General features: G+C 40.9%; 1 protein-coding gene and 1 long non-coding RNA gene across 18 annotated transcripts; both read right to left on the reverse strand.

Annotated features, from left to right (window-relative positions):
• Nucleotides 1-13,635: 13,635 nt before the first annotated feature.
• On the reverse strand, nucleotides 13,636-201,487 carry AFDN (afadin, adherens junction formation factor). Of its 15 annotated transcripts, none has more exons than XM_039528919.1 (34): nucleotides 201,088-201,487; nucleotides 133,671-133,866; nucleotides 129,588-129,700; nucleotides 124,990-125,153; nucleotides 120,712-120,872; nucleotides 119,641-119,798; nucleotides 114,692-114,803; nucleotides 114,070-114,237; nucleotides 111,943-111,987; nucleotides 100,534-100,628; nucleotides 98,206-98,468; nucleotides 92,764-92,833; nucleotides 91,575-91,693; nucleotides 85,989-86,050; nucleotides 84,235-84,440; nucleotides 80,964-80,984; nucleotides 80,069-80,214; nucleotides 76,820-76,914; nucleotides 74,070-74,335; nucleotides 73,428-73,571; nucleotides 68,743-68,941; nucleotides 67,735-67,838; nucleotides 64,179-64,265; nucleotides 43,486-43,551; nucleotides 43,227-43,300; nucleotides 42,486-42,604; nucleotides 41,063-41,257; nucleotides 40,677-40,768; nucleotides 40,017-40,205; nucleotides 36,487-37,503; nucleotides 29,515-29,649; nucleotides 26,122-26,407; nucleotides 17,161-17,245; nucleotides 13,636-15,868 (listed from the first exon to the last, which is right to left on the reverse strand). In XM_039528919.1, the coding sequence occupies exons 1-34, from the start codon at nucleotides 201,190-201,192 to the stop codon at nucleotides 15,724-15,726; spliced, it is 5,502 nt and encodes a 1,833-aa protein (XP_039384853.1). In that variant the 5' UTR covers nucleotides 201,193-201,487; the 3' UTR covers nucleotides 13,636-15,723. The 15 variants fall into 15 exon arrangements, with proteins under 15 accessions (XP_039384853.1, XP_039384842.1, XP_039384844.1 ...); XM_039528908.1 differs by lacking the exon at nucleotides 201,088-201,487 and adding an exon at nucleotides 200,355-200,374 and having other exon boundaries at nucleotides 25,897-26,407; XM_039528910.1 differs by lacking the exon at nucleotides 201,088-201,487 and adding an exon at nucleotides 200,355-200,374 and having other exon boundaries at nucleotides 25,897-26,407; nucleotides 29,515-29,643; nucleotides 129,588-129,703.
• Nucleotides 201,488-237,528: 36,041 nt separating this feature from the next.
• LOC120402301 lies at nucleotides 237,529-246,066 on the reverse strand. Of its 3 annotated transcripts, none has more exons than XR_005597122.1 (4): nucleotides 245,943-246,031; nucleotides 245,444-245,544; nucleotides 238,814-239,002; nucleotides 237,529-237,909 (listed from the first exon to the last, which is right to left on the reverse strand). It is a non-coding gene; the product is annotated as an uncharacterized LOC120402301 (long non-coding RNA). The 3 variants fall into 3 exon arrangements; XR_005597121.1 differs by having other exon boundaries at nucleotides 245,444-245,532; nucleotides 245,943-246,009; XR_005597123.1 differs by lacking the exon at nucleotides 245,444-245,544 and having other exon boundaries at nucleotides 245,943-246,066.
• Between the last annotated feature and the right edge of the window lie 42,292 nt (nucleotides 246,067-288,358).

Here is a 288,358-nt window from a genome sequence, read left to right on the forward strand (position 1 = left end):
AAAAGCTCTGGTCATGTCTCATTGACAGATGTTAACTGATACTAAAAAATATACTTTCAGGTTATGACCCCTCACTTTTCCTCAGTATGTAAAATGAGGTACTACATTGTATGCTAGAACTAACCGGTTCATAAAGCAAGTCTCTCTCTTTTTAAAAAAACTTACAGCTTCCCAGTTCACCGGTAAAATGCAGCAGAATCAGGGAAACAAGAGACTATTGTTTAGGACAAGTTTTAGCACCACAGTCTTTAGTCCGACATATTAGTGAGACTAGGTACTATGCTTTACTGGACCAATTTCTGTTGGTGAGACACAAGATTTCAAGCTTACATGGTTCTGAAGAAGAGCTCTGTGCAAGTTTGAAAGCTTGTGTCTCATTAACAGAAGTTGAGCCAATAAAAGATATTACTTCAGTATCCTGGGACCAACATGGCTATAATATCATTGTGTAATCTGGCATGTCAGTTGTACAATCAGATCTATGCACTTTGGTATATGATAAACAATCTTTCATTTGCCTAACAGCTTTCCTCAAGAATCCCCTAGTGCTTAACTGATTTGTAGTAGGAAATCACTGATAGAACTATGGACCCTGGGTGTTATATGCTATGGAGATAAAGGCACAGTTCATTTGAAGCTAGCATTGTGTGCCAGTTTATCAAATCCAAAAGAGGTGCCTGAGGTAAGACAAGTTAATTTGACATAACTCGTCTGGCAACAGAAACCAGAGTCACAGCTAACATAGAGTTTATGTTCAATTAAAGACCAACACGGACTAAAGTGTTCATAAAAGAGCTCACTGATACCTTGTTGGTGATGGTGGTGGAATACTCCAGACTTGTCATCCTGGGAGACTTCAACATTTGTGTTGACAAGCCCATAGGTACAAAACTCCAAGCTCATAAAGAAACTAGCCAAAGGCCAACTTCAAGCTCATCTTAATGGAGCTAATATCCTAGACCTGGCACAATCTGGATTCAAACCAAAACATGGAACTGAAACCACTTTAGTGGCACTGATGGATGATCTCTTCCTGTCAGTGGATAGAAGGCAGACATCCATTGTCGTTCTTCTGTACCTCTCCGTAGTATTTAACACTGTTGACCATACAATACTGTTGTCTCATCTGAGGGAGGTAGCAGGGTAATGTGCTTAAATGGTCTGAATCCTTCCTGGAGGGACACACCCAATAAGTAGTGATGAGAAACTGCACCTCTGCCACTAAGCTTCTCACTTGTAGAGTTCCACAACGATCAATTATCTCTCTAGTTCCATTCAACATCTACATGCAGCCACTGAGTGACTGGACTCAAGTACTAGCAGCTCTATCTATCCTTCACTATATACGACCACACCACTCAGTTGAACAGCAGCTGGGTGAAGCTGATCCTGAGCAAGACAGAGGTGATGCAGCTGGGCAGAGGAAAGCATTTTGAAAAGTTTCGGTCCAGTCCATAGTATGGGAGTGCTGCCTTGATTCCTCACTGATGCTAAGCTCTCACATAGCTGCATCCATGAGTAATGCTTTCTACCTTCTCCAATTGGGAATGAGAGTCCATCTCTTCCTCATGAATGATGACCTAGCCTCAGTTATTCACATTTTTCTCACTTTCATCAGGACTACACCACTGCGATATACCTGGGCATGAAGCCCTCAGCCCTTAGGATACTCCAACTAATACAGACCACTGCAGCTTGTCTCCTAAGCAACACGGGCTACTGTGAACACATCTGATCTGTGCTTTGCTTTTTACATGGGCTTCTTAAAGAACATAAACGTCAAGTTCAAGGTCTCAGTCATTCCCTTCAAGTTGCTCAAGGGCCTGAGCCCAGGATACCTAGAAGAGTAGAAGAACCAATACAGAATAGAATTAATAATTCTCCAAATCCTGATAGTACTCCACGAGGAAAGCTGTTCCTCATTCTCTTCCATGAGGGATTAGTTTAGTTTTGCCAGATACTTTTGGCTGTTCACATGGCTTTGGCACCTGCTCCTCTAATTACGTTATCTAGTGCAGTCCACGTAACTGTTTGCTCTTTCCTGGAGTACTAAACTGCCTTATGAGAAACTATTAGGAAACCCTTCATCCAAGGAATTTCTTTTTAGAGATCCAGAAACTCAGCTGAGTATTTTATGTAGTTACTTCATATGAAATCTTTATGATGGGGAATATAAATGCAGCTATATAGGAGCAGGAAATAAGCAATATTTACATGTATGCACTATGATTTTTCTGGCAAACCAAAGCCAGGATCATAATTATAGACCAGTTGAATTCTTGTGAGGCAGTCCAACTCTGACAGACCAAATCAAACCTCTCTGCAGAGTTCAGTGAACAATAGTATGCCAAGATACCATCATTTCCCTACATATCACTTAAACATTGCAGCACCATAAAAAGCCAATTTCAGACTTGGAAGTTCCTCAGGCATGTATCCTGGCAGCAAGTTTTGTATTGGTAGGAAGATGAAAACTGACGAATGTGGTTCAAAAAGATTTCCTGACTGCTGTGTTACTGACGACTTTCAAAAGATGTTGGCCCTAAAAGAGGCAGACAAGTTTGTGTGCGAAAGGGAACATGCTACTGTAATTTACTGGCTTTTGAGAAGATGATAGGCTTCACAGAGGCTCGGATAATGTGCATTTGTGTGTGCCATTTTAAATGGGCAAAAGTTCATTGCATACCTTCTGGGCCAGTTTCCCCTGTCAGAGTAAACAAACAGGATGTAATAACAAGGCATTTTAAAGATTTGGGCATTGGCTTTTTAAAAGGCAGTATCTAGAGTGGCTGATATTTACCACCTATATTCAAAGGTCCAGCTGGCAGGACTCTTCTCTCCATTTAAACTGCAGTTGTTCGCAGTACCGGGCCAGACTCACCCTTTTGTTTCCTTTCCCTTTAAATTATGCTGCAGGAGTCTATTATAAAATCCTCAGAACATCACCTTCCACACTGAGTAATGAAGAAAGACTTAACCAGTATTAATATTTTTAAGCAAATAGTATTGTAGTTTTGAACTCCTATACAGCTGCCACGTTTACATGCAATGCTGATAGCCCTGGAAGCTAAGGTCTTGTTTCTTCCTGTAACACTTATCTAACATGTAGCCACAATCCAATGAGATATGATACTATCTTGCAAAAGTAACTCAGCTCTGAACCAGCACAGCACCACACATCCAAGCCCCTGGAATCTGGGTAACTGGAACACCAACACCTTCAAAGGACCTTGAATCCTATTACCCACACCTTCCTCAAACCTCACCACCACCAGGTTGAGGAGATGTCCCCTAAGAACACCAGGCACTAGGATAAAACTGAAAACCAGGCACCTGAAGCCATTTTCTCAATTTGTAACATCATTAAACAGAGCATCAGAAGAAAACAGCCTGAAGCTTCTGTTGCTTAATGCAAGAGCAGCAGCCCATAAAACCGGCACCATCCATGTTCTCATTTTAGATGAAGCACCTGCCCTTGCTTACATCACTGAGACATCATTCAATGCCACTGTGAAGCTTCCCAGGGATACCCAGAGTTGTGAGGCACCTCACCATCACCTACCCTTAATGTGAGGGAATCTTGTCTGTGCCTGCTGTAGATCAGATCCCCGAAACCTCCAGCCTGTTGCAACACAAGCGCAGCCTTCCACGCCACCGCTGGCCTCTGTACAAGTTGGTGGTAGGCACATCCAACCCCTGCGTTGTTCAAGCATCCCTTTGGAGTGCTCAGCCCATTACATGTACCCACAGGGTCTGGGCAGGTTGGTACTCAGGGAAGCTAGCTCATGCTATCACAGCTACACTACTACTTTTAGCATTCTAGCTCAATGGATCTAGGGCAAGTATGTCTACTTGAGCTGGGAATCATACCCCTACCTCCAAGTGTAGACATAGCCGCACAGCCTTTCCTCCTTCCAACCAGGGTAGTGAGCAACCTATGGGGCTAACTAGGAAAGAAAATCCTGGCTGACCAAGCTTTATCATCAACCTACCATCCCCTGAGTGAGTTTGGACACATCACACATGCCAAAACTCTAAAAGCCCTGAAAAATATTAGAGGCACAACCTGTGAAATGGATCTAAGCCCTCTTGGCTGGTAAAAGGCAGTGCAGAATGGAAATAGTCAATGTCTCCTTTAGAGAAGCACAACTACCAAACTCCTTAAAAATGCAATAGTTCACTCAAACCCCATGAAGCCAATTTAATCACAAAGATCTCTCTAACCACCATTCTGTCTTCAGTCTCTTTTTCCTGGGCAAAATAACTGAGAAAGTAGGAACCACCAGCCTCCAACACCATGTGACATCAGCCAACATCCTGCATGCCTCCCAGTTGGGTTTCAGACTAGGGCACAGCACAGAGACTGTTCTAGATGCACTAAAAGACAATCTCCTCATGGCCATGGTTCAAGCAGGGTCTCCATGCTCATGCTACTAGACCTCTCTGCAGCCTTTGTCACAATGGACTACAAGGTACTGTACTAACCTGCCTATATGACACTCCTAAGCAGTAACTCAATGAGGAGTTGGGTGCCGAGGAGGCAAGTCCAAGACAGTTCAGAGGACTGTGTCACCAAAGGTAATATCATCCCTGGAAGCAGGTAAGATGGCATAAGGCTTGGCAAAGGTCTGAATAAAAGACAGAGTTACAGTCCTACATATTTCTGTTATGGAAACATCCTTCAGTAGAGCTGTATGAGTGGACTGGCGGGCCACGTGCCAAAGGTTGCCGATCCCTGGTCTAGAACTTTCTCAGGTACTGTGAAAGAAATTGGAGAGACGGTTACTGTTTGGGGTGTACACAGACTTTAGCCACATCTTAGGGTATGTCTACACTACAAGAGTAGTTAGTGCTGCAGGTCTGGGATGACATACATCTCCCAGACTGACCTGGGGCAGCAGAAAAACTCTCTGCAAAAAAACAACATGAAAAAGTAATGAACAGCAAACTGTTTTTTATACTCAGCCTATACAGTTGGGGATGAAACTGGGATTTGGGATAGTGATTTTGGGTGAGGGGGGACAGACTTGTGGCGGGGGAGGCGGTTGCAGATACAGTTCTTTCTTCCCTTCCAAAGATACATGTAACACAAACACTGAACAGCAGTTTTCTGTGAACAAGACCATACAGGGCACCTAACCTAATCTGCTCTGCTGGACAAGAATTTTTTTTTTCATTTTTTTCATTGCCTGGGGTCTTGCACTGAGATCGGGACAAGCGGGCAGGACAGCAGAAAACAGTTAATGGATAGCAGTGCCCTCCTGCTGCAGGCAATCAACTGTCCAGAGGGATTACTTCGATCCTCCTATATTTGACCTTTCTTTTTATATTTTTTTTATTCCTTTTTTGTTAAAAATAAATGTTTACATGTTTATAGCACTCAAGTCCACGGTCACTGGATTTTTGGTAGCCTTGTCTCAGGTCCTTGATTTTCAGCGATCAGACTTCAGTCCATGGGCATGCTCTCCTCTCCCCTTTGCATTGCATGGACTCCTCTGGAGCTCTGCATCGCCTGCTGTGCTGCTGTGCTCGCTGCGCGACTCCACACAGGAAATGAGATTCAAAACTGCCCAGACAAAAAAGGAAAAAAAATTTTTTTTTTTTTTTTTCCTGTGGCTGATCAGAACATCTGAGCTCGGGACTGCGTCCAGAGCGCCAACAGAGTGGTGCAGTGTGGTTAAATGGCTGGTGTGTGTGTGTGTGGCGGTTTTAATTGATTAACGCTGCTAAATTCAAATTAAAGTCCTAGTGTGGACCAGGCCTTAGTCAAGTCGTTAATAGATTGAATACTGAATTTTGATCTGTGAACCACTGAGAATTATTCTCCTCTGGGACAATTCAGATCTTAAAGCCCAAGATAAAGTATGTGAGAGCTGGGAACACAGCATCCTCTGTCGAGAGGATCTGGCTGTGGAACAATCTTCTAGAGATCAGGCCAATCCAGTCTTGCTGTCTTTAGGAAATGGTGTCCGGCCTTCCTCTGAGAGAGAGCCTTCCTATCATAAGGGACACTCAGTTCAAACACCCCTTTCATTCCTAAACCCCTTCCAACCCTTGTCCCCCCAAACAAACAAACCCAAACCTACCTCAAGCAGAGTTTTGACCACTAAAAGGGAGACATGCCAGAGACTTCATGAAGTCCATTAGGGACTTTGCTGTTGCTATCCATTTTACATGGAAAGCATTCAGATACTTCACTGATGGGTGGCAGTCTAAAATCCTACAATAATGGAAGTACTTAGGATCAGGTGCATAAGCTACTAATGCTCTTCACATTAACCCTGACACAGTGAGCATTAGATTAATCAGCTCCCCATCCAGCATTATAACATGAGAGTGTATATATTATGGCCTTCCTGCATTCAGTAACTAGAAACAAAAAGGATGGAAATGACCACTGACAGTCTGCCAAACAGTGACTGTGTCTCTGCCCCTGCAGCGCCAAACATATGAGACTGTCACCACTGGATGTCATTGGATTCTTTTTGTACTGCATACAAGATAGTAAATTGACTGAGTGCACTTGATAGTAATCAGAGACTGCGGTTTTGTACACACATTCATTGAAGCTTTACAAAACATCTGACCATTTGATCTCATTACTGTTTCCTAGTAAAATGATGTTCAATAAATAAACTTCAGGGACATGGATCCATGTTTCAGTTTGTTTAAATGACTCTCACTGTTTCAAACAGACATACTTTTATTTTCAACCAGGAGGTTGAACAGAATGGCCAATAAATGCCTGAACAAATCCTTCACAAGTTTTGACAGTACCTTTTAGCCTCTAAATGACCCAGCACTCACACACTTGCCAGTGCAACTCTCTATAGCAGATAGTAGAGTTTTTTTCTCTAAGCTGAGAGAAAACTGGGTTACTTACTGGTACCTGGAGTTCTCCATGCAATCACATTCACTCATGCACAGTACTCAGCCAGAGAGCCATTAAAATTTAAAATACAAAATGCAGATTATGGGGATTCATAAATGCACTGAACAGCACATTTTCCATCACACCTGATAGCAGACCACTCTTCAGTAGCTGCTTACCTGCTTGATGTGAGAAAAGCTATTGACATGAAACTTTGCCTTGCATTTCTCTCTCTCTTTTCTTCTTGTTCATTATACATGGTCACTTAAATGTGTATCTTGAAGTCACATGGAAAAAAAAGTTTCCTTGTAAGGCAGTATCACATTTAAGTGAATGCAGTTGTAGTCTGTTGTGATTGCTAGAGTTTAAAGGTTTCCCACCCCCGGTACTGTAAGATCCACCATGTTTTTTGTTTGTGGTTTTTTTTTTTAACTAGAAGCCAGATCCACCCAGAAAATGTGGAATTCTGGTCTGAGCCTGGACAGCCCGCAGTACTAACACTTAGCCTGAAATATAGCAGTATCTTCAAAACACTGTGCAAATGTTAATTAAGATGTTCATAACAGATTAGCACTCCCTGTGTCATAAGTGCCTGGATCCTGATCTTTTGCCAAGCTATTTTTGTTGATCCCTTGAGCTGTATTGGATAAATGTTAAACGCTTTCTCCTTCTGGTCCTGTAAAACTCGTCTTCTAACATTGTTTGAGACATATCCAGTAAGAGGATTTTTTTCCCTATGATCATAACTTCATACTGGAATAACCAGTTGTCATGCTGCAGCCATAGCATGGGAATTGTGGGCTGCAGATTAATTTAAAACTAGTGAGGGGGAGATCAGAACTAAGTCAAGAATCCATTTTTGGGTTTAGTTCTTATTAAAAAAAATGTTATCAAGAGATGAGGGTACACCCATTCAGGTAATTAATCTCTCTTTCAAAGACCCAACTTTTTGTTAACTCTAGCCTGAGCTGAACTCTAGGCTAAATTGAGGGCTGGCCTGGACTGACAAACCTAGGCTTTGGGAGACCAGCTTTATAGCCCCATTACTGTACCTCCCTTAGGGTACAGCTACACTGCAGTCAGGAGGGGTGAGTGCAGCACATGTAGCCATTCCTGAGCTAGCTCACTAAAAACAACAGTCTAGCTGCCTGAGTACAGCTACACGGCCATTTTTAGTGAGCTAGCCAGAGGTGCCCTCCCCTGAACACGTCCTGCCCTCACTCCTCCTCCTCCCCTCCATGCTGCTGCTGAACAGCTGATCTGCAGCAGGAGGGGGATCTACTGATGGGGGGAGCTGCCAGTGGGTGCTGAGCACCTACTGATTATTTATTTATTGCATGGGTGCCATGGAGTTGGCGCCGGTGCAGCTAGCCCAATCAAAGCTAATGAGTACATCTACATGTGTTGCAATCACATCTCCTGAGTGCAGCGTAGACATACACTAAGCTTCAGCCACTTAGCCCGCATGCACCTTTCCGTGCTTGCCCTCATCTCTCGCCCCCATTGCCCCTTTTTTCCCTTTAGTATGAAAAAGTAGTTTCCACACCTTAGCTTCCCATAGGCAGAAGGATGTAAGGGGCCAGCAACACCAGCCACCCAAAACAAGAGTTAGAACAGAGAAACCAGGCAATAACGAATGAGCATGTGCAGAGCTGCCAAGCGTCGTGCATGTAGTTCCACCATCAGTTGGTGCTCACGTACTTCCTGGGCTCTTAGATGCTGCAATTGGGCCAGTATCCCTGCAGTTGTCTCCTTTGTGGCATCTGTGGAAGGAAGTGTGACACTGACAGACCAGCTCAGTGTGACGCTGACAGACCAGCTCAAATCAAAGCCATAGGCCAATTCATTTGTGTGTGAATATCAAGGAAAGGTTAAGTGGGCTAGGAGGCATATGGCTATTCATTTGTGTGTGGATATCAAAAAATTTTAATGTCATTGTCTTCACTTACCTATAACCAGTTATTGTTGTAGATGTTGTTTACTATCACATTATGGCATGTGCGCTCTGGACTTACTTAACCCTAAATCAAAGGTGTATTTACTTGATGCTTAAACTTCATGAAAACTAACAAAAGATGGTTTGGATTGCTGTAACTGAATGCATTATGTTTGCATCTGTAATGGGATTGCCTATCAAACAGGATTGGCGCCTTAGAACCGCAAATGAAGAAGCATGCTAACTTCAGAGTGTTCAACAGTGGGAAATCCACAGACCCAGTCTGCATTTAGTCAACAAAGGAAGAGCACATGCCAAGGTGGAGACACTTGCCAGATTGCTTTCTGGAGAAAACAGCTATAAAAATAAATCCAGGGGATGATCCTGTGTCTCTAGACTGATGGATTCTGACAGGGTGGAATACTGAGCCAGTTGACAGAGATCCCTAGAGCTATTCTAGGTAATCCTGAGAGATTTATGGAAAATTACTACATCTCTGCTATTATATTGGATTTACAAACTTTGACTCCCCTGTTAATATATTTTATCTGCTTTAACCTCTCGATAACTCATTTTTTTCTTAGCTAACAAACCTTTAGTTAGTTTATTAGAGAGTTTGGCTGCCAGTGGTGTCTGAGGTGAGATCCAGAGTATCCATTGACCTGGGGTAAGCGACCAACCCTTTGGGATTAGGAGTTACCTAATGTGAGGTGATTTTTGGTTTTAATAACCTTTCATCAGAAAGTCTAGTTTGTCTGGTAGCAAGATGCTCTGGAAAGCTGAAGACCATTTGTGACTACAGGTGAGACTAAGTTAGTGATCCAGGAGTACATACCTGTTACTGGCTTGGTGAAATCTAATTATAGAATATACCACCAGTTCGGGTGTCTGCCCTGTTTTCTGACCCTCTGACCTGAGATTAGCACACTCAGTTATGAGCTACTCTAGACAGTGGGACAGTAGTCACCACTGCCTTTTCTTCCCCTGGCACCGACTGGGTCAAAACTTAATGCAAACAAACTTTCAAGGTCTTTTTTTCCACAGGACCATCACAGAACTGTGGTTCACTCGTGTCTATTCTTTAAAGCCATCAATACCTAGTTTTAACTTTTACCAGTGTTGGGGCTATGATCTATAAACTTAATTGACATGTTGAATGTGAATCCTGTCAACTATGCCAGTGTCAAGCTGTCCTGCAGTGGCTCAAGATCATGAGTATGAACCTCAGGGGAAACTGTAGGAAACAGGGCACAAATCCCAAATTGATGGTGAGTTCTATACTTAGGTTTCACCAACCAATTATCAAGTGTAAACTCCTCAGACACTAACAGCCTTGACACGGAATCACAAACAGTCCCCTTGGGTACTCTGATCTGTCTTGTCATCCAGGTGAGCCTGCCTTTTTGATTGCTGGTCCCTTACACCAAGTATCGCAGCAATATTCAGGTTACTCCCAGTCCCAAAGCACCAGTCACTTACTCCAGGTCAATTGCACTTTAGATCTCACACTAAAGAGAAAGCTTGTAGCTAATCCTATAAGAAACTATCTGGAGATGTATAAGAGAAAGAAACAAGAGTGTTATTTACAAGGTTAAAGAAGGTAAACACATAATACACACACACACTCTCTCTCTCTCTGCTATGTGAGTTCCAATTTGAAAAAGTAATAGATGCTTCTATAACAAGTGCTATATGTCCTTTAGAGCACTGATTTTCACACTTTTTCTGGGGACCCAGTTGAAGAAAATTGATGCCTGTGACTCAATGGAGCGGGGCATGAGGGGTTTGGGGTGTGGGAGGGGGTCAGAGCTGGGGATGCAGGCTCTAGGGTGGGGCTGGGGAGAAAGGGTTTGGGGTGCAGGAGGGGGTTTTGAGTTTGGGGAGGGCTCAGGGCTGGGGCAGGGGGTTGGGATTGCAGGAGGGGGTCTGGGCTAGGGATGAGGGGTTTGGGGTGCAGGAAGAGGTTTTGGGGGGCTCAGGGCTGGGGCATTAACTTACCTCTAGCAGCTCCTAGTCAGCAGTGCAGCGTCAGACTTTGCGCCTGTCTCGGCACCGTGGACCGCACTGCGCCCTGGAAGTGGCCAGCAGCAGGTCCAGCTCCTAGGTGGAGATGTGCAAGCAGCTCCGCACGGATCTCACGCGCAGGCACTGCCCCCCACCCAGCGCCCCATGGTGCTCAGAGCGGGGGCAACACATGGAGCCCTGTGGCCTCCCTGCCTAGAAGCCGGACCTGCTGCTGGCAGCTTCCGGGGAGCAGCACAGTGTTGGAACAGGTAGGCACTAGCCTGCCTTAGCTGGGCAGCACTGCTGATGGGACTTTTAATGTCGCGGTCGGCAGTGCTGACCAGAGCTGCTAGGGTCCCTGGGTACTGAGCAAGGGGACCCAGTGCCTTACATGCTGCGACCCAGTACTGGGTCGTGACCCAAACTTTGAAAAACACTGCTTTAGGGCTAACCCAGGCTAAGCACTGGGGATCTTCAGCTTATGCCTAGTGATCCTTGCCTCCTATCCCAAGTCCAAACAGCAGAAAGATATTGGTGTTAAGGGGTTTTATACCCTGCCCTCTTTCTGCTTTGAGCTGCAAACTCAGCTGATTGGAGGAATTCACTTGCAAGACGTTCATAGGGATGGGGCGAGTAAACAACCAAGTTTTGTCCTCTAAAGTTCCACTCTAGTTTGGCTGGTGTCAGTGGCAGGACATAACACCTTCTGCCAGAGATCAGCATGTCAGACTAGTTCATGTCTCTCCTGTCTGGTGATTTGCAGTTGCAGAGGCTTACCAATGAAAACATGACTCAACTATTACCTTATGGGATACAAATGCTATAAGTCAGATTAATGCAGGCAGCAATTTACAAGCATTCCATAAAGTCTAAACACTAAACACACACTTGTAATTTTAATACCTATTACAACAATAGTAACACAGAGATGAGCCCAACGGAATCCAGCGATGTATTTGTCTGTATTCAGTTGAGGCTTGGGGACTTTGGCATGAGCTGGCACCTTACCTGCCAGCACCACAGATACTAATCGCTAAATCTTTCCAGGAATCACAACAATGGATTAAAGTTTAATAGTGGTAACACATGCTACGTCATGGAGGGCCCACTACTGAATTATTGGTACCTGTGCACCATTTAATGATTTTTTTTTCAATAGAAGCAGCAAAGAATCCTGTGGCACCTTATAGACTAACAGATGTTTTGCAGCATGAGCTTTCGTGGGTGAATACCCACTTCTTCGGATGCAAGCAGTGTTATAATAAACGCTTCTTTTCCCCTCTGAAGGGGTGGTGTTTGATTTTTCAAACAGGTCGTTATTTTAGGAACATTTTCTGAATATGGAAGTTGTGCCTTCATTTTGGTAATGAGAAAAGCCTGTATTTATGTCCTCTCATTGCTCGTTTTTCCCCAAAATTTTCAGGGCTAGTCTAAAGATTTCTTACAGAAAAGCACCATGCACATACGTGGTATTTGATATGAAAACTATTGGAAAGGCTCTGGTTCACAATCAAGTCTTGATTTCTAAGTTTAAGTGAAAGAGAATCCAACCACTTGCTTCAGTAAGTTATTCCAAGAGTAAATTACCCTCAATGTTAAAAATGTGTGCCTTATTTCCTGTCCAAGTTTATCTAGCTTCAATTTCCAACCATTAGATCTCATTATTCGTTTTCTGCTAGATTAAAAAGCCATCTAATATCAGAAACCTCTTCTGCATATAGGTACATGTACACCGTGATCAAGTCACTGATCTTGGATAAGCTAATAAATTGAGCTTCATAACTCTCTCACTACTTGTTCTTTCTGAAGTGTGGCTGCTAGAGTTGGACACAGTGTTCCAGGAATGGCCTTCTAATGCCATATACAGAGGTAATACCACCTTTCTACTCTATTTGATTCTCTGCTTATAGAATTGTGTTCGTTCTCAATGCACTGGCAAGGTTATGTTCAACTCGTTATCAACCATGACCTGTAAGTCCTTTTCAATGTCACTGCATTGAAAAATAGTGTCTCCCATCTACATTCTTTGTCCCTAGATGTACGACTTTCCATTTGGATGTATTAAAGCAGGGGTAGGCAACCTATGGCATGCGTGCCGAAGGCAGCATGTGAGCTGATTTTCAGTGGCACTCTCACTGCCTGGGTCCTGGCCACAGGTCTGGAGGGCTCTGCATTTTAATTTAATTTTAAATGAAGCTTCTTAAACAATTTAAAAACCTTATTTACTTTACATACAACAGTAGTTTAATTATATATTATAGACTTATAGAAAGAGATCTTCTAAAAACGTTAAAATGTATTACCGGCATACAAAACCTTAAATTAGAGTGAATAAATGAAGACTCGGCACACCACTTCTGAAAGGTTGCCGACCCCTGTATTAAAGTCATTCACCTTTAATGGTAATGTCATTCACCTTACCAACCAATCTAAGTCAACCTGTAAAACTGACCTGTTCACATCGTTTACCACCCCTCCAATGTGTGTCAACTTCCAACTTTTCCAGTAATGATTTTCTATTTTTGGTCCAGATTATTGATTAAAATAGTGAATTGCATTAGGCCAAGGACAGATCCTGTGGGATCTCGTTGGATGATTCCCCATTTAAAATTACTTTTTGAGATCTATCAGTTAACCAGTATTTTACTCTAATGTGGTCTACACTGATTTTGTACATACTTTTTTAAAAGCAAGTTATGTATCTATTCTTTGACTACCTATAGGGTAGCTGTATAATAAGGAGTATTAGTAATTTATGGTATGAATGTGTTAATACAGTATTAAATAAAAAACAATTACAAAAAAAGTTCTATAAAACGTAATGTTAAATACAATACAAAGTTTATTAAAAATAGGTTGCAAGTGAAATACAGTAGAAATGGGAAACTACAGCAGTTTTCATGTTTTTCCATAATAATGCACAGACAAATATGAAAAGCACTTTTACACATATTCACACTTGACCCGAATGCCCAATAGCGGCCAAATCCACTCAACTGAAGGTTTATATGTATTTTTTTGCGAAGCCTTTTCAGATTCTAGCAGCAACAGTATTCCAGCCACAGCATAAATTTTTTTTTCTTAAGAAAAGAGTATTTGTCACTGTAAGGCTGCTAGTGTTCTCAAGATAAATTGGGAGAGGCTTGCTTTTCCTGATTACAGACACAGCAAGCATGCAAATCCTTCATTAACACTTTGAATCGGTTTAATCTCCTACTTCATATTTAACAGGTGAAACGGTAAAAGCACACTTTCAAATAAGAAACCTGAAATATGTAAAAAACAAATATTTACACTCCAATTTTCATTAACTTGCATTTATTTATCATACAACTCTTATTAAAAGTGATTTCTTTTCTAAGGCAGTGAAAGTCTACCCCTCTGTATTTGGAAGTGTGCACAAGTCCCTAAATATATATTTATAAGAGAACAATATGATACAGAAAAATCATCTAAAGCCCAATTTAGGGCTTTGCAAATAGAAAATTTGTTTGGAATCACAATAATATATTTTGTCTTAACATCACACAAAGAGAAACAAACTCTGATGAGGTCCTTATCCCCAACATCAGCCATATATGCATAGCTGAAGAAACAACAGTGGGAGGAACAAAAAGAATTCAACAATTTAAAATTAAATAAGGCTATTATAATGTGTAAAAATAGCTTGAACTGCTGAGAAGATTCTCTACAGTATATAACAATATAAGAGGATGCAAGTAAAACCAGATACACGAAGGACAGCTTGACTAGCACGACTTTCTCAATATTAATAATGGTGGTGTGCTGTCAGGATAATAAGTCAAGCCATCTCACTGACAAATTCATATTCGCAGCCAGCAACATCATGTTTGATGTTTCAAACATCAGTCCGACTGTATGCTATGCCATTTTTCTTCTCTAAAAGTAGTATGTAGCTCAGCTGCTATAACAAACTCCATCAATGATGCTCTGTGGCTTGTTGCTTAATACTCTCTATTCTACCTCCTTGGCAAATGCATGCCTTAGTTCTGCTAGCTTTGGACCCAGAATCATTACCTCCATCTTGAACATTTAACATTTTGGTCTTAGCTATGATAGGGCCACTAAGGTAGCCTATTATCTATTGCTTGTTATATTCTGTTATTTCAATACAGTGTTAAACAAAACAAAACCCTAAAATGTCTCCACATTTTGTTCTTGTTTTTTTTATAAAAGGAGGTTTGTAAACCAGACACTTCATTTACAAGAGGGATGTATGTATGTATATGCTTTTCCATGGTTATGGATTAAACAGTTTCTGTTATGCATCCATTTTAGACCCAAACAAAACACCTATAGGATTAAAACTGTTTCACTCAAAGACTTTATCCTGTTACTCTAATGCTAGGTAATGATAAGAGGTTTGTACTGATATGCCTATAGTCTGTATGAACAGCATACAGTATATCAAACTTGTATATATAAATTAGACCTTTGTAAAACAGCCCAGAGATTGGCTTCTGTGTCAAACAACCTATAGATATCAACAGCTAGTGCACAGATTAATTTAGGCAGTTCAAACTATTCTCACTCTCTGCTCAGCAGCTAAAACAAAGTATGTCTGTAAAAGACCAGGAAACAGAACTTATCTTTGACAAGTGCTACTTGGTCTATTGCAGAAAAAGTTAACCCCCAAAACAAAAGAAAAAAGTGACCTTCACGTGATTCATATAATTAAAATTTTACAGTGCTTTAATTGTATAAACCACAAGCTCTTGGTAAAGTAATCAGTATTCTTGCTATTGCAAAATCTCTAAATCTCAATTAACAGTCTTGGATACAGAGGAATCAAACTCACTCTTCGCAGACAATACACTCTCATCTTGAACAGCCCCATCCCATTCCCTTATTTTAGAGATCTTTCAGTAACATTTGATAAGGTGCTTTGATCTTATTTTGTGTTCAACTCATTTTCCAGTTCCATTAATTTCCTAGAAGCCTTTACTTTATTGGATACATCCTGGCCCTGGGAAAAAAGTCGTTGGCGCTCTCTGAATGTCAAGTTCTCTGGTGCTCCAGGTAAATCTGTATCTTGACTGGAAGAAACAAAAGGCTTGTTACAAAACTTAATTTTAAACATCCTTTTATATCAAAGCTTTGCATCCATATAATCTTATCTGGTGCTCTCTTGCCTTCTAATTGGAAGATCTAGATTCAAGGCCTGCAAGGCTCTTTCTTAATGCTGACACTACAGGGCTGTCATTCAGATGAGCCATTAAACAGAGGTCACTTATGACGATCTCTGGTAGTTGAACATGTGGATGAGATTAATCCTTTTTGAAAAGTGCCAGGTAAAGGGTGACTACACCAGCAAAGGTTTGCTGATATAGCTATACTGGCAAGCCCTCCTTATATAAATCAAAAAAGTTCTTTTGCCAGTATAGTTCATACTAGTTTTGAGAGTGAAATAACTGGATAAAAGTGCTTTGGCAACTTTGGCCAACCAGTCAACAAATCAAATTTAAGGAAAAAAATCAACCCCCTAACTGATATTGCTATACTGGCAAAGTTTCTAGTGTAGAGTGGCCTAAGTACTTCTGCTGCCTCCTCCTTCATCCTTGTTACCTACCTACCTCTCTGGTTAACTATTTCTGCCACACCAAGAGAGAAAGCAGTTCTGTGTCCCCCCTCCTCCCTCACCAGCTTATATGTCCGGAACTCTGGCCCTTACCCAGTCAGACTTGGCTCCACTTAAGGCTCACCAGAGTGAGTCTCAATTCTGTGAAACTTACAAAGTGCACAGTGGCCATCACAACACCTTTTCACCTTACAATGTGCATGAACCAAATTAAAGGCTCCTGTAGTATCCTTGCCTCAGCCAATGTGAACCTTCAATACACTCTGCAGCTAAATTAGCCACACATGCATGTGCAATGCAGTCTTTGTTAGCGGTCCACTTCACAAGCTTAGTAAAAACCCCATATAAAGTGTACTGTGTTGCTCCTCGTGTGTGCAAATTTATAATCTGGTTGAGGTAGTAAAAAAAAATACAAATCTTGCGATGACTGCTCTGTTTACTCACACAATCACAACACTAATTTACTTTAAAATACCACATGCATGAAGAAGCATATAAAACCAAATTCTATTTTGTTATAATCCAAGATATCCCAGAACCAACTGTAAAATTGTTTTACGCTGTCCTGCATATTCTTAGCACTCTTTGAAAATCTTTTCTAGGCTTAAATAAGAGCTTTTGATTTCACTATCGAGATTTACATAGATATAGGTATAAAATGGTATCAGAATAATTAAAAATATTCTAGAGATCATCGGCTAATTAGTCTGAATACAGATTAATATTTCATGAGTCTCTTCCTCATTTCACCTTTTAGATCTTTTCTCTCTTGGATCCCGATAAACTTCATGGGCTCCAACAATTGCTCCTGTAGATCCAGTGTAAGAATTTGGTCCTTATGCAAAATATAAAAGTTACAGTTGAAGGATGGCAGTTATAATACAAAACAAGTTTCAATTTATTTTTAAAAAGGTGCAGTGCTCTTTGCAAGAGTGAAACTCTCAAACTATGGTTTCTAAACTTTGTAAAAGGAATTAAAGTACGGTTTTGGAGGTTTGCCTGAATGCCAGAACAATGATTCAGTCAAGAGCAGTCAGTCTCTTCCTAAAACTGCAACTTTGCTTGATAAATAATAAAATTAGGGGGTGAGAAAGCAAATTATATTTGGAACAAACTGACATGTATCAAATCATAAAGTTACTTAGCTTGTGGCTCATTTATTATAATGCAGAAATGAAATCAAATATTAAGTGTCTAGATTATGTGCAGCAACAATTTTTCTGTGGAACTCTGTCACAAGGTTTTATTGAAGAAAGAATAGCAACTCCAGCTAATTTAACAAGGATAAATATTACTAGCATTAGTAAGTGCCAGTATGACAATTCCAATTTTCTTAAGTTATTTTATCTTTATTTAGCCAGGTTGTGAAAAATATTTGGAAACTCTGTAACCTGTAATGTTTAGAGGATGACTATTCATGTCTCATTTCTGTAGTTATCTGTCTTGTTTCATACAAACACAGCACTGCACCTTTAGTTTTAAATTCATATAAGGTACACAGTTCTACATAATACATTAATCCCCTCCAAAGGCAACAAGACTAAACACAGGTTTCTAATCAAAACGTTTTATTATCATAGTCCGCTTTTAAGTATGTTTCTTAAATCACCGGTATTGTTAGGACAGTCAAACTGTCATGATTCTCAAATTGGTTTTCAGATATTTTTGGTTTCCTGACATAGTATATGTCATGTCTTGTGAGCCTTTCTCCAAACAGAAGGAAATGTTTGATTCTTCCACTGGTGTATTTTGAACCGTAGATAATTAAAAGGTTAAATGTCAGTAAAAGAATAGAACTCATTTAGATATTCATATATTGTACTCATTTAACAATTGAATACTGTACATTGCAATAGTTAGCTAAAAAGGGGTAGCTCAAATCATATTTAAAACACTTAATACTTAAGCAGTATGAAGAATTAATTATCTTTTGTTCAGACGTAAATCCCATATATCTGACCATCACCTCCCCTCCAACTTTGAAAAAGTCTAGGTCTGAAGTTGGCTTCTCACACCCATATCTAATTTTGTTAAAATTGGTCAGATTTTATTCCTCAATTTGATGGAACCAATGTTTTAAGTCAGTTCCTTACGTAATCCAGTGGAAGAAGCTGGGAGAGTGCAGTTTGCAGAAGCGTGGGTTACCAGTGTCAGCATTTATAGCAGAAAAGAGCTGTAAAGAACAATAATGTGACAGTGCTTGTGAGATGGACAGATGGTAAGCTGCACAACGAATTCTGCATTTTGTGCAAATGGCTTTGTACTTTACATAGGCAGTCTTCACAGAAGCTTGAGCAATCAGGTGGAGTGTTTAACCTGTTCCTATAGACTATTTTAAAAGTGTGAAATAAAGTAATCAGGATTAATTGTATGGCTTATGTATTAAGGTTATTAAAGGTGGAACATCATATTACAATGTTCCTCAATTGTTACCAAAACCCATATAACTGGATCTGACTTGGAAATGGTCCTGATAAGGGTTTATTGGTTGGTGGATAGGTGGGAGTGGATGGAGAGTGAATAGTGATTCCAGAATTACTCAACTTAAACACATATACAGCCTTTGAAGTACCAAATCAGAAAGAGAAGTAACAGCATTTTAAAGTCGCTATATTATGATGGAAGCATGTTTTACACTTAATCTCAAAATGGCAGTAGTTGAGATCAAGCGTAGAGAAAAAGGAAAATATTTTGAAAGTACTAATTTATTAATTTTTAAGAGGCTATAGGGCTGGGTCTGTTCCAGCATACTATTTAGAACAAAGAGATGGACTCATCATTGATTGCATTTCTGATATTTAAGGAGAATGTTTATTACAAACATATTTTCTTTTAAATATAATTCACCTTAAAAGCCACAACTAGTCAGCAGCTTGAGTCCAAACACTTTTGATGTGGAACTATGTTTTGAAAAATAATGGTTACTTGCCCTACAGTAAATGTGATTCTTTGAGGTGATGTAGTTAGTGTGGATTCCACTATAGGTGTGCATGCACCTCATGCATACAAGATTGGATTTTTGGAATAGCTGTGTGTCTGGGCTGTGCAGGCGCCCTGTGCCGCCTTGTGTTCCCTTCCGGGGCATACAGGGCAGAGCAGTTACACGTCTCCCTCAGTTCTTTTGCAACCCAAAGCCCATGTCAGAGGGCTCAATGTGGGGATGGAGGGCAGATCCTGGGATCCACATCAACTATAATCTCATCTCAAAGAATCTCGACAAATGTAGGATAAATAACCGTTTTGCTTCTTTGAGTATGTGTCAGTGTGGATCTCATTGTAGGTGACTGGCAAGAAGTATCCCCTCTCAGAATGGTGGGAGTGAGGTCTGCCAGCTGTATCAATTGAACAGTGACTGCAATACTGCACTCTCAAACTTCACAGCTGAGCTGCCAGCTAGGTGCATGGCATAGCCTTTGACAGAAGTCAGTCACATTGCTGCCTATTTCTGAGACTGGTACATCACTGAAGCAGGCAGAGAACGTTGTTTGTGCTCTGGTGCAGTGAGTCTTGATGTCTGGTGGGAAATGTATTACAGCCAGCCAGTTGGTAACACAATAAAATGCATTGTGTAATCTATTTCAATATCCTTTACGATGACATAGCTTTACCTGGGCATTCTAAAAGGTCAAATGAGAAATAGCCAGAATGATAGCCTGAATGGCTTAGTTCTGTCAATGTAATCAAGTACTGGATAAGTCTAGCGAATGTAATTTCTCTTTTTTCCATAGTACAGCGTGGGGCTTGGGAAGACAATGGGCAGGATGGCTGATTCCTTCAGACTAAATTTCAAGACCACTTTAGGAATGAACTTGGGGTGGGGTCTCAGCACCACTGTGTCCCTATGGAAGGTCATATTGGGACATTTGGCTATAAGAGCTTGAACTTCACTCATTCTTCTGGCTGTGGTCATAGTCATTAGGAATACTGTCCAGTGAGAGGTGATGCAAGAAGCATTCAGAAAAGTTCAAATGGAGGCTCCATAAGCCTCAGGAGGAGTATACTGAGGTCTTAAGCAGGGGTAGGTTCTCTCACTGGTGGGTAAATATGTAATAGCCCTTTGAAAAACTTCAATACTATTGGATGAGGACAGACCTAATACATGAACGAACAGGTGGATGGTAAGCTGAAGTTGCCACGAGGTGGATCTTAAATGAGTTGACTGCAAGCCCAGCTGGCTTTAAATGCAATAGGCAGTCAAGCATCCTAGGTTCAGGGGCCTGGACTGGGTTCAGACCATACTGAGCTACCCATATCAACAGCCTCTTCCTGCTCTGTATCAAGATCTCCTATTCTTGTACGGAACAGTATCTGTCTGTTGTACTCAGCCAGTCGACAGTCACACTGTCAATCAAGTACAGTGACTTTGGATCTGGATGGAGCATATGACTATGGTGCTGGGGGAATCAGATCCAGGATAGGTGGTTGAATGGACATCTGTAATAGGTCTGTTAGACAAAACTGCTTTGGCCAACATGGAGCTATGAGAACTACTATGGCCATGTCCCTTTTGTTCTTGGGAATCGTTGGAAAGGCATAGAAGCAGGCCTGTTCACCTGCAGGAGGAAGACATCCAGCAATGATCCTGCACTCAGCCCTCCTCTGAAGCAGAAGTTCTGACACTTGGCATTGTCCCTGGTGGCCAACAAGTTTATTATGGGGGACTCCCCATGATGGAATATCATTCCAACGATGAATCTGTGCAGGGAGCATTCGTGATTGGTCACAGATTGCCTGCTCAAGAAGACTGCTAGATTGTTGCTGACTCCTGGAAGGAATCTATTCTGATGGCAACAGGTCCAGAATTTGATGGCCTTCATGCTAAGGGGTGATGAGCAAGTGCTCCATTGTTTATGTAGTGCATAGCTGTCATGTGTGTGAAAATCTGTACTACTGAATATGAGGACAGGCAGGAATGCCATACAGGCTAGTTTGATGGCTCTGAGCTCCAGCACATTCATAGATAATCTCATATTGCCTAAAGATCAGGTTCCTTTAATTTTTAGTTTGCCCAAATGAGTCCCCTAATCTGTTCCTGATGCATCCATGATCGGTGTCTTTGTCAGGGATGGTACTGAAACATGTATCCATTTCCATGTCTTTACGGGTTCCAACCACCAAACCAATTCTGCAGTAATGACGGCACAGAGACCTTTTTTCCGTCTGATGTCTCATCAGGGAGTACGCTGACATGAGCCAGAGCTTAAGTCTGTCAAGTGGTGTTATTTACATGCATGCCAACTTGTGGCCTAACACTGCATGACATGTTTGTATTGTCAGCTATGTTTGATGTTAGCTGAAGTATGAGTGCTTGTAATGACTAGGACCTGTCCTTAGGCAGGTATGTTCTTTCTGCTCCGAGTCAGTCACGTCGTTCACTAGGAGGCCTAGCTGTGTGAACGGGAATAGTGCATTCCAGGATTGCTGGTGCCTTCCACTGAGATCTGCCTCTGAACAGCCAGCCATCCAGCCTTACCTTCACAAAGGAGCCACTACCGCTTCTAGGCATTTCACAGGTATACTTGATGCTGTAGAGAGTTTGAATGGCAGATCCTTGTTCTGTCAGGGATTTGGTCAGACTGTAAATCTCAGGTACTTCCTGTGGGCTGGGTGGATGGCTCTATGGAAGTATGCATCTTGCAGCTGAAAGCAAAGAAACAGGCTTGAGCCTGAAGAGATGGGATGTTAGAGGCAAGGCTTATCATCCTGAACCTGAGGTGGTGTACATATTTGTTCAGTCTCCTCAAGTGTAGATGAAAACACCCCTTCTTCAGGATAAGGAAATATCAGTAATAGAGAGACTCTTGCCCTATAATCCTGAGGATCTTCATCTGTGGATCCTAGATGAAACAAGGCAACTTTTTGAAACAGGGTCTCGTAAGAAAGGTCCCTGAGGACGGACAGGAAAGGAGGGTTGATGGGGGATGGGTGGGAGTGAATGAGATAGCCGTGGGCAATTGCCAACACCCATTTGATGGAGATATTGGTCCAAGCCCAATGGAATGGAGCAAGGCTGCTCCCAAAGACCACTGATGTCTCCTGATCAGTTCTGACGTGACTCCTCACATTCCTGTCAAATGTGCTGCCTAGTTGATGGGCTGGGTCACAGAGAAGGCAGAAGATGGTCATTTCCCTGAGAATCACCATCATTTTCATGGTGGGTACTCTGGTTGCCTATCCTGAGAATCAGGATGTGCCTACTATCTATGCTAAGGCTGATATTTTATGGCATCCTTAAGATGGTGATGTATAAATTTCCAGTAACCTTGGGGAGGATCATGAGTCTTTTACAAAATGAACCATTTCATCCGTTCTTTTGCTCAAGAGCTTCATTACCGCAAACAGGAGGTCTTCTTTTATGGTCTCTTAGCCCTCTCTTTAATATCTCAGATGCTAATAGCCAAGAGGCCTGCCTCATGGGTCACAACCTTGGTTATCAACCTCGCAGATGTGTCAGAGGTGTTCATGGATAGCTATAGGATTGTTCTGGCAACACTTAAATTGATTTAATTCCTCGGTGTCCCAAGATACTTGACAGGAAGAGAGTCACCTTTTCCCAGATCAGGAAGTCAAACTGGCAAACGCCACTTGGGAGTTTGCCACATGGAGTTGCAGTGAGGTGGATGAGTAGGCTTCGCATTCGAATAGGTCTAACTTTTGGGGATTTTTCTCTTTGGGTGTGCCTTTCATCAATTTAGATATTTCCTGCATTATTGCAACTACCAACAATACTGGATTTGGGTGGGAGTGACAATGGCCAAAGCTTTTTGGGGGAACCTGGTAACACTTCTCCACCCACTTAGATGTGGGCTGAATGGTAGCTGGGGTTTGTCAGAGCTCCTTAGATGGTTCTAGTATGCCTTCACTCATGAAGAGTGCAATCCTAGGTGATACAGTCAAAATGTTGACTTTATGGGATTTCTCTTGTATGAGTGTTGTTTCAGTATGTATTATCTCAGTGATACAAAATAAGAAATCCTCCAAGGCTTTAAAATAGTCAATTGCTGGGGCAGAGGCTTGTATACCAGTCTCATTGAGCAACAAATGAGTATTATTTCAATGGAGAATGGGAATGCTACTGTTCTTTTGCTGCTCACACCACTGGGTGCTGACAGTGCAGTCTGTTGTTGGTGGCCTGTGTAGTGATGCCACTTGACAGCCTAATCTCCTCCTCTTTCTGGACATACAGGAGGGGGATCTGCTGTAGGACACATCAGAGGATGATCCCTAATATGGCCAGGAAAGTATGTTATATCAGTACTGACCTGGTTGTGGCTGACTGGCTCAATGCCATTACTATCTCTTTTGTGGTGATGCTTTGTGAGAAGGCTCCCCAATACAGGCTTCTAGGGTTGCTCTAAAAAAGCATGGGAGAGACATCACTGTTCAATACCAGGAAAAAGCATAATCAGACATTGGTGAAGAAGAATACTCTTCAAATGGTGGTGCTTTGGGGTAATGCCTCAAAGTCCGCTCCAGTGCCAGGTGCCATTCTGTTACCAACGATGTCAATGGAGGGATCTTGATGCTTTGAGAGCATCTCTCTGGCCCCTAACTGGCACTGAGGCCTTCACTGGTGCCAATGTCAGCTTCCTGTGCATCACTCCTGCCTTAGCAGAGGTCTTATACATCCTGTCCTTGGAAGAACGGTGGTTCTCCTCCTTATACAATGGTGTCTCTCAAAGTCTGAAGTCATATATGGATTCCGCCTTTTGATCTTGTCCTTGTGCTGGAGTATCAGTCTCAATTCTGAATCTGCCGGTGTGATGATGGGTGTGTTGGAACTGGTCTTGGTGTAGCAGCAATCCAAACCAAAGGCCCCGGTGCCAAAATAGTCTGTGTAATGTGGCTAGTGCCAATTTTGATTACGTCTTTTCCTGTTTTCCTTTCACATCTGGCCCTTAGGCTGTACTGTCTGCTTGAGGGAGAAGTAGTTGACAATGACCCTTTTGGTACCTTGGAGATGGTAGTCTCCTTCAGGTGTGACAAGACGCTCAACCACTGTTCAAGTAGGTGTAGTTTTAGTCACATGTTCCTTGACATGCGGAGTCCTTGGGGAGGACTTGCACACTGAACTGTCCTTCAGACAAACCAGACATTGACCGTGCCCATGGACCAGGGGGATGAGTTGGTTGCAGGCTGGGCAGGGTTTGAAGCCTGAAGATTTAGAGTCCACCATGATGGTAGATGTGAGAGGCATCGCCCCAGCATACAGGAGGTATGGATTTTGGTTTTTTGGGGATCAAATAGATTTTCTTTACCAAAGACTAGCTGAGAAAAAAATATAATTAGGAGAAGAAGGTCGGACATTCACTGGATTCCATCTTGCTGCCATGGGTGGTAAGAGGGAACCGAGGGAGGGTTGTGTCCACTCCACTTCCATGCGCTCACATAGGAGAACAAAGAGGCACAGAATACATGTGCAGCCCCAATGGACACTACTTTAAAAAATCCTATGCATGATGCACACACACGTGCCCACGTACAATAAGATCCATACTGACACATACTCAGACTCAAGTGTTATGAACTTTCTCCTACTTAGCCATGGTATCCAAAAAATCTAGCATTGAACTTCAGTCTGTGATAGCATCCAGGTTCTGGGTACAGTTAGAAGAAAAACTGTAGTGCTTTGCAGGCAATGGATAGTGCTAAAATTAATGCAACTAAATTGCTAATAAAGCTCTAATTACCAGTGTAGTTGTGTGCTTGCAGTGTAAAGGGAAAGAGAAGGAGACTACAAAGGAACATAAGACAGTCTGGGAAGAGGGAAAAAGCAGGAAAAAAAGCACTTTAATGATGGAAAAATAGGTTCTTGCCCCCAGGCATAAGGTAACCTGCACTATAATGCAGAAATATAATGACTACTATGTGCTGCCTAGAAAATTGTTTTCATTACGTCCATAAGCCCCAAATATCATCTTAATTTTGAATATGTAAGATTTAAGAGTGTACAGGGGACCTTTGAAAGCCATTTGCACACCATATTTAAATCAGTAGGAATCCCCCTTGTGCCAAGTAGTGAAAGCAAAAGAAAAGCCCTCCCTTCCCCATCAATTAATCAATCAATCAGAAAACGTGTTTTATATTTTCATGGAAAACACATGTATAGAAGCAGCAAGGGCACAGCCAACGAACTAGAAGAAGAAACAATTCCTGAGATGGCACAGAATGAAAGCCAAAACCAACAGTACTTGGAACTGGTTGAGCAACAGTCAAACTGATTGTTTTTCCTTCATTGTGTGAAAGATGGGATTTTGAGAGAGTTCGGTAAGGAACAAGGAAATTCGAAAGATTAAAATGTTTACAAATAGGAGCATTCACATTGATATCAGGATTAAAGTTAGATCACCATGCTGAGAATAGTGACCAAGTGGGGAAAATCAATCAATCAATCACAGAAAAAGTGATTATACCTTCAGCACCACAGTGGGAAATGTGCAGATAGATTTGTAGAGAAAGATTTTGATTTCATTTTTTTGTTTCTACCTTTTGAGCTGCTGGGATGGAAGAAACTTGGTTTGTTTGATGGGGAAAGGGGATGACTTGTTTTGGAAGCAGTACTGTTGGCATTGACCGAGGGTGGCTGGAATGAGGTGGAAAGAAAGATGCCATCTGAGACTGGGCGCGGCTGGCGGAAGAGCTGCTGTGGCGGAAGGGTGGCAGGAGGAAGGTCACCATAAGATTTTCTTGTGCTGGAGTACTTATCCTGACCTGCTAGAGTGGAATCCTCCTCCTCATCATCATTGTATGCAACAAACTTGGCAGTATAAACCGTGTCAGGGGAGAGGACCTGTGTTTTGAGGTAAGAGGTGTTTCGCTGAGGTGGGGGAGGAGGAGCATTAGATGAAGGGGGTGGGGGTGGGAGCTCATATTCCCGTGGAAGCGGAGGTCTGTACAGACCAGGCTCGTCAGGTTCCAGTAATCTTCGTTCTGCCTCATCATGCTGTCTACGCCTTTCAGCTTCCAAACGGTTGTAATACTCTTCCTCCTGTCGCCTCTGTAGGCCCGTAGAAAAGAAAAGTGCAGTGATCAGAACAAGAGAAACATTTAAACATAGGATGGATTTAAGTTTTCCTCCACAAGAGCACTGAACAGATCCCCTCATCTCCCTTTCCCTGCAATGGGAAAGGAAGCCACTCCAAATCATTATACAAAGAGTATATTCACTAATGTGAAAATGACAAAATTGTCCTGTAACACAATGTTAATTCTGAGTTATTTCTGGAGTTGATGCATGCGCTATGCTGACAACATACTTGTGTTAACAGAAATAAAGCTGTACTGACTAAAGGAATTCCCTGCACTCATCTTTCAAAGTTAGAGTTGATAAAGTAAGGATTTAGCAAAGCTGCAAAGTATTTAAGAAAGAATGAAAACAAATAAAATGGGTCATCTTAGAAAGGAACTTTGGAAGAGAGTACAACTTTGCCTTATCCCTCCTGAATAGGTCATCAACAGAGCTTTCGAGGTCACTGAGTCTACAAGCCTAAGCTATACACACTAGAAAAATAACTTCATGCAAAGATAAATTGTGACTTGTGAAATTTATTTTTTTAAAACAATGCTTTAATAAATCTCTTGAAGTGTCTTCTACAAGTTCATGAAGAAAATGCTATGCCCACGATGTTTCTATAGGGCCATAATAAAAATAATCTGAACTGAACTCTTGTGCGAACCTGACAAAAACAGATGCAGCAAAGAGTCCTGTGGCACCTTATAGACTAACAGACGTATTGGAGCATGAGCTTTCGTGGGTGAATACCCACTTCGTCGGATGCATGACGAAGCTCATGCTCCAATACGTCTGTTAGTCTATAAGGTGCCACAGGACTCTTTGCTGCTTTTACAGATCCAGACTAACATGGCTACCCCTCTGATACTTGACAAAAATAGATATTCATAATAAGGTACAGTACGTATTACTTGAACTCTACCATCTCTCAGAAGCTACCATGTGCCTACCATATGTGAACAGTTTCCTATATTTTTCCAGTTTAAAAAGTTTTTATTGTTCTGTGAAATAACTTAATTTTCATCAACACCTGTCAGAACTCCATTGTGAGCTAATAGCTACAGATCTATTTTGGACTTTCACTACAAACTGTGAAGGTCAAATTCTATCATTTCTTGATTAACTAACTACCGAATATTTGTATTTTGCAATCACATAGATAAAACATGATTTCTTGTTAAATTAAGGATGTATAGCTTCTTAAAAAAAACTTCTTGTAATTTGTGGCAGGGTGCCTAGAGTTTTAGATACTTTGATTTAAATTTTAAAAAAGATGTGTAAGTAAATAAATAAATACCCTTCTTAAACAGCCCGAGAATCTTAACTAAAGAAGTCAGAGCCAGTTACCCTTCTATTGGTTATGTATGAAATACTATTTTCCATTTTGAAGGCTCTAGAGTATTTAGGTGCCACTAAATTTGTAACAATCTCTGTCTGGGACTTATATGCAACTGTCTTTGGGATAGATCAGATTTGCCAGTCATAAAAGCTTTTCAGCTGTAGGTGACCCAAATATCATTAGAATTACCACATCACCGAAGTTAGAGATGGAGAATATCTATTTATTACTGATCAATCTTATCCACCCTCCACCTCTAACTTTCCTATGATATGACCTCTACTACTTTGCTGAGTCCAGTTGTGTGTGAGATATCCCAGTGATGGGGTTATGACTTCCCTTGGAAAACTATTCTGTTCTAGATTTTTTTTTTGCTCATTGTCAGCCCATTACACCTAGACCACTGAAAAACAGGTCTTAGAGCTTTTAAACTTTTTTCCCTACGTGATCTTCCCAGCAGGAGCTCCTCCTATCATTAAAACATCCTTCTCCATACTGAAATTACAGTTTCACTAAAATCCAAGTTTTCATTCTGAAGAAACCTGATTGTCACTGCTCAAGCAACAGCTTACAGTGGGTGGGATGGTTCTACATCTACCACATTGAGAGTCAAATAAAAAGATTGAGATCTTAAGACATTTATCATAAAATTTTTAAAACATCATGTATGAGTTTTTAAGGGATTCAAACATCTGGAGTTTTGGAGTGTATCTAACTGTATAGAGATCCAATTTCCTGCTAGATCACATTCAGGTCTAATAGCTTCCTGCATAAAAGAACCAACTCCTAGTAATTTTTTTCCAGATTCAAACAAAAATACAGTGGAGCATTCTCTCCACTTCTCCATCTCTGAATTCCATACAATATATTTTTCTTTTCTTATAAAAATAGGTCTTTCTAAAACCTACTACATCAATCAAACGTTGCAATTTTTTGTTTCTGCTTTAGAGAACACTGAATTTTAGTGAATTACAATAAAGTAACCAAAGGCAATACAAAGCTCTTCTATTGAGTCACCATAGTCTCAGGTGCTAAAACCCTGCATTAAGTTCCAGGATGATTACTGCTGGGGCAGGCTAGCAGGTCAGTCAGCTCCAACCCAGACAAAAGCAGCATGGGAATGTCTCTTTCAGGCAGAAGAAACTAGAAAGCCAAGGTAGAGAAGGCTCTGAAGGTGAACTCTAGCAGTGACAACCAAGCTCAGGGAGGACACTTAGGGTATATCTTCACTACAGGCCAGATCGGGGGGCAGGGAGGGGAGCCATCGATCCAGCAGGGATCCATTTATTGCATCTAGTCTAGACGTGATAAATCGATTCCCTAGTGCTCTCCCATCAACTCCTGTACTCCAGCTCAGCGAGAGACGCAGGCGGAGTCGATGGGGGAGCAGCAGCAGTCGACTCACCGCAGTGAAGACACCATGGTAAGTCGATCTAAGTACGTCAAATTCAGCTATGTGAACGTAACTTAGATCGATTCCCGCCCCCAGTGTAGACCAGGCCTAAGCCTGAGATTTCTGTTATGTTATTGTTTGAGAGTTACCAATAAATACAAAAGCCATGAATGATATGAATCTGGACATTAACTCAGGGTCTGTCTATTCTATTTTGGATGGTAGTGGGTCTGAGCCCATGAATATTACCATCATGTTAATATATTCACCTCCCCCCCCACAGCAAAACCAAATTGTTAATGGTCAGGCTAAGTAGGTGAAGCCTACAAAGAATTCTTGCTGCACTCAGAAGACCATAACCTTTTCTTCAGTCTCTCTCTTGGTCCGCTCCTCCTCCTGGCGCCGGCGCTCTTCTTCTTGCCTGGCCCTATCTTCTGCTTCTCGTTTACGCATCTCTTCTAACTGTTGCTGCCGTCTGCGCTCTTCATCCTGTAACTAACCAAGACATGTCTTTAATTGTTTATGAAATCACCTCCCCCTGGATAAGTCAGAGGGCACATACCTGGAGCATTCATTTTACATATTGACCAGTTTAATGCAAAGCACTACACCACAGCAGACTAATAATGTTTTCCCTGTCCAACTATGATTTATTACATTATATTTTCCCTGAAAGTCCCTAAAAACCATACAGAACTTCTAATAATTGTTGCACATAAAGGATGAGAAATGTATGGAGGGAATGTACTGCTTTCTTTTTGCTGCTGAATTGTTACAACAGCTGTACACAATGAGAGAGACTTTTGGGGACACAGACTCCGCAGTTCCACCTACATTTTGGCATTCTGGGAAATTCTACATATAGTTAACTAAAATGAATCAGCAGAACTCTATTAAAAAACTACCTTGCTAGTATGATTGTACATATGCGTACTGGACCCCTACAGAGGTACCGTTTGACTTACAGTCCAGACCGCTTCAGCAACAAGAGTTGCACAGGTGAACTGAAATTAGACATTTGGAACCAACATTCCACAGCTTCAACAGCTAACAGTGTGCATCCGAAGAAGTGAGCTGCAGCTCACGAAAGCTCATGCTAAAATAAATTTGTTAGTCTTTAAGGTGCCACAAGTACTCCTGTTTTTTTTTGCAGATACAGACTAACACGGCTGCTACTCTGAAAGCTAACAGTGTGTTTATTTTAGATTGGGATTTAAGCATTGAAAAATCTTGACTTTTTAGTCATGGGGTCAATCCATTTAAAGTAAGAGGCTCATGTGGCAAGTCTACCAATACCCTCAAAAGACAAATAAAAAGTCTCCCAGTGTTTCTACAACAGATGCGCACTAGGAAAACAGACAACGAAGCAAGGCCTTGGCTACTTGAATCTAACATTGCTAATATATAAACCTCAGATAAATGTCTATACAATTGACTATCAGACATCATAACAATGCACTCATCAGACAAATTACCACCACTACAAATATATTTTTGCATGGTTCACTGAAGCGGTTCAGGTACTGCCACCTATGATGGAGAGAGTACTCATTGGGATAACAACTACACCTCTACCCCGATATAACGCTGTCCTCGGGATCCAAAAAAAAATCTTACGATGTTATAGGTGAAACCGCATTATATCGAACTTGCTTTGATCCACTGGAGTGCGCAGCCCCGAGCACTGCTTTACCGCAGCCCCCCCTCCCCCCTCCCAGCACTGCTTTACCATGTTATATCCGAATTCGTGTTATATCGGGTCGCGTTATATCGGGGTAGAGATACATCTCTAAAGTACAGAAATTATCTGCCATCGAGTCATGTTTCTTATTGCTATGAGCTTATATTTTTACATTAAACTTTTCACAATAAGATTGATTAAATTGATTTTATGTCTGTGTTTCCTAAAGTTGTCATAATCTTTACATGTGGTTTTCTGCTAAATATATTCAGTTTGCTCTTGTTCATAGTCAAGCAGTTTATGCACATACATGGTATGTCGACACTGCAATTAGACACCCATGGCTGGCCTGTGCCAGCTGACACGGGCTCATGGGGCTCGGGCTAAGGGGCTGTTTAAGAGCAGTGTAGATGCTGGGGATCCAGCTCCAACCAAAGCTCTAGGACCCTCCCACCTTTCAGGGTCCTAGACCTTGTGCAGCAGCCCGAGCGTCTACATACCCTGACAGAATACAGCAATAGTGGAAAAGTGGAACTTTAGAGACAATGATATTTCTGCAGGGAATCTTCATGTAAGGGATCGAAATTCTCTCCCTATTTCCCATCTATTTGAGCATGTAACTCCCATTAACACCAACAGAAGGGAGGATATGCATTTGAAGACAAAAGACTTTTTAAAAACTTTCATTTTGATATCCAGTGTGTCAAATATTGAGTGAAGGCTTCCTAACGCTGCAATGGATTTTTTTACACTGAATCTAAACGATTCTATTGTTCCAATAAATCTGATGGCAATCATTTAAAACTATACAATTTCTTGTTCAAATATTTAACCTTAAAATTGAAATACCTAGGCAAAATTCTGTAAAAACAGACCTTTTAAAAATATTCAGTTTCTCATTTATCTGATTAATCTTTCCTTAACTGCCAGTTTCTTCGCTAACGCCCTGAACACTGGATTTACTTATATGTATCTGGTGAGGTCTGATTGTAGGTTACACATCCTCTATAGAGCACTGTTGTCTGATATACCCTTACATGCATAACTAAGTCAGCTGATTATCAAGCATGCATTTCAAAGCTGAGAATTCCTCTGATTAGATGGTCAAAGTTACAAACATCAGAGTGTGCCAATCTTTCAGGACCAGCTCATGGTTGTCCAAGTGATCTGATTTTTTTTTTTTAAATAAAAATGATTTAGTATTCATATTGGCATGTATCTGGTGAATATTTTTCAGAGGATGTTACCTTTGAACTCTAGTTATAGGAAAGTAAGTGGCTTTTATAGTTCTTGACACTGCACAAAGATAGAGGGAAGGCTCAAATACACTCAGTACAGTAGGGAAAGCAACTAAACACGTTTTTATAAAATATCTGTTATAAAAGAATAGATCTGTTAATAAAAAAACCTTATCACAATTAAAAGCCTGTTGGAATAAAGATCTCTTCTTCCCTTCCCCCTTTTATAACAATTCACCAATTTAGCATAAGAATTAATCTTATGGTACCAAATAATGATATGGAAGGGCAGGAGAGATGAAAAATGCAGAAAAAAATGTGCTCAAGAAAAATATTTTTTTTTCCACTTAAAGAAAAAAACTGGCAAAAATAAGTCTTAATGAGAGAATAAAGGAGAACTTTTTGACTTTGTCCCAAACACTTAAAGAGAAATATTTGCATTTCTAGAGCACCAAAATAGGAAGAAAAAACCCTATGCAATATGCCAATTTTGGAGTTGATGTCAATGTGTTGACCACAGTAATTTTGGAAGGACAGCTCCATCAGGTAGGAATGTGCCAGCCAGATCAGAGGCTATTCTAGACCTAAACCCTAGGAAACAGGCCAAGAGTGAGAAATAAGGCTGAAGTGGGAGAGAATCAAGTGATCACTACAAAATGACACCTCATTTCTGTATGACCTACATATGACCCAGACTGCACAAGTACCAATTATGCTCTCCAGTTCTCTCAGGGCAGCATGATGTGCCTCTGCCCAAAACTTAATACACAGCTTCAATAAACTAAATATCTAATCTTTAACTAGATAGCCTATTTCCCTTACATGACAGTCCAAGGGGGTAAAAAAGGAAATCAGTGCTAGAGTATTAGGAGCTGTTGAGCTTAATTCATGGGAATGGCTTGCTTGCACTGGACTTCAAATAGTACAAAATAAAGATGGGGTTGTTAGGAACTTCTAAAAATAAAGTTTTAAAATATTTTAAGTTTATCTTTATATAGGGGTTTAATACAGGGGAGGGTCAGTTAGAATTAATAATGGCTCTACAGAATTTAAAAGGAAAAACCATCACGAAAACTGACGTTTTATGCTTTGAAGTTTTCATTAACCACTTCAGGGCCTTTTTAAACATACAGGTTATGCTGTTCATTCTACAGGTCTAAATATACAATGAATGTCCTTCAACTTCATTTTCCTATAGAAAGCAGACAATCTTGGGTACATAACATGATGTGGCAGAGACGCAACAAAAATGTAGGAGATATTATCACTAAAGTTCAATATTGCCCTCCCCAATCATTTAAAAAAAAAATCAGACAAGATTCAAAAAAACCTCATGAGATTGGCTTTAAAATGATGAAACTTTTAAAATAATAGATTTGGGGCTCTTTTTATTTGTCTTCTGCTTTTTTGCCTTTAGGCTTCACATTTTCAAACTTTTCTCCAGAACACTGTAAAAATGAAAGCTGAGATTCTTAACACAATGACTCCAGGAACTGGAGCTTTAAGAAAAACACTGAATATTCCAAGACATGCAATAAAACCTTGAGAGATGGCAACACCAGAAGCTGGAATAGCCATGGCTTTTCTGAATGTACTTGTGTCATTCAGAAAACAACTGAGAAAGCTCACCTGTTTTGTTGCTGCCAGAGGACTTTGAGATTGGTTATAACAATAGTAATCTGGCACAGAGATGCTACAGTAGTGAGTGTTTAAATACATGTTATAAATTAGCTGAAGCATACATTTTATAAATTCGTCTTATAAAGCAGTGTTTGCATTTCAATACCAAAATTGGGCAAAATTTTTAACAGTCACTTTTTTCATCTTTTGAGTGGTACAAATAATTTGTATCTAGAGGAGCAGTCCCAAGCATTGGTACAGATACATGAATTACATTCAGATAATACCCAATTATACAGTAACTAATTTTAAAAGGTGAGTTTCTTTTCTAGAGAGCTACAGGAAACATTTCAATTATCTGTTCATTCTCAATGCTGGCAATAGCATTTATGTACTGGTTTAGAGATTACTGCCCTAAAACAGTCACTTAACCAAGAGATTTTCCACCTCAATTTTAAATGTAAATGCAATGGTATTGATCCAAATGAAATGGCAGTTTAGGAAAAGAAAGTAAGAGATAGGTTTTCTGGTTATGTTTGTAAATTAGCTGGATATACTAACTCAGGGCAACTGCTCCTGAACTAGTGTTTCATTCTATTACAGAAAAATATCAGAAATTAAGAAAACATATTGTTTATTGCCAATTAATGGAGAAGCTAAACTGGTACACAAAGCCATCACGAGGGAGGATAGGGAACATGACCTTTTAAAGTAATAGGCCGTGCACATTTACGGTGTCACCGGATTTAAAAATCTTGTGTATTTAAGCTGCTAAAACAAGTTCATATAAATCTCTGAAGAATGGCAGGACAAGTTTTCTTTGGCTTAGGACTTAAAATGAAACAAGTGAAACTGAGAAAATCTCACCCCACAATTTGTTCCTTCCAACTGCTTAGTAAGATGTTATAAATATATAGTCACATAGAAATATCAAATACAGAGTTTCATATTATATCACAGCTGCAAACATTCAAAGCCACGGGCAGAACACAACAATTAAAGAAGAGAAGCAGGAGGAGAGGAGTAAGAGGAGACTTAGAAACATTCAAAATGCATGCTTACAGTTAACTTACTGTATCACACCTTGATTCAGAACACCCCAGAAATGGCAAAGACAACACCTAATGCATTTTGGATCATTATTAATAAAGAAAACAAAACAAAAATATCAAGACGGGGAAGAGGTATTGAAGAGAAAGAAACAAGAACATACCAAATCTAGAACAGAGATTGCTGGCACAGCAGTCTGCTGCAGGTAATAAAAGAAGGGAAAAAAGAAAGATGCACAGTGAAAATAAAGGTAAGTTTAGATTTGCACTATGCCAAAAGCATTTCCCTTTTATTTGATACTTCAGCTGTTTTAGAAAGGTATAAAAAAAATCAATTGAAGAATTTTGGACATTAGATTGCTGAACTGTCTGAACAGCGAAAAACCCAGTGTCCTAATGGTGATAACATTTCAGATTAGCTATTCAGACACTCAAAAAAACAAAGCTAATGGTGATCCTAGAGATACTATTTTTATTTGCATCTCTGGCATTATAGATAATGACATACAACAGAAGTGCAGACATTATCTTTAAAAAAGAGCAAACAGCTATAGTCTCTGTAGGAAACTTTACATGGTTTAATTCAGGCTAGGATTGTGTAAAGCCACAAATGTTCTAAAATGTTAGAAAACCTCACTGACTAATATTTTAAATTCATCCCTTATGGAGAAGAATGATATAATGTCATGCAATACAGCTGGCTACTCAACCCATTAATGATGTGGTTTTTTAAGCCAAGTGATAATAAAAACGTTAACACGGATTTTTTTGTGCAAAAGCAGTTTTATATGGAATTTTATGCCCATAGGTAACTGCTTATGTGTTACAATCAAAGTTAGCAACACCGGCCAAGGATATATTTAGCCTTTCCTTTCATCAGTTTGCAAGTGTGGGGTACCTATTGCTTCAAAACAGTAAAAGTTAGCCACAGGGTAAAAGGAAAACAACAGACTCTGGCAAGGGCACAAAGATTAAGTTTAGGAATTAGTGCCAATGGAGCCAAAGCCAAAGGTCAACTCTTAGGACAAGTAGCAGTAAAGATGCTCAACAAACTAAGGAACTAGTTTATAAGTCCTTCAAAGCAAAACTCTCAACTTGCAAATTCAGTATTCCTGGGGTTATGATTCATAAGAAAAAGATTTGTTTCTATATGGAAACAGTTTCTCAGTGAAGACAGAAAGGGCAGAATAACTTTAACAGATAGCATACTTTAACAGCTGGAAATATCAAGGGCTTTCACCACTAAAGCAGCCAATTAAGAGCTATCGGAGAGTTAGAATAAAATAAAGATACTAAAGAAACACTGCCCTTTTTTGTCCCCTCCCCAAAGACCTTCATTTTTGTCCTCCATAAATAAAACTTCCAGAGCATACACCAGGCATCAACTTGTGTACGTTACTTTGAGGGAATTGCAGTCAATAACTAACCCTTCCCCTATCTAGGGGGAAGGGATAGTCATTTCTCTGAAAGGAAAGTTTTACAGCCAGGGAAAAAGATTTTGCTCTCATCTTTGCAGTTAGTTGCTTCGTACTTTTATAATACACCACTTATCTGGCCAAACCAAGGTAGTTTACAACATTTTTCTTTAGCATTTTCTATATAATGAAAGACAGGGACATTAAGACAGTCCAGTCCTCCTTTATCCTGTGACAATTTCAAATTTCATTTAACCAGTCTACTAAAGAACACAAGTTTAAATAAATGTTTGCTATACTTGTGCCTAGAAAGGATTACCCCCTTTTACCCTTGCTCTTTTTTCAGCCTCCAGCCGTTGCATAATTAGCATGGTATCCACATCATCATCTTCTTCCTCGTCATCATCCTCATCCTTTTGCTTTGACTCTTGAAGTCGTTTCTGGAACTGCCACTCGAGCATAAGTTTGCGCAGGCGGTCGTTCTCTTCTGCTGTACGATCAGGCTTGTTTTGAAGTTCCTGAATCTCTTTACTCAGCATGTCCACAATGTGCATCTGCTGTTGCTTTTCTAGCTTCTCCTTAGCATCCCGTTTCCAGGGATCAGGAGACAAGCTATCACTGGAGGACAGTTCTTCTTTGCTGATGGTGATGTACTGCAGATCCCTTCGTTCGATGGTTCGGGGCTGCTGTTGAGGCTGTAGCTCTCGAATGACAGTGTCCTGGGACCTCTGCAGTGTTGAAGGCTTTTCTGGTTTCACCTGCTGCACAGAAACAGGAGAAACCATAGACTGAGCAGGAATTAGTGGCTGAGTACGCATCTGGCCCAATTTCCTTTCCTGCTCACGACGCTTCCTCTCTCGCTCTTCCTCTAGACGCGCTTTTTCCTTTTCATACCACCGCTGATGCTCCTCTCTTTTTTTACGTTCTGCAGCAGCTAGTGTTCCTAGCTGGTTTGGAGGGGGAGGGGGAGGCAGAGGCAAAGGCAAATCCATTTGCAGTCCATCAAAATCAGCTGCATAGTGCACTGGTGGAGGAGGGGGAGGGGGAGGAAGGTCTGTTCGGATGGGTTGGGAAACTGCCACTGGTGTTGGCTGGTTGATAGCTGGAGTTTTCCAACGGCCAGGTCCGCTTTTGGTTAAACAAGAACCAGGGGAAATAGATTTGGAGGAGTGGTTCAGATGCTCTTGGCTGGATGTGCTGGAATCCACAGACGAATTCATCCATGGATCACTGTCTGACTTTCGATCAATGTACTCTACATCCTTTCTTATAACCACCTCCAGACGATTCCTCTCTGGTTGGAAAACTTTATCATCTCGAAGTTCTTCCTGGGAATGAGCTGCACGCTGGAAAAAATAAAATAAAGTATGCATATTAGTTAACCTGTATGTAATAAAATTTATATCCAATAAAAAGAACTAATGGATGACAAAAATGCATTTCTACAAGACAAAAAAGAGTCTTCTTATCAATACATTTACATCTTTTCGGTAAAGTAGAGAACCTTCATAACTAGCAAGTTTCTCAATGATTTTATGTCCGCAACACCACAAAATCACTGAGCCTTTTAAACCAGGCAAGCCTAGGAAGACTTTGTAAGCTCTGAGGCAGAGCTGTCAAGCTACACTGAGGGAATGATGAAAAGAAAGCAGAGCTCATGCCAACAATCTCCCCCATCTCACACAAGTTCTCAGGGCTATCCTTATCAGCTCTTACCCACTTACAAACATACTGGCAGCCTCCAACAGTAACTCAAGTACAGCCTACTGCTGGCTGGCAAACATGCTTCTTTCATGAACACAGACACACAAACAAAGAATGCTCAGGGAAGGGGTGGAAATCATCCACCCCCCAATTGGGGGCATTGAGGGCACCCCCCTCCTCTTGCCACTGTGAGAATCATTCGGGGTAGAGGATGTGGGTGCTTAGATGCCCCACCTTACTCAACTACCTCACAGGAATATTAAGCACGTATTAGTTTGAACACTTATAGAATTTTAAAAGCTGTCACGCACTAACTACTATTACTGCATAGAAAGTGGGAATTCAATTGGATATGAAAAATATTCAAACATGATTAGGCTGATGAAATCTATTTAAATATTTTATTTTTTCTTGAAGCAAATATTCATATTTTTGAAGATTAGAACATTTTCAATATGGACAAAGAACATACAGACGTTCCATAAGTGACACTGGAGGAGACTAACAATGCAAAATTCTCCATGCTGCCCAACCAATGACCTTAACTATGAACTAGAAAGAATGCTTTGTTTGGGATGAAAGGGTGTATTTTTTATGCTCTATTAGTTCTGTAGCTCTGAACACACAGTGACTTGTGTCAGAAGCACTGGGAAGATGCACCTAGCCAAATAGTTTGCTAATAACTTATGCATTTAGATGATAAAACAGGCATTTTAAGTCAGCCATTAGTTACTGCAACTTTCATGACCACGGCTTCAAATATAATTTAAATGAAACTGCTCCTGAAAAGTGAATAACTAGTTAATTTGACAACAAAAAAATAAGCAGACGAGATCATTCACTAAAATGATTTTACAATAATGACATTATTCTTAAACAGAAAAATGATGCTTTTTAAAACAAAAATAAAACCCTATAAAAACAATGCTTGTGGATTTCATTACAAAGTAATCGATGCTGTGAGATTTTAAAAACTGATTTATTTTAACAATGAAATTTAAAAGCACCGATTGATATGTGTTGTGAAAACCTAACATATACTTTTCAAGTACTTGTGAAAAACAAACTCCCAGCCATTTGCTTTAGTAAAATGCTTTTTTCCTGGCAGAATCAGGGCTTCAAGCTGCAACTCAAGGTCAATACCTATCATCAGCTTTCTAAATGTGGGGTATTTAGGTGTTGATGTTTAGCTAAAATATTTTTATAGCAATTAGCCATAATATGTGTTAATTTCCATCTTAAACCCTCATGGAATTAAATGAACACTGGGTTTGCGTTCTAAATTCTTAACAGCTGTGAAAACTGGAAGTGTATTATAGGCACCAACTGCATATCAGCACAATCATACTAAGGTTTTACCTATAATCCTTTCTTAAGTCATTATTGCATTGACTTCAGTGGCAATATTGGCACGAGTGAGGATTACTCTCACAACTAAGGTTTCCAACATCAATTTCCTACTTTTTTTGTAGGATTGCAACCTCAAGAATCAAGAAAGAAAAGCTCTTCCAAAACTACATTCGATTTTAGCACCCAATTCTAAATCTTTTCTGTGCTTATTATGAATGCTGAAGGACTCTGTATGGTGTTTTTACAGAGGAAGATGGTGGGTGGGCACTACTAGTGTGGGAGATAGGAAACGCTGGTTCAATTCCATGGTCCACCGCAGATTTCCTCCGAGGCATTGGGTAAGTCTATCTGTGCCTCAGTTTCTCCATCAACACAATAGAGAATTATAGTTATCTCCATCTCCTAGGAGTATTTGAGTATACATTAAATATTGTGAGAATGTAAGACTCTGTGGTAAATGGTTTCCATAATAGTACAACTGATGCACTGTTTTTATAACCAGAGGCACAGTTTACAAGTGACTGAAGTAAATACATTTCACTATAGATCTTGGATTGGTTTTGAACTACAGATATTTCTCTGCTCCACTTAAAAAAAAAAAAAACAAAAACACATCAACAAAACTACACACAGGCACTGGGGTCTGTCTGTTTAAAACTTCTTGTGGAACTGGCACCTTAGTTTGCTTTTTATAAAAAATATTGAATGTTTTGAAAGAGAAAACCTAATATTTTGTATTTCTTTGTCTTCAGCAATCAGCAAACAGAAGGGAAGGTTTTTAAATTAGTGACAGATTATTTCTAACCTGAATTGCAGCACTAATTGAGTGATTACTCTCTGCCTGGATCTGTGGTTTGTCTTCATAACTTGGCCACTGATTCTGAGCGGGACCCATTCGATCCTGGGATTTTGAAGCTGGGAATGTGAAATATTCTCTGGTATAGGTTTGTGTTGGTATAGGATAAGCTTCAGGTCTTGGTGGCAGTGTCTGCTCCTGTAAAAGATAGAATAGGTTAAAACTTATCATACAGATTTCTGCAGATTTTATTTTATTTGAACTTCTAATTTCTTTTTTAACAAGTATATTTTTAGGCATTGTTCTTAATCCCAGCTTCAACCAAATAAATATGATTCTAAGATTTTCTAAGAACAATTAAATATAAACTAGTAATTATGATTTAGGGTTTGAATGCTCTGGAACTAAATGCACAATGCTTATAGCATAAATTTACTTATAATAATCAAAAATTCAAATAGCAACGCAATAACCACAGTTTTGTGACAATTTCTGTTGCTGACTGAACAGCAGCAAATAAAGCAACAGTGAAGAAGAATAAATACAAATAATTGAACAGTGGCATTCTATTAAAAACCTTCAATAAAAACCTCAGCTTAACCCAAGCACACTACTGCTATTGAAATTTAAGTGATGTTAACAGCCAATCCTTTTCTTGCCACTTCTGACCTCTGTACAAAGATTTCCAGTAGAGACTGAAGTTATCTTGGTGGTCGTTCCAGCAGCATAAGCATTCTTCCCTCCAGGGCTTGGTGGCTGATCTATTAGAGAGTTGAAGTAAGCATTGTTAAACATCAGTAACAGAAATTTGTCATATGTAATAAAACAAACCAATTAAACTTCATAATGTAGCAATAATAAAGCATTAATTACATTAGTTGTAATTGCTCTTTAATGAATGACTTTCCTCAAATTTTGTTCCAGTTATTACTGTCAGTATTTCAAATGTAGTCTACATTTTAATCAAGTCATCTTCCTGTTTTTAGATTTCAAAGACTACTAATAATTTGCATGAAAAAATTATTCTTAAAGAACAGAAGTGAAGTTTAGCTTACTTGCTACATTGGGACTGGAGCGGTGATCAGCTCGATTCTTCATCAGTCTGTCATCCCCTGACAGCTTCTTTGGTTCATTATACTCTGTCCAAGGCAGTTGAGGGCTCTCAGGTGACCCATTTTGAGCAGAATTATTATACAGCTCAAAACCTTCACTCTTTGGTCGGGGTTTACCTGAGCCACGGCGGTCCGAAACTGCAACAGATTATGACCTTTAAAATTTTTGTTCTTATCCACTTGAACAACTGTTTCCTATTTTAGTCTTGTTTAAAAAAACGTTACTTAACTTTTATAGCTAAAATGATTCTTCTAGTAAAACATGCTGGATTTTAAAAGTTAGAATTCTTCAGATACACAATCCCATTCTGTTATGCTGAGACTTCAAGATTCCGTTGATTTACAGGCTTCAAAAAGGTTTTTGAAACAAAGACACCATAATATTTGGCAAAGCCAGATGCACTTTTACTGAAAGAAGTCTCTTGATTAATCTGAAAGGCTTATGGTGTCTGGGGTCATGATGTAAACTGCGGTAATGAGGGTTTATTCTTTTAACTCTTTCCTTCCTATATTGTACCATTCTTTAATAATTTTTATAAAGCTCTCATATTATAACTTAATCAATCAAAATTTATATAAAGTTGACACATGGTCATTAAAATGCCACCCCTGAAAGAAATTTTTGACTTATATTGGGGGGAGGGAAGCAATTATTTGGGAAAAAAATACCAAAGAAACCTAGGATCAGATATAGAAAATTAACAACTGTCATTTCAACATGATTCTCAGTGAAAATCAATGACCAAACATGGCCCAATGCCTTCTGTTTTGTTTTAAAATTATTTTACTGGTAATCACAAGTATCACTGCATGTTTGCAATCAGTGTTCTTTTGGAGAGGGAGAAAAAGTGAATTGAATTCTTGGTCCCTTTGTGAATTTTGTGTATTCCATTTATTTAGATTTTAAATTCCGCTTACGCTTAAATAAATTATACAGTATTTGTACTTAAGTGCTGATAGCACATTCACTTATGATTAGAACTGTATCTGTACTATAACTTTAAACAATGGTTACAACTGAGCTCACTCCTTGGTAAGAGAAGTTGCATTGCCATTCCATGGATTCTACATCTGTTTAAAACGTAAAATTTTGGGTATAAAATACTCAACCACTGCTATCAACAGGAACATATGTATATATGTTTTCTCCACCTCTTCACACTACTCCCAGAAACACATGCGGAAGTCTTTATGAGATGAATTATGTAACTCATGTACATTACAGGAGTAAAATGCTACGACTTCTAAGTGTTCATATTTCATTGTGGATTGTTGAGGGATTATTTCTCCCTTTCACCAATGTTGGGGAAAGGGCCTAAATTTGCAGCCCTGTCTTATGAAAATGTTAATCAGTTATTTATTTTACCTCTTTGCATCATTGGGGATGGCTGGTTAAGCAGGGTTGCCAGACCATGGTAAATTGCTCCTTGTTTTGCTACTTCTAGGGTGACTACAGAACCTGTTCTTGTCATGAGCTCTGCTGCCCTGTGTCAGGAGTCAAACAGAAGAGAACTAAGCATAGCATTATTTAAAAGTAATCTCTATACAATTCTTTTTAGGTCACTGTTGCTAAACCAAGCATTCAACAATATTTTCTATTTCACCACAGCATTTCTTTTCTATTCAGCTTCACACTTAAGTCACTTATCCTCTTTGGACAATTAGAAAATAGCATCTAGAGGATGTATGAATATAAAAATGGGGAATGTATGCAGGCAGTTACTATTCCTAATTTCCACAGTTCAATGCCTGATGTCAAAATCAAGACAAAAGCTAGGACCAGTTTGCTTAAAAGATTTTTTACTTTGAATGAGAATATACACTTTAAGAATTTAATACAACGATGTTTCTATATGGATACCTGTATCACGACTATAGCAATATTTGTTCTGAACATATTAAAATAATGGAGTGATGAACTTTTGTTCCTGAGGCTATGTGGAACCAATATAAAAACCAAGACAGAAATATCCGTAAGTCAAACTAATATTTCTGTCCCAAAACTAACCAAGCCCTTCGTTCACTGCACACGCACATTCACTCTCTCTCTATTTTTACAAAGAGTATTCGCTTCCTCAGCTCTCATCATCTGAAAGCAATACTGTACCTTTCTTGGGACAGACCCACTAAACTTCGACCATCCACGCTGAGCAACTGATCCCCTGCAGCTAGCCGACCATCCTAATTACACATTCGAAAAAAAACACACTTTATATACACAAGCCTTACATGGGCTTAATCAAGATAAATGTAAATACATTTTATTAGTCCAATGAAGAGAATTACAAATGTTTTTATTGAAGTAATCTCTAAATTTGACTATTTGATAGATTTTAACAACTTTAATATTTACAAACATTACTAACCACATCTGCAGCGCCTCCTTTTACCACAGACTTGACATAGATTCCAAGTTTATCTTGACCTGCACCCTGCAGATAAAAAGACATTTATGAGGTCATATTTAAATCTTCTCTTTTGTATGAAAGTACTCCATGAATCTGAATCTGACTGTTACATTAATATATCTACTCTGACATCTCATTATTTTAAAACTTCCTCAACTTACAAAACTAGTGATGTGGAAAAAGTTCACATCTTCATGACACCAAAGAAAGAAAGAAAAGGTGTTAATATTAGGTCTCTTGAAACTGTAGCAACTAGAGTACAGGCAAAGGTTATTTGGTTCCATGGTAATCAAAAGACTAGGAATAATCCAACAAGAAAACAGGTTTATTAAACCTGTGCTTAACAGTTAATTTTTAATCCTTTTTTAATGAAAGGATTTGTAGTTTTATAGGTATATTTATTAATCCAATACAAGGACCTGGTTGTAGCCTCAATATCCCATGGTACACCAAAGCATTACACTGCTACCCTGGCCATGTGGCTGGTGAAACAGAGAGCAGTTTGGAGGTGACTTATTTAACCTTGAGATGACAAAGAAAAGGAAGAAAAGTGCATTGTAAGTTCTCTGGGGCTGAGTCACTCTTTCACTACATATCTGTAAAGCATCTAGCACAATGGGGCGTCTAAGTGCTAATGTAACACAAATAATAAATAATGGATACAGGAGAAAGGAGATGAAATAAAAAAATTCACTTTCATAGTTGACAGGTCCAAAATTTAAATCTACTGTAAAATGTACAATTTTATTCTTAATGCCACCTTCTTGCTCTCTAAATGTACCTATAAAAAACCTAGAAGACGACATGTGTAAGCATACATTAAAGTCATCCTGTTGTGCAATCATTTCACATGCACTCACCTGCAAGCTACTATGCAGTGGATTAATCTAATGTTAGGGGTACCAGCTTCAAAAGTGTCACGCTACGTGTAAACTGCTCTATCAATTGAAGTCTACCAGTGGCATTGCTAGCGAAACGACAACATATTTTCATTTGAGATAATACAGATATAAAATATTCCTCCTCAGAACAATGGGGAAGGGGGAATGCAGAATGTATTTGGGGAGGAGGGGGAAGGACATGAGAATCTTTAGGAGAGTGGCAGCACCACCACCAGCAGAGAAGTGAAGATGGCAATGACATATCATGCCACCCTTACGTCTGTGCTGCTGCTGCCAGCAGCACTGCCTTCAGAGCTAGGCACCCAGCCAGCAGAGACCACTCCCCATTCTGCCTTCAGAGCTGAGTGGCAGTATATGTACTTGTGTGGGGGTGGGAAATAACTACAGACACAAAGAAGGGGAGTGTGATCAAATAAGTTTGAGAACCACTATTAGAGGGAACACACCTATACTACTTACCAGCATAAATTCATCTCCACATTTTGATTTATGTATTTGGGATATTTTGGTAGCAGTACTATTTGTGGTATTTCCTGCTTAAAAAAGGATTCTACAATGCTTAAGCCACTTCCATTTTAACTTGAAGGCAATCATGCTAAAAACTGAATTTAACACGTTTTGTTTTTGGAGAGGTGGAGGAGGACTGGATATGTATTAATGAAAACAATAAAATGGAGTTAACTCAAGTTGATCCAAGTTTCTCTTGTTCTAGATTTCACAAATTCTCAAACACATTCAAGATAATTCTTCTGAACTCTAAAATATTCAAATTACTAGCTGATCATAATTGCGTCAAGTTTATTTTGGCTCTTACTCCCAATAAAGCTTTTTAAAAAATTCTGGACTGAGTAATAAAATATAATATAGAAAGCAATAAATAATGTCTTGAGTGAATGATTGGAAACAAAGGAATATTTTCTATATACTACCTAGAGCCATATAAATATTCACTTTAAAAGCAGTCAACTATACATTTGTGCAAGAGTAACCTTTAAAATTTAAAAAGCAATCACTTGCTCAACTGGCACTAAACTCACTGCCCCTTCCCCAAACAATCTTTTTGCAGTCTATACATTTTGGCAGTTGCAAAGCACCACTACCATGTGCACAGGTATCCTTCTTAAAATTTTGTAGCTGAATTCATAAGAGATTGAACACTGATTACTCTCTTCAGGGACTTTTCAGAAAATACACAAGATGAGAAAAAAATTAAAATAGATACCAGATTTTAAGAAACCCACACAAACTATTTGAGATAACGCAAATAATAAAGAATGAAAGACTATGTAAAACAGGTATGGTAATTAAACTAGGTAATGTTATCAGACTGATAATGAAAGAATTTGACCTATGCACTGCAGCATAAATGAAGCTAAGTATTCTATTGTGTGTTAGTTATTATACTAAGGCTCTCAACTTTGAGTGTCAAAGTTGAAGCAAAAATTTGCACAGCATTAAGATGTTCATCTCTCCTACAGTGCACACTGGTTACAATTCTAGTCTGCATTCCTAGATAACCTGCATAAATACGGACTTTTATGAATAAAGTTTCATGTATAAAATAATGTAGTTTACATTATAAAAATGCTTTACAGCGCATATACAGAAATCACTTCATCCACTATTGAAATACAGCAGCCATCTAACAGCACCAGCAACACTATAACAGGCAAGACATATTATACTGCTCCCTGTATCACTGTGGTATCTGAATGGCATGTTCACCTTATGTGAAGAACTTCTCCAGCTGAAAGTAAAGGTGAATTTTTTTTTTAAAGTCCATGATTTTTAGTGTTTAGCAGAGTTATGAATTTAAGATACCAGCTAACTTAAGCTCACAAAGCAATCACCCTCTGGTCTGACTTATAGGTCCTGATCCTCAAAGGAAACCTGGACAACACTTTCAAAAGACAAGCCTGGGCGCTTCAGTTCATAACTCAGACACTAAAAATCATGGAGTGAAGAGAGACTGGATTTATGGCTTATTACAACAAGGTGTTGTAACAACACTAACCCCCCTTCTTTTTGGCCTATGACCGCAGAAGTGTTAAAGGACCACTCTACCTTGGCTGGTCCCTTAGAAAAGAGGGGCCACGACACAGTCCTGGGTGATCTGCCATCAGGGGCAGAGTTTCCAGGGGGGAGGGAACAGGGTGAGCAGTAACGCCAGGCACTCTGTGCGTCCAGATCAGTTTCCCCACGTGGGTTATGTATCAGCCGCCATGCCCTGCGGTCTCAGGTAGGTGTAGTTCTTGGTGCCCGTGAACCACTGGGTGCCAATGGCCACAGTGACCGTATAGGACAGCTTGGTCCAGCCCAACCTTGCACATACACAGCCACAAGGAGCGAAGCTGCCCCCAGTGTGTCAACTAGGAACTGAGCATATGGACAGACCCTGCAGCAGCACCACCTCCTCGGGCACAGCCCCTCCCTGCACACCTGAGCTACACCCCGCCCAGCACACAGCCCCTAACTACCCTCTTCCCACACCCTGAGCAACCCCCCTTCCTGCCCACAGCCCCTAGCTACCCCCTGCCTGCACCTTGAGCTGGCTGAAAATTGAAATTAAGATCAGGTTGAGCCTCACTAACCTATGTCCCCAGCTGGAAAAACTGCAAGGAGAAGCAGGCAAATCCATCCCGTTAAGACAACTTCTGGTCTATAAGTTATTACATATTTTTACTGAAAACACAATATAGTGTTCAAAGTTGGACAAATTTTGTTTTAAAATCAACCAACACAAGTTTTTTTTGTTTTTTTTTAACAATTTTGTTAACGCTGTGTTGCTTATTGTTCAGTTTTATACAAAATTGTGTTTTCCTTGTTTGAACACATTTTGCTCAACTTGTTTTTAAAGTGTAGTTTTACTAAAACTGTTTGGTTTCAAAGATCTTGAAGCATTTCTTCAAGTGCATATTGCTAGGGATTTCTATAATTACAATTGTTAACATTAAAATGAAAGGAAACATGTCCATTTTTATTTACAGTGTTATAGTTTGTATGTATGTAATGATTAAAATTAATAGTTTTCCTCAAGAAATGTTAACAGTGGAGTGCCTATTACAGCTGCACAGGTAGACCTCAGGGAAAAAAGTTTGGGAAGCCCTGCCTTACAGTATGTGCCCACTACTTACGCTAAACAATCTGTTCCACCTTGCATTTAACTGTGATGCTCGGAGTACCTTTCCCAGACCTGAAGAAGAGCTCTCTGTGGCTCAAAAGCTTGTCTCTCACCAACAGAAGTTGGTCCAATGAAAGATATTATCTCACCCACCTCGTCTCTCTTATATGCTTCCTACTTAAACAAGACATTCTCCTAGCACTTAATTTATGCGCAGTAAGGATTACAAATTTTGTAAATCAATGACTTATAGAGGATGATAACCTTTGAGCACTCATTTTGGACAGTATGACCAAATCATTTCCTGATCTATATTATTCAAATATAAAGAAAAGATGGTCTTAATTCAGCTTTTAGCTGACTAAAATCTATATTAAGTACAATACTGATTTTGTTGTCTACATTATGTTCTGAAGATTAGAACAGATGCAAGTTGTCAGAAGAAACAGAATAGGCCTGCTAATAAGTGAGGATGTGGATTAAATTAACATAGAAATGGCTAAGGCACTAAAATCCTCTGTTATATACCTAAGAAACAAAAGTTTGAACAATTGGGTAATAATGAAAACCTTTTAACAGCTATTACTAAAAAGCAGGAAAAGAAATAAACGGGGTAGAAGAGAATGTGACAAATGTAACATTTGAATTTTAGCAAATCACATGGACTGAAAACTCACAAAGATAATTTAATGATAAACAGTGTCAAATTGGGATAAGGGAATTTAGTAGGGGATAAAGAGTGGTAGGTACCGATTAATTCAACATAGTTATTAACAATTTGGAAGAGGAAGCAGACAGCAAGTAAAAGTTTGCAGGTAATGCCACACTGGGATAATTTGCCCCAGTGAGAAAAGACAAATACAGAAGACATCTAGTGAGATAAGAAAATGGACACACAAAATGAGACTCACCTTGGAAGAATACAAGCTAATACAACAGAGTAAAATCATTCAACACAAATATTTAATGAGAGAAATCTAGAAATGAGCTCCACTGAGAAAGTTTTATGGTTGACAGTGACAGCAAATTAGATGCAATGACTATGTATATGCAGTCGAAAATTACATCAGCCCTTTTTACTACCATCACATTGCAAACTCACATCATATGATTTCCTCTTTGTTCTAGCCTTCACTACAAAGTTTTAACATATTAAAACACAACCATGAAAGGCTGAGTTAGCTAACAATGCTAGCCATGACTCTGCAGTCAACATAGGTAAGTCATGTTCAGTATCATTCCGGCTATTCAGTTAAGCACTTCTGTCTAGCATCACAGTTAATGTAACTTCAAAGTCATGTTTTAACATACTGTGTTTTGGAAGCCCTCTAGGGCCATGATGTGACTACATCTGGAATACTGCACTTATTTCAGAGAAACTCATTAGTAAAAATACAGACAAATTGGAGGGGGTGCAAAAATGATACAGAAACTATTTGGGGATAAACAGACTGATTTATGAAGGGAGAATATTAACAGACAGACCAGTTAAATGGGGATTTGGAAGAAAAGAAACGTAACAGTCCTGAGATATCTGAAGAATCTAAACCAAACAAGGAGAATATGGTAGTACAAGAGATCAACAGCTAGTAATAATGGTGTTAATCTAAAGGAATACTTAAGAATAGCAGAAAATACAGTGAGAATTATTAATAAAACTGTAAATTAGACTCTTAAGTGAAGTCACAGAAATTGCACCATTTGGGACACTTTAAACTAGACTGACCACAGAACTAGAAAATACACCATATGGAATAATTCACTCTGCTTTTACAGCTGAGAGAATGGTAGTGGGTTGACCACCTCCCTATTTGCTATAGTGATGGTGATTGGACCTTGAATTAGCTATCCAATCACCAATAAGATCTTAAAGGTAGGCACAAGACAGAAGTCTAAACTTCTTTCCCTCTGGGCTCTGTGTCGCTGGAATAAGAATAAGGTGAGGGTCATGGGCTCCAACTTCTAGTGGGAGTCATTATTCCCATAGCTTCCAAAGCTGATAATTTGAGGGTGATGGATACTTAGCCAGGGGGAGCTAAAGCTGTCACTATGTTTAAAAATTGGTGTGCAAAGTGGTCGGCTCAGGCAATCACAATAGTGCCCCAGTGCAGTGCATCGAAGTGGGACTGCATACTTTATGTTCAGTTAAGAAGATGGTAGTGAGGACAAGTGTGCACTTCTAAGGTCATTTGCAAGGAGTATCTCTACCCCTCAGGCACTAGATATATTAATATATCTTAATATATTGGAATTGGAAAAGGTTCAGAAAAGGGCAACAAAAATTATTAGGGGTATGGAACGGCTTCCGTATGAGAAGAGATTAGTAAGACTGGGACTTTTCAGGTTGGAAAAGAGACGGCTAAGGGGAGATATGATTAAGGTCTATAAAATCATGACTGGTGTAGAGAAAGTAGATAAGGAACTGTTTACTACTTCTCATAACAAAAGAACTAGGGATCACCAAATGAAATTAATAGGCAGCAGATTTAAAACAAATAAAATGAAGTATTTCTTCACACAACACACAGTCAACCTGTGGAATTCCTTGCCAGAGGATGTGGTGAAGGTCAAGATAACAGGGTTAAAAAAAGAACTAGATAAGTTCATGGAGGGTAGGTCCATCAATGGCTATTAGCCAGGATGGGCAGAAATGGTGTCCATAGCCTCTGTTTGCCAGAAGCTGGGAATCAGCGACAGGGGATGGATCACTTTATGATTACCTGTTCTCTTAATTCCCTCTGGGGCACCTGGCACTGGCCACTGTTGGAAGACAATACTGGGCTAGATGGACCTTTGGTCTGACCCAGTAGGGCCATTCTTATGTTCCTAATAAAACTGTGCAATGGCACAGACCAAACACGTGGTGATCATTTCACTGGGTCCATAGCATTTCTCTGGGTTCGGTGTTGTCAGCAGATGGACTAGATGACTTAACAGAGTTTTCCCAACTTTAATTTCGGTATTTCTATGGTTAGAACTAAACATTATGAGAAATACTATGGAATTTTTTTTCCAGATGTCAGAAGAAATGTACATAAAGCTAGCATTAGACAGTCTCAAACATGTGAACTTAGGCATCTGTATAATATATTTGCATACGCAGGTACTGTAGCTAAACCTGTATTTCTGAAGATAATTAATGGCAATGCTTCGTTGCTACAAGTTTTAGACAACTATTGTTTGCCTGTACCTGTTCAGTTTCACACACCTTGCTTTCTCTTCAGTTAAAAATGCCAGTAAAACTGGTAAAGCTAAGAATTATGCTTGATTACAGGGTGCAAAACATTAATACACATGAATTGTTACTACAGTATGTTAACTGTATTAACATCCACTTTAGTTTACAGGAAATATATTCAAATTTACAAGTGACTTGAGTGAGGACTTGAAGATTTCTGCTTTAACTCGATGGCATCTTTCAATGGTTTGCGAATTCACATGCTTAGTACTCTGGGGAAACAGCTTTAAAATAAAAGATATCTAAATTTTCCAATTATGTAACTGAAACATCTGAAGTTGTTACTGAGCCCAGTTCTCCAATCATTCCCTGAGTATTATTCCCACTGAAATGGTTGAAAAGATCAGGCTTATGTATCAAGCCAGAAGTCCAGAAGGCAAAAAAACTTTGTTAATCAGAAGTCAGAGTGGGCACTCCGCCTTTTTATTAATGACGATCATGAACATTATCTACAGGAAATATATATTTCACAAAACATAAGAAAGCACTCCAAAAGATTATAGCAGAAAATAACACCACAATATTTTAAAAAGTGAGTAGAATAATTGGAATGCACTCTGCACATGATTCAGCCTTGGGAATAAAACTGTTCTTGTCATGGAGAACTTTTTTTTACAACCTATTTGGGAAGGAAAACGGGAATGATACAGAAAGGAATGTAGATATAATAGCAAAACATATTGGCTAAATCAATTTTTTTTTTATAATGAAAGGATTAATCACAAAACTTTTGCTTGGAGTAAGCCTGGTCCTAAAGTAAGTGATTTGAAGAATAGTTTAAAACAAGCCTTATTTTATTACATTTAATTTAGATTAATCTGAAATGGTAGACGATCAATTTACTCAACTGAATTGATAATTAAAATCTTACTTCCTTTCATGATGCTTCGTAAATGAGGATATTATAATATAGAAGAAAAGAAAAAACAAAAGAAAAAACTTTGTATGTGTATCTTTGGATTAGATTTTTTGTGCTTTGTAGTAACTCAGCATATTTTCAGGAATACAAAATAACCTGTGTAACTAGAACATTTTAGCAAACCAATATAACTTCTGCTCCATGATAAGAGTGTCCAGGCTCAACAGCTATATTTTTACTCCACTCTTCCTACCATCCCCGAAACAGTAGTATTCACTCGTGTCATCAAGACTAATTCCCATTTTCCAGTCTCTGTAAGCTTATACAGAAGATCAGAAGTTTTATAAACATCCTTAAAGGCAAGTTTATGCAGTAGGATTAGTCTCAGCCTGACTCGTCTGGCAAGCAGTTAAGTCTACAAGTATTTAAATATGCTACATTTATAAGCATTCTAAGAGTACACCAGTTTACTAAAACACTCCAGCTGGTTTACATATGCACTCACTATGAAGTATAAAGGAAAGGCTTCTGAAAAACCAAACACCCACATTCCCCAAAAGTTGTATTATTTCACAGGTCAGCCTTGGTCAAGAATAAGCATATACATCTGCTTATCTATGTACAGAACATGTTGTGAGCCTGACATTTTTTAATTTGCCATCAGTTCAGGAGAATGGGGGAAAACAACTCAGTAACTACTGATTATACATTTAAAATGAGGACAAAAAAAATCTCTTGCATTTGAAGGTCAAAAACTCTTTGGCAGAGGAAGTTCAGTCCCCCCAAGTCCAATTTCAACTTTGGAAATCTATCAACATTAGACAAAATACTCTCCATATAATCTCCAAATATAAATGAGGTGAACCAGCTTGCTGTATGTAGAACTACTTCCTTTAATTGTGGCTACAGCTGCTTTGTTTCATGTGGTGTTCTTCCAAAAAAAAAAAAAACACACACAAAAAAAAACAAAAAACAAATAAACCACAACATACTGATTTTTTAAACTGACTCATGCTCCACATAAGCAAACTTCTGTTTTCCCTTCCCTCGAAAAAACCAGAAACATTTTAGGAATTGGAGAAAGTAGAGTTATAAGCAAAAAACCTCCTCCAGTAAAACTAAGGGGTAGTCAAACACTACCACCAAACCATCAAACACTATCAGCTAGAAGAGACACACAATGCACCTGAATGACAATGACCATATGAACATACTTTTGTTAAAATACTAAGTAGTATTGGATTGGAAGACAGACAAATTCAAACCCCTAAAGAGCTGGAAAAATGCCACAGTTCATATAGTACTGCAAATACTAATACATGCACAATTTCTTAGAGTTCAAAAACATCCAATGAATCTGCTGAAACATATTCAGTGTTTACAATCCCAAGGAGAAGCGAATAAAAACTGATTGCTAAATCAGTGCAAGTTCTGTCACTGACTTTAATGAAACCATGATTTCACACTAGGTATTTGTTTTTTGTTTTTTTAAACAGTGAAAACACTACAGGCACAAGCACAAAACAGTAAGTTAACTGGACTTCACCTACATTTTCATAAGACTTGCTTCTCAAAGTAGATAGAAAGGAAAAGAATAACCTTTACATCTCTAAAAAAATTATGCTTTTCTTCTATTAAAAACAGTATCAAACATACCTTATTTTCCTTCATTCTTAGCTTAATTTTTACCTGGTTTTGGTTTCCATCTGATTTAACTGCCTTGCTATTAATTCTAATTTGTTAAGTAGATGTTATTGGCAGGTGGTATCTACTGATCTAGACAAAAGTACATTGATTTAGGTGCCATATCATCTTTGTCTCAGCACTAAATTGCACGCATCTGGAAATCAGTCTGTTTCAAATAATCTCTTTATTGATGAAAAATACCACTATTTCTCTCTAATTGCTAAGGATTCTGGATTTCAGAAATTAAAATTGAGTATGCAATGGTTTTTTGCCTACTTGAATTTTACTCCTACTTTAAAAGACATGGGAGAAAAAAGAAAAAGTGAGAGGAGAAAAATACTTAGGTGGACTTAATGACCTTAATGAAAAGCCCTCTTTGGCAGTCCCCACAAAGTTCAGATATGTTATTTAGTATTCCCCAGCTTTTGCAACAGAAATCTAAAATATAATTCTGCATGGAACCCTTCACTTACCTCAAATTATGAACTTTCAAAATACAAAATTGATTATTCGTTGAGACCCTTTGAGCTTAAAGTTTACTAACCGAGGACTTTACTTTTAACATACACTTTCAACTAATATTCAGATCTGTAAAAGCACTGAGATATTTGGAGTCAAGCCATTTACCAGAAATGATACTACTACTGATTCAGTGACACTTTCCCCTTGTGAGTCAGTACTGAACTGAACTAATGCCTGAGTAGTAATTAATGGTTGCTGGTGCTGCCTTGTGGGTGTGACATTAATTGGGAAGTACCTCTGTTGTACAATCCAAATATTCCAGTATACTTTTTTCAAGAGATGGGTTTTAGCCTCTGATGTTGAAACTGAACATGAGATAATTACATGTTACCCATCTCAATTCAGGTGGACAGTTTCAGATGGATGGAGGTTCAAGTCACATATAACGTTGCTGGGTCCAGCTAAACAGCTAACAATTTCCAGATCAGTTGAGACTACTTTTCACTGGTGACAGAAGCTATTTCTTTATGAATAACTGGTAGATCTTGCGTAATATACATTGAGATCCTCAAGAATGAGAGAATCACAATCAGGATGCTATAGTATTACTATTTGCAGTGTTATTCCAGAGGCATTGGTTTCCAGGATATTCGAGATACAACTTCTGTTGGTGACAGACAAGCTTTTGATCTCACACAGAGCTCTTCTTCAGATCTGGAAAACTCAGTGTCACAGCTAAATACATTAATGAAACAGATAAGCAGTTAACACATGTTGCAAGGTGAAGGTGGGCAGTTAACACCTTTACCATCACAGGATAAAGGAGTGTTAGTGAGTTATAGACTGTTGTAATGAGCCATAAATCCAGTATCTTTATTAAGTCAATGATTTTTGGTGTCTAGCAGAGTTATGAATTTAAGTTCTCAGGCTCATCTTTTGAAGGTGTCGTGAAGGTTTCCTTTGAGGACAAGGACTGAGAGATCAGATGCAGAGTGATCATTCTGTGAAAAATGTTCGCCCACAGGTGACATGATGTTTTTGTTTTTTTTAATTTTTCTGTGCTAGTTCATTTGAGAATGTAGTAATTGTCTGGTTTCACACACACAGGTGTTGTTGGGGCATTTAGTGCATTGGATGAAGTACACTACAAGCTGTAATAGGCATGTATAGGACCCCATGGATCTTGATAGGTCCAATGAAGTTGTCCAAAATAAGCTGGTCCAATTAAACTCACCTTGTCTGTATTGTTTACTGTGAGTAGCTAAAAGGCCTATGAAAAATGTCTTTAATGCCAAAGTTGATCAAGCCTAGTAGATGAATACCAGTTAAACCTTCTACACTTATTATGCCCTCTTCCCCTCCAGCTTAACCAACAGGAAAAACCTTTGAATGCTGTTTCTATTGCACAATAAATTGAGCAGGTTCCCCACACACCTATCCTTCTGTACTTACAACAGATGTAATCTGTTTGTGACTGTCTTAATTAAAAAACAGAACACCCTAAACAGACTGCGATCCTTGGACTCTTCCTTTGTGGTTTTCCTCCTTCCTTGGGAGTAGGGAGGGAAAGGAAGCAATCAGAATAAAATAAAATATTTTGTGTATGCTAGGAAGTGCCTGAATACTGAAGCTATTATGGCACAGGTAGAATTGGCATATCCACCTGGTTTTGCAAGGAGCTTAGCTCCAGGGAGAAGTGCTTTCCCAGCAGACAACATTAAAACAAACATCTGGGTGACCCATTTGCAATATATAGTCAAAACTTACATTGAGTGAAATCTTACTTGTTCACCTGAATCAGATCAGTGGCTAGGGTGACCAGGTGTCTGATTTTCGACTGGAACACCCAGTGGAAAAGAGACCCGGTGCTGACCGGGCCATTAAGAGTCCATTCGGCGGTGCTGCAGCGCTAAGGCAGGCTAGTCCTTCCCTACCTGTCCTGGCTGGCACCACGCGACAGTGTTCGGTTTTGAGTGACTATAAAGTTGGCAACCCTATCTGTGGCCTCCAATAAAGGGAGGAAAAAGAGAGAGAGAGAGAGAGAGCGCGCGCGAGCGCACGCGTACCCAAGCCGCCATGATGCCATAAGCTTATAAGACAAAGAAATAGGAAGAAGCAGCTACCCATCATGGAACTTCCCTCAGTACCAGAAGCTACAAAAAAAACGCTGAAAATGATGGGTTGGCAGGAAGCAAGTCACTTACCACCATGTTAACTGCTTATTTGTATGTCTCATGGCATGAGCTAAATTGGCAGCTTCCATAATTACTTACTTCTAGGAGACCGAGGCATGAAAAAACAAAAACCCTGTGGTGATAATGCTAACGAAATACTCTCGCTTCTAAGAGGTTATTAAGAAGCATAGGTAGTCGAGATGCCTGATCTGAAATAATAGGCACCAGAAAAACCCTCTTTGCTCAATAACATCAAATAATGCACAAGATTTGCTTTAGGCATGTAAAGCAACGTTCAGACTGATAAGTATAAGTTTATCCACATCCACAGGATGCAAACACACTAGAATTCTACCAGAAGAGAAGCTTGTATGTCAACAATGAAATAATGAACCATACAAAAGTATACCAATGCTTTGTAGTTTGCTAACTCATGATAAATATACTCATAAATATTTGTCAGCATATACTGGAGAAGTTCAGATCCTAAAAGTACTATTGGTGACAGAAGAATCCAATTTTAAAGTTTTTTTTTAAAAAAAGAACAGGAGTACTTGTAGCACCTTAGAGACTAACAAATTTATCTGAGCATAAGCTTTCGTGGGCCCATGAAGAGTTATGCTCAAATAAATTTGTTAGTCTCTAAGGTGCCACAAGTACTCCAGTTCTTGTTGCGGATACATACTAACATGGCTGCTACTCTGAAAGTTTTTTTAGGAAGTCAGATAATTCTGGATTACCTAACAAACAAGTTATCTACGCCACATGTGAAATATCAGAAAAATTCCTGACTTGCATAGATCTCACAATATATTCAAAATTCCTCATATTAAAGTCAATTTCATTTCAGCCCTTTTTTACACCACCAACTTATACTGATGTAAATTATTGGGCTAAAGAACCAGTAGCCATTAGTACAACTAACTGATTAGTTAATACAATCAATTTATTTTCTAGTCTAAAATGGCTTATCCCATATTCTGATTAATTCATCCTTAAAAAAAACAAAGTTATGTAACATCAAAATAATCTGTTTTAGAAAGGCAATGCCTTTTTCTGTGGTGTCTAAAGGCAAAATCTGTCATGTTCAGATTTTGAAATGCTTGTAATTTTTTTTTAAAAAGCCTGTATAGCATCAGCTGATCACTTTATTTCAGTAAGTTCAATGGAAATACTTTATCCAATTACCATATTTTTACAGAAAAAATACACTTTGTTTTGAAAGAAATGTTTTTCCCGAGTCAGTTTTGTTGACTAACTTTTTTCCTTCTGGTTGCAACAAATGACCAATTTTAATAAATGGAAGAGAATGGTCCCATATCCTTCAAAGTACAAAAACACAATATGTTTAAGTCAGTCTTCACACACTGGTTGTGTTAATTAATTAGCAGCTTCTTCTAAACAATTTCTGTTCTACTGTGTTCACAGATGATGTTGAAACCCTGCCTTGTTTTGTACAGTATCAATCTAAATTTCTCCACTTTGTAAATATACCTTACATTCAAGAAATAGTTTGACTCACTGAAGCACATTTTCTAGGTCTGTTAGTTATTCTAGTCACAGACCAGGTCCACAAAATATTAACATCTCTTAGAAGTACTGTTTAGGATGTCAATTTTAATTATTCTTACAACACTTTATAAATGGTAAACTGGGACTTGTAGAGGAATCTGGATTAAAGCCAATTAATATGACAAGCAGACATCATAAATCATGCTATTCATGCTCTTTTACAGTAAAATAGTTGCAATCAGTGCTGTTAAACAGTAAAAATCTAAAAACTGTCACTACCACAAGTCTTTCTTTTGAGAAGTGCATAAAAAGAAAAAAGTACTTAAAATTCAAGTATAGGGGTTTTTTCCCTTCTAATTTTTGAAAAGTTAGCCACTACCCAAACCGTGTAACTGCATGCTACATTAAATAGCTGCTACAAGAACAAATGCCTACAGACAGGTTTAAACAAGCAAGAGTACAGGAAAAAGTACAAGTATAACATTTAAAACTTTACAGCAAAACAGTTCCAAATAGAACTCTGAATAAACTTACCATGGATTCTGTTCTTCCAACAACAGAAAACCACATTTTGATCTTCGGGACTACAGATCCTCAAAAGAAAAAAACCCCAGCAACAAACAATTCTCCACTTCTCTCTCAGCCCTCAACAGCAACCAACACTACAGTCTGCTGGATTTTCCAAGACACCCATCAAGATAATTCTGAGCTGGATGCTATGACACTGTATGGCATTTATCAACACTAGCTATAACCAATACAATATTCAGACTCTTACGTAATCACTTATACGGCTCTGACTTTCATTTACTTTAGGAGCATTATTAAACTTTGAAAACTGCTAGAAAAACAAAAAGGGACCTCTTGTACAAAAGACAAAAACCTCCAAATTAAACAGGAAGTAATGTGCTGGCCCACAGATGGGTAAGTCATCACATGCAACCCCCCCCCCCCCCAGTGATATATTTTTAAAGTAAACTGCATGCACATTCTGCTTCCAAATCATCTGGATTTCATAAAAAGTAACCACAATGCGGTTGAGAGTCAGGCAGCTTTTAACATCACAACATCTTTCAGGGTTAGAGCAACCAAATTCTGCACACAACCGCAAAAATCAGTACTGCCACTGATGCTCAACCACTCCCATCTCCCTAAAAATCAATGCCCCTCTGATGCTATTTGAGGCACAATTACAACAGTCTTTACTACAGAAAAATATGCAACATTACAACAGTGGTGGAGCAGCAGTTAGACTTTCTGGATAACACTGGACAACATGTATAATTTAAGCTTTTTAATCAGAATACAACTATTCATAGTTTCAAAAGATGTTGCAAGGTATTTTTTCTAACTCTTAATCATTTTAATAACCTCTTATAAACTCAAAACAGGTGTTTCATTACTAACATTTGTTTTCATTCATTGCATAGGCACACTTGTTCGTTACATGGTTTCTCAAAAGCTGTGACAAACATACCATTATTTATAATGTAAAATTACACAAGTCGAAGGGTAGGGCCAATTCTGAATCACATTTATAACTTTTTTTTGGGGTCAGAATAAGGTACCCAGTTAAAACATTAACACTGGAATTAAAAGAAAAGCTTTTGCTATTGTAGACTCTGATTAAGTGGAAAGAGGACCAAATATACTGCTTCTCAGTGACTGTATAAATGTTTTCATTCTTGTATTCCTTGCTTCACCCCTTCTTAACTTAACATGGGCTTGTGATCCCTTGTATTACAGACTGAACTCCACCATAAGGACAAGCAGGTCCAGCAAATGTCAGTGCAAATTCTGTTACTTTTCTTTACAACTTTAGGTTTGACCTAAACAGACTATCCTTTGAGATAGCAGAGTATTCTTTCTGTAGGAAAAAGTGACAATGGACTGTGCCACTAAAGTCTTTGTGTTCTTAATTAGTAAAAGTTCTGCAAGTTTTCCATTACGACTCCTTAACTTCCACGAATTTTAATTCCTTGAAACATGAAGTTCTGAATATATCGTATGAGCCCAGAAGAGATTTTTAATATTTTAAAAATATGACCTACTTCATACGTTATTTAAATTTGTCACTCTGATGTGAGGGGAAAAAAGTCGTTAACATTTTGGGGAGAGGGGAAGGGGGGAAGAAATGCAGAGTGAAAAGAATTTCATTTTCTTCACCAATCTGAGCATCTGCATACCTCCCTCTCTTCTCCAAAAATGCCTGTGATCTTGCATTATAGTCATCTTCTGACTGGCAAATGTTGATCAGTCCCTCCAGAGCTAATCAGTTTCACTCAATAAGTGAGAGAGGCACAGCACTCCCTTCCTCCTTTATGAATCAGAGAAGATTAGGGTTGAGAGAGACCTCAGGAGATCATCTAGTCCAACCCTCTGCTCAAAGCAGGACCAACCCCAACTAAATCATCCCAGCCAAGGCTTTGTCAAGCCTGACCTTAAAAACCTCTAAGGATGGAGGTTCCACCACCTCCCTAGGGAACCCATTCCAGGGTTTCACCACCCTCTTAGTGAAATAGTTTTTCCTATTATCCAACCTAGACCTCCCCACTGCAACTTCAGACCATTGCTCCTTGTTCTGTCATCTGCCACCACTGAGAACAGCCGAGCTCCGTTCTCTTTGGAACCCCCCTTCAGGTAGTTGAAGGCTGCTATCAAATCCCCCCTCACTCGTCTCTTCTGCAGACTAAATAAGCCCAGTTCCCTCAGCTTCTCCTCATAAATCGTGTGCCCTAGGCCCTTAATCATTTTTTTTGCCCTCCGCTGGACTCTCTCCAATTTGTCCACATCTCTTCTGTAGTGGGGGAACCAAAACTGGACACAATATTCCAGGTGTGGCCTCACCAGTGCCGAACAGAGGGGAATAATCAATTCCCTCGATCTGCTGGCAATGCTCCTACTAATGCAGCTCAACGTGCTGTTGGCCGCCTTGGCAACAAGGGCACACTGCTGACTCATATCCAGCTTCTCGTCGACTGTAATCCCCAGGTCCTTTTCTGCAGAACTGACCCTTAGAAAGTTGGTCCCCAGACTGTAGCAGTGCATGGGATTCTTCCATCTTAAGTGCAGAACTCTGCACTTGTCCTTGTTGAATCTCAGATTTATTTTGGCCCAATCCTCCAATTTGTCTAGGTCACTCTGGACCCTACCCCTACCCTCCAGCGTATCTACCTCTCCCTCCAGCTTAGTGTCATCTCCGAACTTGCTGAAGGTGCAATCTATCCCATCATCCAAATCATTAATGAAGATGTTGAATAAAACTGGCCCTAGGCCCCACCCCAGGGCACTCCGCTTGATACCAGCTGCCAACTAGACATCAAGCCGTTGATCACTACCTGTTGAGCCCGATGATCTAGTCAGCTTTCTATCCACCTTACAATCCATTCATCCAATCCATACTTTTTTAACTTGGTGGCAAGAATACTGTGGGAGACCGTAACAAAAGCTTTGCCAAAGTCAAGATATATCGCATCCACCACTTTCCCCCATATCCACAGAGCCAGTTATCTCATCATAGAAGGCAATCAGGTTGCTCATGCATGACTTGCCCTTGGTTGACTGTTCCTGCTCACCTTCCTCTCCTCCAACTGCTTCAAAATGAGTTCCTTAAGGACCTGCTCCATGATTTTTCCAGGGACTTAGGTCAGGCTGATCCGTCTGTAGTGCCCTGGATTCTCCTTCTTCCCTTTTTTAAAGATTGGCACTATATTTGCCTTTTTCCAATTGTCCAGGGTGATTGGAAATGAAATGAGTGCAGTTCTTTTGTCACTGAAGTCAGAAACAGAGCTGTATTCATAATTGAAACTTTAGCACTGGATGTATAAAAGCAGCTCCAGCACAGTAAATTGATACTTGCGTCATTTGTAACAGTGCCATCTACTGCCCAATCATTGTAATTTTCAGTTTTTATTGCCTTTTTTGAAGCACTCCTATTATCTACGGTCCCAAGAGTTCCACCTCTGGCACAGAGACAGGTCTTCATTTCTTACAATAAAATATAATTTTACATTATTATTTGAAAGTCAATCGTTTTTCCAATTTTGAAGATAAATATTGCAAAAATAATTTGCAAAATGTTAACAATGGCGTGCAAGTGTAACCGCCAAATTAATTCCACTCTGACACATGCCGTCTAAGTCTTTTTGGATATTCCATACATTTAAGAATTTCATTTCACAGCATAATTTTTTAGACCTGGCAAATTTCAAAAAAATATAATCTTTCTCCCCTCCTTGTTTTCTGCAGGGGGAAAAATGAACAAAAGAAAAAACAACAGCATTCTCCCCTCATTCCAGAATTTCAATTTCTGTATCAATGCAAAATATATGGCTGAAATCCACTGGAAAAACCAAGAGTCAATAGATAAGGGAAGTAACAGAAAATGAGAAAGCAAGTTCACTGCTACAGCTTCTCAAATACCATTTACCTACTTTGAATTGCTCTCTTCTACACAACCTTGGAAATTGCACTGCCTTTTTTGCACCTTTTATTACTTTTATGATAATACAGGAAAACTGAAAAAACAGCTCTAATAATCAATTCTCTGTTCTAAGCAACCACTTGAAAAATATCTCCATTCTATTTCTAGAACCATTTGATTCATCTTTCAATGAAAGATCATCTCTTGTATGCAGCCAATATTCTACTAGTTTCCTAAGTAGTCACATAACATAGGTTTCACTATTCATTTTGCTATTTGAAATATGCATTAGCTGGGCAAAAAATATTTTCTACATATCCATAGATTAACATCAGGATAAGGAGACAGAACATCTGCTTCTTACTAATTTTCACAGAGGTGAGAATTATTTTTTTAAGCATAAACTTTTTAAAACTTATTTCAACACTAGCCGGTAGCCCAGTTGTGTACTGCTGCTATAAATTAGGAGTATGCTTCCAGTGAAAACTGTATGCCCGACTGGGAAGTCAGTTCCAGTGGAAACTGCAATTTTCCCCATCTCATATCTCTGTTCCTCCTTACATGAGAAAGTTTTTTCATGCTAAATTAGGACTTCCCATTGATTTAATAAAACAGTTCCACTTCACATTTCCAATTCCATCTTGAGCAAACACTGAACTGAAATTCAGTTGGCAGTCAGAAGTCTGATGTGAAGATAAATTGTGGTACTCATCTCTTTAGAATATCAGGGTTGGAAGGGACCTCAGGAGGTCATCTAGTCCACCCCCCTGCTCAAGGCAGGACCAATCCCCAGACAGATTTTTGCCCCATAGCCCTAAATGGCTCCCTCAAGAATTGAGCTCACAACCCTGGGTTTAGCAGGCCAATGCTCAAACCACTACTCTCAATACTCATGTACTATTAGTCTTTCAGACTACTACTGTACTAACATGTCAATAGCACAACATTAAATTTTTTAGTCTCCATTTTTTCAGGTTTTGAGATTTTCTTGTAGTCATAAGAACATAAGAACATAGTCACAAGATGATCATTAGGTGTATAGTCCTGAAAGCTCTCCTCCCCCCAGATGGCAGAAAAAAAACATTAAAAATAAATAAAAAATAATCAAATCTACACCATCAAGCAGAAACATTCTGAAATATGCAAAATTTCAGCAAAAAGAATCTTTACAAGTACTCAATCATGTCTGACAGCTTAAAAACTGTCAGATAATAGCATCTTTAGGATGTAAACTCATTGGGACAAGGGATCATCTACTGCACAGCAAAAAGACACTGTCTCTTTATCTGTTTGTACATGGCCTACTCATGATTAGGGCTTTTGGGCACCAGTTATATAAATTATTAATAAATAAATCACACTAATATTTAAGGTGAAAATCAAGAGAAAGTTGTGTCTGCTACATAAAGCCCATATAACAGACTGACCTAGCCAATAGGTAGAGCCCTCCATCTGGTGGCTGGAGTAATATGTGCATTCTTTATGTTACCAGAGCCAAGATGAATCTATAGCCAGTACCCCTTATAAGGCAAACTTTCAAAAGGGAGCCTCTTAGATTCACAGATTGCAGGGCTGGAAGGGACCTCGAGAGGTCATCAAGTCCAGTCCCCTGCTGGCCCAGCTACTCTGCATATAGTATTTTAAAGAGCAATAAAATGAACTAACAAATTAAAATCACATAGGAACCTAATTTCAGGGCACAGAACAATAAGGTCTTGTCTTCACTACACAGAGTAGATAGAAATTTCCATTTACATACTTGAATCTTATTTTTCTATTAACTCATTTTTAAATTTTATGCATATAAAAATAACACTTCCATAAAAGCTGGCATTTATTACTCCTTATCCTAAAGAGATTCTGCTACTTTTCAGCAGTGAATCGGTTTTAATTATGTTTTCATACTCAGATCAAAACCAAAATATCCAAATACAAAGGGTTGGTAGCATCAATATTTAACTTTTTTTTTTTTAAAGTATGAATGTAATATATGAACAATTACTGTGCTATAATCAATATTAAGAGTACCAAATTCAATAATTAAATCCAAAAATTCATTACAGGACACAACTTCAATATTAAAATTTTCTGATTTAAATTGTTGTTTCTCTTACTTTGTTCATATTCTGTGTAGTTTGTAGATCAGCATTTCATAGCTAGGGACCTAGTAGGCTAAATATGGTATGCAATATATACTTTCCCGAGACATGTTTAAGGAAATGTTTAAGTAAAAAAGGTGTTGCTTGATGATTTTACTGCAATATGTTTTCATACCTTAGCAGCAACAATGCTTAGGCCCATTCCATTTTGTTTCTTTAATGTTACTGTGATGATTTCAGGTTCTTTCCTCAAAGGTTGAGCCTATCAAATACAAATGGGGGGCGGGGAGGGAGGGAACAAACATGTAAGTTTGCATTAACAGCAAAACTAAGCATGAAGATTTCTGCATAAAATAGTCTAAATCGATAAAACAAACAATGAATGATTGGATGGAATACCTGTTGAGACACAAAAACTCCTTTTAAAAATCATTTTCACTTTAAACATCTGTGACTCTTGATTAGTATTAATTTAGACAAAGGTTATCAGCATTAAATCTGTGCTCAGATCACTGCCAAAGGAAAGGTCAAAGTCCACCAAAAAATTTACCGAGGTCTAAGAGATCTACAATTCTAAAATAATTTAATAAAAATAAAAGCTGAAAACTAGTTAAATCATTTTATGATAACTGTGCTCTTTGAACCTTGTTTCAGTTTTTTTTAACCCAACCTCTAGAAAATAAAATTCATATGCAAAAATACTGGGGCAATTAATATTTTCAGAGCAGATTAAAACCTTTAAATACTTCACAAAAAAGTAAGCAAGATGTTTAAGTTTGAAAAAATCACAAGTGGATATTTGTAGTAGGTAATTTTCATGGTTTTTTCTGATGGTGCCAATACCCTCTTAGGTAATGTAGGTGACACTACAATCTTAAGTATATGAAGCCCATAGTAGTGTCCAAATGAAGCAAAACTCTGTCACTGCGGGTTTCATAAGACAAAAGTTAAGCAATTAAGGGAAAAAAAACACCATTGTGGTAAAGTTAACTGTTTTTTTTTAAAAAGCAAGGAAATTCTAAGTGAAGTCTACCCCAGCACTCTCGTGCCAAAGACTGCAGCAAAACATGTGCCTGCTCCCATTTTGATAGGAGTTTTTCCATTGATTTAAATTGGAACATAATCAGGTTTCAAGTCTATTAAAAATCCACTAGAGAGTGACAAATTTCTCCAAAAACATTATGTAGAGGAAAAAGTCACAAAACCCGGGGAACATATAGCTTTGTCAATGCTTCCATCTTTCAGCTTCTTTTCAAACAAAGGGTTAAAAACTAAGTCAAATCTTCAGAAGTATTTATTTTTATAATTTTACAGACTACCCACCAGGAGTAAAACTCTCAAAAAAATCGGTGTCTCAAAAAGATTTCATCACCTTCTCTAGAACCAAATTATGCACTTCATTATGGATGTCACAAAGTACAATTATTGTCAAAAAAGCAAATGGAAAAATGAGATCTACTTTGTGTGTGTAATTCAGGGTGATATTAGCTTACATTAGTGACAAATAGACAATGTGTTACTTGATTACTTCCTTTTTGGGACTGATCTCTAACTAGTCCAAGACTTCTGGGATATTGTCCCTCTGTTTCCAAATACTGGAGGCAGTTCAGGTTCGTCCACCTTAATTGTAATGTCTTACACTATATTCCACTATCTATTGGAAGACATTTCTAACTTTTGGCTTTGCTAGACAGGTTGTCCCAAAGAGCCTGAATACCATAAGGCTTGGATGAGCCTGCATTTATGGCATTATTTAATGAGAAGGCATGTGGTGTCATGGTCAGAGGTCTAATCCCGAAGAGCTGAAACACCTTGTTTCCTGTGGCTGTTATTCCTTTCTGTCCACACTCCTGTATAGTCTGAGATGGTGGAATGCCTACATGAGGCCAAAAGAGCCGTTTACCTTGTAGGAGCATCCAATGTATTTTAGGATTTATCACTGAGTAGCCAATCAATCAGATTCAAAGTATTAGGAACTGGGATATATGCAAACTCTATCCCATCTATTGAGATGATGGAGAGCAGACCCTTGCAATAGCTCCATTAGTGTTAATTGTATCACAAAGAGATATACCATCTAATAACTGGCACAGACAAATTCCTAGACAAGCCATCTAGTCTATTATCATTATTTGTGAACACTCTTGGAGGAGTAAGTGAGACCAAAGAGTAACATTTTGTACTAATAAAAGCAACTGCTATGGGTGAACTGAAGACTTGGCTGATGAAAGTGTCATATTGTAAGTCTCTGACAGGTCCACTAATATGAGGTGGTTTCCTAGAGAGATTACTGAGAGAGGAAGACAGTCTCCATCCTGACTTTTGTTTTCTTTGTCAACACCTTCAGCCTTTTGAGCGTACACAGCCCAGACTCCTCCGGAGCTTTTTCATATTATGAGGAATACAGAGCAGAACCTTGTTACCTTTTCTTGAGGGACAAGTTCTACTGCCCCTAGCTCTAGGGCCTACAAGATTTCCTTCAGGATGAGTTGATACTTTTTGTCACTGCTTGAGGTGAGGCGATGAAAAAATGGTGTGGAAGAATATGAAGCCCAAGAGAGTATGTCAGCTGAACTACGTCTTGTACCCACTTTTCTGATGCCTATTAGCACCAGATGTCTTAAATGAGGTATCATGCCCTCAAGTCCAGTTTAGAAACAAGGCAGGATGGGTCTCAGTAACAGTGACTGTCTGAATTGGAAGGAGATTTTTTTTCTTTACTACTAACTTAAATTTGGCATGGTTCTGAGGGGCTAAGCTTCTTTACGATATTGCAACCAGGATACTGTGGTTTAAAAAAAAAAACCAAAAAACAACTGACAATGAGGCTCCTAAAGGCAGTTTGGAAATACTGTCTACTGATGATTTCTACCATCCTGTCTGTAGGGTCTTTTGGGAAGGAATCCCTCTTAGCAGGAATTGCCATTTCCTTTGCCAGGGATGCCACTGCTGCATCAGCCTTAGAAAGGAAGATGTTTTGGGTTCAGGATTTCTTGAGTCCCGATCCCCCACTTTGGCCGGCACTTTATCATTCCATCCTAATGATTTCTTCAAAGCAGTTGAGTAGGGGATGGCAAATTCTGCTTTAATTCTGGTTTTCTTGATTTCATCATATTATATTTTTGGTAAACTAATGCAATTATAACAATGTCAAAATATTTAGGCTATGACACAAACTCCTCATTGAAGTAGTTCTGGTCTTTTACAAAAAGGTTAAATAAGTGTTTTTCAGACCGAGTCTTGTTGCCTAAGAGTGCTCCAACAAGCAAAATGAAAGCAAAAAAAACCCAACCAACCCAAGAATACATTTCCCAGACGATTTGGAAAAAACAGAAGAATGTGCTAGATTACTGAATATTCAATATTACTATTTAGTTGGTCACTGCTGGTTTACACAGCCCAAAGCAGAAAAGAATACACAAGTAAACAAACAACAGGTTGCCCTGTACATATAAATTAAAAATATACTTTCAAAATGAATCTTTTAATAGTATCTTTGCCTTCTGCTCCCCATTGAAAAATTGTTTACATTAGGATAGGGAAACACTGATATAAGCTGATCTTATAAAAATTTGTGGAAATGTTTCTTTTCTTTGCTAAGAAGCCACATAAACAGCAGTGAAATCTATTCTTTGCAATAAGGATAAAAACTGAGAACACAGAAAATATGGTTCACTGCAGATTAATGTTTATAGACTCTCGCTCTGAATTACCCAAAAATGAATACCTACTAGCTCAGCATTCTCGCGTAACAGGTGACTTTCATAGTCTGCACCTTCAAAATACATTGTCCAAGTGCCTGGTGAACGCGGATGAGGTGTCAGCCTGCAAAAGCCTAGAGGGGAAAAAAAGCACAAGTGAACATGTGCCACTCTCTTGAAAAATTAGCTGGTGAAACACAGCTAAAAATAAGTTTTGCTGGTGCATTACTACCATACAGCAATATTTATCCTCATCTGTTAAAATGTTTTGAATGGTGTATGCTGAACAAAAGATTACAGGCATGTAAGAATTTCACACTCAAGTACAATTGCCACCACAACCTTACAGTTCTTTATAGCATCTTCCACCGGAGGAACCAAATGTGCTTAGCAAACATTATGGGGTCATATATGACTCCTTTGAGCTTAAAGTGTTCTATGGAGAGAGGACTAGCTGTGTAACCCAAGCAGCAGTTCTTGGTAGCCTTTGAAAGACTTGGTAGAACACAAAAGGAGACACTCAGCCCTTTTCCCCTCCTCTTTCAGATTATGAACATTCTCCCAATTTTCCTTCATGCCATGTTTCTCTCCTGTCTTTCCTGTTGTTTTTCATTTCTGCAGGATCTGAAGTGATAGCACTTTACAAAAGGAAGGCCCACACAGGGAACATTTCTCTCTTTCTACAGGTCCACGTATAAAGACCTTGATGTAGGTGCTTACTAAACACACATTGCCAACACAGATGCTCACTTCAATTATTTAGAAGCCTGAAATAAACATGCATTATGCCAAGGGGATTCACAAAGTCATATGAAAGTAAAATTCAGTAAAGTATATAAAAGTTTTACATACCATGTGAGTGGGGTAAATTTAAATAATTTAATGAAAGTGTAAAGCAAAGGATAATGAAATAGGGATTGAACACTATTGTGATTGAGGAAAAAACAATAAATACCTCTAAAGATACCTCAAGTTCTACATTTACTATACTAGAGGGAAAACAACATTAATATACAGTTTAATAGTAGCAGGACTGACCTCTCTGGCATAGTGGATCTAAAAATTCTTGTAAACCACTTGGAATGTTTCTGACAACATCACATGAATAGCCATCTTCTGGCAAAAGAAAAGGCAGCTGTAGATCAGGATCCTCTTCTAGCTGGACTTCTCTGCCATCACTACGAGCTAGTTCGTCAGCTGTATTTTCTGCAACAGCCACTACGTTCTCTATCAACTCCTGGACATAAGACAAAAGGACATTATTATGTTTAAAGGGCTAAATTAATTCCACTATATACACATACACACATATACATACATACACATACACATACATACACATACACATACACACAAAAAGAGAACTTGATGATTGCATCATTAAGCAGCCAAAATTCAGGAAATTACAAAGCTAAAGTTGCACATAAAACCTCAACTCTACCCCCATACACGTGCCTATATATTACAACACAAGCTTTATCAAATCCAGTATCATGCAACTTCATTCTCCAATGCTGTGTAGCATCTTCTAATCTCTTTTTTAACTTAAGTCAATACACCAATGAACATATATTAGACATTTTACATGAGGTCTGCATTTGAGAATTAGTATGTGATCATGTAATTAAAAACTATACTGTAATGCATACGCAGTCAAGTGCACATGGCAACCTTAATTTTGACATTTCTTGTCTTGGGTGTAACAAAGTAATATAATTTTTGTAAAATATTTTGTCCTCTTTTTACAAAAGAAAGATGGGGGAAAATGCATTAAAAGGGGCTGCTTATTCCAGAATATGAAAGCTCTAGTGGCTCACAAAAAAACTGATAAGGTACAATGCCATAATCTGGGACTAGTTAGCTATTTGCTACCAGAATGCCCTGTCCCACAGTTCTTAGAAGGTTCACTGGAGGGAGGGCCCTTATCCTGTACCACAGTAAATAAATCCAAAGGGGCCCATATCAGAAAAACTTTGGGAATAATCCAAGGTACATCAGAGTGATGCTCCCACTTGCATATATTACATAGTCCAAAGCAGCCCTTTGTATCTTGCAAAGTTTCATGTACAATTTCAGAACGCTTTTCACTGTGCAGCTAAGTTAGCAACATATGTATACACAGTGAGGTCTTCCTTAATTGAGCTTTTTATGAGTTTAGCAAAAGAAATTAAAAAAGCTAACAATTGTCTCAGTGTTCACTTTTCATCAGAATATTAAAAGAGAAGACCATCTCCATCCCCCAACTCTCTCTCTGGTTGCTTCGACTCTAGAGCTGTTCAAACACCACCACATTTTAAAAAATAAAGAAGACATTTTGTCTCTCTCTTCTTATACTCAATCTTCTAAAAGTGTCACTGCAGGTCAGAGAAACCTTGGAAAATTTTAACCTGAAATGTGAATGTTTTGAGTGGGCAAGATGCTCCGCAGATACAGGTGTTTAAGAAGCAGATATAAAAGACCCCACCATGCTAAACATTCCTTAGTTCCTCTCCAAATCAGAAGAAATGACTAACACTCCAGAAGTACTGGAGCATAAGCTTTCGTGGGTGAATACATGCATCTGACGAAGTGGGTATTCACCCACGAAAGCTCATGCTCCAATACGTCTGTTAGTCTATCAGGTGCCACAGGACTCTGTTGCTTTTTATAGATCCAGACTAACATGGCTACCCCCCTGATATTTAACACTCCAAAGTAGAATGGAAGGAGGGGAGGTTAAATGGGGATATAATTTAATAATTGGAGATATACCAATCTCCTAGAACTGGAAGGGACCTCGAAAGCTCATTGAGTCCAGCCCCCTGCCTTCACTAGCAGGACCAAGTACTGATTTTTGCTCCAGATCCCTAAGTGGCCCCCTCAATGATTGAACTCACAACCCTGGGTTTAGCAGGCCAATGCTCAAACCACTGAGCTATCCCTCCCCACTTGTTACTCGCAAGTAAGTTTTTTCTTATGACTGCCTCTGCAGATCCCCACCGCAGTGGACCAACTTAATAGCAGTGATAATCCTGAGAATAGCTGAAGAGTGTGTGACTCTTACTAAGCATGGATGACCAAGTATCAGTACATAAAAAAGCCTTCTTTCTCTTCCAGCTCCCTAGTAAACAAAGTCCTTTCCACAATGATCCATGCATTTGTTATCTCCAGGCTGAATTACTGTAACTTACTGTATCTGAAGGTGAAAGTCAAGATCGAGTACAAGTTTCAGCTGGTACAGAATGTGGTTGCCTGCCTTCTCCATGGTTTAGGTTGCCATGAGCACATGAGACTGGTACTCGAGTCCTTATACTGCAGGGGTTCTCAAAACTTCATTGAACCGTGACCCACTTTTGACAACAAAATTTACTACACAACCCCAGGACGGGGGGAGGAAGGGGGGGGGAGACGACGGGACCAAAGCCTGAGCCCCCCCCGCCCCGGGCTGAGGGGGACAAAATCCGAACCCTGCCACCCTGGGTAGGGGGCTGAAGCCAAAGGGCTTCAACCACAGGAAGGGGGCCTGTAAGCTGAAGCCCGCCACCCAGAGCTGAAGTAGTTGAGCTTTGGTTTTGGCCCTGGGCAGTGGGGCTCAGGCTTCGGTCCCGGGCCCCAGCAAATCTAATACCAGCCCTGGCAACCCCATTAAAATGGGGTTGCGACCCACTTTGGGGTCCTGACCCACAGTTTGAAAACCTGTTATACTGGCTTCTAGTCAGCTTTCAATGCCAGTTTAAGGTTTTGGTCCTAATCTTCAAAGCAATTAATAGATCAAGCCCCAGTTCTAAATTATAGACCAAATTTTGATCTATGAACTGTTTTGACAGCTGTGCTTCTCTGGGACAACACAGATCACGACAAAGCACATGAAAATCTTCTTCAGCTATCCCTCGATATGAGGATGTCGTCTGCCAAGAGGGTTCACTGGTGAGTTTTTAAGTGGCTGAGGAGCCCCATTCTTGCACTGCAGATTTTCCCACGGAAGTGACAGGTGTAATGTTGGAGGAGACAATTGTTGGCTAGACTGTTATGCCCTTTCTTTCCTCCTTTGTTGCTTCTCTGTCTCATGAGCACATCTGTTCTCCTCAAAGCGAGCTGTGGCTTGGTGTATGGTGTGGCGTCACTGTGTTCTGTTCCATGCTAAGTACTCCCAGTTTGTTGGGTTGATGACTCCCTTTTTAAGATGTACTTTTAGTGTGTCTTTGAAATGCTTCCGCTGCCCTCTGCAAGCCCTTCTTCCCTGACTTAACTGAGAGACGAGTACTTGCTTCAGGAGGTGAGTGTCAGGCATACGTACACAGTGGCCAGTCCAGCGGAGTTGGTATTTCATGACTTGCGCTTCTATACTGCTCATGTTGGCTGCAGAGAGAATGCTGGCCTTAGTGTGGATGTTAGTGTGTCTGTCTTCCCAGTTGATCCTGAGAATCCTCCTGAGGCAGCACTGTTGGAACCACTACAGGCACTTGAGATGTAGTCCGTAGGTTACCCAGGTCTCGCACCCATAAAGTAGGGTGGGGATGACACCTGCCTTGTAAACCAAAATCTTGGTACCTGCTTGCAGATCCCTATAATTGAAGACTAATTTGAGTAGTCTTCCAAAGGATGTGCTGGCACAGCAGATCCTGTATTCAATCTCTGTGTCAATGCTAGCTGTTAGGGAGAGGTGGCTACCAAGGTATGGAAAATGGTCCAGGGGGTCTCCACTGATGGTGATTTGTGGAGTACAAAGAGTAGTTTGTGCAGGTGAGGGCTGATAGAGTACCTTGGTTTTCCTGATGTTGAGCGAGAGATCCAGGTTGTGATAGGCAACTGCAAAAAGATGTAGGGTGCTTTGCAGATTGCCTATTATAAAGTAACTACCAGCAAAGGTTGTTTAAAAAAAAAAGAAAAGAAAAGAAAAAAAGCATGCAGTGTTATTAATGCAAACATGATGATTTAATCAATTGTTTCCGGGTCTTTAACAGCAAATGAATGAATAAAAATTGATGGGTGAATCTTGCTTGTAAAATGGCAGTTTAAATTAAGCTATGTTCTGCAGTAAAGACGACTATGGAAAATAGTGTTTATTTTCAAATTTAGGCCATATTCACAGATTTTCAGTTGGCAGACATTTAAAATTATGCTGTAGAGTCAGCTCTACCCTAGTTACGAAGAATTTACAAACTGTTCAGTGCAGGAACACTACTAAACAAAAGGCACTTGCATATGCACACTAACATATTTGTTGCTGCTATTAAAATAAAATGTTTAGAACACTAAAAACATCACAAACTTTTACCTTTTTAATATGAAAAACCTTCTTAGGAGAAAAAGCTATCCTTGACTTATGGTTTATTCTAAGATCCTAGGGTATGTCTACACTGCGGGTGGGAGGTATGATTCCTAGCACAGGCAGACACACTTGAGCTAGCTCAGCTCAAGTTAGCACACTAAAAACACCAATGTGAATGTCGTGCCACGCATGGGCAGCAGGTTGTATGTATCCATTTGTTCATCTGAAGATGTTTCCAATAGCCTGTTCTGAAGGAATACGACTCAGATGAAGAATTTTCACCTACTCTTTAGAGAAAACAAAATATTTGAGCCTTTCATTTAATTTTTACAATAAAGATTTTAACACTATTACTACATCACCTATAAAAGTGATATTTAATCAATACATTATTTTACAGGCAAGTAGTGATTAAACTCTATAGCCAATGTATTTTCCTCAGAAATGTTGAACAATGCATTAAATGACTTACTGTTGGGATAAATGGTTCATCTGGAGCACAGTGATAATTCTGCAATAATGCTTGTAGTTGTAGAGAATTCAACTTAAAGCAGGTACTGTTAATATTTGGAATGTCATCATGTGAGTATTTATCCATGGTAAGTAATGTAGTTGCCTTTAAAAAAAACCAACACAGACTTAATTATAATTTAAGAATGGAATATAACCATAGTTCTTATTTATTTCACAGTTTCTTTTCATTTACAGAGAAGGCAGAGCAGAGGACACCATGCAGCAAGAAGCCAGAATTGCTGCAAAAGTGATGTAAACTTAATTTTCAAAATCCCTCTTCTCTTCTGCAACACAAATACTCTTCCTCTTAGTTCAGGAACCAAGGGAACCCTAAATTAGGTAACAGATTAATTTTCCTGCTACTATATCCATGCCATCTAATCAAACTCAGTGTAATAGGAAGAAACTGATTTAATTCTCTCGGGGAGATATTCAGTTCATTTTCAGTAAATGATTGCGCTAATATACAGAGAGGCTTTTACAAATCTACACACTGAACCAGGGTTCTAGAATACATTTACACAATTAAATCATGCTGAATATTTGAAAAAAAATTTACGAGGAGTACGTTTCACTGAGAAACGAGAACAACAATACTTACCTGCACTATCCTGCTTAGGTGGCAATCAGCAGCCAGCTCTAGGCCCTGTTTTTCTGCCCAGGCCTCTATATGGCCCAACTGCTGACGGATGATGGCTCCCCAGTAATGCGAACACAATCCTGAATCTGGGTCAGTAACCAATCTATTAAAAAGCCACATGTTGATAAAGTGGAAGAGCTGGGAGAAGAGCTGTATAGTCAGTGCAGCATTCACTCTACATCGTCGCAACAGGGACATAGCTCCAGTTAGTGTATGCAAGACATCATCTACAGAGACAAAGAAGAAAGTATTCATACACCTTAGTATTTAGGGTTTATCAAAACCGTCAGTTCAGGCATCCAAACTGAATTTTATATTGCTATTGAATACTATTACATGAATTATGAAAGACAATTTAGAACACTGTTCCAGAATGGCACCCACACACGTGATATGTGTTTATTCCCTAATATATTCCAAGAACTTATCAGCTGATAAAAATCTATTTTAAAAATAGAAAGCTAAGTGATTAAAGTTGAATCTTCATAGCATTTTATTAAGCTATACAATTACAGAAACCAACTAATTATACTCTTTAGATTCCAACACAAAATAAATACAGTAAAAAATTCTCGCAAGTTAGAGTTCCTATGCATAAAACACATTTAAGCTATTCCATACTAGTGATATAGTATGCTTTTTGACAGAAGACAAATAATTATTGGTTTTTCCACTTCTAACAGAATATAGACAAGGATTGTATTGTAAACCCAAATTAATATATAGCACATAAAATAGTTAAAATTACATAAATGTCCTCTTGCTCACAAATGTCTAGGGTGTTTTTTATTATTATTTTAGTTCCATCTTTCTACAACTACATTATAAATAGAAATTTTGCACTCCTCCTCCTAGCTTTAACTCAAACGGGTAACTAAAACAGTGCTAAAGATTTCCTGATAAGAAAGTTTATTAATAGTCTGTAGAGCATGTTTAGTTTTTCAGATGAAGAAACACTATCATTAATGCCCAAAGATGGTGGGAGTTGTTTGGGGGCAGGGGAGTTGTGTTATATTTTAAACACACATATGGAATTACTAGAACTTGAAGTTCTTATTAAATAAATCAGCCATACTATTTTCATCTTTGCTCAAAAATTTAAAAGTCATGTGATTGACAAAAATCATCCCCTAAATGTTTCAGTGCTAAAACCTATAACGTTACTTGAAAATATTTAGTACTTAAACACAGTGAATACCAGGATAGACTTTAATGTGGAAAATGCAATAGAGTCACATCTGACTGTATAGTGCAGACTCACATTATTACCTACTAAGCTTTATATAATTCAGATCTCAGAAAGACGTAAACATACCCTTTCGCTCCACAGTGCAGGTCACCATGTGAGACTATATTTACATTTTCAGTCAGATCAGAATATTGTACCTTTTCTTTGCATACAATATTGTAACTGTGATGACTACAAACATTTTTCCTGAGATGTTATTTGCCAGCGAAAGGTTATAAGCAAAGATCAAAATGAAGGTTGAATAGTTTTTAAATTGTAAAGAAGGGCTTTCCACACTTGAAGCTTTAATGTTCACTAATCAAAGCCTTTCCCTAGTTTCTCATTTTTCTTCACATTTGCTAGTTTGTAAATATTTTTTTAAATAAAAGCTTTTTTTTTTGCATAGTCCTCCTTCCTACAGCCCTACTTGATCCCAGTTAAAACAATGAAATTTCTTCTTGTTTCCATACAACCATTTTGTAATATCAAATGAAAAAACAATCTAGGGTTTTTATATGGCACCCATCTCCATAGCAACTGATTGTACTTCAGGATCATGCAAAAGAGGAAGCTGGACAATGACACAAACCCTTAATTCAAGCCAAATATCTGAGACAACAGTAAAGGAAATACAGAAACTGCTAGGTGAAAAACTGCTTTTTAATCAATATTTTTCTATTTTTTTTTAAATTCCTCAACACAGAAAAATGTTCTAATTTCAGAATAACGTTCAATCTTCTTACCCAAAAGATCTAAACTTTATATTTTACTTTAGAAGAATGTAAATATTTTTGTTCAAACCTGAGTATATTATTTAACATTTTTGTCAGTGGAAGACATACCAGTAAACGCTAATTATCTGGAATTCTATTACATGGATACACTCCCCACTTTCCAAAAGCTAATTTCTTTATCTACAACACTGATTAACCAAACATTTCAAGTGTTCTTCCCGAGACATTATCTAATGTGAGTTTACCTTTATTTTAAAGAGTATTTTTCATGTAAATTCCATCCCAAAGAATCTAGTCTATTATCCCTATAGAGTGGATTTACACACAACTAAGGTGTGAGAACATGTAAATTTCACATCTATGGTAAAATAGACCAACTCAATCCATTAACAGTGGCTATAGACCAGGTGTGGGCAAACTACAGCCCGGGGGCCACCGTCGGCCCCTCAGACGTTTTAATCTGGCTCCTGATGGGGAGCAAGGTCCGGGGCTTGCCCTGCTACACACGTTCCATGGCTCTGCGTGGCTCCTGGAAGCATAGGGGCAGGGTAGGGGCAGCCAGGGGGCTCGGCACACTGCCCCTACCCCAAGTGCCACCGCTGCAGCTCCCACTGGCCGGGAACCGTAAGCATTCATAGTCCGCCATACAATTTCCATATCCAGATGTGGCCCTCAGGCCAAAAAGTTTGCCCACCCCTGCTATAGACTATTGATTTAATAGCAAGACAAAAAGACCAAGCAAGTCTAACCTATTTTAGGCCTCTGAGGATTATTTTCGTCTGGATCATCAAGGAATGCTGGCATGTAATTGTTAAGCTCTGACTGAAGACAGTGAACTAAATATCTGAAAAAGAACACAGTTCTGATTATCCAATAAAAGAAATTTTGCATTACTTACATGGAATCTGTTATCTGAAATATATACTGGACCCCCATATTAATTATTTAAATCTGGAGCTATTACTAGCAATAAACACCGACATTGTTAGGAAACAGGTGCCAATTTGGTTAATCTCTGTGGAGTTGCCCCAATATAATGCAATTCTGGAAGGAGCTCAAGAGTAACATTCACTTTTTTATGTCATCTGACATTTGTACTTAAAGGAGTACACATTCTGAGATTAGTAGGTACCATAAGGAACCATGATTATTCGAAGAAGCAATAGCTATACAGAACCCTGATAGTGACTAAAAAACAAGTTCTTCAGTGGAAATAAAAATCCAGTCCAATGACTGAGGAATGGTATACTGATATGGCTGCACTGCTAGTGATATAAAGGATCTTTAATAAAAATTGTATAGATTAGTTCACTGATATATGGGCAGACTTTATAGAAACAGCAGAATGAACTGTAGGTCAGTTTATGACTCCTTCCTGTGCCTTCACCTCACTTCCTCCCCCACTTCTTCAGTTTCTTTCTATTACCTCATATTTTTATTCCCTTTTGTGTCTATATTTCATCTTGTATGTAAAAGTTAATACAACTGAAAATTTTATCCTCCATATGGTCATTTCTGCTACTTTTTAAAAATGTTACATAAAAATTAAAACATTTTTGCAGCATGTACATGTTAATTACGCATCTTATTTTTCATACTTCCAAAGTAAAAAAGTATAAGCAACCTGCTGTAAAAATTATAAAATGTCTAACTCAGTCTTATGCTTATGACTATATCTGAACCAAAATAATGCTCCTTGAAATGATGCAGTTTGACCAAAATCTAACAAATTTTCTAGAAACATGCAACTAATAATTCAGCAAGCATTAAGAAACAGAGGAGATTCTTTGGACATCTGAGACTGAAACTTTCAAATACTCATGTATGTGAATGTCATGAATGAACTTAATTAAAGGGAGTTTTTGTCAGGCTAAAATTGGCCCATAATTTAAGTTTTGTGAAAATACATAAAAATTTAGACCATTTTTTTTAAAAATTCCAGTGAAAGTATTGTAAAAGAACAATGTCTAAGTATTTACAATCCAAACATTCTAGCACTGAGCTAGCATATGAGAACCTGATATTGTGTAGCTTTTTATATTGTTTATTCTTTGCATTTCACTCACCTTGGAGAAACCAAGAGAAAAGTACACTTGATTTTTAAAATACTTTCCGTTTTATATTAATGATTTTTTTTCCTAAACATGGTGTTTCAGCCAGAGAGTTTTTCATTCATAACATAATTTTTGTGTGTTGCAGAATGCTAAAATTCAAACCCAACTATTTGATTGGAATCAAGCTGTAATATTTTCCTCAAGTCTTTATGTAATGATATTTTATGGCTTCCTTAAATAAAGTACGACATCCCTATCTTCTTGTTCCATCTTAAAACATTTCTAATAATGGTAAGTACCTGATTTTTAAAAATTTCATTGCAAAATAATTTCAACATGTTCTGGTACACTTTTTGATGATACCACTGAATGAACACTTTAAGAGCAGACAATTTTTTATGTTGCTAATATTTCATACAGTTGTGTAGTGGTAAAACGTGGATAAACTAAACTAAACTCCATATTCCCCATATCAGAAGTGGGTAAATTCTGTTCACCTGCATTTACTATCGACTACACTACTGTATTCATGTGTCAAAAATGAAAAAGAAAATATTCAAGTTATATGAAGTTAGTACTAGTCTCCTGGAAGCTTAGAAGTTACAATGGGAGGATAAAATATATCCCAAAAGATGGTGACTGTATGTGAATAACTCTTGTAGTTAGAACCAATTAAGCTATGGGGGGGGGGGGAAAAAAAGGTAATTCTTTCTCAGTCATAAAAAAATTGTACAATATGCAAGCTAATGTATGAAGACAACAAAGTGACTTGGAAGATTTGTACTCAAGCATTTCGAGCCAGTAATGCAAAACACAGATCTAGGAGAAATTCTAGCTTGACTGAACAACCACTAAGCAACTTATGTTTAATATCAATCTACACAGTTGATTGTTATAAGTTGCTATTCCAGGCATAATTACTTACCTGTAGTAACTGCTATCTGAAAATAATGTTCTGCATGGATCCATTTTCATGGGTCTGATGTCTTTGCCCACAAATCAGAGACTATACTAGGTAATGGCAAAGTTTAGAATCCCACAGATAAGGTCACGTTCCACAACTGAATACAAATATACTCACTCTCTAGCCCCACGACATCAGGCTCTCCCCCCTTAAAATAATGTGGTACATCACCACCTGATCTGCCAGACATGCCTTCCTAACCCTAAAGCCAATCTTAAGAAAAAGAAACCCTTCCCTCCAAACTAAACTTTGAATATTTAATGCTGTTGTAAAATCTTTCTTACTATTTGGTGCTAAAACTTGAAAACTCATTCAGACCTTATCTACACTCACAGGTTATTTGAGCAACTATCTTAGACATCAGATGGCCATAAAGGGGGAAGAAACCCCCCCACCAATGAAGAGCTTTGGAGGAGGATCAAACAAATACATAGTACAGGAAATTATGGAACGAAATAGCTCCAGCCATTATGATGGGCTAATACAATGCGTAGCTGCCACTGATTAATCCACAACCAACCTGAGGATTAAGCTATATGGCTGCAGATGCTGACCAAAATGTCAAAAACAAGTATGTAGTTAATAGCACATTTGATTGGTATTTCAACATTTTCATGATCAGATGTGTAAAAATTTGGTTAGCTACCGCACAACATTATAAAAAGATACGTATATCGATTTAAACAAATAGAGTTAGCACCTAACCATTCAGGACAGGATCTCTGTAGAATTTGCTTAGCAAGGAACACAAGAAAGTGATGCAATTTACATTCTCACTACAGCCCAAATGATCCACCTCATAAAATAACTAACTTCTTGTCCACTCCCTATGCATTTCTTTAACTGGTTTCAATACAGCTCAAGAATCATGACATCTAGACCTTGGAAAAAGTGCACAGCACTTTTCAAAAGTATAGAAATAAAGCCTAATATTTCCATATGGCAAATATACAAAAGAAACAAAATTCTGATGCCCTTACTTGAAAGCCATTTGAACCAAATGTGCCAGAACATCTTGCGCATCTAAAGTAATTCGGCTAAGGTCACGGTCTTGCTTAATGAAGTTGAGCAATTCAGATGCATTTGCCATCCAAAAGGCAAGTGCCCCAGCAATATTCTTCTGCTTCTGTAAGTAAAAAGAGAAGTAGCAAACAATATAGGGCAGGTCCTTTCTGATCAGAAATGATTAGATTAAGAGCTCCAAAGATAGACCAGTACATTTCCCATTTCAAACATACCTCAGATACCAGATATTTGCAAAATATTTTTCTATATATAACAAATGATAATACTGCAATTCTTCCAACAAATAAGTTACATTTTAAATATATACAGTATTTACAAAATTCTGTCCAGTTGCCATTAGTGAAATCGATGGAATAATGGCATTAGCATCTAGTTATGCAATGCTAAAAGATTAGCTGAATGCATTATCTGGTAATCTGCGTGTGCGTAAGCACATATTAGCTGTTACCCACTGCCACCCTGATACTGCTAGTCACTGGCTTTGACACCAGGCAGCTCAGTATCGAGTACTGATCTATCTCACCATCTCCCGACCACAAATGCCAGGCTAGGCAACCTCAGATGAGATCCAAAGAATAGGAACCACAGACACAAAAAAAAGAAATAAAGGGAAGAAAAAGAACTTTGGTCATTTCATATCCACACTGAAGTGCGTTAAGCAGAAATTATGGAATGCCGATAAAGGTTGCACAGTCAAAAAGAATTTTAGTACTGCATGTTCCAGTTGCTGAATGAGTGTTATGAACTGTTCAGTCCAGCTGTTTGAGTATTGTATTTTGACATGGAAGCAGCATGAGAAACTGAGCTAAGCCAACATAGCTAGGATCAGTTCCCAGCAGTATATCCTACCTGATCAACCTGGTCTACCTCCTGGAGAAAAACGGACGAAGGAAATCAAACAGAATAGAAGAAAGAAACTTGTGAACAATCATGGTAGTTTTAGAAATCAGACACTAAATATGAAGGTATAACACTTATGTTCACAGATACACCTAAATATATTTCATCAATGGCTCTGACACAACTGAGACCACTTATATTTTAGGTAGACCCAGTAATATGACAGCAAAGAACCAAAGTGCCAATTAGTTCAAGGAATGCCCTTGAACCACAGGCTGTTTCAGAGTCAGTGCAACACAGACTTCCTGCAGAGCATCTGCCAAGTCTCTCTGTAGCAGCATGAAAGCTAATTCCAGAGAGCTTGCCCACACTACTGAAATGAAGACAATGTACAAACACAAACAGGGACAAAAGGAAAAAAGTAAAAAATAAAATACAAAGTGGGGAACAGATTAATACATGGTTTTCAATTTAAAACAATGGTTTGAGGTTTTTTTAAACACAATGAAAAATACTGAGTCAAATAAAATATTGCACTAAACTTAAAGTTCTGCAACATGCAACCTACACTAACTATATTTTGCCTTCTGCTATTCCAATATAGATTTTACTTCATTACTCGACTTTTTCAGACCCTTCCATAAAAGTACTCCCCATCACATGAAATCTTAATATTTTGTGCTGTTTATTGTTTCTACCACCAAAGATTCTGAAAATACTTGACAACATTTTAAGAGTAGCTTTTGGAAATTACACTAGAAGTCTCAAGTCTCTTTATAATTCTTATAGGCAAAAATCAGAATTTTGACCAGTATCTCCTCTTCTCAGTCCCTGGCACAGATGTTTGTGTGCTTTCCTCCTCTAGTTTCTCCATTTGGCTCCAGTGATCTCATCCCATCTACTTCTCTTGCCCCACTCACTGTACAAATACTCTCTAGACTGCCTCTCCTCCAACTGCATCATGTATATCCCTCCAAAACCAGCTTCCACCAATGGCTCTCAAAGTCTCCAATGAACTCTTTCTGCTCCAAGCTCAGAGTTAGCATACTCTGTCTTTATCCTCCTTAACCATGCTCCTCCTGAAATCTTGCCCCCCCCCCCCACTTGGCTACCATGACTGTCCTTTCCTGGTTCTTTTTCTACCTCTGCAATCACTCGTTCAGAGGATTATCCCCATCCTCCCTCTTCTGTGGTGGGGAGAGGGGTGGTTTACACAGGGCTCAGTCCTTGATTTCCTCTTTTTCCTTCAGGCCTTTCTCAGAGTGATCTTATTCATAATTTCAACTATCATCTCTACGCTGATGTGTCTCAGATCTACCTCCCCACTCCTGATTTGCCTCCTTCCACCAAAACTAAAGTATCACCACCTCTCTGACTCCTCATGGATGTCTAGCCATCAACTTAAACTCAACATGGCCAAAACAGAGCTCTTCATCTTTTGCCACTCAAACCCTCCCCCTGCTGCTCCTCTCTCAGTCACTGTGGAAAACAGTTCCATCTTCCCTGTCACTCATGCCCAAACCTGGACATAGTCTTTGACTCAGGCCTCTCTGTAGATGTTCACATCCAGACCATATCTAAAGCCTGCCACTTCATCCTGGATAATGTGTGTAAAATCAAGCCTTTCCTCTCCATTCATACAGCTGTCTCTTATCTAGGATCACCTTATTTCTATCGTTTCTGCTGCAACATTCTCCTCTATGGCCAAGATGAATTCCCTCTTTGTCCACCTACATCCATTCAAAATTCTGCTGAAAAGATAATTTTCCTGGCTCACCACTTCAATCATCATCACTCTTTGAATCCCTCAACTTGCCACCCCTACATCACCACATCAAACTCAAACTAATTGTCTTCACTTTTAGGGCTTCTCAGGGTCTACGAATCCCCCATTTATTATCCCTTATTGTTTTGAGACATCAGTTTCTGTCCGCATTGTTCAAATGTTAAGTCCTGATTTCCCTTTTATAAAAATTCTTACAAACACTACTGCACTTTCTTCAATGCCACCTTATGCATGGGAGGAGCATTTTGTAATTATCTGCAAAGCCACCTTGTTGTTCTCCTCCCTTCTTAAAAGTCTTCTTCACTGTAATGCCTACGAAAAGTTTAACAGTTGGTTTGCTGTGACCAGTTTTTCATGCTGACCAGCAGTTTCATTATGCTCCATCTGTTTTTTATAGTTGTACACTTAAGATTGCACGCTCTTTTGGGGCAGGGATTATGTCTCTTTGTTATGTTTGTACAATGCCTAGCACAATGGGGCCCTGAGCATCTAGGCACCAATGAAATATGTAAATCATAATACAAATTTAAGTATATAACAATAATTCATTTATTGATCATTTTTAAGAAAACACTTATGTAATCTTGTGTTTTATGTATTATAAAGAATATGGATGTTAATGCTCCCGCTGAGAAAAATCTGCAATTGATGAGTTAGGGCTATTAGTAATAACATGAAATATTATAACTACTTTCTCAGGATATTATGGTAAAATTAAATACATAGAAGCATATTTTAACAACGGTGAAGAGACAGTACAAGATATTCCTTTCTAGATTTCAAAGTCAAGACTGTGGATATGATCCTGCATTCATTGTAAAAGCAAAAATGCCATATCCTTCAATGGGATTTTTATATGTGCAAGAAATGCAGGATCAGGTTTCATATTATATACTAAAACTTCTACCCTGATATCTTAAATGTCTTTGTGCAAGATGTGTTGGTATCAATCAGCATATTTGAGAAAAAAAAACCAAACAAAAAATACTAAATGCTGTACCATCTTTGTGTGTACGTAGTAAGAAGAACAGGACCAAAGTTCAATAATTACATTCCTTTTTTAAGCTAAGTATTACAACATGCAATTGATCAATGCAAATCCCTGTATTCATAAGGCATTACTAAAAAAGCAATTACAAGTCACATCAGAATTGGTTGAGGATCAAAAATAATTAATGGAAAGACTGATTTTAGAACTATTTGGGGTGTGGTGGGTTTTTTGTTTGGGGAATGGGGAAAAAATGTGGAGGTGGAAAAAATCACCTTTACTCTCCTCATATAGGTCTTCATCAAAACCACAAATTTCTCCTGAGGGAATGTAGTTTACTATCTCACAAGAAAAAAAATCTTTACAAGAGAAATAAATACATTACAGGCTGATGCTCAGCAACCTTTTGAGTGAAACCCTAGAGCAGGGGAAAGAAAGATTTTTCTGAAGAAATTTATGTATATATTTTAAATTCCTTTGACTTGTCTCTGCAGATCAAAACTCACCTGTATAACTCCTTCCATCATGCTCACCATCTTGTTGACTATTGCAATGACTTTGTGAGTACGCTCAGTAGGACTGATGTCAGGTCTGTACTGGTTTGACAATACATACCGACATGTCATGTACAAAACGTAAGTAGGTGATAATTTAAAATGAACCGTCGAGCTGTTGGTATAATTAATAATGGCAGATAAGAAGGTATCTTCAGCTGTGGAAACAGACAAAAAAGTCACCCAAGGATTGGAAGAATAAAATAAAACTTCATAATTCAATGAAATAAGGTGGTAAGTTTCTTCTCTTTTTTTGTTTTATTTAGCTCATATGTTCCTAACTGTCTAAACTATGCACTGCAACTACTGAAGTAGGACAATAAATCATCCAGATATAAGCTAAGAGACTTTATGTAGGAAGAAATAGCTCTACGTTATTTCCCATTTATGTACAGTAGAACCTCAGAGTTATGAACACCAAAGTTATTGAACTGACCGGTCAACCACACATCTCATGTGGAACTGGAAGCATGCAATCAGTTGAGACAAAAAAACCACCCAACAATTTATAATACAGTACTCTGTTAAACATAAACTACTAAAAAACTAGGGAAAGTTTAAAAAAGATTTGACACGGTAAGGAAACTATCTGCACTTGTTTCATTTAAATTAAGATGGTTAAAAGTAGCATTTTTCTTATGCATTGTAAAGTTTCAAAGCTGTATTAAGTCAATATTCAGTTGTAAACTTTTGAAAGAACAACCATAACGTTTTGTTCAGAATTAAAGACATTTCAGAAAAACAACGAGGAGTCTGGTGGCACCTTAAAAACTAACAGATTTATTTGGGCATAAAGTTTTGTGGGTAAAAAAACCACCATTTCTTCAGATGCACAAAAACAAAAATGTGGGTTTTTTTACCCACAAAAGCTTATGTCCAAATAAATCTGTTAGTCTTTAAGGTGCCACCGGACTCGTCGTTTTTGTGTATACAAACTAACACAGCTACCCCTCTGATATTAGACATTTCAGAGTTACGAACAACCTCCATTCCCAAAGTGTTCATAACTCTGAGGTTCCACTGTATCAAGTCAACTACTCCAGGGACAGTACTGTTCTTTAATCAAATAAAATACAATTTCCCTTTTCACTGTGCCTTTCCAAAAGCTCTCTTACAGTACAATTTACAGTGCTGTGAGATTTCAGACAATCACTGGCCTGAAATTTTCTTATACAACTGGAAGTTTTTAAAAATCCATAATAATGTGGCATAGCCAAGAGTCTACAATATTTTTGATAGTAAAAAACCTATCATCATCAAAGCTAATGTTTTACTTGATACCCTTTCTGGAATATTAACTCAATTGGCCTTTTGACCAAGATCTAGTTTATTATTAACTTACAAGCCAGTATATGTGGAACTTTTTATAAGGGGGATGGTTTCAATCTGATCTCTCTTTTCTATTAACAACTCTGGTTCTAAATTAATTTATTTTGGAGACAGGGAATTCCAATGTGGTAGCAATAAACTACATAGGGACCCATCTAGTACTTGAATAATTTTTCTCCCCTCTCCACCAAGCCAGCCATAAATACCTCCACCAAGCCAGTAAAATAAATCTCTTTTTAAGTGATTTCTAAACTTTACTGATAAGTTTCCTTTTGAGTTTTTAAAGTGATTGACTTTAACAAAAAAAGTCACTTTTTAACCTTGTTATATTTAATATTTTATTTTAAACTGTAGTTAAAACTTTATTAAATACTCACAACTTTCCTTGAATTCGATGCTTGCAGGTAATATCAGTTCTGGCCCAACCGTGTCCTGAGGCCTAAAGGAAGAGGGTAGATATTCAAAAAACCCAATTCACATAGATAAAGTTAATTCAACTATCAAATGATGTATTCTTCTCCAAGGGCTTTGTTTTTGAACCTCTATACAACGTTTTCCAAAAAAGTGTATACTGCAAATATGCTTTCCTTTTATTCAACTGCTTCCCCCCACCCCTTTTAAATTCACACGCTGTACTTGCTCGCAAGACAACAGATCACAATAAACCTGAATTGTGGTGTATATTATTAATGAATGTCCTCCTTTTCACTATATGCTATAATGATCAAGTCAGTCTGCCACCAGCCATTGACATGACTCAAATATCACTATTAAAAAACAACAACTCAGTAATACATGGAGAAAAAGTTAATCAAACTCAGCCTAAAAAGAGCTAGCCTAGTTGTAAAGATTTACCAAATGAGCTGTTATGAAGCAACTACACCAGCTATTTTAGAAGCAGCTTGGGACTCCATTTCCTATTTCTAAGAGTGATGAATCAAGTTCCCCTTAACCTTCATCTAACTTAAATTACAGTGCTATCCTGCGAAGTGACTCTGAAGTTGGCATTATGGGGTTCAGCGTTTACTACCTTAACTATTTCTTTATCATTTATGTCAAGTTCGCAATTCAACTGGCTTTTTTAAACTGTCAACCTTACAAATTTAATCTAGGATCTGAAAGTCAAGCTAGGTACTTTTCTTCTTATGCATCGTATTAAAATATTCTCTCATGCTCTCAGTGACAACTGTGTTACACCTTTGTGTCTGATGGTTCACATAGGTTTAACTGTTTGGAACTCAGTAAATGCTTCTGTTAATGATACATAAGATAGAAGAGAACGCAGCTTACTTGCTCAGACCAGTGCTGGCTCTCTGAAGGGCTAACAGTAGTAAAGAATTACTAAAGCAAACAGATGGGATTTTGCATGCTTATGGAAAACAAGTCCACTGAGTAAGAGACACTGACATTTTTACACATAGCCACTTTTCAAAGCAGAACCAATTTTATTATTGATTTTAAAGCTTGATCTACACTACAGGGTTAAGTCGAATTTAGCCACGTTAGGTCGATTTAAAAATGAATGTGTCCATAAAACCAACTCCGTTCCGTCAAGGGCTCTTAAAAATCAATTTCTGTATTCCTCCCCGGTGAGGAGAGTAGCACTACAATTGACTTTGCTAGGTCAAATTTGGGGTAGTGCGGATGCAAATCGACGGTATTGGCCTCCGGGAGCTATTCCATGCTCCATTGTGACCGCTCTGGACAGCACTTTGAACTCCGATGTACTAGCCAGGTACACAGGAAAAGCCCTGGGAACTTTTGAATTTCATTTCCTGTTTGGTCAGCATGGCGAACTCAGCAGCACAGGTGACGATGTAGTCCCCCCAGAATTGTAGAGCGTTTCTACGGTCCCCGTATCATCTCCATCCCTGAGGTTATCGCAGATTAGAAGGCGAAAAAAACGCACTCGATAACATGTTTTCCGAGCTCATGCAGTCCTCCCGCACGGACAGGGCACAGCTTAATGCATGGAGGCATTCAGTGGCAGAGGCCAGGAAAGAATTAAGTGAGTGTGAAGAGCGAAGGCAGGACGCGATGCTGAGGCTAATGGGGGAGCAAACGGACATGATGAAGCATCTGTTGGAGCTGTAGGAAAGCCAACAAGAGCACAGACCCCCGCTGCATCCACTGTATAATCGCCTACCCTCCTCCCCACGTTCCATAGCCTTCTCACCCAAATGCCCAAGGACGCGGGGGGAAGTCTGCAGGCATCCAACCACTCCACTACAGAGGATGGCCCAAGCAACAGAAGGCTGTCATTCAAACAGTTTGATTTTTAGCGTGGCTACAATAAGCAATGTGGCCTTGTCCTTCCCTCCTCCCCCACGCCACCTGGGCTACCTTGTTCGTTATCAATTTTTTTTAATTAATAAAGAAAGAATGCATGGTTTCAAAACAATAGCTACTTTATTTTGAAGGGGGGAGGGTGGTTGGCTTACAGGGAATTAAACTCAACCAAAGGGGCGGGTTTGCATCAAGGAGAAACACACAACTGTCACACCGAAGCCTGGTCAGTGATTAAATTGATTTTCAAAGCCTCTTTGATGCGCAGCGTGCCTTGCTGTGCTCCTCTATCGCCCTGGTGTCTGGCGCGAAACAAATGTCTGCTGCTGTTTACACAGAGGGAGGGGTGACTGACGACATGTACCCAAAACCACCCGTGACCATGTTTTCGCCCCATCAGGTATTTGGAGCTTAACCCAGAATTCCAATGGGCGGTGGCAACTGCGGGAATTGTGGGATAGCTACCCAGACAGGGTGTCCACCAAACCGTTCTGCTCCCCCGGAAGGTAGAACGCCGTCAGGTGGGTAGCATTCTGGACGCAGAACTCCCACAGCGTGAGGGCTTCCCTGCACAGGGGAGAGGAGCATGCACCCCCGTTTGTTGATATAAAAGACTGCCGCCATGTTGTCCGAGAGGACTGAAACACATCTGCCGGCCAGGTGGGACTGGAAGGTCAAACAAGCCAGGCGAACCGCTCTCAGCTCCCTGACATTGATATGCAACTCGAGGTCCTCTGGCGACCACAAGCCCTGCGTCCTGAGGTGTCCCAGGTGTGCTCCCCAACCCCGATCCGAGGCATGCATTACCAGGGAGAGGGAGGGCTGAGGAGCAGCGAAGGGGACACCCATGCACACTTTCTGCGGGTCGAGCCACCACCGCAGCGAGCTTAGCACCAAGCGGGGAATGGACACCACTGAGTCCAATGGGTCCCTGGCTGGGCGATAAACTGTCGCTAACCAGGACTGTAGTGGGCGAAGCCAGAGTCTGGCATGGTCTACCACATAGGTGCACGCCGCCATGTGACCCAACAGCCGGAGGCAAACTCGCGCCGTGGTAATTGGGGCGCGGTGCAGTCCGAGGATGAGCTTGGAAATTGCACGGAACCTGGATTCCGGCAGGTATGCTCTGGCGTGGGTGGAGTCCAGAACTGCTCCTATGAACTCTATTCGTTGCGTCGGAGACAGGGTGGACTTGGCTTCGTTCAAGAGTCCGAGATCGAGAAAGGTCTGCCTGATGAACACCACCTGGTCTCCACCTGCTCCTTGGAGCAGCCCTTTATGAGCCAGTCGTCCAGGTAGGGGAATACCTGGATGCCCTGCCTGCGCAGGAAGGCCGCCACGACTGCCATGCACTTCGTGAAGACCCTTGGAGCAGCTGACAGGCCGAATGGGAGCACCGTGAACTGCAGATGGGCGTCAGCCACGACAAACCTGAGGTACCGACGGTGTCGGGGAATTATGGCAATGTGGAAATAAGCGTCCTTTAAGTCGATGGCGGCATACCAATCTCCTGGATCCAGGGAGGGAATAATCGAGGACAGGGAGACCATGCGGAACTTGAGCTTTCACACAAACTTGTTCAGCCGCCACAAGTCTAGGATGGGTCTCAGGCCCCCTTTCGCCTTCGGTATTAGGAAATACCGGGAGTAGAAGTCTTTGCCCCTGAGCTCCCCAGGGACTTCCTCCACCGCCCCTGCCTCCGTGAGGGACTTCACTTCTTGAGTTAGAAGTTGCTCATGAGATGGGTCCCTGAAGAGGGACGGGGAGGGGGGGTGGTGGGGCGGGAGGGAGGAGAACTGGATAGAATATCCCCTCTCTACCGTGCGGAGCACCCAGCTGTCCGACATGATTCGGGACCAGGCACGGTAGAAGGGGGACAGACGTGACCCAAAGGTAGGAGTAGAAGGATCCAGAGTCTTGATTGGTAGGGCGCCCTTGACCGTACCATCAAATAGGGAGTCTAGGCCCCGATGGCGGTCTCGATTGACCGGACGCCTGGCCGGAGGGGTGGCGTTGGTATGGGCGTGGGGCCGTCTGCGCTAGGTCGCAGGGGTATGCAAGCCCAGCGAGCGAAGCGTGGCCCTCGAGTCCTTTAGGCTATGCAGATGTTTGTCTGTCTTTTCTGAAAATAACATCTGCCCCTTGAAGGGGAGGTCTTGGATTGTCTGCTGGACCTCATAGGGCAGGCCCGAGACCTGGAGCCAGGTACCCCGCCGCATGACCAGGCCCGTGGCCAGGGTGCGCGAGGCTGAGTCCGCCGCATCTAAGGCAGCCTGGAGAGAGGCTTGGGAGATCAGCCTTCCCTCCTCCAGTAGGGCCGAAAACTCTGACCTCGAGTCCTGGGGAAGGAGCTCCGTAAACTTCGACATGGCTGAACACGTGTTATGACCATATCGGCTTACAATTGCCTGTTGTTGCCGGTGCCGCAGCCGTGCCTGAGACCGCTTCGTCCGGGAAGACGAGGAAATTACATGGATCAGTCCTTCCTCCAGTGCCTGCAGCCCTTCGGGGTCCTGCAGCACACGGTACTGTGGTTGCAGGGCCGGTTCCGATTCTAAATACGGCACCGTGACCAGTACCGGGGTCGCCAGTGAGCGGCTTGGCGTATCGGGCGGTGTCTGCAGAGCCACCAACGCCGAGGAGACCAAGGAGGACCTTGGTCGAGGACCAAACGCCTGGCCTACCGACTGATGGTAGACCCAGGGAGTCCAAAACGGCCACTGCGAGGGCGGCTGCCATTGTTGCTGTCACTGTGGGTAACGCTGGTGGCTTGCCCCTGAAACCCATCTCCTGCTCCGCGACCGGCTGGAGCGGTAGGAGTCTGCCTCTGAGTCTGAGGTCTCTGAGTACGAGGACCTGGGGCGGGGCAGCACCGGTGCCGTTGGAGAGTGGTGCGGAGGTGGCGGGGAGCCTCTTATGTGGAATGGGCCCTAAGTCCTGATGCCGGTGCCGGGGCGCTCCGCACCAAGGAAGATGTGCTGGGCACTGCCTCAGCCGGTTCCGGGTCTGAGGGTGGCCGCAGGGCAGCCTCCATCAGGAGGACTCTAAGTCTTTGAGCTCTGTCCTTGAGAGTTCTCGGGCGGAAGCCTCTACAGATAGAGCACCGGTCCTTTTGGTGGCTCTCTCCGAGGCACCTCAAGCAGAGTGCAGGTCACTCTTGGGCATGAATTTCCCACAGTCCTTGCAGAGTTTAAACCCGGGGGACCCGGGCATGCCCCAGCAGGTGACGAAAACTTGGGGGGGACCCCCCAACTATGAAGAACTATATACAATGATCAAAGTAAACTAGCTATAATGCAACTGTATACACGGACTATACATAAGGATAGGACACTGCAAACTTGCTAGGCGCAAGAGAAGTTCCAGCTAGCTGTCACCGGCGGTAAGAAGGAACTGAGGGGGTGGAGGGTCGGCAGGCCCCTTTATAGGGCGCCTTAGTGGCGCCACTCCGTAGGGTCAGCCCTGGCACCCCCTGGACACTGCTAGGGGAAAATCTTCCGGCTGGCGTGCATGCGGCGCGCGCCCACCTACTTTGAATGGACATGAACAACCACTCGAAGAAGAAAAACTTTGCCCCAGGCAGACACGTACCAGTTCAATACATCTTGCTTCACGTTTCCAGAAAAGACAACTGTTTAATTGACAATATTAGAAATGGTAGAATATGTATTTCCTACCTGCCGTCGTGCCTGCGATAATCTTGCTGCTGTTCCACTCTAATCATTGGCTTCACCATTCCTCGTTCAGCTGTGCTGGATGCTGATGAAGTTCTGTCACCATCCAGTCTGTTGGTGCTCTAACAGAAACAGGAAAACAAATCATGCATGGATTAGATCAGCCAAGTCTTACATTCATCACTATGAAAAACTCTTATTATTTCAGGGCTGCCAGACGGGGATAGTGAACAGAGAAGACTGCCAAACAGAAGAGGGCAATGCAACGTATGTTATCACCACAATGAAATGTTCATACTAGCTATTCAAAACATCACAACAGCCCACTAGAAACATATTTTTGGCAATGTATTGGCAGGAATTTTAAAACCAACGAAGTTAACATTAACAGAAAGCCAGTAACAGTGCTTATAATGATGCAAAGATTCTACATATTCTTGCTTAAAACAGTTTTAATATATAATAATTCCAAAACTAGGAATAACAGGCTGCCTTTCTTCAAAATGTTAGTTACTGAAGTTAAATAAAACCTCAGTAATAAAATAAAAAAACAAAAGTTTTTCAACACTCTGATTAAAAATCCTTTCCTCTCTCAATTGCTCAGTGTTTATACTTCTGACATACGCTGTTATTTCACTAGTTTTCCAATACTCAGTCCCTCCCCCAAGCTAGACAGAACCTGAATTTCTAATGTTAAAAAGAAAAAAAGGGAACACTCCTATTTTTGAAAAAAAATCTTGCTGTTCTTTATACATCATAAAGAAGCATAAAAGGGCACACATCCATTTTTCCCCTCTTTATAGATCAGCTATCATCAGCATTATGGGCTTCAGTCTTACAGGTGGCTTTACAATGCATTGTTCCCCACTTCATTTGCTCATGCACCTTTGACTGTGTAACCTGTCCAGTAAACCATTTCTTTCAGAACTTACACTAATACTCCAAACCTCTGACACGTTTCAAAGTATTTTTTAAAATTGCAGTTCTTTTCCTAAAAATGTTCTTCTCTCCTTAAATGGGAAGTATGCTAGATGCTATACAGACATATAAAAAGATAGTCATTCATCCAAAAAGCTTACCTAGGGCCACTCAGGAACCACACAATATTTCATAATTGGTGAGCTTTATTAACAAACAGGGAATATAAACTATAAATGTAATCATTTTGACCAGTCTAATCACAGTTTGATACCTTGCTCACTGGTAATGCTGTTCCACTGTGAACATCTCCCTCCAGATCAAATGTTGTTTCCTGAACAACCCTGAGAAGATTAAGACCAAAAAAAGTCTAGTAACTTTCAAGAAGAAATTACAAATATGCAGTATAAAAAACAATGGTACAGGATAGCTAAGGTACACTGCAAACAAACAACTCTGCCATGCCACCTTATTTTTTAATATTTGTATATAAAATACTATACTGATAGGAAATATTTATACATAGGCTTGACAGAATTCAATTTTTATTTTGTATAATTTTGATGTTTCAATATCAATGTTTACTGTTAAGCATTTGTTCTGCTTTTATTGATTTAAATTTTCACAGTTGTGCAAAATTGTGCATTTTAAGCTTTCTTTTTCAAATTTTATCTATTTAAAATGTTCACAGTTGCAGGAAACTACAGGGTGGTAAGACAAGAAAATTTAATGACAGTAGATGTTGAGATTCAGGAAGTTAAAGTTTTATAACCACTGAAACACAAATTGTATATTTTGACGTGATGTTGACAAAAAGTAAATATCCTTAAACAGCACTCTAATAAATTCTTAAACAGCACTCTTCTTACTTTGCCTATCTGTAAATTTCAATTATTGAAATATTTTTTCCCTTGGTTTGTGTGTGTACGGTGAAACTGACGTAGTAGTAAGAGAGCTCTGAGGTCCAGGATGGGTCTCCAACCTCCCTTCCATTTGGATAATAGGAAGTAATGAGAATAGAATCCCTTGCCTTGTAAATGTTGAGATACTGGTTCTATGGCTCATAACTACATGAGGCTATCATCTCCTGCCGCAGTAGACTCATGAGAAGGGTCCCTGAAGAGGGATTATGGAGAAGGGTGTTCTGGAGGGGGCACGGAGGGGAAGTGGATGGAATATCTGCATCTGATGATCTCTAGGGCCCATCTTTCTGAGGTTATATGCTCCCAGGCACTGTGGAACACTGCCAAACGGCGGCCAAATGGGTGGATGGTCACAGATAGTAGTGGAGAGCCGTCTCACAGAGCCTTGACCTGCCCGGAAAAAGTGGGAGTGGGAGCCTGATGGCTTTCACTTTGAGAATTTTCCCTTTTTCTGCTGGGGCTCATAGTTCTGTTGTGATGGGAATTGGGATGAATAAGGCTTCTGTTGGTATGGAGGGTTAAAATGTCTTTTGCCCTGGTGTGGAGATTCCCAGTGACCTGAGAGTGGCCCTGGAATCCTTCAAAGAGAGAGGCATTGGTCTTCTTGGAGAAGAGCTTCACATTCTTAAAGGGGAGGTCCTCCACCTTGATCTGCACCTCCTTCAGGAATCCAGAGAGGTAGAGCCATGACTCCCATCTCATTACCACAGCTGTGGAGATGGTCCTGGCAGCCATATCAGCAGCATCAAGGGCCGATTGCAAAGATGTTTTTGTTACCAGTTGCCCCTCCAGGATGATGGCCTTTGGGAGCTTATCAATGAAGTTATGTAGTTTATTGTAATTCATCTAGTCGTACTTTGCTGTGAGTGCCTGGTCGTTGGCAATTCGAAACTGTAAGTTGGCCGAGGAATAAGCCTTCCAGTCTCTGTCATAGGTGTTGTCTTAAGAGTGGTTCTGTCAGCCATGAGAGTTCACAGCATCCACAACAATGGAATTTGGTGGTGTGTGGGTGAATAGGAACTTGTGATGTCCCCGCAAAGGAATCAATTTTTTGTCCACCCACTTGCATGTTGGAGTCACTGAGGCCGCGGTTTGACACACCATCTTAGCTGGGTGTAGCATGGCCTTGTTGATTGGCAAAGTGATTTTGGAAGTAGATGAAGCATGGAGGATGTCAATAAGCTGGTGATGCGTATCTTTAAGCATGTCCGCCACTCTCTTCATCAGCTCTTGGAACAAGTGGAAGTTATCCGTCATGAAAGGTGGCGATGGCATAATCACTTTGTCCAGCAAAGAAGAGGATATGGCTTTGGATGTGATCTGCTCCTGTCTACCTCCTGCTCCTCCACTTCTTTGGATTCTGAGGCATGCAATGCTGTAGCTGAGGGGGTGTGTCTGGGAGGCTCTCAGGTGATGCTTGGTGCCCTTGAGGCCAGTGCGGAAGCATAGGGCCTGGTGAAGGTGCTCATGGATGACCATACCAAGATGGTGGTGGTGCCATCTGGTGGTACATTCCTGGACCCTGTTGATAGTGTGTCCCATATAGAGCTTTGGAGGAGTATAGAGAAACCCCATCTAGCTCATTGTCCGATCCCTCACTTGGCATCAGAGGGGCATGGCATAATTGTCGGGGAAATAACCCTTGATTGGCCATGGCTCAGTTCGAGTACCAAGGGACTGAGAGTCAGGAACTTCCAACATAGCCAGATCACCAGGCTGATGGAATTCTGCCAGTACCGAATGTCCTGGCATTGGTGGTGGTGCCAGGGAGACGGGAACCTCATCTGTACCAATCTCTCCAGTGCCGAGTGGGTCAAATACTACTGGTACCACCGATGACAGCTCACATACCAGAAGCATCTTAGGGAGTCTGCTCTTGTGTTTTAGTACCGAAGATTCAGCGCCCAAGCCCAAAGGGTCTGTGAGCCGATCAACAGTACTGGACACTGACTGTGCCATTAGGCATGGGTGCCAGATGATCTTGGTGCCGGCGGTGCTGAGGATACTAACCAAGTGAGATGGTGATCGCTTTTGGCTATTCCTGGGCTTGCTGAGGGGACTTTCCACTCTCTTTTTCGACTTGGGAGTGGACTCCCCAGACAGTTTCTTCAACCCACTATCTTTCCAAGTCAAAGGTTGAGGGGAAGACTCATGCTCACTGGAGGGCATGGGTCAGAGAGCCGCCTCCATAAAGATGATTTTTTGGTGGAGCTCTGTGTCCTTGTGGGATCTCGGTCAGAGCTGCTGATAGAGGGAACACTTCAATTGGCTGCGGCCCTCACCGAGACAGCAGATTCACTGGGAGTGCTTGACTGCAACTGAGATCGCCTTGCTGGAAACACAACACTCCTTGAAGCCCGGAGAGTCTGGTGTACCCTTAATTGCTTTACAATTTGCTATGTTTTAGGAGAGCAGCCTGCAGTGAGCTTCTTTAGTCTTCTGCACATAGACTAATTTGGACAAATGAACCAGAACATACACATCGATTTTTAGTGAAGTGCAATCCTTTTTGCCTACTGATTGATAAAAAGGCAACACACTTAAAATGGAAACCTTTACATGATACAAATTTCATTACACTGACCACAGGATAGGAAACAAATATGTTTTCCTGGGTTTTGATAACACTGTTATAAAACATTAATTCTTCAATTAAAATATTATCCATGAACTATCAAAAATCTGATTACTACCCAGAGATGGGGCCTACCTTGTATCACCTTATATTCCCTGGCAAAAAAACTTTTCTAGCATGAAAAACTCAAAAGCATAAGTAGACACCCCTATAACCAATGGGAGTCTGCAGGATGACAAAATTAGGGAGTTTGAAGCCAAATCCCAGCACAGGGGAGAAGCCAATGAAAATATAACCTTGTGTGTGTTTTGGGTACCCCCATTGCACATAAAGGTTTCTGTTGCAGCAGTACGCCAATACCCACTCTATGAGGATAGACATAGGAGATTAATTATAACAATTGATATTTCTGGACCTGAGAAAAGATACCCAAGTCACCAAAAGAGGTGCTACTTTCTAATTACTGCAGTAGTCCTGTAGAGAAAAAAGCTGCATATCAACTATAAAATTATCAACTTCACAGACTTTTGGTCTGATCTGAATTGAGAAAATATGCACAGCAACAGATCTCAGAGAGGACTCCATAAGTGAGTACAGCCTTTCTGCAAAAGAATCTATGAGTTTCAAATACTACAATAGACTGTTTATTAATGTCAGTCCTCAGATCATAATTTAAAATAATCGTTAAACAGTAGTTTTTACCCGTGGTTAATTTAGCTGAAGAACATAAAATAGTTTTAACTACGCAAGTTAAACAATGTGTACAAGTTTTACAAAGATGACTCTTTTTTCACTGCTCTCAGTTAGGATTACGTTTCTGAATGCTCGCCAAAGAGAGGAACTCCTCCTACACATTCTTTGGACCATGAATATTTTTAAAAACAATACAAATTCACAAGTATGGTACTGTCCAAGAGTTGTCAGATGAGTTTATTGTATTTTGTGACCTTGAAAGGAATGTAACATCTATAACCTACACTTCAAAAGTTGACATGACTTGCTCTGATATTGGGGGGTGGGTGGGGGTGTCACAAAAAAAGGACAGAAACCTTTTGACTGATTCTGGACCAATGCCTTTCAAGGAATAAAACTTTTCATCCATAAAGAAGATCACAGAAAAGCAGCTTTCACAAAATTCTCTCTAACTTCTTATCCTGAATGCCCAGGCGTACTTTGAGTTTTAAACAAAAATCCAGAATAGGAAGGTGACTGTGGTAAAAGTATAGATTTAAAAAATTAACTGGCAATTCAATGACAACATAATATGCCTCTTCTCATCCAATGTGTTTCACAATGCATAATTTCTTACATAATCAGCTTTTGTGCCTCATTTTCTTCCATCCAGAACACCTTACTCTAGTAGTTTCCTTTGGACCAGTCAGAGAAGAGAGCAGATCATCAATATTTTACATCTTCCAAGTAGTTCCATATGGTTTTAAATTCTGTGGCTCTCTGAATATTTTCATTCCCAATGAACATGAAGCCCTAAGGCCAGGCAATATTTGTCCTCATATCTAATCTATGTTTTTATACTGCACCCATCAAAATAATATGAGCACAGATGATAGGGGAAAATTTAGGATTGCTGGATTCTAGGCACAGAAAAAAGAGAAGCAACTGTTACACATTTGGAAGACAAGACCACAAGGTAAAATATTGGGCTCCCTATTCTGACATCTCAAATGGAGTTTTGCAATCATCTATTTCTGAGGGGGAATCCAGATATTTTAGAAACTCTTGATAAAATCCAGATAAAATCTAGTGTAAGTGGCAAACAGCAGAGATGCATCTTTTTCTGTTTTGTTTATTTACATCTAGTCTAACGAAACTTCCAAAGTTACTGTCTAAGGGAAAAGAATAGCACCAGACTCACTATGTAAAGTTAATAAATTCCTTATGTTCCTGGTGTTTGACTGAGCTGTCATGAAATGTATTAGGATTCTAATAATTTCTCCCCCTCCCCGCAATTTTGGACTGGTGAATTAGTGTCATGAGAAAAAAAATACTTCTATATTTAATAACGAAACATATGCATGTCCTAAAAACTTCACAAGGTGGAGCTAAAGTATTATAATAGTTATATTTCTACTATAAATTTTACTTAGAACAATTAAGAGTAGGCACTCATAGCCTGATGGTCTTATACTCAAGACTCCAGATTATTATATTATTTCTAGGCTCTATATTTTCTTCACTCAAAAAATGATTGTGTACTCACCCAGTTTTGTGCCTTGGACCTTTGATCATGAGACCTGCATCTAGAGTTCTTTTAGGAATAATGTGGTCCTGACTGGGATCCACAAATTTAAATACATGAGATGATCCAAACTGAACCTTCATGCCACTTTGCAGCATGGTGGTCTCTGAAATACGCTGCCCTTCTACATAAGTTTCAGCTTCAATGCTTCTTGGTGTAACAGTAACAACTCCATCCATATTGGTGAGGTCACAGTGATGAGACTGAATTCCTGGACCAAACAACTGGAAATACAAATATTCAATAGTTCTAAAATTACCTAGCTCAGAATCACTGCAGAAACAAAGCATAATTGTGTACCCCAATTCACCTTAATTGCAGTATACTGATATATTTTACTCCTGCCTCTAAATTTTCATTAGAAATTTATCAATTAAAACATCAGTAACTTAATCTTAGCTTAAGCTTTGCTCCAAGTGAAGACAACCATAACATGTTTTTGCAGCGTATTTTAGCTAAATATTTCCTCTCAAAATATACTTTGCACATTATTAATAAACTGTTTTGTTATAAATATGCTGCCCATAATTGTATTGCAAGATCCACAAAGGGACTTAGGAGCCTAAGTCTGAGTTTTAGGTACCACTGTGATCCACACAAAACCGCCTAACCCCATAGGTTCCTTTGGTGCCTAAATTTTTGCTGTAGAAGGTCCTTAAGTGCCTAAGATTCTGCCTCTGAGCATGCACACAGCTACCTGATACTTCAATCCCAGCACAATTCTCAAACTAGGGAAGATAGGCACTGACCCACCTACCTTGCCTGTGTGGTCTGATCTGGTAGGCAAGCTTTGAGCACGCCTAACTCCACGTAAGGGTGGGGAGAGGGGAAGGAGGCCTCCCTTGTAACTCTTAGCCCAGTAGTTAGGGTAATCACCTGGGATGGGAAAACTCCAGTTCAATTCCCTCTTCTTTCTAATAAGAAGAGATTTGAACAGGGGTCTACCAGCTCTCTGGTGAATGACCTAGTCACTGGATTAGAGAATGATTCTCACAGCTTCCGGCCCAAATAATATTTTATTAAAGTGGAATGGCTTCAACAAGAGACAGACGGCCCATGTCAGATTATCCCATAAGACCAATGATTAGAGCACTAACCTGAGATATGGGAGATCCTTGTTCAAATGCCTTCTCATCAGGAAGCAAGGAGAATTGAGAAAAGGCCTCCCACATTCTAGTGAGTACCCCAGTCACTGGGATAAGGGAGGCCTCTCTACCACAGCCATCTGTGTGGAGTTAGGCAGGCACTTAAGTCTTTCTTGCAAGAAACTGCTTGGATGTCTAAGCTGCCTGACTCCTGGTGAGGGGTTCCCAGATGCAGATCACTAACAGAGATAGGCATTTCCCCGCAGCCTGGATCCAAGAGGGGTGGGGCTTAGGTAGCTCCCCAACTAGCGAGCTGACTTTTGTGGATCCCATTCTCCAGGTACTTCTATCTTCCCATTCGTTTTAAGCAACTAAAACTCAGGGTTTGTGAATTCCAGTAATTTTCAAGAGGTCTAAAAGGTAGATATTGCAACACCTGAGTCCTTTTGTGGATAAAAGACTTGAACCTGCAAATACTTACATACTAGTAAAGTGGATGAGGATGGATGGTTCAGTGGTTAGAGTGGTAGCCTGGGACATGAGAGACTCCTCTGCCACAAACATGTGTGACTCAGGACAAGTTACAGTCTCTCTGTGCCTCAGTTCCCCATTTGTAAAATGGGGATAACAGTACTTCCCTAGATCACAGAGCTGTTGTGAGGATAAATACATTAAAGACTGTGAGGCATTCTGATTGAATGTACGACAATTGGTTTCAACTTTACGATGCTTGGTCACGCAATGGAGTGGACTGCGGTTCAGAGTTACGACGTTTCGACTTATGACGCAATTTTCAGGAACCAATTGTGTCACAAGCCCAAGGACTACCTGTATTCATTTTTGTGTTTAAAGGATCAAGCCTTCAGTCTCTTCTTTAAGCAAAATGGAAAAAACAAATCAAAGCATTCCAAGCAACAGAAAATCATTTGTGTTTGCATTTAGATTTATATGCCCTTCTGACTTTTAAAGGCAAGTCATGTCAGCCAGATGTGGTCAGGATGAAGTAAATTGGTAGGTACAGAGTGGCTTTTTTTAAATGCATTTTGAATTAATGCTTACTAACAGGAAAGCCTGAGGCCCATGCTGAGGGGGTTAAATAATTAAATAGTTATGGTCCTCAGTGAACTGAGCTAGTTCCCAGGATTACACATGTGACTGGTTGAAGTTCAGATCAGCTCTTTCACTTGAGGCTATTTTTCCTCACCTGGATGGAATTGTCATCAAATTTTTCAGTTCCAACTTCAGTGACACTTAATTGTAGACGATAGAGTTTTGGCTTATCTCTGGAGTCAGAACCATCTGTAGAGTAAGTGTAAAGCACTTGATTTGCAAATATTATAGCTTGATTATTTCTAATTAATATTACAAAACTCAAAACACCTAATTCTGAATTAATGTTAACCAAAAATTAATCTAATTTGTGTCCTTAAACTTCGTTAGAAACACTGAAGAGTTGCTCAAGTTTATGTGAAAAAAGATATGGATGGTAAATATTAAATAGGAAAGCCTATGCAAAAGAAAATTGCTTTAGCAACTACAGAAAGGAAAATCTTTTCATTAGAGCTTTCTACTGTACATATTCTTTTATATTTCCATTTGTGCTTAAACAGTAGCTTACAATATAGAGGAAGTCATTTTCCTCAAGCTTCTGATATATACGAACAGAGAAAGAAAAAAAATAAGGATTTAAAAAATATTTGTATGAAATGTGTAGATGTCAGCACCACATTGTCTCTACCACAGCACCTCTAATGAAATTAGAAATATTGCCATCAATACCTCCATCACTGTGTCAGGTAGCCTGTGAGACCAATTTTTTCCCCTTTACCAGATGCTGAAATAAGTCAAAAAGCCAAAAAAAAAATCCTTGTAAAAACTGTTACCCTACTAAACATATGCCTATGTGTCAGCTTCTTTCTCATGGATGAGAAATGACAATTATGATACATTGTAAGAAGACTGACTGCAGTAATGTTCCTCCTGAGCTTATCTTTAGTCCCAGCGACCTACATTTTGATCTTGCAGAAAATGAAACCAGGGATAAGAGAGGAACCGGAGACCCTAAGAGTATTATTCTCTTTAAAATGTACACACTAGCCCCTACCTCTCCCTTTCCCACCAAAGAAAATCAAATGTGCGCACATACATACACACCCCTTTTAGTGAGACATATCAAAGAGGAGAGAACTTAGCTGCCATCTCTTCTAGCCATCTACCATTGATTTTCATGCATATACACAAACTCATTTTACAGGTAGGTATTACAGCCTTTAATGCTAATGGAAACTTATGCATCTTACTTCCCCCCCCCCCCCAAAAAAAAACAACAAGTGCAGAAGTTCAAAATCTCTATGTCTGATATCTAGAATGGGACACACAGCTGGCCACGAGATGAAAAATATTGTTGCCTACAAATAGCATACCAATTATTTTTAGTTTCAGTCTGTACACAAAAGCACTAGAGAATGTTATTCAAATTACAGCACATGTAGAAATGCTCTTCAATGGGGGAGTGGTAATTTTGTAAGTTAAAATGGAAACCAATAGATATGGGATCTTCATGGGGACAAAAGCTACTGGAAATCTCTCAAAATTATTGTATTGAAACTCAGTTTGGGGAACAATTCTATGTCTAGAATACATGTCATTTAAACAGCCCCACTACACATCTTTTATAGCAAATCAAATCAATTTTATGCTTCAGCATCTGAAAACAAGAGGTAGGTATAGTGTATCCACATTCTTCCACACCCATGATTCATTTGACAACATTTTATCAGTCAGAAATTGAAAATTTATTCATAGTCCAGAACTAAGTATTACAGTTTAGCACAGATTCCTGAAAGCCCCTTAAAAATCACTAATTCCTGAGCTTTTGTTAACCTACATTTTCAGGTCTCTGTCTACGAACACAGGAACTGCCAGACTAGATCAACCCACAGTCCATTTATCCCAGTATTCGGTCTTTGACAGCAACCAGTACTTGATGCTTCAGAAAAGTTGCAAGAAGCCCCAATGTAGGCAGATTTGGGATGATTACCCTCTCATCCCCAATCTCTAATAGATATTGGTCTAAACCCTGAAGCACGAAATCATATATTCATTCCATTTTTTTGTTCACATTAATTATCAAAACTTCAAATATTCTTATTATCCATGACTGTCTAATCCCTTTTTGCTCTATTCTTGGTTTCAAAAGACATTTTGTGGCAATAAATTCCAGAGTCTAATTTTGCTTTGTGTAGAGACAGTATTTCCTTTTATCAGTTTTGAATCTGTTACCTTTCAATTTAATTGAACGTCCCCCCTTGTTCTTGCATTCTGAAATACAGAAAACAGCAGTACCTAATCTACCTTCTCTTTATCACTCAGTGTATATACTTTTATGACATCCCCTCTAGTCATCTCTTTTTTTAAAGTAAACAATCTCACTTCTTTTCAAGTTTCTCTTGATATGCAAGTTCTTCTTTACCAGTGAACCACTGAATGAATATATGACTGTTTTAGAAGCCCATATCCTTAAAGGGCACTTCTCTTGCAGATTCATCTTCTTAGGTTGCTCTCCTCATCAAAGGTGCTTTACTTCCACTATACTGCTGTCTGCACTGCCCACGAAGTTCACAAACATACATATCTTTGCAATACTATATGCCAGTGCTTTCTTGAACAGGATATTAATGAATTACACTTAACTGCCAGCACACAGAAGACAGCACAGAAGCTGATGAAAGCCACATACAGACCAAAAAAATAAAGGAAGACACAGGAGAAGGGATAAGTGATAATGGAGAAGAGAGAAAAAATGTTAAAGTGGATGAGAGAAACAGCAGAATAGAAAGAAACAAGACTATGTGCTAAAAATAAGAGAACATTCATTTACCTCATACATTCCTTCAAATGTGGCATGCACAACTGGCAAAAAGCTAACCATATGTTTGATACTAGGAATGCACAACTCAAGTCACTGCATCCTACTGAAATTTACTGTGTTAACTTTGGTAACTACAGTAGTTCTGAAGGGTGCACATTTTGTTAATTTAAATGGGTAAAAGTTACACAATAGGAAATCTACAGATATCTAAAATTTCACCATATGATGTTTCAAGAAAAACTCCGGGCATTTATAGTATCTTAAAGAGCTATTAAACAATCCTTTACACGCACACGCAAATGTGGAGGCAACATCCATGTGATAAATGGCAGACATGATGATTTATCATATACACCTTTGATCATCTCACCTGCAGTCTGCCCATTAATTCTTCTCCTGAGGACTCATTTTTACATTACAAAATTCAAAACAACAAAGTTTTGTTTTTAAACCTACAAGTGTTTCCACCTCCTCCTCCCAAATTCAGAATTCCCAACATCACAGATCCAAATGACACCTGGCTGAGGCCCTGAAGATGCAAGTTTCAGGCCTGTACTAGTGGCAGCTATTCTGCACCTAAAAATACCACAGTTTTAAAGACCAATAACTCAATATTCTCCAGTGCCAGTTTACTTAAAGATTTTTACAGATTCCGCTGAACCTTCTATTGCTGGACTCAGGATGAAATCCTGGCCCCACTGAAGTCAATTAAAGTTTGCTACTGACGTCATCTGAGGCCAGAATTTGAATCATGCTAACAAAGACACCTATGGTTTTCATGCAGAGAGATTTGAAAAAGGATTTGAGAGGTTTATTATTTGGGATATTTTTAAAATAGTTCTTCTGTTATGTATGCCACTGAAAAAATACCTATAGGCATAAACATAGGCACTTGCTTGGCATGATCTATATCTCTCATTCATTATTTTATCTCTTGTGAATAGTGACTCCATATCACACATTCTTACTAGTAAAACCTTATATCATACCGTCAGGTATTTCCTACATAGACATACACACCATAAAATATAATTACACACAAATACAAGGTATGGAGTTCAAAGTTTTCGTTTATCTAAATTACAGAAATCTTCATTATTCATTGAGTGTCCAAGCCAATAAAACCTTTTATATCACCATGCATATGCCACATATTTTATAGTTTCTTAAAAAAAAGAATTAATACTTTTTAAAAAAATCCATCCACTAATAAAGTCAGGTGTCTTAGTTATCATGAGAACAACTTTACAGGCTGCAGAGAGAGAGAGAGAGAGAGAGAGAAAACTAAATTTAATAAAACTTTAGAAACCTCTGAAAAGTACTTTTCCATTCATCGTAATTCCACAATGTTAAGGTCTAACTTGGATTTTCAACAGATAGAAGCAAACACAGCATTTCTCATTGGAAAGCCTGTAACAGTCCCATTCCAATGGTGTTAATTATTACAATGGGTTAGGTCTTGTTTACATACATAAAATACAATCCCTGCCCCAAAAACTTATAGTTTAAGAAAGTTGTTCCTTTCCCTAATAGGTCAAAGATATCAAACTTTAAACCTGTCACTGATCTAGAATGGAAATATGGTTCATCCTGGAACTCAGACCATGAAGGTTTTTTGGGGGAAGGGTAGAAGGGATGTGTGTGTGTCAAGGGGGAATTATACATTTGAGATTGAACGGAAATATTTATTTGGCAGGATACTAATTTTAAAACTATCAATTTTTTTTTGAAGCTCTGAACTTGGAAATGTTGTAAAATTCCTAGGAGATGTGCATTATTGGGCACATTGCATGTCAAGTAGTAGAAGGTGCACAATAAGTAAGTGTATAACACTGATCTGTGTTTTATTTTATACACATACAGATACATGATGGTATAGTCTAAAATTTTTACTGGTGTAGACATATAAACTTCAAGGTAAAGATGTCTGCACCCTATCTGCACTAAATCTGCCACAATTGGTAGCACTAGCAGAGATGCACAGGTCCAGAAAAATGCTTACAGATTCTCACTCTAGATGCAGTTGGTTAGAGCTAACTTGGCATATAGACAGCATAAGCCAACATGAAAGTATAAACCTTAGGAAGGGAGATCAAATTAGCTTTTGTGTATTTTAAACTTGGTTATTTATGTGGCTCAGACCTTTCTAGATCACTGTGTAGGGAATGAACTATATCTTTTCTTACTTGGCATTTTACATGTTTCAAATGTCTTGATAAGATATTTTCTCTATGACTTCCTTAATAGTGTTAAGTTCTTCAAAGATTTGTATTTGCATGCACACATTCTTACAAAGTGCCCACAAGCATCTGGAAAACCAATATTATTTGAAGTAATAAAAATCTGCAAAGGTGATCGTGTCACCTAAAACTATTCAGGGAATAGTCATTCATGAAAATTTCTGATTTACCAACATGCTGCCTAACAAGATAAAGCTGTAGTTAGAGCTAGCTGGAAATTTTCTGATGAACTAGTTTGCTGGAAATACTGAGTTGTTGAACCTGAAAGTTTCACAAAACACTTCGATCCTGGACAAAATTAGCTAAATCTGGTGGAGCATATTTAGTTTCAGAAACACCATGTTTCAGTGGTTTCTTGTTTTGTTTTTAAGTCCCTGGATCATGGGAAATCTTTAAAAAATTGGTTTTGTTCTGACAAAATTCTAAATTCTGACCAACTCCAGTTGTAATAAGCATGTCCTGCACAGTTAAAAAAACCCACAACAAAACCCACCACAGATACTTTGTTATTAAAATATAACAAGTTGATAACATATACGGCACTATTAACTTTCCTGCTGCTTTGTCATTCATCTTTTAGCTTAAAAATATAAAATGAAAGGTGGAACTTCATACAATATTTGTTTTGCAAAACTAGTTTTGATCAAAATTTTCATATATTTGTTTAATCATGCTACAAAAAAAATCAGTGTAATGTACCACTGAGATATAGCCACTTTCATAACTACCAATTCAAAGATATTACACACTGAATTTATAAATTTGAGGATGGTAAACTCCTGAAACAAAGTATACTACAATTCAGTATTACATACTCTGGATATATACATTATTTAGCTAGCTATGCACAGAGTAGCACCAGTTAAATCAGTTTAAAATTAAACCTTTAAGTTAGACCAGTGCAAAAGGCAATGTTGGACACATCTATTTAAACCAGGCAGGTTTACTTCATTGATTCATATATTCTAAGACCAAAAGTGGCCATTGTGATCATCTAGTTTGACCTCCTGTATAAACCACAAGCCAGATAACTTCCCCAAAATAATTTCTAGAGTAGATCTTTTAGAAAAACATCCAAACATGGATTTAAAAATCTTCAGTGACAGAGAATCCACCATGACCCTTGCTAAGTTGTTCCACTGGTTAATTACTCTCACTGTTAAAAATGTACACCTTATTTCCAGTCTAAATTTGTCTAGCTTCAACTTTCAGCCATTGGATCGTGTTATACCTTTTTCTGCAAGACAGAAGAGCCAATTATCAATATTTGCTTCCCATGTAGATGCTTGTAGACTGCAGTCAAGTCACCCTTAACCTTCACTTTGTAAAACTAATTAGATTGAGCTCCTTGAGTCTATCACTACAAGGTAGGTTTTCTAATTCTTTAATCATTCTCGTGGTTCTACTCATCAACATCCTTCTTGAACTGTAGACACAAAAACTGGACATAGTATTCCAATAGCAGCTGCAATTCCAGGATCGCATTAGCCCTTTGGGTCAGAGCACCGAACAGGGAGCTCATGTTCAGCTGATTATCACAACTCCCAAATCTTTTTCAGAGTCACTGCTTTTTCCTATTCTGTAAGTATGGCCTACATTTTTTTGTTCATATATTTATATATATATATACACACATACACACACACACACACTTACATTTTGCCATATTAAAATATATATTGTTTACTTGCACCCAGTTTACCAAACACTCCAGATCATTCCGTATCTGTGACCTGTCCTCTTCATTATTTACCCCACTCCAATTTTTGAGTCATCTGCAAATTTTATCAGTGATGATTTTATGTTTCCTTCCAGGTTATTACTCAAACTGTTAAATAGTATAGGGCCAAGAGCCAATCCTTGAGGGACCAACCCCCTTGATGTTCCTGTCTGATGTTCTAATACTCACTGAAAATCAACATTAATGGTCCAGCCAGATCTTTTAAATACTCTTTGATGCAAGTTATATAACCTGCTCATTTAAAAAAAATGTGTAACTTTAGAAACACCTGTTTAACATCCTCTTGAGATACTAGTGGACTGGAAAGAGTGTTATATGTGACTATATCACCTGTTTTTCCCACAAATATAGAGCAGAAATATTTATTGAACGTGTTTGACTTTGCCGTATTATTGATAATTCCACTATTTCCATCTAGTAAGGGATCAATACAATTGTTATGATTCTTTTTGTTTCTAATATATTTTTAAAAATGCCTCCTTACTGGTTTTCAATTGTGATGGCCATCAATTTCTCCTTGTATCCCTTTGCTTCTCTTATCAGTTTTCTACAATTCCTTGTTTCTGATTTATATTCATTACTATCAGCTTCCCCTTTCTTCTATTTGTTTTATCTCTCTCTCTCTCTCTCTCTCTCTCTAACATAGCTACCTTCACAACTCCTCTAAACCCGGTTGCATTTTTAACCAATATGGCCTTCTTGTGGCATTGAGACTTTTTAGGCACCTAATAAAGTGTTCTTAAACAACTTCCAATCATCATTCATATTTTTTTGATTAAATTCTACATACAGATTTAGTTGTAAATTTAACTGGTCAAACCTGTGTGGATACTTTTATTTCAACTGAAGTGTGTCTTACTGCTGTTTATCTTAAATCTCTCTATCAACTACAGCTAATCCTGTCAAACTAAGGGTATGTCTATACTACAGCCATTACGGTGGCACAGCTAGGGTGTTGCAATTTTGCTGGTGTAGCACATAGTGTACATGTTTCTACATTGACGGAAAGGGTTTTTCCATCAATGTGGGCAGTCAACCTCTCAGAGGCAGTGACTAGGTTGATGGAAGTATTGTTATGTGGTTCTAGCTACTTCTACAACAGGGATTATGTTGACCTGATTATGGTGCTTAGGGTGTGAAATTTTCAACAGCCCTCAGGAACACAGCTAGGTTAATGCAAGTTTTAGGTATAAACCAGGCCCCACTTGATATTTTTTTTAAATGATATTACAAGTTTGGTCGATAAAGGAATAGTGTTGATGTAATATATTATATACTTCTGTAATTTGTTTGACTTGGTACGTCAAAATATTTTAACTAAAAGTTAGAATGCTGTACAATTTACATGTAACATATTAAATGGATTAAACACTGTCTACCTGATGGGCCCCAAAATGTAACTGTAAACAGAGAATCACCACTGAGCTAAGGTGTTGACAGTAGCGTGCCTGGCTGTTTCTGCAGCTTTTCTCAGCCACTGTAAGTGACTTCCTCCTTAATTATACCTCCTGCCTCTGCTAGTGTTGCCAGTTCTCACAATATTTCATGTTTTTCTTAAAGTCTGAACTCCTGGAGTTCAGTTATTGTATAAGAGTTTCATCTTTTATTTAAAACTAGTTTCTAGACCTCCGGATGCAAAGCAAATCTTGAAAACATGAATTCTAAAGGCTCATAAGTGAAAAGGTTTTTTTTTTTTAAAAAAATCATGATTTCTGAACTGCTGGGATTGACAAGATGTCTCTCCACACCACCAAGAATATTCATAGCCGTGAAATTTGGTCTTTGAGACCAGCCTGGTCAGGAGCCCTGAACCAAGGCAGCAGTCAGATTTCTTTTACCTCCTCTTATTTTGCTGTATCTGATGGGACCAGGCAATAGGTCAAACAATATTATCATAGCTCTTCTCAATTCACCATTACAAGGTGTTTAATTCCAATAAAAATGGTTCTGGTAAATTGAGACAAGCTATGGAAGAATTCTGGAGAGCTACTGGTGTTGCCTGGATGACCTGTGCCCATCAATCGAACCCTGGGTTTGTGAGGGAGTCCCAAGAACTGGAGCTTCATCTGCAGATTCTTTCTTTGGGTGGGAGAAGAAATTATTTGGTACAATCGCAATCCAGGTTTCAGAGGGTATACTGTAGCCTCCTATATACACCAGTCATTCTGCATCTCCAGCTACATCAACTCTACTCCCTGTGCCCATTTGACTCCAGATCCCAACCTCCCCACTCCTAATTTGGTCACTGGGCCATTATCCTTAACTTCCCATTGTTTATGTGAGAGCTATATTTGCGAAACATACAGCGGGAAAAAGCACCAGGGATGATACCAAAGATAATTGATGTACATTTTTGCATCCCAACTCATTAGTCAACTGCTCTCGTGAATGGAACAGCTTTAAGGCTAACAAGATTATACACTAGACAGAATGTGAGGGATGCATCTGGCAGCAAAATGCACAACTATCAGGCAGTAGTTGCAATTGTGGCGTGAATCTACTCTGTATAAAGTCTGCCAGGCCCTTGTGACAAGACAGCCTAGATGGTTAGGATTGTGACAATAGTACACACCTAGTGAGGAGGTAACTTCTGCTGTAAAACAGAAGACTTTTAAAATTGGAAAACAGCTTAATATACAGACTCTAATATACGAAGAGATCCAACAAAGGAAAGGCATCTTCCACAATCTTAAATATAGTTTCCTATAGTAGGAATTGGTGAAAAATACATTAAGTAATATATTTTAAAGAACAAAAAAACTGCTTGAGTGGAAAACCTGAAATTGTAATGCGAGTTATTCCTCCATGATGAAATCTACTCTCTGTAATCAACCAAGATTTCATGAGGCTTTTCAACTCTATGCTCTTTGTGAAACTGGAGTAAGTTCCATAAAACAATGGCGCCAGATGCCAAATGTCTGCAGAGGGATTATTATTTCACCAAGCAAAGATTAAATATACACTTACACACTGTAATAGCACTGCTGATAAAAAATCACTACTGTCTTTAAAGTGCTCTATAGAACAAAGACAAAATAAAAGAACTGCTAAATAAATTGGGAAATGGTGTATTGGTAAAGGTTTTACCATAATAGTTTCTCAAGTAGTAAGCAAGCTGCTTTGCACGCTTCTCCTGTTTGGCAAAATAGGCTATAACTGCATATTATGTTACATTAACGGGACGATCAAAGAACACTGCAATGATTTGTAAAGCAGGTTATGAGCAGAGCTTTAAAATTGGAGACCTATAACAGTGCAGCCCTGCTGTGGTTCCTCATCTCATCCCCCATGGAATTTTACATTGAATAATTATTAAATTAGATTTTTTTTCAAATATCTTTTGGCAGCAACCATAAAGGTCATATGTTTAGATATGTTTCCCTTAGCTCAGAATGGGGGACTCTGTCCTGGGAAGCAGTAACTCTGAAAAAGATTTGGAGGTAATCAGCTGAACATGAGCTCCCAGTGTGACACTGGCCAAAAGGAGTGGGTGGGTGCATACACAAAGGAATCTCGAGTAGGAATAGAGAGGTTATTTTAACCATATATTTGGCACTGGTGTGACCAGTGCTGGAATACTGTGTACAGTTCTGGTATCCACAATTCCAGAAGGATGTTAAGTTGGAGAGGGTCCAGAGAAAAGCCATGAGAATGATTAAAGGATTAGACAACATGCCTTATAGTGATAGGCTCAAGGAGCTCGGTCTATTTAGCTTAACGAGAATATTAAGGGGGGGACGGACTTGATTATAGTTTAAAAGTAGCGACATGGGCAACAAATATTTGATAATGGGCTCTTCAATCTAGCAGAGGAAGGTGTAATGAGACGCAATAGCTAGAAGTTGAAGCTAGACAATTTCAGACTGGAAATGAGGCCTAAATTTTTAACAGTCTGAAGGTAGCCAGCCATTGGAACATTTTTACCACTATTAAAGTGGATTTTCCATTACTGGTCATTTTAAAATCAAATCAAGTTTTTCCAATCAAGACTGGATGCTTTTCTAAAAAGATATGCTCTAGGAATTATTTTGGGGAAGTTTTATGGCTTGTGTAATAACAGGAAATCAGACTAGATGATCAGGTCCTTTCTTGCCTTGGAATCTATGTAGCTGAGTCCCTCTGATCAATGCTCTGCCTAATAGACGTATCATACAGAGCAGGGAGTAGTGTATCCACTACTTTTGAGAAATACTACACCACTTTTTGAGAAATACCGAAGATTGCCACTGGGACTCTATAGGGAAGACAGAAGAGAGAGTTCTTCCAGTGGTCCAAGCATCCGCCTAAGCAGCAAAGATTACTGAATATTTCATCCCCATTTGGACAGCCAAGAGAGAGCATTCAGAAAAAATTCTTTCCCTCTACAGTCAGGGAGAAGGAGGTTAAAAAAAAAAATCACTCCCTTTGTGTTCTGCAGCAAGGCGAATAAGGGAGCATTTTCCTTCACAGTAGAGTGCTGCCCTTTAACCACAGGGAAAGGCCTTATGAAATCCAGTTGTGAGCCTTAGCTGGAAGGTTTAGCTCTTGGGTTAATAGTATCTGATTAATTCAAGACCTATTTGACATCTCTTCACCAATAATTAGACTACTTAAAATTAATCTGATATATCCAGGAAAATAAATGTTTCATATAATAAATTGCCCATTTCAAAAACAAAGATGGTCTTTCATTCATTGGGAAAAAATGTTGGGTTTTTTATTTTTTTGCCAGCACTGTTTTTAGTCACTAGGGAGAAAGAACAGTATTAAATACAGCATTACCTTCGTAAGTGTGATAGTTGTAGTAGGCAAAGTGATTCCTTCTCCCTGGGGTTAGAAACACATGCACAGGACCCAGGTGAAGGCAGCACCAGCAGGACAGATACCATGCAGAACATGCGGAAGAAGGCAGGAAAAGAAAAGACAGGAAAGGGTGAAACTGTAGCCAGACAATGCTTATTCAATTTAAAAGGATGCAGTGCATTTAACTCTTTCGACTTGAAAACCTACAAGGACTTTAATCCTGCAAAGTAAGTGGATGGATTAATTTCTATTATTGTTTAAGAAGCCAACAACTAGCTGTTAGAAGAAAGCACAAACAATAGATCAGTGTCCAAGCAAAGTGCAAAGGCTGTAGTTAGTTAACTGTATACAGAGTTGCCACCTATCTCATTTTAAGATTCTTTGTCTTTTGATTATTGAATGTCTCGTTCCTCTGGCCAGATGCACAGTATTTTAACACTAAAACAACTAGGCTCCATAAGCAGAAAATTTAGACCAGAACCAAAAAAAAAAAAAAGATTGTTTTTTATAAGCCTTTGAATTTCTTATGAAATTCAAAGGCAAATCTCATTAACTTTAGTCCTCAAAAATAACAAAAAACATGTTTCTGGCAGGTACCACATGTTCTGCTGACCTCACCAGCCATTATCTGAATTTTTACTGATTTAAACAAAATCATAATTTAAAATAGTATCACAGGGATACTGCAGCCAAAAGGTTAACTGATTCAAAAATCATTTAATACAAAGTGTCCCATCCTTGTCTCATGAAAGTTAACAGACCACTACAACTTTCAGATTCCAGAACAAATACACCAAATTACATCTACTGAAAGAAAAAACCAATTCAAATACACAAACAGTACAGCCAAATTACATAACCAATAAAGCAGAACTACAAATAACTAATACTAACAAAAAAAAATTTTTTTTTAAATCTATGTTTAATCCCTAAAAGGATTAAAACACCAGATACCAGCACTTCAGGATGTTTCTCATAAAATTATTTGTTGTTCACGGAGCAGCCTGAACAGTGGCAATAAAATCTGCACAATAAAACTTCATTTTTGCTAATCATTTGGAGACCCAATGTAGATTGCTTTTGTATATTAGAAAATAAAACAAATGATTTTAAAGAAAAATCAGAGAAGTATACTTTTATGTATACTCAAGTATACTTTTATGTATAATATTTCACAGTCCATAGTAATGATTTAATAAGTGTGCTGCAGTATATGTTAAAGCAATTAGATAATCCAGACGTTAACAGACTTTTTAAAGAAGTCTTTTTACAATAGAACCAGTTACATGATACTACTTCTACCAATCTGAAGACTCAAATATGTACACAATCTATACACTTGTAAACCACAAAAGGAATAAATTTCTACGAAAGCCTCAATTTATTCTACTTAAGGTGGCAACCCTATGTACAACTACTTTTTCATATTAAGTTGTAATATTGAAAGACATCTACAGATAAGGTGTTAAAAGGTGATAAAAGTGTATAAGAAATCTAAATACAGTGATGTATCTATCAAGTTTGGCACCCAAAAATCCAAACGAAACTCCAGTTTATGCTTTCTTTTTTAATACTTAGCACTTTACAGGTACATTTTTAATCTTTAGGAAGCATTAAAATTTTTTTCTGACTTCTCAAGTAAGGTTTAATTGAACTGTTTCTTCCCTTTCATAAATTCACACTTTAAACGCACACTAAGTCCAACAACAACATTTTTCACCTTTATAATACATTCTCAATTTATCTTGACAAACTCAGAGTTAAACTCCTATTAACAACCAAGCAGTCAACTGTTCTTACACTGTCAGTTTATTAAAATGTGATCTGCCTTCAGTGAACAACTTATTTTTTTAGATGAATCTTCTAAAAATACGGAAAGTTAAAGAACACCAAACAAAGGTTCCTTTGCAACACTTTAAAGCTCATTTTTGTAGCTAGGTAGTAAAAGCTCAGACACAATCTGCTACTGAAGTGATATCCGTTAAGTGTTTTAACCCCTGTACTCTAAAAGTACCAAATCTGAAAGCTCAATATAACAAATCTATAATTCAATCTGAAGTGTGATCAGTTACAAAAACGCCATCAGTTATAAATCAGAACTCTTACCTGGGCTTAATTCCACTAGGTAGGGTAGTTTCTCAGGAGGAAGGCAAGAGCCATAGCCAGACCCATCAACTCTTTCCTTCCCCTTTAATGGCTTTCCATCAGTTTGTTTCTTGGTTTTCTTTGGGATATAGTCAGAAGGCCGTCTTTTCAACTGAAAGACTAGTATTCCTAAAACAACACAACATTATATACGTCCACTGAGTCCTACTACCAATGCATAAATAAATATAACATCCATAAAGCAGTAAATGTTCTTCATATTGCTTATAACATAGCATATGCAATATGCTCCTTATGTTTTTATTACGTTCAATTATTTAAGGTTCATGAAACCATAGTTTTTAATGTTGTCTTTTTTTTACCCCACTAGTCAATTTTAAGGACTTTAGTAAATTTTTCCACTTTATTGTACATTTTGAGAATGTATTTAATCATAAAGAATGAGAAAATATTACTGTCGGCCTTGAAGTTCACCCTGGAAAATTCTGGACATGAACTATTTTTAAAAAAGAACATAAATACAATACAACTGAACACTGCAAAATATAATTCAAATGAACCTCCTACTTTACAAAGATGGCTTGTACTATCTTGCATTTCTGTATAGTATTTTTAGATGTACCTTTATCATTAGACCATTCCCTGAATATTTGAAGAGGGCACTCATCATCATCAAGGATAATTTCTTTAGCACCTTTATCATCAGAGTGTTGAGCACCAGGAGGAAGCATAACCTATAAAGGAAAGTTAACTATGAGTTTCCACAGAAAAATCAGAAGATTTGTACAGAGGATCTAGCGATGGATTATCCTCACTGCAGCTTCTATTTTGAGATAGTGAATTATGCAACTAGAAATATAAAAAACCTTAGCAAGCAACACATTAACCTATTTTCTGATTCTCTCCCTTTGCTGAACTAGGGTCAATCAAACTTCTCATGGCACCAAGGAAAAACAAATTTTACTCATGATACACTGTCATCCTCTGATAAAGCAATTAATTTTGTCTTCGCAGTTTGTAAATCAGAATCAAACACGTGCTTATCCCCTCCCATACACACTCTTACCTCTCACTTTGTAATTCCCCCTACACACATGCACCATATAATTCTTTTGACCCACACAATTAATGTACAGTACTGGACTAGATCTTTGGCCCCTTTAATGCTACTTTGTGCCACTCTGGCAAGGCAAAGCAATCTTAAAGTTTGCTTGATAGTCTGGTGGACGATTACCTTTGTCAGAGTCTTCAGAAATCACTGCAAGCCTCTAACAAACCACTACCTATCATGTGCTAACTGTGGGGGTTTTTTTTCCCCAGAGGTGTAGAACTTGGTCAAATTTGAGTGGATTTTCATGGGGCCAGTCAGAGATACATCAGTGATACCAAGGTATCCCCTGTGGCAAGCCCCCACTCCAAAGCAAAGCAGGATTACAGCATTTAATTGAAACGGATGTGAGAATTTTTTTTTTAAACATGGACAAAATAAATTTTTTCCTAACCTCATTCTCTGAAATGTCTGAACCATTTTAGCTGAAACTTCCTCCAAAAAATTCAGCCTAAAACAAATAACCAGCATGGAAAATTTCAACCTGAACAGTCAAAATTTGATGAAGTTATAAGCTACTGAAAACAGTCTTATAATAGAATGTGTTCAGCAATTTAAGCTGCAGGAAAAGCTACTAGCTATACCTCTAATACAATGGTACCTGAACTTGTCCTGTCACCTCACCCTTACCAGCAATGGAATCTGTACGCACACCCCTCCATTAATGCACAGTTGGCTCAGCAGAAGAGCTTGGGCTGAAGGTGGAGCTGGGGGCAGAAGTGGGGGATGGAGGAGAGGGGGCTAGAGGCGTAGCTGGGTGGTGCTCCCTCCCCATTCCCTGTGGGGGGCTGGCTCAGGTCCTGCCGCATCCACTCGAATATTCCTCCACACACCTCTAGGAGGAGCATACCACGGTTTTGGGATCACTGCTCTAATATATATTGTAAAAAATAACAAACAGTGCTATCTATATTGGCGTTTCCACAGGCTGTTCTTTTGCCCTGCCACTTTCTTTTGTCAACAAGCCAGTGTGCCATGTTACTAGCGGTCTATTAAAAAATAAATTAAAATTTTGATTTATAATCTTATATCACCACAAAGATCAGCTCAGTGATAGTAAGATTTTTTTTGTATCACTTTGATAGAATTAAAGGTCACTGACTCTGCTACCCAAAAAGAGCCACTAACATTTATGTTATTCACATGCTGGAGAACAAAAACATTTCATGTCATCTACAAAAGGTGTAATTTTTCTTTGAAAATGATCCATCAGCATGTGTGCGCTTTCATTTTGTGTTACAGGCAAAAAAATGTTAATTTATCTGAGGATAAGGAATAAAAGAAATAAAGCATCCTAAATTAAGCATGTAATCCAGATACATCCTAAAATAGAATCTTGTATTCCACACAATATTTTCAAAGTTTTAGGTCACATTCAAATGAATGTGCACAGGTAGCTTAGACAAAATTATCTACTTAATTTGACACCTTGGGAGGTGTGCAATGAACCTCATGATATGCAATGAACCTCAAAATTAACATGCTGAAAGACAAAAAAAATGAGTATCAGAACAAAAATTTATATTCACTTAATGTTTAGTTAAAATGACACTATTCTTGTACCTGGTAAAGCTGCAGTATAGAGATAGGCTATCTAACAAAATGTGAGAAGAAAAATGATAAATACAGCCCCAAGGAGCCATTTCCAACAAAAAGTCAGCACTGACAAAATATGGATGTTAGTCTTTTAAGTGAAACTTCAGAACAAGGGAAATGAACTTTATTATGGATATTTTATGAAGCATTATAAAGAGTCTTTTCTCAGTAAAACAATTTAAAATCCAATTAGATAGCTAAGTAAATGTCAACCACTTAAATCCTCCCCAAAGATATTTCAACTACTATCAACAAAAAGACAAAGAACCATATTTTCAAAATGCTAGACACTAGGAGAGCAAAACTTTTCAAAAAAGAGATGTTAATTCTGTTCAATTTAATGCAGCTTTTCAAAGACTGCTTTAAATGAAGAACATAAGTACAAGGTAAATCTCAATATAGCACAATCTTTTACAACACTGGAGGAAGAGGAGAAATTGTTCACCGGTTGCTGACAGATAGCTGTGATTCGCTAAAAGTTCCTATAAACAGTACTGAAGAAGTTACAATGAAACCAAATCTATTTATTTAATCTATTTAGCATATTATTCACGTTTCCCAGTCAGGAAAATAATGATGTATGTAGTCTAAGCTGAATCAAGGACATTTGAAAAAAAAAGAAAGAGTTCAAGCAATTCTTTACAGGAAAGTTCAGTTTCATAAAACATTTAGCTAGAATTAGGTTTTCAAGTTATTTCACTCCAATAATAAATCACTTCCACATTTAAGTTCATACACTATAAGGTCAGAAGTGTGGCAAATTCAAATCAGTTAGTGAAGAGTACAATATATGATCTAACTACAATGATTCTAAAGAGCCAGAAAAGCAGGTCTGCCACATTTATAAGGATACAGCACAAAACAAACCTATATAACTATCTATGGAAATCACCAATCACCTCCTTAAAAACACATGAAAATATACTAGATATACAAAGAAGAGTTGAGTTTCTGGGGAAAGTTTCCACTTTCCACATTAATGCTTTTCCACAAAGCTACAAAATTAAAGCAGCAATTTGCTTCTTTGGTAAGACCAGCAAAATCTTTGCGAAACTTCATGCAAAAAGTCCTTCGACTACATGTTCTCTATTTTAATCATATAAGATAAGGCTTGAAAAATTCACTATTGTATCGAATATTTCTCTGGCATGCATAAAAGATTTAAGACACTTACTTCTGCAAAATATAAACTTTCTTCTTAAAACATTAAGATACATTCCACAGTGAACCAAAGAGAAACTGATTCAGTGCTATCTTCCTAAGCTGCAGACTTACGCTGCAGTGTCTCTGCAGCTATACAGAGTTCTCTCAAAAATCAGAAAATCCAATCAAAAATCTCTAGTCAGCTTCCCTGATGCTATTTAGACCCAGGTGGGAAAACAGGAAACTGTCACAAATCAGTTTCAAGCTGATAATGCCACTGAGAGCTATGAGCATCGCAGTGTTAGACCAAAAATGAAACAAAACAAAAAACCAAAAGCTTAAAGCAGAGCCTGGAGAAGATTAAGAGTGGCAGGGATCACTCCTCACTCTCCATTCACAACAATTAGGAGACTCGGGGTATGTCTTCACTACCAACGTTAAAGCACTGCTGCGGCAGCACTTTAGGGTGGCTGCGTAGTCGTGGCCCCAGCGCTGGGAGAGAGCTCTCCCAGTACTGTAAAAAAACCCACCCCCACGAGGGGAGTAGCTACCAGTCCTGGGACCACGGCTCCCAGCACTGATGCACTGTCTACACTGCCACTTTACAGCACTGAAACTTACATTGCTCAGGGGTGTGTTTTTTCACACCCCTGAGCAAGAAAGTTTCAGCACTGTAAGGTGGAAGTGTAGACAAGGCCTAAAAAGAGGAGTAGAGAGGACACCTTCACCTCTTCCCATCAAAAAACAATGAGTCTTGGGGAATGCAAAAAGAAAGGAGAAAAGCCTTTTCTCCCTTTTACCAACTAGAGGAGTAACAGCTTCAAATTTAAATCAAACAGGTACTAACCAGAGGCTCATACACAGGCTGGAGTTCACAAACAAGGCCCAGACATAGCACCTTATTTCAAATCCCACCACCCTCTCCTTACCCCAGCAGCTGGAATGGGCAGATGGAGCTGTATTTTTAAATCAGTGTGTTGCCTGTGGACACTCCCTGGTGAAGCTACACCACTCCGCTAATAGGTAAATTAAAGACAAATTCTATATAAAGTTTCATTTTTTTTTTCAAATTAAAAGAAACCTATGTGTCTCATTTTCATATCATTCAATGAGCTGAGGGGTTTTTTTTAATTAGGCATCCTTAAAATATATATTCAACTTCTAAAAATTAAATAAACTGAAATTCAATTTTAGCTTCAGTAACAGCTTTCTTATTATACATTATTGAACAGCATCTGAAAATATCTCAAAATGTGTACTGTGTCAGACTTGGGCCTGATCCTAACACTTACATATCAAGTATCCCATTTACTTCAGTGCAACCAACCATTCACAAAGTTTCTCACAAACTTAAGTGTTGGCAGGACCGAGACCTTAATTTATAAACTTTGCTAAAATTTATTTGATATAGTTGCATTAGACTGCAGTATCAATTTAAGTATAAAAATATATTTCCATCAGTTACGTACTGCTGTGCAACAAAGCAGCAATAAAAATGTTATAAAGCCGGAAGGTTTAGGCTCGTTTTAAAGATTTATGACAATGAAAATAATTGAATTGCTTAATAACTACTAACATATCTAAGTGACAAGATACAAGTTCTAAGATTAAAATATCAACAAACTTTGATAAACTGTGCTGATTTTTTAAAAAGTTGCTTTAAGAAAGAAAACCCCCTCAAACATAAGCACCAGGAGTGTTTTGATGTTAATAGCTTTACTTACCCGAGCAATACAGTAATCCTTGGGATTTTCCTTTTCCAGACCGTACTTCTCCAGTGCTTCAATAACTGCAAAGTCTGCAGTATCTGTAGTGGACAGCAGGATGGTCTTATATGGTATATTTGGTTTTAAACTGTCTGCATAAATCCTCAGGGTTCCACCTTGAAAATATATGTAATTACTATTTTATCTGAGCAAAGGGATATGCAATCACAGATTTAAGAGTCCTAAACATTTGAACAGACTTCTTTGGTATACCTTAACACCAAAACTACAAATTCCTCCTTTCATAGATCCCATCTCTTGCCCATCCCTACATACAAATGCTATGCCCCCCCAATAGCAAAAGCTATCTTTTAGCACATTATACAAAGGGATTCTCATTTGTTACTATAAATATGTAATTTCATGCATCTGAGAAAGACTCTGCTTATAAAACCGCCAGTATACAGCTTCTTCCATATTTCCCTGAGAGATTGATTTCTCCTTCCTTTTAAAGAAAAGGCCTGGGATCAGAAAGAGCATGCAATCGCTGTATCAAAACTAAAACTGTTTCCCAGAAACCTTTTCTGAAATATAAATGACATGAATGGGAAACCACACATTCTAACAACAGATCTTACAACCTTTCTGAAAGCTAAATCCAGTTATACACAGCAAAGTTGTGATAAACAGGGACACTGAAGAGCTTAAATTCTTAGTTTACCTGAATCCCTAAACACTGCCACACACACTGATACACTGAAGTCCAGGAATTTTACAGGACTAATTTTTAGTGAATAGTTTGGCAGTAGGGGTTTGGTTTTTTTGTTTTTTTGCAAACTCTAGCAAGTGTGGTTTTTTTTTTTTTTTTTGAAGATGTTACTAGCAACGAGACCAAAGTAAACAATCAGTTACCAGACACAGAAACTGGCTTTAGTATGAGTAAGTTAAAGAGAGGAAAGTTAGATTTCACTGGACTAATTTAATAAAAGAAAGTTTCAAGAATTGTTGGCCATGTGAAAAAGGGCTAAGCTTCCTTTAAGTAGTATATCATTAAATTAAAACATACAAGAAGCAAATCTGAATCACTACCTGAGTCTGGCCGGCCATCAGAGCTGCGGAACTCCTGCATTCTCTTCTCTAGTTTCTGTTGTCGCCGTCGTTTCATGACTACCTCAGGATTGGATATTGTCCGAGTGAAGCTGGTCTCCGGCATATCTTTGTACACCTCTGCTGCAAGACGAGAATTCTCACTGTCAAATTAATTTAAAGAAAAAAAAAAGGAAATATATTATTCAATACTTTGAAACACCTAAACACATCCTAATTACCACATGAACTATTAAACAATCAGATCTGCACTGTGACAGTCAGAGTACACCACTATACAAGGATAATGTTTTCACTTACCATACCTCTGTTAGAATATTATTCACATGCCTGCGCTCATGTACAATAAATAGTAACCAAGAGTCTTGTATATTAGTACTAGTCATCTTACCAAGAAAAGAAAATTAAGGTCTTTCTAGAAAAAAAAATTAAATTATGAAATGCTAGTCAGATTTTCATGTATTTAATTTTATTCTGGTCTGCAAGTGTTGTAGATCATCTGGAAGCAACTAGAGTTGGTATGTGTTTGCTACTCAACATTCATTTTACTTCATTCAACTTGAATTCAAAAACCAAGTTCAAGCAAAATTACATTAGGGAAGGCTAAAAAGGTTATTTTGAATGTGAAGACAAAATGACCAAAAAAACCCCATGTCCAGAGAGAACTCTGGACAAAATGAAACACTTGTATTCTACTAATAATTCAAATGAACAATTAAATCCACTGACTTGTCAACCAATAATTTCTTTATATTAATGTAAAAACATTAAAATTGTGCTAAAAAGAAATTGAGTTATTAACAAAACTCCAATATTAATACACAAGAATACTGTATTGTGGAGCTAAGTTTGCTCTCTACATAATATGTTTAACAAATTAAAGGATGTTGATAAACTGGAGAGGATTCAGAGAAGAGCCATGACAATGATTAAAGGATTAGAAAACACGCCTTATAGTGACTGACCTCCTTGAATCTATGTATTTAGTTTAATAAAGAGAAGGTTAAGGGGTGACTTGATCAGTCTAGAAGTACCTACATGGGGAACAAATATTTAATAATTGGCTCTTCATTCTAGCAGAGAATGGCATAACACAATATAATGGCTGGAAGTTGAAGCTAGGTTGGTGGATTCTCCATCACAGGCAATTTTTACATCAAGACTGATGTTTTTATAAAAAAAGATATCCTCCAGGAATTATTTTGGGGAAGTTCTATGGCATACAGGAGGTCAGACTATGATCACAATGGTCCCTTCTGGCCTTAAAAATCTATGAAAACCTAAAATAAGCAAAGTTCTAAAATGACCAACAGCAGTATATTTCCTCATCCTGAGACAAAAATCATCACTACCACAAGCACAATACACCACAGAGAATGCACCTCTAAAACTTGTCTCTGAAAAAATGCTGGCATTCCATCACCTCCTCCCCAAATCCCACCCACACATCCTACCTACCCCGCACACATATCAGGCTCTTCCCTCTAATCCCATTGTTCCTTCTGCACAATTCCATGAACCTATTTTTTTTTTTAATACACACACACAGGGGAATATGTTAAAGATCTTGATTGCCATGAATATATTCAACTGATTCAGAAGAAAAGCATATCTTCTGTGTTGAAGATCCTGGTTGCCACAAAATGTATGAAGATTCTGGTCTTCTGCAAAGTAGCCACGATTTTGTCAAAGATCTCTGATGCAATACAAACTACATCTGACTAGCCAAACTTATTCCCCATACACAATGTTAGCCCAGAGCTTTATCTCAGAGATCATGTAGTTATTCTTGAAGTTCACAAAGTGCATGTAGAAGTTTTCATATCAGATTAAGGTCTACCTACTCCAGTATCCTGTTTCTGTCAGTGTCCATACCAGATGCTTCAGAATCAAGTGCAAGAAACATCATAATGAATAATTATGAAATAACCTGTCTCCAGGTGAAGTTTCTTGCTAACATCAGACAGTAAGTAGCTGACTTACACCCTGAAGCATGAGAACTTTAGATCTCCCTTTTTATCCTGTTCTGATGTGGATGTTAATATCATCCATATAAGTATCCAATCCTTTTTTTAATCCTCATAAGCTCTTTGCTTCAATGATACTTTATAACAGTGAATTACATAGCAGTAATAGTGTAAAAAATTATTTTTTAGTAGTTTTAAATTTGCCTTTCCATGATATTGATTGTCCACTGGCCCTTGTATCATGTGAAAGGGTAAATAGGTGTGCCTAATTCACCATCTATACCATTCATTATTTTGTGTACCTAGTTCATGTTTCTTGTTATTTAACTCCTCTTTAAACAAGTCTTTTCAATCACTCCTCATATGGCGTTCACCAGGCATCTATTTCCCCACTCTCCTCTTGAACTCTTATTTCTGCTCTATCTTTTTTGTAATAGGATAACCAGAATTGAACTTAGTATTCTGGGTGAAGATACACTACTGTACATATATATAAAGGAATAATATTCCAGCATTATTTTCTGTTCCATTCCTTACACATTCTAATATTTTCCTTCTTCACCAAAGGTGAGCACTGAGCAAATATTTTCTTTGAAATGTCCACTATGAGGCTTACGTGAATACACAAGGTGTTTATTAAATTTCTTCTGCAAAGCAGGAGTAGGGAGAAAACTGGTGCTTTTAAGTCCCACTGTGAGGTACTTACGGCTCCTACTGATCGGGGAGAGTTGGGGGAAGAAAGGTACTGTTATGAAGTGAATGACCCCAAATATTCTATTTAGATGAAAGTGTTTGTGCCCAACAAAATACCCAGGTCCAAAAACTGGGAAAAAGGAAAGAAGAAAAAAACTCTGCAGGACATGAGGTTCTATGGCAACAGAAAAAGAAATTGCTGTTGTCCTCCAAAGATGATGTGGACTGGGGCTCCAAAAGGAAATACAAGCAATGGGTTCGCATTTGTAGCAGGTAACAATGGAAAAGGAACTCATAGCTCCCTCTGGACAAGATAAAATGGGTAGCAAGTAAATAGTTGTGGATTAGAAACATGAGAAATGTTATGGCACACATTTTAAAGAACAGGATTTCAGTGTGAAATTTGACTGAATTAACATTAGTAAGAGAACCTTGACTTTTTCATTTCATAGTTTGAAAATTCAAAAGCTAATGCTATATGCTAACAACACATTAAGGTTATAAGTGTATGATTTTGTATTTTAGTTTTCCTGTAAAACCCTGATTTATTGTGTTTACAAGTTTTCAGTCTGCAAAGCTGAAGGCAAATGTTTTAAAAAATTGTTGCCTAAACTTAGACAGCTAAATCTATATTTAGGCACCTAAACAAGTGGCTTGATTTTCAAAGTAATCACTATCTGCTACTTCAATAGGACATGATGGATGCTCGGCACTTTTGAAAATCAGGCATCTTATTTAGGTGCTTGAATGAGAGAGTTCAGAACCCTAACTTTTGGCATTCATTTCTAAAAGTTTTAGCCTTAAGTTTATCACATTGACATAAGCTACAGTACTTAGTTTCTTGGTCATCACAGCCAACATTTTCTTTTGTCTGTGAGCTCTACAGGGACCTGCCTACATTGCCTTTTGCTCTCCAGTTTTCCCAACAAATTAAGTTCCATACAAGGATTAATAGTGTATGATCCCTGCACTGTTCCACTGAACTAGGCAGCAATATATGGGGGAGTTAGAGATGGAGTCCAGTTTGCAGTTAGAGAACTGCGGGAGCCAGAATCATAGGCTGGTGAAGTAAGCAGCCTGGAGAATAGTGAACAGCCAAAGACCAGGAAGCTAAAGAGATGAGCCGCTGAAGCCTGCTACAAGCTCTTCCGTTTCCTAACAGAAGCACATGTGGAGGGGAGAAGGTTCTGAGCTGGATTGCCTGGACAAGATCACAAGAGTCAAGGCCCAGGGAGTGGATCCAGGCTACCTGGAGGGCAAAAGGAGAAAACTCATCTTTGAAAATAATCATTTCAAAAGAAGTTTCTGATAAGTATTGTCACCTATAAGCAACAGCTGTGGATTTTCGTATGGGAAGAGAGTCAGGAGTGAAAGATGTCTCATGACAACAAACAATTTTGCTGCAAAATTTACAGGTTGTTGCACACTTTAGGAGTTGCTACCATAAAATTTCGTCTTATTGTGGTAGCCAAATGTTATTTATTTTAAATTATTCCCTCTCCACCCCCAATGTTAAGTGGTTACTTATTATATAATTTTTGAGGTAATAATACAACTAATTTATATTATAATTAACTAATCAAAATTAAAATAAACTTACATATCATCTCCATGAAAAGGTCTATCATCTCTATCTGATGCTTGCCGCATTGCCTCTTTCTCTCGCCTCTTCTTTTCTTTTTTTTCTTTCTTTGATAGAGTCCGTTTGAAGTTCTGGATCACTCCCTCTTTTTCTTGTTTTTCAGGCCCATTGCTCTGAGCCTTCTGAAATGAATCAAGTTAAACTGCTTTTGTCACTTGTTCTACTGCAAAGTCGCTAATGATCTCTAATTACATCACAAACTAAATTCAGTAGTTTAAGTTTGTAAAGCATAAGCTAAAATACTTAGTAATGCCATACTGGAAATAGATACAGGAAAAGCAACCACCCCCATTATAAGGGGTGGGGGACGTGGAGAAGGAGAAGGAACCATTAGCAATTAAGCATTTGATTTTTAAGTTACAAACAACTAAAAACATTCTTCAAAGACTGACTGAAATTATTACAAACCTTGTAGCAGGTGCAGCAACTCACTACCACCTCCCCAACTAACTTACAGTACTTACTGGCATCTTAATTTTACTCTCTTCTTTTATACTTTAATGGAAATATGAAGTTGGATGCATACTTTGATTTTTTCCCCCTTGTATAATATACCCTCCTGTCTTTTTATTTAGAAGGATCTGAAAAAGTTCTTTCCTTCTTTCACCACATGGCACAGGTTCAATGGCTCTTTGCAGCAGAGATTATATTCCTTGCAGCTTCTTTTCCTGATAAGATTGTACCCAAGTGCATTTTTGGGGAAAACATATAGCACTGAAAAGTAACACTAAAATAATGTCAGGAGCAATCAGTAAAAGGCTCCCAGACTACCTCTGACAAGGAGATCCTTGCAGGCCACTGCGAGTGGCAGGCTGACTATATTGCTTGGGAACCTTTTCAAAACCACTTCAATTTTTGATATTTCTAGAAAGGAGATTGGGTGAGGTCAAAACACGTAGTGATTTCCCTTATGGTTGGGCATCAGTATGAATACTGGCTTCCACTCCTCTCAACATGGGAGGGGATTGATTGAAAGATATGACATCCCTGCCCAGGTGTAAGTCAAGGGGAGCCAAGCTGGACCGGTAGTGCGGTCCAGGCACTGCGGCGGCCGCGACCCCACCTACCCGGATGCCCATCTCCGGACACTGCCTGGCCCCGTGGCTCCGGTCGCCCGGCTCCCGCCACATCCTCCAGCTCCGGCCCCACGCTCCCAGCTCCAGCCGCGGATGGACTGTAGCGCCGCCAGCCACGTGCAGGCAGTGTGGTAAGGGGGCAGGGAGGGGGTGTTGGAGAGAGGGCAGGGAGTTCGGGGTGGGGACTTGGGGTTGGAGGGTCAGAGGGGCAGGAACAGGGGCTTGGTCACAGCTGAAAGTGCTGTCTCTGGTGTTTCCTCCTTGGGGCTGGAGTATAAATAACTAACCAGGGATTACGGAACCATCTGAGGACATGGAATGAAAAGGAGGACTTGTCTTGTCTTTTTAATTAAAAGGGTTCTTTTTATAAAGGGGGGAGGTGAGTGTCTTGGGGATTTTGACCTCAGACTCAAATTTTAAAGTCAGGAGGACCCCAGTAATCAATAGTCAGACCCCTGCACACATTGCAGGCCACAGAACCTCACCCATCCACTCCTGTAATAGACCCTAACTTCCGTGTATAAGACTACCCTCAATTTTCAGTCTAAGGATTTTAGGAAAAAGTATAGTCTTATACACGGGAAAATACGGTATTTAAAAACTCCAACTGCTGAATATTGTTATCCTGATAAAAAATGTCTACCAGCATTGTATGAGAAGCTATTATGTATCAGTTTTATAACATGCTCCAAGGTGAAGACAAGCAAGTCCAAAGCAGTTTTTCAGAGACAAAGACACACTAGCATCTGAAACAGGTGTTAAAGAGTGATCACTGGCTTAAACAGTCATTCATCAGCAATGGGAAGGTGTAAACAAGAAATTTACACTGCATCACAGGAACGTTCAACCCTCCCATTCACAAGGGACTATGTGTGGCCTACAAGGTGGGGGGGGGGGTCACAATTTTCAAAAAGGGGAGGGTGGTATAAGAAAGACAGTGACCTCCAACTCACCTCTCCCTCCTCTCATCTCTTTGCTCATGACATCAATGAACACCTGAAGGACTGTGAACTGGGAGAACGGTCCCTGGCTGAAAGGAAATCCAGCCTGGGAACTATTACAACTTGTGGTGACAGAAAGATATTGCTCTAAATCCTATTAGCTTGTTAAAGTTTAGGAATAAACTTGCATTTTTATTTTATTTTTAACCAATCCTGACTTTTATGCATCACTTGTAATCACTTAAAATCTTTCTGTAGATAATAAACTTATCTTACTGATTTATCTTAACCAGTACATATTTGGAGTAAAGTGTGTGGGAAATTCCATTTGGGATAAGGAGGTTGGTGCAATATCATTTTCTTCTGATGAAATGACAGACTTTTTAAGAGCTTGCATTGTTCATGAGTGTGCTGGAGAGTATAAGACGCACACTTGGGGGAAAAACTGGGGGAAAAACTGGGACCAGGAATTTGCGGGTGTCACCTTGTATGTAATTCATCCATGACTGGTCAGAGTGCTCATATATTTAGGTGGGAGTGAATCTGCACTTAGCAGAGATAGGTGCCTTACCCTAGATCAGGGGTCGGCAACCTTTCAGAAGTGGTGTGCCGAATCATCATTTATTCACTCTAATTTAAGGTTTCGCATGCCAGTAATACATTTTAACGTTTTTAGAAGGTCTCTAAGTCTTTAATATATAACAAAACTATTGTTGTATGTAAAGTAAATAAGGTTTTTAAAATGCTTAAGAAGCTTCATTTAAAATTAAATTAAAATGCAGAGCCCCCCTGACCGGTAGCCAGGCCCCGGGCAGCATGAGTGCCACTGAAAATCAGCTCGCGTGCCACCTTCGGCACTCGTGCCATAGGATGCCTACCCCTGCCCTAGATGGTACAGGAACCGGTGATGCTCGCTGCTGAGAGAAAAGGAGCAATGGCTAGCTCTTGAATCCTAGAACCAGGGGGATTCTATTCTGTACTAAACTATGTACTGACTAGAATTAAGCTAAGATATAAACTATTTACAATTAAATTTTGTACAGGTTCTGCAATAGCAAAGGAGGACACAATTCCAACACAGGCCATGTAGCAGTAATAAGGAACTGGAGAGCCGCTGACCCACACAGCCTCTTATACCCTCTGTCAGGAGAACGAGGAGAGCCACTGCGCATGGGTGGGTCAACAGACACTGCTTTGAAGAAAATCTGGACTCAGGCACATGGTGCACATGCATATGCATGTGTGGAATACACATAGGGACCATCATTTGAAGAAGAACCAACACTTCACTAATGAAAATCAGCAGACCCTTATGAAGACAAGTTAAAATTTACCTGGGTACCTTCACAAGAAACGTCAGTCTCATTTTTGCTAATATCAGACACAAACACTAGAAATCAAACTGTGCTCTTCATGAGACTACACCTTAAAACTAGGTGAAGCAAGTCCAAAACATGGCAACCATGCGCGACACATGACTTTCACATCTGGGTAGGCTGGGCCTAAGCGCCAGAAGCTCCCTAGAAGTGGGGAGGGCCACCGGCACCCAGACCATCGCCCACCCCCTGCTCTGCCCTGAGACCCACCCCCACTTTGCCTTGTCCCTCAAGGCCCCATCCAAGCTCCACCCCAAGCCTGGCCCCCTCCCCTAAGAGGCTCCTCTCCCTGCGCCTCTCTGCCCCCTCCCCTGGGGGACCCCTGCCTGCTGCCCACACCTCTCTGCTTCTCAGGGGGCAAACAGGCATGAGAAGCAGGCGGTGGGGGGCACACGGAGCAGTGGCGAAGCACGAGAGATAGCGCGTGTGTGTGTGTACGCGCGCGTAAGAAGTATGAGATGCAGGTGGGGGTGGTGGGCCCACAGTGGAAGAGGTGGAGCAGGGATGGGAAAAAGAGCAGTATGGGTAGGGCCACAGGGGAAAAGCGGGACCCTGGAGCAGGGCCTCAGTGCGAAGAGTGCGTGGGGCCATGAGCACCCTTTCAGCGATAGCACTCCAACAGCTGCAGGCCAGTGGGGCACTTCAAAAGGGAGGTGCCCCACATCCCATTTCGGGAGGCTTAGCAACCTCCCGCCTATTATACCAGCCGCCCGTGATGGCAGACCTCTAGGTGCAAGGATATTAAACTAGTTCTCCACAATCTACACTGTCTGCCAACAGATTTGCTGGTAAAGTTTAAGTGGTTGTTTTGGCCTTGAAAAGTCCTAAGTAAGTTTGAGAGAGTAACTAACTCTCTTGTCATGCCATACTTCCACAGTTGGGAACAGCAAAAATGCTCAAACTGGGATACCAGTGGTGTAAACCAGAAGGGACTACTGGCAAGGAATTCTTTGAAAGATCTTCACAGCTTTAGAATTCAGTCTCTCTGTACTGTTAGCAGGTTAATGTAAGTTATACTGAAGGACTTAAGCTATTTTTAAACTTATGATATGAACAGGTACACTTTTATAAATCTAATAAATATTTATTGAATTTGAACAAGTCACAAAATCACAACAGCGCTTTCTTAAGAACTAAAACCATCACCTTGCACATTACTTTACCTTTGGAGGAAGTGTATCATTTTCATTCTTGAGAACAAACCTCCCCTCTCGGTCATCCTTGTTCCAATTTAACTGTACAACAAGAGGCTTCTCATCTATATCTAATCTTCTTTCTTCTTCAAAATATGAAAGAGAAAATTGATAACTAATGGTTATTCAGCACCTCAAGATTCAACACAATTATGGTATGTTACTTTGTCTTAGTCAGAGTTGACAAATTTAGGATTAAACTGATTCTCTCTTTAAAGAAAGGTCTGCTTATGCTTTTCTGCATCTACGGAGGGCTTCTCAATGCAGAGAGCTATGCCTTTTCCAGTGATTGAGAGGTTAATTTTTTACCACTGTAGCTGCACAAACTGAAGATTCATTGTAAGTACATCTGTGGAACTTGTAGGACAGACGCAGTGAAATTTGGGAAGTACAAATTTCCCATGCATAACTATAGGTGGAACACATAGCAATATCTACAGATAAGAATGCCTAAAACAGTGGTTCTCAACCAGGGGTCCAAGCCCTGAAACAGGTTTCAGGGGGGCTGCCAAGAAGGGCCAGCATTAAACTCGCTGGGGTCCAGGGTAGAAAGCCGAAGCCCCACCACATGGGATTGAAGCCAGGACCTGAGGGCTGAAGCTGAAGCCTGAGCAATATAGTTTCCCAGGGACCCCATAGCATGAGGCGTCAGGCGCTTGCTATCTCCTAACGCTGGCCCTGGCTGTTATATGTAGAAAACCAGTTATTGTGGCACAGGTGGGCCGTGGAGTTTTATAGCATGTTGAGGGACCTCAGGAAGAAAACGGTTGAGAACCCTTTAACTTTTTCAAACAAACATTCACCTTTCAGACTGAAATTTACCCAATCTGCACAAACAAATATGTTTGGGAAGGTTGAACAAAAATAAGCCAAACCATTTTAGACTATGAAAAAAAGTGAAAAAACCCACTATGCACATATGTAAGGGGGCAGAGTTTAAATTGCACATGAAAGCTTAACTTAAAAAAAGCTGGAGAACCACTGGCCTAAACTTATGATTTCTTAGAACATATAAATAAAAAATAAAATACGCTAAATCCACGCGCCTCTATTGAGAACACAGTTAAAAGTTGCTTTTCTATAGAAATACAAAATGGGGGGGGGTGAAGAGTGGGGAAGAAACATGTAACTTTTGAGGTCAAATTTTATCAATATGGCACAATAGATCATGTACTGTATTAAGGGCTTGACCTTGTAGGGGATCCAGGAGCTCTGCAACAGACTGGCTAAGTCACCACAGGCTTTGGGACCCAGACTCTGACTCCAAGAGACATCATCAGGATCATCCATTGAGCCCACCTGGGTGGTCTCATACTCCTATTTTATACTTTCTCCCTAGCTCAACTCTGATTGGCTCAGTTTCAAATTGAGTATTATTTATGACTCCACCCACCTTGGAAACCCACTTTCCAGCTTATAGAAAAACAGTGATTGCCCAATGACTACCAGCCCTTGCTTCTGGATGGTTTGGGACACTTGAAAACACCTTTGATCTGTCTCCTTGCATGTGTACACCAATACAGATATAAACAAACAGAAATCCATTAATTTCTCAACTGCCTTCTGCTCTGTTTTATACTGCAGTGCAATTACAAGAGCAGAAATCTTGGATTGTTGTTTTTATTTTTCTAGGGGTAGGGTAGGGCTAGGGGTTATGTAACAAGGGAGAACGAGCAGAATGTGCAGCCAGAACAGGAGGAACACTGGTGTCAAGCCAGGACACTGTGGGAAGAAGGTACAACATTCTTCAGCGTGCAGCCTCTAGAGTTGATTTCAATACCTGGGACTTAGAAGGAAAAAACTGCCATGGCTGCAGGTCACAATAAAGACCCTATTTGGGACTCTTTAAAATAAATTCCTATATCTCTGGATAAAAGGAAGGAACACATGTCAAATGTAAACAATGCAATAAAGAGATACAAGGCCTGGTTGTCAGAATGAAACATTATAAAAATGCTCCTCAGAAGGCAATAACTTTGATGATTATGAGGACATGTCTGAACAATTTGGATCAACTGGTTAGTAAACTTATTTGCACACCATTCTTATGGATTGCCTTCCATGTCTTACTATATTAGTAAATGATAACTTAAATTATTATATGCAGTGTTGTAGCTGTGATGGTCCCAGGAAATTAGAAAGACAAGGGGGGTGAGGTAATATCTTTTATTGGACCAACTTCAGGTGTGACTAGAAAGCTTCTCTCTCTCACTAGAAGAAGTTGGTTTAAAAAAAAGATATTGCCTCATCCACCTTGTGTCTCTAACTTATTGTCATAGATCTGTGTTTTGGGTGGATTACTTGCTTAAGAATTTCAAAGTGTTTGTGTTCAAAATATTAGTTTGTTAATAAGCATGTTAGTTTGTGGTGGGACCATTTGTCAATTACATTTTTACTGTTACTGCTGGACTTCTGAAATGGATTTTTAGTGCACAGTATAATCAAACATTCTAGGTAAAGATTTTCTGTTTAAAAGTAAAGTTTTATTAGGGATTTATGAATTTTAATATTTAGAAAAAGATTTTTTTTTCAAACTGTTTGGTACGCTGCTAGAAATAAAGGTTTAAACAGATTTAGATAATCCTTATGATTTATTATTTTTCCTATAAAACTGGGTTTAGAATAAATCATCATTACATAATGGTACAAATCCCCCTTTTTTTAAAAAAAAAAAAGAAGTGCACTGTGAGAGTGAGAGTGACTTTACCTTTTTGTTTCAGGGTCGAGCCTAGACATAAGGGGTTATGAATATGCATCATCTGCAATGTCTACAACTTCAGAGACAGCAGTGCTGTAGCTAAACATGTGTCACAGTAAATTACCTTATTAAAAAAAAAAAAAAGCTTTCCTCATCATCCAGTAAAAATCATGGACCAGCAAATTCCAGCAATACTGCTTGGTTCATTTGTGCAACAAATTCTCCTTTTATCTTGTTCAGAACAAACATTTCATTGATGTGGTTCAATCATTATGACCAGACTACACTCCAACCAGCAAAGCAGACATTCCTGGAAGGTTGCTGGATACAGCATATGAGAAGGAAACTGAACAGTGTGCAAAAAACATTGATGGTAAATTTGTTGATCTGAGTCTTGATGGATAAAGCAATATACAAAAAGATTGAATACATGCTTGTGTGATGACAAGAAGATGGGGTTCTCTATCTTACAGAAACTTCTGATACATCAGGAAATGCCCATAAAGAAGAATGCTAAAAGGAAATAGCAGTAAAAGCTATTTCAAATTGTGAACAAAAATTCAAGTGTCAAGTGTATAGCTTTGTCAAACAATGCTGTAAATGTAGCAAAGATGAAGAGAATCTAGAACAGGGGTCAGCAACCTTTCAGAAGCGGTGTGCCGAGTCTTCATTTATTCACTATGATTTAAGGTTTCGCATGCCAGTAATACATTTTAATGTTTTTAAAAGGCCTCTTTCTATAAGTCTATAATATAAAACTAAATTATTGTTGTATGTAAAGTAAATAAGGTTTTTAAAATGTTTAAGAAGCTTCGTTTAAAATTAAATTAAAACGCAGAGCTCCTCAGACCAGGACCAGGACCCGGGCAGTGTGAGTGCCACTGAAAATCAGCTCGCATGCAGCATTTGGCACTCGTGCCATAGGTTGCCTAACCCAGCTGTAAAATTTGATGCTACTTGTAAAAACAGGTAAAAGCAACCTTTTCTGAGAGAAATGTGTTTAACATGACAGTGTCCTTTCACAAGATTGTGTTCCTTTAATTATAGCTGTGTTGTGTACTCCATCTGCATTAACTTAGTAGTTTTTGAATTAAGGTCTTTTATTTAGAAATGAGTATTCCCACACCACTGTCATCACCCACCTAAAGGATAAGTATAACATTTTCAAAAAAGGTCACATCCTATTATATTTTGAAATACTACCACCACCTGTTGAGAATCCTTTGTAGTTAAATATTTAAGTGCCAAAGAAACTGAAGTAAATTTGTTACGGTAATTAGTAGGAAACATTTATCATCTTTCTATATCCTTTTAAGAAAAAAAGGAAGAACGAGACCCAGACAGCATATACTAACCTCCACTGACGTGCACTTCATAAAGTGAGTATTTAGGAGATGACAACATTCGCATATCTGGTCGGAATTTCTCTGCAAGGGTTTCTATTACATCTTGCGTTGTGGCAGTGCTAGAAACACGAATACATTTTGTTGCAAAGTTTCCAGCTGCTTTGTCTTGAAAATAAAATCTCATTACTCCATGAAACTCCAGATCCTGTAATGAAATAAGAAGTGAATGTAATTCTGATTGGTGACTGAAAGGCTTTTTTCCCCTTGGGAATGGAGAAAATTATTCTAATACACCACTGATTTATGTCTGTATAATTTAACAAAAATTTTCCTGATATATATTCTAAGCACACTGCATTTCATTAAGCAAAGGAAAGGAAAGTTGGAAAAGCCTGGGATATTCTAGAAATGCAGGCGTTTATTTTTTAAAATACTCCATACTGTTAGGGATGGTTTTATGAGCTATGCCTTCGATATTAAATACATAGATACCCAAGAATCATCAGTTTTAAATGCAGAATAATTAACTCAGCCCTTCTTCCTTCCAGAGTAGGCTGAGTAATAGACAGTTTATACAAATGTGTGTGCTCTTTTAAATGAGACAAACACCAAGATTTTGTCCGTTATGCATGGATATTAAAATCCTAATGATTTTTGTAACAGAGTTTGTTCCCACGTGTCCTTACCAAAAAATTTCTGTGAGGTTGTTGTCTAAAGTTTTGAGCCAAGAGCTAGTTTACACCTTGAATATTAATTAATTTAATATAACTATTAGCTGCACCTTTAGCTCCCAGAGAGTTAACAGTAGATGACCACCAAGACAAACTTAAATGGAGCATTAAACCTATGTAATAAACTGATAGGAGCCTCCACTGGCACTATGGTAGAAATAGATCAATCATAACCTTGGTGATATTTTCTCTGAATCACAGATGACTGAAATACTCATGAAAATTATGTTTTTACTCTAAGATGTTAGTGGCAGAGAATGTGTTATGCTCTAGGCCTGTAAAAGACAAAACTTGATCCAACAAGATGTATATGTGACCAGAGAGTACCAATTTTTCCTGTGATCACTGTTCTTTCTACAGCACACTTCCCCTTGCTCTCCTTCCCTTCCCCACCCCCACTAACAGACTAAGGACATGGCTACACTTGCAGATATAGAGCGCTGTGAATTAAGCCAGCCCTCGGAGAGCACAGTAGGGAAAGTGCTGCAGTGTGTCCACACTGTCAGATTCAAGCGCACCGGCATGGCTACATTAGCAGCTCTTGCAACGCCACAGAGAGCAGTGCATTGTGGTAGCTATCCCAGCATGCAAGTGGTCGCAACATGCTTTTCAAATGGGGTGGGGTGGGGTAGAGTATGACAGAGAATGTAGTGGGGGGGGAGAGAGTGAGTTTTGAGGGGGCTGAGAGCATGTCAGCATGCTCTCTTGTAAGTTCAGACAGCAGCAGATCCCCCCTCCTCCCGCCCCTCTCTCTCTCTCTCTCACACACACACTCACAGGAAGCAACATTCCACACTAATGGCTTGCTTTGTCCTGGAGCAGATAAGCATGCGGGCTGTCAGAAACGGAGCTTTGAAAGGGCACATCCGCATTCGTACAGCCGAGTTCAAAACAGTAACGAGAGTGGCCATTTGACTTAAGGGGATTATGGGACTTTTCCGGAGGCCGATCAGAGCACAGTAATGCAACACCTCGTTCAGTGACGCTGGGGCATTTCAGCCGAGGAGCAGCAAGCATTATGCTTCTCGTGAAGGTGCCTTGCCAGTGTGGATGAGTTGGGAGTTAGGGCGCCTGGGGCTGTTTTAATGCGCTCTAACTTGCAAGTGTAGCCAAGCTTCTTCGGGTAGGGACATGCCTTCATCTGTCTGTAAAGAACCATGCACACCTAATGCACTACAGAAATTAACATAGGTAGAGTGGTTAATGTCAAAAGCATTACAATTGCCTTATACATAAAGGTTATGTCTGTATTTGTGATGCACCCTGAGTTAGGTGTTCTATATAAGTAAACAGAATATTATGGTAATGTTATCTAACACAAAACTGGAAAGCCTTTTGCTTTTTAAAGCACCATATTAATTATAGCATAAAAAGGCAGATTTAAAAGGAGAACAATGGCAGCCCCTAATAAAGGAGGGGGCAGATTAAAACTGAAGGACCCCATCAGCCTGTCCATGCAAATACATTGGTTTGATAAGTTCTCTCTTGAAATAGACTTCTGGTCTGGAATAAGGGAAGAGGAAAGATAACTAAGTGAAAATAGTTGCCACAAAAGATTGTTTTGTTTTTAGATCAGCACGAATTTTTTCATATCAATTTACCTGAGAAAAGCACGGACTCTCATGATGTTAACTGCTGCACAGCATTTCAGTCTGTGCACTAAGGGGTCCTCTCCTATTGACATTTATCATTCCAGTTCAAATTTAATGTCTTCTACATTCTGGCAAACTTCAATTTTCAATGCAATGTAAAAGCATAGGGAACTTTTCATTTTCAGACTTTGTCAAAATAAAAATGAATAGACATACACAGATGTCTAATGAGTTTTAAAACTTGCATTATGTTTCTATTTCCTTCTATTCAAATTAATGTACCTAAATTTTAGATTTTGCACTGCCATCTAAAAGTGACAGTCAATTTCATGTAAAAAAGTCAAAGCACTCAGACCAATTACAGTTCTCTAGAAAAATGACCAGTGGGTGGATGTAGGTGTAAACTACAAAGATTTTTTTGGGGGGTGGGGTGTATAGAGAGTGGTGGTGTATGCCCCATTTCCCAGACAGATTTCACTTGACTATTTGTGGCTTTATGTGAGAATTCTTATCAATGTGGGCATTATTTTTTCCATCAAATTTAAATTGACCATTATGCTGCATTTCTAAATAGAAATGCACCATTCTTTGATGGGAAATGAGAACAACTGAAATAGATTATAATTTGGGGCTTAAATTCACTGATCCCAAATTTACAGCAAGATTCAAAAAAGCACTCTTGGCATCAATACGTATACCCTGTTTTCAAGAGACAGATAAGGACGTGCATCAGCAAGAATCTGAATGTACACTGACATTTAGCTAGAATTTTTTTTTGTAAGTTTTGGATACTATAGAAGACAGTATTAAATCACTAAATGCAATAGAAAGCAAGGGGGACACAAAAGTTAAATAGTTCATGATTAGCTGTTAAAGGGTCATTACATTCAATTTTCCACAACCATCACTCTTTAAAAAATTATATGGATTACATATTGAGAGCTGAATTTGTAACTGTCTAGTATGGGTCTTATTTGAGGGAGGGGCATGTGAAAGATGCGGGAATGGATGTGCCATGGGAGCTTCTGTCCTTAAAGCCATCTTCTACTACTAAAGCACCTGAGGAGCACCCCTAAAATTCTTTCATTGTAGCAGTAGGGATAGACAGGAAGAGTCAGCCCATTACCACTCTGGAGGAGGAGGAGAGCCTCTCTCAAATTACCTGCAAACTGGTGTTTAGAAGGGAAGAGGTGGTTGGAAGGGAGGAAGAAGAATTTCTATTCTGTTATACAAGTGGCAAAGTGCATGTGTTTGGCTAAATTCTTCATTAACGGAAGTACATTGGTATCTGTTCTTTCTTCACATCTTTTCTAATGATTCTGCACCTTTATACTCCACAGGGATGGAGGGAGCAATCATCCCAATAACACACAAGAAAGATTTGCCTCGTGGGGCTACTAAGTTCTAGTCCAGGGGTGGGCAAACTTTTTGGCCCGAGGGCCACATCAGGGTGCAAAAAACTGTATGGAGGGCCAGGTAGGGATGGCTGTGCCCCCCAAACAGCCTGACCCCCACCCCCATCCAACCCCTCCCACTTTCCACCCCCTGACTGCCCCCCTCAACCCTCCCATCCAACCCCCCCCCCCACTCCTTGTCCCCTGACAGCCCCCTCCCAGGACCTCCACCCCTAACCGCCCCCTGGGACACTGCCCCCTATCCAATCCCCCCGTCCCCTGGCTGCCCCGACCCCTATCCACAACCCAGCCCACTGACATGCCCCCCAGGACCCCACCCCCTATCCAATCCCCTGTTCTCCCCCAAACCTCTGCCCCATCCAACCGCCTCCTGCTCCCTGTCCACTGATTGCCCCCCGGGATCCCCTGCCCCATATCCAACCCCGGTGCCCTTACCATGCTGCTCAGAGCAGCATGTCTGGAGCCGCGCCTCCCGGCCAGAGCCACACACACTGCCCTGCATGAGCGCGCAGCCCCACCGCGGTGAGGCTGTGGGAGAATGGGGGGCGGTGGGGGAGGGGCCGGGGGCTAGCCTCCCCAGCTGGGAGCTCAGGGGCCAGGCAGGACAGGCCCACAGGCTGTATTTTGCCCACCTCTGTTCTAGTCCTTCACTCAGTGATACAGTCACTGATATTAGGATGGAGGGAGTGGAGGAGCATGAGCAAACAAACAGTGAAACTAGCCTCCCAAGCTTGCTCTCTCATTCCGCCCCACTGCAGATAAAGCAAGCCATTCCAGCTCTGCTCTTCCTCTCAGGTATTTCAAATAAGGCTACACTGGAAGCATCAGGAAAGCCCTGCCATCAGCATAGAGGCAAAAAGCAGTAGTCATCAGGGCTCCAGCAGCCATCACCTCAACAAGTGCAGCATTCAGGAATGAGGGTGTTCATATGTAGCAGCCTCTCTTTCCAGAACAGTTTTGGATATTCATGATTTTTGCCATTTAAATCTTGGTTGCATCTAGCAGTTGCACAGATTTTTGTGGGGATACAAATCAGACGTTTTAAAAGCTTCTGAGAATTTTTTTTAAATGGTGTTTACTTCATTTGTAAAGAAGCAATTAAATACACTTGAGGAGAAAGTCACAGTTTAAACAAAACCTAACAGATTTTTAGGAAGTTACAAGGCACTAAATTTGCAAGAATTTAATAAAAAGAATAAAACAGAATGAAAACAACTCTCTAAAAGTCCTGTCTTTCCCCAGAGCAAATTCTGAAACCAATCTTCAACTGCTTACACTTGTTTCACAATGGTGGAGAAAATATTCAAGGCATTACTTAACATTTTTTTATTTTAAAAGTTAATCTGGTTCAGACACTATCTTTTCTAATCTGCTTCTACTAATGAAGAATTCAGTCAACCATATACCTTTTGCCACTTGTATAACACAATACAAATTCTCTCTGTAGTTGAACAAATATTTGTGATAAATGTAGGAGTGCTTGGTAAGGACTACTGATCTGTATTCCAAGACATGGTTTTTGTATTGTCTTTTGGGATTGTTAGGCCCAGATTCTTAAGTATTTAGACATTGGTGTGCTCAGTGTTGCAATGCCTACCTGATTTAGAAGCCTAAATCTGTATTTTCAAAAAGGGATTTAGAACTTTTTCCAATGACATAGTATATATGTATAACATTAGTTACAACTTTTCTTCCAGCAGGATTAGAGAAAGTTTCGCTATCTATATAGGGCGGTGCAACCATTTAGGCGACCTAGGTGGTCTCCTAGGGCGCTAGGATTTGGGGGGCGGCATTTTTGGCCGCTGCGGTTGCTGCCGAAGAATCTTCGGCTGCCCTGGTCACCGCCAGCATTAAGGCGGAGGGAGCTGGGGCAGGGGGGCGCGGGGAGGGCCGCCTGCAGCAAGTAAGAGGGGGGCACGGCACGCAGGTGAACTCCTCGCCCTAGCTCATCCCTGCCCCACCTCCTCCCTGAGCACGCCGTGGCTGCTTCACTTCTCCCACCTCCCAAGCTTGTGGCGCCTAAGCTGATTGGCGCCGCAAGCCTGGGAGGCGGGAGAAGCGAAGCAGCGATGGTTTGCTCGGGGTGCTCGTGCACGGAGCAGGGGTGAGCTGGGGGGGTGCCTCAGGGTGGGGGATGGGGAGCTGCCACGGGGGGCTACCTCAGGGCAGAGGGGAGGGGGGCACCTCAGGGCAGAGCACAAGGTGGAAATTTCGCCTAGGGAGTGAAACATCCTTGCACCGGCCCTGAGTGTATACTAAGTAATCTATGGCCTCTTCCACAGATACTCTTGGATACTGAGTTATGCCTTCAACACAAATGCAACTGATTTTCCACAAAAATTTCACTTTGTGATTAACTGTATCAAAGATGTCTATTTGTACCATCTAAAGAGTTAAAACTGGCTTGCTTTAAACCACTCACACCCACACACAATGAATAAAAAACTTTTGCTTTCCCAATAAAGCCAAAATCTAATTAAGTACGATATCCATCAAGTATAACCACCTTCCTTTACAAAGCAGGAAAAAAATAGCAATTTGCACAAAATGTTTTACTAACCTCTTCCAAAAAAGGTTCAAAATTCACATCATAATTTTAGTAAAAAATAGAGACATGGATAATGTGAACATAAAAGTTGGATTTTGCTGCTTTAAGTAAAAACAAACATACCCCATGTCCCCTACAATAAGCACAAAAAATCGTAGGTAACATTTATCTGTCAAGTTTCTTCCTGTTTCCTGTATAATAAAGTGACTAATATTGCCACAGCCAGCCAGTTCTGCTTCTCACATTCAAAACAATATATTTCATAGTTTCAGTTATGACTTTTTTAGTGCAAAATAAAACAGCAGTAAATACTATTTGCCACAGGAGAGAATAATTTTTAAAATATCAGTATCTTTATATAGACAAAGCATGTACAGGTGTCAACAACAAGGTCACACAAGCTAGCTATGCCACAACAGAAAAGATTTCAAAACACAATGAAGCTTCACGAAAAGCTTTAAAAATATTTTGTTTAGAAACAACTCTGGGAGTCTCTCGTTGTGTTACTATGGGTGTTTTTATGCAAACAGCATCTCATCTTTGTGCTTTAGGCCATGTCTACACTTGAGGAGGTTTTGTGCTGTAAATTTCACCAATGATAGGGAACTGGTGAAAGCACTGATTTGTGGACTCACTTAATTCCTCAGGCGGCAGAGAGTGTTTACATTAGCAGCACTTCCATCTCTGATGAGAGCCCTGCTCTAGGGCAGCCAGTGTAAAAAAAACAAGCCAGCCCTCATGGATGGAACCTGGACTTCCCAAAAAGTGGAACAAAAAGGCTTCAGCAGTCAGACGTCTGTATCTCTGGATGCTCATGTATGAGAAAGCAGAGCATTCCATTCCAGCAACTGATGTGATAAGGATGTTATTTCTCAACAGCTAGAATAGGATAGTGAATAAGGAGACTGAACCACATAATTCCAAGGAGCCAACGGAAATAATGGGGAATGAATAGGCCTATTTTAAAATATTTTTTTCCACTTTTTAATTACAAAACAGCACAGCATATATGTATGAGTTTCCCTTCAGGACACTGCCACCAGAATCCTGCTGGGACGCCCCTCAGGGAACACACTTCTGGCATCAGCCCTGGCTAGTGGAGTAGTTTTTTGTTTGGTTGGCTTATTTTTGCCTCCTAAGTGACTAAGTATTTCCTAACCCCAATTGTCATAATAAGCATTTTTCCTTCCCAGTATCTAACCGGTAATCATGCAAGTATTACTGCAATGACAGCATTATTCTCAATTCTATCCATTCCCCTAATTCTGGCTCTGCGGAGATCTAAACAGGACAGGACTAAAATCCAAACTTCTAATCTATGATGGTTATTCAGACAAATGTGTTTTCCAAATATTCTGCAAACTACGTATAAATACAATAATCAAACTTTTAAACTGACAATTAGTCTTACTTAATTTACAATTAATACAAATTAATTTCAGGACACACCACACATACAAGGCCTGGCATAACAACAGAACTCCTATTGGAGAAATTGCTGGGAAAACTCATGGGATGCCTGCACTATATCTGACCTGTCAAAAAATGCTCAAGAGATTACAACGGAATTAGTCCCTCCCTCTCCCCATAACCACAAATATGCACTGATTCAGTTGTGCTTCAGACTACCGCTGACAATACAAAGGAAAAGGGAGTGATCCTTACAAGATTTTAAAACGAAGGATGTTTAGCCATCATATGCGTCAGCATTTATGTTTGAATCATGCATAAATCAGAATGTTTTAGCATTCACTAACAGCAGCTACATCAGTTCATAGGCTAGATTTCAGTGTACACCGTCTCTAATCTCAAGTATTTAAAAATTCTAACTGGTCTTGAAAAAAGGAGGATGGTACTATTAGTGGTAATTGCATTAAACTCTCTTCCATCTAAAACAATGATTTTTGCCTACCTGTAGCATTCAGTCAGCTTTTAAAAAACAATGCTGCTTTATTATCAAGATAGAGACCTTTTGAACAGCCAGAAGTCTCAAAATGTGACTTTAAAAGTTCTTTCAGAGATATTTCTGAACCCATTCACCGGGTTCGAAATACTCAACGTAATTTTTTTTTTCATGCAACTCAGGTGGACTGATTTTAAAATGAAGTAAATCACTAATTTTAACCATACTTTCAAAGGAAAATAACTTGATTTAAAATAGAATTATAGTCATTTCTTCCCCCGCCCCCCTTCCAAGTTTCCTAAAGTATATTCTCTTTGGTTAGTAGTAAGGTCAAAACATTTTGGTCATATATTTGATGTATTAAAATTATGAGTTGCCTATCTAACAGTTCTTTTTGCAAGGGGACATGGTTAGCCTCCTTCCTCTGCAAAAGGCTGGTATGTAGTAAAACTGCAGAAATAGCTTCAGCTACATTTTTAAAGTTGACATAAAAAGTGGCCATTTCCACAAAGCTGATTTGCTCCAGAACTGCTATTTATAATTGACATCACAATAATCACTCCTAGCATACAAGGGAAACATAGGACGTACTAGATTTTATCAATACAAAAATATATTGCAGTAATTACCAAAATGAGAACAGTAACACTACCGCAGATTTTCCCAAGGGTCTATTGCACTGTATTTATGGGGAGACATTATGGTCACCAAACACACACCAAAACAGAATTTGACTTGCTCCCACATAACCACACATGTTGTGCAACACTAGCAGAATTAAGTAGCAGCATTTTTTATTTTTGGGGTGGGAGAAGTGAAATAATTAGATATGACCCAAAATATACAGGAAGCACATCTAAATAAGAAGGTAGTATTTTTTTTAAATATTGACTTTTCTGAAGAGAGCTACAATTTTCAGAAACTATTTCTGCTAATTAGACCCACAGAGGCAGAATCCAGCTCCACTGAAGACAGCGAGGTTCTGCATGGACACAAGGGTTTACCTCTATAAAGATTCAATTGTGGGACTGGCACTTAAGACCTTTTCTACTTAAAGTTACATTGGTTTAATTCAAGGTGTGTTAATTCAATTTTCTTATAACAGAGCTCTTGGACAAGGGTGTATGACTATTGATGCGTTTGATCATAATTACAGTCATGGAAGATAAATTGGTTTAAGTGAAACATAATGGAAAAGAACAGCTATACTAAAACTGCTTTAATTCCCCCATTAATGCATAAACACTAAATGCAGCTTTTTATTCATGCAGTTACATAGGTGTTGTTACTAACAAAAGTTGCATACAATGTTGATGTGAATTACACACATGAAATCTTCCAGCTGTTTACGCCTTTTCATGTGTTAATATTTACAATGGATTAAAACAAAATGTGGTCATCTAAAGGTACACCTTGTTTGTCTTCCTTCTCCCTCTGAGGAGTATTGATTAGTTGCTCTATAGGAAAGCTTGCAACATTTAGCATAACACAATGTAAATTACTGTAATTAAATAAACATCATGACTGCTCTGTCAAGCCACCAACAGTGAAGTTAAACATTCAATGTCATCTTGGTTTAAAAGCAGTATCAAAGAATAAAGCTTTATTTGGGGTTCTTAATTCCAGGTTCATAATAGAACTGCCTAAACTAGGTAAATTCGGCAAAGATTTCATATGATTGCTAACACTGTTCAGCTTCACAATCATTAGCGACGTTGGGCAGTTTTCCATGTACCTCACATTATATTAAGAATTTCTTTCATTATAATAGTTTGGCAGAAATATCTATATACAAGAGACAACAATCATCATCGTATTAAGTAACTGACCCTAGAGTTATGAAAATCATTTTCAAAAAGAACTTCAACCAAAAACTTTAAGTGTTATATAAGCTACAGCTGAACATAAACATCTTCAGACAGAAAATTTCATCACTCCAGAATACAAGATACAATGCCTACTAAAGGTAGAGTACTATATGGGCTTTTCCATTATTCTCACAGGATTACATATCTTTTCTTGACAATCTTCATAAGAAGAGTATTTTCTATTTCACATTATTTAAAATCCACTTTATAAAATTATTTTCTTAATTCTGCCTTAAAAACTTCATAAAGCATTTAACCTTTTTTAAAAAAAAATTTATTCAAGAGAACTACAGACAAAATCCTTTAGCCAAATTTAGGGGCACTATGGCATGTGGGCAGTTTTCACTTTGCATTTTTAGAAATCAGTCCACAAATGTCTGATTTCGCATCCTTGAAGAAGGAAGGGATTATATAACAAACAATATTTAATAAAGTTTGACCATCTAAGGCACCGTAGCTTAAGTTAGTTGAGGTAAGCCTGTTTTTATCAAAGAAGGTTTGACACACAAGGACGCATCAATAAAGGAGTACTAAACATATGAAGACTGACTGCCACCTAGGGGTTGTTCTTGTTAAACTGCAATTTCAGTTGTAAACTACAGTACTCTCAATAGCAGCAAATCAAAAAATAATACAGCTTCAACATTATACTTGTAAGAGGAAAAGCAGCCTACTACAGCCAAGTGCACCGTGATTAAATCTCAGAGTACATAGCAAAGGAAACTGATTATAGCAGACAAAAGGTGTAAAATGTTTAGAAATCTAGATACAATTTTTAAATATGAAATAGTTTTTATTCTGTTCATATGACCAACCTACAAATATTATCTCTACCAAGTTATTACAGCAGACACATATCTAGTTATATTTTGATTGAAAAAAATACAATGCATTGTATGCTACATATCCTTTAAAGAGAAGGAAGCTAGTTAAAGTTTGAAGACTAGAGTTAGGAAATCAAAAACCCTGGAGTAAGTATGGAGGCTAAAAATACTATATCAGAGTTGCAAAAAAAAAAATTGGGGCCTAGATGCTAATATAAATGCAGACAGAACAGACAAAAAAAGGAAGCAGAAAAGAGACAAGGAAAATATATAATCAGGAAAATAAAGTTTATTCAAATCAATAAGGTATTTCTTCTAACAGTGGAAAAGCAACATACCACGATAGGGCAAAATGCAAGGTGGAAATTAATAGGGCACCTGAAGAGAAAAACCAAGGAATTCTTTAACTTCAGAGGCAGAAAGCCTACTAAACAGGTCACAGTCAACTGCTCTCCTGGTCTACCAGGGAATAAAAAAACATTAAAAAAAAGAGGATACAATCATTATAGAGAAAAATTAAACTACTACTTCTTTGCATCAGTTGTCATCACAGAGGACGATGGAAACCTAGCCAGTACAGATGCTACACTTTGCAGACAGACAGAAGATATTGTCACAGAGCTTCAGGTGTCAGAAAAGTGGTACTGCAACAACTACAGGTATGTCTCAAGCCAGATCATATTAGGGAAACTGGCAGGGAAAGCAAAAATTAGTTTAGGTACTGAAAGTTTGTCTTCTCTTTGGTACTACTGCCTGTCATTCACCTGAAGAGCTGTAATCCTGGTACTCCAAGGTTGTTGTTTTTTTTTGTTTGTTTGTTTTTATAAAAACAAGCAACACAATTACAGCAAGTTAAAATTACATTCTGTAAGCATTTGATTATCTATCCCAATAGTAAATCCAAACATGAAAAGAAATCTCAACAATCTGCTCTCTGTTTCTGATCCATTTTAATGTCCAATATCCCTTTGAAAAAAAGCTACCAACTGCTGTCTATTTCACATCTTCTGAATATGGAGCTTTCATCACCACACAGCTTTCACTTGATTTACAATACCTGAATGACAAAAATTAGATTTCTACCTCTTGACATACTGTGTGTATTCCTGAAGGAGTAATTATAGCATTATAGTAATGTTTATATTTTTGTTGGCAATTCATTTTAAGGCTCTATTTTAGTTGCTTATATCTTTTTTTCAACCACCACCACATTACCTACTAAACAAACATTTCTAAAGTTTAATATAAGTGAGGAATTTGATTGTTAATTTTTTTTAATGGTGTTGGAGTTTGATTAAATCTAGCTCAGTCACTTAAGTTATCCAATGCAATGCCAGAGATGAGATTTTAGTCATAACAGCTTGGTTACCCAGCAACCTATACAGCAACCCCTTGCATGTATGCACATTATAATAGGACAGGGACACGGACACCATTTATTTCTATTTAATTGCATCTTATTATATAATTAAGCAGCCAAACAAATGGCTGCATATTTGCCTCTAAGTTGTGCTACTGTACTGAACCACCTCAAGAGGTTTCCATGGTAGGTTGAACCAAGTCCTAGCACTGACTAACTGTTTTGACTGACAAAACGCTGAGCAGAAACTTTAACCCACTGCAGAAGTGGCAGAGCTAGATATGAAAAAAAAGTGGTCTAGAGGATCATTCCCCAGTCAAAAGAAATATTTATTTATGAATTATACAAGAGAATCAACTAAGCTTAAAATCTCAGTGTTTGTTTCCTGGACATGTATACTTTTCCCCATAATTCCTATAACTTTCACATACTGTCAAAGAAATAAATTACTAAATACAGATGAATTTCTGTAAATTAAAAAAAACAACAGGTTGGTTAAAGCTATTTTCCACAATGGTTAAGTTCTGATAGTTTTTAACAGTTAATTTGTCTCAAATCTAGAAGTGATGACAGGGAATTAGTGTCTTCAGGAACAGTGCTTTTTCCAATTAATCATCATTAAACTGGATGAAGGATGATAATGAAATTACCACCTCAGCAAGTTGTGAATCCACTAAAAGTTATACTCTACTGTTCTTATAGTGAGAATTTGATGTATAAAGCCTCGTTATTAAGTTATTTTTATGCTACCTACTCACTGTACTAAATTTTAATATGCTGTGTGTACCAACAGCATATCCAATGAACCAAGGCTAATGCTTAAAATATCCATGCTGCTTCCAAAACCTGGTAACTAATTGTATCAATAAATAACGATATGGAGACAACAGGAACATTTACTTTAAGTTTTAAGAGAATGAAATTAAGACCCAAATTCTGCTTTGTTGCACCTATGAACCTCGCTGAATGCACTGGTGACGTTCACATGTCTTGGTGAGCTGTATATGACACACAGGTTTAGAAGGCGATGTTTTGTTTGTAAGAATGTACTTGCAGAAGTACACCAAATCTCTATCTTCTCTAACAACTAGTAAAAATGATCCATACAAAACCAGCTGATGCAAGAATCAGGCACACAATCACTAAAATCACAAAGGAATAACATTCCAATAAGTCTACATTACAGGGTAGCTGGTCAAGAAGAAACGGGGTTCATCACTAATCTGATGTGCCCTCCAATCATTACTCCATGTCATTTTTAGCTGTAAAAACAAAGATAACCAAGCAGTTAGATGACATTTTAAATAATCCATAATTCTTATCAGTGATCCACACTACTATAAAACTAATTCCAGTTACACAGATTTGCAGACCTATTACTGATTGGCGTATTAGATAGTGATTCTAGTCTCAGAAATCAGACAGCTGTTAAAATTCACATTTAAGCGTTTTGGCTCTATAGAAAATGATTAGTATTGCCCTGCTAACAAAAAACTACAAATATTTTTAATTTGTTACTTTATTCATGAATGCGCACAATACAAAAAGGATTATTTCAGTATCCACTGGCCATTTCCATGCTATAAAGGGTCAAATTGAGGCTCTCAGGAAATTTAAAGCTGCTACAAATCCTGCAGGACAATGAAATGCCACACTTCCTCATACAGACTCTCTCAGCCAGCCTGGAGCTTTCAAGCCAAGTCTCTCAAGTGCTCCATATTGCATGGTACACTCCACATTTTGGATCCCTTTTATTATCATCTGTTTAGCTGCTCTGACTCAAAGACTCTACAGCAGAAAAGCTGATTAAAAGTTGGTTTGGCTCTCTCTCTTCCCTTCACTTACCTTTTCTCTCTGATTCCAGCCCAAAACCATAAGAGAGAAATTAGAAAGATAGGAGTCTCAAGGGGGAAGAATTATGGTCCTGTGTATGCTAAGACACCTGGGGGAGAGGATCAACCACAAACTGCCTTCAAGCTGCACAGCTCCACTATGTACAAGATACACATCCCCCAGCCCTATCAAATCTGATCTCCCACAGTCTGGAAAACGATTCCTTCCCCAAATCCTCCCACTGCTGTATAGCTTAAATGGAGAATTCCTCACCCTGCCCGAAGTTCCCCTTCTCCACCCAGGCAATGACCCCTGTTTATATACAATACTTATACATTGTTCTTGTCAATTATGCAGCAACACACAGCAAAGCATACCTGTCCCACCATTTAGTCACTCATCACTGATTTCAATGGTTTACATCTGAGGGCTTGGCTACACTTGAGAGTTGCAGCGCTGGGAGTATACAGCGCTGGTCATCCAGCTGTGTAGGAGCAGCGCTGGTGTGTGGCCACACTCTCAGCTACCAGCGCTGGTGTGTGGCCACATTTGCAGCGCTGTTGGGAGTGATGCATTATGGGCAGCTATCCCAGCGTTCAAGTGGCAGCAACGTGCTTTTCAAAAGAGGGGGGTGGGGTGGGGTGTAGTGTGACAGGGAGTGGGGGAGAGAGAGAGTGGATTTTTGGAGCCAACACTGTGTGTTAGCTTCCTGCCTTGCAAAATCAGAAAATGTTCCCGACCCTTTACTCTTAACTCTTAACTGCACTCAGCCTGCGTCCAACGGACTCCCTTTCTCCCCTCTGCCCCTGCTGTTTCTCTGTCAAGCAAACACTCAACCCCTAATGAGGCAGGCAGGGAGTATCTCATTTGATTGTTCACAGCCAGGTACAGATTGATCACAGCAAACAGGAGCTGTGTTTGTTTTTTAGATAAGCAGCTCCCGGAGCTCCAAGTTCACAACAAAACAAAGAGAGGCTGCATAACAAAACAAAGAGTAATTTAGTTAAAAGCATTCTGGGATATCTGCTAATACCCTGGAGGCCAATAACAGCGCTGGTGTGTGTCCACACTTGATGAGCAGCGCTGCATCACCAGCGCTGCACTCGCTACACCCCAAGCAGACCAGGTGTTCAGCCAGCGCAGCCAGGGAGTTGCAGTGCTGATGTGCCTTGCAGGTGTGGACAGTTACTAAGTTGCAGCACTGGAAAGCCTCCACCAGCGCTGCAACTGTCAAGTGTAGCCAAGCCCACAGATTGGATTCCTAACTGTTAAACCTGCCAAACACCACCTTATAAGAGCAGCAGGAGCTGGTGTAGAAGAAGGCACTGAAGAGAGAACACTTAAAGTGAACAGAACAAGAGGTCCATCCTACATGCCATCTGCATTTCCCTTCCCCCACCAGTACTACAGATCTGACGGTTTTGACAAACATTTCCTATTTTGGGAACCATATTTAAAATAGTGTGTGCCAGGTTTGGACAAGATACTTTACTTCACCTTTATCGCAGAAATCAAATCAGTCACAATCAATGTTGATAACTTTTTATTTTGTTTGTATACTGGTCTAGGAGCAAGATTTTACTTAATTTCAGGTAATTGAGGTTAAAAATGGTTTATCTCCTAAGCCAATTCCCAAATGTGTTTGGGGGGAAAAAAAAAAAAAGACTAACATAAGCAAAGTATTTATCTTCACTAGAAGTGGCCAGTTATTTCTTATTATCCTTAACTTTTTACTTTTTCTATCTAGGACCTCCACTCTTCTTCCCTTAATTCCACCCAAAAGCTCTTTTTACATTTCTGATCTATTTGCCTAATGTTTCCTGCAAATAGTTACATTCATCACCTTTTTCTCATTCAGCTCTTGATAAATGTTGTAATGGTTGCATCAATTCCTATTTGGACTACATTATCACTAGAGCTATGATTTTGTCTCAGAATTTTTAAAATAAATTTCATGGCAGAGGTATGGTAAAGATTAAGCCATGGAAAGAGGGCTGGCGAGTGGGGTCCCGGTGGATGGAGGAGTGGGGTCCTGGTGGGGGGAGGAGTGGGAGGTTGGAGAGCAAGCCCACCCCACAGTGCTGGCTTCTGTCCTGCAGGGCCTGGGCCATGTTCCCCATAGTGGGCCTTGCAACCTGCCGCATGTGGTTGTAGCACCGCTCAGGTTTGGTGCACGTGCCTTGTGTTAGATATGACAATGTCCTGCAATATCTTGGGCAAAGATTAATGAATTAAGTTAAACCTTCCTGAATTAAGTTTAAATATTTTAGGAGGTCATAGTATGAAAAATGCAAGTGTTTATGTACTATTGAGGGACTGTATGTATTTCCATGGGGGAGGTGGACCACAGCCCTCCAGGAACTAAGAACAGCAGAGAGTGGTAAGGCAAATTCGCTCAGAAAGTAACATCATCAGAGAGTTACCACCACTTGGAGAGAGGCTCACATATACTGTTTCAAATTGGATTCTCCGGGGACAAATAGACAAAGAAAGGATTTTTGTTTAAACAGCCTGTGTTAAAACTGACTCAGGGCCTTCTTTCTGATCCAACAAATAGACAGGACTTCTGGCCCAAGAGGGTCCCCAATTCTTCTTGGGAAGAGTAGGAAGGTCTTTTGCCCACTGAGGCCCCGTAAGACTTGGGGACTAGTTCTGAGCAAAAGCTGTTATGAGAGCTGTTATGAACTATTAGCCACAGGAAAAACCCGAGTGGGGTTTAAAGAACTAATCACCAACCAGAACCCTTGTTGGAGTGAAGGGTTGATCTCTGGTAAGCTTATTAGCATGCATGTAGGTTGTTTTATTGTTTTTAATATACCTTCTCCATAATGCTTTCACTTTAAGAATAAATGTGTTTGCTTATAAATGGCTGCGTGATAAATTTACTGTGGCAGTTATACTGTGTACCATCACTGAGGAGAGAAGCAAAAGAGTCCCTCTCAGGGAGTCTGTCATTCACGGCAAAGGTCACAGTATAGTCAGGGAACTCTTCAGCATGGAAATACCCTGGTCAGAAGATGCAACAGCTGAGGAGCTGGAAGCTTAAAGAGGGTGCCCTTGCTGGGCCACAGAGAGGAAATAGAGGTAGAATTGCCCTGAACTGCGACAAGCCCCTCTGTAGATGGAAAGAAAGGCAGAGGGTCAAATTTGATCAGCACTGCAAACTGACCCACATGATTGTAGCACTTCTCAAATTTGGCAGATCCCCCCCTCTACAGATAGAAACAAGGGTAGAGGGCCAAACCAGTGTCATGTTGCTACCTACCACATGGGGTCATAATGACACTCAGGTTTGGTCCTCCGCCCCGTCTCCACCCACAGAGTGGTGGATGTGCTAACCCTGAATGGTGCTGAGACCATGCACAACAGAGAATGGATTCCAGATAAGCAGGAGATAGGCACAATATTTCTAGAACTTACTGCTGCATATCACATGATCTGGCATACAGGTCCTTTTAAAGTGGGTCATCCTGACTATGGAACTGTTGTGAGAGGCTGACTGTTCCAAGTTTCATTTTGAACAACAACAACAAAACACCACACAGCTCCCGGAGGTTCCAAAACAATGGTCTACCTCAGTGCTCAATTCTAGCAACAACACTTTCCAATCTCTTCACAAATGACCTTCCCAACCCCACTGCCAGGCATTTTATCTACACAGGTAACATCTGTGGCAATACAAGACCAGGATTTCAGCCACCTAGAGGAAGTCCTGAAAGCTGACAAGAAAGAGATGGCACACTATTGTAAAAAATTGAGACAAATCTAGTACCAAAAAGATAGTTTCCAGCTGTTTCCATTTATATCACACAATGGCCAACAAACAGCTCAACATCTGCTTGAATGGACAGTCTGCACCATGACCCAAAGACTATGTATTGAGGTGTTACAATGGCCCGTACCTTGACTTTCAAGGACATCTCAGTGAAAATAAAGACAAGAAACAACCTGATCAGCAAATTAGCTGGCTCTATCTAGGGGAGACAACAAGCAGATATCGAGAAACTGAGCTTGCCCTGTGCTATTCTGTAGCAGAGTATTGCTCCATGGTGTGCTTCAGCTCTTTTCACACAGGACTAGTACAGTAGATGCTTGGCTAAATTAAACCATGCATATAACAAGTACTAAAAGACTGACCAACCTGACCTCACTGCTGGTCCTGTTCAACACTGCCCCTTCTGACACAGGCAACAAGTCGCCTTGCAGAATTCTGCTCCTTCAGGTGCAAGACAAGCCACATCTACCCCTGGTTAAAGAGGTTTTTAATCCATCAACCCACCATCCCAACTCAAGGCTCCTCATTTGGACACTTTCCTTAAGAAACCTCAGTATCACCTCCAGGTGGTGTACTAGGTGGCAAGAACAAGCTTCAAATACAGCCATTTTTAATCTCATTACAGATCCAATAGTTAGGCCACCTGGTGTTGACATTTCATGCCACCTTTGGGTCAGTTGCTTCAGGTGTGGAGAGATAAGGTGTGTTGCAGCAGCACTGCTGCTGGTGACTGTAAGTGGGGCCTTTGTGACTTTCCCTCTTTGCCACTGCAGCCAGTTAGAAGATGTAGGTCACATATTTGAATGTTGCACCCATCAGCAAAGGTTGCCTGGTTCCCTCATGGCATTGCACAATACCTTAAGTATCTTAACCATTCAATAGCTGAAGGAAAGGCATGTCTACACTAAACTTAAGTCAACCTACATTAGGGTCAACTTACAGTCATGGTGCATGTCCACAACTACCTTCGATTGGTTCATGGTGCACCTCCTCATTGGTAGCGCTTCCACTGAACTAAGAGGGGCAGTGTGGGGAGCTAAGAGCCTACTCCCATAGGCTCCTGGCGGGCTTCCCCCCCTGCCCTCACCTCCCCGCTGGGAGAGGGGAAGGAGGAGATGAAGGCACATTCTATTACATAGAGGAAAAGTTTGGGGACGACTGCCTTACACAAACCAAGGTTTCCAACAAAACTGCAAAATATTTTAAACCCATTATCTCTCAGGGCTTGTCGTCACATACAGTGCACCTATACCGCTATAGCACTTTAGTGAAGACACTCCTACACCAAACGGGAGAAGTTCTCCAGTCGGCATAGATAAACCATTTCCCCGAGAGACTGTAGCTACATCAACAAGAGAAGTTCTCCCGTCAACGTAGCACTGTCTACACATGGGGTTAGGTCGGTTTAACTATGTCACTCAATGGTGTGGATTTTTCACACCCCTGAACAATGTAGTTATACCTCTATAGGTCTGTAGTGTTAACCTGGAGTCAGTGTTTTGCCTGCAGCTGCAGTTATCAAATCACATTCAGTGAGGTTTACCATGCAGAATACAGGTAACCAAACTATAAAAGCATAGAGACTTTTAGATGTTTGCAGCTGCAAGTAACCCCGTGGATAGTAAAGGGTTAAAATGGTTGTAAAACTTCCAACCCTTGATGTGAGGTGAGCATATGAGGAAGGTGATTGGGTCTCCGGTATATCAGAAGCACAATACTACTTTGTGCTTATACAGTTAATTCTATCCAATGATTTCAACACAGTTTGCAAATATTAATGCAGTAAAGATGCCCCCTGCAATTCATTACTTTGTTTATTCAGATGAGAAAATAGTTATAAGGTGTTACATGACTTGCTCAAGGTCACACATTCTGTCAGAATTAGGAACAGAAACAAGATATCCTGGGGAAAAATAAAAATCCACCCCTTAACCATTTTTCAGCCTCCCAAAAACAAGAGGGTGGTTATTTCACTGTATTAGGGCCACATGGCTCTTACTGTGAATGCCAAAAATATATAGTGCACAGGCATACTGGTGGAGGATAAGCAGAGATACAAGAGCAGAATTAAAGTTATTCAGGATACCTTAAATCTAGATTTTCATACTTCCCAGAAATTGTTCTGTCAGCATAATTAACTTTGAATTTCCTCACTTTCAGACTTTTAAAAACTATTGTATATGATTAAAAGTTACCAATATGCATACTGTGTCACTCAGTTTTCAGTCTAAGAATTTCCTTTGATCTTTCCTTATTTTTTTAATCTGAATTTTAAAGAATATCTCAGTACTTGATGGACATTATGGGCTCTCAAACCTTTGCCACCTTTTTAAAAACAATCTTAACATGGTTCAAACATAGTAGATTGGGGGAAGGGCACAACTAATTAAAACAGTTACACGGGGGAAAAATGAATAGCATTAACAGAACATCTCACACCACAGATCCAGCTTAAAGGCACTGTTCAAATATGAATTACAGCATGCAGCAATACTACAGCTTCATTCATCAGGAGTGACAGCAGCTGCTATTACCAGTGTAGCTAGTTGTGCTTTACAATTAATTTCTAAAATAGCTCAAATTAACTTAATTTTCCACCAACACACTTACAAGTGATCAATACTTCATTCCTCAATATTTTAATTACATTTTAATATATGAAATAAACTGAATGTCATAGGTTTGACAAACATTCAGAAGACAATAGTCCTTTAATTCTGCCCCACATAGTTTAGTTTCTTTGTAATCAGCACTATATATTTTTACAGTATTAGTTTCAGGACTATTAGATTACATGCAACAGTACTGTAATAAGACAAAGCACAGATGTGATGTCAAAAGAAAACAGTGCCACTTACTCACGAGGACCTCTGGTTACAATCACACTTCTTTTCCACTGAGACACTCAGGAAACAGAGTGATTGATCAGAGCTTTAAGTCTACAGTAGTATATTAATTTTATTGTGAATTACAAATATCTGTGTTACAGGTTGGACTCTTCATTACAGTGCATTAAAATGTACAGCAAGACATTCTGCAAGTATTAATGACCTGCATGGAAGCTGGTACCTGACACACTGGCTGTAAGCTATCTGGCAGCCAGACCTAATTAGTCAGGAGTTCCACGGAGGAATGCTGACAAGCTTAACAAAACAAGCACCTGACTTTCCTGGAGTAGACAGAACAAACAGCAGCAGGGAGTGAGCTCAGAAAGGTCTGAAGGCTTGAAAACACCAGACATACTGAATCACTCACTCCTTTGGAGTGTGGACCTCTAAGAAATATTAATCCCTTCATTATACTTTATCACAAATTCCATACCAAAGTGTATTTTAAGTAAATACATTTGTTCATGAAATGAAGCGTAAACTATGTCTTGTCCTTTTTTCTTTTGTGGCTTTGGCTCTAAGCAGTCCTAGCCTCTTCTGTTTGAGACTTGAGTCACAGGTTGCCTCTTTCCACCTGATGACTAGCTATAAGACAGACCAGGATTTGCCAGGATTCTAAAGTGTGTAGGTTCTTTTGAGAACAAGCTGCCACTGCCCTGTTCACACGGTTGAAGTGTAACATAAGCTTTCACAATTTAATGCGGTAGGTCAAGATCTTGCCAAAAACTAATCTAAGAGCCATATTATTAGCCAGTTTCATTAAGTCTTATTATTTACTAGTTTAACTATCTGAAGAGGCATTTATGTACAATACTTCATTCAAACTACAAAACTTGCATGCTAGCAGTTCAGAATGTGGTTTACAATTAGACATCAGATTCTCATACATCTGATGACCGAATTACACCACAGTCTGGCTCAAATTCCGCTCAGAACTAGTTTAAAAAAAAAAAGCCAAGTAAACGCTATACCATTGATAGTACAGTGGGCTCCCAAAAGCAATACCACTCCAATATTTTGACTACACAAACCTTGGGGCAAAATTGTGTTGGCAACAGTTCCAAAAAATGCTTTAGAATCACTACTGTTGTCTTTCTTCTACATCTAGAATCTGTCATCTTTTGTAACTCCTTTTGATTTTGTTCATGATAACCACAAAACAAAAGTAGTATAATTTCAATTCTGCATACAAACATGCACCCTGAGATCTGCACCATTAAGTATTATGTTAGTTTCATCTCACTCAAACAGTTCAGGCATTGTTTCTATGCAGATACAACACCCTGAACATTAAACACAAAGCAAGCAGCAGCAAATCAGACAGACAGGCATGCCACCTCCTCTTTCAGACATCAAACGGAGGAAAGGACAAAGGAGGAGTTCACCCACTCCAGGTACTGCTGAGATGGGGAACCAGGTTTATTTTCTCCTGAACACAGTATGCAGTGGAACACGTTTGGAGGCTCTGATCACTATGTGAACACATAGAATGTAGAGAAAAAAAAAAGAGATGCTATTTCCTCCATTACAACTATTGAAAATTAGGGACATACCTACCAAGCATTCTTTTAGACTGTTTTTAAAAACAATGACCCGATACCATTAGTTAACATCAACTGGAGGAATTTAACATACTACTTAAAATAAGTAAAGTCACACCCCATCCCGCACAAAATAGTAAAATAATGTCATTCACTATCAAATTATTTTTTTTTGTTGCTGATATCAATACTAGAGTACCTTAGGGTAGAGTTAGCCTGAAAAATCCAATACAGTAGCTATAACACTTTAGCAAATTGTATCTGCTAATAGCCTTCCCTTCATAAATCTTACTTAATCCTGTTGTATAATCGTTGGCAGCAATTTCTTCAGTCATTCTGCAACAACTTGGTTAATACCGTATAGCTTCAATTAATTATATTTACCCCAAGAAGGGCTCCTGTTTTTTACATTTCAACAACTGTTTTAAACAGTGACTACAAAGGCTTTATTACTGATTCTAAATTCCCAATCCACACTCCTCTGAAGACTTGTACATTCTATTCGTATTCAAACATGCTAAAACCAAATAAATTCCTCAGTTCCAACATGGAAACTAATCTCAAGCAAACGAAATTATGCTATATAATCTTACACATCATTTAAAAAGATCTCCCTTTACATTACCAATTAACTTGTTTATTTAACAAAAATATTAAGTTGGTTCTGCTTCTTTCGCCAGATTACCCAGACACTTACCTGTATAATCTTCAACATATCAGGATACCTGCATTGTGTATTTGATCTGGCATTCCTTATTTCACAGCCATAAATGAAATTTTTTTTACCCTCCATATTGTACCAGAAATGTTTTGCCCTAAAAACTATCCACTGGTTGCTGATTACAATGACCATCTAAAATTCTCCAGACAAGGAACAAGTCTCATTAGCTGATTATCTTACTCATCAATGGACTTGTTTTGCATTCAGATCTCCATGGCTCTGAATTCTTTCCCCTAACAAATCCCACAGGCTGTGTCCTATATCTTACTCAGATATATTTACCAGCAGATTTTATATTAAAAGGGGGATTGGGAATTCTGTAAGGCCATACTCTACTCAAGCCAAAGTTCAGGTTACTCTTCTAATTATGTATGCAAGAACTGAAATGACACTTTCCCCATTACTTCAGAACCTTGCATACTGACCTCCAATTTGTTTGCTGGAAAAGACAGCTGGCCAAGAAGGCTATCTAATAATTCTAACACCTTTTCCCAAACTTTTTATTGGCTAAGATTTCAAGTGATGATGAGAGTTACTTTGAGTAGGTCTAATATTTAGCTTTTCAAACAGAAGTACAGATGGAGCAATAATCTCCCATTATCTGCTAGTTTCAAGCACACCTTCTGTTCAAGAGAAAATTAAAATAGTACTGATAACCAATTTCAAGAAAAAATCCTCAAACATGCTGAAGTCAGAGAATGCTATTAAATCTATTATAATTAGATTTTCTTCCTATAAATTGTATTAAAAATAAGGAAAAATGTAATTTACACTAGTAAATATCAAATGCCAACCACAAGAGCACAGTACAATTTATAAATTTAACTTATGATAAACTCATTCATTTTTAACCAATTTGTATTTAACATGCACTATCTATATAGGAAGCAGTGTGCCCTAGTGTCCAGAGCACTGGACTGGGACTCAGGAAACCGGGGTTCCATTCTTAGCTCTGTAACTAAACTGCTGGGTAATTTAGGGCAAGTTACTTGAAATCCATTGTGCATCTGGGCCAAATAGGGGTTTTCCCTCCTCTTTAGTGCCCTAACCACTTGGCTATGGAGTCACTCTCTCTCTGGTCCTTCTCATGAAACAGAATAGGGAATTGAACCTGGGTCTTCCACACTCCAGGTGAGTATCCTAATCATTGGTCTAAAGCAGGGGTTCTCAGACTTTTATACTGGTAACCCCTTCCACATAGCAAGCCTCTGAGTGTGACACCCCCTTATACATAAAAAACACTTTATATATTTAACACCATTATAAATGCTGGAGGCAAACCGGGGTTTGGGCTGGAGACTGACAGCTCACGACCCCCCATGTAATAACCTCACGATCCCTTAAGGGGTCCCGACCCCCAGTTTGAGAACTCTTGGGCTAAAGATTATAAGGGAGGCCGCCTCTTCCTCCTCACCCAAGGCCATTCTCTGTGGAGTTAGGCATGCATCACTACTGTCTATGTAAGAAATGGCGTAGGCACATACAATGCCTGACTTCAGGAGAGGGTTTCACAGCTGTGGATCCCAAGCAGAGACTGGTGCCTAACTCGCTAATAAGGCGAGGGCTCAGGGCAGACCTTTCTCCTTAGCATTGCCTACTGGCTAGTTCAGGCATCTCCTTACATAGTATGCTGTCTTTTGTGGATACCATTCTTAGGCACCTATCACTTCCATAGCATTGTATAGGCAGCCTACGTACCTACCTCAGGGTTTGCTGATTCCACTAAGTGACTAGGAGTCCCATTGTGGATCCAGGCTTTCCCCTCTCCGCGCCTGTTTCCTCATTTGTACAGTGGGGACAATAATACTAATCTCCTTTGTAAAACACTGAGATCTGCTATGAAAATAATTATATAAGAGATAGGTGGTGGTATTTATAACAAACTATCACATGATTTTAGGGAGCACTGATGCTTTTGAAAGTTATTTCATCTTGTACTTTTACTATCCTGAGCTTAGAGTCATCCGCAACACATCTCAAGGTTCTTCAGTGAATCCCAATCAGGCATTCTTCTCTAGAGTATTTTACATTTAAAAAACCCATTCTCAATGCTTAGACATTTTCCTTTCAGGCCCCAGCATGTAAAATAATATGATGATCACTTTTTTGTGTCAAGCAACATTAAGCCTGCTTAGCTATGGTGTTAGCTCACCAAGTCATGAAACTACCACAGAGCAAAACAAGCTCAGGAACTACTTTAGACTTCCCGGATTATGTTAGGAGAGACCAATTACATTAGAGGTGATCTGCTGAAAGGAGAAGGAATGAGTGATAGGCCATGACATGCCAAACCATTTTGTGTCATCTGACTAACAAAACTAAGAGAAACCTATTTAAAAAATAAATAAATAAAACAAAACACGAATCCTCAAGTATTCACACTCCAACATGAATCTGGCCTACTCATATCAATTTATGCAAGATGAATAGGTTTCCAGGAAAAAAAACCAAAACACTCGAGCACCATGTTAAAAGGAAATGTGCACTCTTCAAGAGCATTAAAAATAGTACTGCTCCTTCTGATTTTGTTTAAGGGAAGAGGAAAATTACATACTAGTACTTATTGCTCTCTGCCAGTAGGAATCAAGCTAGAACCTTGTTTGTTTGGGTTTTTTTTTTTTGGGGGGGGGGGGTTGGAGAATGAAAAAAGAGGGGGGGAAATCTATATACCTACACATGATAGGAATCAGAATTCTTCACAGAGCATAACCTACATCACCAACCTATTAACTAGCGATGCAGTTCAATGTCAGCTTTTTAGTTTCACTTTTTTTTATTGTCAACCTATTTACTAACCAAGAGAAAACCAGTAATGTCCAATTTAGGAGACTGGGAAGTAGAAGGTCTGTCATAAATCAGTACAAATGAGAAAACTGAAATTACACTTTTTTCCCCTCACCAAAAAGTATTTGTTACTGAGCCACACTGCTGGAAGCTAGTGCTCCAGTAACATGTCTGTATTAAAAACAGTGCCAAGAAGCATACCCTTTGATAAATACAATCATTCATGTGTTGTGAATTCTAAGGGGTTATTTTGTATTTCAGCACTCATATTATGTCAATATTTAATAGTAATTGTTTACTAGGAATCTAGAGGTAAAAAGCAAAGTTTTGTTTCCCAATCAGCTACACAAGATGATCACATAGAATATCAGGGTTGGAAGGGACCTTAGGAGATCATCTAGTCCAACCCCCTGCTCAAAGCAGGACCAATCCCCAACTATCTTTTTTGCCCCAGATCCCTAAATGGCCTCCTCAAGAACTAAGCTCACAACCCTGGGTTTAGCAAACCAATGCTCAAACCACTGAGCTATCCCTCCAAATAATTCCAGTGAGACTGCAATTTGCACTATTTGACAATGGGAAACCAACAAATTTCAATGGAAGGGAAAGTCCGTGTCCTGGCTAATTCCTAGAATTTGTCTCTTGGGACTAGTATCATTTCTATGTTGCTTGGGTTTAGATTTATATCCAGGAGCTGATTTCTTGTCAGCATTATATCATCCTTTTGCTGGTGCTGGACTGTGGAAACTGAGATAGTCTGACGATACCCAGCTGTGTATCACTGGCAAAAGAAGTAATGTCTCACCACCTCTCCAAACAGTCTCATGACAATATTGAGGAGGGAGGTGGGACAGAAAGATCCCTGCAAAATTTCACATGTGAAAACTTGGAGAACTGCTCTCATTGCCTAACACCACACTCTGGGCCCTCTTGGAGAAATATAACTGCACTCAGTGTAGTGCTGCACCATTTAATCCAGCTAGGTCAAGAAAACATGTTTATAGTACTTTGCTTGCAAGTAAACGGCAAGGTGCGCAGAAGTCAAGCAACATGAGCCCTGAGAGATAGCCTTCATCCATTGCTGCTGTATTGTGTGTTGGTCTGAAGCCCAACTGAAAAGCATCCAGGATGTTGGTGCCACATGCTGTCAGAGATCAGGTGCACTACTTTCCCAATGATTCTGTCTAGTAACAAGAGGTTGGAGACAGGACAGGCTGGAGAAGAGACAGAAGTTACAGCGTTTTTCTGCATCAAGTAGTGGCTTTTTAAAGGTCAGGTAGACTATGGCATTTTTCTGAGTAGATGACAGGTTTGTTTCTCCAAAATAGGAGCTGATAATTTCTGTCGTTAACAGTGGAGGCCTTTGTTGAGTTTCCCCAATCAGGAAGGTCACAGATACATTTCACATCTTGTAGCTTAAATATTCCTAAAAACTTCTACAGCTGCATTTTATGGGATGGATCCAAATTCACTCAGGAATATTTTGACAATTTGGAGCAAAAGAGTCCTGTGGCATGGCTACCCTTCTGGCACTTGACAATTTGGGGAGTTAGTAATGAAAGGAAGGGGAAAATCTAGAGGTGATACTGGAACGGAACTCAAGGTAGAAAGAAATAAAAGCTAAAGGACTACATGACAAGGAGACTGCCCGTCTAGCAGACAGGAAGAAAACCAAGGATTTTGATACCTTGGAGTCTCTGTGTTAGAGATACTACTGATGAGACATGGTACAGCTCCACTGAAGGCAATGATGATACAGCAATTTACACCAGCTGAGGATGTGGCCTTTAGGGCAATCCTTTACATCACCGAAACTGATCAATATCTGGCCAGTTTTCAAAAGGAACTGTCTTAATCTGGATGTGAGATATCCTCCTTCCCACTGTCTAAAACAAGTCACATTTTCCTGTTGATGAAAGACTATCAAACTTCAGATTGATACTTACTCCACCAATCAGAAACTACCTATATAACATTACAGAAGTTAACGTACACAATTTGAATCTTGCAGTAGAAGAGATCTATCATCTTTCATTTATATTTATGGATTTTTACAATCCTGCTTCTTTTAGAAATAGTATGCTACTAAATTTGCCAATTTATGTGAAAAGAATGGGAAACAAATAGCATATTTGTGCGAACATAATAGTAGAATATGTTTAATTGCCAAAGAAAACAAAAAGGTGTAATACTGACAATAAGTTTATCCTTGCATTATTTAAAAGTTTTCCTTCAACTACTAGGTAGAAATTTTTACAACGTTGTGTAACCAAGGTAGTAACAATAAAGGAATATTAGAAAATGTTTTCTATCATTAGAAGCCCTTCTTCATATCTTAAGACCTGCAGAAAACAAAGCTGCTATTAATATCTACCCTTGCTATGTCACACTTAGAGCTCCCCATAACTACACTAATCAAAACCTTTTATTTAATTTTTTTAAAATCATCAATAGTTCAGCCATGACTTTACATTTTCTCTCACCCTTAGTGAAGCTACTGTTTAAAAGACTATTTTCCAAACTCAAGGTAACATTGCAAATTTAGTGACTCAGTAATGGCCACGCCTATTCCCTACAGAGGAAACAGCAGTTGACCACTTGATTACATAGAAAACTCCCCATTTCCTGTGCTGTTCTCTCCATAACTTGTACAAATAATCTAGAAAATGACATCATGTGGTGTGCATACACAAATCATTTTTAGTGACTAACCTGTCAAATGATATTTCACCAGAAATTATAACAACCTTTTGGCCTAAGCTTTTCAGACACTGGAGTTCAGATATTTGCACAGCAAATGTTTCAATGAAGTTTATTATTTGCAGATCCGGTACTTAAGAAAGTATTCTTACTGAAAGCCTGTTCAGGTTAAAATCCTCTCAAAATTTCTTTAAAAGACTGAAATGACTTGATAATAAGATGGGAGAAAGAAAATAGCCATGCAAGACACTGATTTTTAAATAAGAATTTCTATTTTCAAAATGTAATAAGATGGCTCTCTTCCTTTCCATTCATACGTTAATCTGTACTTTATATTTTGTTTAGTCTTATGGCCAATTGTCTTCCTAGTTGTGTCACTGGATAGGAAGAGAACATAGGTTCGATATTAGTCCATAAATATGTTGGAGAGTTGTAAAGGTGATACCAGAAATGAACTAGATCATTAACAGTATATTAATCACAAAATCTTTAAAACAGTTACAAAGTTGAGTGCTTAAAGTTAGGCAACTAAGCAAGTAGCCTGATTCACTATTTGATTTTTTTTTTTTTATTAACTAAAGATTTTTTTAAATTACCATTAATAGGGTGAGCAGGCAAATCCATGTGAGCCAAAAAGTAACCACTTCATGGCTGCTTGCTTGTCACATCACCAACAAAAACAACAACAACAAAAAACTGCTACTGTTGGCACCCTAATGCTCAAGTGAAATATCAAAGACTGAATGAATACACAGAGAAACTGAACTAGTCTAAATCCTAGAATGAGTCCCTCCAACGTCAGGGAGCAGGGCACAACAATGGTGTTGTATACGGAAGACTGCACTTCCTCTGCTGTACCTGATCTGTAAATGAATGGAGGCCTTCACTCTCCGCTAACAATTCAGCACTTTTCAGAAATAAAAAAAAAAAAAGCCTGTGAAACCATGAGATTTTAATCAGTGTAACTGACAAAAATAGAACCTCTTAAAATTTTAGCTATAATCTCAGTACAAAGGCAAATACTTATTCCAAAATACTGCAAGAAAAAAAAAAACAGGTAAATCAGTAGTAAGTACACAGACTATACTGGAAAATCTTAGTAAGAAAAAGTAAGTACATCAAACAAAGCTGAAGAACTATACTCAACATCTAAAAGTCCAGTAGTTATTCTTAATAATCTTTGACAGAAATAAGAAAATTGGTTTATTGCTCCAAATGATAGAATAAATATACTATAATATAATCTGGTATAGTCTGATCACTGATCATCGGAAATTACTATGACGACTTTCACCTGACTCAACTAATACTGTCAAATGCTCCCCAAATATCTGGTAAAAACTGAGGCATAGATGAAGGTTGGCTGCCTAGAAATCAGTCTAGTTAAGACAAAAAAACATGCTGAGAAGATGGTGAAAGCAACCAGATAATGAAAAACTTATTTATCTTTGTAAATGGAGGTTCTTCAAGATGAGTGATCCCTCTCTGCATTCCACTATGGGTTTGCATGAGCTTCATGTGCTCAGAGCTGGAGAATCTTGAAAGCAGTGTCTGTTAGTCCATGCATGCGTCCTCATTCTCCTCATACCTCCAACAGAGAAGAAAAAGGGTGGGGCAGATCGACCGCCTCTCCAGTTCCTTCTCTGCTGCAAATCCAAGGATGATCTGAGGCAGAGAAGCGGGGAGGTACTGGAATATAGATAAAGGCCACACATCTCGAAGAACCTCCAGTTACAAAGGTAAGTAACTTTCTCTTCTTTAGTGCTGATTTCTATGTGTATTCTGCTGCGGGTGTCTGACTAGAAGTATTCAAGTAGGAAGAGGGTGTGAAGATGCAGATGTCTGAAGGATCACTGTTCCAAAGGATACGTCAGTGGAGTATTAAAGCATAATGCCTTACAAATATGTGGCTGGAACTCCATGTAGCTGATCTGCAAATGTCAAGTATTGAAATGATCCAACTGACGTTGCTTATGCTCTTATGGAGTTAACTCTCATCCCATGAGAGGAAGATTAGACAGCTGACAGAGTAAAAAACAGCCCAAGATCCATTTAGAGATTCTTTGAGAGGACATAGCTTGACCTTGAGCTTTTTCCACTATGGCAATAAACAATCTGGGAGATTGATTGGTTTTGTTCTTTTTGGGTAAAAGCTTTATGCTCACTACACGTCAAGGGAATGAAGCCTCCTCTCTTCCACAGATGTATACCATTTTGGAAATGTAACAGTGTGGCATCCACCTCTCGCAAGCGCCCCCTGGCCGAGTGTGTGTCTGCACCTCTCAGTCTTTACACAGTCCCGGCCATGGTGTTGAGACATATCCCCAGGGCTTCCTCCCCAGAGGCAGCGGTTTCACACTCTTAGTGGCCCCACTGGAGCCAGATAGGCCCAGAAAGTTCAGGTCCCCTTCCAGAGGTGTGTCAAAGTCCAATACTTAGGCCTTCCCCCAGTGACTAATGTGGAGGACCTGGGCCCAACCACTTCTTGGGGTCCCAGCCCAGGTACCAGGTATGTGCTGCCATGACCCTTTAATGCTACTGTTTTCAGTTCCCTGAGCCACTTCCCCATGGCCCCATCTTTCATCAATGCTGAGGTGATGTCTCCCAGGAATGCAACCTTCTTGAATAGGAGAGACATGGAACAAAGCCAGTGGTTCAAAGGTAGGCTTAGTAAGCACCAAAAGAACAAGGTTTAGGAAGAGTAGAAGATTTTATCACTGGCTGAAAGGCTCCGATTAGACCAGGGGTTGGCAATCTTTCAGAAGTGGTGTGTCGAGTCTTCATTTATTCACTCTAATTTAAGGTTTTGCATGCCAGTAGTACATATTAACGTTTTTAGAAGGTCTCTTTCTTGAAGTCTATTGTTGTATGTAAAGTAAATACGGTTTTTGAAATGTTTAAGAAGCTTCATTTAAAATTAAATTAAAATGCAGAGCCCCCCGACCGCTGGCCAGGACCTGGGCAGTGTGAGTGCCACGGAAAATCAGCTCATGTGCCGAAGGCAGAACGTGTGCCATAGGTGCCTACCCCTGGATCAGACCTTTCCAGAATCTGTTCCAGGAATTGCCACCAGTGATGCATCAATACCATAGACCGACCACTTCAGCGCACAGAGGGATGGATCTCACTCCCTGCTGTTTGTTGAGGCAAAAGGCAGTCATATTGTATGACACGATGAGGACATGATGTCCCTGAAGGAATGGAAGAAAGGCTTTGCAAGCCTCTCGAAGTGCCCGAAGTGAATGAGAGATGAAGTGGTCTTGATTAAACAGATGAGTTTCATTAAAGGGCAGGGCAGGTCCTCCACAGTGCTCTCGATCTCACTAACAAAACTAAGTGAGAAGCCATGACATTCTCAGCACATTACAATGGCAGGTGCCACTGCCCTCGAATATGCATATGCTGCATCAGCCATTGATTGATGAGCAGTTCTGGCAACCATCTTGTATTCTTCTCTGAGAGCCTGAAATCAAGTTCTGTCCTGATGAGGAAGCTTGTCAATAAAAATCCGAGAATTTGGATAGTAACTATTCCCGAGAATTTGGGATAGTTCAGATATCATCAGTGCTTGGTAGTTGGCTACCCTGAACATGAGGCTAGCAAAAGTAAACATCTTCCTTCCCAACAAAATCGAGCCATTTGCCTTCTTTATCAACTGGAGTAGCTCTAGTGTGCTGCTGTCTAGACATCTCCACAACAGCATGGACAACCAAAGAGTTAGGAGCAGGATGGCAAAGAAAAATTCTGCCCCTTTTGCTGGAACAAAATACCATTTTTCTGCCATCTTAGGGGCAAGGACAAGTGGCTGGGTCATACAAGACCATTCTACCTGGTTACCTCAAGACATTAAAAAAAAAGCACAAAATAAAACATTTTAAATGGGAGGTTTACAATTGATGCATATTTTCATTTGCCACATTTTCTCCAGTGTCCCCTCACCATTCATTTAAGTTTTTCCTGGAATGCTCCTGTTACTTCTGCTCACAGCACTTAGTTGATGGCTCGTAGACCCAGCAACAGAGTGTAACACAGCTTCCCTATACTGTTTTCCAGGGATATAGGGAAATCTGAATGAAAGAGCAGCAGTGCAAGCTTGATCCTGAAGAAGAGGAAGGAAAGTTGTGGGACATGATAAACAAAAGAGACAAGCTGAGAAAGCGGGAACAAAGGGATAACGAAAGAAAGAGGAAGAATACAGAAAAGGGTGGATTAACACGCACTAGGCTAGCCACAACATCAACTGAGTACCAAACTTGCTCTTTCACTTCATGTAGTAGGGAGCACTTGAATTGTTACTAAGGCAGCATATTACGCCACAGAATAGAAAGAGGTTTCTCACATTATTCTATAGAGACCTCAGATCAACTGAAAGTGTAATACCAATCAACCAAGGGCCATCCTTCCTGAATTAGAGAAGATGGCTGCTAGGTTTTGCTTTTAAAGAAGGAAAGAATGGGGAGAGACCAGCAGAAATAAATTAGGGAGGAGTATGAGACAATAAATAGCTTTATTTTAGAGGAAGAAGTGCATTTGAAGTTAATTTACCAACCCCATACTTTGAAATACTAGCCAATCAACTCAGCCTTAAAAGACTCCCCTTAAATTGCTAAACCTCCACCACTTGAAAGTAATACAGTAAAGTAGAACTACCAACTTATTGTTTGACAATGATTTAAGCATCTGAAAGTACCAAAGGATGGAGCAGCTTATATGCTGTATTTAACATTTTAAATAATAACACACATTCAGGAGCAACTGAGACAACATCTGGTCTATAAAACTGTTTCTAAAATGTATATTTAATGTCTCAGTTTATATTTTAAAGGTGACAGGAATACAAAGACTACACTATTTAACAGACAGTTAAAGTTGATATTTCTTCAACACGTGCTTTCAGCCTCTCTAGACTGCTGTATTTTGCAGGAAAATCAATATTAATCCATGAATCAGACACCATCCTAATTAATGTATTTGCTGTAACCAAATCTGCAAACAACTACACCAAAGGTGAATGCAGATGAAAATAATTTACAGGGAAGAAAATCAAGTAAATGGAACCCTCTTGTACAGATTAGAACTATTCGCCTTTGCATAGAATACTATGGCTATAACCTTTTAAAAATTTCAAAACTCAAAATGATATTTATTATATGCCTGCCTGATAATCTAAGACACATTCTATCTTGGACAGTAATTCCCAAACTGTGGTGTACTGGTGGTATACAGACTACATCCGCTTGGTCAGTGAATAGCGCCATTCATAAGCACTGAATTAGACTCTGTACTGAGCAACACCAAACCTGGAACGACGGGATATGACAATATTTCACCAGAGTTCCTGAAACACCTTGGAACCAGCACCGGTCAATGGTTATCCAAATTCCTGATATAGGTTATTAATGAGGGTAACCTGCTAATGGTCCGAAGGATGTCAAAACTGATCACCCATCTAAAACTCAGAAAGGACCCACACAATGTGGAAAACTACCGCTCAATCTCTCTGCTGTCATCTTCAAAGTCCTGGGAGCAGCTTATCCTCCAGCGTATATCTCTAGAGGTGGAGACAACTCCCAGCATTGACCAAGGTGGCTTGCAGAAGAGTTGAAGCACATGCAACCAAGTCCTAGCCCTTGCTACATATATAGAAAATAGGTTTCAACAGAACTTGACGACAGGAACTGTTTTCTTGGACCTGACAGTGGCCTATGATACAGTAAGGCTCACTGGTCTTCTGGTTAAACTATCAAGAGCTCTCCCAGTATGGATGATGGACATGGTTGAACTTCTACTTCATGTCTGGGAGATGGAACAGGAGCATGGAGAGGACAATCCAACAGCTTACCCCAAGGCTCCATGCTTGTGCCCACCATCTTCAATCCCTACATAAACAACCTGCCATTGATGCAATCCTGGGAAGTTTATCTAAGCAGATGACATCTTCTGTGGAACCCATTCGCAATCTTTCACCAAATTGGAGAATGTCTTGAACGCCAACCTGGCCAAGATGCGAGCCTACTGTAGCAGTTGGCACCTCCAACCAAGTGTGACCAAGACTGTTGTGAGCATCTTCCACCTCCGTCATCAATGCAAGTGCTAAATGTGAGTTAGAGCAGTTCTGCCTCATGTTTCAGTCATTTACTATAGAGGAAAACATCTATCTTGAGGTCACGCTGGACCACTCCTCTACTTTCCATGATCATTAAAAAAAAGACTGCTGCAAAAGTCAGGATCAGGAATAATCTAATCAGCAAATTAGCCAGATCGACTAAGGGTGCAGAAGTAGACACTTTGCACATTTGGCTCTAGTGCCATGGGGAATACTGTTCCCGGGGTGATGTCGTTCACCTCACCCTCAATTGGTCAATCTTGAAATGATATGCTGATATGTATGAAAGTGAATGAGAGATGAAGTGGTCCATGAGACTCCACACTACAAAACAGCTGGGTAACTAGAAGATACTATCTGAGCACAAAAGCTACTACCATAAAGGATTTCACATCAATTTTTTCAAATATTCTTTAAAAAAAAAAAAAAGAAAAAAGTGACATTATCTTCCTAAGTGATTTAATTATTTAAACTAACACTGGCAACTGCAGAACTAGTGAAACTGTGACTCCACAAGAGATAAAGCTGAACAACTGAAAGCTGAAATAATTTTTAGTCAAGAATCAAACTTTTCAAATGTTGATTTCAAGAGGTGACACTCATTTTAGTCTCAAACTTGTGTTCCTTCTCATAACATAAGAACGCTGGGTCACCAAATGAAATTAATAGGCAGCAGGTTTAAAACAAACAAAAGGAAGTATTTTTTCCACACAATGTACAGTCAGTCTGTAGAACTCTTTGCCAGAGGATGTCGTGAAGGCCAAGACCATAACACGGTTCAAGAAAGAACTAGATACATTCATGCAGAAAAGGTCCACCAATGGCTATTAGCCAGGATGGGCAGGGACGGTGTCCCTAGCCTCTGTTTGGAACGGGAAGCTGGGAATGGGTGTCAGGGGATGGATTACTTGATGATTACCTGTTCTGCTCATTCCCTCTGGGGCACCTGGCCACTGTCGGCAGACAGGATAGTGGGCTAGATGGACCTTTGGTCTGACCCAGTATGGCCAGTCTTATGTTCAAAATTATCTGTGGTCTACAAATATTTAGTTTCCTCTACTTTTATTATTGAACATTATTTACACCAGAAACAAAGAATTACGAAACTCAGGTTAACGAAAGTGTTGCTTATGCTAACGGAATGCAATACCACATCATTTTAAATCTGCTACAATTTCTTGCGTCCATCACTTTGGGTCTATCACACACAGTAGCCCATATTTGATCCTTGGCAGGTTGAGGGGTACGGTCAGACTATGTTGTTTGTTTGTTTTTTAACCAATCTAACTAAAAGACCCATGTTCTTTGACATTGGTCACATTTCAGCCTCTTGTGATGTCATAACTCCATTAACTCCCCCGTCATCCGGGGTAGACAAGATTAAGTCACTAAAGGAAAAAACAAGCAGGAAAATACACCCCACCACCTATCACCAAAACCAAAAACTTTGAATGTATTATTTATCCCAACAGACATATGTTTGATCTTCCCTTACAGGTCACCTGTAAGGACACAGGTCCCAGTTCTACTCCAGTAGCCCTCAGCCAATTATGTTATTGGGGCTCCCCACAATGTGAGGACCTGTCCACATGGAGCTGCTTGCAGTATCAGGCCATTCACTGATACTTCCATATAACGATCCTCATACAAGACTTCCCCAAGTCATCTTCTCTATGCATTGCCAAGGTTCTCCCAAACTCTTGCTTTTCACATTTAAGATTACATGTGCTTTATCTACCTTTTACACTTTTCTGACAATGAAATGGAAGGTTCCATGTTTGTTCCATCAACAAAATGTGCGTTCAGAGAATCCAAGATAGATTCTAACACAGAAATAGAATCCGGTCTAAACATATTTTCATTTTAATGAGACAAAGAAACTAAGCAATTCTATAAACAAAACATTTATGGAACATACTTTAGCTTCAAACACAAATGTTTAAGAATAAAATCATAGAATCAAAAATGTGTCAAAGACTCGGTGTGTTAGAAGTTATGTTTTTTGCAATTTTAATGTACTCTTGGAGCATTCCCCTTTTGACAGATGTCAGCCATATTAATGATAAGCTGAAGAAAAGAGGTTCATGAATGCTCCTCTGAATACCTCTCACAAACTTGCATATAGCCCGCAAATCATTTTGTGCTGGGATAGCCTTAATTCTAAAGAAAAAGCATTTACTCTAAAAACTGCCCATTTGATTATTGCATGAGTTGTGAACTTTAAAACTAACATGAAAATCTTGTAAAACATATCTGTGTAATTGGTAAAACATAGGTCAATTACATGGTTTATCATGTAGCACCAATTACTTAAACTGCAGTCAAGTTAATCATGAGCCATCAGAAGAAAATGTTTGCCAGTGCCCATTGTGTATTAAATCCTGAACTCAGCAGGTGGCTTAACTCTTCCCTGCCAGTGATTTTACTCTCAGCTGCACTAGTAACATCTTTGGTTTGCTCAGCTCCATGGGATCTGAAAACCATTTCATTTGTCACCATAATACTATTATATGCAACCAAAAATAATAAATCTACTCTTAAAGTTTTATCATATGTAAACAGAAGAAAATGTTTAATAAATAAACAAATTGTTTTAGCCAAGGTTTTATTAAATAACCCTCTATTCCTATCAAAATTATTATACTTCCATTTCAATGGCATGTAGACCAAGGACAAGTTACAATTCAAGGACCCAATCCTGCAAACACTTAGGGTATGTCTTCACTAGCAGCGCTTTAACATGGCTGTGTAGTTGCGGCATCAACTACTAAATACCATTTATTTTAAATAAATAAATAAAAAGACACCCCCACAAGGGGAGTAGCTACCAGCGCTGGGGCTGGCGCACTGTCTACACTGCCACTTTACAGTGCTGAAACTTTCTCGCTCAGGGGTGTGGGAAAAAAAAACCCTGAGCGCTGCACTGTAAAGTGGCAGTGTACAAGGCCTTAGGCACATAACTAACTATGCAGGTGAGTGTTCCCACTGAGTAAAGCAGGACTGCTCAAGTCAGGAAAACTTACACAAGTGTAAACAGAAGCAGGGCCCAAGTTACCGGATACACCCTGTAATAAAATAACTCCACTTTACTCAATGAAGCTACCATGCAAGTTCTTACAGTATCTTCTCATACGTCATGAAGTAATTTGGAATTTAATTTGTGTCACTGTCCAAGCAATCCTACCAGCAAGCCAAAGTTACTTTAGCTGAAAAGGGGGTCTGAGGTTTAAACCAGTAAAGGTCTATTTTCCCCATCAATAGAGCGAAGCATTTTAAATGAGCACTAAAACATAACCTGCAAAGAAAAACAATGAGTTTTTCTCTTTTTTGCTTCTTAATACAGAAAGGTGGCATAACAATTCTCTCTCTCTCTCACACTCTCACACAAAGTATTCTGTGGGGTTGTTTATTGAAAATCAGGAATTCCTAGCCTGATCACTTGTCTCTCCTTGATGGGCTCTCACCAGGAGACTTTATATTGCTGATCAGGAGCCTTCACAGAATGAAAGGGTTGGCTCTAACAAAAATCTTTTCTTCTGTTTGTTAAACCACCTGAACAGCAGTCACTTCACCAATCAATTCATGTTTCACTTGCTTGGTAGCTGCAATATTACCTTACCAGTTGTCCAAAGACTCTTCCAAGAAGGAGATGGTAGACTTGGCCTGAATTTGTAATACAAACAAGCTTATTTCTAACAGACTTTTGAAGACTTTTTTGTATATCAAAGTAGCAACTGTTACAGCTTTGAGGGACTGTTGGGGTACCTTCAATTAGCACTACAGCAACATTGGGGGGTAGATCTTTACTAATTTTGGATACTACCAAGAAAAGTATGCTTTCTTGAAGGTTAATTTCTCAGGTAAGTTCAAATAAATATAAACTCTGAACTGTTTGAACTGATTGCCTGTTTATCAAACTATTAGAGTTTGGTTTTAGTATTTCTTTTGTAAAGCATTTTAAATAGGGCTGCCAACCAATTACAAAAATTAATTGTGATTAATTGCGATTTTAATCACACTGTTAAATAGAATACCATTTATTTAAATATATTGGATGTTTTCTACATTTTTAAATATTTCAATTACAATACAGAATATAAAGTGTACAGTGCTCACTTTATAGTATTTTTGATAACAAATATTTGCACTGTAAAAAGATAATAGATTTTTTTCAATTCACCTCATACAAAGTACTGTAGTGCAATCTCTTTATCACAAAAGTGCAACTGAGCTCTGGTCCACGCTAAGAGTTTATGTTGAATTTAGAAGCGTTAGATCGATTTAACCCTGCACCCGTCCATACGACGAAGCCATTTTTGTCCACTTAAAGGGCTCTTAAAATCGATTTCTGTACTCCTCCCCTACGAGGGGATTAGAGCTGAAATCGACCTTGCTGGGTCAAATTTGGGGTAGTGTGGATGCAATTTGACAGTATTGGCCTCCGGGAGCTATCCCAGAGTGCTCCATTGTGACCACTCTGGACAGCGCTCTCAACTCAGATGCACTGGCCAGGTAGACAGGAAAAGCCCTGCGAACTTTTGAATTTTATTTCCTGTTTGGCCAGCGTAACGAGCTGATCAGCAAAGGTGACCATGGTGTCCCAGAATCACAAAAGAGATCCAGCATGGACCAAACGGGAAGTACTGCATCTGACTGCTGTATGGGGAGATGAATCCATGCTATCTGAACTCTGTTTCAAAACACAAAATGCAGGAATATTTGAAAAAAAAATCTCCAAGGGCATGAAGGACAGAGGTTATAACAGGACCCGCAGCAGTGCCGCGTGAAGTTTACCAAAGAACCAGAGAGGCAATTGGCCGCTCTGGGTCAGAGCCCCAGACATGCCACTTCTATGATGAGCTGCATGCCATTCTAAGGGGTGACCCTAGAACTACCCCAGCCCATGCTTCCCTCCTCCCCCACCCCTCCCGGGCTACCTTGGCAGTTATCCCCCCATTTGTGTGACAAATTGATAAAGAATGCATGAATTTGAAACAACAACGACTTTATTGACTCTGCAAGTGGAGATCAAAAGGGGGAGGAGAGGACGGTTGGCTTACAGGGAAGTAGAGTGAACCAAGGGGGCGGGTTTTCATCAAAGAAACAAACAGAACTTTCACACGGTAGCCTGGCCAGTCCTGAAACTGGTTTTCAAAGATTCTCTGATGCACAGCGCACCCTGCTGTGCTCTTCTAACTGCCCTGGTGTCTGGCTGTGCATAATCAGCAGACAGGTGATTTGCCCCAAACCTCCCACCCTGCCATAAACGTCTCCCCCTTATTCTCACAGATATTGTGGAGCCCACAGCAAGCAGTAATAACGATGGGAATTGGTTTCGCTGAGGTCTAACAGAGTCAGTAAACTGCGCCAGCGCACTTTTAAACATCCAAAGGCACATTCTACTACCATTCTGCACTTGCTCAGCCTACAGTTGAATTGCTCCTTACTGCTGTCCAGGCTTCATGAGCCATGGGAGCAAGGGGTAGGCTGGCGTAAGTGCTGCCGACTGGGAGAGCAGCCTGAGACAGAAGCCTCCAGCTGGCATGATATTCCAGGCAGGACTGAATCTTCATTAGACAAAACTTGAAGAAAATGACCTGGAGTCATTCCAGTTTTTGTCCAGGTGCCCCCAACCGACCTCACCGCAGCCGGCCAGGAGCACCCCCGTCTGCCCAGGAGCACCCCCGATCAACCTAACCGAGGTTGGGCAGAAGCACCCACGGGACGACGACTACGGCTAGCAGTCGTATTGTACCCTCTGCAGTCCGCAAGGCAAGGGGATGCTGCTGTGTAGCACTGCAGTACCACGTCTGCCAACAGCACCCAGGAGACATACGGTGATAGTGAGCTGAGTGGGCTCCATGCTTGCCATGGTATGTCATCTGCACAGGTAACCCAGGAAAAAAGGCGAGAAACGATATTTTGCCGTTGCTTTCACGGAAGAAGGGAGAGAGGGGGGCCTGACGACATGTACCCAGAACCACCCGCGACAATGTTTTTGCCCCATCAGGCATTGGGAGCTCAACCCAGAATTCCAATGGGTGGCGGAGACTGCGGGAACTGTGAGATAGCTACCACAGTGCAACACTCCGAAAGTCGACCCTAGCGTCCATACTGTGGACGCACACCACTGACTTTATGCGGTTAGTGGGGACACAACTGACTGTATCAAATCGATTTCTAAAAAATCAACTTCTATTAAATCGACCTAATCTCATAGTGTAGACATACCCTTACAAATACTGATTGTTTTTGTTACATACCTGCACTCAAAAACCAAACAATGTACAACTTTAAAGCCTACATGTCCTCTCAGTCCTACTACGTGTTCAGCCAATTGCTAAAACAAGTTTGTTTACATTTATGGGAGATATGCTGCCTGCTCCTTATTTACAGTGTCAGAAGTCTTAAAAGGCAACAATCTGACGCAGAAACTACAGACCCTGAGCCATCAGGTAAGAAAATCAACCTTCTGTTGGTGGCAGCATCTGACTCAGATGATGAAAATGAACATGAGTCAGTCCACAGTGCTTTGGATCTTTATCGAGCAGAACCCATCATCAGCATGAAAGCATGTCCTCGAGAACGGTGGCCAAAGCATGAAGGGGCATACGAATGTTTAGCATATCTGGCACTTAAATACCTTGCAACATCAGCTACAAAAGTGCGATGCAAACGGCTGTTCTCACTTTCAAGGTGACACTGTAAATAAGCAGCAGGCAGCATATCTTCCATAAATGTAAACAAACTTGTTTGCCTTAGCGATTAGTTTTTAAGTGGTTATGTAACCAAAAAAAAAATCTACATTTGTAAATTGCACTTTCACAATAAAGATTGCACTATAGTACTTGTATGAGGTGAACTGAAAAAATCTATTTTATCTTTTTACAGTGCAAATATTTGTAATAAAAATACTATAAAGTGAGCACTGTATACTTTGTATTCTATGTTGTAATTGAAATCAATGTATCTGAAAATGTAAAAATACATTCAAAATATTTATTATAAATTTCAATCGGTATTCCATTGTATAACAGTGTGATTAAAACTGCAATTAATCACTATTAATTTTTTAATCCAGTTAATTTGTTTTTAGTTAATCACTTGAGTTAACGGCAATTAACTGACAGGCCTAATTTCAAGGTATTTAACAAGGGTCAGGATTGCATATTAGCAATTAAATGACTGTTTAATTAGTGAGCCACTAACATGAAATTTTAATAGTGATTTTAGAATTTAATAAACTAAGACACTTGAAAGCAGAACACTGTTCTTTTGAGAGTCAGGAAGAGAATTTTCTTTTTAAGTGAAAACATGGGATGATAAATTATCAAATCATTCTAAATATGAAGGGCCTACGGCTGCTTTTTGTCCTAGATAACTCTCACATACAACAAAAAGATCAATGTTATCAACTAAATGATAAATATGAATACAAATTGTTTAAAGTTTTGTATTCAGAGGCCTACAGTAACTAAAAGGGATAATTATAAAACATACCTTCTTTGTTTTATAGGATAACATCTATAAGCAGTAGGGTGACCAGACGTCCCGATTTTATCGGGACTGTCCCGATATTTGCTTGTTTATCCCGCGTCCCAACCAATGTTAGGTCGGGACACTGGAAAAACAAGCAAAGGCTCCGGAGCCCGAAGGGCTCGCGCCCTCCCCTGCCCCGACTCCGCCCCCTCCTTCCCCCATTGGATCCTTCCCCAAATCCTCGCCCCCATCCCCACCCCCTCACTGCCCCATTGTCTCCCTCCCCAAATCCCCGCCTCTTTCCAAGCATGCCATGCCCAGGAGACTCAGGGGAGTGCGGGGCCGGGGTGAGTGAGAGTCTGGCCTGGCCCCGAGCAGGCAGGACTCGGGCGCGGTACCTGGAGGGAGAGTAGGGGGGCGGCCCGTGGGGCTAGGTGGCGGCTGTTCTCCCCACCTGGGCAGGGGACTTGGGAGCAGCCGCTGCTGCAGCTCCCACTGCTGCGGGGGGAGGAAGTGGCCAAGCACGTGGCGCTCGGCGGCTGCGGCTTTGGTGCCCGAGCCCGGGCTTGCTGCGGGGCAGCGCGCACACTGCGCTCAGCCCCTGGCCAGTCGCGTCTGGGCTGGCTGCCCAGCTGGTGCAATCCCGTGGTGGAGGCATCGGCAGCCCAGTCCCGTTCGTTCCCCTGCAGGATCCGAGCGGGATGCGGGGGGCTGGGGCCTGCTGCCCCCACTCCGAGGCCGCCCGCAGGATTGCACCAGCTGGGCAGCCAGCCCAGACGCGAGTGGCCAGGGGCTGGGTGCGCGCTGGGTCCCCGCAGCAGGCCCGGGCTCGGGGGGTTCGTGGGCGCCAGAGCCGCAGATACCGCGCCTGAGTCCTGCCTGCTCGGGGCCAGGCTGGACTCACACTCACCCCAGCCCCACGCTCCCCTGAGTCTCCCGGGCCTCCCTCCAGCGCTTGCGGAGGGAGGAGGAATCGGGGGTGGGGGATTTTTTTTTTTTTTTTGCTCTGCCGCCATTTTTTCCCCCTCTGCCCCCGCCCCACCCCCCCGCGTCCCGATATTTGACCTGGGTGATCTGGTCACCCTAATAAGCAGTAGTGGTCTAGGGATGTAAAATGTTAACCGGCTAACCAGTAAGCATTAGTCTTACTGGTTAACCCACCTTAACCGTTAACCCCCAGGCTAGCCGCACTGTACTCACCGGGATCAGCCCCCGGTCGCTTAATCAGTCAACCATTTAAACAACGTATTTTAATTGAAAATCTTAACTATTTAAACAATGTATTTACATCCCTGGTGGGGTCTAGAATAGAACAACTGGATGGAGAGCAGGAGATCTGGGTTCTAATTCTGGCTCTGCACTATCCATGAGATTTGGACAAGTTACTTCACCTCTTTATACCTCTGTTCCCCACCTGACCCATTGTACACTCTTCAGGGCTCTCACTTAACACAATGGAACTTCCATCTCAGTGAAATACATACATAATACACAACACCATACTCACACAGACAAAAAGTAGAAGGGGAAGATGAAAGTGAGTATGAGAAAGCATCTCATTTAATCATAAAGTTCTAGAAATGCAGACTAAATGTCTACATACAATTTAACAGAGCAAATCACAGATCTTATATGACTGTAGCACATGTGAAACAATCATAAGCAAACTGATTATTTCTAATGATTCATTATAAGCCCTGCTAATAATAGCACTTCTGAAAAATGGGCTCTTTACCACACGACCATTTAGATCTCCCTGTAAAAATAGCATCAAATATTCTTAAGTCTGTGTCAAAGGAAAGCTGCTGGATAATGAATGAAACATCCTAATCAATACAAGCCATCATTCAAGCAGCAATTATGGTAGACCTACATTTAACAGAATGGCATTTCCAAACCCTGATAAGCAAAAAACATAAAATAAAATATATCATCTGCATATGTAAGAAAAGACAGTTAACCTTTTCTGTAACTGGTGTTCTTCGAGATGTGTTGCTCATGTCTATTCCACAATAGGTGCGTACGGGGGCTCGGAGGTCAGGGCCCTGAGTTCCAAGACCCACCTAGCCGACGTGATCGCCACCAGGAAGTCTACCTTCCACGAGAGCTGTGACCAGGAGCACGTAGCCAGCAGCTCAAATGGGGGGCCTGTGAGGCGGGCCAGCACCAGGTTCGGGTCCCACTGTGGGACTGGGGGCCTCACGTATGGTAAGAGACAATCCAATCCCTTAAGGAATCAGCCAGTCATAGCATGGGAGAATACCGTGTGGCCCTGCACCGGCGGGTGGAAGGCCGATATGGCCACCAAGTGCACCTTGATGGACGAGGGCACCAGGCCCTGGGCTCTGAGGTGAAGGAGGTAGTCCAGAATTAGGTGGATCGGGGCAGCCACAGTGGAAATGCCCCGCTCATCTGCCCATCAGGAGAACTGAGACCACTTTGCTAAGTAGGCTTGGCGTGTGGAGGGTCGCCTGCTTTCCAAGAGGATGCGCTAAACCCCTTCCGAGTTCGTCCTCTACTCCCGGCCTAACCATTGAGCAACCAGGGCTGCTAGGTTGGGGTGGAGGAGGCGGCCCCGGTCCTGGGAGAGCAGGTCCGGACGGGATGGCAACAGCCACGGCAGGGTGACCGTTATGCTCGAGGGTCCCATACCAATGTTGCCTGAGCCACACTGGGGCGATCAGGAGGACCCGGGCCCTGTCCATCTTTATCTTTTCCAGGACCTTGCCTATCAGTGGGAAAGGGGGGAAAGCATAGAGAAACCAGCCTGACAGGACAGGAGGAAGGTATCGGAGATAACGTCCCATCCCAGACCCCCCGGAGCAGAACCGGGGACAGCGACAGTTCTGCCAGGTCGCAAACAGGTCCACCTGGGGCGTTCCCCACTCTTGGAAAAGCCTGTACACCACCTCTGGGTGATGGGCCCACTCATGCTGAGAGGAGAAGTCCCTGCTCAAGCGATCCACCCACAAGTTCTGGGCGCCCGGTAGGTGGTAGGCCTGTAGGCAAACGTTGTGGGCCATGCAGAAGTCTCACAGCTTGAGGCTTTCAGAGGGCAGAGGATCAGGCCCCGCCTTGCCTGTTGATGTAAAACATCGAGGCCGTGTTGTCCGTGAGAACCCTGACCACCTGGCCCTCCAGGTGCGAATGGAAGGCCTTGCACGCCAGCCACACTGCCCTGAGCTCCTTGACGTTTATGTGGAGGGCCAAGTCCCACGCAGACCACTGACCTTCGGTCTGAATGTCCCCCACATGGGCTCCCCGCCCCAGGACCAATGCATCGGGCACCAGTTCCATCGACGGGGGCCTGCCTCTGAACGGGACCCCATGGAGCATGTTCCTGGGGGAGGACCACCATCGTAGGGAGACGATCACCAGTTCTGGCACAGTGAGGACCTTGTCCATCCTGTGTCTGGCCTGGGAGAACACCGAGGCCAACCAGAGCTGGACGGGCCTCATCCTGAGTCTGACACAGCAGACCACATATGTGCACGCTGACATGTGACCCAAGAGCTGGAGGCATGCTCTGGCTGTTGTCACTGGAAACCTTGTGACCGTGCCGATGAGCCTTTTCAGGGGTCTCAAACACCTGTCCAGTGGGAGGAAGGCCGCTGTCCCTGGCCTAGGAGGAGTGGTGGTGCTGGGAGCGGCGCCAACCTCGAGACCGCGACCTCAACGTGGAGGACCAGTAACACCAGTAACAGCTGCTGGCGATCAGCTCCAGCGGGCAGATCCACGACGGTGAATCACCGGCAATCAACACTGGGGGCTGCAGGAGTGGTGCCGTGATGGGGTCCTGGAGCAAGACGACGAACGGGAACGGCATCAACATTCATGTCGCAACCAGCTACAATAGGCCCTCTAAGACAAGGACTTACGGCAGCATCTGCCTCGGTCCCGTTGGTGTTCGCTCCTCGTGGCGGAGCGGTGCCTGGAGTCTGTCAGACAGAACCCAGCCAGATGACCTGATGGGAGTAGATGGCGACCCACGTGGACCACGCACGGAACAGTCGCTGAGCGGTGAACGGTGTCGGGAACGTTCTCTTGACCGAGACCGGTACCGAATTAGGGGAGACTGTGGAGATCCCAGCGGCAGCTGGCCTCTGCAGCGTGAGGCCAACATTGGCGGTGCTCCTGGTACCGGCATGGACATAACGCCCCTGGCCGCCTACAAGGCATCCGAGGAAGCCTGCACCGAATGGGCCGGGCTACTCCACTTGACTTGAGTCAGAGACCTAGAAACCGATGGGGATCGAGGACTGCCCAACAGCCTCTGCCCCAGTTTTACTCGGGTGCCGCGGCAGAGAAGGCCTTTTCTTAGCGTGCCCCATGGATGGGGAGTGGTGCCGACTAGTAGATGGTACTGAGGGATCGCCACGCACCAACACTGCGGTGCCAACTCAGAGCGGCACGCCAGAGTCGGGGTCAACGCCGACTTCATCAGGATAGCCCGGAGCTTAATGTCTCTCTCTCGGTCTGAGACTTAAACGACTTGCAAATCTTACAGCGATCGCTGAGATGGGTTCCCCCAAACAGCGTAAACAGTCCGTGTGTGGATCACTCACTGGCATAGGTCGCCTACAAGTGTCGCATGACTTAAAACCCAGGGCACGGGGCATGCCCCGACCCGGGCGCACTAGCTAAACTAAACTACTCTAACTAACTACAGGTACCGTACACTGAATGAACAAGCATTCTGGGGACGAGCTACAGCAAAGCTGGAGCAGAGCAGTTCCGAAACACCTTCACTGGCAGCAAGAAGGAACTGAGGGTGGGAGAAGCACGCAGCGCCCCTTATACCACACCATGGAGGCGCCACTCCAGCGGTTGCTAGGGGCACTCCCCTACGGATATTGCTAGGGGAAAAACTTCTGACACCAGTGCATGTACACCTATTGTGGAATACACATGAGAATCACTTGAAGAAGAAAGCAAAGTTCAGGAGCATTCAATTTAACAATTTTCATGATCTTTATGTATTTGCAAGTGATATTTGGGTCACAAAGGAGCTTTGACTTAGATCACTTCACAGGAAGCAATATTTGATAAAATAACTCAGAACATTAAGATGACGACAAATTAGTAACCATTTCAACTGCTCTGAGTGATAATAGCTTCATTGAACCGCCAAAGGGAATACCCAGGTTGGCCAAAACAAGAGAACTCAAAGGCAAGGCGGCCAAGCAATTATTAGGGCTCCAATGGGGAAATTTAAGACTCTGAAGACTAGATTCATATATTCCAAGGCCAGAAGTTCTAAGTCACCAGGAAGACAGTTCCAGTATCTTTGTTGCTGCTCATTATTTTCCCAAGCTGCAAAAGAGTAAATGTTGACAAGATACTGGTCAGTTTTTACTGCTAGTATTCAGAACCCTTGGGAGACCATAACAATGACAAGAATCAGGTCAATATGATTTCTGCTACTTAAGAAAGCTAACACCAACGAAGGCAGGCAACAAAGCTATCCACAAAGGCAGAAATTCAAAAAAGGAGGATGGGAGAAGCTTTAGAGCAGTGATATTCAGACTGAGGCTCACAAGGAGCTCTTTAATGTGTCTCCTATGGCTCTCCGCAGTACATGATATTAAAACACTGATTTAATTATTAACCAACGTTATTAACCAATCGGGATGCTTTTACAACATTATTAACCAATTGTAGTTGATAAAATAATACTTGGTCAGTCATTCTGCTCTGAGACTAATTTTATATATATATGAATGAATGAATGAATTCACGCTACTACAGCTCTTTTGGGTAATGTTGATTGCTAATTTGGCTCCTGAACCACTGAGATCTGAGTATCACTGCTTTAGCATGTCAGGCTTTATTTACACTTTGCTTTTTGCTCAAGCGCTGCAGCGCACGCGCTAAGTGTAAAATCAGCGCGCAGAGAAAAGAAAAAAAGCGCCAGCGCTGTCCACTCCCACTTCCCTGTGGGGAATAGCTGGGAGAGCGGCTCCCAGCGCTGGGCTGGGGCTGACACACTGGTGCTTTGTGTAGCGCGCAATTGCGCGCTGCAGAGGTGTTTTTCACACCTGCTGCCAGCTGCAAAAATTTGTAAGTGTAGCCAAGCCCTCAGAGAGATACCACGGTACAGCAATCAAAGCTAAGAATGGGCAGAAACTCTTTGCCCACTTGCACTGTGGTCCAAAAGCTCTGGGAGTAGGAGCAGAAGAGTGAAAATGCTCCTCCTTCCTTCTAGCAGCTAAAGGGATTTGGTGGAGCTTCAAATTCATTAGCCACCTATTAATCAAAGACTAATATGAAACATGAAACTCCTGAGGATAGCCCAGAGACAGCACCTTCATATGAACCCAAAAACCTTTGACAGCAGCTTGGGGCGGGGGAGGGGAAGAGTGTCTTCAACTAGTTCAGGGATAGGCAACCTGCGGCACGTGAGCTGATTGTCAGCAGCACTCACACTGCCTGGGTCCTGGCCACTGGTTCGGGGGGCTCTGCATTTTAATTTAAATTTTAAATGAAGCTTCTTAAATATTTTAAAAACTTTATTTACTTCACATACAACAATAGTTTAGTGATATATTATAGACTTATAGAAAGAGACCTTCTAAAAACATTAAATTGTATTACTGGCATGCGAAACCTTAAATTAGAGTGAATAAATGAAGACTCGACATCACTTCTGAAAGGTTGCTGACCCCTGAACTAGTTGTTGTCCCTAGACAGCGTGGGGGAGGGGGTGTCATTTTTCATATCTTTCTTCAGCTTGTAGATTTAGACATTTAGCTGCCACATGTGTCGTAACATTTCTAAGCTCTATACAAGGTGATGGTTGCAAACAGAGAATTAAGGTACAAGTTAGAAGAGAGAAATAGGTTATTGATAAAGATACTCTGGGGTGGGGGGAAGAAGGAAAGTAAATATGAGACTAAATACAGGGAAGTAGGGGCAGAAGAAAAAAAAGAAGAAAGAAACACTGAAAAGAATATCAGAAAAGTTACAACATGATCTGTTAAAAAGGGGAAAAGAGAAGCCAGGAAATATAAAAAGATACAAGAGCAAGAGACACACAGGGCTTATACACTCTCCCCACTGCCCTATGGCACCATTCTGCACTGGGAAGAAAATATAATCCCAAAATGGGGAAGGAGAGAGAGTAGGACTGGATCTGGGGATGTTGCTGTGGGCACCACAGCAAGTCACCTTTCTGTGGCTGGGAAAGAATTGTTCCCTCGCTGCCAAATCAGCCTGGGCATTGTGGGCTTTTGCCTTCCTCTCAGCAGGGGAAGGGACCCAGTGGGTAGGTTAGGTTGTAAAATCCATTTTGCCAGAACATGGCAGTGCCCAGTGCAGTGGGCTTGGCTCCCTGACAAACCAGAACGTGAAGTGGATTAGGAAAAGGCATCTTCCAAACAAAGTGGGGAGTAGAGTTGGGGTTCCTAATGTCTGCTACAGCAAGGACATAACCACACCACAGTAATCCTTGAACACAGGGAGAGTAGTGGGGTCCCCAACAATGACAAGGGGACCTGGTGGACTGGATTACAAAGGAAGGATGACCTGCACTGGACAAATTATTGCTCCATAGTTCCCAGATGTGTTACTTAATACAGGTGTGGCCTAATTAAACCACATTCCTGCTGTCTTTTTTTTTTTTTCATGCAGTGTCCTGGACAAGTATTTATTTCTTCAAGCTGCAGGATGTGTGTATTTGTAGGATATGGCAATGCAAGCAGGGGAGTGCCAGCAATTATTTTTCACCCTGACTAATTCTACACAGGGATGTTTACCAACAGAACCAAACCAGTACAAATACACTGATACTACTCCCATGTGGATACAACAATTCCAGAAGAGTTTCCACATGGGGAGATGTATAAACAGTATACAGTGTGCACAATCAAAGGGTTCATCAGGAAACTAGGAAGTGGCACATTTATTTAAATTAAGACAGACACTTAGTAAAACTCACTTATTGGGAAACTAGGTTTTTAAAAACCTCATTTCAATATTCAGACTGATGCAGCACATTTTATTTCGGTACTTATTACAGTACTCATTAGTTTTCAGTTTTAAATCTACATATTAATACTGTACTGCTTTTCACATCAATTAACCCACATTTAAATTATAAATAATTACTTCTGTAAATAATTACTTCCTAGTCAGTTTTTTTGTGAGATACAGTTGTTTTACCTACAACATATATAAATAAACTACACTTATGACCTGGGTCTACTGCTATCAAAGTTTTGTTCTGCCACCCATCAGCATGGTATCTGAACACAACTCAGTCTCACCTTAAAAGCCCAAGCTTGAAGAATTTCATGTATGTTTAACCTTTATTTAGCTCTCATTCTAGGACTACACACCTTTGATTAGTTTCCACTGAGAAACCTGTTTTTCAGAATACAAATGTGGTATCTCATATGGAGAATACTGTTGAATTTGCTATACTAAAAATTGCAATCATTTCACCAAAGAATTACCAATTAACAAGTAAGAGCTAGGATTACCGTCAATGTTATATGCCAACAGGCAGGGCCATGCTATGACAACATCAAATTGAGTGGGTTACATGTCCACTAAAAACAGTTTTACATATTTAGAAGAATCAATAATATGTTGTAATAGCAACACTAATCCATTTATAAATCTGTTTAAAATGTTGTTTTAATGACTAATAATCCACTCTCTGGAGACCACCTTTGGTCAAAGCCCTTTATATTCAGATTAGGCAGACAGACAGACAATAACCGGAACACAGAGGAGCAAGCCAGACTCTTTCTTTCTTATTGTGAATCCTGACAAGAGTTCTAGGAGATAAGAGATGAAAAGAAAACACACTGCGTTTTTCCTGTTAAAAGACTAAAAGGTAATGGCAGATTGCAACCTAAACTTCACCATCTTCAAAAATACCTTAATGGAGGTGTGTCAATTTCTCTACAAAAGGATGACTAGCTTTTCAGATGCTTCTTACTGGCTCCAGTGAACTGATTACACCTACTAGTACTCCGAGCTAGAGCATAAAACTAGTTTATTCCTATTATGGGTTTTTTTGTAGAATGCATGTGTGATGCTAACAGCACCCCCAACAACAGCTGGCAAACTGTTGTCATGGTATATACCCAAAAGGTAGCAAGTAATAATATATAACTGGAAAGCTAATAACTCACTGATCATTAGTATTCTTGCCTGAAATATGTATGGTAAATGCACAAATGAGCTTATAGATATGTGCTGGAAGTATGTTCTTAAAATGTATTTGGCAAGCAGTGCCTAAGCCACACCTGCTCCAGACCGAAGAATGTCGTTCCACCTGCTTGAATGCATCTCCAATGTAAATTAAGCAAGGTATGATCAAAGACAAAGAAAAGCATATTTATGGGCAAAGTAAACGAGCCACCAGGAGAGCAAGTGGGAAAAGATGACCATTTAATCTCAATGAGGAATGGAGACTGCACCCCCAGGCAGCCTTCCTGCCTCTTGAAGCAGGGTCAATTAACTTTGGGAAAATATAAGAAGAGAAAAAGCCATTTTGGCATCTTTCATCTAAAGTAACAAAGAAACTGAGCACTTTGAGCTTTGTGAAGGTCCTGGCCAGATAGTGTGGTAAGCCATGCTGGAAGAGAGACTTGGTGAGAAATATTTCATGGAAAAAAAGAATCTAGTTTGTTAAATCAGGTTTTAGTCTTAGAAGCGTATTTTTACTTTTGTTTGTGTGTAACCCTATCACTTTAACCTATGTCTTTTTGTTTAATAAACTTGTTTTACTTTTACTATAAACCAACTCAGTGTTTTGATTACAAGAGAGGGTTTGTTAACCCCAATTAAGGTAATCAGGTACTGGGTACCATCTCTTTAAGGGAGCAGCGAACTAAACTTCTTTAAGTGTTCTGCAAGAGGGCTGGACCCTACAAGACAGATGGTTTGGGGGAAATCTGGGACTGGGAGGGTGTTGGGGTCACCCTGTGAGGAATAACCAAAACCAGGGTGAGGTTATTGTGATGTAAGCATGCTGCTGGGGCCAGGTCTCTGAATCAAGGCTGCACAGCACAAACACACCCAGGGTAGGATGACCAGACGTCCCGATTTTATCGGGACTGTCCTGATATCTGCTTATTTGTCCTGCGTCTCGACCTACCTTTGGTCGGGACGCAAACTGTCCTGATATTTTGCCTCCGCTCACAGGCGGAGCGGAGCCCAGAGGGGCTCGCACTCCCCCGCCCCGACTCCGCCCCCTCCTTCCCCCATTGGATCCCTCCCCAAATCCCCGCCCTGGCCTCTCAGCCCCACCCCCTCACTGCCCCATTGGATCCCTCCCCAAATCCCCGCCTCTTCCCCAAGCACGCCACATTCCTCCTCCTCCCCCCTCCCTCCCAGGCTTGCGCTGCTCAGCTGTATGGAGGCACAAGCGCTGGAGGGAGGGGGAAGGTGGAGACGGAGCGGAGGCATGCTGGTGCAAGGGGGCAGGGCGTGGAGCTCCGGCAGCCTTTTTTTTTTGCGCTCCACTCCTCCCCCCCCCCCGATATTTCACCTGTGTGATCTGGTCACCCTAACCCAGGGCTACAGGGCAGGCAGTGACAACACCTTACCAGTTTGGGCTAAACCCCAAAATGTCACAGCATATCAATCCTTACCTGTGTGAAAATGACAGGCTAGAGCATAAAGGTCAACACAAAGCTCTTGAATTACACCTTGTGTGCCCTGCAATGACTAAGGTCATATAGTTTTAATACTACACACAATATGAAATATTCACCACATTCTACAGCTCCATACCATTCATTTAGATAGAGAGATCTGGTCTTTCATTCCTTGCTTTGGAACTGTTCAGCTCTTTTTAAATTATCCTCTTAATTTAAAAAGGCAGTGTTCAACAAAACTAATGGACTTAGATGACAGTGTATGTCACATTAACATTAAATACCGTATATACTCATTAATAAGCCAAATTTTTTTTAGTAAAAAGGGGAAGCACCAGAAGGGGGTTGGCTTATGAACAGGTATAGAGAGGGAGAGGTGGGACACAGCCCCTCCCCACAACAGAGGGAGCGAGGAGAGGCAGCAGAGCCAGAAGGTAAGAGGCAGGGCCAGAGTCTCTCCGCTTCTGGCCACACTGCTCTCCCCCCCAGCCTCCGAAGCAGCTGCAGCTCCGGGGCTGGCAGGCTGCAGCTGTGCCACTTGGCCCCTCCCCCCAGAGCGGGTTGTGGCCGCGCCATCCAGCCCGCTGGAGCACGCTGCAGCCATGCCACCTGGCCTAGCCTGCTGGAAAATGCTGCGGTAGCGTCACCCAGTCTGGCCTGCCAGAGCAGACTGCAGTCACGCTGCCCAGCCTGCTGGAGCAGCTCTAGCCAGGCCAGAGGCATCCTCCTCAGATAAGGTGGGAAGGGATGGGGAAAGAGTGGGGGTCCCAGGCTAGGGGTGGGGTCACGTGGGGGGGTGATCACAGGGGTTACTCCCCTGACTCCCAGCTTCTCCCCCCAAAAAAATTTCCCCACCAGCTGCTGTCCCAGCCCGTCAGGGTAAGCAGCTGGTGTGCCGGGACACTTTCTTTACTTAGGTTTATCTCCGTGGCTGCAGACGCTGGAGGTAAACAAATCATCTCGGCCCACCAGTGGCTTATCCTGATGTCCCGAGAGCCAACGTTTGCTGACCCCTGAATTACAGGGTCGGCTTATGAACAGGTTATAAAACGTTTCCATTTTTACTTATCCATCTTGGGGGGACGTCGGCTTATAAACAAACCGACTTATGATCGAGTATATACGGTAACTCATGTTATCTTTTGAGTTTCCTTGTTGTAAGTTAAAAGCTACAATGCTGCCCTTAAATCTACAAAAGGAAAAAAATTAGTCCACCAAAACAGAAATTATGAGGGTTAAGTAATTTGTTTTAATTGCCAGATTTATAAAATAATCTTTTAAAAAATGTAAACTTTAAAATGCCAATTAAACACCATTACACAATTTGACTAATTTTTCAGGTTATAAGTACGAAAAGTCCTTCTCCCAGGAAGAGACAGCCCTCCGTATAAATGTATCTGGCTACAGAACACATTTCTCATGAAAAGTTATATCTTAAATATGGATAAAATAGAAGAGATACTTGCATTTAATTCTTCCATAATTGGAATGTGGAAACAAAATCTTATTTACTACATTCCTGCCTTCCACATTTCTCTCAGAGAATGCAGCACTAGGAAATATGTACTGTTCAGACACACTTTTTTATTAATTGAGCCACGATTAATAAGATGGGCTTGATATAATAGTTACTAATATATCAAGAAGTATCTCTTTCACCTGTGCTCTTTACAAGATTTGGCCTTTTACTAGATTAAATGTACATTCAAGTAGTTTATACCAAAAATGTCTGGAAAGATTTACAGTGTTTTATGTTAGAAAGATTTTCTTTTCTTCTGTTTCAGTGTGAATACTTTTAATTGAATATTCTCTCCAGGTCTGGATCTAAACAGCATTGCTCTAATGCTTGCGAACCACAAAGCAGAACTGACCAGTCATTAAAATGTGCCTTTTGAGTACAAGCAAGTAAATAGACTATATGGTGTTAAAAAAATAGATTTTTCAAAATGTTAATCTAAGTTACTGGTAAGCGTATAATTCTTAGATTGCGTCCTTTTGTACCAAATGTAGACTATAAGCTCTCTGGGGCAGGAAATGTCTTCCCTTCTCACTTTTTTGTACACTATTAGGACAACAGGGCCCTGCTCCTTGATTGGGGCTCCCAGGCAATACCATAGTATACATAATGCAAAATAATAAATCACTGTTTAAAAGTCTAAAACCACCAATAAGATTATACTGAGCAGTAAGAAAACATCTCAGTGTGGACTTAAACACAAAAGGCAGCTTGTCAAGCTAGCGGGGGGGGGGGGGGTAGCTACACTAAAAATGCTAGTGGGGGGGTCCATTACAATTAAGTAGTTAAACTCTGTCTAGTTTGCTAGGACAACCAAGGACAACTTATTTTGGCAATATATACTTGCGTAACCTACAAATGAATCATTTGCTATTTCATTTGTTTTACTATGAAGGTGCTCTCACCTTTGGGCAGATAAGTGTTTTCACCCATGCACTGGAAGACAGAACATAACCAGGGCAAGCATACAAAAAAGTTCGCCAAGAAATTCTAATGGAAGATCTGTCAGTAACTTACTACTTAACTCTAGTTACAAAATGTCACTAAAAAAAGTAAAAACAAAAAGACATATGAGTGAAGAAAACAACTTGGGTCCTAATTCAGCAAATATGCAGACCCGGTCTACATGGCGGAAATGACTGACAAATCTATTGCGAAATAAACTATTCCTCTTTGGCTATTCCTGAATAGCTTCCCAAAAAGGCACTCTATTCCAGAATAAGAGTAATTGTTACTCTGCAATAATTATTCTGCTTCCAATTAAAAGCATATCCTTTGGGTTTGAACTTGTATGAAGAAATCATAAAACAATTAGTACAGTAAATGATGTATTCTTGATAATAAAATTTTCAATTTTTGAAAATGTTAGTTTTCCTGCACCCTCAAATTTTCTATGTAAACAAGATTTTGATATTAACACCACATAACTGCATTTTATAAGTTGTCAGAGGAAATCAGGAGGTTTTAATCTACTGAATAATGGACAGTTTCTATTTTTACCACCCAGGGATTTTGACATCAGAAAAATGAAATATATATTTGCTTCCCCTTTATTTTTTGGACAAATAAACAAGAATTTTTTTTTGTGAAGACTGAACTAATATTTCCCCACCTCAATCTTTTCTGACAGCAACCAGCTACTCAACTACCACTCCTGCCCCAAACATCCATCACCATATCCAACAATGGGGTTCTGATCCATGACTGGAGCTCCTAGGCACTACAATAAAATAAATAATTAACAATAATAGTTTTACATAAACACTATCTGGGTGATTTTGTTAAAATGCATGATAGTGAAATGATTAATGCTGACAGTTAAATGGAAATTAGGTTTCAGAGTGAACACTAAATTGAAATGAGTTAGGCAGATCATACCGCTCACAGCTGTTGTTCCCAGCTTTCTGTAGATTCAGAAGGAAAAAAAAAACTATCACATCATATTCCTAATGCACATTCTAAACAGAAGGGCTAGATATTTACATTTTTTAAAATGAAACTGATTCTGCAAATGGCAGAATCTGTGGCAGCAGAAGCACAGGAGCCTACGTATAATGGACTAGGACATAGACAAAACACTCTTGAAGGAAAAGCATCTGGTTGCTAATCAATGGCTGTGAGAGCTCATTTGCTATCACAAATACATGCATTTTAGTACATTTAACACTTCATTATTGAGAATAAAACAAACTGACAACAATCCAGTCCAAAAATATACTGGACCACACTAAGAAGCAACTAGACTATTTGGCAAGAACTAAGTAGCCATGAGTAGTAATCTCTGCTCCAGAAAGGTTCATGACTCGAACAGATGTTATAGGTTTCTTAGTCTACATGAGAAGAGTATATAACGTCCTTAATCACATAGTAACATGCTCTCATCGAGCTTCTCTTTTTTTTATGATTCCCTCAAAAATAAAAACAAGTAAAAACACTATTTAAAACTTCAGACAAACTCTGGGAACATTCTGACATTACTTTCCTGATACAGCATATTTTCCATTTATCCTACATAACATGGTATGTTGAAGCGTTTAAGTCCACAGCCTTAGGCTGAGCACTTTTGTTACTCAGTTTGGTCCTTTTCGGACAGATAATCTGAAGGTTGTAGTTTCCAGAGAAAACGTGACCACAGAAAGGCCTCTTGAGAAAGAGGATAATAAAAACTCTCTTCTGCTCAATATAGACACAACTGGGGAGCTGTAGCTTGTTCACAGGGCTTCTCCAGTGATGTGGTGACCAAGGTCTGGGTAGGACCTGAGGTGTGGTTCCCAGTTAAGAGGGAACAAGGATAAGGAACTGGGCTAAAGATGCTCTGAGGAAGAGCTGGGCAGAAGGCGTAAGCAGCAGTAAAGTAAGCATGCCAGGCAAAAAAGTAGCTCAGGAGGTATGCGGGGGGAGAAGTGAAATAGGAAGATGAGTCTGGCACAATTAGCCACTTCACTGTTGTGGACCCCAAGGTTGGAGTCCCTTGTAAAGGAAGGGCACAGCTGCCGGTATGGAACCACAGTGCCACTAGAGACAGCACGAGACCCCTTCCACAAAGGGGCAAAGGAGTGTCAACCTCCTAATGCAAGGGAAAAGGAGAAGGAAAAGGTCAGACTGACAAGAGGGCTGGGCCAAAAAATAGTAAAAGACTTTTTGGGAAAAAAACCTTTGCTTTGGGATTTTTGTTTAACCTGGAAGAGGGGGGGATTTTAGTTTAACCAGGGGGGCAGACTACCATACCAGTGAAGAAAAACTGAGGTCTGGCAGCAACTCAATGAGTATGGGGTAAGCAACGCTGTTAAATCATACTGTGAAGATGTCATTCTTCCACTGAGAGAATATATGTTGTCTCCTAGATGCTGAATAAATCATCTTCAAGACGTTCACAAGGCAAAATACAGTCCCATTTAAAAAAAAAAAAAAAAAACAAACACCAACCAGCCACAAATACATCTCTGTGCCCATCCCAGTGTTTCCAATCTAACTATAACAATGAAGTTACAAAACAGTAGAGGACAAGGAGAGAGCAGACAAGATTACACACCTCCCGAAAGTGTATGCATAGCATATTATTTTTAACATTAAATAGGAGTCTTGGTCAATTCATTTCTTGTTGGCATTGTGGCAAATATGGGGTTTAAGGGGATTTAAACAATTAAAGAATGACAGCAGTTCAGGAAGGTAATTCCTTACCTAGGGAGCAGCACAAGGTACAAACAGTTGCAAGAATCAAAACAAATGGTATATTGACACAGCAATGGCTAGAACAGAACGGGTAGAGGAGATTAGGGAATAAGAGACTAGGTCAGGTAAGTAAATACAGTAGAACCTCAGAGTTAAGAACATGTTGGGAATGGAGGTTGTGCATAACTCTGAAATATTTGTAACTGAACAAAACGTTATGATTATTCTTTCAAAAGTTTACAACTGAACACTAACTTAATACAGCTTAAAGACTACTATGCAGAGGGAAAACGCTGATTTTAGCCATTTTAATTTAAATGAAACAGGCAGAGAGTTCCCTTACATTGTAAAAAACATTTCTCTCAAACTCACTTTTTTTTTAGTATTTTACGTTCACCACAGTACTGTACTTGCGGTTTTTTTGGTCTCTAGTGCTGCCTAATTGCAAATTTCTGGTTCCAAATGAGGTGGGTGGTTGGTCACTCAGTTCATAACTCTGGTGTTTATAACTCTGAGGTTCTACTGTAGTGGCAAGTCTTGTGCTGGGCTTCCAATGGGACAACAAGCAACTTGGATTTAATGCAGTGGAGCAGAAAGAGCCAGCAGCGTGATTCAGAGAGGATAGCAGGAGTGTGGTAACATGAACAAGTAAGTTGTCTGTAGCACTACCACAAGATTATATTTTATAAAACAAATTATCTAACGGGGCAGAGTTAAGGTTGAACACTCAGCCTTACCTCTGCATTTCTTGACTCTGGAGTATTTGATTTTTCAACCTTCAATTTTGCTTTAGTGTTTGTTTGCCTGCCTGGAATTACCCATATTTTGGGCACAGAACTATGACTACTGCATATCTGAGGAGTGAGTGACACTATATGTTGAAAAGCAGGAATGGCACTGATCATAACAGTTTCATATTTGCCATTATGAGCAGAAGCAGTGAAATTTCACTCTCCAGCTGCTTGGGAATTCTTGAACCTTTTCACATGTCTAGCAATCTCTTCCTGTCTTCATTTAATGTGGTTAAGCATCCTTTTAACACTTTATATAGCTGACTATCAGCAATATTTTTAACGCAAAACGGATACTGAAGAAAAAGTGGTATCTGCATGACAATATTAACAATGGGGCAACAATTTCAAAAGCAGAGGTCAATAGACTATACTAATTCATTTACAAGTAACAGTAAAATCTCTCATACATTTCCTGTATTTTTAGCTCACTGAAATGAACTTTACATAACTGTATTATGCATAAAATCTCTGCCATATATTAGGCACAAGTATATTTTCTTAAATATTTCAAGAGACTTCCATTGAAGTTTAAAATACTTAAGTTTTATATTATTTATTTATTTTTGAAAAAAACAGATCTGACCTCCTACATACCTAACTTCACTGACAGCATGGCATATCATTAAATTACTACTTCATCCTGTGGCTTCCTACTCCACCTTCAGCAACATAACACACTTGCCAAACTGGAATTTTTCTCTCACACACCTCTCTGGGTTTTGTGAGTCACCACCTTACTTTCCTGAGTTAATAAAGCATCTGTTCAAATAAAAAAATATTCTGACACAACATTAAATGCAAGAGTGTTTTCCTTCACAGACGTATACTCACCATCTACATTGCTATCTACACTACTCTTAAAATTATTTTAAATTTCAGATGATCTTCATAACCCATCTGGCTGGGCATATTTCTTTTTGATTAGGAGGGATATTCTGGTATCTTTGCACTACTGCGGCACCATTATACATAAATTTAAAAGTGTATTCCATTTCCTTTCTTTTGTTAAGCCCGCTTTAAATAGAAGACATCAAGAAGTCTCATGTTTTATTGTCAGAAAAAGCACATTTGTACAAACATAACACCCTAATATTTCAAAAGCACTCACTTTTCTCAATTGAGTCAGTAGCACTTTAGTCAATAACAGATTCACCCATCAGGAGGGAATTTTTAAAAAAAGTATATGTCTGAACCTTACAGAATTAATTAGCCACTAACCCAAGAAGTAACTTACATAAATATTCAGAGAAACATAGTGCATCTTCTTACAAGGAAAAACCTTCAGGGCACTGCTATGTTGCCTTTGCTATGCTTTACATAGCAGTCAAGAATTTACACTTATTATGGTTCTCAAGGCAGCTTCCAATAATGTTAGGCTTGCAAAGACTACACATTCACTTTACTCAGTTAATAAGAAGCTTGTGTAAGTAAAGCATCCCTTAATGTAATCAAGCAGACTTTCATCACCTGCTTTTCCCTAAATTAGCTTTTCAACCCAGCTTTCATGCAAAATTGTGAATCAATGGTGAGCCAAATGAGTAATTCCATAGTTCAAGTTTAAATGTAACTGAACTAAAAATCATTAAACAATAACTTTAGAAGGTATCATCACCACTTTTATCTTTTGTAAGACGGTAAAAGATGTCAGACTGAAATTTCTGTAAAGTCTTCTATTCATTAAAAGAATAGGTACAGCACAGGTAGCTGCATTTCAAGATTTTCCACTTGCCAATTTCTCTAAAACTCAATCCTCAGGGATTCCCTGCAAAGAGAATCCATTTTCCATGTTCATTCTGTTTTTGGAAATCTCTGAAAGCAATCAAAGTAAACACAGTCTTAAGCTTTTTCAGACCCATAATTTCTAGCTAGTGAAGCTCCTCAAGTGGTAGAAGGGTGGAAGCTATAGTGTACACAAAGCACAAAAAAGATAAAAATGTTTTTGACACCATGCTGTCTTACCTTGTTCTGCGCAGGTTTGGATAATAAAGTGGTAAAAAATGTACAATTCTTGTCTACACTTCAGCTTCCATCGGTGCTACCATTAATGGAGCTGCATGCATTGAGAATTATGCATTTGAAAAAATCTTAAGTGTTCTAAAGGCCTATCAACTCACATTCATATAAGCTCTATCAGACATCCCTCAAATTATAATGACTTTTAACCTCTATCAGACACCCAGGATCAGATCTGAATCCATCACCTAAAAGTAAAAAATTACATCTCATTTCCAATCCCTTCCCCATGCCATCCAATCAACATCTCACCATTTTTCCTAAACATATATATACACACACACAATTTAAAAGCCAATTCTGTAAATTTAGAGCTGTACTGCCTAGACCAAGTTTCTGTTTGCACTTACATGGTCTCCAAATGAGCAAAAAATCAAGTCAACAACAAAACCCCTCAATATTGAGATCTGAACCAGTCAGAGTTAGCCTAACATATGCTACTATTGAACCTACAAAGGCAGATTTTATATCTACAGGCAAAAGTCTCTAATATTTGATTTAAATGAAACTAGACAATTTTTTCAGAAGTTTGCTTTTTAAAAACAGTAATTATTAAATATGAAATGACCATCTATTTGACTTCAGAAGCTAGATTTAACATAAAACAAATATAAGATTAACCAGAGTTGTGCATAAGCTTAGATACACACATGAAAATTACAATATATGTTATGAATGAAAATGTCATTAGATTAAAATAGTTTTTCTGGAAATTCTAAATAAAATAAATTTTGGTTCATGACCACCATCCTACTCAGCAGCCCTTGGGCAAGCTTAAAACTGCTCTCAAACGTTTCTCCAAAAATAAATCTAACTCAATATGTAACATAGCTATGTAGGATAAGAAAGCTGAATTATCCATATTATGAAAACCACAATCCTTTTAGCCTTTTTCACTTTGATTTGAGAGTAAGATGCGTAGTAAAGTTAAAGATGTATTATCAAGACAATAATAATGTCTAGTTTTTACACCCACTGCTTTTCATCAGTAGATTTCAATGCGCTTTACAAAAAAAGGGAGGTACACTATTATAGCTGGGCAAATAACTGATTTTTCAGTTTGCTGGCAGTTCTGGGGGGGGGGGGCGGGGGGGAATCAAACGAAGGTTCAGGTCAAGCTGAACCAAAACTGAAAATTCAAAAAAGTGTCATTGAATCAAAAAAGTCAAGAAAAAATTAATTTTGGTTAAATGAAATATTTCTTTTGACCCTGGCTAGATTGCCCTCATCTAGCTTTTTAGTCAATGACAAGATGGTGGTGGTGATGCCTCTCTTATAACCTTTAGCCCAGTGGTTAGGGCACTCACCCAGCATGTGGGAGACCCAGTTCAGTTCCCCCCTCTGGCTGATGTGAAGGAGGAATTTGAACTAGGGTCTCCCACCTCTCAGTGGAGTGCCCTAACCACTGGGTAGGGCCCTACCACATTCACAGTCCATTTTGGTCAATTTCATGGTCATAGCATTTTAAAAATCATAAATTTCATGATTTCAGCTATTTAAAGTTGTGAGGGGGTTGCAAGGTTATTGTAGGAGAGGTTGCGGTACTTCTACCCTTACTTCTGCACTGCTGCTGGTGGCGGCGCTGCCTTCAGAGCTGCGCAGCTGGAGAGTGGTGGCTGCTGGCTGGGAGCCCAGGTCTGAAGGCAGAACCTCCGCCGGCAGCAACGCAGAAGTAAGGACATGTAGTAAGGATGGCATGGTATGGTACTGCCACCCTTATTTTTGTGCTGCTGCCTGCAGAGCTTGGCCCTCAGTCAGCAGCTGCCACTCTCCGGCCACTCAGTTCTGAAGGCAGCAGCACAGAAGTAAGGGTGGCAACGTATGGTATTGCCACTCTTACTTCTGCGCTGCTGCTGGTGGGGTGCTGCCTTTGGAGCTGGGCATCCAGCCAACAGCCACTGCTCTCCAGCTGCCCAGCTCTTACTGCAGCACAGACGTATGAGTGGCAATACTGTGACACTCCCCCCTAAAATAAGCTTGTGACCCCCCAACTCCCTCCCTTTTGGGTCAGGGACCTCCAATTTGAGAAATGCTGGTCTCCCCTCTGAAATCTGTATAGTATAAAGTAAAAGCACAAAAGACCAGATTTCACAGGGGGACACTGGATTTCATGGTCCATAATTCATTTTTCATGGCCGTGAATTTGGTAGGGCCCTAGCTATGGGATATTCTAGGAAGGTTTCTATTTTTCCTGATGAAGCTGTTCCTCTTCATATAAATAATAAGCCACCGAGCTAGGGGATTTGAACTTATGACTCCTACCTCCTAAGTGAGTGCCCTAACCACTAGACCATGGAGTCATTTTAATTCTCTCTTTGGTCCAATGAACATGTTTCCCTTCAAAAATTTAATAGCATGCTGTAAAAGTAAATATTTTCATTGCAAAAACTTAGCAGTGAAAAATTCTTATAGTGAAGTGAATTTAAGTAATGGCGCGCGCACACACACACACACACACACGTGTACACACAGTTTAAAAAAATATATTTGCTACTGAATAATATATCTGGTTTATAGTACCCAAAGTACCAAATCAAGCTCAAAGCACCACTGTGCTAGGTGATAGCCAAGCACATGTGACATGTTCCAAAAAGCTCAAATTCTAAATAGATAAGACGAAAACCAAGCAATAGACAAACAAATAAGCAAAATTTTAAGGAGTACGAGAATTTGTTAGTTCCATTTTCTTTCTGGGAGGGAATTGTTTTGTTTTTGACTCTTGATTCTCTGCTGATTTCCTCAAACCACAATATACACATTACTTGGTCCAGATGTCCCAACCAACTTGCCATGCCTTAGATAACCTGGCATTCTTTAAAATGTTGTTGAATAATAAACTATATATTTTAAAACAATTTTTATTAATTGTAGTTTAATCCAAATTCAAGCTCAGTGGTTTGAGCATTGGCCTGCTAAACCCAGGGTTGTGAGTTCAATCCTTGAGGGGGCCACTTAGGGATATGGGGCAAAAATTGGTCCTGCTAGTGAAGGCAGGAGGCTGGACTCGATGACCTTTCAAAGTCCCTTCCAGTTCTAGGGGATAGGTATATCTCCAATTATTATTTATTATAATGTTGCATAAACCACAGCAAAGCAAAATTCCTTAGAACTATGAAATTACAGCATTCCACTATTTCCATCGATCTTGACAACATAAGAATTCAGTTTATGTTAGTTGCATTGATATTAAATTAAGTATAGTACATATAGTATTTTATATTAATTTGTAAACTTCTTTGGTCAGGAACCTAATCTTATTTGATACCTATAAGTGTCGCATGCTGTACATCTGGGGCACTAATAAGTAATATGGACTACTAAAGGATTTCTGAAACACACATTAATGTTTAAAAAATATTTAAATACCTACAATGCTATTAGGTGTAAATGTTACCTTACTTTCAATAAGTCCACACAGTATTTCTGTAAGAACGTTTGTATTTAAAGAGGCTTGTTCACAGTGTAACAAAATATGAACCTCTAAGTGTGCAGTATTCACTTTACTTGGCAAAAAATCTTGAAAGTTGTGAAGTATTTTGATTATATTTCACATAGTGAAAGTTCATCTATAGAACTTAAGGCCCTTTAACAAAATGTCACTTAAAAAAAATCTACACAGCATGTATATGAAACAGAAGCCAAGAGAAGTTAAGTAATTTGCTCAGATCAAACAGCAAGCCAGAGAGAACTGGGAATAGAACCCAAATTCTATACCCTACCCGATGGATCACACGGTCCAAAACCCTGTGGATGACTTGTTTTATTTTTACAACTAGGATTTTCAAAGAAGCCTAAAGGGAGTGAAAACTGTCAATGGAATTTGGACATTTCCCTTAGGACTGATCCACACAAACTTGCACTGAAACACCATCAGGTGTGAATTAAAACTGATTATTTCTGGTCCACAAAGGAGCCTGTACTGTCTTCAAGGCTCATTTGAAAATCCCAGCCTACATGTCTGTAAAATAGCACTATAATTCACAATCAAATCAATCGGACTACTCACAGTAGTAAAATTAAGCATGTACATTTGCAGGATCTGGGCCTAAATTGAAAATCTATTTGTCCAAGGTGAGTAAAATATAATTTCTCATTACAATCATGGTAGAGGGCAATCAAATAGCTTATATGCAAGGACTGGTAAATCTCCATGGCAAATGTGCAAAGCCAACCTAAAGAAATTATTTTTTTCAAGCTGGCTGTCACTAGCACAATAACACTGCACAAATATAATTTTCCCTAAATGGGAAGAAAGAGATGAGATATGAAACACTGGTGGAGACAACAGGGAATAGGTAAAAATTCAACTACTGATATTTTGTGTCAACCTATCGGTTACTCTTGCAGAATTTTTAATTTTTTGGCATAGAATTCCCCCATCCAAAAGATCTACATATCTTATTTGTCAAAACACAATATAATCTCCCCAGTTTCAATTATTTTGGTAATTTATTTCAAATTATCTGTCAGCATGTATGTAACCATGCACACAACAAAAAAAGATTGCCCCTGCAATAGTTAAAGAAACCCCTATGACAACCCAGTTTCTGTTATGCTTTTGTCGGGCACCTCAGTCTGGGTGTATCAGATGTGCCAGTTAGGCACACCTTGGGGGAAAACTCTGCTCTTTGGGTCCTTTAGTTGATTCTTGTTTTTTCACCCTGCCCCCGGAAGAGTTACCATATTTCAAGCTCTGACGGGGGTACTGTGGGGGAGGAGGGGCTGTGTGGGGCCCCTCCAGCCCAAACTCCTGTTCCCCTTTCCCCCAGAGCCCCGCAACAGGCTCCATTCCACAAAGCTTCATTACTGTCCCGTACCCATACCTGCTGATGGGTGGGGGGAGGACACGGACACAATTTAAAGGTTCGGCTGCCTGCGGAACAGCTCAAGTCATGCCCCCCAACTCGAGCAGGCCCCTCCACACACTTACCCTCAGTTTCCCCTCCCAGAAAGTAGCAGCCTTTCCCTGCAGCTCCCAGCTGTTGCTCCTGCCTCTCCCCGCTGGGCACTGCTTGCCAGCGCCAGCTCCGTACCATGTGACCAAGCGGGGCTGGCAAACTCAGGAACTACAACCATCTGGGCCTCCCGCGCAGGCACACTGTGAGCTGGGGAGCCGGGCTCTGCCAGGTCCACTGGCCCCTAGTGGTGACCAGCAGCTCCACAGCGCCAATTGCATAGGGAAAAATGAAAAATGTTAATTCTGCAGAAATTCTGCATTGCACGGTGCACAGAATTCCCCCAGGAATAAACAGGTCCACATTGGAAGAGTACTTTGCTCCCAAAACAAGCTATGAAAACTGCATTAGTGGTAGCTCCTGCTTTTTTAAATAAGTGCCGACAGGATATCAATGTGTTTCGTAATACCTAGTGAATAAAAAGCAAAGAGTTGGAATTACGATAAACGCGGCAAGATACCACAAATTACACAAAACATTTATCTTGGTAATATTAATAGTACAAGGAAAGTTCACAGCAGTGCATAGAACAGACCACGTCCAATTAAATATATTACTTTTTTCAAGCTCTAATAATTTAAAGATATTAGATTGCTTTTAGCTTTTTCATGGTTTCCCCACCTCTATATTAGTCTGTACTTGGAACTCAAAATGGGACTGTGATTTAAAGAAGGCAAGATTCTTTCTGGGACCTTTGTTAATAAACAACCACAAACAGGCCCAGGCCAAAAGCTAATGTTAATTTCCTTCTTTTCCCTGGGAACATGCACATGATCAGTCTCCACCCTATGAGCAGGGATCTCACTGTCAGACAAATAGGACTATAACCTACCTACCCAAACCCTCCCCCACACCCTTTCAAACCAGACACACAACACTGACCAGCTGAAGTGAATATGACAAGAGGTAGAGGCGGGGTGTGGCTTGAATGTTCCTTTTTAAAAAACAACCCCAGCTTCATTCCAGTAATTAAAAAACGCCCATTTCATTAGGAAGAAATCACCCACTGTGTTTTTCCGGTACAACATGTGAACTCTCAGGACTAGGAATCTGCCCGATATTTACTTTAAACTGAACGTTGGCAACCTCAAAGTTTTCAAACACACTGAGCCAAAAAGGCTCCGTCGTCACGCCCTTTGAAAGCTACACAGGAGATTTCACCAGCAGCTCACCCTGAGCTGTGAAGTAAAGGAAGCTGCGTTTTAAAAGGGGCATTTTCCGCACAAAGCGAAGCATTTAAAACACTCCCAGCGTTTCCCTCGCCGGCCGCTGCCCTCCCATCTCTAAGCGTTACAAAGCACAACCCTCCCCCCCCCCCCCGTCCTCCTGTTTGCATCCCCCTGAAGCCCCTGGCAGCACCTCTCCCAGAGGGTCCCTCCCTGTTCCCACTTGGCCGGGGGGTGGGGTGTCCTGTGATGATCTCCCCCGTCTCTGCTCGGTCTCAAACCTGCCCCTCACCAGAGACCCTCGGGGCATTTTAAAGGGAAAATCACCCCCACCTCGGCCGGGGGAAGAGTCACCTTCGGGCGGAGGGGGGGGGGGCTATGTCATTCCTCCGCTCCCCTCCTGCCCAACCCCACAGGCGCCCCGCGGCTCCGGGCAGAGCCGGGGGAGGCTGCCCCGCGTCGCCCCCCGGCCCGAAGCAGAGTCTCGGGGAGGGGCGCGCCGGGCTGCCCCTGGGCGGGGCGGGCGCGGCCTGTGCCGGGCGCGGCGTCTCACCTCGCGGGAGCGGTCGCGGCGGCCGGGCCGGGCCGGGCGCAGGTGCGGGAGCGGAGGCCCGGTGGGGAGGGGGTCTCACCTCGGTGGGGCTGATCTCGAACAGGTCCAGCCGGGTCGCGTTCCAGTGGTTGATGATATCGGCGAGTTTGCGCCGCTCCTCCTCCCGGCTGCCGCCGCCCGACATCCTCCGCCGCTGCCCCGGGGCGCTCGGTGCCGGGGCCTCTCCGCCGCGGGGGGGGGTCTCCTGCTGCGGGGGGGGCGCTCCTCGCTATTGGATTGTTCTTCTCCCAGTCCCCGGGCGCGCCCGGCGCTTTCCCTCCTGCTCAGTGATAACGCGGGGCGGGGGGGACCCGGGGCGGCGCCTCCTGCTCGGCAGCGTCTTCCCGGAGCCCAGCGCAGCCGCTTCCCCTGCCCCGGTGTCTTCCTCACACACACACACACCGTCCCGTGCGCGCCGCCGCCGCCTCTGCGCGCACTCGCCTCCCACGCCACTCACCTCCCCGCGCCCGGCTGCGCGGCCCCGAGCCCGGCGACTGCGGCGGGAGCGCGCCTCGGCTGGTTCGGCCCCGCTGCAGCCAGGGCAGCGGGCGGGGCGGGGCCGATGCGCTCCCAGGCGGGCCGGGACCCCGCGCCGCTGGTCCGGGCCGGCCCGGGGAGCGGGCGCTCCTGGTGCGCGACCCGAAGGACGGGGGCGGAGCAGGGATCCGCCGCCCCGTTCTCAGGGCCGGATCGGGGCCCTGTGTTTAACGCCTAGTGCTAAAGGGCGGACCCACCCCAAACCTTTCCCTGAGCCGGTCACCGAGAGGACTGGTTTATAGGGGGGCTGTGCCCTTATCAGAAGGAATAACAGTTTTGGTCTTTGTATTTCCTGGCTCGATTGGCACTCTCACGCTTTGAACAAACAAACCCCCCAGCAATTGGAGCACGTGGCTGGGAGAGAGGAGGAGATTCCTGGCCTCTCTTTGATGCTCTGCCACTAGCTCCCCATGTGGCCCTGAGCATGTCACTTCACCTCTCTCTCAGTCAACCTTTCTCCCCTGTAAATTGAGGCGAATGATACTTTGCCGGCTCACAGCGGTGTGGCAATGTGTAATGACATTTCTCTAGCCTTGCATGAAAGCAGCTGTATAAGAGCAAAGTGTTGATATACATTTTCACAGCCTGAGAGAAATCTGAGGTGACATTAAAGTGTCAGGTTTTTGTTTTTCAAAAAAAACATATTTTTTTTGCAAAATCTATTGGATATTTATGTTCAATAGGTACTTATGCTAGATTTTGAAATCCAGCAAGTTTTCTTTCATGGTAGAGTTACAAGGCTTTAACCAGTTGCAATCCATACTGTAGTGTGTGTTCGCAGTACTGCAATATTATTTATTTATTTTGCACTGGAAAATGTAAACAAAACCCTACCTTGAATGTCCGCTCTTGGCCCTGTTATCAAAACATTTTTTCAGTTTTGTTCAATATTTGAAATAACAAAATAATATAGTATCTGTTGTGATAGAGCCGTGAAATGTACTTGCCAGAGTATTTCAAGTCCCTCCTTAGCTAAACAGTTCAGATTAATTGTTTTTGTTGATGAGGTTTTTATTGGCTGGGCTATTTTAAAATGGAGATTCTAGTACTCAGAGAAATAATTGTGATTTTAGCAAGTGGGTGATGGTACCAATGTAAGTACAAGCAATGGTGGGTGGTCTATGGTGGTTTTACAGGTGCAAGTCAGTTACAGTTTTGCCGTACCTCTATACTTGTGCGGTGTCACACCTTTTCAGTTGCAGAGCCCTGTGGGAACTTGTGCCCAGGACAGTGCCCTGAAGCAGTGACCTCTGGGAGATTTTAGAAGGCTTTCTGGAAGCTCTGGTGAATTGTAAGAGAAAAAATTAAGCTCCATAGTCCACTATAAAACTCTCATAAATCTGCTAATACCAGCAACCTTCCTTAGTCTCTTTAGCAAAATGGAAAATTTAGCTCTCAGCAAGAAAAGCTTTTTTTAAAAAAAAAAAAAAAAGCAGCCCAGCTGTACCAGATAACAGAGGATGTTCTGGCAGTGCCTGCAGAGAGTTAGAGACCATATAAACTTCATGCTATAGTAGTTGTGTACTCACCACTGCCTGAGTAGACAGTCGTATGCTTTGCTTGCAGATTACGTTTGCTGAGTGGAGTGCTGCTTTTGTGTCTGCACCCCTTCTACAGACTCGTGAAACCAAGTTGTTCTCAAGACCTGCAATGAGTGACTGTTTAACTTCGGGATTAGGAAGGAGTCTGTTCTGTGCCGGGTGTAAATTGATCCCGATATTGCTGTGCCAGACCATAAGGATAATATTAATAATAAATGAAATTATTTAACAGAGTTTCAGAACTATTGTCAAAAGTCATTTTCCTTTAAATATCACTTGATGTTATTTGGGACTATTAAAACAATTTTCTGTAATCTTTCTGTTTTGAGATTTATTTTTTCCTTTATCACTTATATCATGCCATAAATGGACATGATGCTTCATACAAAAATGAGAAGACAAGGTCCCTGCTGGAGGATATTATAGCTTAATGCCCAATCCTGCTAAAATTACTCCCACAAAATAGTTCCACTTAAGTCAATGGGACAACTGGATTTGACTCTAAATTAGACAAATCATCAAACAGTTGATGACAAATAATGGAGCAAGGCTGGCAGAAACGAGAAGAAAAGGGAAAAGGAAAACTGCTCTAAAGAAAGTATTTTTTTACAAGATGTAAAATTGCTTTTTCAAATTTTGTTTTCCCTTACATGAACAATGTAATGTTTGATTTACTAAAAAAAAAATAACCATAGATGATTAGGTAATTAAACTATCATAAAAAAGCCATTGTTGTGATTATTTATACAGTGCCCAATATGTGACAAGCACTTTACTGAACAAATAAGACACATGCCCTTCCCCATGGAGCTTACAATCTAATTTTAGTCCTGACAAGACTGAGCACACTAAACAGGAGGGGGAAGGAGGGGAGACTAAAAACGGTGATGGTTGAAATATTGAAAGTAGGCAGTTATGGTTCTGTTATGTTAGATTATTGTTTTCTTTCTCCCTCAAATTTGTTTTTAGGACTCACAGAAGAAATGTCTTTTGGAGTGATCTGAACGAAGAGAGGACAGGCAACCTGGCATATTGGGGTGGAGTGGTCATTTTAAACAAAGCAGCAGCATGGAAGAAAGTCATGATGCAGGTCTCAAGGCTGAGGTAGCAGAAGGGTTCCTAGGGGGATATATAATAAGAATGAGGTTTGAGGTGTAGACCAGGGCAGACTTTGAAGGGTCTTATAGGTGGTGAGCTCAAGCAATTTAAAAACATAATATGGTGGATAATGGAGATATTTGAGGGGGGAGTGCCAGAGTCTGATTTTCGCAGCTGCATTTCAGACCAATTGGCAGGGAATTAATGTGCATATTAGGGAGGCCATGGTGGAAGTAGTTTCAGAAGCAAGATGGAAGATGACTAGTGTGTAGACAAGTGTCTGAGCTGTTGAGAGGGAAAGAAAGCATCAGAATTTTGAAATATTGAAGGGGGAAAAGCAACAAGACTTGGTAACAGTCCTGATGTGTGGTAAGGAAAGAGAAGTTAAAGATTACCCCTAGGCTGAGTGACTAAGAAAATAGTTGTGTTAGCCACAATAATGGAGAAGAGCGAAGGCAGAGGGGCTTGGGATGAAAAAATAAGCAGCTGCAGTTTTGGCAGCATACATGTAGCTAAAGCCATCAAATATGCAGGGTTGAAGACAAATGCAGTTACAGTGGTCTGTACAGGAGACAGAGTAAAGCAGATCTTAGAGAACTTCCCTCTTTGGTAATCACAATCATATGAGGGAACGGGAGATTGCAGCAGGCACCACCTTGAGAGTGTACAGATGGTAGGCTAACCAGTTGTTTAGAGAGCTGCCTACTGGCCAAGAAATCAGCTCCACCTGGAGAATGTACCTACTGTGGGGGTGGAGTAACTGCATCTCTGCTCCTGCCCCTTGCTGCTCACTCTCTGCTCCTTCCAAGTTCTTGGGGACCAGTTATGGACTGGGTAAGAATAGGGCACTGTTTGGAGGGCTGGCCGCCTTTTGAGATTGTGGCTGCTAGTCACCAGCTGCCATAGTGCCAGTGGTCAGAATTCAGTATATACATTTAAGAAATGTACCTAGCACAGAACCTCAGACACTAGTGCCATACCATATAAATCAGTACACTGTTGGAGGTTATGAAGAAATTCAGGGTGAAACTATGACCTAACCCTACTTGAAGCCACCCACTTTTGTGTTTGTGCTGTAATTTATATAATGAAATGCAACTCCTACATTAAAGCAACATTAATATTACAAACTTAGGGCATCAAGCAACAGCCTTTATTTAGGCCATTGGTTCTCAAACTGGGGGTGGTGACCCAGGTGTGTGGGGGTTCGGAAGCCCCAACCCCAGAGCACAGCTGCAAGTTGTGAGCCCCGACCCCTGCGCTGGGCTGTGAGCCCTGACCAAGACGCGTGGCTGCGAACCCTGACCCCTGTGTGGAGCTGCGAGCCCCGACTCCGACAGGGATGCGTGGCTGCAAGCCCCAACCCTACCCTGACCTCTGCGCCAGGTTGTGAACCCCGACCCCAGTACCGGGCTGTGAGCCCTGACCCCGACAGGGACGTGTGGCTACAAGCCCTGATCCCGGTGCGTGGCTGCGAGTCCCGACCCCGACCCCGGCGTGCAGCTGTGAGCCCCGACCAAGCCCCAACCCAACCCCGACCTCTGCATCGGGCTGTGAGCCCCAACCCCGACAGGGACGTGTGGCTGCAAGCTCTGACCCCGGTGCGCGGCTGCAAGTCCCGACCCTGACCTCTTCGCCAGGCTGCGAGCCCCAACCCTGGCGTGTGGCTGCGAGCCCTGACCCGACCCCAACCTCTGCGCTGGGCTGTGAGCCCTGACCCCGACAGGGACATGTGGCTGCACGTCTCGACCTCGACCCCGGTGCGCAGTTGCAAGCCCCGACTCTGGGCTGCGAGCTCCGACCCCGGTGCGGGGTGCAAACCCCGACCCCGACCTCTGCGCCAGGCTGTGAGCCCCGACCCCAACAGGGAAGTGTGAAACATTCTGCTTTGAGTATGTTCAGCCTGCAACTTGATGAAACTACTGATGTTACTCACTACACACAACTGATAGCATTCGTACAGTATGTTAATGCCGGGGATGTTAAGGATGAGTTCTTATTCTGTGAACAACTTGAAGCAACCACAACAGCACAGGACATTTTCAATAAGGTGAATGCCTTTTTTGAAAGTAATGGCATTGAATGGAAAAATCTTTGTGGTATCTGTACCGATGGTGCTCCAGCCGTGATGGGTGCACGGTCTGGCTTTCAGCAGAAGGTAAAGTGTGTCTCACCTAATGTGATTGTCACTCATTGTGGAATCCATCATCAAGTCCTAGCTGCAAAGACATTGCCAATATGCCTTAATGCTGTGGTGGATGTTGTTATACGAGCAGCGAACTACATTAAAGCTCATGCTCTGAATAGTCGTCTCTTGTGAGAGCTCTGCAATGAAATGGGTGGTGAATATGAAGTTCTGCTTTTTCACACTCAAGTCCGATGGCTTTCTAGGGGACGTGCATTAAAGCGCGTTTTTATACATCGTGAAGAGATGGCAGAGTTTTTCCTGCGAAAACAGAAACAAGAGCTGAACAAAATGTTCAGTGACAAGAAATGGCTTCTCTGCTTGGCATATATAGTTGATATCTTGGGTAGCCTTAATGATCTCAATCTGTCACTTCGGGGAAAACATTCAACATTAATAGACCTGACTAATAAAATCAAAGCCTTCCAGATGAAGTTAGATCTGTGGTGCAGGAAGCTGGATGCAGACAGATACGGCATGTTTCTGACACTTTCCTCGTTCAGTGAGGAGGAGGAAGTTAACATTGATAGTGCTCTCAAATCAGCGATCAGTGAACATCTGAGAGCCCTTCATAAAGAGTTCTCACACTACTTCCTGGCGCTACCAGAAGCACTTCATTCCCTGGTGAAGAACCCTCTCAATGTGACAGCTGAGCAGTTACCTACTGACGATATTCACACACAGGAACAGTTTGTTGACATGATCCATGATGATGAAGTGAAAGAAAAATTCACATAGCTGCCTCCAAACCAGTTCTGGTGCTCAGTTGCAAGTGAATACCCACTGGTGTCTGAAATGGCCCGGAGAGTGTGAGAATGGATTCTCCAGCCTTCTCACAATAAAGACGAAATCTCAAAACCGGCTTGATGTGAAGGATGACATCAGATGCGCCCTTTCTAAAACAACACCAAGAATAAAACTTCTTGTGTCAAATAAACAGCATCATCCATCTCACTGATTTTTGGCTGCTTCAGATCATTAATTGCTGTCAAGTATTAAAATAAAATTCTACTTAAAAATAACTTTTCCACTTATATTTATTTCGATAAAAATGTGCTTTAGTCTTAATTTAAAAGCAATGAGAAAAGGTAAATTCATTTTAAGCAACAGGATTTAAATTTAGTATTTAACATAGTGTTAAATATCAAAAATGTGTTTTTAATTTCTAAGGCGGGGTCGCAGTCAGAGCTTGGTGTTCAAATGGGGTCACCAATACCAAAAGTTTGAGAACCACCGATTTAGGCAAAACATCCACTGAAGTCAATAGATGAACCAGAGTAAGGACTGCAAGTTTGGACAGTATAAATTTACAGAAGTCAGGTATGGGGAAAAAGTGTTTTTCATTGCAATAATAACTCACCTACATGAATTGAACACACTGTATACATCAAAGTATCAGTTATCAGCCTAATTACTAAACAAGAGTACTACATATGTGCTATGTGGGCAAGTTAATATTGCATTAAAATCTCTTATTTTGTGTGGCTTTAGTGTGTGTAAATCTGCAGCCTTATGCTTCTAGCAATGTAGGGGCTTGCATTTAATGTCTTTGACTTTTTTTTCTTAAATAACTAAGTGGAGGAGGTGAACACAATCAACTTATGCAAGTGTGTTTTGTGGAACTCTTTAGGTTTTAAACTCAACCATCCTCACTTTTTTTTTGTGGGGGGGGGCATGCCCCAATGCCATACAATTGCTGGTAATCATACAACTTAATAAAATATCATACCTAGTTTTAGAGGGGTAGCCGTGTTAATCTGGATCTGTAAAAGCAGCAAAGAATCCTGTGGCACCTTATAGACTAACAGAAGTTTTGGAGCATGAGCTTTCGTGGGTGAATACCCACTTGCATTCGACGAAGGATTCTTTGCTGCTTATACCTAGTTTTGTACATTGAAGAATCACAAAGCAGTCAAATGGATTTCCCTAAGCAAAATGCTTAACTTTTATGAAACAAAGAAAAAAGATTCCAGATAGTTTAGAGATAAAAACAGCAGTTTCACCAACTTCCAGAAGCTGGTTTCTCTAACAGCTCCTAAATCAAGACCACTTGAAGCTCTTCTGCACAGCTCTGACTTTAGCCTAGGAACCCCGCCCTGAAAGGATTTATGCACTTGATTAATCCCATTGCCAAAGGTACATCTCAGGCATGTAAGTGTTTGCAGGAACAGGGTTCAAGATCTCAATTCTGCTTGCCACTGAAGTCAATTTTTCGGCTTGAATTCACAAGACACTTAAGCATGTGACTGTCTTTAAGCATGTGAGTAGTTCCATTGATTGCAACAAGGTATTTAAAGGCATGGCAGACTTCAGTGGGACTACAGTTAGAAAGCAAAAACATTCTTAAGTACCTTGGTGAATTTGGCCCTTTAATGGCTCAAATCCTAGTTAAATATTCAGTCTTTAACCACTGAAATAAACTGTCACGGGAAGTGGAGGATTCTACATTTCTTGATGTCTTCAAGTCAAGTTAGGATGCCTTCCTGGAAGATGTGTTTTAGCCAAGCACAAGTTATTCAACTCAGTACAGGGGAAATGGGGGGAAATGAATGGCCTGTGATATAGAGGAGGTCAGATTAGATGATCTAATGGTCTTTCTGACCTTGAATTCTATAAATCTATTTTTATAAATGTTTAAGTAGTACTCCTCTTACTCCCAAGGCTCCCTGCAATTTGTGTGGGGTTTTTAGTTGTATTTTCTTATTTTAAAATGTTTCACTCTCCCCTGTTGCTTTGTGAAAGACCCATATAAACAACAGAGGAAATTAGGTGACTATGAAGAGGGAAAAGAGAGAAAGACTCTATACACAGTGCCGTCAAACATACAATGTAAACAAACTAGGGAAGAAACCCACCAGAAATATGTAACCTCTAATCTCTGTGTTATGTTAGGTGCTACTTTTAACAACAGTAAGTAAAAATATTTAGACAGAGATTTTATTTTTAAATTGACAGTGACACATCAGTCAAATAAGGTCAAATTAAATTATTAGTTGCAGCAATGTATGATTGTTCCAGGTTTCCCTCCTTCCTGTCAGCTCTTGAATTACTTGACTAAAATATAACATTGTTTAAAGCATGCACTGTATCTAACATGCTGTTATGAAAATACTAAAAGCATTTTATATGCTCACACAGTGATAACATGTGCAGTTCTAAAGATCAGCAGCTTTTGAGTTCTTTGTGCAAGAGGAAATCTTACATATCTTTTTAATGGAGAAAAAAATGTGTGTGTGAAAGAGCGGGTGGAATATGGGCAGGAAACAGGGGTGTTCCTTCAACAGCTAACCCAAAAGTGACTGAAGAGATTTTCTTCAAAAATAACTTACCACTGGCCTAAGAATGGGGACAAGACTTGAACTCCTTACTCCAGCAAAACACCCAGGAAAATCAGTGATACTTTTGCTCAACTAAGGACTGCAGGATCAGGTCCTGAGCATAGTTTTAGCCTCAAAAGAGAATGTTTCAGAAAGTTATTATATGTGAAATCATAGGTGTAATCTGGTGGAGTGAATCAGCTGGTTCAGCAAGAAAAGAACTGTCCTTCAGTTGGCAAAATTTCCTTAATAATCCCTTAATAATTCTTGAGGTCTTAGAATGTTTTGGTTACAAGAGTAACAAAAGGGTGTTTTCATATGTAGAAAAGAACAACAACAAACTCCAGGGAAACCCCACCCATGTAACAACTTGGTGTCATGTCTTACCTTCTTAAAGACTTCCCCAACCTTCTGACAAAGTATGTAGCTTTTCTTTTAGTGTATCCTAATACAATTTCTCACAGAACATAACTGGGTTTTCAGGCCAATGGTCTTACCTGATCACATGGCTTCCTACAGCTATGTAAGAGCAAAGCAGGGAATTCCTAGCTTGCCACTTCAGTTACAGCAGACTCTCTCCCCCTTCAAATGTCTCCACTCACTCCCCCTTGGCTCCACTGTATCAAATACAAACTTTAATGAAACATCACAGTTTAGTTCCATCCTAGTGGTTATCTCTTGTATGCTTTTGACTGGCTGCCCCCTGATTCTGCATTGTTAATTATTCCCAGCCTTTAATACAAGTTAGTTCAGTTTTATCTTCAAACATTTCTTCCCATGCCATACCTTAATCATGGGAGGAGCTTTTTGTAAAAATCTACAAAGCTACTATATGGTCATCCTCCAAACTCATCTCTGTCCGGATGCATACAAACTATTTGACAAAAGCCTAGGTAGCTGGTGTTCCATGACCACGGGTTATTATACTAATTATGAGCATCCCACTGTTACTTTGTCTTCCCACCCCTACCAGCATACACACTGTCTGTTGTGTCTCAACATACACTCAGATTGCATATTCTTTGGGGCAGGAGCCATCTTTTCATTATATGTGTGTGTTACACTGAGCAAAATGAAGCTCAAATGGCTGATTGGGCCTCTTAGGCATTGCCACATTACAAATAAATAATAATAATGAATGTTTTCTGGTAATCAGGTCCAGCCACCAGATCCTGTTATAATGATAGTCACTTGTATCATTAACTATAGTATTCTCTACTGCAAATGTTATAATATATGCTACAACATCCATTAGAAAAATCAGAATATCTCCCGGAAGTACATGAAAGCTTATACCAGGGCTCCTAGATCTTTTTGTTAATAGCCATCAGAGTCTGTCATGTACAATATATAGATTCATAGGTAATTTTTAAAATGGGTAGTATTGTACTTACTTGATATCACTGAAGGATACATTATGGCTTATTTATACAAGTTTTAAAAGAGATTATGTACTCTAGTCTACAAGCGCCTAATCATCAACACCTATCATGTAAACATGCATTTACACATTTTTTAAATGTATCATTTGACTTAGATGCTGTTGCAGTTCACATTGTAAAAATGTATGTAGTTATGTAAAAAAATTACACACACAGAGAGAGTTAGGATCTGATCCAGTTCAAACAATCCACAGTCTTCTAAGCTGCACAAGCCATAGGAGGCTGTTCAACCTGCTTCTGCAGCAGGCTGAGCTATTCAGAGGCAAGGCCAAGCTGTTGTGAAAGTCAAAAATGAAAACCACTATTCTCTAGACCAAAACTGTGGAGTTATCCAGGCTTCTGGGTGAAGGATCTCCTGAACTACACTCCTCCCAGTTCTCAGGACAGGAAGGCCAATACTTTCAAACTTGGGCCCAGGTCCTCAAAGATATTTGAGTGCCTAACTCCCATTGATTTCTATGGGAGTTCGGTGCTGAAATACCTTTCAGAGTCTGAGCCATAAATCCATGTATAGGTACCTGTGCTAATGGCCTGATTTTCAGAGGTGTTTGAACACCTGCAGCTCTTGAAGTCACCTTTGAATCTTCAATATGGATTTAGATGTCTTACTATAGACCCCTGAGTTTGAAAAAATTGGCCTATATCTCCAAGTAGCAACTGCTCAAAGCCATGCGAGTTCAGTGCATAGCACTGTGGAAACTCTCCACTCCATGACTGTATGGTTTATAGAGAGACAAGGTAGGTGAGGTAATATCTTTTCTTGGATCAACTTCTGTTGATGAGCGAGACAAACTTTCGAGCTTACACAGAACCTTTCTCCAGACCTGAAGAAGAGCTTTGTATAGGCTTGAAAGCTTCTCTCTTTCATCACAGAAGTTGGTCCAATAAAAGATACTACCTCACCCGTCTTGTCTCTCTAATATTCTGAGACCAACACTGCTACAATAACACCACATACAATGCATGGCTTATGGCAAATGGACAAAGATTGTTTATTTTTTAAAATTACTGAGATCTAGAGCCACCTTTGAAGTCAATAGCCAGGAAGTGCTGGGAGATTTCTGTCCTTGACTCCCAGAGAGGATTGCATTCTCCACACAAAATCTGGAGAGTGCTGAGGGCTGCAGTACCCTTGTTGTTTTAAAATCCCAGATGCACATAGCCTGTATGGTTCACTTCCCATTCCTTGGCTGATCACCGGAATAGATCTTTCACCTAGGGAGAGCACCATACCTTCAGGTTGCAGCCCCTTTAAACTTTAAAGCCAGATGACTAATACGCAGAAGGCTAAGTAAGAACACAACCCCAAGTTAAAACATCATACAATTTCCTGTCTCAAGCATTATTATCCCTTAGAAGAAGGTGGATTAGAAAATTGAATCCAGAGATTGATAGATTTTAAGGCCAGAAGTGATCATTTAATTCTCTAGTCTGACCTCTTCTATAACATGGGCTATAGAATTTAAACCAGCTACTCATATATAGAACCCAATAAATTGTGTTTGCCTAAAGCATATCTTCCAGAAAGATATGAGGCCATGTCTACACTAGCAAGTTTACAGTAGCACAGCTGTACCAATGCAGCTGCACCACTGTAAGATTGTGCATGTAGCCACTCTATGCTGATGGGAGAGAGCTCTCCCATCGATGAGTGGTGGTAGCTATGTTGGAGGGAGAGCATCTCCTGCCAACAGCACTGTCCACACCAGCGCTTCTGTCGATGTAACTTATGTTGCTCAGAGGTGTGTTTTTTCACACCCCAAGCAACGTAAGTTATACCGACAAAAGTATTAGTGTAGACATAGCCTCAGAGTTGACTTGAAGACCTCAAGAGATAGACAATGGACTACTTCCCTTGGTAGTTTGATCCAGTGATTAACTGCACTCGTTACCAATTTGTGCCTTGTTTCTAATTTGAATTTGTCTGGTTCGAACTTCCAGCCATTTGGTCTTGTTGTACCTTTCTCTGCTAGATTAAAAAGGACATATAATTTACTCCATTGACTGTACCTCTCCTCTTGAACCATTACAACGCATGTTATTGTTTCCATCCAGAGTACAGTGCAGTTACAAGATTAATACAGAAATATATATTATTAAAATGTTACTGCATGTGCACAGTAGCTGACTTTTAAATACAGTATTAAATATAAAGCATCTTTTAAAAATAATTTAAAATATTTAAAGGATTGTATCTGCAGTACTGTAATTAATTTGATTCTAAAATCAGAGTTGATTTGAAATTGTAGAAGTGCGACAAGCCTCAAACAGACAAACTTCTCTTTTGTACATAATTATATAAAATAAATACATAAAGTCAAAATAGAAATGGATCAAACATATTTTAAAACATCATGCTTTTAGGCTGAGTCTGTGTATGGAAAATTACATTGTGAGAGAGACTTTTTACAAATGAGTTCTAAAACTTGAGTGACATTTAAAATGGAAATGCTAAGAGATCCTTAATGAAAGTCGTGCTGTTTGTTGCTGCTATAGTTACTTTCAATGGATCACAAACTACAATGACCATACAGACTGTGTATGCATGATGACTCTTCTTTTGTCAGGGATTATAGGATGCTCTATTACCTGTTAAACACAGTACAAGAATTACTGTAGATCTGAGAGTACTGTCGTTGTTTAAAAATTACTGCAATCCACAGTATTGCACAGCTGCCAAGTTTTAGGCCTCCAATCTCATAAAAAGCTACATCCCATGTACAGTAAGGGGGGAATTCAGAGATATGAAAATGTAAATACTTTCTGAAGGCACAAGATCTTCCGAATCCCTAGTTATTTCAATGTATCCTTGGAAAGCAGATATACAGAGCTAGAGCCCTTAGCTTTTCAGTTTTCACAACATTTAGATAATGTTTTCACCTCTTAGCTCATTGCTACACCAGTTTTGAAACAGATTTTTGGAAAATAAAAGCCTAATATGGTCATGTAAAAAGGAAGTGTTGGACTCCAAGGCCTCTGCTAGACTCCAGAAGAGAAAAATAAGATCTTCATTAATTATTATTCCATTTAAAAAAATACAATTTTCATTTAGTAGCATATTGCAAAAATTTGCACTCTAACCAGGCGTTCTGAGATGTTTGTACAGTAGCCTGTTGGATTAATTGAATATGTGATTTAAGAGGGCTGGGTCAGCACTGTCTTATTGCACTTCTTACTTCACACAATGCATAGTCAACCTGTGGAACTCATTGCAAGGGGATATTGTGAAGGCCAAGAATATAACTGGGTTAAAAAAGGAATTAGATAAGTTCATGGAGGATTGGTCCATCAATGGCTATTAGCCAAGATGGTCAGAGAAGCAGCCCCTTGTGCTGGGTATCTCTAGCCTCTGACTGCCAGAAGTTGGGACTAGATGACAGGAGACGGATCACTCTATGACTGCCTGTTCTGTTCATTCCCTCTGAAGCTTCTGGCACTGGTCACTGTCAGAAGACAAGATAGTGGGCTAGATGGACCTTTGGTCTGACCCAATATGGCTGTTTTATGTTCTTATTTATTTTTTGGCTCCCTACAAAAAGAATGTGCTTACTTATAAAGCTCTGAAGGAAAAAAAAAGTATGTGAATGCAATACAAATTGACCTGTCCTTTAGCCTGGAACAAATCAGCCTGTTATTTTGTTAACTAATTCAATAAAAATAATTACTTTACCAATACATAATAGTACTCTGAGTCTATCATCAGATAAGCATAGCTATAGTCCTGTAGATAAGCACTGGAAGAAGTCATTAGCAACAGAGTAATAATTTTAACAGTTTTCTGTTTCTCTCCCTTGAGGAATTTCATACATTACCAGCATCTTTTAAAAATTAATTTTAGTAACCAAATGTAAAATATTATAGATAGATAGATAGATTCATTAGCCTAATTTAGATTCAGCTTGTTGTAACACCAGGAAATAAGTATCAGAGTAGTGTAGATTTATGTTTTTTAATCCAGATCCTCAGCTGCTGTAAATCAGTTCAACTTTCAATGACTCAGCTCTGAATTTTATTTATGCACAAAAATAAGAGGCAAACAGACTTCAGTGGAGCTGCATGGATTTACAACAGCTGAAGATCTGATGTGACTCTATAGTAGCTAAAGTGAAAAAAAGCCAGTAAGAAATGATTGCTACTCCTGTAACATATAAATTTTAATACACAAATTTAATGTGTGTATTTATATTTATACACACACATATATATACACGCACACACACACACATTATATATACACACACATTATACACACACACACATTGAAAAAAGATAAATACACGCATATACATTTCTAATATGACTGAGGAAAGCCGAAGGACCACAGCTCCACTCACTACACACACTACAGGTAAAGCAGCGGGTAGTTTCTTGTAAGGCACTCACCTTGCCTCCCTATTCTTATTGAGACCCCTAGTATAGCCAGCTGTGGAAGCGCACATATATAGTACTCTAGGTTCATTCAGTAGCCCACCAGTCCAAGCTTCTTGTCTTTGCTACCATGGCAACGTCACTTGACTCAGTCTTGAGGGGTACCAATGGAGCACGTGGCCTCCTAGTGAGTGGAAGAATGGCGAGAGGGATTGGAGCTGCTGGAAAGAAGACTCATAAGGAATGCAAAAAAGTAAAACAATAAAGAAAAAGGCTAAAGAGAGGACAGGAAAGAATGAAGAAAATGAACAAAAGAAGCAGCAACTGGAAAGAAAAACAGACAATGGGCAGAAGTAGAAGAGCTGGTAATAACTGTGTCAGGGCATGCTACACAAAGGCAATGGTGGGTGCCCATCTGCCAAGCTATCTCAAGTGGAGGGTCAAACAAAAATATCTGGGAACCACTACCTAAAAGACTTCTTCAGGTTGTGTCCTTTAACTGTGCTCCTCTAACAACTTGTCTGGGTCCCCCAATCCTGTAGATTCTTTCTTTCTCAGTTTTGGCAGACTGTGAGCATGTTCTTGTTTGCTCTTCTGTTCCCACTGTGTATAAGGGTAGAAACTTGCCCTCTAATCTGCTGGTGCTTTAGGATCCCCATAAGGGTACTTGTGGCAGCCCAGCCCTGTCAGCAGAGATAACCAAAGCTGCTACTTAGACTGTATATATAATTAGTTGGAGTTTATCTTTCCATTCATTATTTTTTAAAAAGTCACAGGTGTTATGTCTTGTGTCTTGCTTAAGCGCCCTAGGGTGACACTTCTTACTAGAACTGATTTTATTTTTATCTGCTCGTTCTATCTCAAACATGTCTCTCTATAAAGAAGTGGTGTAAAACAAGCTAATCAGATTCATACAAACAACAGCACATTCTGTTACAACAGGCACCTGAAATTGGCGACATCCCAATAAAGCCAGTTCCCAACTGGAATGTCATGACAGGAGAAGCTTCTACCGTCCCTGTTACAACTATTCCCAGTCATTACCGGCAGAACTAGCTATGGAACCTAGATCTTCTGAGTGAGAGGAATCGTTTATATGGGACTATATATCTTATGTAACATTTTAAAAAATATTATTTAAACAGGTTTAATCTTGATGGGCTTGTAATTTTTCCTCTATCAACATAAAGATTCCAGAAGACAAACAGTTTGACATATAACCCAGTTCAAAAACAGAAAAATTACTGTAAATCCTTTGTCTGAGAAGAAAATGGAGGTGATGAAACTGATAACTGATCATAACTGTTCAAATCTATTTTTAATTTTGTGGAAGAATGCTGAGTGACTCGTTGCTGCTAGGATTCTTTTTCAATCAGTTCTTTTTATACAATTTTTATGTTTAACTTTCTGTCAAACTTGTGACATGTCATCTCACCTGGATTAGACCATGCCAACATCCTCAAAACTGGTCTCCTGTGTCCAGATTTTTTATTGTTTTTGGGGAAGGGGCAGGTCACAAATGTCAGTCCCTGTGGTATGCAAAAACACCAAATATTTTTTCTTGGATGTGCAAGTTACTTAGGGTAAAATATCATCAGTTTTTCCATTGTCATCAGTCATTGTGACAAAGGGCAGGTGAGTCAATTTTGGGCCTGGGCTAGTACAATTTTTATGAAAATGTTGCAAGGCTGCAGTAGCACATGTGAATGTCATAATCTTAAGAAAAATTACAAGACCTTGTTTAGATTGTAAGTGCCATGGTTCAGGGCCTCAATGTCCCTGACATTTCACAGGGGATTGAGCACTTAGCCAATATTTAACAAATAATAAATATATGGACTTTGGACATTCTTGAATTGTTTTATGTTCCAAGTCCAAACTGACAGTGTAGAACAGATATGACCTTGCTACCACATGTGGCAGGCTATTTAAAAAGGAATGGTGCCAATTTTCCAAGAGGTTTCTCCCTTAAATATTGTTCATGCACAGTTCTAAAATTATATCATTTATTACATAGCTATTAACAAGGCAAACTCATGCAAGGAATATGACAAAGAATCAGAAATACAGAAATGAATACATGTGATATCTAGTTACTGTGGGTTTGTTTGAATAAAGGGGCATCATCTGAAAAAAAAATCACATTTTGTACCTTCTGTTGTTACAAGTCACCCCAATATCATTACGGCAGAAAGAAACTACTACTCTATATTCTCAGTTTGTTTACATTGTTCCTTTAACAGCATTGTTGTGTTGAGGCACCAGCTTGGCAACATCATTTTTGTAGAGGGCTCTGGAGAAAGCTCATGTACATGTTCTTGTCTCCAAGTTCCGCCAGAGGGTGTTTACCAGTAACGGTCGCAGCAAAGTGGAAACTGAAGGCAGATGTGCACAGAGCAGAAGAGGGAGGTGGGGTGGTGGGCCCATGCCCATTTGGTGTTGCTGTTCTTGTGTACACCTACAAGACCCTTCTAAACATCACCAGTGGATCAGATATATTTTAAAAATATGTATATATTTGTCACAGTTAAGGGCAACTGCACCTGTATTCCCCCTGCAAGGGCACCCACTTTCAGACCTCCAGCTCTGCAGCTGTTACCTCTGTTGGGTGGAGACATGCATCTCTCTCCCTCCTGCCTAAGCTGCACTCCTCCCTGCCTTCGCTGTGAATTCCCCAGCAAAGTCAGACTTCCTAAGCTGGCCTGCTTTACTTTTCCCCTCAGAGATAGCACACGGTGTAATTGCCACAGTCAGGTTACGACATAGTTGTTTCTAAGTAAGCACATTAATTCTTAAGGTAAAAACATTACAGAGAAAACACACTAAAAGCAATAAAGGAAGCCATATACCCTACTAAGGGGTTTTTCTGTGGTTACAAGTTCATAACAGCTGTTAGCTCAGAATAAGCACACAGACTGGACCAAGTCCTTCCAACCTTTCCCAGAAGGACTAGGGTCCCCCTTGGACCTCAAGTCCTGTTCTTTTATTGAATCAGAAAAGAGGGCCCTGAGTCAGTTTTAACTCAGGCTACTTAACCAAAAGTCCTTTCTTTGTCTGTTGGCCCCTGGAGAATTGAGTTTGATCCAGTATACATGAGCCTCTCTCTAGGTGGTGGTAGCTGTGTGGAGGTGCTACAAGCTGAGTGAATTTGCTACATCACACTCCACTGGTCTTAGTTCCTGGAGGGCTGTGGTCTTCTCCCCCATGGAAATATACTCAATCTCTGGCCCACAGTGATACATAAACTTAATTCAATAGGGTTTGTCCAGGATATTGCAGGAAATTGCCATATCTGTCCCAATATCATTTAAAGGGAGCCCAGGGAAAAGGGGAATTTTACAAATTTCAAATCATAACACCAACACAAAAGCTTTCTCAGATGCGGTTTTACTATAGAAATGTCTGGACTTATTTGTACTTACACACGTTTTCTAATGTAGTGCAACAGTGTCAATGCAAGCACTGATATTGAGAAACAGTATATGAATTTTGGCCTCTGGGGATTTTAAGAAAGTCGAATTCTGTACTTACACCAAGGGCCCGCTTGGGCAACCCTTCCTCATGTTAATGATCACGTTCTCATGAAGTCAGTTGAACTACTCCTGTACATAAGTGCTTCCCAGTGTAAGAGTAGCACAGTCAGGCCCTGGAAATGTTCATGCTCTTTAAACTGTAATTGTATCCAGTTTCCTTGTAGCAGAATCTGTAATTTAAAAAGTTAACACTTTTCTGAAGGATATATTGAGAAATAGTCCTTTACTATATATTTCTTAGTTGCTGGCTTCTGGATGAAGAAAATGGGTGCAGTTTTTGTTTTGTTTTACTTTAGAATATCGCATGTGAACAGGAAATTGTTCTCCTGATACAATAGAGGGGCTTCAACATTTTATAGAAATGTTGCCTGCATTTTAGTGATGTGACAGAAATGTCACACACCTACTTTTTTGGCTTGTGTATGCCATTTAAGATTTCTTATGTAAAGGATTGACAGCTCAAAATGATACCTCCCAATTTGGTTTCAGTTTAGTCTTAAATAGTTCAAATACTCAATAACTGCAAAATGCATACGGTACAAAAAAAGAAAGCAAAACAAATACCTTTGAAAAAATGAAGGTATTGGAACAAGAACAAATCACTGTTACATCACTTTTACCAAATGTAGAAGTGAAAACCACAGCAGGAAACCATCAAAACCAACTGTGTTGAATCTTCCTGTCTACAGTGGTTAGTTCTCACAACATGTAGCTGGTGTAGAATCTTTTTAATTTGATTACTTATTTGAAAAGACCTATCAAATGGAATATCCCTCCGCCCTATAATTATTTCTGGTGCCGTGGATGTACTTTTTTTCTTGAATATTTGTCTGAAATATTTTTTTTTTAAACCAACTATGGTTGAAAGTAACACCTGACATTTCTTCCGGCTTCTTGTCATGTAAATTACACCAATTTAACCACCTTTAAACATCTGTAGAGTGGGAGGGAGTAGATCTCACCAATGGGAGTAAGGAGTTCACAGTTTGTCCCTATGCGATTATTCCATGAAAACCATAGGAACTAATAGCAGAGATAGGTATCACTCAACTTGACTAAGGGTTGCAAAATCTGGCCCTGTGTATTTTTCTTTTAAATTAGAGGTTGTGGTGTTTGCTGTTGTTGCTTAGAATTGATTCTAGAAGTTTTGCTCATTTTATCATGATTTTCTTCCATAGTTAGATGCTGCCAGTAATAATTCAGAATAGAAACCGGATCTGCTTTACTGTCGTCCAACAACAGTCTATTAGTTTAGACCCACAGGGATAAGTTTACAACTCTGAGGGCAAATGCTAAACCCAATCTTTTCTGGAAACACAATCTTTGATCTTGGACACCAGCCCTGATAATGCAGAGAGAGAGAGTGTGTGTGTGTGTGTGTGTGTGTGTGTGTGTGTGTGTGAGAGAGAGAGAGAGAGGCTTGCAAGATTTGGGAAGTCTGGCTAGACTCTCTCTCACACCCATGTATACCAGGGAGCTGTATTTAAGAACAAAAGAATGCCCATACTGTGTCAGACCAATGGTCCAGCCAGCCCAGTGTCCTGTCTTCCAGCAGTAGCCAGTGCCAGATGATTTAGAAGGAATGAACAGAACAGGGCAATTATCAAGTGGACCATCCCCTAGTTCCAGCTTCTGTCAGTCAGAGGTTTAGGGACACCCAGAGCATATGGTTGCATCCCTGACCATCTTGGCTAATAGCCATTGATGGACCTATCCTCCATCCACTTATCCAATTCCTTTTTTAATTTAGTTATATTTTTGGCCTTCACAACATCCCCTGGCAATGAGTTCCGTAGGTTGTCTGTACGTTGTGTGAAATACTTCTTTATGTTGTTTAAAACCTGCTGCCTACTAATTTCATTGGGTGATTCCTGGTTCTTGTGTTATGTGAAAGAGTAAACACTTTCCTACTCCCTTTCTCCACACCATTCAAGATTTTATAGACCTCTATCATATTCCACGTTAGTAATCTCTCTAAGATGAACAGTCCCAGTCATTTTAATCTCTCCTCATATGAAAGCTGATCAATACCCCTAATAATTATTGTTGCCCTTCTCTGTACCTTTTCCAAATTTTTTGAGATAGGGCAACAGAACTGCACACAGTATTCAAAGTGTGAGTGTACCATAGATTTATATAGTGGCATTATGATATTTTCTGGTTCATTATTATCAATCTCTTTCCTAATGGTTCCTAACAGTCTGTTAGTTTTTTTTGACTGCCACTGCACAGCAGATGACTCCAAGGTCTCTTTCTTGAGTGGTAACAATGAATTTAGAACCCATCATTTTGTAAGTATTGGTGGAATTATGTTTTCCAGTGTGCATTATTTCACACTTATCAACATTGAATTTCAACTGCCATTTTGTTGCCCAGTCATCCAGTTTTGTGAGATCCCTTTGTAACTCAGCAGACTGAGTTTTGGACTTAACTAGCTTGAATAATTTTGTATCATCTGCAAACTTTGCCACCTCACTGTTCACCCCCTTTTCCAGATCATTTTTGAATATGTTGAATAGCACAGGTCCCAGTAGAGGTCCCTGGGGGACGCTGCTATTCACTTCTCTCCATTGTGAAAACTGACCATTTATTCCTTCCTATCCTTTGTTTCTTATCTTTTAACTAGTTACTGATCCATGAGACAACCTTCCCTCTTATCCCAGGATTGCTTACTGTGCTTAAGAGCCTTGGGTGTGGGACCTTTCTGAAGGTTCAAGTACACTATATCCACTGGATCACACTTGTCCACATGTTCATTGACCCCTTTAAAAAATTCTAATAGACTGTAAAGGGAAATCATGGCTCACCAAAAAACACATTGACTCTTCCCCAGCATGTCCTGTGTATCCATGTGTCTGATAATTCTGTTCTTCACTATAGTAGAACTGAACTGTAGCACACTGGAAGGCTCTGAGGGTAGGCTGGGGCTAGTGGATTCACACCTACACCAGCTGTTCACAGCAATTGTTGGAGTAGTGCAGCCCTGAGATGGCAAAGTGGCTTCACTTGTGCTCCACAGCCTACTGTACTTCCCTATCCTTCTGCTGCTCCCAAGCCTCTCCAGTAGAGCTGGTTGGGAATTTTTCGACCATTTTTTGTTGTTGTTGATGTTGAGGGAAAATGCCGCTTTATCAAGACCATATCTTTTTGGACAAAGATTTCATTAGGAAGGTTTCTCAGATCCAAGATGGAATAAGCTGCTGTGAAGTGGGAACTTGAACCTGGGTCTCCTACAAGCCTTGTGGATGCCCTAACCCCAGAGCTATTGGCTATTCTGAGATGGGTCTGTGTCGTTTCCTCCGTCTCTATTTCTGTCTCAAAAAAGTCTCATTTTTGTTCCACTTTAGAGCAAAAAGAAATAGAAATCTTGTTTTCTGTCCAGTTCTACTTCCTGGCACCTGACCTGTAGTCTCCAGCAGTATATCCAGGATGGGGTTTTCCTTTTGTTTCTCTAGCTCATTTAAACAGACTCATTTGTCATTTTTTGAAGAGACATAAGTTGACCAGCAAAGGAACTACACTGTTTGTTCATGTTTTTTTCTGACACATGGTACTGAGAGGAACAGCACTAGAGAAAAAGCTAAACATACAACTGAAACATCATCCTACAGCTCACAATCTATATTCGCATGAGATATTGATGACCAAAGGAAAGTTCTGACCTATCCATCTTATCTGTCTCATTTAGGATTTAAATGGGGCCTATCAACTTGCTATCTAATCCAGCTCGTGCCATATCCAAGATTCTGTAAAAGAAATGAGCCTGATCTGTTGTAGTTTCCTCTGATGTCAGAGGGATGAGAAAAGATGGAGGTTTGTCGCATTATCTGTATAAATGACTCCATATCTCAAGATCTGTTTGTCTCAAATGAGAGCATAAGAACAGCACAGTTGGCTAAAACTCCCTGTTTTTGGTTAAAACATGTCTTTTTGGAGATGTGCCATAACACTCATCAAGGGCATACAGATGTGATGAAGCCCACACCTGGAGAACTGAACTCTAAAGGATGGGAAATTCAGTCATCCTATCAGAAAGCTTGTTAAGGCATAAATTGGTTTGATACTTGTAGATTGCATATGGCACAGGTGTATAGAATTGAGCTAAATTGTAATGACTGAATTAAACTAGGAGAGCCATATTACAATATATAGAATTAAAAAACCTGTATTATTTGCGATTACAAGCCTGAAAAAAAATCACACTTGTTATGACATTGTCTAAATAGTACTGTCACTGGATTAACAACTGTTAGTGCAAAACTTTTACATAGAACTAATACGTATACATGAGGAATTCAAGGAAGGGAGGAGTGCTTTGCTGTCTATTGTGGGCATTTTAAACTAATGTACTACTCTCTTTATATGCCCAGATGCCACAGTGCTAGATGCATAATAAAATAATTAAATACCTGCATTATGACAAAAATATCTGATTTTTTTATAGACACAAAGACCTCCTTGAGTAAACAAAATGCTGATATATAGTTATTTGGCAGTGACAGATATTTCTTCTTACCAGTTTCATAGCCTCACATAACTAATACCAAAGTATCAATCTTTCTGGGCACCATACTGACAAGAGCATTGACAATTTAAAAAAATCTGAGGTCTGTGTAACATGGATCAGACTGAAGACCACCTCATTTTACATTTGTATTTATTTATAAGGCATTTTTGAGCACCCACCATTACAGAATCCAAGCACCCCACAAACACATTATTTAAACATCATACCTCCCCTGCCAGGTGTGGAAGTATTGTTGATCCCAAATTTACAGATGGAGAAACTGAAGCACACAGATACTGTGTGACTTACCTAAGATCACACTGGATGTTTGTGGTATTGCTGGGAACAGAACTCAGATCTCTTGATGGCCCTGCCTGTACGTTAACCACAAGTCCATTCTTCCTTGTGTAGGACTAGCTTCTGATGCACACCTCAATATGGCGAAGGACCTTACCTCATGAATTGTCCCATTTACTCTACTGCAACTGCTCACATAGTGATGTGCGTCTAAATGAGTGAGGATATCAGAATCTAGCCCTTCATAAGTGAAATCTGAGAGCCATGGAGACTTCAGGTCCTGCATGAAATCTTCCACTCTGATCCAAGCACAGACCTTTCAGATCAAGATCGAGCATTGCATGTTACACACTGTACTAGCATTGCCACTCATTTGAATTTCTCCAAAGGGGCACACTCATGAATCACGATGTCAACACTGATCCTGCACAACTTGGTACAATGTGATGCTCTTTATCAGTGCAACACACCACTGTGTAACATTAAAATGTGACCAAATTGCATCAACTGTGTGATGACATTGCATCAAAATGTTATCATGATGCATTGCACTATGAGTGATGATATTTCAGCCACCGGAAGGAGGCTGTGGGACCTACTAATGCCCCATCATTTAGTCTTATAGTGTGGGACTACCCCAGCAAAGTCAGGATAATTCCAGATATCAAAAGGAGTAGTGAACATAGACTTGTACTCTTGAGGCCTTATTCTAAATCAGGGTTATAAATGCAAAAAAACCAAGATAATACATAAAAAACAGCAAAAATCCTAAGCAATTTGATAAATGATTGAACAAGATATAATCCCCCACAACTCACAAAAAACTCCACCCAGTGTCCACGTTGTCCCTTTTCCTCAGAAAGGGAGGTTATTGTAGTAGTTCTAGAAGTTAGAAATGGAGAAGTCCTATTCATTTATCTAGTCCGTCCCTCTGTGAATGAAGGGATCATTCCATTTCAAGCATCTTACCTTAACAAGATGATTTAGGTTTAATACTCAAGCAAGTGATGACATATAAGCATTAGGCTTTTATACACAAATAGTCTACTCTCATTTGCTTTATAAAGTTAAAGTAGTTTACTGTCCTTCAGTAGTAATAAAAAAAATACTACTACCACCACCACTAAGCTCTTGTATAGCATTTCTCATCCTTGGATCTCAAGTTATCATTACCAGGATCTTAGTCTGCTCCTTTTTGTACATGCCAACTATCATTCTCTCACAAAGAATTATCTGATATTTTGCTATGGCAATTTTTCAGTGTAGAAACAATCTTTATTCTCAAAGGTTTGTACTGGAGAGAATTTGAAGCTACAGCTAGACACAGAGTGTAAGTTGAGGGGGTATCATGAATGAATCAACCCCTCTTTCTCATTTTGGCCAAGAGTAACCAGGGCTCACTCAGAGCCTCAAATGGTATTTAGGTGCCTCATTGCCTTTGAGGATCTGGGCCCAGTGTCTTTCATAATCCACTACCCTGTGCTTTGAGATCTAAAGGCTACTTGGTATTGGCACTATAGTACTCAGAGTTGGGGCTTTCACATCAGCAGTTTAACATGTAGCAAGAAGTTACAGATCTCCTTTTTCCACACATGCAAGATAGCATATACTGGTGACTGACTGACTCCCATGATAATGAGTATATTCAGAAACAACAGCAAGACCTAAAAAGATGCTGTGAGCAATAGATCTGCAATTACATTTCTGAAAACATTCACTGGTATTTTAGGACAATCCACACCATCACAAAACTTGTAGCCTAATAAAAGCACCTTAAGTTTGGCAGGGATTCATTGGTAGATGACCTACTTGATTCCTTTCCCTGGGCTGTTCTATTCAGTGGCATGACTGTGGCAGGCATGACCCATTTAGATGGAGACACTCTTGGAAGGCAAAGGGGAAGTGTTCAGAGTATCTTTCTCTGCCTGCTATCTTTGCCCTTTATTCCATCTTTTCTGACAGTGAAATGATTGCACGACAGACAATGTGTTACTGCAGTGACAGTCATTGCCTGCAAATACACTCTATTTTCGTCACTGTGAGCACCTTATAAAGCTGAGACCACTTGGGATGTGGGAGACAACCTCCTTGCAGCAGAGCAGCCCTACATAGAAATACACAACTTTCTGGGTTAAGCTGGGCTGTGCCTTCTTAAGAATCATGCACAGGCTCTGACTCATGATAGCTGTAGCCTGCTGTGTGTTGATATACCCATAGACTGACTAAAGGTACAGAAGACTCTTTTCTCTGTCTGTGTTTTTGCTTAGATAGGGCTAATTTTCAGGCAGAACAAATTGGTACAATCTTGTATTGCTATGAGCAGATGTGAAGGAAGGGGTGTGTGTGTGTGAGAGAGACACACACACACATGCTGGTGCTGACTGCTCTGGATTGTGCTCTTCCAGCTGGGACCCCACTGTGTGCAACAAATGTTTGACCCATCCCTTAAGTTCTGATAGATTTGTTCTTGTGTGGTTTCATGTGTTGCATGAAGTCACCTGATAGAAGGGTGTGTTTACCCAAATCCACTGCTGGCAGCATTTCCATGGTACCTATTTTGTGACATCTGGCTGAAGGGTAGTTTTCCTGCAGAAAAGAAGGTTTCTACAAGAGTTTACAATCTGCCCATTTAAAACTATGAGGGCTATGCACTTACAGTTTAGAGACAAGTTTGAAGGATTGCAGGAATAAACTATATAGAAGGCTTTCTGCTACTAGGTTATGTTTTTGGGATTAGGTATGAAAATGCATTTCAGATTCTTCTTAGGTTCTTTGTTACTCAAAGCACACAATTCATAGATTTTAAGGCCAGAAGAGACCATTATGTTAATCAGAATCACAGTCCCTGCATTGAACTGTTGGTATTCCTCACCACTCAGACAAGTTGATTAGGTACTGAAAATGCTTCAATTACAAACCACTAACATTGTAGTTTTATAATAAATTCTCCTTATAGACTTTGGAACTGTAGTCAAACCTTTTCCTTCCTCACCTCCTCTTCTTCACCTGCAAGCACTACAGAGAACATCAGCAGCAGCGCTATAGAAATGACAAATGATATCTTGTTCAATCATTTATCAAATTGCTTATGATTGTCCAAATGCCACACATTCCACCTTGTGGGAGCAGCTGAGGGAAAAGGGGAGGAGAGGAAGGGAGGTAAGAGGATATAAAGAAGGAAGGAAGGAAGGTAGCAATGAGAGGGGAGGTGGTGTGCAAGACAGTCAATCAGGGTGAAGAGCAGTAGATGCACAACATGGAAGAAAGGGCAGAGGCTGACAGAGGGAGAGACTGGGGACAAAGCGGAGAGGCAGCAGACATGTAGGGGAAAGAAAATTAAATAAACAGGCACATGAGTTAGAATTGGTAAACAGCAATGAATAGCAACAGTAGATAAATGGCAATTAATAGTAGTCAGCTAATGGCATAGGACAATGAGCAAATGATGATGAACTAGCGATCAATTAAAGGCGGTAAACAGGCCATCTATTTAAGGCAGTGAGAGCAAGCACTCAGTCAATCAATAACAATGCAGAGCTGGGAATAATATTAACAGTGAGCAGTTACTACAAACCATGGTCTCTTGAAGAATCACAGTGTGTGTTTGGAAGATATGTATGCCTGCGTAGAGAATGTCTGTTGATAGGGTGCAGAAGTCAGAAAAGTGCACTTTCCTGTGGGCTTCTGCACAGCAAGGAGGTGTAAAATTGTAATTATAGACAGGAACCGAATAGCAACTCTGCATCAGACCTCAAACACCATTGAATTTATGCTGCACTGGTATGAGAAACACAATTGGCAAATAATGGAGTTTTGCCCCTGCAGAAGATGTTGGCAGGTGTGAAGTTGGAGCATCCAGCAACCGGGACAATGTCTGTAGCAGCTGGTGCTCAAAATAAGTAATAGGGCCTTGGCTGGCATTTAGCTAACTTTTCCCTCTCTAACTATATATTTCTAATACCCACTCTCCCATATGTATGCAAAAATCACATGTGATCTCCCTTCAAAAAAGTCAGTTAAACCATTTGGGGCCCTTCCCTTCTTCCCAAAAAATAAATGTTACCACCACAATTACACCTCTGCTGTAATTCCTACCATTGTTCTCCCCTCTATGCTATCCCTTCCTTTCATTCCCTGGTTACAGACCCTCTTCACACCTTCTGCCTCCTTACAATTGCAAGCAGCCAGCTCCTCACTCCCTGCCTCAGCTCTCCAGAGTCCCTCCTACTGTGCCTGGAGCTCTGCCTGTGCTTAGAGACTAGGGCTGCTATGATTCTGTCCCACAGGGAACTGAAAAGGTAGCCGATGAGCAGCCTCCAATGTCAGCACTGCTCTATTTTTTTCTATAGAGGGAAGAGCACATAGTGTCTAGGAACCAGCAGCCTGACCTGCCTCTCCCTTCTGAGATTGCACTCCAGAGTGTTGTACTGAAGGCTTCCAACCCTCCACCTCTCCTTCACCTCCCCCGCCTCCAGCTGTCTCCATTGAGAAAAGGGAGAAAAGAAGGCATTTGCCACAACAGGTTGTTTGTTTCAAGAAAGGAGGGGGAGATTTAATCAACGGGACATAGTTCTATTAGTAAGTCAACACCAGACACCACTGGGCAACCTGCTTCTGTTTTCTGAATGAGTTTGGCTCTGATGAGGCAAAAATCATAGCTATTTCCTACTGTATCAAATGAGGTTTCATTTATAATTTCTAGCACCTTCAAAGTTAGGTGTAATCATTTATGTGGGATTGGTGTGATTATCATTGGTGGATATAATTTCTGGTATGTCCAGTTCATTGCCGTCCAAACCCTCAGATCTGTATGTGCCCTAAATACGTAACTAAAACAAAAATCACAAGTACCTGGGCTACAGGCCCTCATACACTTTGTAGCCCAGTGGGCTAGCTTGCCTTTATTATATTCACTGCTTTGCATTATATTCTGCTTTCATTATATTCGGCAGTAATGCAAGAAACCTACAGGCCTGTATCCTGTTAGACATTAGCTTCAGCAAGTTAGCATAAGGCTTCAGGCCTATGAACTTTGAACAGATAAACGGCCCAACGGAAACCCCCCACTATTGGGGAGCTGAAAATAGAGTGTTTAAGGGGAATTTCTGACCACAGGAACATGACCCAACCACAAGAATGTCATGGCAATGAGATGCCATATATGATAATAAGTTGAAGATCATTGCTGTACTAACCTATAGGAGAAGGACACTCCAACCTTAGTAAGGGGAGGATATACAAATAAGGAAAAGGGGAAAAATCCCCTACTGAATATGCATCAAACATAGTGGCGTCAGCGTAACACATTATAAAAGTTGTATTCCAGCCTAGGGGCAGTCAGAGAAGGAGATGCAGTCCTTGGGAGGTGCCAGAATGATGGCCACTGCTGATGAGGGGGAAGGTGATGAAGAAGATGATGGCTAAGAGTTCAGGTTGTTCTACAAGGGATGGTGTGAGGGTATGGATGTGCAGATGTACATTCTGTAGTATATCTATTTACTTTACTGGGATAATTGTGACTGTGCTAAATGTATTAATAAACTATATATAGTTCATGTAGTGTGAATGTTGCAGCTGTGCACATAGGGGTTCCCAACTATAGAATAAGTTGAATAATACTGGGCCTGATATTGGGAAAAGAACCTGTCAAACCTCAAAGTGACAACTAGGGATTCTTAATTAATCAATACATGGGCAGTGCGTGAAGCCCCCCTTCAGGAAGGCTAACCCCTGGTCCCACCCCTTCTACCCAAGTCCCCTCCCCTCCCCCAGCCCTTCTGCCCTTTTCCCAATGGCCTGAGGAGGAGCCCTGCCCCAGCCAATTCATCCCTCAGAGAGCTGGGCCTCATACCCACCCCTTTTTGGGGGAGAGGCTGAGCAAGGGCAGGAAGAGGAGCAGCTTGGGGAAGAGCAGGACACAGGAGAGGTTCTCAGGGCAGAGTGCGGGCAGGATCATGCCTGGCTGTTTGGGCAGGTTTAGCCTCCCCTGGCCTGTGATACCTGCCGCCCATGAATCCATAATCTATAGATTGTGTCCCTCTCCCTTGTGGAAATTGTAACCTAAACAAAACCCTATATCTCTTTCCTGAAGCATAAACACACACACACACACACACACAAAATCAAAATATTAAAACTCAACAAAATAAACTCAGAATTCAAGTGGAAACAATTTCAGTTTTTCCCTGGTAAATAACAAATGTACATTATTGGCTATACAGGAGAGAGAGAACCAGGGCCTGGTCCTTTTTGTGCTGAGTACTTTCAAATCCTAGTGAAATCCAGAGGAGAGAGAGCACTAATCACCTCAGGAGGTCTTCAACACTTCACAGGATCAGGACCTAAGAGAGCAGTGGATCCTCAGTGGAAAAGGCCACATTTCCTCTTTTCTTCTCTATACTTTTCAGGATTGTATCTTGGGGCAGTTGGTGGTACCAGTTCTACTAATCTCAGTGGCCACAGTCCTTACTTGAGCTGCCCCTATATTATTTAGGGCTTTAAATATTGATACAAATGTAAAACTTATGTGCGCTTGCTGACTTACAGCCAACCAGTGCAGTCTGAGGAGAGACAGCATCATGAGTCTTGCAAGCCAACGATCTTGAGAAGCTTTTTTGCCATGTTCTGCAGCAGCTGCTTTCTGGGGTGCGGCTTTCAAGGGTAGGTCAAAATAAAGGGCATTACAATAGTTTAGCCTCTTTGCCACAAAAACCTCAGCATTCAAGTAGTTTTATCAATACCTTCAAAACCAACCAACACCACCTCATGAATGTGCAGGATAGGCAGTGGGTCTCTGTCATCAATGCAATACACATAACACTGAGTAAAATTGACCGTTTAATTCACTTACCACATCATGTGGATGAGTTTGCACATGTCATTGAAATAGAACCTTTTCAGAGCAGTAAATGCCTCTGTGGCACAGGACTGCATCTGTTCTTTTCAGTGGAATTTCACATATCCATGTGACATTGCCCTATGATATTGCTCAGAGGACTCATTACACTGAAGTTTGTCTTTCTGGACAGTCTTTCCCAAGCATCTTGTATCCCTTCATTGTTCATCAGGAGAAACAAAAAGGAATATCACTGGTAAGGCCTAGTGCACAGAATGGAGCATGGAGTGTCCATAAATGGTGGCTCATGTGCCTTTTCCTAGTCCAGGTAGCACTTGTACAATTTGCCAGTTTACTCATCAGAAGTGTGGTGGCTTAGAAAGGTGTGACTGAATGGTGTCTAGGGCTAGTACTTGGCATTTTTTTGTAAGCCATGAGTCTTTCTGACACATTTTTGGAGTCAGTGCAATGGATTTGCATATGTCATCTAACATTCTTTTTGTAGCATGGCAAGAATCCAGCGCAGAGACAACTAAAGACGTGAAGTGAGGGGAGCCTTGTAATGCACACTATTCTTCATTCTAAAAAGATATGCATGTGTGCATCAGACATTCATAGCAAGCCCTAAGAGTCAAATCTGTGAATTCAAGAACTCTGTATTTTAGATTTTTTTTGTTCATGATAGTGTGTGTTTGACCTAATTTAATTTGCCTGTGGCCAATTTGAGAAGAGACCTATTATCCCCTGCCTCAAGACATGGGGATCCAAATCTCCAGGAGAGCCAAAATTCAGAAACAATATTGAAGAATGGGCTGGGCCAGATCCTTAGTTGATCTAAGTGGGCACAGAGCAGATATAGGGCAGATCCTTAGCCAGTGTAAATGGTTATAGCTCCATTGACTTCGGTGAAGCTACAATTTTTGTCACCTAAGTATACACAAATTTGAATCCTTACCAGCAGATGCCATGGCATTGCAGATTTTTTCCACAATTTTATTCAGTTCATATTGTTTACTCTTGAATTAGTCCCTCAGAACATTGGTAGAGACGATAAAAAAAATGAAAGAACTCTGCTTTCTCTATCAGAATCTTGGCACAAATCTCAGCAGACAGCATCACTCTCCTTTTTGGCAAGGAGATCTCTTTTCTATCCCAATAAAAAGAGCCTCTAGAGAGCAAATAAGATGAACAACTTTGCTCAAGTAGTTTATTATAACACATGCTGCCCCAGCTGGCCATAGCACAATGTGAACTTCTGCCCCCTTTCATGTGCTGGAGTTGATATTTTGGCAAATCCAGAAAGTCTCTAAAAACAATTAGATGTTTAGTTTTCTGGTCAAAGAGGGGAAACCACTCCAGACAAGTAAATAAGATGCTGCGATAAGACTATTGTAGAATTAAAAGTTTGAATGAATATACAAAGGTTTCAAGGAACATACTGAACATTGAATGGAAATACAAATAAGCAGCATTTATAAATAGTATACAGTTATTTGTTATTGGTTTCGCTCCAATTACTGTATTATAGTTAAAAAAGACTTTCCGTAAGGATGTTTTCCTTGAGCCTATTTCATTATAGCCAATAACGGCTTTATGCATTTAGAAAATTAAGCTATTTCACTAATGTAAAATGAGACCTCATACAAAGATGCTTATTTTAATTTAATAAATTCTGTTGAGTTATTATTGGTTTACCATAAGCTAGACTAATTTGTCCTATTTTTTCTCTTCCTAGTAACAGGGAGCAATGTAAATTCTGAGTGAAAGCCTGCTCCTCTTGCTGTGATTACAGAAGAGTCAAAATTTATTAGATGGGAGAAAACCTGTAAGGAGATGCCACACGAGAGATTTTAACAGCCCCTACAGTCCATTAAACTGCTCATTGGTCTCCTCCTCTCAAGAGTCTTTTTTTATTTTGTCCACTTATCAAAATATTTTGGAGGAATGATAATCTATTTAAGGATTTCTAATGCACCCATCACAATATAATTTAAGTATTGTTATAATATTTTGCACTTCTTTAGCACTTTCCACTCAGTGATGTCAAAGCACTTTGCAAACAATGTCACAACACTCCTGTGATGTAGATCAGTACCAACATCCCAATTTTATAGTGGAGGAAACTGAGGTGCAGAAAGATTAATAGTGGGATTTTACAAAGCACTCAAAGTTGGCCTAATTCCTCTCCTATTGGAGTCTCTGGTAAAACTCCCATTGACTTTGATGGGAACAGGGTTATGCCTACAGTGAATACTTTGGAAAAATCCCACTTTAAGTGACTTACTCAAGGTCACACAGGATGTCAGTAGCAGACTTCAAACTAGAAATTAGAACTTCAAACTCACACCTGTTCATTACCAGTAGGACATTCTTCCTTTGGCAAATAACGTTGAATTATATAGTGTCAAATGAAAAATCGTGGAAAAAAGATTTTCAAAAGCAGCTGGTCATTCTGTGCAATTCGCGTGTGCTCTGCTTGAGACAAGGGGGGGAAAAAACCCCAAATACAAAGCAAGCTGGTCTTTTAAGGTGGTCTTCAACTGAGCACCCAAATAGTGAGGGACTCAAAATCACTAGTCACTTTTGAAAATCTTGGTCTACCCTTTTAAATTGCAAGATTTCAGCTATTTGTTGGCCTTTAGGCCCCTTTCCCTCCCCCCCAAAGGGGGAAGGGGGAGAAAGAAAATTCTATTCATTTTAAGAAGCTTATGATGTCATATGTGAAATGTCAGATAGACTAAGTTTAGACAAAATCCCTAAAAAGATGACCTACTTGAGGATGTTTTACAGCCTATGCAATCTCTGTAGAGAGTCAACAAGACATTTTATGGAGCTGGATTTTAAAATGTATCAGATTTTGTGCAAGACAGACTTATTATTGGATTCAATTTTTATTATCTAATCTAATGTTTAAATGTTAAAGAGACAATATATTCATTCTCAGTAAGCTCTGCCTTCAGATCTGATGTTTTCACGTTTAATTCATTTTTATCTCAATTGTTCTTTTTAGTTTCCACAGATGTCAAGCTATAATTTTCTTATAATTGTATTTCTTTCCATAGGCTTATAACTCCCACCTGCTTAAATGTTTGCTTCCAATACAGTCAATGGGAAGTTTGCCATAGACTCCAAAGGAAGCAGAAGTGGGCCCTAAAGGACTTAGATAAAAATGACTGTGCAACATGATTCATATGTGTAATTTGAGTGAAAAAGAAAACCAATCTAGACCTGGCGAACTAACCAGCTTCTTTCAATGTTGGTATTTTTATACAGAACAAATAATGTTGCTGAGCCATAAAAATGCTGCTTGAGTGAAATGCAGCCCTATTCAGAGGGCCAGCACATGGTCTTAAATGATGCATAGGCCTTGTACTAACCCTTGGCACAGGAGAGAATTTCACCTGCTAAGCAAATAAAACGGATAGCTTTGTTTGCATTGAGACTAAGAGGCATGTGCCAAGAGTGATTATATAGACAGATATTTTGTTAATTTAACTTGTTTCCTCAATGCTTTTGGCTTAAATACAATGGTTTCTGAATATGTTCTTTAAAAAAATCCTGCCAAATAAGACATTTAGGCTGAGATAACTGCACATAAAATATTGAAAAGCTGATTTTGAAAATGAGAAAGGGGGGCATGAGCTGTGTAAGGACAAAGAGCACACCCAGAAGGATTATCATTGGAGACAACTACTACAGTAACTTTGAGAATATACCTTTACACTGCAGGAAACACAGAAGGTTTGTTCTAGTTAGCATATAACTAGGGAAATACATTCGTATTTACAGTAATCAGACCTCCAATTAAGTCACTGGGCACATAAACCTATTCTGTAGCCTGCTAGCAAAGTGAGGAGGGACCTTAGTGATTCTAATGTACATAAAAAACTAGATCAATCGTTTAATTTAAACGCAACAGAATAATGATAACACAATGTTAACTCAAGCGCTCAAGAATCAGGAACTTCCGAAGTGAAGGTTACCCCAGTAATATTAATTTGGCACAATGAATGTCTTGTACATTTTATAGAATGCATTAATGGTAAAGACACTAGGATCAGAAAACATTACATATGTGCAGAGCACCTGTGTTAACATTGACTGCTTACTCAGGCACAACTAAGGATATACATAGGATATACAGATTCAGATTTATATTCATGTCTCTGACTGCCTGGTTTCAATACCAAAGTATTGATGCATTTAAAAACAAACAACAAAAAACAACCACACATCACAGAACAGGAGCAATAAAGGAAAACTATTTTGAAGTTTGTTTCTCTTCCACCTCCAAAAATACATACATCTTTTTTCTTACTCTTCTATACTAGATAAAAATCTATATTTTAGATAAAGAAAAGTTTGACACTGTGGTGAATGAGATGTACATCTCATCTCCCTTTCCCTCCACCTACAGTGGACAAAATAGAGGTAGCTTTAGAAATATTTAGGAACCACTTGTCTTAAAAGACCTTTAAAAATGAAAATGTAAAAAAAAAAAGGGGGGTAGACAATAAGTAAACAGAATGGGGAACAATTTACTCACTGTAACTTAAAAGTGCTGGGTATTTAATGAGATATATATTTATAAAGACTCATTTATGAATTGAATATCAAGATATTCAAAATGCAAAATGTTTCACTAGCCACTTGCTACATAGTTAAGTCAAGTTATAGCAATTATGTTAAGATTTTTTCATAGAAACTTGACAAAGTGAAGCAAAGACTAATATTTTTGAACCACAGATAGAATGCTCGGCTAAGATTCCTGTGGACTGAAAGTTGATGAGGCAAACTAGAAGCATATTTATTATAATACCACAATTATCCGAGGTTCATGATCAGGTTTAGACCAGCTAGTCAGTTGTTTTTCTTGGGTCTTCATGTAATCCTAAGGTTTGACTTTCTGTGGTCCAAACTATGATTGTTTTACTGAGCTAGTGAGAACCTGCTTATTGTTTATGATGATCAGTATTCCCCTAAGAGATCCTCACTGCTATTTTATTATTGTAGACATAAGTCAGGAAAAGAGCTTAGGTTCTAACTCTCTCCTTCTTAAAATTGTCATGTAATTTGTGGAGAAAGATCATTTTGACCTTACCTGAATTGGAATTTTACTAAAACCTCATTTGGCAAGAAAAGGAGAAGTATGCACTGGAAATATTTAGACTTACACTGCTTTGAATATGTTGCTGGACTTCAGCTTGTGTGTTTTATAATTATGTTCTCAGCACTGTAGTATGAAACAGCAGGTATATAAAGATGCAGTTCTGAGCAGAGATATAATGGTTTTATCCTCACTACTAAATATTTAGAAGTATGTTTTTCCATTACACTGAACAATACTCTTGATATACAATGGTTATTTGAACTTTAATTTTTTTATACTTTTCTGCACTACATCAGTGGGTTTGTAGAGTCTCATTTATAAGGCCACACTTAATGTTTACCCTTCTGGGATATGTATCTGCCAGATACATACATACATACATACATACATACACACACACACCACACGGTAGGGGTTACTGTTCCCTTCACCAGAAAAATGAATAAACTTGAAATGAAACAATTAAAATTTGTACAGTTGGACAGAGCAAGAGGGCATGCCATTAGCAAAACAAAGTAAAACTAACTACAGGTATTGAAATTCTTTACTGTTTGCTTCTAAACATGCAATAAGAAAAATGATCTGAGCATTATAGGGCAGCGTAGCTACTCCATAGTTAAAGCTGAAGCTAGGTTTTAAACTGATTTTCTAAATGGCAACTTCCCCCAAAAGAAACTGAACCCACTGAAAATCTCACATGCCACATCCATTCAAGGGTACAATCTTTCTGGAACATTTTTTTGGGGGGTGTGGGAAAATCAGAAAAGAAGTTTTAAATGTATGGCATTTATTTAAAAATGTCTGCTGACTAAAAAAAGCAAAAACAAAAAAACAAACTTTTTTTTAGCATATAATATCTAAATGGTTTGGCCTACAGACTTCGTATTTGTTTGTCTGAGGACAGTCTTTTAGGGTTTTTGTTACTTTTTTTTGGCAGGGGTGGGGGGAGAAATAGAGGGGAAATTACACAGAAGTCTCTGCAATACCATCTGTACAGGAAATGGAACCTTTTTTGGGGTTGGCCTGAGACTGTGGAACTAAGACTCACAAAACCTCACCATCTTCCATTCCGAAGGTATAACATGCATTTCTCTGACCTTGCCTTTTCCAATAAAAACATGTATATTTTAAAACAACTTAAAACCCTACCAAAACAATAAAACACTCCACTGCACACACTTCTTCCCCTGGTGGGAGGGTCATAGAATCATAGCAGTGTAGGGCCAAATAAACCCAGACCATCCCTGACAGCTGTTTGTCTAACCTATACTTAAAAGCCTCCAATGATAGGGATTACACAATCTCCCTATTCCTATTCCAGAGCTGAACTACTCTTATAGTTAGAAATTTGTTCCTGATATCTAACTTAAGTCTCCCTTGCAGCAGTTTAGCCCATAACTTCTTGTCCTACCTCTAGTGGACAAGGAGAACAATTGATCACAGTCCTCTTTGTAACAGTCCTGAACATGGAGGGAACAACCACCACATGACAGATGTGTAGTCATGTTGCTTAATGCACAACTGGAAGTTGCTCAGCTACTACAGCGATTAGTGTGATACAAGAACCCATAGACTCTATAGCACCAACAGCTTTATAACAAACTCTGCGCTAAAGTAGGCAGTGAAGGAGTTAATTCAGGGCTCATTCGAGCAAGGCTATAAACTGAAGCTACAAGAAGGCTGGAGGACAGGGCCTGAGGAGAAGTATATATAACCAACACTATTTATTCATTTGAAATCCCCAGAATGGTTACACAGGTTTTCCAAAAGACAAATGCCTGCCCTTACTGCTCATTGCCTGGAATCTGGATGTCCTGAGGAATTTCTTCTGATGACTAGCAAAGCAGACTGGCCCTTTCCAGGGGGCCTGCAAGCAAATTTGGCTCCAGTCACTTCCCTGTTTTCCCTTTTCATCTTCAAGCTCCTTTACTGATTGGAGTTCTTAGTTGAAACTTACCATTTTCAGATCTTTTCTCTGAGAAGTCATTGTGATTTCTGAATACCTTTAGCTGATGGACTGGGCTTTACTCCTCAGTGCCAGACCACCAGCCTTCTTCTTCTTCTTCAGCCATCTCTGAATCAGAAATAGTTGCTGTGTAGATTTAAAATAGTACAGGTGAGCTATTCAGTTCTTGCAAATGCAACAGTTTGTGCATTTCCCCTTTAATTAAAACTATATGAGACTCATTCTCAGTGCTTCAGTTGTTTTTGAAATAGTTTTGGAGTCTTTCACCGCATCTGCTAGCTGCAGCAAGATACCAGTACTAGACCATGATGTCCAGGGAGTTAGACACCTAGGTGCATTTGAAAAATCCCACTACGTGCCTAATAAAAATGTGACTCAGAGTCCTTCCCACGGGCCCTATTCTGCTCCTCACCACTAGAGTGAAAGGCAACAAATCCCAAGGGAGAAGAGGAGGGCTGTATCCTGGAATGTAGAAGGGTGGGAGCAGTAGCATTTCAGCTGCCTCCCCACTTTCCCTTATCCCACAGAAGCCCTGATTCCATAGCACATGTATGCTGTGAGGATGGGGGTCCATGCATTGGGAGGAACTATTGCTGGGTGTGGAGGAGTAGAGGAGCCAGGAGGCTGGCATCAGTGGCATCATCCCAGTGGCATCAGTTCCCCATCAGAACAAGGGATTTTTCAGTGTAGAGTAATGCTGACCACACAGGGGTGCTTAGCCATATTTTTCAGGAGGGAGCTTGTGGGCATACTTGGGCCAGTGGCAAGGAGAAACCCAATGATCGGTCTGATGGCACTGGACCTAAGTGTAAAAGCCCCAGACTTTGGTAGATGTCTGAAGAGCCTCTTCATTTCCTTCTGGACTTTGGGACATCTGCAAATTTGGAGAGCAAAGCCACTTCTCTGCTTCATGGAGAGCAAATGCTGCCCACCCTCCCCAATGGGATAAGCACATGGAAACTCCACAAATAGAAATTCGATGAATTTCCTGGCCTTTACTAGTGTTTTCCCACTCAGGGTACACTCTTACCCTGAGCCATTGGAAGTGATCCTTCTGCTCCATAGCACTAATCTTAAAGCAGCTCGAAAATCTTCATTTCTTGGCAAGGGACACTTGCATGGCAGCTGATTCAGCTTCCAGTACTCAACACAGAAGCACAACTGTGTTGGAGCAGCTGAGGGTCTAACTCACAAATCCTTGTCACCTTTTTTCACTGATCTAATGTGGGAGAAATGGTACAAAAATCTTTCACTGATAGTGGATGGATGATCTGATTATTTCTGAAATAACCCCTTTGGATTTTGAGTGTAAGAGGGCTTTATTATTCCTACTAATCAGTTGTAGTAACTTTTCTCTTATACTACAAGTACCAATATTAATTTTAACCCCCTGCTCTTTATCATTTAGGTTAATATACCATTTCATAATTAACCTCTTCATTACTACTTTCTGCTTTAGTTTTGGTTTTACTGTAGAGTAATGCTGACCACACAGGGGTGCTTAGCCATATTTTTCAGGAGGGAGCTTGTGGGCATACTTGGGCCACTTGTAGGTAGAAATTGACTTATATGTACCATTAAAACTCTGGATTTCACTGCATGAGTATTTAAGTGACCCAGATTGTACTTTCTAAAGCACTTTCGATTGCTGATGTTGTTTATGCCTCTCTCTTTTGGTAAATGGAGGCTTTTGGTCCAACGTGATCAGACAAGATACTCATCTTTTTCAAGCGAGAGCCACTTGACTGCAGGTAAGGGATGTTGCAGCTTGTAGTATGCCAGCTACAGCTAATAAGAAGCTGACTGGCCTGCCTTAGCATTAAAATGCCTCACAGAATTCACTCTGTCCTTGCAAAAATGGATATTTTACTTTTCTGCATATGTCTGACTTAGGAGGCTCATAGTTTCATGTGCCTGTAGTGGCTGGCTATGAAGATCTCACAGCAGACCCAGATTTATCTTTATAAGAGCAATCCACTGCATCAGATACAGTGTGAATAATCTCTGGAGTACAAAGTGAAGGGAAGGAAAACAAATTCTGCAGTAGAAGGAGGTTGTTAAAGTAGTAGAAAAATGTAAGTAGGTTCAGTTATTTCAATATTAGCTAACAAATATTATCTTGAGTGACAGTTAAGATTATGGCAGGATACACTCCAGTCACCCAAAACTTTTAAAGAATGGAAATAAGAAGGGCAAAGACTTGTGTATTCCTTTCCACCCCCACATTGCCTCCAATGCTGTTGATGATACTTTATGGAGGGTTGGAGTGTTTTTCCTTCCCTCTTCAGATATCAAAAAAGAAAATGCACCCAAAACTCCACCAAACCTGCACTCTAATGCAAAACCGTAGTGGTAACCTCATGTGCTTTTATATCAATTATATCAACAGATCAGCACATCTGACTGTCACACATTCCATGCGTTTGGGAAGTTATTCTGCCTGAACACTGCTAAAGTTTTGAGTATAGCTTTTCCTTAACTCTTTAAGCTGGAATCCACAGGCTTAGTCATTAATAAAGGTAGAATCACAGAATATTAGGGTTGGAAGGGACCTCAGGAGGTCAACTAGTCCAATCCCTTGCTCAAAGCAGGACCAATCCCCAACTAAATCATCCCAGCCAGGGCTTTGTCAAGCCACGCCTTAAAAACCTCTAAGTATGGAGATACCACCATCTCCCTAGGTAACCCATTCCAGTGCTTCATCACCCTCCCAGTGAAATATATATAACCCTAACCCTGTGTGTATATATATCTTCCTACTGTATTTTCCACTACATGCATCCAATGAAGTGAGCTGTAGCCCACGAAAGCTTATGCTCAAATAATTTGTTAGTCTCTAAGGTGCCACAAGTACTCCTGTTCTTTTTGCAGATACAGACTAAAATGGCTGCTACTCTGAAACTAGTGAAATAGTGTTTCTTAATATCCAACCTAGACCTCCCCCACTGCAACTTGAGACCATTGCTTCTTGTTTTGTCATCTGCTACTACTGAGAACATCCTAGCTCCATCCTCTTTGGAACCCCCCCTTCAGGTAGTTGAAGGCTGCTATCAAATTCCCCCTCACTTTTCTCTTCTGCAGACTAAATAACCCCAGTTCCTTCAGCATCTCCTCGTAAGTCATGTGCTCCAGCCACCTAATCATTTTCACTGCCCTCTGCTGGACTCTCTCCAATTTATCCACATCTCTTCCGTAGTGGGGGGACCAAAACTGGACACAGATTTCCAGGTGTGGCCTCACCAGTGCCGAATAGAGGGGAATAATCACTTCCCTCGATCTACTGGCAATGCTCCTACTAATACAGCCCAATATGCTGTAGGCTTTCTTGGCAACAAGGGCACACTGTCGACTCATATCCAGCTTCTCATCAACTGTAATCCCCAGGTCCTTTTCTGCAGAACTGCCGCTTAGCCAGTTGGTCCCCAGCCTGTAGCGGTGCATGGGATTCTTCCTTCCTAAGTGCAGGCCTCTGCACTTGTCCTTGTTGAACCTCATCAGATTTCTTTCGGCCCAAACCTCCAATTTGGACCCTATCCCTACCCTCCAGCATATCTACCTCTCCCCCCAGCTTAGTGTCATCTGAGAACTTGCTGAGGGGGCAATTCATCCCCATCATCCAGATCATTAATAAAGATGTTGAACAAAACTGGCCCCAGGACCGACCCCTGGAGCACTCCACTTGATACTGGCTGCCAACTAGACATGGAGCCATTGATCACTATCCATTGAGCCCAACAATCTAGCCAGCTTTCTATCCACCTTATAGTCCATTAATCCAATCCATACTTCTTTAACTTGCTGGTAGTGAATTGCATGGGGACTTAAACAGCAGTCAGAAGAGAGCAGATCTGAACTCCTGGTCACCTCTTTTGTAGCTCAGGTAGCTTTCCGTAGAGTACAAAGGTATTCGGTGAAAATCTCATACACACTTTTTTCCCCTCAGTAGTGAGTGGTGGCATTCATGCTGCAGCCCATTTGTTTTCAGATTAAAATTCAGCTGGTTCAGCTTGGTGCACATATTTTCTGTTGTGTCTCAAATGTTATAAAATGCTGTACAGATAAATATTATCTCTGTATAAATGACATTTTAAGAATCAGCCCACATTAGCCACAATCTGGCCAAAGGACACATCCCAGAGTGTTTTACATTTCTTGCAGAAGGAGTGCAAAGAAAACCAAGACAATAAATCAGTAAAGTAAATCTCATGCTTCTGCGGGATCTGACTCATGATTTTTGATTTTTTGTGGTTGGGACTATACTATACTATAACTGCATCTACCTTAGGGCTTTTGCTGGCATAGCTATGTTGATTTGGGATGTGTGTTTTTTTTTAAAATTATATATATCACACACACACACAAAATCCTAACTGACATTGCGATACCAGTAAACTTCTCAGTGCAAACCAGGTCACAGACATTCTTAACAGATTTCTACAGGCAGAAGTAGGACTCTCCATCATTTTGGCTAGATAACCTATGATTGTCAAAAAATCCACAAAGTGTGTTTGGAATAGTGGAAGGAGAAGTTGGATTAGTGAAAGAATAATCCGTAGTACTCCTGTATTTTAATCAAGTCCCACATCCCTTCCCAATCTTACCAGCAATTTTGGACATCATCAACATATAGCAGTTTTGGCTGCTGCCAAAATACTACTGGCAGAGCTACAGGGGCAAAGGAATATTTACCAGCACAGTCCAATGGACTGAGCATGGGGCAGGAAACCAGGAGCTTCTGAGTGGCTTTGGCAAACTATTGAATCGGTGTCTCTATTTTACTATCAATAAAGTCAGAGTAATAATAATGACAATACCTACTCATCTCACAAGGGTGCTCAAAGGTCAATTAGTTAATGACTGTAAATAATGGCTTTGAATATAGTATGTGTCTTTTGATTCAATTACTACTACAGGGACCTCAGGAGCAGATGCAGCAGCATAAGAGAAATGTGAGGATATTCCAACAAGGCTGACAGGATGGTGGGGTTCATTGTCAGCAGGAGACAGCTCTAAGGTCTTACTTTAACTTGATGTAGCTTTCAAGTGTCTTATGCTTTTATTATATTTACATACATTCCTATCTTTTTGTGTTTATACTTTTCAAGTCCTGATAGACCATTTTCATGTGCTCCTTTGCTCCTTGCTAATCCAAGTTATATAACTGAGTTCAACCTTCTCATACATTAATCCCTCTATCCTACTAACAATTTTTGTTATGCGTCTTTGAATACCTTCCAATTCAGCCATGTTTTCTGGTCACGAGGTACCCAGAACTGAACATAATAACTCAAGCACAGTTGCACTAGAGCTATAGAGAGAAGCTACACCTCTTGATTACATGATGTAACTTCAAAACTCCTATTGACTTTAGTGGGGCCAGGATATCACCCAGGGAGTCCAAACTTACATTGGTAATTTTTGTCACCATATTACAATAGAAACTTATAACTAATTTATAGTTCACTATCACTTCTAGGTCTCTTAAGACTTAACTATGCAATTATTTAATCTCATACATAATTTTAGACTCATAAGTAGCCTCACTGATTTCAGTGGACTTCTACACATGTTTAAATACCTTGCTGAAAAGGAACCTTAATGTGCTTTAGGAAAGAACATTCAAACCTTAAACCATTTAACTTAATGAGTAGTTAATGTGCTACTTTCACCCTGGCTGAGCACAAGTGTCTACCTATTTGTCTGGTGGGAACTCATTTGTCAGTTAGTAGTTGCACTGACCAAGTTCTCATTGACTAAATAAATCTTCATTTTTACCATTTAAAGATGATGTTTATTAGGCTTGACTATAATAATATCTTTAGAAGAAATGCCTGGAATACTGGTTTAGGTGGAGTAGTAGTACTTATTAAATTTCTTATCTAACCTATTCATCACCTACTAATTTAACAGTAATTAACTAGTATCTCACACCAATGAGCACAAGCTGAAGAACTGGCTAAGCAAGTCTCTCAACACTTTGAATGAATGATAAAGAATTCAGAATCATGAGGTGTGCCACAAAGCTGGCTCTCCCTTCTCAGTGATGTGAGGAATGAACTCCCCCAGACGAAAGCCGAAGTTCTAATTCCTCTCCTGTTCAGGAGTATAAACAAAATCCAGATAAAAGCCCCGTATTTTCCATAGGCTTGGAAAGGTCCAAAGGAAGGCCACCCCCCCGCTTTTCAGGCCCCACAAAATTAGCAGAGTCTTTTTTGTGAGTTGAGTCTATTCTCATCCATCCCAAATTCACCACTTTTGTCTCTCTTTTTACACATGGCAGTTAGACTTGGTAGGTTAATGAACTCCATCTGCATCCACTCCCTCCAACTACTTACCCTTCTCTAGCTGGCTTCAAACTCACTGAAGGTGTAAGAGTGGGAACAAAGACTTAGGCTTTAGTTCTACCAACCACCCAGGAGCCCAGATACCATGGTGATGAGAGATCCCTAAAACCTAGATACCCAGTTGTAAGTTATAAATTCTCATTTTAGAGAACAGGAGACATCTGTCTAGGCAGCAGTTCTGCAGAGAAGAACCTAGGGGTTACAGTGGACAAGAAGCTAGATATAAGTCAACAGTGTGCCCTTGTTGCCAAGAAGGCTAATGGCATTTTGGGCTGTATAAGAAGGGGCATTGCCAGCAGATCGAAGGATGTGATCATTCCCCTCTATTCGACATTGGTGAGGCCTCATCTGGAGTACTGTGTCCAGTTTTGGGACCCACACTACAAGAGGGATGTGGAAAAATTGGAAAGAGTGCAGCAGAGGGCAACAAAAATGATTAGGGGGCTGGAGCACATGACTTATGAAGAGATGCTGAGGGAACTGGGATTGTTTAGTCTGCAGAAGAGAAGAATGAGGGGGGATTTGATAGCTGCTTTCAACTACCTGAAAGGGGTTCCAAAGAGGATGGATCTAGACTGTTCTCAGTGGTAGCAGATGACAGAACAAAGAGTAATGGTCTCAAGTTGCAGTGGGGGAGGTTTAGGTTGGATATTAGGAAAAACTATTTCACTAGAAGGATGGTGAAGCACTGGAATGGGTTACCTAGGGAGATGGTGGAATCTCCATACTTAGAGGTTTTTAAGGTCAGGCTTGACAAAGCTCTGGCTGGGATGATTTAGTTGGGGCTTGGTCCTGCTTTGAGCAGGGGGTTGGACTAGATGACCTCCTAAGGTCCCTTCCAACCCTGATATTCTATAATCTGTGAAAGGCTAATTTGCTAACAATATCTAAAGCCCAAATTCACAAAAAGGAGTTTGGCACCTAGAAAAAAATAAATAAGTCACAGGAAAGCCACTGTGATCCAAAAACCCTGAGTGAGGTGCCTTAGAATACAATCTAAATGCCTGCATGCTAGGCAGCTCCCCACTTAAACTAGCCAATGGGAGGACGTGTCCTAAGCCCAACCCCGCTCACAGAGACAGGCACCTAAGCCCTGGCTACCTGGAGGTGCTGATCTCTGCTTGTGATTCACAAACTGGGGGAAGGGAGGTGTTTGGCACCTAAGTTGCATGAGGGACTTGGTCTGCTAGGGTTGCTCAGAGGTTGCTTATCAGACTGAGCCCCTCTGTCATGTTCACACAAAATAGCTGCCAGGGGGTAGGAGGTGAAGGAGGCCCCCTCCTTATAACCATTAGCCCGGTGATTAGGGTACTCACCTGGATGTGGGAGCCTCCTAGTTCAATTCCACCATCTGCTTGTTCAGAAGGGATTTTAATAAGGATCTGCCACCACTGAGGCGAGGGCCCTAACAACAAGGCTAAAGAGTTATTCAGTTATTTCATTAAAGTGGAACAACCTGAATAGGCAAGATTCAAGGAAACTCACATCAGAATATTTCCTATCCTGGTGGTTAAGGAATTCACCTGAGAGATGACACACCTCTGTTCAAATCCCTTCTCCTCATCAGGCAGAATGGGACTTGAACTGGGACGGGGGTGTCTCCCATTTTCCAGAGGAGTGATCTAACCATTTGTGAGAAAGTGGGTGGCTGTGACTCCTGCTCCAGCCACAAGCTACACCTAGGAGTTAGAGCACTAGTTGGTAGCCAGGAATAGATGCCCAAGGTCACAGACTGAGTCAGAGGCCAGAACCAAAGTCAGGAATGAGGGCCACACCCAAGTCAGAAGCCAGAGCTGAGGGTCAGAATTGAGTTACCTGGAGCAAGGCAGGGTAGGAGTAGGACTAGAACAAGCAGGAGCTATCGTAGCTGTGAGAAAATGCTTTGAGCACCAATCAACCTGTTGGTGCTGGGCTTAAGAGCTAGTCTGCTGGCTCTTCCCACCAGACAGACAGCATAGCCAATCAGGCAGCCTACTATAGGCCAGCTGTGCTCATTAGGTTGCCTGGAGAACTGACACCACTGGGCTACAGTTATTAGGAAGTTCTTCTTCTCCCCCAGCTGTTTTGTGTTAATTTCCCTGAGGGGCCTGATCCAGTAGGTAGCCTCTGAGAACACCTATCAGATTGGACCCCACACATGACGTAGGCTGCTGACCCCCTGTCTTCTCCAGTTTGTGAATCACTCTGGAGGTTAAACAGGATATAGGAGCCTGGACACAGAGTTTTCAAAGGCTGTCTTGATTGCCAGTAGCTCTTTATCCAAAATGCTATTGTTCCTCTCTGCTGGGGCTAACTTTGGGGAATAAAAGGCACATGAATTGAGCTAATTATGTGGACCTATTAATTGCAACAGGCGAAATTAGATGCATTAGCCACAGTGAATGGCTTGGTGGGGTCTGGATGGATGAAGATGGGAGCCATGGTGAAAGATTTCTTTCCTGGTCAAAGGCAGATTGTCTGCTCTTCAGAGGCTCAAATTGGACTCCATTCTAGAGAAGTGCCATCATAGGGGCTACCAGGTGGGGAAACCCCTTGATTAAATGCCATTAGAAGTCAACAAAACCAATGAACCATTGTGCCCCTCACTTGTTCCTTGAAGCCACACACTCAGAGGTGGCAGATACCTTACATGGATCCATTGTCAGCCCTTAAGGCAAAATGTACCCAAGGAACTCATTTGTGCTCTGGTTGAATTCACTATTCTCTAAGTTAGCATAAAGATGGTTTTTTGTGGAGCCTTTCCAAGATGCAGCACACATGTTGTTCATGGAGGACTTGGTTCTCGGAGAAGAAGAGAATATCATCAAGATAGATCATGAGGAACTGATCCAGTATGTCTCTAAAACTATCACTGATGAAGCGTTGGGCATTGCACAATCCAAAAGACATTACCAAGTATCTGAAGAGCCTGTATCAAGTGCAGAAGGCAGTCTGCCACTCATTCCCTTCTGAAATATGGACCAGGTTATAAGCACCACAGAGGTCCAGCTTAGTAAATCTCTTAGCAGAGTGGTGTCTCTCAAACAGCTCATTGATGAGCAGTAGAGGTATAGAATCTCGATGGTTACCTTTTTCCAAGGCTCAATAGTCTGTGCAGGTGTGCAGGGAGCCAATTTTTTTGGCCACAAAGAAAACTGGGATGCGGACATGGATGGCAGGATGAACCCCATTTCCAGATTCTCTGGGAGGTATTCACAAAGTGCCTGCAGCTCAGGAACCTCTGCTCCTGGTTAGAGATCAATAGAGCAAAAGTAGCAGTGATGTGGCAGCAGTATATTGGCCTTCTTTTTATCTAACACATCTGCCAGATCCCTGTATTTTGCCAGTACATCCGGGGCTACTGGGAGAGCTGTGAGTGTGATGGAGGTTTTGCTGACCTGATCTGCTCTGTTCAAAGATCCCTGAGGGTCTTGGCTTTCCTCAGATTAAAACTATGGATGGCCTCTGGCACAGAACTGGATTTAGAGAGACAAAATGGCTGGCAAAATGGTGAGCAAAAACAGACTGTGACCAAGGATGACCAGGAAATGTAGAAAGTGAACCAAGCCAACTGTAAGATTTCATGATGGTCCAAGAGTTGTGACTTCCTGATTAGAGGAGGGACCTGTCAACTGATTCCATGAGATCAGAGATGGCCTTGCACTGTGCCTGAGCAAACTTCAAGTGTATAAAATTACTAATGGTGCCAGAGTTGACTAGCACTTCTTTACAGACCTCTTGCATGGCAGGGTGCCACAAAGTAGAAGCTGGAGGGTTGTTGGCTGCTGGTTGGACACCTAAGGAGCCCCTATGGTCAGGTGCAGGCTCTTGTGCAAAAACGAGGGGAGGAAAAACAATCCAGCCCAGACCCATCTATCAGTGTTGGGGTGTGGCATTTTCCGACTGAGATGTGGGTTGGGCAATGCCCAGACAATACAGAGACCCCCACACCCAGCATTGAGCTGTCTCCCTTTTGAGGTGGTGAGTCTGGGCCATATCAACTTGCATAGTTTTGGGCCGTGGGGTGGGTGCAGGAGACTGACAGGTTAGGGCTGTCAAAACCAGAGTGGCATGGAGTGTCATCCTCCTTTCTTGGCAGTGTTCAGCTAGACAGCTGTCAGTTTTAATGCACAGATTGATAAAAGAGTCCATGCTGGCCAGAGGTTCCATCCAAGCCAGCTCACCCTTAATGTTGTCATTAAGACCATGCCGAAAATGATGGTGCTGAGCAGCCTTATTCCATTCTGTGTCTGCTACTAGGTGCTGGAAGTCAGTGGCCAGCCAGCGTCCGTGTCTTAGGGTCTGAAGCATGGCCTCTGATATGCAATTCCTGTTCGGGTTGCCAAAGATCACTGACATGGCTTGAACAAATTCTTTGAACCATTTGAAGAGGGGGTTGGACTTTCAAGGGCTGCGGATGCCCAGATCAATGCCTCCCTGGTCAGCAAGCTGATGATAAGCCCCACCTTGGTCTTGTTGGCAGGAAGCAGAAACAAGAGATGGCACTGGTTTAGAAACCTGCAAAACTTCCCCAGTTACCATCCAACTTGTGAAGTAATGCTATCTTCAGCTCAGTTACTGGTTAGGCTATTTAATGTATTAAGTATCAGAGGGGTAGCCGTGTTAGTCTGGTTCTGTAGAAGCAGCAAAGAATCCTGTGGCACCTTATAGACTAACAGACGTTTTGCAGCATGAGCTTTCGTGGGTGAATACCCACTTCTTCGGATGCAAGCAGTGGAAATTTCCAGGGGCAGGTGTGTATATATAAGCAAGCAAGAAGCAAGCTAGAGGAAATTTCCACTGCTTGCATCCGAAGAAGTGGGTATTCACCCACGAAAGCTCATGCTGCAAAACGTCTGTTAGTCTATAAGGTGCCACAGGATTCTTTGCTGCTTAATGTATTAAATTGCAGCTCTCTTCTGAAAAATGTCTATGTAAAAAATGGCACTTTATTGTTCAACAGGTCTGCTTCTTGTGCATATTCAGAATCATATCTGCTGATTTTACTGAGAAACATTCTGTGGGCCAAATTCTACCCAGATTTATGCCTGTGCCACTGTCTTCAAATTAATGCCTCAGTGATACAATTGTAACCCTGTTGCCTTCACTGGGTCTGCACATGTATAAATGATTGGGCCTGACCAGATCTTATGAGACATTTCTGTGGGAGAACAAAAGGAACAGGCTCCAGCTCTTTCTCCTTTAGCTTATTGGCTCTGCAGGGCCCAGCAGAGAAAAAGCGACACAGGCTTATTTTAGCCATGAGTTGATTATATGCCCTATTTGATTTTCAGGCCTTTTGTAGAATTTTCCCGGTTCCTAGGTTTTTGTTTTGTTTTGTTTTTAAAAATATATCCTTTTACTTGTAAACTGAGCACATGATCTGGAAATCATTGACAGACAATAAACATAGGACCCCATAATGCTATTAGAGCAGAGATTTTCACAACTTCTGCTTTCCCCATCAAAGTCCTGGCTCCAAGACCCTACTGCTTCCTTCAGTCATCTCTCTCCTCCCATTCTCGCATTGTTCTCATGCCCTGCAAATACTCTTCTCTTCAGTTTGTGACCTGACTGGTTGCCCCATGTTATCAGATCTTTTTGTGTACTTCTCGATTCCACCACAGGAGGTGATCCACTCCACTGCAAGACATAATTATCTACTGCTTTACTTCTCACCTTCAGCAAGGAGGAAGCCGTTACTCCTCCACAGTCAAGCTAGTTCTTCACGGAGTGTATAAGTCTCTGCAGTGTTGCCAAATCTTTTGATTTTATCCTGAATCTTGTAATGTTTGGTATTTTCCTTAAAACCACAGATCCTACAGTTATACGATCACATGAGAATCTTCACATTCATTTCAATGAGGGGGAAAAAACGTAAGTTTTTAGCCCTCTTGGTTGCAGTTAAAGCCTGAAAATGTGAACCCTACAGGCTCAAAACCAAAGGCCAATAAAAAGACTGTACATTTATTATTTTTTTTAAATTGAATGATTTTAGGGGTCTGACACATGATTTTTTGAATAGTTGGGGTGGGCAAACATAGGTAGTCCTAGAGTGGGAGTACTGAGTGAAGAGCCCCTAGCACGCTGACTTGCTGCTTCAGGCTGCTCAATCTCAGGTCTCCATTTATAAGTGAGTAGGTGCAAGGAGGTGATTTTACCTCTATATACAACTTTGATTAGATCAGTTCTGGAATAGTGTCTCCAGTGCTGGCACCCACATTTTAACAAGGATCTTCAAAAATTGGTGAGGATGCAGAAAAAAATTTGTTTGAGTGCTGGAAAAAATGCCTTGCAGTGAGAGATGCAAGGAGCTCAGTCTGTTTAGTTTATCAAAATGAAGATTGGGAGATAACTCAATTACTGTGTAGAAGAATCTTCATGGGGAGAAAATGCCAAGTACTGAAGAGCTCTTTAACCTAACAGGGAAAGTTATAACAAGAACCAATAGCTGAAAGTTAAAACCAGACAAATTCAAATTAGAAATAAGGTACACATATTTAGGTGAGGTTGATTATCCATTAAAACAAACTACCAGGGGAAATGGTGGATTCTCCATCTCTTGATGTCTTCAAATCAAGACTGGATACCTTTCTGGAAGATATGCTTTTGCCAAGCATAAATTATTGGGCTCAGTATACGGGTAACTGGGTGAACTTTGATGTCTTCTGATATACTGGAGGTTGGAGTAGCCCAATTCTTCTGGCCTTAAATCTGTGACTATGAAAACAAGCCCAAGAAGTGTACCCTAATTTCCCTTTGCCTCATGAGTAAATCTTCAATAGCCTTATCTTCTAAGCACATCCAGAACTATCTAAAAAACATTCCAGTTCTCCACCTTCATCTCCTGCCTCATGGAGTGCTCCCCCCAGTGCAGAAATTTCATTGAGGTACCTGGCACCAGTACTACACCACCAGGGTTGTCACAAGGTACAAAAGGCCAGTCCACCACTCTGCTTAAACAAATACTGAATGATGACGAAGCAGAGGGGCTTCTCTGTAACAATAGACTAGAAACATTCTTAATTTACAAGCTTTTTCTATTCAGGAACCCTATCAACACGTTTTACAAGAAAAACAGAGCTGCGGAATGTGTTCTGGGCATGTCTGTGAAATCCAATTGGTTTTCCGTCATGAAACTTTCATTTTCAATTACTGTCCTACTTCTGAATTAGATACTGAAAAGCATTGTTATTATTCTATGGCCACATACAAGTTGTGGGGAAAAAACTACCCTCAGTTAAAACTGTTCAACTCCACTGGATCAATGGATTTGAATGGGTTTTTGAGGGCAGAATTAGGTCAGGTTGTATAATCTTTCAGGGTATGTCTACGCTGCAATTAAAAACCTGCCAATGGCCCCTTGTCAGGAGCTTGGGCTAAGGGGCTGTTTAATTGCTATGTAGATATTTGGGCTTGGACTAGAGCCTGATCTCTGGGACCCTCTCTCTTGCCGGGTCCCAGAGCTTGGGCTCCAGCCTGAGCCCAAACATTTACACTGCAATTTAACAGCCTCTGAGCCTGAGCCCCACAAGCCCGAGACAGCTGACACAGGCCAGCTGCAGGTGTTTAATGCAGTGTAGACATATCCTCTAGGTCTTGATGCTTTTCTTAAATATGATTTTTTAAGCATATGATTAAGTTCATAGGAAAGTTTTCTTGAAAATGTAAATTCCCATGAGGCAACACATACAAATCATTCAGATGTGGACAAAGATATGCTGTAGTAAACAATTCAGGGGCGGATGGGATGAATTAGATGATCAAATATGTCTTTCCCATTTTTAATGTCTATGATTCCCATTGAATAGAAAAAAGCATGTTGTACCTACACAAGGAGATCTTTCCTTATTTGATTTGTATTACAAGTATCACCTGGCAGCTTGATTATAGCCTTGCATCTCATCTGACTACATGTATGCTGATCCCTCCCTGATAATGGTCTCCCTGCCAAGGATTAGTATAAAAATGCACATCCCTCCCAAAGCTTTATCACATCTTCATTGCAAAGCCAGCATGAGCTCTTTTCTCTTATGACAGAACAGTTTCTCTCTCATTCCCTAATCTGTCAGCATTCTGTATAGAAGAGATGATGGGATTTGAAATTCATCCTCCAGGCTGGGCCAGCTGAATAAAAAATAAATCCGAACAGGACATAGTTATACCACACCCCCTTTCTCTGCCCTGAACTTTGTAAGGGTAAGAGACACGTCTTTCCTTTAACAATTGATCCCCGAGTGATCATTTATTCTATACCATTAAAATATACAATAATAAAATGTACATTTAGAACTGTGATTTCACTTCGAGTTTTGCCTAATGTATACTGTAAAAAGCAAGTACTTCCTAAACAAAAGTGAGTTCATAATCTGTGGGATAATAAATATTGTTACTGCAGTGGCATAGCCTACAGAACAGTGAAATAACTTTGATGTGCTGCCAGAATACTTTATGTAAATATGCTAGAGTCTATTCCATCTCCCCGCTGTCCCCCACTATGCCCATCTTTTTATTTGTTAGGGATATTAGAGGAAAGTATTTATTTTCCCTGGTGAATGCTGTCTGCTCATTTTTGTTATGATTCAGTACTATGTAGATATGGCTGGCTGGATCAGAATAAAAAATATGGAATATAAACATAAATATAAAACATAGAATTCATGTGCTTATAAGGATCATAAAACAAGTAATAGAACATATCTGTTTGATCCTTATTTTCAGTTACTACAGTTAGTGCACTCTGGTTGCTGCTTACTGAGCCAATCAATTTGGCCTTGTTGTTATCTTGTGCTCTACTGATCTGTTTATTTTATCCAGCTGTTGTCTGTTCTCTGGTACTTAGGTCCTGATCCTGCAACCACTTATGCCTGTGCTTGACCTTACTACACTGAGCAGTCTCCTTGAAATTCATAGGACTAATCATCGTAGCAGATTTGGTGCCTTAGACAAATCTTCTAGAAATAAGGGCCACCTTTTTGTTGTGTGTGTATGGTACCTAGTAGAGTGCATCCCTGGTCCCTGACTGGGGAATCTAGGAGATACCACAATACAAATAAATAAATAATAATAAATCAATAGTAAAATTAATTTGGGTGGATTTCTACCTGATCTTTTTTCCAGTTAACTGCAATAACTGAATCCTATTAAGGATAGATGTTACAAGGTTAATAGCAGATAAACAATAACACTGGTTTATTTTATATTAACAGAGCGACTTTTCTATTCAGTTAATATGTGAACACTTTGCCCTCTCTGTTAAGCAGCTTTTCTTTTTGTTTTGTTGGTAATTTCATATCTTTTGCTTTTAGACAATAGAAATTAAAATGGGAAAAACCTGTTTTTGTTTCAAATAATACAAACAATAACACCACACATTGGAACCCAGCTCACATTAAAAAATACTTTTCTAAACAGGGTGTCCTAGAGAGTTTAGTGTGGATGGGCTGCTATCATGCAGTGTCTAAATGGAGCTGGTGCCCATGCAATGACACCTTTGTGAGATGTGAGAAAGCTGTTTGCAGAGAGTGAGAAACTGTGGCTAAAAATAGCAGAGCTTCACCATCAAATGGGGATAAGAAGAACTTACATGTTAACTTCATTCTGTATGGGATTTTGAAGTTGACAGAGAGCTAGAAAAAGATAGCATCCATGAACACCTACTGGGTGACCCAAAGTGGGGAAGGAAGTGAAGTATAGGGAGACAACGATTGTCCAGTTGGACCAAGCCTCCTCAAGGTTTATCACAGTGTATACCACTTCTTAAAAGAGAAATATTTTCCTGGATAACCTCCCAGCCTTCTCATCACTAGCCTCTTCAGGATCCCACCCTATCCCCGTGGGCAATTATAGAACTTGGGGCCTGATTCAAAGCCCATTGAAGACAATGGGAGTCTTTCCTTTTACTTCAAGGGTTTTGCACCAGGCTGTTGATGGTTTTGTACCTACAGCTATTATTGTCACTAACTATCAAACTAGTTTCCTTCCCCAAATTCTAATTCTGATGGCTTCTTTTCTCCCACTCACTTCCATCGGTCTTCTTCAGTCACCACTGCATCTTCATTGACCCTGGACAACAGAAGAAATAACAGTAAAGGAAAAGGTGCAGATAGCACCATGGCCTGGATCCACAAAGGGTCTTGGGTGTCTAGAAAATCATGAGGACCACTCTGTGATCCACAGAGCTTCAGTTAGGTGCCTAGGCTCCATATACAATGATTGGGGAGAGATAGGCACCTCAGAATGGGATCCACAAAGCCAGCACACTAGGCAGGGCACCAGCTAAGCAACCCCATGAGAGATACGGATGAGAGGGACATGTCCTAAGCCCAGCACTTCTCATGGAGTTCTGGGCTGCAGGGGGGCACCTCTTTCTGATGACTTAGGTGCCCAGTCATTTTTTGTGAGACTGAGTTAGGCAGGCATCTAACTCCACACAAAATGGCCCAGGGGTTGGGGAGAAGCAGTGGGAAGAAGGGGAGGGGGAGAAAGGAGGAAGAGCTCCCTTATAACCCTCAGTCCAAAGATTAGGGTACTCACCCAGAATGTGGGAGTCCCCTAGTTTAAGTCACCCTCTACCTGATGCGGGGAAGGGATTAGACCAGGGTTCTGGCAGCTCTCAAGTGAATGCTCTGACTAACCCCTACATTATGGGACAGTCCAATGTGGGTCCCTCTCAGTCTCTTCTGGTGAAGTTGTTCAGCTTTAATTAAATAATTAGATATTATTTGGGCCACAGAAAGAGTGAGACTCACTCTATAGCCCAGCAGTTAAGGCACCCACTTGAAAGCTGGCAGATCCCTGTTCAAATCCCTTGTCATCAGGCAGAGGGGGACCTCCTACATCCTCTACTAAGTTATAAGGGAGGTTAGCGTTGGCCTCCCCAACAGCAGGATTTGCGTAGAGCTAGGCAGCCTTTGAGCATGCCTATAGGATCAGGCCCAATAGGCAGGCATACCCCAGTCTTTCCTTGGTTCATGGATCACACTGAGGCTTAGGCAGGAGATGGGTGTCCAGAGACAGAAACATAGGCACTTAGGGAACTTTTAACCTGGAAACTTAGGTGCTGAGTGAGGTTAGGGCACCTACAAGGAAAGATGGCAGCTGAGCAGGGATTTTGTGGATCACAATGGTGCCTAAAATGGAATGTAGGTGCCTAAATCTGGGGTTAGATACCTAAGTGCCTTTATGGATTTGAGCTTACAGGACTAGCACTATATAGAAATAGGATAGTACGTCTTTAAATAATTTGTAAGACCTCTAGTGGTGCCCACTGTGTTCTGTGTTTTAGAAACAAACCAATGTTAACCAGACACGTTAACAACCAGCAAGTGCTCCCCTGTCTACAGTATGAGAGCCTGTGACACAGAGTGCAGGTGTTGGTAATGTGATCTTTAAAATATTCAGTCAATTTCTATTCCAACCAGAGTTAGTTAAAGAATAATCAGCAAATAAAAAATGTTTGGCTTCTTGAAACGTTTGCAAACCAATCCCTTTATTCCCAAATTTAGTCAATGTTCCAAAACATTCTAGGAAATCACAAGTGACAAAATGGCAATCTATGGGTGAAGTATCTGATATTGCTTTTTGGTGTTCAATATTCCGACTTTAAAACTGATCACGCACTTACTCTAGCAGGAAGAGCACATGCACTGTACTTTGAATACTGGCATTCATGATCAGATACCCATAAGTGATGCTGAAGATGTATATTAGGAACTGAATACATGCATTCAATGTTGACTCTGTGTATTCAATGGAAACATAAAGTCCAGTTTCAAAGTGTCATCAATCAATGCACAGCAGTAAGAAATGAACCAATGTCCTAGCATCTGAATTTTTTACCCAGTATTCAGCCATCTCTACTTCTGAAAATGTACTATATACAATGAGTTAGAGCATTCAGAAATATGCTTGAGCATTAATTCCACCAACATTGAATGGGGGAGGAGGAGGATTTAGTTGCTGAAGAGCTACTCTTTTCTGAGTACCGGATAAAGGACATTCATATTTTTAGACAATCTCTCCTAATTTCTGCCTCTTTTGGTACTGAAATTTCTCCTTCAGTAATACTCTCCATAACTTTATGAACTACTCAGTGAGAAGTTGCCTGTCCATAGACGGTAAGCTCCTTGGGGTAGGAGCTTTCTTTTTGTCGTGTGTTTGTACACTGCCTAGCACAGTGGAGTCCTGGTCCATGGCTAGGGCTTCTAAGTGCTATGGTAATACAAAGAAATGATAAGATTTTTAGTGTCCCTTTAGCAGTTTCACAGTTAGGGCTTGATCCTGCAAACACTTCCATAAGTTTTTAGTTTTACACACATGCAATGCTCCACTGAAGTCAATAAGTCACCAGTGTGCAATTTAAGCACATGCATAACTCTTTGCAGGATTGGTGCTTTAGTAATTTTTCAAGCAAAGCAATATGTTTAAATTTCAGATATTCTTTTTTGTGCTGATTCTTTCAGATTTGTCAGAAACCAATGAGCTTTTGCTGACCATTGGCCAGCAGGTTTTGTGACCCGTTTGCAGATTGTGGGTCACTCAAGTAGATTTGCTCTTTTCTTTCAGGAAGATCTCAGAGGGTGGTAGAGGTTTGTCCTTATATGTCTACATGGGGATAATGCTTCCCACCCCGTCCCGGCTGGAATGGGTTGGCTGACTCGGGCTCACGAGGCTTGGGCTTCAGGGCTGAAAAATTGCTTTGTAGCCCTGTGTAGACATATGCTTGGTTTTCATGTTCTCTTTATATATATATCTTCCTACTGTATTTTCCACTGCATGCATCTGATGAAGTGGCCTGTAGCCCATGAAAGCTTATGCTCAAATAAATTTGTTAGTCTCTAAGGTTCCGCAAGTACTCCTGTTCTTTTTGCAAGGTTTCCTTCTCTTACTGCTCCTGCTCATCGTATATATGTAAACCTTCTGCCAGATGGAGCCAGCAGCAAGGTCCGGGTTCAGTATCTAGGGGTTCCTTTTCAATGATACAACCCAAAAGCGCCTTGAGCCCCTACCCAGTGATCTGGGACAATTACACATCACCCGCTGGGCACCTCTAAGAGGCAATACTTCCCCTCTCGCAAGCACAGAGTCTGAGTGTAGCAAAAAAACTTTGAATAAAAGGGAAACACTGCAAACAAGGTTCCTAAACATAAACATAAACCATGAGCAAAAGACCCACCGCCAAGTAAGTTGGGCAGTGTCCTTTTCCCCTCAGGGTCTTAAGTCCAGCAACTCAAAAGTCCCTTTCACGTGTATACGTCCCTCCTCTGCACCCCACTAATAGTTGCTGTCCTTGGCTAGTGCAGCCCCACTGTTCAGAGGTTCATCTGCAGAGTTCACCTCCCACCCTAGGTGGAAGCGGGGGGATAAGGAGGCACCGTATACGCTCCGCTGTTCGGGCACTCACTTGTCGTCCCAATGGCTAATTGCTGTCTCTCTCTGCAGGGCTCTGCTCTGGCCCTCTCTGCCAGGCACCCTGCTGGCTGCGCCTCTCCACCAGCCACCTGGCTGGACACTCTTAGGTTATAGCCCTTCCCCTGAGCAAATGTGCAAGCAGAGGGAGGGGACCTTAGCTCAGGAATGGGTTGTGAGCCTGTTGTTTCCTTGGATCCCGCACCTCATCACAATATCCCTCCATCAATTTTATTTAGGACTCATCAAATGGAGAGCCATTTACTGCCTACTGAATATTTCGTGCAGTGTTCTGTTCTTGCTGAGTTGTAAGTGGAAGTGAACCAAAAAGAGAAGAAAGAATTAACAGCCAGCTCTGACCACAAGGTCAAAATGCAATGCAAAATGAAAACAATTCTCTGAGAGAGTCCTCTGCATTAGAACCCTTCCAGCCCAGGGAGCGTGAATAACTTCTCCATATCTAAGGGGAGGGCACCGTGACAATGTTGGAGAAACTGTAGTTTATGTCAGTTCTTAAGAATCTTCCTTTCCAATTCTCTTGATTCACTGTTCATACATTATATAATCTATATACCATTAATACTGTACTGTGTATTAAGACTATTCCAGAGGGTCAGCATGCACGGGAATACTACGGTAGAATTGATATGGGTTAACGGCTCTATTTGATAGAGAGGTGGCCCAAATGGGAATGGCTGAGCCCACTCATCTTCAAACAGTGGGGGAGTTTGGATCCAGATTTGAATCTGAACTTTGCCTTGTAGGCTTGTCTCTCTAAGATGGATCTTAACTAGGATACCAGATTCAAATCTACTTGAAGCTTGAGATCTGGACCAGAACTGGGTTTTCTCTGGAAAGAAATCAGGAAGGACTATTTTAAAAACTTAGAATCTGAGAGTAATAGAAGGAAGAATTCAGACCCTATTGCAGTCAAAAAGGTATGAAAGTGCCTGAATGCTGCATGGTCCCCTTTAAATCTCAAACTTCAGCATGTCTACCTAGGAACCAAGAAATTGTTTAGGGATTTAATATGAGGTCAGACTAGATGATCATGATGCTTCCTTTTGGCCTTAAAGTCTATGAGTCTATAGTAGCACACTGCTGCCTATTGGCCAGATTAGCGGCTGTGTTGCAGTTGTTTCATGCTGAGCTACTAGTGCAAAACAATCATGATCCCAGCAGAACCAGCCAGTAAAGGGTCCTCCCCTGTGTTGGGGAATCTTTCAGCAGCACAGAGCAGACTGTACCTTCACCTCCCTTATAACCTACAGCATAGTGGTCTTGAGTGGGGGAAAGAGGACTTGGTCAACTATTCCCGGCTGCTGCCATAGCCTCATTGGTGTGTTGGCACTGCTGCAGGCTTAAAATAAAGCAGCCCTGAATGTACTCTGCTTTACACCAGCAAGCAGCCCACTGTTTTGTAGGAGTGGGGGAAAAGGGACAGAGAGAAAGGATGCAAAATCATCTTAAAGCCACCTGTCAATCCTGCCCTCCCCTGAACTTTTCTGAACACAGCTTAGACACAACCCAGAATCAGGGCCAGGGTGTGGCTGAATCCCTGTGTGCTCTGCATGGCAGCAATCTTCCCTGCAGTTCATTAACAGGCTCTTTCATGGGGAGAGCTTCAAAGGTAAGTGCATCTATTTATTCAACACCCCCCCGCGCCAAACACATCACCTCCAAAAGACACGTTCTGCCAGAACTGATTTTTTTAAATAACGGAGAAGCTGCTTTTCCATGTTCACCTTCCTCCATCAGCCTCCAGCCCTGGAATCCAAACTAGGGAGATTTTTACCTAGTAAAATGAAGTCAATAAATGACATCTATTTCACCCCGAAACACCACCACATAAAGGAAAAAGGAAAAATTCTCCTCTCACTTATGTAACCAAGAGAAAAACTTGGCTCTTTACTACCAGATGGCTGGTCAGTGGGTTATAAGAAATGAGCTGTTGTGCTCAGCCTGGTTTCTAGTACATACCACAAAGGCCAGCATTACCCATCCTTCTTGGCAGTGTCAGCAGGGAAGCTAAGGATTGACTAGACTAGGAGACCAGCTGCTCTTCCACTCAAAGAGATGGACTTTCTACATCGGGGTTCAGGTGCACTCGCAGGGCAGCGTGGGGGAAGCTTGTCTTGCCACTGCTTTGCTGCGCCTGTTCTGTCATCTCTAAGGTTGTTAATCTGGCACCTCTCAGTGAAAATACTTTTTAAAAGGTAACCTGGCTGGCTACAATGCTTACTGAATGATAATCAAATATGCTTCAGTCGGGGAAATCAGCAATGCCAAATGTCTCTTTGACCATAACATAAGAACATAAGAACATAAGAAAGGCCGTACCGGGTCAGACCAAAGGTCCATCTAGCCCAGTATCTGTCTACCGACAGTGGCCAATGCCAGGTGCCCCTGAGGGAGTGAACCTAACAGGCAATGATCAAATGATCTCTCTCCTGCCATCCATCTCCATCCTCTGACGAACAGAGGCTAGGGACACCATTCTTACCCATCCTGGCTAATAGCCATTTATGGACTTAGCCACCATGAATTTATCCAGTCCCCTTTTAAACATTGTTATAGTCCTAGCCTTCACAACCTCCTCAGGTAAGGAGTTCCACAAGTTGACTGTGGAAGAAGAACTTCCTTTTATTTGTTTTAAACCTGCTGCCTATTAATTTCATTTGGACCCTATGTGAATAAGTAAATAACTTTTCCTTATCCACTTTCTCAACATCACTCATGATTTTATATTAGTCTTCTTTTCCAAACTGAAGTCCTAGCCTCTTTAATCTTTCCTCATATGGGACCTTCTCTAAACCCCTAATCATTTTAGTTGCTCTTTTCTGAACCTTTTCTAGTGCTAGAATATCTTTTTCACATCTGTACACAGTATTCGAGATATGGATTTATATAAGGGCAATAATATATCTCTTATTCTCTTTCCCTTTAATGATTCCTAACATCCTGTTTGCTTTTACTATCCACAATAACTCCAAGATCTTTTCCTGACTCGTTGTAGCTAAATTAGCCCCATCATGTTGTATAGTTGGGGTTATTTTTAATGTGCATTACTTACATTTATCCACATTAAATTTCATAAGTTCTTCACAATCTGCTTTGGTCTTAACTATCTTGAGTAGTTTAGTATCATCTGCAAACTTGCCAAATTGAATAGGATACCACTAGTTACCCTCTCCATTCTGAGAATTTACCATGTCCTTTAACCAGTTCTCAATCCATGAAAGGACCTTTCCTTTTATCCCATGACAGCTTAATTTACGTAAGAGCCTTTGGTGAGGGACCTTGTCAAAGGCTTTCTGGAAATCTAAGTACACTATGTCCACCGGATCCCCCTTGTCCACATGTTTGTTGACCCCTTCAAAGATACCAGGTATTGTAAAATTGACACATCAGACATTTTCCTGGACAAGCCAGGATTTGGTGTCCTGAATAGCTGGGGATAGTTATTCACCTGTAACTCCAAGGATGTCTCCTAGTTTTCAGTGTCTTAGGTGATTGTCCATTCTATGGTCCCTGGCCCTGCAGCTTGGACTGCTATGATGTGTTTGTACAGGAGTATCATTTTAGGCCTCACATTTAGATCTGGGTTGCAGCTAGTTCTGTGTGAATGGACAAAGTGGGAAGGGAGGCCAAGAATTTCTCACCTGCACAAAAGGCAGCCACAATCTTAGTCCTTGCCTTCCTGATGCACAAGGAGCAGCAGTCTCTGGTGCTCACCGAAGCACTAAGCTGCTTCAAAGTGGACAACAGTGGGGCCAGAGTTCCTCCACCTCCTCAAGACCTAGCACAGGGGTGGGCAAACTTTTTGGGCCAAGGGCCACATCTGGGTGGGGAAATTGTATGCAGGGCCAGTGCAGGGGGTTGGGGTGCGTGAGGGAGTGTGGAGTGTGGGAGGGGGTTGTGGTGTGCAGGAAGGGGCTCAGGGCAAGGGATTGGGACAGAGGAGGGGTGTGGTGTGCATCAGGGGGGCTCAGGGCAGTGGGTCGGGGTGTAGGAGGGGTGCAGCAGGGGGCTCAGGGCAGGGGGTTGGGGTGCACAGGGGTGCAGGATGCAGCAGGGAGCTCAGGGCAGCGAGTTGGGGTGCAGGAGGACTGCATGGTGCAGGAGGGGGCTCAGGGCAGGGAGTTGGGGTGCAGGAGGGGTGCGATGTGCAGGAGGGGGCTCAGGGCAGGGATTTGGGGGGCGGGGTACAGGAGGGGTTCAGGCGCCGGCCCAGCACCACTTACCTAAAGTGGCTCCAGGGTGGCAGCAGCGCGCACCAGGGCTGGCTCCCTGCCTGCCTGCCCGCCCTGTCCCCGGCCCCGCGCCGCTCCAGGAAGCACTGTGGCCCCTGGGGGAGAGGGTCAGAGGGCTCCGCATGTGCTGCCCTTGCCGTGCCTCCCCGTACCTCTCCTGAAGCTCCCATTGGCCGCAGTTCCCCGCTCCCAGCCAATGGGAGCTGCGGGGGGCAATGCCTGGAGGCAAGGGTAATGCACGGAGCCCTCTGCCCCCCTGGCCCGGGAGCCACAGGGAAGTGGTTCTGGACGCTTCTGTAGAGCAGCGTGGGGCCTGCCGCACCACGGGGGGCAATCCCATGGGCCAGATCCGGGCCGCGAGCCATACTTTGCCCACCTCTGACCTAGCAGCACAGCAGGACCAGCATAGGGAAGATCATAAACTCCATCTTTTTAAAGGAGGCCATAGCTCCCCTTGTGGCATGTGCTCCTGAGTCAGCCAAAATGCCCTAATTACTACCTCCACATTTCCCCCACCAGTGCAAGCTCTGGCTGTCAATGCCGGAGTAGGACCCTCATGAAGGATTTTTCCCCAGGTAACCCAAAGGACAAAACACACTGAATTAAAGAGCTATGCAGGGTATTAAGTAATTACAAGCTTGCAAGATGGTATAAAGCTAATCACAGAAATAAATAGTTACCTAGTAGCTTTATTACATTAAAATAAAAGGCTTATACACTACATAACAGACTAACAGTTCAGGGACCTGAAACCTCTGAGAAGCCATAAATCATATTCTGAAACACAGAAAAAAGCCTGCATAGCTCCTGTGGTACATACTTAGGAGAAGGCAGGCTGAGTTCTGGGCTATATCTGTCAGGGGGCAGATGACATCCTGACAGCCTCTTTAAATTACATGACATGTGTGCCCCCAGGTACTGTGTCTATGGTCTGCATATGTATAGCTTGTCCTGCCTATGCTAGCCAGTGGTGAGGGTCGAGAGATTTACACTGGCAGTCTATCATGTAACAACCTGCCTGTGTTCTAAAAAGGTAGCAAGCCCTGGAGCAAGCAATTTACCCCAGGAGCTAGACTATTAGAAACTGGCTGAATTCCACTTTCCAAGCAGAGGAAACCATCTCCCACCCATTGCTAAAGCAGTAATTTAATTTAAATTATTCTACACTGGTACTGTCCTGAGGAAAAATCTGCAGGCATCTCCTGGTCTTGGAATAGGATTGTCCCACAGAACAGGTTACACCTGTTCTCCTTTCCTGTACAGAAAAGGAGAGAGCAGAGAAGAGCTGTCACTGCTGAAACTAAACATTTTTCTAACTCTATCATGGCGATTGAACGTCATATGCTTCCATTCCCTCAATCCACAGGCACAACTCCCACTGACATCGATGCGAGTTCTACCATAGAGTCAGACTGATGGCAGTCTATGGCCCACTGTGTTAATGTCCTACTATGAACTGAATCAAAGATGCATTTTATTATTCCAAAGACAGAATTCCAAGCACAGTACAGATCTGTGGCCTCAAGCAGCATTTATGAGCACAATGCAGAGATGTGAGTGTAACTCTGACAAGGTTAGGGACAAGAATTATGTAACTGTATAGACAATCGGTCAAAGTAATCTGGAAAATTCCTCATGGAGCACAGAAAAAACACTGATCTTTTGGATTCAAAACAAATCACGAAGACTCAGGAAATAGGTAATTCCCTGTGTTTTGCAGATGCATTTTGACTGTAATTCTTTAGAGTGCTGGCAGAACCAGCTGTCATACAAGCAGAGGAGAGATCAACATTCAAGGAGTGAAAATAACTCCAGCCTCACTATCTAAAAACAAAACTGAGACAATTACTGTAGCTGTAGGACTGTTTTTAAATTTTAACTAAATCTCTGGCCTTCAGACTAGAACAGATGCTCCTGTTTTGCCAGATGAACATTATTTAAGTGGGGCTAGTTGGCAACAATTGTAGAAAGGTTTTGTAACCAATGCTCAGGGCCAGGGGCGGCTCTATGAATTACGCCGCCCCAAGCAGGGCGGGGCACCGCGCTGCTCGCGCTGCCAGGCCTGTGCCTCCGCGGGACCTCCCGCAGATGTGCCGCTGGTCCCGCGCCTACGGTGGAGCTTCCGCAGGCATGCCTGTGGGAGGTCCACACGAGCCGCGGGACCAGCGCACCCGCCACAGTCATGCCTGCAGGAGGTCCGGTCGTCCCGCGGCTCCGTTGGACTTCCCGCAGGCATGACTGTGGAAGGTCCGCCGGACCCGCCTGCTGCCCTCCAGTTAAAATGCCGCCCCACGTGCGCGCTTGGCGCGCTGGGGTCTGGAGCCGGCCCTGCTCAGGGCTGCCCAGAGGATTCAGGGGGCTTGAGGCAAAGCGGGGGAGCTGCGGCGCTTGTACTCACCTGGCGACGGTCCAGGATTTTGGCGGCGGGGGGCCCTTCAGTCGCTCCGTGTCTTCGGCAGCACTGAAGAGTCCCCCTGCCGCCAAAATGCTGCTGAAGACCCAGAGCGACTGAAGGGCCCCCCCGCTGCCAAAATGCTGCCAAAGACCCAGACTGCCACTGGGCCAGGGCTGGCGGGGCCCCTGCGGGGCCTGGGGCAAATTGCCCCACTTGCCGCCCTCCCCTCCCGGGTAGCCCTGCCAATGCTATGTTATATACACTGCTATACATTATTAAATAAAGCACATTTCACTTACTACATGACCAGACTATAAAAAGTTTTTGTAAGTGATAAGAATTATGATAACTTTTATTGTTGTTATTCTACAATAAAATGGTGGTAACTGCTTGCAACTCTTCCAGCTGCCTCAATGACAAAGTAAGGTGCCTTGTAAGCGTCAGACTCATCCCAAACCAGTTCCCCTCTCTATTTGCCTCCTTTTTGTCCAATAATATCATGAGGTAAGGAGAACGGGGGAAGAGAACAAAGTCAATCAGGACTGTGATGCTGGAAGAATAACACTCTCACAATGCAGGAAGTCAGGCTTGTGTTTGTGTGTTAATTTCAGAATTCTTCCCTGCAGATCAAGACATTCCTTCCTCTCCCTTATTCTTCAGGTTGTTGATTTGATTCTTTTGAATTCCTTGCATTGCTCAGTGTTCTTATAAATGAGGCCCACCATGCCCATCTGTTGATATCTGCAGGTCATTGGCTTTCTTCTTAGCTTCCTGCAGTTTTGAGCCAACCCTTCATCTTCCAATCTGTGAAAGTCAGGACAGCTTAGATATTATTCAATAGGCCAGAAATATTTGGTATTTGTTTTCTGTGAATCAGGTAATGCGTGGCGCCCCTTGCAGTTCCCTTGTCTTTATCGTGGGCTACCAATGCAATGGTTGTCCCAGGGAGAAAATGGCAATCTAAACCAAAACCACAGAGAGTCACACAAAGATGTTTAACTCTGCATTTGTGATGAGAGTTGACCGAAGCTAGTGAGATATACTGCTTTGGTATTTTAGCTACAGGAAAGTTGCTCTATTACAGTGGGTCTCAAACTTTTTTACTGGCGACCCCTTTCACATTGCAAGCCTCTGAGTGCGACCCCCCCCAATAAATTAAACACACTTTTTTATATATTTAACACAATTATAAATGCTGGAGGCAAGCGGGGTTTGGGGTGGAGGTCGCCATCCCCTCATGTAATGACCTTGCAACCCTGAGGGGTCCCGCCCCCAGTTCGAGAACCCCTGCTCTATTAGGACCTGATCCAAAGCCATTGAAATCAATGGAAAGGCTTCCACTGACATCAGTGAGGTTGAAACAGGCCTTTAGAAGGTATTTTTTTCTGCTTTAAAATAAAGGTTCTGTGAATGTAGAGCCCAGGGAATTGCTCATGAGACTGAAGTTCTCTGTGTCCACAGAACTGCATGGGCAGTGGCAGCACAAGCATCTTATCCTGCCCTGTCAATGTATCTCAACCCTGACCTGAAGGAACTAGCTCAAGAGTTCTGAGAATAATTTCTTCTCTGTTCTCATTCAGGCCCCCCCCACCCCAGTTTAGTAAATCATGTGCTTAAAAGTTTTGCTGACTTGGGATCCCAGTCCTCCTTTTCTCTGCCATGACTCTATAGGGGCACCAATTATTACACACTTTGGCAGTGGACCAAAGTCAGCAAGTTATCTCCACAAAAGGCCACAGAAGAATTCAACAACATAATTTGGTCACTATTGGCGTATCTATCATAGGTACTTGTATGGCCCTCATCACCCTAGTACCTCACTATCTTTAGCCTCATAAACAGCCCTGTTAAGCAGAGTGGGGAACTCAGGCACAGCAACACCAAGTGTATGTCTACACATCAACTAGACACCTGTGGCTGGCCCATACCAGCTGACTTGGGCTTGTAGGGCAGTTTCATTGCTGCATAGACTTTTGGGTTCAGGGTGGAGCCCACACTTTAGGATCCTGTGGGGGTGGGAGGGTCCCAGAGCTCAGGCTCAGCTCAAACCTGGAAGCTTACACAGCAGTGAAATAGACTCACATCCCAAGCCCTGTGAACCCAAGCTGGCTGAGAGCAGGTCAGGTGCTGGTTTTTCCTCACTGTGCAGGCACACTCCAAGTGATTCACCAGGGTCACACAGGGTGGCTGTGGGCAAGCAGGACTAGAACCCAGATCCCCTAGGGCCAGGTTAGGGCCCTGACCAGTGGACCATCCTTCTTCTGGGCTGACTTTGAATAGGTGATGTAGAGATTATTATGATGAAGAATTATGACTTCTAATTTTGTTGCAGGATTTGTATATTATAAATGCATTTAATTTTTTTCTGCCACTGTTCTAGAGGTTTGCGCTTGTAAGAGAAGAGAGGAGGTTTGCAGGTTCAAAGACTTAATCATGTGCCTCTGATTATACTGTTTCAAATATAAAATATGTTAAGAGCGTAATGCTCTAGAGATACAGTTAGTAATCAAACCCTACACACTTGTACATTTCCATCATTTGGAAAAGTAGAGTGTTTGGCTGCATCTGTATATAAGTCAGTGCGTAGCACTTAATTTTTTCCCAAAAGAGGAAGATGCGTGTTGTGTCCTAGGAGCCTGGGAGTCTTTAATTAGCTTATGGACACTGAAGATTAATGTAAAGAATTATCGCACAATGTGTGTCTTAGTTAGAGGCACAGATTAATTGCTGAAGGCCAGATGGGAACCTAAGGGGTAAATAGCTGGTGTTGCCAGAGATGTGCTGGGACTGTGTGTGTGCATAGCTGTGGCATCCAGGGTAGCCAGTTAGCGAGGAGAGTGCTAGAGCTCTGAGGCATTCTGCCTACACAGGGCAGATGAAGGCAGAATGGCCACGGGGCGGAGGGGTGTGGAATAGTCCAAGCAGGGCTTCTAACACCCCCTGCAGATAGGTGCACGTGAGCTCCTCCTTTGCCTGTCTTTGACTGTGCCTCAATCTGGCAAGCAATTACCCCCCTGGGCCTATGGAGTGCGGCTGGATGCAGTAGCATCACCTCCAGCCGTTAGGTGTGTCTACACAGCAGTGAGTCTCAAAGCCCTGATCTACAGACTTGGGCTCGTGCTATGGTGCTTAAAGTAGCAGTGTAGACGTTCTTGCTTGGGCTGGAGCTTAGGCTCTGAGACCCAGCCCTCTTGCCAGGCTTCAGAGCCTAAGCACCGATGGCTATTTTTGGTGCCATAACATGAACCTGAGTCTGTAGACTTGACTGAGACTTGCTGCTGTGGGTTTTCTTGGTTCTGCTGTGTAGACATAGTCTGTGTGGCTCAGGGAGCCTTGTTCCTGACATGGGTGTCTAGGCTTCCTGCACAGTCCTCCTTTTTCCCCCGGTCAGTGCACCTGTACAAGCAAGGAAGAATACAGAGCAGGATTTTGACAAATTCACTACTGTATGTGAAGCAGGTTTTTAAATGACATGGTGATGTGCGCCACACACCTGAAGTTAGAGTCTTGGCCTGAAAATGGGAATGGATTCAGAATGGTGGGCGTGACTGTCGGCAATGAGGGCATAGTTTTGTGTGCTATTGGATTAAAGGTGGGATAGTTGGACTGGTTTGCATAAAACAACCACTCCAGACCTTTGCTCAAAACAAAACTAACTTTTTTGTGATTCAAACATGGAAATAGATCTTCTGAAGGAATTATTGCAGGAAGTTACTTTTTCCTCTGCTAACGCTCCTGTTCCCTCCAAAAAATGTCTCTTGGAGTAAATATTTAAATAATTTGATGGTTGCTGAGTGCAATCATTAGAACCTCTGGCCATGTCAGTGGACTCCTAACAGTTCATGTAAGCATTATAAACATGGATAATGGTATGCCTAAGATACTGTAAAAGCCCCTATTCTCCTGACTTTACATTTAAGGCAGGGAGCTGAGAAGGGCACAGGCAGAATGGTCCATATGGGAATATGAGGAACTGAGATGTATGAGGGAATTGTCACTTTCAAGCCAAACTGGCATTGATATCATTTCAGGTTTTTTTCCCTCCTTCCTCTATCACATCAGAGCATGATCCAACTCTCTCAGAACTCAACAGGAGGATTGCCAGTGACTTCAGTGCGAGTTGGATCAGGCTTTTAGCTGACTTACAACAGGAAGTGGCAGTGAGTATAAAGTTATATATGGACAGAAGTGAAATGCAAATTACAGAGCAGATTTAGGGTTTTTTTTCCCAAAGGTAAAAAAGTTTTATTGACACTGTAACAGGGTGAGCCATACTTTAAAATCCCAAGTAAAAACAGGAAGTAAACAGTGAACATTTATGTCCATGTATGTAAAAGCTACTACAGTGTAGTAGGCTGTGATTACATATAAACCAACCTGTGGTTTTCACAAGTGGCTGTTGTTCTCTTTGTTGTCTGGAGTGGAGCAGTAGGGGTAAGGATGTATACTATGCTGCCACCTGGTATGTTGGGGGGAATGTAGTTCTCCGAAGTTTGGAAAGGCTGCTGAGTCTGATGTCTTTGGGCATGTAGATCAATAATACTGTGACTGCAACATTTGAGATTGTTGCCTGAGCAAATCCATGATGTCTTGGTGCATTTCCCTGAGCATCTCTCAGTTCTTCTGCCTCTTCTGCAGCAATCACTCTCTCCATGGTCATAATGAGATGCCCCCTCCAATTCCTTTGTTTATGGTCTGAGGCTGTTCAGGATTGGAGGAGCTCACAGACCATATTCTCCCTAGCTCTGAGCTCTGATGTAACTCACTGCAATTTATGTTACTGTTCTAGGCAGGGATGTTTTTTACAAGAGAAAGGCTCCCATAATTTAATATGGATCTGGACACTATTGCTCATCTTTTTATTAACAATGTAGAAATAAATCTGCTGCAGAAAATTCTACCTTCCAAACAACCTAGTCTAGCTGAACATTTTAATCCTGACCTTTATTGTCCATCATTTTCCCAGTTCAGTTTTAAAGTCTAGTTTATAGGAATATAATTTTGTAGCAAGCAGAAAGCTTGCAGATGTTTTCCACAGGTAATTTCAGTATTCCTGCATTTATATTGATTTACCATCACAAACAGCATCTTTTCTTTAGGCCAAGAAGTGCCATATAATTTTTCTATTATGGTGGCACCTTACCGCTTGATTTAAAAAATGCATTTCATCATCACAGTTAAAATAACAAATGATATGCTTCAATTTACTGGCATTTCATAGATCAGTGTTAAGATATCATGGTTTGAATCTGAGGCACTGGAGCAGCAACAATAATAGGCAGTACTGGGAGTGGATTCTGAGTGTATCTGCTTGTGGTTTTTAGGGGTGGCTGACTCCTAGGCAGAAGTGGGATGTTATGGATGCTTTGCATTTCTATAATACCATCTATCTGAGGATATCAAAAAGCTTTAAATCATCATAATATCCCTGTGACATAGATACAGTAGAACCACAGAGTTACAAACACTTTGGGAATGGAGGTTATTCACAACTTTGAAATGTTCGTAACTCTGAACAAAATGTTATGATGGTTCTTTCAAAAGTTTACAGCTGAACATTGACTTAGTACAGTTTTTAAACTTTACTATGCAGAAGAAAAATGCTGCTTTCCTTTTTTTTTTTAGTAGTTTATGTTTAACACAGTACTGTACTGTATTTGAGGTTTTTTTTTTGGTCTCTGCTGCTGCCTGATTATGTACTTCCGTTTCCAAATGAGGTGTGTGGGTGACTGGTCAGTTTGTAACTCGGGTGTTTGTAACTCTGAGGTTCTACTGTAAATATTATCCCTGTATTATAGATGGGAAACTGAGGCCCAGGGAGTTTATGGGACTTGTCAAATGTCACATGGAGCATCTGTATCTCAGCGACGAAGAGATCCATCTCTCCTTACTTCCAGACTCATGCCTAAATGACAAGATTATTAATCTATCCTTTTACTAGCCTAAATCTGCATTCATTTGGTAGGTGTAAGATGTGCAGTTTTCATGCTTAACTTGGTTGAAAACTCCACATAGAAAACCAATATAGACAAGTGGGATTTTCAACTGAGTTAAACTGAACAGTGCTAACTGAGCTAATTCAGGTGAAATCTAAATAAGGGCATGGTTGCAAAGCAACTCTTCAAAATGTGACCCAGACATGATCAATGCAGTCGTATCTGCCTGAGTCTGTTTGTGTAAGCTATCTGAAAAATTCTGAGTGGTGTGTGAAACTACCCCTTCACCTCAGTAGTTGTGAATGCAGATGCCGCAATTATGGCAATTTAAATGTCAAGATTGTTAACTATTACATTGCTGATCAAAGCACGTAAGAGAGGAAATGGCAGCTTATATTATGAAGATATACACAATCTACTGTGTCTGGTATTTGCATCACCAGTTGGGGGTGACTTGGGAAAGAACTACTAATTTTTTTTTCCCCCCACCAAGAAAGGAATCAAGCTCCAGTGAGGAGGATCTATGCTCAAGGAGTCCAGTGGGACATCTGAACCCTACACCAGTGGGGAGATGACCCTGAGGAGCTTAGCAGAATCCATAGGTGGATTTAAAACCCACAGAAGAGTGCCCGCCAAGAGCACAGAACCTAGCAGACCATATTCTGAATATCTGCATGACCTACTGTCAGTGCCATCTCATTTTGGTGTCTCGAGTAGGTGGCGCTTATTTGGGGCGGGGAGAGAGCTTGGTGGAATACCATTATTTTCCCCCTTTCCATATCCATCCTTGCTTAAAAATAATCCTTGCAGTCAAAATGCTGTACAAACGCAAGGTTTCAGTTACTGGAAAGTTGCTGAAGAGGATGTGGGGAATGAGGAAATAGAGCTGGAGTAGGTGGTAGATCAAGGTGGAAGGGAATAGAATTTAAACTTTTGAATTTCTACAGAGTTGAGTCATCTTGTTTCCAAAACACTCCTCTGATTTGTCCTGTGTTCTTAAATAGATAACAACCGGCAGCAGAGACGTATGTAACATACTCAGTGCATTATTATATGCATCTGTTTGCTGTGAATTGGTCTTTACTTTTATCGCTGTAAGAGAATTTGTCATGGAGGACAGTGAATAGGACCAAAATTGAGAAAGAAGAGAAGCAAAGACTATTAAATATAAATTAGCCTGTGGGGAAAAATTTATATCCTGGTTCATGCATAATATTATCATATATCAGGAGGTATAGCTGTCAAAGCCAACACTAAAAATCATTTCAGAACAAAATACATTGTTATCTTTTGTGATATGAAAAAGGCCTTAGAGACAAATAGACCAATGAAACAAAATGGCCTGAAGCAGCCATAAGCCACCGTACAGCAGAGCTAGCTTGTGATTACATGAGTGTATTTGATGGAACTTACCCATTCTCAAGTGCAATTTTCTTTTGAGAAACAGGATCCCGTAGGAAGATAGGCTAGCTATTCATTAGTACTCAGGAATTATTCAGCTAAATTGAGGCTTAAATTTAGCTAACGGCTATTTCAGGCAATTTGTGACTGCTATCGGTATTTTTTTTTAAATTCATTGACCTACTGCTTATGTTAATAGCTCACAAACAGAACAATGAGATGATAAATGAACATTTTTACCGAGCACCTGGCTTAACTGGATACATGTAATTTTATCTTGTCCTACTGCTTTTTATATGTGCCACTTGACAAGGAATCCTCAATAGTGTGGCCTTCTTTCAAATGAAGACTGAAGAGCACTGCTTGTCAAGGGCAAAACATGAATAATTTCATGAGGCCATGTAGTCCCAGGGCCTCCCAGAGGATTCCAGGGGCCTGGGGTCTTCGGCGGCGGGGGGCCCTTCCGTTCCGGGACCCGCCGCAGAAGTGCCTTGAAGACCCGCGGCGGGGGCTCCCCCGCCGCCGAATTACCGCCGAAGTGGGACCCGCCGCCGAAGCGCAGCCCAGTCTTCGGCGGTAATTCGGCAGCGGGGGCCCTCCGCGGGTCTTCGAGGCACTTCGGCGGTGGGTCCTGGAACGGAAGGGCCCCCCGCAGCTGAATTACCGCCGAAGACCGGGCTGCACGTCGGCGGCGGGTCCCGCTTCGGCAGTAATTCGCCAGTGGGGGGTCCTTCTGCCCCAGAGCGGAAGGACCCGCCGCCGGCGAAGACCGGGAGCGAAGAAGCTCCTGCGCCCTCTTGCCCCGCCCCCCTGGGCGGCCCTGACCCAATCCACCCCCCCCAGAACACCCACAATGCAACCCCCCCATTCCCTGCCCCCTGACCGCTCCCCCAACCTCTGCCCCCTCCCTGTGCCCTGACTGTCCCCAGGGCTCCCTGCCCCTTAGCCAAGTCCCCAGCCCCAGCCTCTTACCCCCGGCTCCCTCCTCACCCGGAGTCTCAGTGCCTCGCCCGACAGCCCCAGCGTGTCTCCAGCGGGGCCTGAGCTCCGTCCCGCTCAGAGCCACGTGGTGAGGGGGCGGGGCTGGCAGCTCCACTCCGAGCGGAGGCAGCTGAGCTCAGCCCGGAGCTCCCAGCCCCGCCCCCTCCCCACGCGGCTCTGAGTGGGGCGGGGCTCAGGGGCCCCGCCGGAGACACGCAGCTTGATGCGCTAGGGCTCCAGGAGAGGGGCGGAGGCGGGAGCCTCAGCTGTTCTCTTGGGGGCCCCTGCGGAGCCCGGGGCCCGGGGCAAATTGCCCCCTTTGCCCCCCCCTCTGGGCGGCCCTATGTAGTCCCATGGCTTGCGTGCCACAGAATGACAAAGATTCCAGTTCTATGAGGTGCTGAGCACTGAAGTCAGCAGAAGCTCATCACCTTGTTGGGGTGGGTCGAGAAAGCTAGAACAAGGAGCCTCAAAAGCCAAAGCACTGGCCAATATCTTGTACTTGTTGTGATACCATTCCAGATTAGAACAGAAAGATGGTGCTAGGTAGAAAATTGCCCAGGTCAGCCAACCAAATATGTGGGGGGTGCAAATATTACTATTTGTGGCACCCTGCATGACAACAAGATCGATCTTGCTACCAAAAAGACATGGCAAGTTACTCATGGCATGAGTAGCCATACGCACTTTGAATAATAAGCGATATAAACATCATCCGATTTCTGAGACTTATTTGGGGCCAAATTCAGAGGGCATGTGTACAGTGGTATAAGTGACAACCTTTTACACTAGCTTAGAATGCCACAGAGCTGCTTAGACTCCCTTGCACATTGGGAAAGTGACTGTAAGTGGGTATAATTTACATGGTGAGAAGTCAGAAAAAGCTGTAAGATAAAGCAGTGTAGGAGCTATGCAGAATTATTGCCAGCGATAGGGCTAAAGTTCCTAACTGTCAGGGTGGTTAAACACTGGAATAAATTGCCTAGGGAGGTTGTGGAATCTCCATCTCTGGAGATATTTAAGAGTAGGTTAGATAAATGTCTATCAGGGATGGTCTAGATAGTATTTGGTCCTGCCTTGAGGGCAGGGGACTGGACTTGATGACCTCTTGAGGTCCCTTCCAGTCCTAGAATCTATGAATCTGAAAGACAGATGGCCTTCAGTGGGCAGTGGAGACTAAAACCCATGAAACATTTAAGGTGCCTTCAAAGCCTGGAGGTGCAATTATATAAGAGTTGAGGCGAGAGGAGAAAGAAGTGAAGGCCTCCTGGCAGAAGATTATGATGGAAGCAGAGAAATGGGAACAGGAATTAGTCCAGACAAAAATAGAATTGGAACAGGAAAAGTATTTTTGCCAGCTGCTCGAACAGGAGCTGGCCACATGGCAGGCAGAAAAACTGGAGGCCAGACTCTGTTAGACAGGTACAAACACCCATTGGGACTGAAGAGGAAAGAAATTGGACAGAAAGGACAGAAAAGGCTGCACTAACCAGCACAGTAACTCCTAAAGAGTACCCTATTGGAGGGGTGGATGAGTGAATCCCCACCCCCCATCATGGGCAAGAAAGGGCTAAAAGGCCCAATTAATCTTATTCACATCACCTGGGTGGTAATTAGATCATTACCTGTCAGCCAGAGAAGGTGGGACTAAGGAAGGATAAGGTGATAATTCAACAGACACCTAGGCCTGATAAATTGGCTGAGAGTTCAGTCAGGAGTGAGAAGCCACAGGCAGGCAGACTGGCTCCTGTGAGGGGCCAAAGAGCCAGAGACTGATGGAGGCCAGAAGCCTCAGGAAGACTGAGGTTGGATGGGACAGTGTTTGATACCAGAGCCAGAAAAAGGCAGTGGAACTCCAGGAAAGGGTTGAGCACAGTGCCCTGAGGACAGGTGGATTCTTTGGGATATGGACCTCATTTGGACATTTCTTACCCCAGTCGGGGTTTGGACTAGCTGCTTCTCAGCCAGAGGGATGGGTAGGGTTCAAAGACAGATGGTCTGCAGAGGGCACCAGAACTAAAATCATTGCAACATTGCACCCTGACACAAGGGGGCTGCACTGGTGGTGAGTGCGCATCATTACACTGTCTGACTATAGACATGCTTACCTGTTGTTTGATCTTTGGAAAGTGGTAGAGAGTTCAGTAGTTGTGACACTCTGTACCTCAGGGGAGCACCCTGCACCCCCATGTTCATCCTTATAATATGATTGTGTGGTATCCAATGTAAAGTTTGTTATGTTGGGTGTCTTTGGAAGGCTCATGGTGCACTGAGCATTGTTGTCATAGTAATGTTATAGGCTGTAATTTCATGTATATAGTTATGAGTCTCAAAATGTGTCCTCATGGCTTAAAACAAGCCCAGACAAAACTCTCCAGGAGCAGAGGGGCAGTTCACACCTCATCAGGGCATGTATGGGACAAACCCAGCCCAGCCTCACAGGAACAAAGGACACTAGCCTAGGCAGCAACAAAGGATCTGTTGGACTTTTGAGTGAGTCACCTCCCTTCCTTTTGGCAGTTTGGGACTATGCCACCCCACTTCAGAGTCAGGTGAGCATTACTGCATCAAAGAACATGATAAAAGGGAGAGACATTTGCCATGCTACTCCATCTGCAGACTTCACCACCAAGCAACTAAAGCGCTGATCAAAAAGGACAGCCTGGCTGAAAGGCAACCAGCCAGCCTGTGGTGAGGAGCATCTAAGTTTGTAAAGGCACTGAAAGTGTTAAGATCAGCTTAGAATGCAAGATGGAGGTTCCTAGAGTTGTGTCTGGGACCAGAGATATTGTCTAGTGTTATTTGGTTGCACAATCCAAGCAGCGGCAGGGGCGGCTCTACAAAGTAGGCTGCCCCAAGCAGCGCGGAGCGCTGCGCCGCCCTTCCCCAGTCCCGCGGCGGGTCCCCTCTTCCCGCGGCTCTGGCATCCTGGGGAGGGCGTCATTTGGCTCCGTTTGAGCTCCCGCCGGCATGCCTGCGGCAGGTCCACCGGAGCCCGGGACGAGCGGACCTGCCGCTGGCAGCCCTGCGGGCGCTCACCCGGCGCCGCGGGACGCCGGGACCCGCCGCAGGCATGACTGCGGCAGGTCCGCTCGTCCCGGGCTCCGGTGGACCTGCCGCAGGCATGCCGGCGGGAGCTCCACCGGAGCCAAATGACGCCCTCCCCAGGATGCCGCCCCAAGCGGGCGCTTGGCCCGCTGGTGCCTAGAGCCGCCCCTGAGCAGCGGCTAGCCAAAAGTGCTCATTCACGTAGCTGGGAACAGCTTACGTGCTAGAGACTGTGTGTGAACAGCCCAGGAGTGGGGGTTCTCACAGCAGAGCAGGGTAAGGCTGGCTCCCAGAGTCAAGGATTGGAGTGACCTAGCAGATCACCGGTCCAGATAACACCAGGGGAATGTCACAGTGGTAAGCTGCTAGAACAGACCAATAAAAGCCTCAGGCAAGAAGGTAAAGGAAAAAAGAAACCTGAGTTTTTTCCCTCCCACTTCCTTTGATGTCCTGACATACCACATGCTGCTACACACATCTTTACCCAGAGTACAATTATGTTACACAAAATGTGTCTACAGTGTGTGACAAAGTTCCTCCTCTACCTTGGTGGGTCCTGCGCTTATTGGCAGATTTGCACACCTTAGTGATCTTCCCCTCTGGTGGAACCCACAGTCTGGGTCAACTCCTCCTGTGTCTGATCAGGAGTTGGGAGGTTTGGGGGGAACCTGGGCCCGCCCTCTACTCCGGGTTCCAGCCCAGGGCCCTGTGAATTGCAGCTGTCTATAGTGCCTCCTGTAACAGCTGCATGACAGCTACAACTCCCTGGGCTACTTCCCCATGGCCTCCTCCAAACACCTTCTTTATGCTCACCACAGGACCTTCCTCCTGGTGTCTGATAACGCTTGTCCTCCTTAGTCCTCCAGCAGCACACCCTCTCCCTCCCAGCTCCTTGTGCCTCTTGCTCCCAGCTCCTCACACACACACTTCCTCTCCTCTGGCTCCCCTCTCCCTGACTGGAGTGAGCTCCTTTTTAAACCCAGGTGCCCTGATTAGCCTGCCTTGATTGGCTGCAGGTGATCTAATCAGCCTGGCTGCCTTAATTGGTTCTAGCAGGTTCCTGATTACTCTAGTGCAGCCCCTGCTCTGGTCACTCAGGGAACAGAAAACTACTCAGCCAGTGACCAGTATATTTGCCCTCTACCAGACTCCTGTACCCCACTGGCCTGGGTCTGTCACAAGTGATAGTGATCAAGCAGACCCCACCCTCAAAGAGATATGCAGAAGGAAAATACTAGGATAGAGTTAAAAGCACCACAGGTGCAAAAGGCCTTAAATGCAGTGGAACAGGCTCCGTTCCATTGTATGAGAGAGGGGGTGAAGTTGCCATGCAGGGTGTCCTTGCTCCCATGTTCCATGGCAACACAGATTTGAAGCTGCAGTGAAATGCACTAGGCAGGGGTAGGAAAATGGACAGTGAAACTGCAGATTCAGAGACCTAAATCCCTTGTGTAGGGTGTATACAAGGGAACCTGCTGCTACTACAGTCCATTAGTTTATTGCCATTTCCACGGAAATATCTCCATTAGACAGAGCAAGAAACGGAGGGGCAAGGAGATTAAGCCCACAGTTTCAAAAGCGGTCAGTATTTTGGATTTCGCAGTTTGTAGATGCTACTTAGAGATTCAAGTTCACACAAGTATCCTGATTTTTATTGCCTTGCAGCCTGAGGAGTCATTCGCACCTGTACAAAAGGCTACCAAGTTGGAATGGCAACAGGTCCCACACACTTTGCAAAGGTGAAAGTAATTCCGCAGGTTGCAAGGCAGTGCGGAACCAGGCCATTATGTCAGCGGCAGACCCAGGAATAGAGTTCACATTGCCTGCCTCTTTCTTCTGTGTGTAAACACAAGCCCATCCTTCATCCCAGGGGATGCATAGTGGTGGCCGCAGTGCAATAGCTATATGCCAAAGATGTGAAGAGGATTCATTCCCTTTCCACTTCTATTTAGACCTCCTCCAATACAAGAACTAGGGGTCACCAAATGAAATTAATAGGCAGCAGGTTTAAAACAAATAAAAGGAAGTTCTTCTTCATGCAGCGCACAGTCAACTTGTGGAACTCCTTACCTGAGGAGGTTGTGAAGGCTAGGACTATAACAATGTTTAAAAGGGGACTGGATAAATTCATGGAGGCTAAGTCCATAAATGGCTATTAGCCAGGATGGGTAAGGAATGGTGTCCCTAGCCTCTGTTCGTCAGAGGATGGAGATGGATGGCAGGAGAGAGATCACTTGATCATTGCCTGTTATGTTCACTCCCTCTGGGGCACCTGGCATTGGCCACTGTCGGTAGACAGATACTGGGCTAGATGGACCTTTGGTCTGACCCGGTACGGCCTTTCTTATGTTCTTATTTACTTGGATTTTGCCTTCTGGGGGTGAGGAGTAAGGAGGATTTGACCCAGAGTGTGTATTATTGCAGAAAAGAAATAGTAAGCACAAAGGAGAGATTGGACAAACAGCTAAGTTAACCCCAATTGCATTACCTGTCTAGCATGAGAAGAAAGAGAAGAAAGAGTATTTTTCAATCAACTGCATGTTTACAGAAACAACAGTCATATGACTTTACATCTAGCCTTCAGGATAGCAGTGGAACTGGCTTGGATTGACCTAAAAATATTGTTAAATAAATGTCACATAAAGCTCCATGGTGCAGCAGTTCAGTAAAATTGGGCAAAAGTGCATGGACCTCCTACGTTAAATTCTAAGGGTGGAACAGAAAAGCTGATGTTCTGTCAGGAATAGCAGAGATAAATATTTGTTTTCAAAATAAACAGGTAACTCCCTCTTAAGCCTCAGAAGCCAACATTACTTCCCTTCCTGCAAAGAGTGCTGGAGTAAGGAATTATTTTTAGTAACATAACAGTGTAAAATAATCACTAGCTTGCTGCAAATCTTGGGGAAAAGTGCCTTAATATTTTATTTGAAAAATCTTTGCAAAATTCATCAAAACTATGCTGTGAATGCATTAGCAAATTATTTCACCAACTGGGACAATTGGGTGGGTGGCAAGGGGAAGTATTTGTCAAATTATCTATGCAAAAATATCCTTACTGAGGCAAAACTCCATTATTTTCAATGGAAGTTTTCCCTGTAGACTACAGGATTAGATTGGAATATCTTAGTTTATTTATAATAGTGGTTTATTTATCTAGGGAGGGAAGGATGATTGTGTGATTAGAGCACAGCATCGGGAGCCAGACCTAGTTCAGGCTCTACCATACGCTTCTCGTGTGACCCTGGGCAAGTCACATGAAGGCTAAATTTAAGGCCCAGGCAGGGCAGTGAGGGGGTGCACCACTCCAATGAGAGTTCCTGGAGGGATGCACAGTTAGGGCACTCTCTCCCTCATGCATGCATGCTCCCAGATTCTTTATATCTAGCTAGGTACTTATATGCCCCTCATCACATAGTACCTCAAAATCATTAATGAAATTTAACATCATAGAGGGAAGTGCTATCCCACTTTTACAAGTGGGGAACTGAGGCACAGAGCGTTTAATGCTATGTCTACACTTATGGTGGCATGCAGAGCACACAAAATACATGTGTAGCTACATGCTGCTGTGAAAGGCAGGCTGCGTCCATGCTTGTCACTGTGGTGTGTAGCTACATATGGTAGTGAAAGGCTCCGGCAGTGGGAGGCAGAATGTAAATGCTCCAGCAGTGGGGAGCTGCTGGAGCCTTTTCCCTCTGCCTCCTCCCTGCCAGAGCCTTTCCCCACTGCTGGAGCCTTTCACTGCTGTGGAAAAAGGCTCTGGCAGTGGGGAGACAGCAGGAAACTCCATTGCTAAAAATAGCAGTATAGAAGTAGGAGGCAGTGGTTGGGTGTATGTACCCTGGGGTTCAGGCTTGGAGGGCTCTCTGCTCAACTTGACAAAGCCATGCCTCATTGTCTACATGGCTATTTATACCAGTGTTAGCTGGGTGTGCAGCATCTGTACTTTACATGGATTGCAAATTAAACCTAACCTAGGAGATTCACCCAAGATTACACAGGCAGTTTTTGACTGATCCTTGAATTGAACTAAGGTCTCCCAAGTGCCATATAAGTGCCCTAGCCACTAGGCCATCCTTCTTGCCCCCTGGGTGCAGACTTACCATATGACTCACTCTTATTCATCTGTACGTGGGTGATACTTTAGTTGAGTGCAGCGAGGACTTGAGGTCCCATTTTGGAAGCTCATACTCAAGAGAGTAATCCCATTGACCTTCTGAAATCTCTTGGGTAAGGCCTTAACTCCTGAAGACCAGGTTGAGAGGGTCCCTTGCATAGCTGCAGTAAGGCAGAGGGGTATACAAGAAGTCTCTGCTACCCAGAACCTGCATGAGGGCTGCTCCCATTAGTTGTCCCTTTGAGCAGGGACTTTGTGTCCTTCCATCCCCATTGAGCTAATCGCACAAAAACAAGGGGCAGGGAGGAACAAGGAAGAGATGGGACGATGGCTTCCACAGCAACCTGTGGAGTGGGACCAGGGCACTGGGGGGAGCTATCTGCGCCTTTGTCCTAATGGCTGGCACAGAGTTCCCATCCCCCAGGCACACCATGCAACATAGGGACAGATTGTATCTCCTGAGGATGCTGGTGGAGGTGATGGTTTGTGATTGTGGGAGGCAACCCTGAGTTGCTCTGGAAAGTGATGTGTAGAGGAGAGCTTGTGTGTAGGTGATTGCAGAAGGGAAGGAGGCCTGAAGGAAATTGACTGGTGAGGAGGAAGCCTCATGGTCTCAAGCGGATTGAGTGGGGATGTGTGGGAGCATCTTGGTGAGGGCAGGGAGGAAGCGACATATCCCTGGGAAATTCCCACACGTGGGAACATAGAACTTGCCCGGTAGGATGATACCACCTTGTCCAGTCTTTGACAGTGACCAGTTTCAGAGGAAGGTGCAAGAAATCATATAGTGGATAATTTGGGGAAAGTTTCTCACTAGCCTCCCCCATTAGTGATTGGCTTCAGTTTTGTAAGACGGTTCTGCACAAGAAAATCTCTTCTCCTGAGATCTTTGGGTGTATTTCCAGAGTAAGTAGGTCCAGCTGAGATTCAAATTAGCATATGAACTACATCAATCAGCCTCTTGATTTGCCCATCACCAGCCTTAAATTGGGAGTCCACATTCAATAACAGCAGTAGAAATTATGAAGTCATCTGTATATATAAAATAAGTACACCGCTACCTCGATATAACACCACCCGATATAACACAAATTCGGATACAACGTGGTAAAGCAGTGCTCCGGAGGGGTGAGTGGGGGAAGCTGCACACGCCAATGGATCAAAGCAAGTTCAATATAACATGGTTTCACCTAGGACGCGGTAAGATTTTTTGGCTCCCAAGGACAGCTTTATATCAGGGTAGAGGTGTACTTAAAAAACAAATACTAAGGATCTTGGTGCAAAAATTCAGCTAGGACATATTTTGGCACTGACTAACTGGAAGTACCAATCATCTCTTGATTTATTTCAGCCCAGATTCTCTACATGTCATTCCAAAGACAGAGTGGTACATGGGCACTTTTTAATCTTTGCATTTAATCTGATCCTAGAGACACTCGACTGGACAGATGTACAAGGATTTTAAGGGCACAATTGCTCAAGTTCCTTGTACTTGCCAATTCTGTTGTGTTTTGAAAGTCCATTAAATGCAGTGGAATGGACCTAAGGAAAGACATGAAAAATGATAAGGCTGGTGTCACAAACCGGCTCAGTAGGCTTCAAATGTTGTTCTAAAGTGCAAGTCACCTGTAATTTCAACAGTTTCACTACCAATACCTTTGATCTAGTCTTTCTATTATTAAATAGCACAATAATAATTAATAATAATACCCTGTACTTATCCAAAGATCTCAAAACATTTAGAAAGATTAGCTGATTAGTCCTCAAACAGCCACATCTAACAATTGGAGAAACTGAGTCACGGAACAGTCAGGTGACCTGCCTCACAGAGCTAGGAATAGGCCTTCTGGGTTCTGTTTCCTGGTTCCCCACTCTCACCACTAGTCACATTTGTAAAACAGTTTTGTTTTAGTAGCTAACAAGTTACCTGAACACCGAAAAGTCAAGGTTATAAGGCAGGGTTGGTCACTGAATGTGATCAAAGTGCTTTAACCATAGACAATAGATTACCTATTCCTTGTGCACCCTTCTAATAAATCTGATATGTGTCAGTGTTTGAGGACTGCTGTATGTAATGAGCCACATCACACAGCCACATAACAGCTAATACTTATTTTTAAGTGCAGCATCACGCACTGTGAGTGGCTACCACATACACACACACTGACATATAAACTGACCCTCACATAAGACCATTGATAAAGAAACTAACAAATGATGGGTGAGCTGTGTGTAAATTGACCCACATCCTCTGTAAGCTTTCCTCCACCTAGCACTCTTTTCACATCACTTCTATCTAGGGCTGCCACAACCTTTTATTCAGCTTCCCAAGTCTTTCCCCATTTCAGCTTGGATATTGACCTTTGACATCTCTGGATTTCAGAGCTTTCCTTGACCTTCCATACCTTCTTTCCAGCCTCCCAAGAATTTTCACCCTACCCTCTCCCTCATTTCTGTCTCTTCGTCTGTCTGTGGCTGTGTTAAGAGTTACCGTAACTGACTCGCTAAAGCAGTTGTATGCAGTGTTGTTGTAGCCATGTCAGCCTCAGGATATTAGAGAGACAAGGTGGGCGAGGTAATACCTTTTATTTGTGTTTTATTTTATTAATACCAGAAGTTAGTCCAATAAAAGATATTACCTCACCTACCTCGTCCCACTAAAGTAGTGACACTGAGCTTCAAGGATCCAGAGAGCCAATTCATCATCAAACAGAGTCTCAGGTGAACCAGAAAATAATCATATTGAGACTAGAGTTGGGTAAAATGTTCAGTTGTAACTTTTTTTGTTGTTGCAAAAGATAGTCAGGAACACCTAAAAGTTTCACAAACTTGTGTCAGTTTTGCTGAATTGTTCATGTAAAAAAATTGTTTTTGAAAAAGTTCAGAAGTTTTCCTTTGACTTTTTTGAAATGAAACATTTTGATTTTTCAGTTCATAACAACTTTGTTTAGAAATTTCCTTCAATTTCATTAAAAAAAAGACAGAAACTCAAAATCAAAATGAAACATTTTGTTCAACCCACTTTTTTTTTTTTTTTTTTTTTTTTTAACTTTTTAGTTCCCTGAAATTTTTTTTTTTAAAATTGGGATCAACCCCAAATTAGTTTTTTTTTAAATTATTTTTCACAACTGCCAATGCATCAAAAAAAGTTATTCACACAGCACTAGTAGTGACATCCTTGTACCATGTTTGTCATGGCTGTGTAGTGATAATGCATCATCTCAACCCAATGCTGTCAAATAGCAACTTAACATACTGATGATCAAGCCATCACATAAGGACACTGACTTCTGTCTGTCTCTATTTTACTCTCATCCCCTCCCCCACCCAATTCTTCTTCCCACCTAGGAGGATGGGGAAGGAGTCTAGTGATTCCAGTCAATTTCCTTACTGCTTTCCTTGCTGCCTTGCGGGTGTGGAAGAATGGGGACGGGGGGGTGCCTCTGGGATCTGTATTTGGATTGCTCAAGACTAGGACTAACCCTTACACCCTAAGGCCATTGACCTTGCTCAGTCAACACTTCTCACTGAAATCAAGCAGAGTGTTGAATGAGTACAGCATGCAGGATCAGACCCTTAATTATCTCTTTTTAATCTTGTCTATTACTTGGCTGCTGTGACACATCTAAATGTGTTTTCTCGATGCCAAATTCTAACTCCCTCCCTGAATTTCCATCAGGTTAAGGCTGATTTGTGATGGATTCTTGCTTTCATGTACTGGAGTTTGGTTTAGACCAAGCAAGCTCTAACCTTTCATGTAGATATGTCAAAGTAATTTATTTCTGTATTGCCTCGGCCCCACAAATCTCAAGATATTTTATGTTCCCTTGTGGTGAAGGCTCCCTCCTTCCCACTGAACTTCAAACAGTTTGAAAAATTGAATGGTACAAATGCATATTATGATGGAAAAAGAGCATTAAGCAGGAGAAATATTTTCTCCTTAGAAAGCTTCAAATCCAAAAGAGCTTTGGAAAAGATGGCACAAAAGTATCATTTTAAAATGAAATGTGCCTTTGAGAGGTCTTGCTTGGTTAAAAGGCTACAAAATAGGAAAAGGTAAGTGAAGATTAATGCTTTGTGGCTTGATATTTAGAAGTGCTGAGCACCTACAAATCCCATTAACGTCAATAGAAGAAGCAGATGGTTAGCACCTTTAAAAACATCAGGCCATTGGTATCCAGAGACTCCAGATGGTAGGGGCAGAAGCCCCTGAAGCAGAGACTGCTGCTGTGGTGAGCTGGTGATAAAGTGTGGCCCACCAGGGGCCACACGCTCCACAGAACACCTTTGGACTCAGAATTGTGCAGAGGCGACCCCCTGCCACTGGTATATCTACACTGTATTGTAAATCTGGGTCTGTGGAACCTGGTCTTGTGGACTTGGTGTTTCCAAGCCAGTGTTTGAACATCCACACTGCATTGTAAACCTGGGCTTACAGTTGCTGGACCCAGATGTCACAGCCATGCTAATATGTCCATACTGCATTACAGGGACTTTCTGGCTCAGGTCTGCCACTTGAGCTGAATCCCCTCAGCAAAATGACAGGGCTTGGACCTGAGTCACAGTGGGGAACATAATATACCTTCCTAGGAGGGTCCTAGGAGCTGAGTCCTCAGAGGTTGCTGACCCAAGTCAGACTGATCTGTGTGTGATTGAAAGTGGGACTTGGGTTTGAATCTGAGTCAGAGCCCAGGCTTAGTGTACAGCGTAGACATATCCTATATGGGAGAAAACTGCAGAGGAACTAGCTAGGAACTCCAGCTGGTAGGGGCAGAAGCAGCTAAAACAAAGACCTTTGGAGAAACTTGTTGAATGGACTCTCTCTGCCTTGTGCTGATTGGATGTTTGCTCCAATCATCCCCACTCCTCACCCCCAGGGCTTGTCTACATGGGGACACTCAGGAAAGTTACATTGAATTAAACACAGGGGGTGAATTAAAAGTGAATTAGTTAAACTGCATTAAGCCTGTGTGGATACTCTCATTCGGGATTACAGTGGCCTTAATTCAGGTTAGCTTAATACAAACTTTAGAAGTCTCGTCACCCCACACCTATCTGTCCTTCCCTCGTCTCCCTGGCACTGTCCTCCTCACCCCCACTCTCCGTCCCATACCTTTCCATTTAGCTGATCCCCTCCTAAGTAAACGCCACTGCCTCCCCACCAAAATTGTGGAACTAACATGACATTTGCCACCATCACATTACTCACTCTGCTTGTGTATTAGACACCTTCCCCCACCCTGTGTCTGTCTGGTCTATTTAGATTGTAAGCTCATTGAGGCAGGGACTGTCGGGTCCTCTTTGTTTGTAGAGTGCTTAGCACAATAGGGCTCCATTCTTGGTTGGTCTTTAGGCACAATTGTAAACAAACATGTTAAATAATATTACATTTAAAAATATTGTTGCTGGGTTAGTATTCATAAATCCAAGGTCAAAGATTGCTTTGGATGTGTGGATACAGCTTCCCCTGGGTCCGACGGGCTGACGCTCTGACCTTAACTCATAATGAGTAGTCCCATTAAAATCAGTGCAGGGTCAGGCCCTTTGCAGTCACCGTTAATATGAGCTCAGTCCCTACAATATGAAGAGTCAGACTGTGGCTTTTTTCCTCTCTGGAAGGCTGGGGGTGGAACCACAGTAACCAGTCAAGATGCTTGGAGGAAGTTTTCTGCACATACAAGGCAGAGTGTTGTGGAGGATCAGCTGCACAGGGTGTTTTCCTGACACAGGTCAATGAAATATATAATATGTGCTCCTCGCAGTTTCTGCTGCCAAAAGCTAGCAGGTGTGCTAGAGCGTACCTGGCCATGCCCCCATGTGAATATAACCACATAGACCTTGGAGTGCAGCCGAGAGTTCTAGCTTCCGATTCCCACACTCAGGCAGCTGTTAGCATCTGGGTGGGATGGAACTTCCTAAACCCACTTTCAGCATGGTGCACCCACAGGATTTATTTCTGAATTTCAGAGAAGTCATGGATGGTTCACACTCGTAATCAAGATCGGTCTCACAGGTATAGCTTCATGGAAGTGGTGTGAGAGAATAATCAGACCCAGAACTGAAGATGCATTATTTGCTCTAATTCAGTATCTACCACTCCCTGTCTGCAATGGTCACTGAACAAACAGTGACGTGTTGGGAGTGAACCTAGCTCTTAAGAACACATATGGATTTCCAGGCTTTTCTTTCAGACAGAACAGCAGGTTTCATTCTGTAAAGCCACAGATATGCTACTATAGTGGCTTTGTGCAATGCAGGGTTTTCAGCATTTTGTGGTTAACCACAAGTGACATTTAAGATTGAGAATCCTCTTTAAATTCCTGCATTGGTCTCTCTCATTATGTCACTGTACCTGACAATTAGGTACGGCGAAAAAAACTGAGTTCCTCCCCTTCCACCATGGAGTAGGATTTGAGGCCAAATTCACCCCCAGTGGCAAAGGGAGGTGCAAATCATAGCTCCCTGAGGCAGCCTCAACCCTTTTGCCCTAGGAGGGATTCAACCTTTGGGCAGAATAACAAGCAGCATTTTCACAGCCACCTTCTTTTCAAACAGAGTGATTCAGACCATAGGACTATTTACATGCCAATGGAGAAGTGGTGTAATTTAGCTGACCAGGTATGATGCCCCAGTCCCCCATTAATATTTGTCAGGAAGGGCTATCTTGTTACACACTGTAGCCAGATGGCTAGGCCAGGAGAAAGAAGAAAATACTTAGAAGATATTTTTAAAAATCTGTTTTAATTTTTTAGGTTGTCTTAGGACTTCTGAGCACGACAGGGCTGACTGGACCTTCCTGGTTTTCTCTCTCTGTGACCTTGGGCGCCTCTAAAGCTTGACACCGTCCATTCGGTCCATCAGTTGCAGTTCCACTACTTGCAGCAACGCCTCTGAGTCCCATAACCGTATTTTTATAGCCATATGAGAAAAGTTCTGTTTATAGGGAATGACATGGAGTTTCTCCAAGACGCATCTTTGCTGATACCTTAAGATTTTCTGGACCATTGCCCAGCATCACATGTAGTCATTTACTTTAGCACAAGACGAGTATAAACACCACCACCTCTGGATGCCAGCATTTTTACCCTCATGTTGCATTGGTGTAAGAGACTGTCAAAGATACAGGGCAATGGAGAATGAGGCCCCCCACTATGCTCGTCACTAGATCAGACATGGCTGCCAAAGCTTCCATGTGTCATGTGACCCTTACACTGCTTGAGACCCAGTTGTTTAACACCATCTCCAAACAATCAAGAAAGACAAACACACACTCCAAAAGAAATATTTGTTTTGGACATTTGATAAGAAGAGATCATATATACTAGGTCACATGTGCTGGTGGCAGCTGGTATTTCTGGTTAAGTATCTTGTGTGGGCTCCACTCTGGTGCCTGCTGAATCTGCCACTCCTGCAGTTCCTGTCACCTAGGTACACTGGGCAGAGATTTCGTTTCACTGTAGAATCAAACATAATTAACATACCTCTGTTTTTGCTGTTTTTGAACCAGTTAAGGAATCAATCATGGTTCAAAGAGCCAGAGCCCTGCTGCTAGGGGGAAAGAGATGAACTGCCCAAAGCAGCAACGGGCAGAGGCAGGATGTCTGTCGGGCAGAGGAAGGCACAATGCTTTTATGGATGTTGGAGGGAATGACCTCAGTGATGGCTACTGACACAGCTGTACCCTATAGCATATACACAGGGACCTGGGCTTTTCCTTCAGCTTTCTCTGTAGTACCGGACAAGGGTCAATTTCTTGCAATTGCAGGTAGGGTCAGACACGGGTGGACCTTGGCCTTTTCTCCATATCAGACATTCCCTTTTCTTGCATTATTGGTATCTTCCCCCGACCATTGCTATAGGTCCAGTAGTGGATTAATGCCCAATGGTGTGTCGCTAAGACATGAGGGGCAACTAGGTCATGTCCTAGCACATTGTACCCCTGGTGCATGCACACACACACAGAATAGCAGGGATGGGGGAAGGTCTCAGTGGCAATAGAGGGATATGGAGAAGGAAGAGAAGGAAAACTGTTCTTTACTGCACACAGTAAAGGCAGCAGTTTCTTCCATCTGCCATTGTTAGCCAGATAATATACACCTCCAGCAACTATGGGGGCGGGAATTCCAGAGCCTGCATTCCATATGGCTGTCTCTTCTTCAGATGGCCATCTCCACTTCTGCCCTACCCTGCGAGTGGTTACCTTTCCGATTAAGTCCTGGTGTCCATCTCTAACATGGCAGAGTAAGAATGCTGTGAAAGAGAGAGCTCTGGGTTTGAGTTGGAGGAGAGAAGTAGAATGGGAGAGGAGAAGGCAAGAGATCTAGGAGGGTGGAGTAGTGGGTAGCAGGGCCGGCTCCAGGCATCAGCAAAGGAAGCAGGTGCTTGGGACGGCCAATGGAAAGGGGCAGCATGTCCGGGTCTTCCGCAGCCGGTCCCTCACTCCCTCTCGCCGAAGAATGAAGCGACGCGGTAGAGCTGCCACCGAAGTGCCACCAATCGTGGCTTTATCTTTTTTTTTTTTTGCCTTCGCCGCTTGGGGCAGCAAAAAAGCTGGAGCCAGCCCTGGTGGGTAGGAATAACTGGAAGGAAACAAAAGTTTGTTGAGGAGACCCAGCCAAGAGGGACCCCAAAGTACTTGTGGGCCCCATTTAGACACCATTGCACAGAGACTTGAATAGAAAGAGAAGGGAGGCTTGTGACTGAAGCTACTA

This window comes from Mauremys reevesii, linkage group 3, assembly GCF_016161935.1.
Source record: "Mauremys reevesii isolate NIE-2019 linkage group 3, ASM1616193v1, whole genome shotgun sequence".
NCBI lineage: Eukaryota > Metazoa > Chordata > Testudines > Geoemydidae > Mauremys > Mauremys reevesii.

Excerpts from the sequence above, each read along its gene's own strand:
- AFDN (XM_039528907.1), bottom strand. The coding sequence starts at position 133,845 with ATGAGATTTTATTTTCAAGACAAAGCAGCTGGAAACTTTGCAACAAAA. Across the intron at positions 100,629-111,942 it reads CAACTATCACACTTACGAAG|ATGGTTCTGACTCCAGAGAT; the intron begins GTAATGCTGTAT and ends CTTACTCTACAG. Across the intron at positions 40,206-40,676 it reads CTGGAAATCTTTGTACAGAG|GAGCAGACACTGCCACCAAG; the intron begins GTCAGAAGTGGC and ends TATCTTTTACAG.